At 40.9% G+C, this 286450-nt stretch overlaps 3 protein-coding genes and 1 long non-coding RNA gene across 18 annotated transcripts; 2 read left to right on the forward strand and 2 right to left on the reverse strand.

Moving 5' to 3' along the window:
- Nucleotides 1-13760: 13760 nt before the first annotated feature.
- Nucleotides 13761-56340, forward strand: MAP3K19 (mitogen-activated protein kinase kinase kinase 19). Its single transcript, XM_032636636.1, is given in 22 exon segments — nt 13761-13846; nt 18459-18606; nt 19118-19306; nt 29827-29946; nt 32463-32620; nt 35875-35927; nt 35930-36133; nt 42758-42801; nt 44470-44759; nt 44761-44955; nt 44957-45217; nt 45219-45394; nt 45397-45517; nt 45519-45722; nt 45724-46040; nt 46248-46451; nt 46454-46522; nt 46525-46643; nt 46645-47067; nt 49880-50029; nt 50751-51448; nt 56274-56340. Coding segments are annotated over 22 exon segments (4296 nt in total).
- Nucleotides 56341-62681: 6341 nt separating this feature from the next.
- CCNT2 (cyclin T2) lies at nt 62682-111029 on the reverse strand. Of its 13 annotated transcripts, none has more exons than XM_032636919.1 (11): nt 110838-111010; nt 109929-110010; nt 107741-107767; nt 81197-81325; nt 79824-79936; nt 79308-79368; nt 76796-76858; nt 73556-73601; nt 71743-71906; nt 67010-67080; nt 62682-66512 (listed from the first exon to the last, which is right to left on the reverse strand). In XM_032636919.1, exons 5-11 carry the CDS (start codon nt 79836-79838, stop codon nt 65085-65087), a joined length of 1848 nt encoding a protein of 615 aa, XP_032492810.1. In that variant the 5' UTR covers nt 79839-79936; nt 81197-81325; nt 107741-107767; nt 109929-110010; nt 110838-111010; the 3' UTR covers nt 62682-65084. The 13 variants fall into 13 exon arrangements, 10 of the variants coding, with proteins under 10 accessions (XP_032492810.1, XP_032492806.1, XP_032492815.1 ...); XM_032636915.1 differs by lacking the exon at nt 79824-79936 and having other exon boundaries at nt 62682-65252; nt 65354-66512; nt 110838-111008; XR_004350667.1 differs by lacking the exons at nt 79824-79936; nt 107741-107767 and adding an exon at nt 73728-73814 and having other exon boundaries at nt 73237-73601; nt 110838-111028.
- Nucleotides 111030-111195: 166 nt separating this feature from the next.
- LOC116757154 lies at nt 111196-142084 on the forward strand. The gene is made up of 3 exons (XR_004350846.1): nt 111196-111262; nt 139260-139353; nt 141588-142084. It is a non-coding gene; the product is annotated as an uncharacterized LOC116757154 (long non-coding RNA).
- Nucleotides 140271-203952, reverse strand: ACMSD (aminocarboxymuconate semialdehyde decarboxylase). Of its 3 annotated transcripts, none has more exons than XM_032638561.1 (10): nt 203760-203952; nt 196750-196794; nt 184124-184220; nt 180224-180273; nt 178628-178864; nt 173881-173974; nt 171124-171219; nt 169828-170000; nt 145126-145224; nt 140279-140483 (listed from the first exon to the last, which is right to left on the reverse strand). In XM_032638561.1, exons 1-10 carry the CDS (start codon nt 203814-203816, stop codon nt 140421-140423), a joined length of 1011 nt encoding a protein of 336 aa, XP_032494452.1. In that variant the 5' UTR covers nt 203817-203952; the 3' UTR covers nt 140279-140420. The 3 variants fall into 3 exon arrangements, with proteins under 3 accessions (XP_032494454.1, XP_032494452.1, XP_032494453.1); XM_032638562.1 differs by lacking the exon at nt 140279-140483 and adding an exon at nt 164826-164891 and having other exon boundaries at nt 145140-145224; nt 203760-203945; XM_032638563.1 differs by lacking the exon at nt 180224-180273 and having other exon boundaries at nt 140271-140483; nt 203760-203805.
- Nucleotides 203953-286450: the final 82498 nt, after the last annotated feature.

Below are 286450 nucleotides of genomic sequence, written 5' to 3' on the forward strand. Positions count from 1 at the left end.
AAACCACTGCTGCCTCAGCAGAAGAGCTCTTTTTAGAACTTTAAAATCCTTTAATCCTTTCCTACTCAATACATGGGGGTTGCCCAGATTTTTTCAATTATTCATTAATGCATTCTTATAGCTAACATTAGATTCAAAACTTTAACCGTTGTCCTTTTCAAGTCCTCCCCACCTTACAGCATCTCATTTGCTACTACTGCTCACTGAGATTCTTTCTCCTCCTCTCTACCTCGCCAGAATGTAATAAAAACAAACAAACAAACAAAAAACATAGCTCTACTGAGAACTTGAGTAAGCAAAGTGCCTATAGTAAGCAAAGTGCCACTACATAAAATTCTTCAGTTTTTTCGCTCTCCTGGGCATGCATCCAGTTCGAGAAATAGTCACCAAGAACTTGCTATGGGTAAAACACATAAACACAATAGGAGAGACAAAGATATTCCTTGTCCTCTAGAAACTAGAATCTAATGGAGAGATAAAAATAACTCTAAAACAAGGCTGCCTCTGTCATAATAGAAGTACAAAATGACAGGAGAATAAAGTGGATTGGAGAAGTACATATTGGATCTGAGAGGCAAGAAGAACCTGGGAGTACAAAGGCCCTGAGGATATGGCTGAATGAGGGCAGGCTTTTGAACGCGGTGACCACCAGAGGGAGGCTTGATCCCAGTGTTATTTTTCATTTCTTGGTTGTTTTTTGTTTGTTTGTTTTTATTTATTTACTTACTTTTGGCTGCATTGGGTCTTTGTTGCTGTATGCGCGGCTTTCTCTAGTTGCAGCGAGCACGGGCTTCTCTTTGTTGCGGTGCACAGGCTTCTCATTGCGGTGGCTTCTCTTGCTGTGGAGCACAGGCCCTAGGCGTGCGGGCTTCAGTAGTTGTGGCTTGTGGGCTCAGTAGTTGTGGCTCGCAGACTCAGTAGTTGTGGCACAGGGGCTTAGTTGCTCCGCGGCATGTGGGATCTTCCCGGACCAGGGCTCGAACCCGTGTGCTCTGCATTGGCAGGCGGATTCTTAACCACTGCGCCACCAGGGAAGTCCCTCATTCCTTGGTTTTTCTCATACAATGAAATTATTTTTTTTACTTTCTGTTTTGGATTCCCAAATTTTTAGAACCAGAGGTGGTTTCTGAAATCATATTACACAACCCTTTCAATTTATAAATAGGAAAACTAAGGCCAAGTCACACAGCTAGATAACATTAAGGATGAGAGCTCAGTAATCCTGACTCCTCTTCTAGGGCTCCTTGCTGTCCCCAGAATCTTTGCTTATTGTTTTAACTTTTCTGCTCTTCTGTCTCAAAATATCAGTGTTTGATGTCACCTACAGGTGGGAACTCAAAAGGCATGTTTCAAAGATAACTGCATCCAGTAGCTGAATATGTGTATGTGTGTGTGTGTGTGTGTGTGTGTGTGTGTGTGTGTGTGTGTGTAACACGAAGGATCATATTGTCAAATCAGACTCATGCAAATCTAGGATATTTTCCAGTATCAAGCTTTATGAATAATTTCAGGAATATAATCAATCAACAGGAACAGGCAAAGCAGGGGGAGGTCTGAGAAACTGAGGGTAGCTTCCAGGTCCTTTCTTCCCATGTAAGACATAAGCTCTCTGTAATGAAACATTTCCATTTTATGGGCATATAGCTGAATAGTTTTGTAACATTTTTCAGGAAGCCATGTTCCTTAAATTCATAGATTCACCATAAGCAATCCTAAATAAGTAGGGATATTGTGTAAAGAGCATTCCATGAACAAGGATGCTCCTCTTAGCAAATAACCATATATCTTCCAAGAGGTTCAGTTATTGTCATGTTTACAATACTGGGTCATCTACTTTCTTTCTTTGTCTAAGAGTATGTTGACCTCTCCACTCCCAGTAATAGGAGAGAAATTGATGATAGGCCAGCTGTCTTAACTTCTTCTTCCTGCTTAATACTTAAATATTCAATAAATAGTAAATAGGCCTGGACTTACCTGGCAGTGCAGTGGTTGAGAATCCGCCTGCCAATGCAGGGCACACGGGTTCGAGCCCTGGTCCGGGAAGATCCCACATGCCGCGGAGCAACTAAGCCCCTGTGCCACAACTACTGAGTCTGCGAGCCACAACTACTGAGCCCACAAGCCACAACTACTGAAGCCCGCGTGCCTAGGGCCCATGCTCTGCAACAGAGAAGCCACCACAGTGAGAAGCCTGCACACCATAATGAAGAGTAGTCCCTGCTCGCCACAACTAGAGAAAGACCCTGCACAGCAACGAAGACCCAATGCAGCCAAAAATAAATAAATGTATTTATTTAAAACAAAAAAAGGAAATAGGCCCCATACGTGTACATCTTCCCAAATACTACCAGATTCTCCATAGTGGGAAAGAGAAAAAAATAAGCCTGTAGTTTTTCCCATATTTAACCATGATCAGAGGTGGCCAGTGGTGAGGAAATAGAAGTATTAGAAGTTTGGTTCTGAGCATTTTTAATCATAGCCTATAAAAATGTTATTCCAAATTGCTTTCTTTGTGCCAAAGAAGTAATAGAAACCTCATGCAAGCAGTCATTTCCCAAGGCCTTATATTTCACTCTGCCTTAGTTTTAACAAAAATATACTCATAAGAATGTCCTTCAACCAAAAGCACTCTTATAGTTATATTCTTTGCCTTCAAAGCTTCCACTCCCTGGGTTTACTTATGGTAAACCAAGCACCAGCTGCTTTTACATTCACCTCTGACTTCCACTGCTGCACCCTACAATCTTTTCTCTGTAGAACTATTGATAACGATATTTCATAAAACCAAATCAGACCTTGTCACTCCCTTGAGGAAAATGCTCTGATGGTTTTATATTTCACTTGGAATAAGTCAAACTCCTTACTATGTCTATGAGGTCCTTCAAGATCTGGCCCCTACATACCTCTCCAATCTCCATTCTAATACCTTCACCATCTTCCTTCTTTCTGTAACTTTAACATGTTATATTTATGTATACGTTAGGACATTTGTACCAGCTATTCCCACTGCCTAGAATGCTCTGCCACCCACTCTACAATGGGCTGGCTGCTTCTCTTCATTCAGGTAATAGATCAAATGTTTATCTGTAATGGAGACCTTCCATGAGCATACAATCTAATAAAACACTCTCTTACCCACAACTATCAGTCTCTGTCACTTTAATTTTCTTCATGGCATTTATAACCATTTGATGGTATAATACCTTGATTATTTATTCATTTATCCTACTATCTCTTTTATCTGGCATTTCTCCAGTGCTTAGAATAAAGCTTTTCACAAAAAAAGACATTCAAGATATGATGTTGAATGAATGAATGAGTGGGCCCTCCTTTTCTGTCAGGTACACGTTCAGGTAATTTAACCTTACATCCATATATAGACGACTCTCAACTCTTTGGAAATTATACAACACACTTATAAGAAAGCCAGGTATCAAAGAACAAATCATCATCAGAGAAATTTAAACATATTTTGAAGTGAATGACAATAAAAATACAGCATATCAAAATTTGTGGGATACAGCAAAAGCAGTGCCTAGAGGGAAATGTATAGCCTTTTTTTCTTCTTTTTTTTTTGTGAAAGCACGAAGTCCTAACCACTAGACCACTAGGGAGTTCCCAAAATGCATAGCCTTTATGATTACATTAGAAAAGAATAAAGGGTCCAAACCATTGACCTGCAAACGTGATCTTATGTCATCTATATGTAGATGACCCTGAAATTTTTATCTCCTACCCAAAAAGCAGCCCCTGAACTGCAGACTTCTGCATCCAGCTGCCTTACTTATAACAATTTTTAGAAGATTAACAAACATCTCAAACTTAAGTAGGTCTAAAAAATAATTCTTGATTTTTTTGCCCCAAATGTTCCTCTCCCACTATCTATATCTTGATAAATGAGATCCCATTTTTACATTTGCTTAAGCCCCAAATTTAATAGCCTTCCTTGATCCCTTCCTATCCCAACAGGAGCTATTTTACCATTTCTAGAAGTGGATCCATCCTCCAATTCGTTTTCCATACATCAACCAGAATGACCTTCTGAAAAAAAAAGGAAAGCAGATCATGTCAGTTTCCTGTTTAAAACCCATCAATGGGGGGGGGGACCTTGAAGATGGCGGAAGAGTAAGACGCGGAGATCGCCTTCCTCCCCACGGATACACCAGAAATACATCCACACGTGGAACAACTCCTACAGAACTCCTACTGAAGGCTGGCAGAAGACCTCAGACCTCCCAAAAGGCAAGAAACTCCCCACGTAACTGGGTAGGGCAAAAGAAAAAACAGAGACAAAAGAATAAGGACGGCACCTGCACCAGTGGGAGGGAGCTGTGAAGGAGGAAAAGTTTCCACACACTAGGAAGCCCCTCCGCGGGCGGAGACTGCGGGAGGCAGAGGGGGGAGTTTCGGGACCGCGGAGTAGTGCACAGCGACGGGTGCGGAGGGCAAAGCGGGGAGATTCCTGCACAGACGATCGGTGCCGACCAGCACTCACCAACCCGAGAGGCTTGTCTGCTCACCCGCCGGGGCGGGCGGGGCTGCGAGCTGAGGCTCGGGTTTTGGTTTTGGACGGAGCTCAGGGAGAGGACTGGGGTTGGCGGCTTGAACATAGCCTGAAGGGGTTAGTGCACCACGACTAGCCGGGAGGGAGTTCGGGGAAAAGCCTGCACCGGCCGAAGAGGCAAGAGACTTTTTCTTCCCTCTTTGTTTCCTGGTGCGCGAGGAGAGGGGTTTAAGAGCGCTGCTTAAAGGAACTCCAGAGACGGGCGCGAGCCGCGGCTAAAAGCGCGAACCCCAGAGACGGGCGCGAGCCGCGGCTGAGGGCGCGAGCCCCCGAGACGGGCGCGAGCCGCGGCTGAAAGCGCAAACCCCAGAGACGGGCGCGAGCCGCGGCTAAAACCGCGGACCCAAGAGCCGGGCGGGAGACGCTAAGGCTGCTGCTGCCGCCACCAAGGGGCCTGTGTGCGAGCACAGGTCACTCTCCACACCCCTCTTCCGCGGAGCCTGTGCAGCCCGCCACTGCCAGGTTCCCGGGATCCAGGGACAACTTCCCCGGGACAGCGCACGGCGGGCCTCAGGCTGGTGCAACGTCACGCCGGCCTCTGCCGCAACGTCACGCTGCCTCTGCCGCCGCAGGCCGGCCCCGCACGCAGTGCCCCTCCTTCCCCCATCCCCCAACCCCCGGCCTGAGTGAGCCGGAGGCCCCGAATCAGCGGCTCCTTTAACCCCGTCCTGTCTGAGCGAAAAAACAGACGCCCTCCAGCGACCTACACGCAAGAGGCAGGGCCAAATCCAAAGCTGAGCTCCTGTGAGCTGTGAGAACAAAGAAGAGAAAGGGAAATCTCTCCCAGCAGCCACAGAAGCAGCGGATTAAAGCTCCACAATCAACTTGATATACCCTGCATCTGTGGAATACCTGAATAGACAAGGAATGATCCCAAATTGAAGAGGTGGAATTTAGGAGCGAGATCTATGATTTTTTTCCCTTTTCCTCTTTTTGTGAATGTGTACGTGTATGCTTCTGTGTGACATCTAGTCTGTATACTCTAGCTTCCACCATTTGTCCTAGGGCTATATCCGTCCATGACTTTTTTTTAAAAATTCTTTTTCTTAATAATTAAGTTTAATTGTAATAACTTTATTATACTTTACCTTCGTTCTTTCTTTCTTTCCTTCCTTCCCTCCCTCCTTTAGACAACGAATCACCCCAAATTGAGGAGGTGGTCTCAGGGAGCAGGATTTATGATTTTTCCCCCTTTACCTCTTTTTGTGAAGGTGTATGTGTATGCTTCTGTGTAAGATTTTCTCTGTATAGCTTTGCTTCCAACATTTGTCCTAAGGTTCTATCCGTCCCTTTTTTTTTTTTTTTCTAAATATTTTTTAATTCAATAACTATATTATACTTTATTTTATTTTTACTGTATCATCTTTCTTTCTGTCTTTTTTTCCTTCTTTCCCTCCTTCCTTCCTTCCTCCCTCCCTCCCTCCTTTCCTTCCTTCTTTGCTTCTTTCTTCCTTCCTTCCTTTCCTCCTTTCCCTCTTTCTTTACTCATACTTCTACTAATTCTCCCTACTTTTTCTCCCTTTTATTCTGAGCTGTGTGGATGAAAGGCTCTTGGTGCTCCAGCCAGGAGTCAGGGCTCTGCCTCTGAGGTAGGAGAGCCAACTTCAGGACACTGGTCAACAAGAGACCTCCCAGCTCCACATAATATTAAACGGTGGAAATCTCCCAGAGACCTCCATCTTAACACCAGCACCCAGCTTCACTCAACGACCAGCAAGCCATAGTGCTGGACAACCTATGCCAAACAACTAGCAAAACAGGAACACAACCCCACCCATTAGCAGAGAGGCTGCCTAAAATCATAATAAGGCCACAGACACCCCAAAACACACCACCAGACGTGAACCTGCCCACTAGAGAGACAAGATCCAGCCTCATCCAGCACAACACAGGCACTAGTCCCCTCCACCAGGAAGCCTACACAACCCACTGAAACAACCTTAGCCACTGGAGACAGACATCAAAAACAACGGGAACTACGAACCTGCAGCCTGCAAAAAGGAGACCCCAAACACAGTAAGATAAGCAAAATGAGAAGACAGAAAAACACACAGCAGATGAAGGAGCAAGATAAAAACCCACCAGACCTAACAAATGAAGAGGAAATAGGCAATCTACCTGAAAAAGAATTCAGAATAATGATAGTAAGGATGATCCGAAATCTTGGAAGTAGAATGGACAAAATGCAAGAAACAGTTAACAAGGACCTACAAGAACTAAAGATGAAACAAGCAACGATGAACAATGCAATAAATGAAATTAAAATCACTCTAGATAGGATCAGTAGCAGAATAACTGAGGCAGAAGAACGGATAAGTGACCTGGAAGATAAAGTAGTGGAAATAACTACTGCAGAGCAGAATAAAGAAAAAAGAATGAAAAGAACTGAGGACAGTCTCAGAGACCTCTGGGACAACATGAAACGCACCAACATTCGAATTATAGGGGTTCCAGAAGAAGAAGAAAGAAAGAAAGGGACTGAGAAAATATTTGAAGAGATTATAGTTGAAAACTTCCCTAATATGGGAAAGGAAATAGTTAATCAAGTCCAGGAAGCACAGAGGGTCCCATACAGGATAAATACAAGGAGAAACACGCCAAGACACATATTAATCAAACTGTCAAAAATTAAATACAAAGAAAGCATATTAAAAGCAGCAAGGGAAAAACAACAAATAACACACAAGGGAATCCCCATAAGGTTAACAGCTGATCTCTCAGCAGAAACCCTACAAGCCAGAAGGGAGTGGCAGGACATACTGAAAGTGATGAAGGAGAATAGCCTGAAACCAAGACTACTCTACCCAGCAAGGATCTCATTCACATTTGATGGAGAAATTAAAACCTTTACAGACAAGCAAAAGCTGAGAGAGTTCAGCACCACCAAACCAGCTTTACAACAAATGCTAAAGGAACTTCTCTAGACACGAAACACAAGAGAAGGAAATGACCTATAGTAGCGAACCCAAAACAATATATAAAATGGAAATAGGAACATACATATCAATAATTACCTTAAATGTAAATGGACTAAATGCTCCCACCAAAAGACACAGATTGGCTGAATGGATACAAAAACAAGACCCTTATATATGCTGTCTACAAGAGACCCACTTCAGAACTAGAGACACATACAGACTGAAAGTAAGGGGATGGAAAAAGATATTCCATGCAAATGGAAACCAAAAGAAAGCTGGAGTAGCAATTCTCATATCAGACAAAATAGACTTTAAAATAAGGACTATTAAAAGGGACAAAGAAGGACACTACATAATGATCAAGGGATCGATCCAAGAAGAAGATATAACAATTGTAAATATTTATGCACCCAACATAGGAGCACCTCAATACATAAGGCAAATACTAACAACCATAAAAGGGGAGATTGACAGTAACACATTCATAGTAGGGGACTTTAACACCCCACTTTCACCCATGGACAGATCATCCAAAATGAAAATAAATAAGGAAACACAAGCTTTAAATGATACATTAAACAAGATGGACTTAATTGATATTTATAGGACACTCCATCCAAAAACAACAGAATACACATTTTTCTCAAGTGCTCATGGAACATTCTCCAGGATAGATCATATCTTGGGTCACAAATCAAGCCTTGGTAAATTTAAGAAAACTGAAATTGTATCAAGTATCTTTTCCGACCACAACGCCATGAGACTAGATATCAATTACAGGAAAAGATCTGTAAAAAATACAAACACATGGAGGCTAAACAATACACTACTTAATAATGAAGTGATCACTGAAGAAATCAAAGAGGAAATAAAAAAATACCTAGAAACAAATGACAATGGAGACACAACGACCCAAAACCTATGGGATGCAGCAAAAGCAGTTCTAAGGGGGAAGTTTATAGCAATACAAGCCCACCTTAAGAAGCAGGAAACATCTCGAATAAACAACCTAACCTTGCACCTCAAGCAATTAGAGAAAGAAGAACAAAAAAACCCCAAAGCTAGCAGAAGGAAAGAAATCATAAAAATCAGATCAGAAATAAATGAAAAAGAAATGAAGGAAACGATAGCAAAGATCAATAAAACTAAAAGCTGGTTCTTTGAGAAGATAAACAAAATAGATAAACCACTAGCCAGACTCATCAAGAAAAAAAGGGAGAAGACTCAAATCAATAGAATTAGAAATGAAAAAGGAGAAGTAACAACTGACACTGCAGAAATAAAAAAAATCATGAGAGATTACTACAAGCAACTCTATGCCAATAAAATGGACAATCTGGAAGAAATGGACAAATTCTTAGAAATGCACAACCTGCCAAGACTGAATCAGGAAGAAATAGAAAATATGAACAGACCAATCACAAGCACTGAAATTGAAACTGTGATTAAAAACCTTCCAACAAACAAAAGCCCAGGACCAGATGGCTTCACAGGTGAATTCTATCAAACGTTTAGAGAAGAGCTAACACCTATCCTTCTCAAACTCTTCCAAAATATAGCAGAGGGAGGAACACTCCCAAATTCCTTCTACGAAGCCACCATCACCTTGATACCAAAACCAGACAAGGATGTCACAAAGAAAGAAAACTACAGGCCAATATCACTGATGAACATAGATGCAAAAATCCTCAACAAAATACTAGCAAACAGAATCCAACAGCACATTAAAAGGATCATACACCATGATCAAGTGGGGTTTATTCCAGGAATGCAAGGATTCTTCAATATACGCAAATCTATCAATGTGATAAACTATATTAACAAATTGAAGGAGAAAAACCATATGATCATCTCAATAGATGCAGAGAAAGCTTTCGACAAAATTCAACACCCATTTATGATAAAAACCCTCCAGAAAGTAGGCATAGAGGGAACTTTCCTAAACATAATAAAAGCCATATATGACAAGCCCACAGCAAACATCATCCTCAATGGTGAAAAACTGAAAGCATTTCCACTAAGATCAGGAACAAGACAAGGTTGCCCACTCTCACCACTCTTATTCAACATAGTTTTGGAAGTTTTAGCCACAGCAATCAGAGAAGAAAAGGAAATAAAAGGAATCCAAATCGGAAAAGAAGAAGTAAAGCTGTCACTGTTTGCAGATGACATGATACTATACATAGAGAATCCTAAAGATGCTACCAGAAAACTACTAGAGCTAATCAATGAATTTGGTAAAGTAGCAGGATACAAAATTAATGCACAGAAATCTCTGGCATTCCTATATACTAATGATGAAAAATCTGAAAGTGAAATCAAGAAAACACTCCCATTTACCATTGCAACAAAAAGAATAAAATATCTAGGAATAAACCTACCTAAGGATACGAAAGACCTGTATGCAGAAAATTATAAGACACTGATGAAAGAAATTAAAGATGATACAAATAGATGGAGAGATATACCATGTTCTTGGATGGGAAGAATCAACATTGTGAAAATGACTCTACTACCCAAAGCAATCTACAGATTCAATGCAATCCCTATCAAACTACCACTGGCATTTTTCACAGAACTAGAACAAAAAATTTCGCAATTTGTATGGAAACACAAAAGACCCCGAATAGCCAAAGCAATCTTGAGAACGAAAAAAGGAGCTGGAGGAATAAGGCTCCCTGACTTCAGACTATATTACAAAGCAACAGTAATCAAGACAGTATGGTACTGGCACAAAAACAGAAAGATAGATCAGTGGAACAGGATAGAAAGCCCAGAGATAAACCCACGCACATATGGACACCTTATCTTTGATAAAGGAGGCAGGAATGTACAGTGGAGAAAGGACGGCCTCTTCAATAAATGGTGCTGGGAAAACTGGACAGGTACATGTAAAAGTATGAAATTAGATCACTCCCTAACACCATACACAAAAATAAGCTCAAAATGGATTAAAGACCTAAATGTAAGGCCAGAAACTATCAAACTCTTAGAAGAAAACATAGGAAGAACACTCTATGACATAAATCACAGCAAGATCCTTTCTGACCCACCTCCTAGAGTAATGGAAATAAAAACAAAAATAAACAAATGGGACCTAATGAAACTTCAAAGCTTTTGCACAGCAAAGGAAACCATAACCAAGACCAAAAGACAACCCTCAGAATGGGAGAAAACATTTGCAAATGAAGCAACTGACAAAGGATTAATCTCCAAAATTTACAAGCAGCTCATGCAGCTCAATAACAAAAAACAAACAACCCCATCCAAAAATGGGCAGAAGACCTAAATAGACATTTCTCCAAAGAAGATATACAGAATGCCAACAAACACATGAAAGAATGCTCAACATCATTAATCATTAGAGAAATGCAAATCAAAACTACAATGAGATATCATCTCACACCAGTCAGAATGGCCATCATCAAAAAATCTAGAAACAATAAATGCTGGAGAGGGTGTGGAGAAAAGGGGACACTCTTGCACTGCTGGTGGGAATGTGAATTGGTTCAGCCACTGTGGAGAACAGTATGGAGGTTCCTTAAAAAACTACAAATAGAATTACCATATGACCCAGCAATCCCACTACTTGGCATATACCCTGAGAAAACCAAAATTCAAAGAGAGTCATGTACCAAAATGTTCATTGCAGCTCTATTTACAATAGCCAGGACATGGAAACAACCTAAGCGCCCATCATCGGATGAATGGATAAAGAAGATGTGGCACATATACACAATGGAATATTACTCAGCCTTAAAAAGAAATGAAATTGAGCTATTTGTAATGAGATGGATAGACCTAGAATCTGTCATACAGAGTGAAGTAAGTCAGAAAGAAAAAGACAAATACCGTATGCTAACACATATATATGGAATTTAAGGGAAAAAAATGTCATGAAGAACCTAGGGGTAAGATAGGAATAAAGACGCAGACCTACTGGAGAACGGACTTAAGGATATGGGGAGGGGGAAGGGTGAGTTTTGACAGGGCGAGAGAGAGTCATGGACATATACACACTAACAAACGTAGTAAGGTAGATAGCTGGGGGGAAGCAGCCGCAAGGCACAGGGATATTAGCTCGGTGCTTTGGGACAGCCTGGAAGGGTGGGATGGGGAGAGTGGGAGGGAGGGAGACGCAAGAGTGAAGACATATGGGAACATATGTATATGTATAGCTGATTCACTTTGTTGTAAAGCAGAAACTAACACACCATTGTAAAGCAATTATACCCCAATAAAGATGTTTAAAAAAAAAAAAAAAAAAAAAAAAAACCCATCAATGGGGGCTTCCCTGGTGGCACAGTGGTTAAGAATCCACCTGTCAATGCAGCAGACACGGGTTCGAGCCCTGGTCCGGGAAGATCCCACATGCCTCAGAGCAACTAAGCCCGGGTGCCACAACCACTGAGCCTGCACTCTAGAGCCTGTGAGACACAACTACTGAAGCCCGCACACCTAAAGCCTGTCCTCCACAACAAGAGAAGCCAATGCAGTGAGAAGCCTGTGCACCACAACGAAGAGTAGCCCCCAGCTTGCTGCAACTAGAGAAAGCCCGCACACAACAATGAAGACCCAACACAGCCAAAAATAAAAATAAATTAATTTTAAAAAATCAATGGCTTTATATTGCCCTTGGAATAAAATTCAAACTCCTCACTGTGACCTGCATGGTCCGGCATTACCCTGCTATGCAATCCTCATACACTACCACTTTCTGCTTTAATCAATGTGCTTGAGTCACAACCTCCATTTAGTTTTTTGAACAGAGCTTCAAGTTCTTCCCTTTCCCTAGCTTTTTGCACTGGCAACACCCTCTCTGTGGAATGCTCTTCCACAGGCTCTTGTATGACCTGTCATTCTCATCCGCCAGGTCTCAGCTCCTGTGTATCTTCTGTAATTGTAAGAAAAATTTCATTAGTTTTCTTACTATTTCATAAATCAAACATCCACATATCAACCAGATGAAATAGAAATAGAATATTTCCAGCATTCATGTGCCCCCTATCAATTATAGACCCACCTCACTATAGACACAAGTATTATCCTGACTTTTGTGGGGTGATTTCCTTGTTAATCTTTGTGGTTTTATTACCTGTAATAAAATTCTATCCATAAACAATATATTTTAGTGCTGCCTGCCTTAAATAGAATCATTCTATTTTTCTGCGTGTATTTTACTTCTTTTGTTCAACATCGTGCTTTCGAGATTCATCTACACTGCTATGCCTAGTAGTAATTCATTTATTCTATTGCTATGTGGTATTCCTTCATATGGATATAACACAATTTATTTAGCTCTTCAACTACTTATGGGCATTTAGATTGTTTTCAGGTTTTGGTGAGTAATACTGCTGTAAATATTCCTGTACCTGTGCCCTGGTATATATTTGTGAGAGATGCTTGGAGTGGATTTGCTAGGTTATGGGATAAGAGTGTTATCAAAATTACTGGATAATGCTGGTGTTTCAAAGGGGTTTAGCAAATTATATTCCCACCAGCAGTTTATGAGAATCCTCATTGCTCTTTATCCACACCAACTCTTGGAATTTTCAGATTTACAAAATTTTTGCAATTCCAATGGGTGTACGGAGTATTCCACTTTTTTTTTTTTGCAGTACGTGGGCCTCTCACTGTTGTGGTCTCTCCCATTGCAGAGCACAGGCTCCAGGCGCGCAGGAGCGCGCAGGCTCAGCGGCCATGACTCACGGACCTAGCTGCTCCACGGCATGTGGGATCTTCCCGGACCGGGGCACGAACCCGTGTCTCCTGCATCGGCAGGCAGACTCTCAACCGCTGCGCCACCAGGGAAGCCCTCCACTGTGATCTTAATTGGCAGTTCCATATTGCTGTTGAGGTTAAGCACTTTTTTGTTTGCTTATTGGCCATTTGGGTATCTTTGTGTGTGTGTGAAAGTGGAAAATTGAGTTTTAAAATTATTTTTTATAGGGCTATCTGTCATTTATTGACATCTAGAATTTATTTATATATTCTATGCATGACCCCAATATTGTTTATATAGGCAGCAAATATCTTCTCCCACTCTGTGACTTGCCTGTTAACTTTGGCAAATTGGTGCTCTGCAAAGCAGACCTGAGCTGGAATTGAAAGTGAAAAAGATGTTACTGAGGAGTAGCACCGGTGAAGGACAAGGGAGGAGGTAAGGTTGGGCAGGGATTGCCATCAGACAAAAATTCCAACCTCAGAGAGTCTCTGCCAGCCCACTGGGAGCACTGGGACAAAAATATTCCATTATATGAGTCCTCCATTAGGCAGAAATGACAAGCCCCTTGTACCACTGCCGTGTTCAGTTAGTCATTGGCCAGGGACCTCCCCAAGAGGAGAGTGACCTTGACTATCACTGGTGAGTTTTTGCCTGGGGACCACCTCAAGAATAGCATGACCTTGGCTCCACAGCTAGGCAAACTTGACGAAGCTAATAGCTGGAGGCGGTCATCAAACCACACTCCTTGCAGCTGGGCAGCAAGTCATTTCTTGAAGGGGGCTCTGAGTGGCACATCTGTGCCTGTCACGCTCATTTAATGGTGTCTTTTTATGAACAGAAGTTCTTAATTTTAATGTAGTCAAAATTTCAATACTTTACTTTATGGTTAATGTACTTTGTGTCTTGTTTAAGAAATCTTCTCCCCCCACCCCAAAAAAGAAATCTTTCCCTAGTTTGAGCTCATGAAGATATTCTACTATAATCTATTCTGGAAGTATTTTTATTTTATTTTATTTTGGCCGCACCACGGGGCATGTAGGATGTTAGCTCCCCAACCAGGGATTGAGCCCACGCTCCCTGCAGTGGAAGTGTGGAGCCTTAACCCCTGGACCACTAGGGAAGTCCCTTTAAAAGCATTTTAGTATTATCTTTCACATATAGGTCTTGAAGTAATGGAATTTATTTCTGCATATAGTGTGAGGAGAAGATCTATTTTTCCCATATGGTTACCGCATTGGCTCCACATTGTTGAAAAGACCATGTTTTTCCCACTATTTGCAATGCTACCCCGGTGGCATACCAAGTGTGTATACCATGTATGTATGGGTGTGTTTATGGGATCTCTCTGCTATTCCATTCAAATAGCACCTTATTCCCCTTTATGAGTATCTTCATTATTTAGGGCCCTTTAAATTTTCATATAAATTTTAAAATCAGCTTGTTAATGCTCCCCAAATAACTTTATGATTTTGATTGTGACACTCCTAGAAGAATTTATGTCTTTACAACACCAAGCCTCCTAATTATGAACATGGTATATCTCCAAAACTTAGACACTCCTCTCCCGCGCTTCCTTAGAGCATTTTACACAGCTCTCTGGTGGCCTTATCACCTAATACTGCCCTAGTTTTGCATGCTTGTCTCATCACTTTTCTGAAAAACTGAGTTTCTTGAAAAAACATGATTTGAATGAATGACTATTTCTCAAAACGAGACACAGGAGGAGGATTACTCTTAGGGGAACCAAGTGAAAGATTCATGGATTGCAGACCATCTTGAACCCAAGGGTAACCCTGCAGAAGTGCTAAACATCGGAAACTACAGTACTTGTAACTTTCTCTTGACAAAAAAGCTAAGAGAGAGTACTATTCCTCCTGGGAGTAGAAACAAGGTAGGATGTAGGAAGTAAAACAGTAACAAACTGCTTTGTACTTGGATTCGTGTCAATCTGCATCAGGCTGAATTGGTTGATGAAAGAGTATACAGAAACCTAGCAATTTCTGAGTGGTTTTTACCCTGTTGTGTTCACTCACTGGAGAAGTGTGTGTGAGCGAGTGTGTAAATGTGTGTGTTGCATGTTAGCTTAGTAAAAGTGGTGAATATTTCAGCATGGTGGTCAGGCTGTTTAGGTTTTGTTTTGTTTTGTTTTGTTTTGTTTGGCGGTACGCGGGCCTCTCACTGTTGAGGCCTCTCCCGCTGTGGAGCACAGGCTCCGGACGCGCAGGCTCAGTGGCCATGGCTCACGGGCCCAGGCGCTCCGCGGCACGTGGGATCTTCCCGGACCGGGGCACAAACCCGTGTCCCCTGCATCGGCAGGTGGACTCTCAACCACTGCGCCACCAGGGAAGCCCCAGGCTGTTTAGATTTAATCCCAGGCTCTACCATTTGTTAGCTTAAAATGTCTAAGCCTCATTGTCCTCATCTGTAACATGGGAAAGATGGTGATTATAGTATCTATTCCATAGAGTTGTTGTGAGGGTTCAATGACATCATTCATGTAAAGGACAAACCTAGGAAGCATTTAATAAATGTTAGTTGTTGTTATGATAAAATATTTAAACCCTTTTCAGTTGAGTATATATAGTGTTAAGTACATCTTTAGAAGAGAAACCCCTGCATCCTTCAGTAAGTGGTGGAAACGAATTTGGCGGCACAGGGATGCCAGGTGACCTTATGTTTTGAAGTGCCCTGAGTCTACTTCCTCATGAGTATGTTTTTGTAGACCACAGTTTAAAGTCTCTTTCAGCTGGATTTATTACCATTTATGACTCAGACAAAAATCCAGTCCATTTACTGAAGTTTTCGCTCTGGAATAGCACAAGCCTAGACAAGAAATATGTTCTCACATAAGAATTTCCATTCACTGGTGCTTTCTCAAGCATGACTCTAAGAATACAACGACTTTGGGGGTAGTCTATGGGATTCTCGCTCTGTAACCCATATTCAGATTTGGAAAGGGGCCTTTTTGGGCACATTACAGCAATTATAAAGGTACAGCTTTCCTGGAAAAAATCTCAGTGGATAAGGTGATAATGGCAATTGTGCCAACCGTGAAAGTCCATAGGGGTCGAACTCTTTTAAGCGTCTAAACAGCAACTTCGAAGAGTGTACACACTTGTTTTCCTTCTTGAATGAAATTGTACTGCTTTCAAATCTCCAAGGTAATTGCACGGTGGATGGTTGCCCAGGTGACAGGCCGTAAACTAAGCAGTCCCTGCAGCTAACTGAAGGGTTTGTGCACGCAGAACCAGCTTTGAATATCTTTTTTTTTTCAAGTACTGTGAGCTGTGAACCACTGGAAAATAATCAAAGAAAAAATCGATATCTATGCTGCTTTTAAATGGATCCCTTGTTGAAGTGTGGGTTGACAGCTGTCCCAGAAATCAGTGCCACGATGAATTAGAATGATGTTGACTGCTGTTTGGCTTGGTGTTTCTTCAACAGTGTACCAACTTCCTCTGCAAAACATAGCACAGGTAAGCCAAATCTCCACTTTTCATCACATTTTGGATAATACCAAATGTTGCAACTTTTTTTTTTTTCTCCCCAAGGATGTCCCAAAGGAGGAACATCAGGTAAACTGATAGAGGAAACTGTGTCCTAATCTCAAATAATTATATCCTTAGAGTCGTTGTAATAAGCTATTTTTGACTTTTCAGATATTGAAACAATCCCACCCAATACTTTATATAAATGCCTCTAAACCAGTAGGCTAAACTGGGAAGGGCAAGAAAAGTATATAAAAATACTTATGTTGGGCTTCCCTGGTGGCGCAGTGGTTGAGAGTCCGCCTGCCGATGCAGGGGACACGGGTTCGTGCCCCGGTCTGGGAAGATCCCACATCCCACATGCCGCAGAGCGGCTGGGCCCGTGAGCCATGGTCGCTGAGCCTGCGCGTCCGGAGCCTGTGCTCCACAACGGGAGAGGCCACGGCAGTGAGAGGCCCGCGTACCGCAAAAAGAAAAAAAAAAAATAACTTGTGTCCATTGAATTATACCCGGCAACAATCTTTTATTTTAGTTTAATCACCTATATATGTGTTAACTGCACATGGTTTAAACCTTCTTGTGCCACTCAGTATTGTGTGTTCTTGGCTATATTTTCTTAACATAAAAGGAGATTCCCATTGCTTTAAGTCTTAATTACATAAGATTCCAAATCATATGTAAAGTATAATAAAAAGATTTTGTTTTACAAGTATTGTAGATTAATCATACATACAATTAAAGATACAAGAACGGGGCTTCAATAGATGCTAAACCAGCAGTACCTGTGGAATGAAATGTTATTGCTTAAAAAAATCGTTGATCAAAGCAATCCTAAAAGAAAAATTGAGAAAAGCTCTTTCATGAAAAAACTTTAGATGGAAATGTACAGATTGAAGATCAGAAAAGGAAATGGAGCTTACTAATAAAAAACTGGGTGGGTCCATCCACTCTCATTGAAAGAGCTACCTATGTAGAGCGATACTGCTGTATGTCAATTCAATTATTATTTTCCTCCTCCAGTCACTGCTGAGTGTATGAGACAGTAGATTACCAAACAAGTGACCACATTGCCCAGTACTGTAGTGATTTGACTTAATAACTTTTGGGTTGCAGTTGGTTTAAATATTAATTTTAGTTTTTATTTTTGAGGTAGATACTACTTTTGAAATGCTCTCACTTAAGAGTTATGCCACAATTCCATAACATGCATGTCATTTCATTGCTAGGGGTAATAAGCTTGGGAAAAAATACCTTTGGGGTTTTATTTCCACTTTATAGATGAGCTGGTGATATAAATATGTATTTCTAGTCTAGTTGTTATTTGATTATCCAGTTTTCATCTTTATTGAAGGACAGGTTTTAATTATCTTTTGTTTCTGAAAGCGTTTCTTTTAACTGAAATGATACTGCAAATATTGTTTTCAAAAATAAGTATATAAATCCAAGTTGCAAAGCAGTTTGCTGGAATAGACACGTATATTGGTTTTAAATTTTTCTGTGGCCTGATTCTGAGTGTATCATTTGCTCCTCAGCTTTTTTTAAAGTTCCAAGTACCCTGCTTACTCAATGTTAATGATTAGGATAATGATGATTAAGTGACAGCGATCAGCCAAATGTCTGCTTCATTTAGAAGAGCTTTAAGGAAAGAGACAGGTACTGCTGGTGGAAATGTAAACTGGTGCAGTCATTCTGGAGAACAACCCCAGCAATATTTAGTGAAATTAAATGCACTCACACATTCACTCCGTGAAACTTTTGCACAGTGCAGAACAAGGCCTGAACAAGGATATTTACCACAGTGTTGTTTGTGGAGTGGGAAGTTGGAGGCAACTTAGACGTCCATCACCAAGGGAAGAGACATTGAATATGGCGGATGCATACCATTCAGCCATTAGAAGCAAACGACCAGAGGTACACATAAGTATAAGGCTAAATCTTAAAAACAACATGTCACGTTAAAAAGTAACAAGATCGGGGACTCCCTGGTGGCGCAGTGGTTGAGAGTCCGCCTGCCGAGGCAGGGGATATGGGTTCGTGCCCCGGTCCGGGAAGATCCCACATGCCGCGGAGCGGCTGGGCCCGTGAGCCATGGCCGCTGAGCCTGCGCGTCTGGAGCCTGTGCTCCGCAACGGGAGAGGCTACAACAGTGAGAGGCCCGCATACCGCAAAATAAATAAATAAATAAATAAAAATAAAGGTATCCCCAAACTAACCGTATCATGGAGATTTTTTGTTTCCCAAATTAAAAAAAAGGCAATAGCAGTCACCTGCAACCACAACAATCCTTCATTTTTATGCCTCTCTTATTCTCCTTTCTTATATCATGAATCAGAGCTGTGCCCCACTAAGTAAGTTTTCTACCCAACCCAGAAGACACTATTGGTACTCAAAAAGGCTAAATTTGAATGCTGTGGTGTAGCAGGTTGTTGGATTTCTTCTGGAAAACGGAGTAGATATCACCCTTTGCAATTACAGAAATCAAACCGCGGTCCATGTGGCTAATTGTGATGTCCAAAGGCAACTCTTGGCCATCAATGGAATCCAGGCTCCCCAAATGCAACTTCTACAAAGTTCATGGCAAGATGACCTTGAACAACTTCAGCTCTTGCTGGTCATTTAATCTGCTGTTTGCTTCTGTCTTTGGGTAGGTGGGTGGGTGAAGGGTGAGAAGGGAACAGACTACGTGTGACTCCTTTTAAAGAAAAATAAGTTCTTTTCAAATGCAGTTCCAGAAAGTTTCAGGCAGGAAATACGAGAAAGAAACAGAATTAAATTGGACACTTGGGGTGGAAAACAAAATAATAAAAGAACACAGCAGCAGCCTATTTACACCTTCTTCCGGCTGGATGTGAGGAGAAGTCATGTGGCACCCCTGGGAAATGATGTGCTCCCAAGGATGCCCCTGGAGAACCACTGTCAACTTGCTCACAGGTGTTCCCTTGACATCATTGCCATTTGTACGATTGCTGTTTAGATCCCTTCGGACCGTTTGCAGTTATTATCTTTATCTTGAAAAGGGAATCAGAGAGCCTATGCTTTGCATAATATTTAGTTGTGATTAAAGTTAAGAGAATACATTTTTAAATGCTAAGAGAATACATTTTTACATGCTGTCTTTTTAGGGTATTGATCTTCTTATTTAGATTTTCTGGCCATAGAGACCCTTTCCCAAAGTAACTTGCAAAACCACATGCATAATCAAGGACATTAATTACTGGTAAATGGCAACTGCCTACTCTTGGCATTTACCTTCAGAGGTAACGTCAGATCACATGACTTTCCAACTGAAAGAAAATCAATTGCTGCAAGGAAAGTTTCTTCTATTCCCTTATGGTAGAGACACAGATAAAGAAAAAGTGAAAGATATTCTGGTCACCTAGCGTTCAAGGAAACAGACAACAAAATCCAAAGGACTCTAACTTATTTTGTTGTACTAAACGATAGTCTAAAATTGCCATACATCATAAACTGAGGTTTAGAAATATTTTTGGAAGACACTAAATTTTATTTTAATGGTATTTTCAACAGTTGTTGCTGTCATTCAATGTCTGTTTTCTTTTTTTTTAATCTGTTAGCTCCATCACCATATATATATATATTTTTTTAATGTTTTTATTAGAGTATAATTGCTTTACAATGGTGTGTCAGTTTCTGCTTTATAACAAAGTGAATCAGTTATACATATACATATGTTCCCATATCTCTTCCCTCTTGCATCTCCCTCCCTCACACCCTCCCTATCCCACCTGTGTAGGTGGTCACAAAGCACCGAGCTGATCTCCCTGTGCTATGTGTGGCTGCTTCCCACTAGCTATCTATTTTATGTTTGGTAGTGTATATATGTCCATGCCACTCTCTCACTTTGTTCCAGCTTACCCTTCCCCCTCCTCGTATACTCAAGTCCATTCTCTAGTAGGTCTGCATCTTTACATCTTTATTCCCAACTTACCCCTAGGTTCTTCTGACCATTTTCTTTTTTTTAGATTCCATATATATGTGTTAGCATACGGTATTTGTTTTTCTCTTTCTGACTTACTTCACTCTGTATGACAGTCTCTAGGTCCATCCATCTCACTAAAAATAACTCAGTTTCGTTCCTTTTTATGGCTGAGTAATATTCCATTGTATATATGTGCCACATCTTCTTTATCCATTCATCTGTTGATGGACACTTAGGTTGCTTCCACGTCCTGGCTATTGTAAATAGAGCTGCAATAAACATTTTGGTACATGGCTTTTTTTGAATTATGGCTTTCTCAGGGTATATGCCCAGTAGTGGGACAATGTCTGTTTTCATAACCACATTTTTCACTCCTCAAGATAAGCCTCTAAGTTTTAAAAAACTGGTACCTGTAACTGGATCCAGAGCTTAATCAACAGATCCTCAAATTACTGTGCTATTGGAAAACTATTCTCAGCTCAAAACTTTCATGTTAGTTCTAACTAATAATAAACATTGACATAAGAAGTGGTTTCTTTTCAGAGATTAAAAAATAATAACTGATTAATTCCCACAGCACCCCTCTGAGGTAATATCATTATCTCCAGTCTGTCCCTGGAGAAACTGGGGTAGAGACACCGACTGTATTGACGTGGCATAAAGTGAAATAGAGATGGAAATTCATGAGTTATTTTGGTCTAGAAAATAAACAATTTGGATAATTTGGCCTTCCAGTAGCTTCTCAGTTCTGAATTATCCAAATTAAATTTTACTTTCATTAAAAAAACATAACATCTATATATTCACATCCATTTGACTATATAAATACTGTTAAATAAGCTACCTTGTAATTGTAAATCATTCATTCATTCCACAAATGTTTACTGTGCATGAAGCAAACACTCTTCTCAGTGCTTTTCATATTCTATCTATCTCCAATCATCAAAACAACCCTGCAGGGCTTCTCTGGTAGCGCAGTGGTTGAGAATCTGCCTGCCAATGCAGGGGGCATGGGTTCAAGCCCTGGTCTGGGAAGATCCCACATGCCGCGGAGCAACTAGGCCCATGAGCCACAACTACTGAGCCTGCGCATCTGGAGCTTGGGCTCCGCAACAAGGGAGGCCACGACAGTGAGAGGCCCACGCACCGCGATGAAGAGTGGCCCCCACTCGCTGCAACTAGAGAAAGCCCACGTACAGAAACAAAGACCCAACACAGCCAAAAATAAACAAATAAATAAAATTAAAAAAAAAAAAAACAACCCTGCAGGGAAAACACTATTATTCCCACTTTGCAGCTGAAGCCCCTGAAGTTCAGTGTATAGGGTTGCAAGATTTTGCAAATAAAAATACAGGACACTCAAAAAAAAAAAAATACAGGACACTCATTTAAATTTGAATTTCAGATAAATACCAGATAATTTTTTAGTATGATTATGTCTGAGATGAAAAGTATTCATTATTTAACTAGGGGTCCCTTACTTCATCGGGGTGATTTGATCGACTTTTAACAGACTGTCCTTGATATAACCCTGTCAGGGAGGTTAAATAACCAATTTAAGGAGTTCAAGTTCAAACAGAGATCTGTCTGTCTCTCAGGCCTGTGTTCTTTCAGTTAATCAGTTCCCTCTCAAGATATTGAGGAAGAATGTCTTAAAGTTGAGAATTTGGCCAAACAATGAAAATGCAAAGATTAGTATTAAGAGACATGCAGTAAAGACATAACAGAGATAAAGTTTCATGTTTTTAAAGGCATCTGAAAAACAGAAGCTAACACACCATTGTAAAGCAATTATGCTCCAATAAAGATGTTTAAAAATAAGTAAATAAAAATAAAGACATCTGAAGAGTTCCTAGATACAAATTTCCCAAACCAACATGGCTTCACCCCTCTGATGCTGGCTGTGAGAGATGTGGACCTGTTTGAGAGTCTTGATATGTGAACCCTCTGTAGACATGCGGAGGTTCTGTCTGAGCTCCTCAGGCATCACGCGTGAGTATAAGTGGTCAGTCAGCACCCAAGGAAGGGGGTCTCTGCCATTGTTACTTACAAAGTCATTTGCAAACCTAGACGTATGGATTGCTATATATATATAATTCTTTATATATATATATAAATATATAGTGAATATATATTAAATGCTGTATATATATAATATATATATATAATGTATACATATATATGAAACGCATATGCATGGTCACAAAAGGGACTTCGAAGTTGCAAAGTGATGTACAGATGTTAGAGGTTGCTATCTATTATTCTTATGATATTGGTCCTTTGTTTTACTTGTTTAAATACTTACTCTTTTGGTACTTCCTGGGAATGTCAAATAATTCTTGAGTATACAGCTTCCTACCCCCCAAATGTTACTAATTATTGCAGAAAGCATTGTCAATTATCGAAAACAATTTATAGTAATGATTTACAGTTATCTAAAGATTACACGCCAGCCTGCTCTTTTAGGATAGGAGACGTAAACAATTTCTTTTAAAAATTAGAGGGTTAATAAACAGTCTTTCATGTCAGAATTGCAGTTTCCTAATTCTGTTTGCTACCTATTTATCTTGTCATCAAATAAGAAAAGATGGCCAGGGCTTCCCTGGTGGCGCAGTGGTTGAGAGTCCGCCTGCCGATGCAGGGGACACGGGTTCGTGCCCCGGTCTGGAGAGATCCCACATGCCGCGAAGCGGCTGGGCCCATGAGCCATGGCCGCTGAGCCTGCGCGTCCGGAGCCTGTGCTCCACAATGGGAGAGGCCACAACAGTGAGAGGCCCGCGTAACGCAAGAAAAAAAGAAAAGATGGCCAAAGTTCTTTCTCAGTATTTCACATGAATTTTGTTTTGGGAATAAAAAAGGAAGATGAAACTTCCAGAACAAAAGTATAGTCAAGAACATGATCTATTGTGAAAGGATCAATTAGTATAATAGGATGAAGATGGAAGTCTGAAGCTACGTCAAACTTTAGCGTTAAACAACAGCTGAAGAGATTGTTAAAAATGGAGATTACTGGACATCACCCCAGAGATGGTGTTTAGTAGGCCTGGAGTGGGGTCCAGAATACTGGAGATCAAAGGACACCACGTGAAGAAACACTAATTAAGGCAGATGAGCAAAACAAGGTCTGAACAAGATAAATGACTTGCTTAAGGCCACATATCAAGGTAGTGGCAGTCCATCGATTCTTGGTCCCATGCTAACTCTTTTGAATCATGACTTTTGATGGAGAAAAGTTCATAAGAATATTGTTGCAGATCATAAAACATTACCCTGTCCCATAGCAATAAAGAGATTCTAATTCAAAGGTGTTAGGTTGGAAACCATGATCAATTCGCTCCTGGTCCCAGAATGTGACTAGTGAAGTGAGTTTAGTCATTGTTTCTCTCACCATGATCTGTTAATAAGAGTTCCCATCATTTACCCTTTGGACCTCTCTGAGCTCATGTCTAATTCTAGGATCCAGTACAGCAGAGAGAGGAGATTTGTGCTGATTCAAGGAGCCCTAAGACCAGTCAGTTGGGCTTCACAGTCACAGGGCAAGGCAAAGAGGAATGAAAAAATCACGCAGAGAGAGATTTTATGATACGATCACTCCGTTCAACCAAAAGCCTGTGAAATAAGCATATCAGTTTAATTTCAAAGTGAGATGCTAGGCCATTCTGCTATTTTGAATGATAAAAGAGCTAGCTGTTAGCATTAGGAAAAAGAAATATCAAGACTAAGCAATTAACTAAACCATTGGAAAGAAAAAAAACAATCAAGTCAGCTATGTGGCAGTGATAAGACAACAGTTAATCAAGATGCTTTTTAGGGCTTCCCTGGTGGCGCTGGGGTTAAGAATCTGCCTGCCAATGCAGGGGACATGGGTTCGAGCCCTGGTCTGGGAAGATCCCACATGCCGCGGAGCAACTCGGCCAGTGAGCCACAACCACTGAGCCTGCGCGTCTGAAGCCTGTGCTCTGCAACAAGAGAGGCTGTGATAGTGAGAGGCCCGTGCACCGCGATGAGGGGTGGCCCCACTTGCCACAACTAGAGAAAGCCCTCGCCCAGAAGCGAAGACCCAACAAAGCCAAAAATATTTAAATAAATAAAAATTTGGGCGGCTTCCCTTGTGGCGCAGTGGTTGAGAGTCCGCCTGCCGATGCAGGGGACACCGGTTTGTGCCCCGGTCCAGGAAGATCCCACATGCCGCAAATATTTTTTTTTTAATGTTTTTTATCTTTACTTGATTTAGGCATTATTAAAGAATTATGAAACTTCTTGTCCAAAGTTGGAAATTTTCTGCCTTAGAAGGTTTTTAGAATGGGAGAAGCATAAGATATAGAGCATATTCTTCTCATTTAAAAATCTTGAAGGGCTTCCCTGGTGGCACAGTGGTTGAGAGTCCGCCTGCCGATGCAGAGGACACGGGTTCGTGCCCAGGACCAGGAAGATCCCACATGCCGCGGAGAGGTTGGGCCCGTGAGCCATGGCCGCTGAGCCTGCACGTCCGGAGCCTGTGCTCCTCAACGGGAGAGGCCACAACAGTGAGAGGCCCGTGTACCACAAAAAAAAAAAATAATAATAATAAAAAAAAAATGTATTTGCCATCAGCATAAATTGTTCAAATATTTTGTCCGTTTTCTGATTGAATTGTTTGTTTTCTTATCGTTGGGTTTAGAGAATTCTTTATATATTCTGAATGATGTGTGACTCACAGATATTTTCTGCTAGCCAATAAGAAAAACTTGGAGGTTTTTTCACCTTTTTTTTTTTTTGCGGTACGCGGGCCTCTCACTGTTGTGGCCTCTCCCGTTGCGGAGCACAGGCTCCGGACGCGCAGGCTCAGCGGCCATGGCTCACGGGCCCAGCCGCTCCACGGCATGTGGGATCTTCCCGGACCGGGGCACAAACCCGTGTCCCCTGCATCGGCAGGCAGTCTCTCAACCACTGTGCCACCAGGGAAGCACTTTTTCACCTTTTTGACAATTCCTTTATCAAACAGAAGTTTTTAATTTTGATGAAAACCAGTGTACCCACTTTTTCCTTTACTGGTCTTGATTTTTACATCTAAGAAGGCTTTTACTTGATCCGGGTCCTGGTTACATGAGTGTGTTCAGTTTATAAACATTCACTAGTCTATACACTTATGTGCACTTTTCTGAATGTATGCTATACTTAAAAATGAATTAAAGGGAAGGGGTATGCCTTCAAATATCTGAGAAAAAATATGGTTTTCAACCTAGGATTTTATATCCAGACAAACTATAAGTCAAGTATTAGGGTTGCATAAAGACATTTTTCAGACACACAAATGCTCAAACATTTTACATTTCATACACCTTTTAAGGAAGCTACTATGTGCTCTGTTAAATTAACGAAATAAGATAAAAATGGAGGGGAAAATTGGATCCATGATTCAGGGGATCCGAAACCTAACACAAGAGAGGAGGGTATCCTTGGTATAAAGCAGAAAGCAAGTCCCAGGGCTTCAGCCACGTATGAAGTCTAGAGAACAAAGAGCTCTGATCCTTGGGGGATGGGAGGAGTGAGGGAGAACAGGATAATGGAGATTTCCAGGAAGAAGATGGAACTGATATATTATCTGATGTATTTAACCGAGTGAAAAGACCACAGGATGTTTGGAAGATTTGAGTTAAAAAATATAAGAAAAGGAATTAAATATTAAATTAAATTGTGAATGAAATAAAAATGGGGGTTTTGGGTTTTGTGCAGGAAGCTAGTCAGGAAAGTATAAACATACTACACTACTATTGAACTACTACAGTGCAATACGTATGGTATAGTACAATACTCAAATAATCATAATTTGAACTTTGCCTATTGATTTAACAAGAAAAAGAGGGTGAATTTACTGGGAAGATAGAGGCAAAGTATAAGAATATTAAATTGTCAACTGCAATAATAAGAAGCCAGTAGGTAATATATCACTTTAGTGACAGCAGGATAAGTACATTATCTAGAGATATGGAAGAAAATACCAAGAGAAACATTTAAAAGGCTGGAACTGGCTGCCTCTGGGGGAAAGAGTGGGGAAGGTAACTGATGGCCTTTTTTGTTATAAGTTTTTGTTTTTAACCATTATTTGACTTCTAAAAAATGTATAAGTTAGATAACAATGAAAACTAATTAAGAAGTAAAATACGGAAATGGTTAAATCCCAACTCCTCTGGGGCATGGGATGGGATGAGGTAGAATGGAAACATTTATTTTTAATACTATTTGAATATTTTACTATTGTGCATTTGTAACTTTTCTAAAGAGGTTAGCCTGCTTCTCACCAAAGTTGCTTTAGTACAGTGGTTGTCAAAAGGGGGTGATTTTACCCCTCAGGAGGCAGTTAGCAAGGCTTAGAGACATTTTTGGTGTCACAACCGGGGCAGAAGTGCTGCTGGCATCCAGTGGGTAGAGGTCAGGGATGCTGCTAAACATCCTACAGTGCGCAGGCAGCCTTTCCACAGCAAAGAATCACCAGCCCCAAATGTCAGTAGCAGCGAGGCTTAGAAACCTTGCTGTGTAGTAGGCTTTGTCCCAACATTGAAGGTTGTATTGTTTTTGATTACTAATATTACATAGTAATTGGAATAAAATACCTAGAGACCAATCTTTAAAATGTGTGTCATGCATCAGAAATTGATAAACAAAAACTCATTTACTTTTCTTTTTTTTTGTGGTATAGTTAGGAACTTTCTTTCTTAAAAAGACTAAAAATCCTTTCATATTAGTATATTTTTTCATGCAAAACATTTTCTGAACTTTCACTCTATATTTTTCTTATTATGCTTGAAATAACTGAACTCATTTCTGAAGGAGAAATAGACTCTCACTATTGAATTTGCCTCTTCTTCTCAGTGCTTTCTCTAGTGCTTAAATTGCAAAACCCAAGGTCACTCTTTACTTCTTTCCTTCGAATGAAAGCTTGCTTTTCTTTTGGGTTGTCTGTAATAGGCTTTTATAGTTTACAGATATAAGCAGCTGCCTTGCTTGTAGGATTGCTCCTGAGAGGCTCTTTATACCCTCTCCCAATCTCTTTTCATCTAAGGAGAATCATCTTTCTAAATTTAATTACGTATGATTTCTATGCCTCTTTTCTGTGTGGTTGGCATTCTGTTGTTTACAGATTAGAATGCTATGCCCTCTATCTAGTCTGTTGTCACCTCCTGCATCACTGTCAATGGTTTACGAACTCCATTTATGTTTGGGATGTGCTATTCTAACATTTTCTCTCCTTCACTCACAACTGAGTGTCATTATTTTAATTTTCCTCCTTGTAGCACCCAAGCAATCCTTAAAGTCATTCATATTTAGTATCCTAAAAGAAATCAGAAAATTCTGAGCTGTTTCTGCTTTTGTCTTCATTTCCATGATAACCTTCAAAGTAGACATTATTCCCTACATCCTTTTTGTTTGTGATACTTATGGTTTTTCAGTTTATTCTATGGAAGAAATTTTTGTAAGGAGATTGTAGGCATCACACATCTTTTATTTTATCTTTTCCTGTGCAAAACCTATAAATCAGGTTTGAGTATTCTTCCTCTTAATTTTGCTCTCTGTTATTGATTCCTTTCTTTCTGGTTCTTGTTGAGACTCTGTTTCAAGTTTTTCATGGTAACAAGAAAGCAGAGTGGATAAGACCTCTGTAACCAGACTACAGAGTCTGGGTGTGAATCCTGGCTCTACCATAGGCTAGCTATGTGACCTTGGGTAAGTTACTTAACTTCTCTGGACCTCACGTACAAAAGAGAATAATAGTTCCTACCTCTAGAGTTGTTGTGAGGATTAAATTAGTTAATATGTGAAAGGTGCAACAGTGTCTGGCACTTTATGTGTAAATGCTAGTCGTCATTATGGGTTTGGTAGGTAGGTGTGCCCACACTCTGTGTCTTCCAACTTTTCTTAAAGGACCAGCTAATGAATGAACTGAGCAGTTGAGAGGGGTGGGATAGGGAGGGTGGGAGGGAGGCTCAAGAGGAAGGGGATATGGGGATATATATATACATATAACCTATTCACTTTGGTGCACAGCAGAAATTAACACATTATAAAACAATTATACTCTAATAAAGATTAAAAAAAAAGAAAAAAATTCAATAAAGACTTTAAAAATGGTCCACATCAAAAAAAATCTTAAAAATCATGTATTGCTAAGTTATTACAATTGAACACCTAAAATATTTTCATGGCAGTATAAATGCAGGGTTTTATTTTTATTTTTTTCTGTGATAATTAAAATGAACAAAGCAAAAAGAAAAGATTCCCAAGCTCTCTTGGGAATTAATAAATGAAATATCAGATGATGTTTGGTGATAAAGGCTACCTGCTTATCCAACAGACATCTGCATTTAGGGCAAAGACTTTTTATCCAACAGTCTCCTTAAGTAGGCAGTTCAACCAGATCACAGAAGCCAGAGAGCCACTTGTAACATCCAGGTTGTGACGGGATATTTTAACTACTACTTGCATCTATCACTGTTCTAGACATTAAAAAGGGCAAAATCACCAGCAACAACTTCTAATGAAGGAAACTATCAACAAGAATAAATTCTAATAGAAAACATTTCTTCTTTAGACAGTTAGGAGTACTTTTCATAAATCAAGCTGTTTCTCAACCGTGTTTTTCAGCATGATTATTTTCTAGAGGGTAAAACGAAAGCTTTAGAGGTTGCATACCACGATTAGATCAAAAAGCTGTCATAGTGAAAACTTTAATGAGCTTTGCTGCCTCCTTTCAGTCTAAGGTTATATCTACAGCTTCCATATGGGGCAGGGATTTCTACCCTCATCATTTACAAACGATGCCCCAGGGAGGCATTATGGAAAAGATCATGTTCCTTTGGGGTTGTTCACGGACTGTGGCCAAAGGATTCTTTCCAGTTACCCACCCAGATGGAATTTGGGGCAGTTTAACAGCCTGGACACGGACATGATAAAGTAGAAAATATTGAATTTCTCTGTGTCTCAGTGATTTCAGCTTTGATCTTCATTTTTGATTATGCAGTTAATCACGTCCATGTCTGTCTGAGCCTCGTGCTCTGGAGGCGAATAGTTTCCCATTTTTTTAGTCCTAAATGCTTTATCCGATTTAAAAGGAATCCACAGTGTGAAACTCTAGCCTAGAAAAAAAATCAACATTCACTCTGCCAACCAAGTACTACATTGAACAACTGAGTTTCTATTTTATGATATTTCAGGAGTTTGACCAAGATGTTGTCTGCACTCATTCCATATTGATTAGTGAAAAAGGAGATCCAAGTGGTGATGGACTAGACTGGCAACCCAGGACAGAAGGTATCTCTTCTGTCCTTGATATGGTTACAAAGATAACATGGATTATTTGGATTTTCCCCCTAATTTTGGTAGTCCTCAGTGCAGGAACATTGAAATCACAGACAAGCACAAAGGAAAAGAAAAATCACTCATAATCCTATCCTTTGGTCCATACCTGAATCAGTGAGTCTTGTCAATCTGCCCAGCCAAAATGGGCATCCCTCTTCTGTCTCTCCTCTTTGCTCTACCCCACTCCAGCTCAGCCTACTGTCCTCATCTCCTATCTTTTTTGTCTAATAACATCTTTTTCCTCATTCCTTTCCTCTCAGAATCTTCCATCAGCTCCAGGGATCTGTTCTCTTCCAGGACCAAGCATTTCTCCACTATCTGTCATCCCAGAGCTCCTCCCTTGAGGGGGAGTTGCGGGCCTGAACAAAGAACTAAAGCCCCAAGTTGCACTCTTGTATTCTAGGATGTCATAAGTCTGGAATTTTCCAGAACAATGCCTATTCCAAATATGTCATCCTGTCCTACCCATAAGTGTCCTTGCATTGAACAGATCACAAAGTATTTGCAGATTCTCACTTCAAAAAATAGTCATCACAGAGATCACATTTGTCTGTCATCCATTCGCCTATAAACTTTTTTTAAAAAATAAATTTGTTTATTTTTGGCTGCATTGAGTCTTCGTTGCTACGTGCAGACTTTCTCTAGTTGCAGCGAGCGGGGACTACTCTTCTTTGCGGTGCGTGGGCTTCTCACTGCAGTGGCTTCTCTTGTTGTGGAGCACAGGCTATAGGCGCACAGGCTTCAGTAGTTGTGGCACGTGGGCTCAGTAGTTGTGGCTTGCAGGCTCTAGAGCGCAGGCTCAGTAGTTGTGGCACGGGCTTAGCTGCTCCACGGCATGTGGGATCTTCCTGGACCAGGGCTCGAACCCGTGTCCCCTGCATTGGCAGGCAGATTCTTAACCACTGTGCCACCAGGGAAGTCCCCCTACAAACTTCTTAAATGAAATGTTTATTTGAACTGCTCCAATCTCTCTCTGATAATTTTCCTATTTGCATTTCTAACACTCCAGGGAAGCTGCTCTCTGGATGTCTTTTTTCTCATCCCTGTCAGCCACCGTGAATGCCACAGTGCTGTCCTAGCTGCTCTCTCCTTTGGCCCCTTATGTGATGCTGCCCTCTTCTGGGGAGCCTTCAGTCTTTCTCAAACTCACTCTTTATCTCCTCTCCCCTGGCGGAGGGCGGGGAATAATTTAATAACATTTGAAATGATTAACTCCATGAACCCTGAAAGACCTAATTAAAATACAAGTTCTGATCCCCTTCCAAACAGTCTATGTGATCTGCCTTTGACTTTCAAAAGTTTCAAAGCTGAGTTCTCAGAAGCCTGATTGTGTTCCCCATCATCTTCCAAGAGGTTAAAATAATGTGCTTACTCTGCTCCATTTGGAAGTGACTTGCCATTTGAGGTACTTATAATTCTTTTAAAATCGATTTGTAAGATTTTAGGTTTTCATATAGGAACCATAACACTTATGCAGCATCTCGACTAGGCCCTTGTAGTTGTAAGCTTTCATAACTTGGGTTGCACATTTGAAAGAAGCAATTATGTTTCTAAATTTTCCTCTCATAGTTGATAAGAGTCTTCACTAGAGCTAGTTACTCTTTTAAGTCACAAAGCCTGAAATAAAACTGTGTGGGGTATTATTGTGCATTGTATACATCTCAAATAGCAATAAATCTCTTTAAATCCCATTTACATATTTCTACCAATAACATATTCCAGGTTGTTAATGTTAAAGTGCTTGCACATGTTATGAAGACTTTATGCACATACCATGTGACTATTCTGTTGTAGATATGAACATTTTAACATTTTATTTATTTATTTTTGGCTGTGTTAGGTCTTCGTTGCTGCATGTGGACTTTCCTTAGTTGTGGCAAACGGGGGCTACTCTTCGTTGCGGTGCGCGGGCTTCTCATTGCGGTGGCTTCTCTTGTGAAGCACGGGCTCTAGGCACGTGGGCTTCAATAGTTGTGGCGCACGGGCTTAGTTGCTCCACGGCATGTAGGATCTTCCTGGACCAGGGCTCGAACCCATGTCTCCTGCATTGGCAGACAGATTCTTAACCACTGTGCCACCAGGGAACCTCTAGATATGCACATTTAGTTTGTATCTGTTCATTGTATTATTCTTTTAAAAAGGGAGCATCACTGACTAAAGTATGTATAAACTTTATATAATGTTTGGATAACTCCCCTGGTCTTTTAACAACTAAGTATTCCTGCAGCATACATTTGCTTTATTATGGGCTTTTACAGATGGTAACTTGTAAAATAAAATCCCCCCGCAAAATCCCTCATCTTTTTCCTTAGTATAAAAATCTTGCATTCCTCAATCAGCTATTTTCCCAGAACATATCAGATGCAAACCTCATAGACTGGAAATTAAGCGTGTAAAATTACCCTTTTCATGAGTGAATAAGAACCTATTTTCTGAAATTTCTGGGCTTAATTTATTTTTAATTGTGTATCATCAGAATTCTTAAGTGTAGATAACAGAATCTACTCTGAGTGAAGAAGCAAGGAAGTTTTCAAAGATACTAGAAAGTTCACAGACCATTGAAAAACCAAAGGAGAAGAACAGACCCCAGGTTGGATTGTCAGAAAGAATTCTTGGAGCTACATCTCAAAACTGGCTACTGACGCCCAGGTCACGCTGCTTCAGCCACAACCAGGAGCTGCTCCCACACTGACCTCAGAATCTCCCTCCTCTGTTGACACCCACATCAGCAAATGATGCCTACGCCTTATCTTTTCTCATGTAACCCGTGTGAATCCATGTCTCAAGTTAGCTTTCTGAACTCTAGTGGCAAAAAAGGCTGGAAAATGTAGTTTTAAAAAACTCTGTTGAAAATCATGATTTAGGAAACTATCAAAACATGGAGAGGTTATCAAAATGTTTTGAACCTCGATTCCCATCAATTTAAATAAAACAAGTGGAAAACACAGAAAAGTAAGACTTTTCTGGAGAAAATAATTTTTCTTCATCGAATGAATTAGGTTAGGCCAATTTAAAATTTTTATTTTAATGATTTAGCACTTACATTAACAAATTAATCGTCATTTCCCAACTTTTATGAATGTCATTTGCACCTCTTCTGCAAGGAAATTATGTTTCTGGTTGTGTTTAAATGTTGCCTTTTAGTTTCTCTCCACTGTAACATTTTCTGGTGGGGTTAATTAATTAATTTTAAAGATTCTTTTGATGTGGGCCATTTTTTAAAAGTCTTTACTGAATTTGTTACAATACTGCTTCTGTTTTATATTTTTGGGGTTTTTGGCCGTGAGGCACGTGGGATCTTATCTTCTCAACCAGGGATCGAACCTGCACCCTCTGTGCTGGAAGGTGAAGTCTTAACCACTGGACCACCAAGGAAGTCCCAGGGTTATTTTATTAATACATCCTCTTACTGGAAAGATTCACTCAGATGGGAACAAGTGTTTTATTTTTACATGTTAACAGTGCATCCTCTTTCCTGGATCACTGGATATGTTTAGAGGCTCCCGTGATTACTCACAGTATTCAAAAGACAAAAAGAGAACAGACATGTTCCAAGATGATTTCAGAGCCAGAATGTTGTATAATCTTTCCCTCTCCCCTCCGCCATTTAGGACCAAAATTTTTTTTTTCCATTTAGGAGCCATTAACTTTTCACAAAGTCTAAAAAGGCAGGTATTTCTCATACTCGCTTATTGTATCTTTGCTCCTTGTTTTAAAATAAAAGAAGAAATCAACCAATTAACAGATTTTGAACACATTAAATTTGCTTAAAAATATTCTGGGTAAAAAAAAAATAACCTGGGTTTATTAGTCCTCAATGATTGTAAAAGTACAGTCATTCTTAAGAACGTGTTCACATGAATACACTGCCCAGTTTTCTAATTTCCACAGCAAAATACTAACTATACCTAGCCTTTACTAGAACATCCTTTTCATTGACAGTTTAGTTATTAGGAAAGTATGCTGTATGTTTTTCTTACTCCAACTTGTCAGCTAGGTGTTTGCCCTCAAGGATGACTATAAAACTGGTATGAAAGACACCCATCCCCCTGTGCTATGTGGCTGCTTCCCACTAGCTATCTATTTTACATTTGGTAGGGTATATATGTCCATGTCACTCTCTCACTTTGTCCCAGCTTACCCTTCCCCCTCCCCGTGTCCTCAAGTCCATTCTCTAGTAGGTCTAGTAGGTTTAATTTTTGTTGTGTTTTGTTTTGTTTTTTAGATTCCATACATATGTGTTAGCGTACAGTATTTATTTTTCTCTTTCTGACTTACTTCACTCTGTATGACAGACTCTAGGTCTATCCACCTCATTACAAATAGCTCAATTTCGTTTCTTTATATGGCTGAGTAATATTCCATTGTACATATGTGCCACATCTTCTTTATCCATTCATCTGATGATGGGCACTTAGGTTGTTTCCATCTCCGGGCTATTGTAAATAGAGCTGCAATGAACCTTTTGGTACATGGCTCTTTTTGATTTATGGTTTTCTTAGGGTATATGCCCAGTAGTGGGATTGCTGGGTCATATGGTAGTTCTATTTGTAGTTTTTTAAGGAACCTCCATACTGTTCTCCATAGTGGCTGTAACAATTTACATTCCCACTAACAGTGCAAGAGTGTTCCCTTTTCTCCACACCCTCTCCAGCATTTATTGTTTCTAGATTTTTTGTTGATGGACATTCTGACTGGTGTGAGATGATATCTCATTGTAGTTTTGATTTGCCTTTCCCTAATGATTAGTGATGTTGAGCATTCTTTCATGTGTTTGTTGGCAATCTGTATATCTTCTTTGGAGAAATGTCTATTTAGGTCTTCTGTCCATTTTTGGATTGGGTGGTTTGTTTTTTTGTTATTGAGCTGCATGAGCTGCTTGTAAATTTTGGAGATTAATCCTTTGTCAGTTGCTTCATTTGCAAATATTTTCTCCCATTCTGAGGATTGTCTTTTGGTCTTGTTTATGGTTTCCTTTGCTGTGCAAAAGCTTTGAAGTTTCATTAGGTCCCATTTGTTTATTTTTGTTTTTATTTCCATTTCTCTAGAAGGTGGGTCAAAAAGGATCTTGCTGTGATTTATGTCACAGAGTGTTCTGCCTATGTTTTCCTCTAAGAGTTTGATAGTGTCTGGCCTTACATTTAGCTCTTTAATCCATTTTGAGTTTATTTTTGTGTATGATGTTAGGGAGTGTTCTAATTTCATTCTTTTACATGTAGCTGTCCAGTTTTCCCAGCACCACTTGCTGAAGAGGCTGTCTTTTCTCCATTGTATATTCTTGCCTCCTTTATCAAAGATAAGGTGACCGTATGTGCATGGGTTTATCTCTGGGTTTTCTATCCTGGTCCACTGATCTATATTTCTGGTTTTGTGCCAGTACTATACTGTCTTGATTACTGTAGTTTTACAGTATAGTCTTATCATCTTTAATTTCTTTCATCAGTGTCTTATAATTTATTTTCATGTTTTTGAATTTCTTTTTTCATATGTTCATTTCATATAGTCTTTCACTTTGATTACATATTACAAAACTTTCAGCCCACAATGCAATGGAAAATTTTAAAAGGATTCTTCACCAAAGATAGGTTGAGAAGCACTGAGCCTTTGGAGAATGGTCAAAGGCCTTTGGTCAACACCTTTGGAGAAGTACAAGGATGCACCCCTCTATGTCTCCCCTTTGCCCCTCTGATTTCTCTGCTTGAGGAAACAGGGAATGGGAAAACTAAAGTGCGAGGGGCAGAGGGCAGATGAGGTGGGGAGCAACTCAGAGGACAGGGAGGTCTTGTGCTTTCAGGAATACAGCCATTCCACACAGCAGCACCGTTTGGAAGTAGTCCTCAAAACTTTCTATTGATGTTGGGCTGGAATGACTTTTAAATCAAACTGTTTCTCCTGCCTTTTAGTCAGATAACCTCAGTGCATCAGGAATGGGTACCAGCACATTCTGTTTCACTTCCAATGAAATTGAGATGGTAGACTCCAGGGCAAATATGGTGACCAGGCAGCCTTTACTCCTGAAGAAAGAGGAACATTACCAGTAGCTCTGCAATGTGAACTTGGGCTTTTTTTTGCCAAGACCTTGCTTAGAACCGAACATCTCCAAGTCTGTAGCCAGAGAAGATGTTCCTCACTTTCTGAAGGGGCAGCCGAGAAAATCTGAAGGCGAGTTCATTTAATTACACAGTTATTCCTTTATTCTTTGGTCCATAAATATTTCTTTACTGATCTTTTTCTTCAGCATTTGAAAATCTTTACAGGGAACTCATATTTGGTTTATTTTTATCTATGGGAGTTTGGGGGGCCTACACTGAGGATGCTTTCCTCCAGGATTTGAGTTAGCTGTTCTATCTAGCCCAAGACTTATTTACCAGATAGCACACTGGTGCCAGTGCTTCCCCTTAGGACATTGCTCTCATTGATGTCTGCTTACCACTGTCCTAAACCAAGTGGCCTAAACCACCAGGGACAAACCTGTAGTCCAAAATTTTGCATTTATTGGCTTATTGCAATGAGAGATATCGCACAGCAGAGGAAATGTGAAGCATCTCACCAAAAAAAGGGAAAAAAATAGAATTATTATTATAGGATTTGGGTGCAAGGGTAGAGCTCAAATGAAAGTTAAATGATGCAGTGGTGTTTTTTTTTTTTTTTTTTTTTGTGGTACGCGGGCCTCTCACTGTTGTGGCCTCTCCCGTTGCAGAGCAACAGGCTCCGGATGCGCAGGCTCAGTGGCCATGGCTCACGGGCCCAGCCGCTCCGCGGCATGTGGGATCTTCCTGGACCGGGGCACGAACCCGTGTCCCCTGCATCGCTGGGTGGACTGTCAACCACTGCGCCACCAGGGAAGCCCTGCAGTGGTGTTTTAAAAATTTTTTTTAATTTTAAATTTATTGTGGTACAATGTACATCACATTAAATTTACTATTTTAACCATTTTTAAGTGCATGGTTTAGTGGAATTAAATACATTTACATTGTTGCACAACCATTGCCACTATGCATCCCCAGAACTTTTTCATCTTGCAAAACTGAAGATCTATACCCATTCAACTTTAACTCTCCTTTCTACTTTCCCCCCGTATCCCTGGTAGCCACTGTTCTACTTTATGTCTCTATGAATTTGACTATTCTAGGTCCCTCATATAAGTGAAATCATACAACATTTGTCCTTTTCTGTCTGGCTGATTTCATTTAACATGATGTTGAAGCCGAGTTTCGATAGGCTGTGTATAAAAGTGTTAACAACAGGTCTGGACTGTGACGTAGACCCAGGGTCTTGTTCCTTGAAATCCAGAAATCTCACTCCCAGTTGTCCACAATCTCTCTTCGGCCTCCTCTCTTGCCACTCTTCCTCAGCAGGTGCTAAACATAAGCATCACCAAACGCCTTCTGTTCCCAGAACAAATATGTGAATATTTGCACATGTTGTTTTTCTCTGCCGGAACATTAAGCCATCCTTCAGCTCTCCCCTTAGAAACCCCCTCCTCTGGGAAGTCTTCCTGAATGTCCCCAAGACTGGGGGAGTCGCCAGGCCTTTGGACTCCCATAGGATCCTGACCTTGTCTGCAACATAACACCCATCATGCTGAATTGTCACTGTCTTTTTACGTGCTGGTCTTCACCAGATGACAAAGGCAAAAACCGTCGCACCTCTGCACACCTCGCTCCAGATCTGACACATAACTATTTTTAAATGTATATTGAATTAATAACAATGGCAGTCACCATTTATTGAGTGCCTAATACCACAAGGCACAAATATTCACTGATATAGGTAATATTAGCATGCTTGTTTTAGAAATGAGGAAAGTGAGCCTCAGAAGGTTAAGTGCATGCCCAGGTCACATTAACTGATGGGTCACAGAGGCTGGGTTCAAAGCTGGACCCCCTGTCTTTGAAGCCAACGTGCTTAAGCACCATGTCATGTGTGTTCAGAGCTCACACCGCCCATTTGAGCCCCACTTTAGTTATGAGGGAAAAAAAGGAGAAACATTTAGTCTTGTGGTGGAGGTGAATTTAGAGAAAAGGGAGGGCAGTTGGTTCAGGTACAAACTGGAGGAAGGATGGATGGAGACTGAATTGGACATCATGGAAATATCCTCTTCTCCTGGCCAAACCACAGAAAGTCTTGAAGACGTAATAAAAGCAGCACATTCAAACAAGAACAAACTGGGTTAGGTCAGTATTCTGTGATGGGAGCTGCTCCATTGGTGTTACGATCTTGTCTGAAGAAGTCAGCTGGGTTTACCAGGCTGGTGTTTGTTCCCTTTTTAAAAATATTTTTGTTTAAATGCAATCTTAAATTTTAGACAATCAATATATATGTCAATTAAGAAAAATTCAGAAAAGACAGGTGAGCAAAAATAAAAAGTAAGAAATAAGAAGTACAAATACTGTTTCAAGACCGTTTCTTCTAGAATGTAATTCCACTTTTCTAAATAACATGTTTATAACTACATTGCTTGACTGCTTAATTTAGGCATTATCTATTAGGGTTTAACAATTTTATATTACTCTGTAAACACACAGGCAAGCTTCGAAATCTTTGTGCTTTAAAAAAATTAATATTCAATGTCTCCCTTATTATGACTAGGTAAAATACCATTCACAGCTGAGCCCCAGGGTGTGCTATGATTACATTGCTTTTCTTTTAAGACATTCTATTTATCCCAGCTTTAATACTCGCCTCATTTCACCATTTGCTTACTTTCTGTATATCTGTCACTAATTCATCCCCATCCTGTCTGATGGACCTGTGAAACGCACCTCAATACAGCAACTGCACACCAGGTAATCCATTGGTTTCTTTTGTTTTCTAAGACCTTGCTCCTGGAATGCTCTGCCCTCCTGTTTCACTCTGTGTTGGACCTCCTGACCAGCTGTCTCTTTGGGAGTTCCTCATCATTATCCTGGAAATGCCCTTGGCTACCCTCTGTGTTGAACCCCTGTGTACTGGGTACACGGCTTCCTCTCTCTTGATTAATGCATTCACTTTAGGAAGGTAAATTTTCCCATAGCTTCCTGAAGAAGGTACATGAATGATATTAACGGTAGTTTTTCATTGTCTCTATTTCCTCTGAGCTCTCTTCTTTCTTTCTGTTTTGTTCTGTGTATTTTCATGTTAGAGGCTATTCCCATATATCAGTTGATCCTTGGCGATTATTTGTATTTAAGAGGGGGAGACTAAAAAGTGCCAGAGGCTCGAGGGGGCTTGTGGAGTGGACAGAGACCTGGATGGTTGGGTGACGGATTCCCCTAGTGTCAGGATGCGTAGGTAGGCTTTTCTCTCAGCTAGTTTGCCCGAGAGAAGGAGAATCCAAGCTCCTGCCTGTAGGTTATAAGGCTGGAGAGTCATATGTCAATATGGAGGCTTTCATTTATCCTCACATTTTCACTCCAGCACCCGGTTTCTGCTCTCAGCTGTACCTAGCTCCTTCGCATCTTTGTTTCAAGCTCTTCAGAGAATAAACTTCCAGCCAGGAATGGAGAAGAGCAACCCCTGACAAGTGGAGCAGGACACAGGACAGGGAATCTGGAACCAACTCCTTGTACAGAGTTTGAAGCAACCCGTTTCAGACTCACCTGCAACCCCACCTTCAGAGGTACCTGGTATCTTTAATTCCTGCTCCTTTCTGGGGTTATTATTTCTTGTTGAGTTCTACCCTCTGCAGGCAGTGAGCAGAACAGAGAAAGCTGACTACTAAACTGGTTATTATTCATCCATACAGTTTTTAAAAAAATAAATTTATTTATTTATGGTTGTGTTGGGTCTTCGTTGCTGCGTGCGGGCTGTCTCTAGTTGTGGTAATCAGGGGCCACTCTTCGTTGTGGTGCACGGGCTTCTCCTTGCAGTGGCTTCTCTTGTTGCGGAGCATGGGCTCTAGGCGCACGGGCTTCAGTAGTTGTGGCATGTGGGCTCAGTAGCTGTGGCTCGTGGGTTTTAAGAGTACAGGTTCAGTAGTTGTGGTGCATGGGCTTAGTTGCTCCGCGGCATGTGGAATCTTCCCGGACCAGGGCTCGAACCAGTGTCCCCTGCATCAGCAGGCGGATTCTCAACCGCTACGCCACCAAGGAAGCTCATCCATAGTTTTCACCTTCCAAAATTTTGTTGATGTCGTGCATGTGTGATTTTACCATCTAGGTTTTTGCTGTTCTTTTTCTTTACCTTTTATTTTTTTTGTTTGGCTGCATGGCTTGCAGGATCTTAGTTCCCAGACCAGGGATTGAAGCCGGGCCCTGGCAGTGAAAGCACTGAGTCCTAAACACTGGACCATCAGGGAATTCCCTTCTTTACCTTTTTAAAAAATTAGTCTACCATCATTTTAGTGAGGTTTGTGGAGAGAGTGGAGAAAAGCTTGTACATTCAATCTTTTAACTGGAATTCTATACACATTTAAAAAGGCTTTCAATATATATTACCACATTACCTACTGGAAAGATCTTACCTCTACATTCTCACCAGAAATGTTTAAGAGTGCCTTTATATCTCACGTCATTCCTTATCAATACTGGATATTACTCATCTAAATATTTATAATACCTGAATTTTTTTAACTCAGGGTGTTATACATAAGCACCCAACTATAAATCATATTCAGTTATATTTCTAGTATTAACTTATAATGTCTTTTCAACAGAAAATCTCAACCTCTAGCATACAACCTCAATGAGGGCAAGAATTTTGTCTTTATTGTTCACAATTATATTGCCATCTTCTGGGACAGTGTTGGCTACTCAGTAGGCACTCAATGAATATTGGTTAAATAAATGGATAAAGAATTGGGGTGGGGCTTCCCTGGTGGCGCAGTGGTTGAGAGTCCGCCTACCGATGCAGGGGACACGGGTTCGTGCCCCGGTCCGGGAGGATCTCACATGCCGCAGAGCGGCTGAGCCCATAAGCCATGGCCGCTGGACCCGCACATCCAGAGCCTGTGCTCCGCAACGGGAGAGGCCACAACAGTGAGAGGCCCGCGTACCGCAAAGAAAAAAAAAAAAAAAGAATTGGGGTGGTGCTCTGGCCAGCTGTGGCTAAGGGGAATGTCCGCATCCCCCTCCTATTGGAATCCTCTTCTTAGGTGACCATTTTTCACCTGAGAATGGCTTCTACCTGTGGTACATCTCAGAGAGGTCTCGCTAAGTGAAATTTCAAAATGGCAGCCTGTGGCCAAAAAGGACCTACAGGCATATTTTGTTCGGCCTTCAAAGTATTTTAAAAAGGGATGGGAAGGAGATTTCACATAAAGTCTCCAGCTCTCTGGCTTCTCTTGGCAATTGGAAGATCCAGCAGTGCTGGACTACCCATCTGGAATGGACAACACCAATTAGAACTGGGGAATGGATATCCCTGTAATTGGGGCACATAATTTCAGTTCACCACTGTCCCTACTTACCCCACTTCATTCATTTATGTGCCTGCTTTGACCCTGAACACATTGGAGCTTTTGGCTTCAGCTTCAACCCATGATGGTGAGTGGGGTTTTAGGGACCATTCTGATGTTTTGGTAAGAAGAAAACAACGTCTGGGTTTTACCCTACCTAGTAAATCTCATCTCACCATTCCCCGCACTCCTTCAGAATTTATGATCTATCCCATGTTTGAGTTCAAACAACGGATGGGAGACAATTATACATAAATACTCTCACATTTCTGCAAAGTCTGGGTTTTCTGAGCAAAAAGCACTAGGAGACTAGGTTGGAAGATGACTGAATGGCAAACATGCCTTGGAAGTTAGAGATAAGCTATTGCTCCAGAAAGACTGAAGCTGGCTTTGCCAAGAGCTGTTTACTTACTTAATAGGGTAAAAAACAGACAAAACCCAGAGACACATTTCCCCCTTCTCCTGGAGACACTTGCTTACATTTCATAGTGAAGGTCTCTCTTTCTCAGAAGGGGAAGATGGGTTGAACTGCCAGAACTCTATACATAAGCTCTGAGTCTCATAATTTCAGGGTCTCCTCCTACGGTGCAGCCTCACTACCTGTGCAGGTAAGCACCTGGTTCTCATTTGTGTCAACCTGTGGGAAATTGGGCTGCAGGGAACTGGCACTAGGATGCCCTGTGGGTGATAAGTGCTCTGCTTTCTGATCCAGAGGTCATGTGCTTCCAAAAGGAATATAAAAAATAATAATAATAAATATCACTATATATACGCAAATGTTATAAATATAAAACAGAGATATATACATATATATAACATAGATATATATAAAAAACAACATTGTATATAAAATAACAACCCTCTTCAGTGGCAGTAGTTTTGTGTAATCATTCTGTACCCACTGCCATGTGGATTACACCTGGAAAAATTCTTCATTTTGACAACTTTTCCTCAAACCTCAGCACCAAGATCACTCCATCGCCATCGCCTGGCTTAAGGCCGACTGTGTTCACTCTACCTCTAAGAATATCTGATAATAATAATAATAATTTTGGGGACTTCCCTGGTGGCGCAGTGGTTAAGAATCGCCTGCCAATGCAGCAGACACGGGTTCGAGCCCTGGTCCTGGAAGATCCCACATGCTACAGAGCAACTAAGCCTGTGCACAACAACTACTGAGCCCATGTGTCACAACTACTGAAGCCCGCGCTCCTAGAGCCCGTGCTCCGTAACAAGAGAAGCCACTGCAATGAGAAGCCTGAGCACTGCAACAAAGAGCAGCCCCTGCTTGCCACAACTAGAGAAAGGAAGGAAGCAAGGAAGACCCAACGCAGCCAGAAATAAATAAATAAATAAATTTATCTTTAAAAAAAAATCTTATTAAAAAATAATAATTTTTCTTGTTACAGTGTTTTCCTCTTCTAATATGAAGTATAGTAGCCGGAGAATTGAGGTAAGAGTAGTTTGAGCATTTTTGACTTAAGGATTAACCAAAGCATCTTGTTAGAGACAAATCCTATCAAAGAACTCAGAGCCCAGGGCTTCCCTGGCAGCGCAGTGGTTGAGAGTCCGCCTGCCGATGCAGGGGACACGGGTTCGTGCCCGGGTGTGGGAAGATCCCACATGCCGTGGAGCGGCTGAGCCCGTGAGCCATGGCCACTGAGCCTGCGCGTCCGGAGCCTGTACTCCGCAACGGGAGAGGCCACAACAGTCAGTGAGAGGCCCGCATACCGCAAAAAAAAAAAACCCTCAGAGCCCAAATCCTCAGCATATATCTTGGAAAAACCACAACTCACATACAGTTTATAGAGGAGCTAATTTCTGGGAAAATTATATCTTGACACATATATTTCTTTTCTGGGGTGTTTCCCGTTGTCCACATAATGAAGTGAGTAGCTCTTTTGGACATATTTAATTTTTCTTCTTTTAACGTATTGAGAAATGAGGTAATTCTTTTTCCATTGGTAGAAAGATTTTCCTAGTTGTCTCATTTGTAAGTAAAGCGTTTGGAAAGAGCCTTGCAATTCTCTCAACTGACTCTTCTGTATTCTATGAGCCTTTGAGAAAATGCATAGGTACTGCTTAGTGTTGAAAAAAGGACTTTATTGGCCTAAAAAGTAAATAAATGAAATAACGGCTGTTACTGCAGAGGTGTTTAAGCACTGGGAGAATCTGTATTTTGAGAGATGGAAGAAAGTCATCTAGGTAATGAAACTAGGGGATTATACTGCATCTCACCTGTTTCTAATGCCTGTTTCTAGTGTCAGTTTCCTTTTCCTGTCTTCTTACACACAGGTGGCAACAGAATGAAAATTAAACATAAAGCTCTCAATTACCACTTGTGATCTATGCCTATAAATATTCTGATATAATTAGTTATCAAATCTCTATACCCGGAGGGTTGGGTGGTGGAGGGGGAAGGCCACAGTGAAAACTGTAAAGCTCTACTTATAGCTTAACCAACCAAAAAGCTGAATATTATATATTGGGTTACACTGACCTCTAGAGGTTGATAATAATATAAACTTGCTTAATTTGAAAATAGAGGGCCAAGGAGAATTAAAACCCATTTAGGGAGCTAACTCTCAAGTGTATAGTGAGGCACATTTATAAGCCACTCTCAACAAAACAATTCAGCCAAATAATGAGGAACAGTTGTGTTCTGAATACAAATTCTGGGTTGGTTTGCAACCTAACGATCACTATTACAGTAAATGTAACAGCAATTTTAAGCTGTTCTAAGGGGGAATTTAAAAAATCTTAGATCAATTCTATGGAAAGTAAATAGAAAACAGAATGAAATAAAACAGAAAGTAAACAGAAAAGAGAATAGAAATTTTAAAAAACTTAAAAGTTCTATTGTTTACAATGTAGGGCCTTTATTTTAAACATATAACCATGAATCTTTATATATATTAACATTGGTTTTTAAAAGTATTGTCTTACCTTGGTTCTTAAAAAACACCAGGCATAAGATTTTAGCTTTTAAAACTGTGATCTCCAGGATAACTTTGTACTTTAAAGGACTTCCTAAAGAGAATCTTGAAATTTCTTCAGATTACTTTATTAATATGATATGCGTATGTGTTTCTGCATTCATTCTTTTTCTCTTTCCTTTTAGTTCCCTCAGCCACCATTGTCACCCTTGCCTGTGAGATCCTGTCTTCTTACTATACCCCCAAATCATAAGGATCAGAAAGAGAGAGAAAGAAATATTCCAAGCTTCATATCTTTCATACCTAAGCTTTCAGAGCCTGTTAGTCGATCTGATGAGTTTAGACCATCAAACAAGCAGAAGGAAGCACCGTTCAAGGTGTTAGAGGATCAGACTCTCAGGTCATTTGATAGCTCTATCTGGTCCAGAAACATGTGCTCTTTTTGGAAGGCTCACCATCACAGACAACACCTGGAGACAGGAGAGTAGGAAATCCAAGGAAACAGAGTGATGTGTCAACATTGAAATCTCTCACTTTGAAAAAGGACAGTCTTTGCTGTCCTTTGAGAATTTCAACGAAGGCAATTTTCCTACAGATAGGGAAGTGGATATTGACTGCCATGGTGCTGAAGTGAGAAGAGCAGAAGAGAGCACTCAATCTCTTTCGTCAGGAAAGAAACTATGAACGAGATTCAGAAGCTGGATATATCAAACCAGTCAAGTTCCAAGAAGCCCCGCATTCAGAAATGACTCTAAGCCAGGATGAAGGGACTAGAAATGATAAAGCTGATTCAAAAACTGCTTCAGCACATAAAGGGGAAGTAATTGAGCCAAATCATATTTCAGAAGAGTATACTGTTCTTAAGAGTTTGTCCAATATAGTTCCTCATGACCCCATTGAAAAGCTCCCAGAAGATCACAGAAGCATGGAGACAAACAAAAATATCAGTAGCAGAGGCAACCAAACCAGAAATGAACGGGATGGTGCCTCTTATCCACATCACTTTCCCTGGAGATGAAACTCCCAAGGAACCAGCAACAACTAAACCAAGCCTCCAAAAAAGAAAGGGCATCCTTCATAACAACAGTAGCTTCAACATACTTGCAGACCAAGAAATGACAGGCATAAAATGAAAGCCCATAGAAATAAGTTGGATTCAAAGACCAAGGCCAGTAACAGGACACCTCAGAATTTCATGGTTTCCATTGAAAGTTCCATGAAGCCTACCATGCACAAAAACTCAAGTTTTTCCTGCTCTGGGGCTTGTGGACCCCAGACCTCGGCAATCACCCAAGTTTCAAAAGAGAATGCCACAGATAGAAAAGAAGCAATCCACTTACCGGGCTTTGAAACCTAAAAAGCAATCACTCCCTTGCATCTGTAAAAATCCAGGAATAAAAAAGTCTTCTGTTTCTCTCTCTGCTCAACCAACAGAGCCTAAATTACTTAGATCTGAAGTACAGTGACATGTTCAAAGAAATCAGTTCAACTGCAAATGGACGTGGAATCTACGAAACGTTCAGGACTCCTATTTATCGTCAGATGCCAGAGGCTGAACAGCATGAAAACAAATATTTCCAGGAGATATGCTCAGCTCCATTGGGCAGATGTATCACCAATAAATGTCGATCTTCACACAGTGAGAGGACCAGCAAGAGCCGAACCAGACTCTCTCAGAAAAGACCACATATTAAACCCCCAAAGTCTTCTCTTGGCATTAAACAAAAGCACAAAAGTTTAATTTCTAAAGAAAAGCGTTGGGGCTTTCCTGGTGGCGCAGTGGTTGAGAGTCCGCCTGCCGATGCAGGGGACGCGGGTTCGTGCCCCGGTCCGGGAGGATCCCACATGCCGCTGGGCGGCTGGGCCCGTGAGCCATGGCCGCTGAGCCTGAGCGTCCGGAGCCTGTGCTCCGCAACGGGAGGGGCCCCGGGAGTGAGAGGCCCGCGTACCGCAAAAAAAAAAGAAAAGCGTTGCCAGCCTGTAAGTAGTAATGACGCTGAAAATGGTGATGGTATTTCAGAACCAGAATAGCAGATAAAGTCTTCAGGAAATGACTTTCTATCTTCCAAAGATGAAGTCCAGCCCATGAACATGGATCAGACTCATAAACAGTCCACCGAACAGAACGAATTCCTTCCTGTCTCAGATTTGTCCATTGTGGAGGAAGTCTTGACGAAGGAGACATTTCTAGCAATCAGATATTTGCCACGAGCCTCAGAGATCTGCATGAACTCGAAGAGCAAATCACCAAACCCCATTTGTCCTTTCAGGAAACAGCTGGGCACTGCCCAGTGAGAAGAGTTCCAGCAAGCATGTACTGCAAGAAAAGCAGACTATAGTAGCTCCTGGTGAAACTAATTGCCAATCAAATTTTAACTAACGAGGTAGAGTTTGACAGTGTTTCAGATAAGGCTAAAACACTTATGAGTTTCTCTTTCCAAGAGAAACAAGAAAGTGCATCTTCTCAAGCATATCAACGTTGGGCACATTCTCTGGATCATGATAGTTTGGCTAATAAGTCAATTCCATGTCAAACATTTGGAAAAACTTTAAATGATGCAGATTCAATTTCCCAAGGAATTCTAGACCCTGTAAAGAATGAAGAATCTCCAGATGAACTGTTAGGTTGTCTAGCTGCAGAACTACTAGCTCTTGATGAGAAAGATGACAACTCTTGCCAAATAATGGCAGATGAAACAGATCCTGAAAGCCGAAATCTTGCCCTCGGTAAGAGAGGAAATACCATGCGAGAATTAGGGGGAGAGACAGCTGTCAAAATACAGGTGGGTGTAATTACAATCAGAGATTCATTGGGGCGGGAAGGGATCTCAGAAACAATCTGTTTCAAACCCCTTATTTTCAAATGAGGAATCAGTAACCCTAAACAATTAAATAGTTTCATCAAGATCTCATTGTTTGGTTGCAAGTTTGGAATCCAGGTCCCCTGACTCTCGTGCTAAGACGTTTTCATTATGTTGCCTTACTTCTAGAATTTAGCTAGCCTGACACTGCAATGGAATCACTTTGGTTACATTAATATAGCAAAGCTACTTATTGAAATAGGTAGATATTATATTCGGTGATGATGTTTTCAATCAACAAGTAACAGCAGGGAGGTAGTTATGGGTAAAGCATTACTCTAAGTGGTGTGTGAGATAGAAAGAAATTAACACAGCCCCCGAAGTAGCTCACCATCTAGTTCCAGAAGACCATATGAAAACATGAAAAGCTCATTTCTCAAAGATTCCCTGCACCTGAGCATTTGTTCCCAAATGGTTTACTTTAACACAAAAATATTATTGATGCCTCCTGTGTTTTTGGTATTGGGATAAGAACTGAAGACATGGTCGGGTACAAGACTTAGCCGTTGCTCTCAGGGAAGCATAAACAACAATCCTGAACACATTTTTTAAAAATTTGTTTGGCACTGAAGTGGGGCGGTAAGAAGAATATCAGCAGGTAGTAAGGTTACCTTTGTTTTAGTTCTCACTGAAGTATATGAGCCTCCTGTTCTACTAAATTTTTTTTTTCTTTTTTCAGTACGCGGGCCTCTCACTCTTGCAGCGCACAGGCTCCGGACGCGCAGGCTCAGCGGCCATGGCTCACGGGCCCAGCCGCTCCGCGGTATGTGGGATCTTCCCAGACCGGGGCACGAACCCGTGTCCCCTGCATCGGCAGGTGGACTCTCAACCACTGCCCCACCAAGGAAGCCCCTGTTCTACTAAATTTTAAAGACAAACAGTAGGTTTAGCTGAAACATTATTTACTGTACACTAACTCAGGTTATATCACACTCTTTCAGGATCAGGAATCATTATTTTAACTAATTGATCAGAAGAATACACAAGGTAAATAATTATACCATAGCTAAGTTTACTGAGAACTTACTACATATGAGTGAGACACATCATACTGTCTTCTTTCTATACTTCATAACAGCTCCATGAGATCAACACTAAAGGTAATAACAAGTCCCCATTTTGCAGATGCGGAAACTGAGGTTTAGAAAGTCACGCAGGTAGTGAGTGGTGGGGACAGCCCCACACTCTTAATTACTACACAGTGGGAATATTCCTGGTTGTAAAAGGCCAGCTTCACCCTCATGGTGAACCTGGTCTTGGCTGGGGCGTGGGCAGTGATTCACAGAGGCTGCCAGGCTTGGCTGGGTGTTGGGGGTACATGTGTGCATGCCTGTGTGTCTGAGATGGGTCCACCAGCCTGCCATTTCGCATTCAAGAAAAGCTAACAAGCTAGTAAATACTATCAGCCCATAACCCTACCCTGCAATCACAGAGTCAAAAGTTGACTTTTTGTGATTTTTTCATTTCTAAGCAATCCTTAAATTTCAGTTTGGACAGAAACATGAGAGGCTGGGGAGGAGGAACCCAAATGGCCCTCAGGAGGCACCCGTGCTCATTCCCGAGGAAGGAGATCCTGTGCAATGTCTTATTCTTTTTTTTAAATAAATTTTATTTATTTATTTGGCTGTGTTGGGTCTTCATTTCTGCACGCGGGCTTTCTCTAGTTGCGGCGAGCGGGGCCCACTCTTCTTCATGGTGCGCGGGCCTCTCACTGTCACGGCGTCTCTTGTTGCAGAGCACAGGTTCCAGATGCGCAGGCTCAGTAGTTGTGGCTCACGGGCCCAGTTGCTCCGCGGCATGTGGGATCTTCCCAGACCAGGGCTCGAACCCGTGTCCCCTGCATCGGCAGGTGGACCCTCAACCACTGCGCCACCAGGGAAGCCCTGTCTTATTCTTAAGGACCGTCACCGTGCCTCTACATCATCATCATCATTTATGTTTTAAGAACTCATAGAGGAGATCAAGACAAAGTAGTTTTGGTCCTAATCAAACAATTGGTAAACATGGTCTAAGCTCTACAAAAATATACTTCTTTCCTGACTTCCAGGGGAAGGCCTTTCAAAGTCTACTGTGGATGCACATCTCTTGAGGGTCATGCTGAAATGTAGACACTGATTTGGTATGTCTGAGGCCTGAGATTCTGAAAGTCTAACAGCTGGTCTGTAGGTTCTCCTTTGAGTAGCAAGGGTCTAGAGGACTATGGATGTTTAGTCCATTGCAGCTGGTCTTGACCATTAGACTTGCTTTCATGGCCGCATGGGTGAATGTATGTGCGTGTATGTGTAAGAGAGACAGTATCTATCTGTATGTATGTTTGTGTGTAAATGTGTATGTGTATGGAAGTGTAGGCATATGTGCTTACCTATGTGTATATTTGAGTGTATGAGTACGTTGTGGAAATAGAACAAAGGTTGTTTATTCAGAGCTCACTATAGCAAAGGAGTCAACCACCGTCACTTGTGTTTGGCCGAGACTCAAAAGCAGGCAAGGAGTAGGAAAGCTTTTTAGTGGAAAAAAGGCTTCAGGTGTGCCCTGATTGGAGGCTCTTGTCCTGGGGAAGCTGTAGGTTGGCTAACTAGAAGGGGCCTCCCACGTGATTGGTTAGGGGTGCATACTTGGCCTTCTCTGGTTGGTCCTAAGTTAGAAGAAAGGAAGATCTTACTCTCCACCCTTTCTCTCCATCCCAAGGACTCAGAATGTAATCATGACTTTTCTTTGTGTCTCATTCTTCCAGACATACAGTAATGGCTTTGGGGTATGTGACAAAGAGGAGAGATTTTTCAACTCACATGAAAAGAAGACATTTTCTGAAAACAGTTTAAAGTATGAAGAACCTATCCTGTGGACCAAGGGTGAGACCCTTGGGAAGGGAGCCTACGGCACAGTAAGTGAAACGCGAAACATGTTGAAATAAAAAGTCTCCACTCCTGCTCGACTCCTCCCTCTTCCCTAATCTTCCTGAGTGCCCTTCCCACCCCGTATACTCTTTTACTTAGAACTCTTTCAGTTGGAAGTAATAGGAAACCCAGCCTAAAGTGGCTTGAGGAAAAGGATGTCCACAGCTTTATGTAACTGAAGGATTTGAAGTAGGACTGGCTCTGGGCACAGCTGGTTTCAGGGGTCAAACAATGTCCTTGGGGATCTGGCCTCTCTGTGTCTCCTTCTGGCTCTGGTTCTCAGGCTCCACAGGGTAGTACAGTGGCCACTGTATTTCAAGCCTCTAATTCTCTGAGGTCCAAGTCCTGTGGGAAAGAAGTCTCTTTGTTCAACGGTTCAAGTTATGTTACCAGAAGTTGGAAGAATCATTGCTGAGTGGCAAAAACAAAAGATGTTCCTTACATTTTGTGAATTGCATAAAAGATCATCTAAATTCCCAGCATTTACACAGATTGGGAAAGAGAAGACTGAACCCAAGCCATTATGATACACATTCACTATGCTACTTATTTATCCCCATCTTGGCTCCAGTGAAACATTCAATTTGCTTAAGTACTTTGCATTTAGGTAAGGATGTATCAGCTAAGAGAAAGACAAGTGTTTGGGAGGCATTTTGTGAACAAGTGTCATCATTTACATTTAATAATAAGGCATTGGTTTGCTTCTAGGTATATTGTGGTCTTATTTGCCAAGGACAGCTAATAGCTGTAAAACAGGTGGCTTTGGATACCTCTGATAAGTTAACTACTGAAAAAGAATATAGGAAACTGCAGGAAGAAGAAGATTTGCTCAAAGCACTGAAACATGTCAACACTGTGGCCTATTTGGGGACATGCTTCAAGGAGAACATTGTAAGCATTTTCATGGAGTTTGTTCCTGGTGGCTCAGTCTCTAGTATTATAAACCATTTTGGGCCATTGCCTGAGATGGTGTTCTGTAAATATACAAAACAAATTCTGCAAGGTGTTGCTTATCTCCATGAGAACTGTGTGGTGCATCGAAATATCAAAGGAAATAATATTATGCTTATGCCAACTGGGATAATAAAGCTGATTGACTTTGGCTGTGTCAAGCGTTTGACCTGGGCTGGCTTAAATGGTACCCGCAGTGACATGCTGAAGTCCATGCATGGGACTCCGTATTGGATGGCTCCGGAAGTCATCAATGACTCTGGCTATGGATGGAAGTTAGACGTCTGGAGCATTGGCTGCACTGTGTTTGAGATGGCCACAGGGAAGCCCCCACTAGCTTCCATGGACAGGATGGCAGCCATGTTTTACATTGGCGCACACCGAGGGCTGATGCCTCCTTTACCAGAACACTTCTCAGAAAACGCAGCAGACTTCGTGTGTGTGTGCCTCACCGGGTAAGAAACTGAAAGCAGGAGGAGGATAAATCCCCAGAGATTCCAAGCAGCTGACGTTTCCCCTGCAATTTATGGCCCATTATAAGCTCAGCTTGGGTTATGAAATCAAGCAGCGAGTGATTTTGTGCTGAAAAAAATCATGATTGGCCATATTGGGTGATTGTGTTCCTTGTTGTACCAAGGTATGGGGGTAATGCTTCAAGTGGGAAGTGCCTCAATGAAATGTCTTATCAGGTCCAGACAATACTTCCTCAAGTCAATGGGTGTGCAAAAATTGCTAAGGATCTACTTATTTACCAATGAGACATCTTCCCAGGGACTAGCCATGGTGAAATGACATCACCTATGCTTTAGCCTCCCTTCCCTCTCGGGGAACCAGTGTTCTCATTCCTTCCTAAAACCAGCTCTCAGGAGAGTATATGAGAAATTCATTCATAACAAGGGAATGATAGGAACTGATTGATTGATGATTGACAGAGTTAATGTATTGTTTCCCCAGAAACACTTGCATTTAAAGCGAGAGGAAGCATTTTGAGCCGAAGGAACAAATCTCTAATTGGAGTGTTTCAAGCATCAAATGGGTAGTGTTAGGGGAAGCAGAAAAGCCCCAGAAGGTTGCCTGTTTTCTTCTGTCCTGAGGCTTCCTGGTACTTATGGAATAAAGTTCTGTGTAAAATGTTAGAACTGAGGCTTCCCTGGTGGCGCAGTGGTTGGGAGTCCGCCTGCCGATGCAGGGGACAGGGGTTCGTGCCCTGGTCCGGGAGGATCCCACATACCGCGGAGGGGCTAGGCCTGTGGGCCATGGCCGCTGGGCCTGCATGTCCGGAGTTTGTGCTCCGCAGCGGGAGAGGCCACAGCAGTGAGAGGCCCGCGTACCGCAAAAAAAAAAAAAAAAAAAATGTTAGAACTGTAGGGAGCTTAGAGATTACTCATTTGTGTGGTTTTCAAACTTTTCTTATCCGGGCACTCTCTGCTCATATGAAATCTTAATTCAAAGAATAAAAGATAAAGGCAGAGAGATGGCTCTGGTTAAAGTGTGTATATGTATATGCATGTATGTGTACGGTGGAGGAGAGCTAAAGAGTAGGGTAGGGGTGCTCAAGCCTACGTACCTGGCCTCTACGATGATGTAGAACAGCCTAAAATCCACCCACCTAGTGAGGCTCAACATTCAGTTGCATGTGCAGAATGAGGAAGGCCTGAAACAAACAAAATTTCTTGCCTTTCAAGGAAGTATGCTTTCTTATTGCTAGATGAAAAATTCTAGTGCCCCAGCTTTCAGCAAACATATATGGCAACCTCCAGCTCCCTGAATGGGTTCATTTTATCTTTCTCAGTTAACCTCCAGAACCCACAGGCCTCCCTGTCTGCCGATGAGTGTCTGCTTTAGACTGTCTCCCTCTCCCAGCACATGTGTACACCAATCAGCATGTCCTGGTTGATTTCAGGGGATCACATAGGCCAGGGCAGCAACGCACACTCCAGGGTTGCAGTTCTGGGCACCCCTACATGCAGAGATGCCGTAAGCATTCCAGCATGGATTTTGCAGACAGAGCTCCAGGCACAGAGCTGCCCCCCCACCAAAAAAATAAACACCTCACAAAAGGGACATAAAGGTATTAGGAATATCATATAGACCAGTACTAGTCTTGGAGATTGGTCTTAGCTCTTAAACATACTGCAGTTGCTTTGTTCTGAATTGAACGATTACCTATTATTGATCCACAGAAAGTGCTTGCTATTCTCATTTTCTTTCTAGTTCTCATTACACACACACACACACACACACACACACACACGGCTTTAGAGAGAAAGGGTGGAATATTTTTTTCTGGCTCTACTTTTGAACCATTGCTTCATAAAGCAAGCAATACACAACTCACACCAGTAGTAATCAATTAACAGCGTTGTTGTGAAGGGTAAGAGAAATGGTGTATGTAAATTGCTTAGCACAGCTTGGGGTATGTAATTAGGGCTCAACAGTTAACAACCCTTTGGGAGAATACTAATACACCTTACCTAATGAGTGTCATATTGCAAGCCTGCAATTCTATGCCAGAGACCCTAAGGACTCTAGAATCTTGCCTGCTGTCTATGACAATAACTTCTTGGAGGTGTGGATAGTCATAAATAAAGGGGTAAGGCACTCTTAAAGATTCAGAAGTAGAGATGATTAGGTAAAAATCAGGAACAAAGACTGAACAGAAATCAATCTGGGGAAGCAGTAAGAAGCATGGCTGGGGGTACTCCTATGGGCAGGTCTCAGAAGTTCTGGGAAGTCAGGCCAAGGAGTTTAACTTTGTTGAGATAGGCAGTGAAGACCAGAGGACTGCAAAGGATTTGGGGTAGAGAATGCCATGAAGAAAAAGGTCTTCGGCGAGGCAGGTCAGACAGCAGATTCAGTAGAGGGACCTCGAATGGAGGCTATTCTGGAATCCAGAGTTTGGGTTTTGATGGTGATGGAAGCAGTGGGAGTGTAAAGAAGATTCCAAAATATCAGTATTTCAGGGACTTCCCTGGTGGCCCAGTGGGTAAGACTCCATGCTCCCAACGCAGGGGGCCCAGGTTTGATCCCTCATCAGGTAACTAGATCCCACATGCATGCCGCAACTAAGAGTCCACATGCTGCAACTAAGACCTGGCACAGGCTAAATAAATAAACATTAAAAAAATATATATCAGTATTTCAGAGGAAGGTGAATCAGGACTTGGTGATAGAGGATGATAGGATCTCATGGTTTTGAACGTGGATAATGGAAGAAGTAATAGAAAGTTGTGAAAGAGGAACAGTGGAGGAAGTTGAAGGAAACATTTGAAGCTGTGGAATTGTTGCTCAGGAAAGCAGTGAACATTGGAAGTGCATATTTGAAAATCATAAGGTTGGTAGCTATAATGAAAAAATTAGAGGGCTGAGGAAAATGTTTTTGAAAGTGCTCATGGGAGAAGATAACAAAATATGCATAGAATTAAGTCCAGTACACAACTGGAAAAAAGGGAAGGAGGGGAGTTGCCACAGTGTGGGAGAAGAACAAAGAGGACAGTTTCTTTTAAGTAGAGACTGTTTCAGAGAAAAGGGGGTAGTGAAATACTTCAAATGCTACAGAGATGACAAGGAGGGTGAGCTCATTAAATTTGGTAAGGAGAAGGTCATGGTTAGTTTTAAAAGAGCAATTTCTATAGAGAAGAGTAGGCCAAATGGTAAGGATTTGGGTTAGTGAATGTTGAAAAAGAAATCTTCAGGTTTGACCAACTTAGAGAAATTTGGCAGGAATAGAAGAAATAGGATGGCAGCTAGAAATGGTAGTCATTTAAGGATTTTTTTGAAGAGAAACGAGATTTCTGCATATTTTGAAGGCAGGAGAAAGAGCCTCCAGAAGGGGAGAGGTTTTTTATTTTAGAATGATTTTTGGTCACTTGTTTTTTTTTTTTTTTTTTTTTTTTTGCGGTACGCGGGCCTCTCACTGTTGTGGCCTCTCCCGTTGCGGAGCACAGGCTCCGGACGCACAGGCTCAGCGGCCATGGCTCACGGGCCCAGCCACTCCGCGGCACGTGGGATCTTCCCGGACTGGGGCACGAACCCATGTCCCCTGCATCCGCAGGCAGACTCTCAACCACTGCGCCACCAGGGAAGCCCGGTCACTTGCTTTTTAACGTATTTTATTTTTATTTCCATTTTTACCTGGTCATCTGCTTCCAAAATGATCAAGATAGCCAGTTTAACGAAAAGAATGCCTTTGGAATAACCAGTGACCTGTTCATTAGTTCATTGACTAGGTCATTAGCAAAAGCTTTTTGATTTCTTGAGGGGGAATAAACCTAAGCCGTAAGAGTACTAATTAAGTAACTGCCTCCCTTTATGCTCATCCAAGAGTGCCCCAAATGGAATTATTCAAATTAATCAGCAAAACATATTTAAATGTCTACCTCTTAAAGGTTTTTCAATCCTGGATATCTCAATTTAAAAAATAAATTTCATGCTAACTAAAAGTGCATTAAACTGTACATCTAAAAGCGTGAATTTTACTGTGTATAGATTATACCCCAAACAAATTGATAGAAATTACAATGGAAAAGGAGGGACTGGTTTTGAATCATAATAGGTACTAATTTTTGAATTATTAGTATGTGACACTGTTTCAAAGTTGTATATGCATTTTTAAACATTCTCCCAATGGGGACTTCCCTGGTGGTCCAGTGGCTAAGACTCCCTGCTCCCAATACAGGGGGCCCGGGTTCGATCCCTGGTCAGGGAACTAGATCCCACATGCTGCAACTAAAAAGATCCCTCGTGCCGCAACTAAGACCCGGTACAGCCAAAAAAAAAAAAAAATTATTTTTAAATTCATTATTAAAAAAAATTCTCTCAATGAATTGGGATCGACATATACACACTACTATATATAAAATAGATAACTAATAAGGACCTCATGTATAGTACAGGGAACTCTTCTCAATACTCTGTAATGACCCACATGGGAAAAGAATTTTAAAAAGAGTGGATATATGATATAATTGATTCACTTTGCTGTACAGCAGAAACTAACACAACATTGTAAATCAACTATACTGCAATAGAAATTTAAAAACACACTCTCCCAGTGAGTTAGGTGTTATTGTTATCCCCATTTTACTGATGAGGAAAGAGTTGGAGTCCCTCACCTAAGATCACACAGTTAAAATCTGGAGTCTGGACTCAATCCAAATCTGTTTGGCTGGCAGAGGCTGTACTTCCATTGTTAAAGTTGGCATTTTGAGTCAACTGAATCTAGTTGGCAGGCACGATACTGGGTGCTGTTTGCTCTAATGTGTTTTTTCCCCTTCTTAGGGACCAGCATGAGTGACCTTCTGCTGTCCAGCTCCTGAAGCACTCCTTCTTGAAGAGAAGTCATTGAACATACATCAGGACTTCCTTCCCAGCTCCACTATAGATTACTCCGTTACTGCTTCACTGCAGAAATGATGGCTAAGGGACCCTTGTTTTCCTACTGGAAAGTCAATCTAACCCAATTTAACCAGATCCTGCAGTGGCACTAACTGAAAAGTTTGTTACAGGTTAGCCTTCTCAAGCTTCAGGCACAATTACCCATATACATAAGAAAATTGTCTTAAAGCGTTAACAACAGAAAACCTATTCCAGTGTTTATAGTTTTGATTATCCAGTAACTACAATCTCTCTTGCTTTATACGATATTTCCTTTTATTTTTGGCCTGTCAATTTTAATGTCATTAAATTGTAGAAACAAGAATAAAATGTATTTTCTTGCTTGATGGGTAGACACTTATTTCTTACAAAGGAGAGGAGAGGAAGGTGAGAAGGTAAAAGGAGTAGAAAGACGCTAGATTCAGTTTACTTAGACAGCAACCTTAACGCTGCAGACTATAGGGGCCTCAAAATTAACAGGAAGAGCTAAGGGCCTTGGCGTTTCATTACCAGAGGGTCCCCTAACTCCTCAGAAGTCTCCACCTACAAGAAATTGGGCTCTTCAAGGTGTTTCCATAAACCTCAGTCTGCCTCCTCTGTGACTGGTTGTGTTTTGAGGTCTTCACGTATTTACAGCGTGAATTAGAAAATTACTGCATCGAGAACCAGCTAAACCTAAGCCAGCTGGTGGGATAAAAGCTCACTGATCTGTTAAGCGGAGACTGGGTGAGCACATAAACTTTTCCAGGGCACTTTTGCTCACTTCACCTGAAGGAAGGACACCCCTGCTAAGGTCACTCTTCACTTTCATTCCCAGAACATTGGAAAACCTTGCAAAAATGAACAGGGACAAGTTGTCAGAGTTATTACAGGATCTTAAGTTGGTGGACTGAGTATTTTTGGTAAGGTTTCCGTTGCTGTGACTCCATTCATCTACTGAATTTCACTGACACCTGTTGTCTTAAGCTAGGTCTACAGATTTTTTTTTTTATTAGCTACTGTCATTTGAAGATGGCACAACTACAAACTAACTTTAGGTGAATTCCAACACCAGTTGTCTGTCAGACTTTGTCAAAATCAAGCTGCTACTTCAGAAGTTTTTGAAATAAATGTGAAATGCAGTCCAGCTGAGAGAAAAGCTTTTACTTTGGCCAACATGTTTAGAAGGGTCTTTGCGGGTGTACCTTCCTTCTCTCTCTCCAGTTTGCAGAGTTCTTCCCTTATATTTGATAAAAATTTAAGGGATATGTCCCTTATTTTACTTACTTGTATATCAACATAACACCATTTTAAGTAGGGTTTAGTTTTTTAATCTTAGTAGGGATTTCAGCATTCTTTAAAATCTGAATGACTGTATCTGATTTCGGAGGAATTACCTATTTACATTCAACCCTATTAAACCCTATGAGGCAAGGGCAGGGACTAAGACATATTTATACTGTGTACACAGATCACAGTAATGGACACAGGAAGTTGCTGTTAACAAACCTACCCCTCTTCTACTGATATAGAAAAATACTGAACACTAATTTCACAGAACCTTCAAAACCTGTATGTTTTTAATAGGCAAGCCTTGATATTAACAGCTTTCTGTTGTTCTGTCATTCACTGTGTCTATCATTGCCCAGGTATCTTCCTTTAGGAGGCAGAGGTCCTAAAAGGAGACTGAGAGGGAAGAAAGGTATGGGCTGGGAGGGCTAGCATTCCTTGAGCTCTTCATGGAGAAAGGCCTATTATTTAATTCTGGCTGTTGCTTGGGTCGGTGGTAGTCTCATTCTATTAATGCACAATGAGGCTCAGAGGTACTTAACTTTCTCAAGGTCAAGTTGGGACTGCCACCCAGATTTGTCTGACTTTAGAGCCTTCTCCCTGCCTGCTGCTTCCCAGATTTGTAGTTTATAAATGAAATCAGTTACAGTTTTAAGTTTTACACAAACAAAACTCCATAGATGCTGATAAACAAATTTACCAGTCCAGTGACCCTGATGACTTTTTTTTTTTTTTTTCCTGATGACTTTAACGTCGTCAAAAGCTTTTCCTTTTTCACTTAGCAGCAACATTGCCTTCCCTTCTATGACTATCTTCCCTTCTCACCATGAACACCACCCCAGTTTTCAATCACATTCAGAAGCGCATTTCATTTCATACTGAATGGGTCTCAAGCTCAACCAAAGTAAATTTAACTCCCCAAGTAAAATCCTGACAGTAGTTCCAGCTCTAGAGCATCTCCTTAACTTTAACCTACTTTAGCCCACTGGACGTTCCTCAGTGTCTGAATGAGAGTTGCTGTTGTGGAAAAGAGCGAGCTCTGGATTACGGGGTTGGGGAGTGCATAGGATTCCACTTACTTGCTTTACCCACTCTCTCCTGCTTGACAACAGCAGTCCTGGGCCTTTAGTGTACTGAGTAGCTCCAAGATAGAAACTCACTTAATCTGCTCAATGAGCATCAAAAGCCTCCATCACGTACCAGGCCATCTTTATTCCTCATACTTGCTGTACCTGCAAGTATTCAGTTTAAGGCAGCTATATAATAAAGCAACTTGCATTTAAAAACAGCTTTTGACTTGAAAGTACTGGCTGTAGGCAGTCTGCATCTTCATGGAACAACGTTAACAAGAAGAGTTGTCGTGTATGGCACTGTGCTGTGAAAAGCTGAAATAGCAAACAGTCCTGAGGAAAAGCTGTGGCACTCTGTCTCACTGTTATGACTTCTCAAACTTGTGAAAAATCATGGCTGAATTTGTCTCTAAAGCACTTGCTCCTATGGATTATGACTTGAAGGACCAAAGAAAACTGATCTTGGGTATATGCCTGGACATTTGTAAGGTCTCAATAGCCCGTTAATTTCATGGCAATATGATTAAAAACCCTCATTTAGTGAAGCCCTATATTGCTTTGGGAGGTGGTGTTGGGGGGAGGGAACAGGCAGGTCATATACTAGAGCTAAAACAAAAACGTATAATTTTTCCATTATATTAAAAACAGCGGAGGGTGAAAGAGTGATGAAACAATGGAGTATGGTGAATTAGTAAATGGGATTACTAACTTTGGTTAAAGGGAATTACCAAACTTTGTGATGTTCCTAAATAAAGCTCATGTAATTTATTATATGAAAAAAAAGACACCCTTACTGCTGTTATCAACATAAAATGAAGACAAATCTTTTAATGTGATTTCAAAACTTTTATATTTAGGCTTAAAATTCATGCTAGAGAAAGTAACTTGTCTATCTTAGCTCTATTTTATGAAAAGCCATTGCAAGGCTTCCATTTTCTTTCTCAAGTGTGAGGTGTAGGAAAATTGGGGAGGGAGGGAAGGGGGTTGGAAGGAGCAGCAATATTAAAGCAGTTTATGATTAAATTTCTCAGGGATAATTCCCCTTGCAGATAATTACAATTACTGTCTGCTTTTTGTGAAGGTGACGCAAGAGGGTACACAAGAAAATCCCAAAGTATGAATCAGAATGAACAACTTAAATTCTGGAAACGGTACACATGCAGTGTTTAATACACACTCAAGTCTACTGCACCTGGATTGGGCCTTCACCACTCTCCCCAATACCCAAAACATGCTTCTATTAGGATTCTTTTCAATGCCATCTATTCCATTTATTCCCTGATCACCCAAGCCTTAAACCTCACAACCCAATGAATAGGTACTATTACTGACATTTTGTAGATTAGGAAATCAAGGCACAAAGTAATTTACCCAAGGACATCAGCTACTAAGTGATGGGGTTGAGAATGGAGTATGGACAATCTGATCTCAGTGGTCATACTCCTCGATGATATATGAAGTCACTCAAAGAGTAACTTTTATATTTGAGACCTTATTTCCCACATCTCCCAGGGACTGAAAATTATTCCTGATTCACATTAACAAGACATGTTAGAGCCTTGGATTTATGTAGTCAATAAACAAACTTTATTAATTATTCCTTGTAATAGATACTGAGCTGAAATTCAATGTCTAATTGAATTCATACCATATACACAAACTCCTGTTTTAGATTTTCTATCAGCAAACATCCTGTTCAATAGTCCTTGGGGGTTTTGAGTACATTCACAAAATGAAATCCCAATTTGCTGACAACAAATGAGCACGTGTGAAGTTTTTCAAAGTAAGGAAGCTGCTTGAAAAACACAACTTAAAAAAAAAGAATGTACTCATTAATTAACAATAGGCAAATAAAGTTAAACCAACCACTAAACAGGTTTTAAGTGAGGCTTCTTCCCAGAACTTGGAGATAAAGGAAATTAGCCCTCAGAATTTACTTTTGAGATGAATGGATCACAGCAAACAGGTTAAGTCACTTTTACGACACCAGAATTACTCCTAGCCACACAGCCTTCAATGTATCTTGCTTATCTAGCTACCTTAAGAAACTTCAGGCAGAATACATACTAATAAGTTAACAGAAACAGAGGAGTCATAGAAGCAAAAGCTGGCTGTGCCCAAATTAACATTATGGAATAAAAAATGGATGCATAGTATCAGACCTAAAACCCTCAGAGCATTCCAGATCCACTGGCAGGATCATCTCTACTGTAATGACAGATGTTTCAGAGGCAAACATCTCTTACAAAACAAGCAAACTTCTGATTATTTGGCTTACATCTGTCCGCTTACAGCAATCAAATTTCAGATATTAATATAGCTGTGAATTCTCAAGTTAACACATTAGTACCATAACCTGGGACCCTAGAAGGGTAGGAACAGAATGTGCTACTTTTCCAATGCAAAAACCCCTAAATCAGCCTATCATAAACAAACTGGTACATGAGATTAGCATGTGTCACCAAGCTTCCCTCATGTGTGGGGTTTATTAATCCTTCATCTGGGTAAATGTGGTTAATGAATCCTACTGCATCCCAAGAAAGCAGACTGCTGAATCAAGAATTCTCCATAACGAAAGCTCTCATTTATCTTAGCAAAGACATCTTAAAAATCACCTAGCTATTTAAGCACAGTACTAAGTGAGAAACAATGGCTTTTCTGTGTAGATAAAATTCGGGAATGGTGAAATATCTTGACAGTAGAACTGTCTCCCTTTAGAGATATTACCATGTTTTTAAAAATCCTTATTTCCATAGTAAACGCAAAACTTGAAATATTTAATCAACCAAGGGTACTTTGAGAGCACATAATAGTCATGCATATGCAAGCAGTGGTTTATTTCTAAGATTAGTTAAGGAATAAAAATCAGTAACTTAAATTCTCAAATATAACCAGAAAATGTGCTTAAAATGTTTTAAGGCAAGACATTTGGTAACTAACAAACATATTTCAAATTTGGTTATCTGAAATAGTCATTTCCTTTCAACTATCTGAAACTAGTCATTTCTTTAGTTCAAAGAGGATAGGCCAGAAAAGTAATGTATCCTACATAATCATAATCTGTTCGCACAAAGTAGTGTATGCACCCCTTATGACATTCTGCATGAAACCATGTATCACGGTAGAAATTTTCTTTTGACGCTTAAGAACTCTAACAAGAACAAATCTGCATACACAGAGAAGATCAAGATGCACTTGTAACTGTTTTCAAAGATAAACCTTGGGGTGACTACACAACTTTTCAGTATTTAAATACCTGCAACAAGAAATGAACCTCAGGGTTAAATGAGAAAAGGAACTAGGAATTATGCAAGGTCTCACCACTCAAGGATACTGCCATCAGTTTATTTGGTAAAGTAAGCCTCTGAGAATGTTTCTGTGAAAAAAACCACTCCTTTGCTTTGGTTCTGAAAATATTGTATTTTAAAATAGCTAAGGCAAATATTTAGGGGGCACAGCTCAATATTGAAAAATTAGTTGAAAGAGGTAGAAGTAAAGCCTTTCTATGTAATGTGCTTCTGCATAAAGGTAACAAATCTATGATCTTTGATCTAGGGAAAACACAACTAAAAAATGAATCACTCTTTTATAGGATGTTTAAAGATAATGCTTTTTAATAGTTCAAATATTTTTAAAAATCTCATCAAAAATGTATCACCTTAACAGTACTTTGCACATGTGGAATTTCATACCTAAATTGGATACTATTTTGGTTTATTTATGGCTACTTACAAGAAGACTCAGTAATAATGTCCATTCATTGGAGTCTTTTTCTTTGGTTGAGCCTATTGGGACCAGGCTGATGAACTACTTTATGCAAATGAGATGGTTAAATTCATGGCGATATGAATTATAAGGGTTCTCATTTAATGGAAATGAAACTTAAAAGAAATTCCATATTTTATCCCCATTGTGGTTTACGGAAGCTAATATCCTGTTCAGAGGTTGAAGAGTTTGAATAGCTCACACAATCCTGTAAAAATTACAACTGGCTGCCCTTTAATAAATAAAGTCATTGTAAAGAATTACATTTACAGAGTGAAAAGTGAATACATAGCATTTCAAATTCAATTTTGGAAGTACTAATAAGTACTGACCCATAACAATATACACTAGCTACCTTTTTAACTGTCCATCATTAGCACCAATAAAGATTCAACAAAATTACCTTTATTCTCACATCTCAAAACAATTCTGCAAATTCTTAGTGAAGTATAGTCACAGACCTTAAATATTCACATTGTTTTCTATGTCATACTGAAAATAAGTTCACTACTTTTCTGGATATTCTTTACAAAATCTTATTAAAATTCCTGGTATTATCACCCCAATTATACAGTAGCACAATCACCCTACGTCGTTTCACATGATAGCTCCTTAGAGGTTTCACATCTAAATTACCAAGAACAAAACCCTTCCCTCCCTCATCTTGCACTCATCTTAACTCTATACTAGTCCTTGGATTATGTACCACTGTAAAAGTATAACTGTATCAAAATTACCATGTTTATGGATACAATAATATGTCATACAGAGTAACAAAGTTACATGTAATGACAAAGATTACTAAAGTTATGCCAGACAAGAACAAAGTTAGGACATGCTAGCTAGGCAAAGTCCCTAGAAAGAGGATCCTAGTATCCTAAGTTCAAATAACATTGACAAAATAATGAACAATTATCTTAAAAAAAAAATTATAAAGCTACTGGCAAATCAGGTAATTGCTAAATAAGAGTAGAGCACGAGATTAAACTCTCTAATATTTACAACTGCAACATACTTGAGTAAAATTACAACTGTGCACATATCAGTGGCTTTGTAACAAAAATAATTCATATACATAGAGGAAAAATTAAGACAGTTTTCAATTCAACAGAAGTTGAATTCAACCTATCTCAAAGATACTCAACAGCCCAAAGATTTACCACAGAATTGAAGATTAGCTGATAAACCAGAGCCATGTTACCGGCATTTAAGACAAATTTTAAACAAGTTAAAGTCTATTGTTTGTTCCGAAGTCAGAAGACTGTGCAAACTTGACTTCAACAGGAATATACTGAGATGTGCAAACAAATATAAAACCTCCACTAGCTGTTTACCTGGAGGCTTACCTTTTTTTTTTCTCAGTGAGCTTCCTGTTAACAACCATAAGCTATAAATACAGGTACAATGCACAGTCAGTGATCTTTTTGTTTTATTTATTGTTAGAATATAAAAGAACTGAAAGAGCAATAAGTTTAATTTCATTTTTATAAGGAAGACTGCATTTACCTGAAAAAGAAATATGGCATCACACACAAACACGCTTCAGGGGAGGAGTATGTTTAAGAACATGGTGTCCTTCTGAACACTAAAGGAAAAGCGATTCCTGTTTACTGTTAAAATACGTAGTGTTAAAGTTCTCTATTTAAGAAAAAGACTTACTAATTCTTCACTAATGTAAGTTTTTGTGAATTTAGTTTTCAAATCACAGTAATCTACATAACCATTATTAACAGCTCTGTGTTTATAGTACTGCAACAAGCCAACAAACACTTAAATGCACTTCACATCAAGAGTATGTAAACTTTATTTTTTCCTCTTCAAGCCTTCAGAAAATTAGGGGCTATTTCAGCAGCCAATCTGGTCAGAACCTCTGAAGGCATAATCAGTGCCTCACAGTGTAAATGACCATCTGTGGCACTGCATACCCATCTGGTAGTGAAGTGTCCCCCTTCAGTGGCTTCCAGTAAGGCCTAGAGTTTAAGGTTAACATGAAAAAGTGCCACCTTTGTTTTAGATTAGTGATGGACTCTGACAAGATAAAATAAAGTTATTCTGTATATTGTTATACTTACAAGCAGCTCCAATCCTGAGTATTTATGGTAATATCTAAACATACAAAAATGTATGTACATTTTTCTCCACTTTCTTGTAAACAGTTGTCAGTATACTGTTTTATCCCTTTATCATTGAGACATGCAAATCATACATACGAGTATAAATACACCAAAGAAAACAATTTACACTCATTCAAAAGCCAAGCAACAACAAAAAATAGCTACAGTATTCAAATTATAAATAAACGAATGCTTGAGGCATCTTATATTCCTAGAAGCAGCCAGCCATTCACCCTAATGTTCTTAGCTGCAATTGTAGAAATACTGAGTTTTGCACCTTCCATGCTTTTACAGTATTTATAACACTATCATATGTGGAGATAAAGACTTGTTTACTATAATCTCTTCTTTTCAGAATGAAGAATAAAGCAGCACTTACAAATATTGAAGCAGTGGCAGTAACAGCAGGTGTTACCACTGCTAGATCAGGAGGAAGTTTTCCATTCTAACAATTTTTAAATTAAAAAAGTAAAGGAAAAATTGACCTAAACAAATGATTACATGTTCATTCCTTGGGCACTTAACAGCGAGTCCAGCATGTCGAATGTGTCTTTGTAGTCCATATGCTGGCTGTTTGTACTGTACTCGTGATTGACATCAGGACCGTTGGTCTCCACTGGCTTCTTGTCCAGTTTCACGAGGGTGCTGAGATGTCCGTAGCCCACCTGGTATGTGACAGGGGGAGGAGGGGGTAAGGGATGGTTAAAAACAGAGTTGTGAGAGGATACATACTGCTTAACAGAGGAGGAAGAACTAGATGAACTACCTGAACTTTTGGAACTTTTGCTCATTTTGGAGTGATGGTTGTGAGATGCATCATTGATATGCAGCTTCTTCCTTGAAGAGCTGGAACTAGAGGAAATGCCATCACTGCTCAGGCCAACAGGACTCCTCAGAACAGCGGGTGGTATCCCATCAGCACTGTGCTTGCTGCCACCACTGCTGCTGCCACTGTATGAGTGGGTATACTTGTGACTGCTGGGGTGGTGGCGGTTGGAAGGATGCTCCTTGTGCTTCTCCTTATGGTCCCTGCTAATATGCGGGCTGGAATGCTTGCTCTTCCCACTGCCTTCATCAGAAGAGCTGTGTCTTTCTGAGGAAGAAACTTTTATCTTCATTTTCAGTTCTTCTTTACTGACACTTTTATCAGTGGGTGGTATTGGAATCCGTAATTTCAGCGATCCACTCTTTTCCTTCTTATCTGCCATATATTTTTCAGGTTTTTCAGCATTTGTAATGGGAATTTTCATTTTAATGGGAGAGGTTACAGAACTGCTGCTGGCTGCCTGGGACTGTACATGTTTGTGTTGCTGTTCTACCTGGGCAGCTATATAATGATCCCTTGCATCCAGATCAAGGGTTTCTAGCTTACGTTTTTCTCTGTATTTATCTAAAGACATTTTCTGAGGAATTACTCCAGGAGTAGCAGAACTTGGCCCATGGTGTTTACTGCTTCCTGCTTTATGAGTATAATCTTGCTTAATAGAAGAATGGTCAGAAATTTTGTCAGGTCTGTGATGTAGTCCTGAATGCAGTGATACAGAAGGTGCCTGCTGGAAGTTGATGCTGTACTGGCTACCAGACAAAGATGTCTCCTGTTTCTGTGAATATATCTGTTCTGTCCTTGCCGACTCTTGATGTTGAGGCCATTCTTGGTGTGATGACAAACCATATGAGGTACTTGGCATTCCTGTTGCTAGCACTGACAAATTATCAGATGCATGGCTGTCTTGAACAGAAATATTTCCTGAATTTAGAGGTACTGGTGCAGGGAATGTTGATGTAGATGGTTTCTGAAAACTTGGGTTGGTAGGCACACCAGTAACACTATCTACTAAAATGGAATTCTGGACCAAAGATGAACCAAGAAGTGGTGTTTCTGATACTTGTCCATCTACTTTTGGTTTCTTAGCCGCCTGATTAGCCTATTTAAATAAAACACAGAAGAAGCAATGACAGCAAAGGAATTTAATACAAATTTCTTTGCTTATAAAAATTCTATATTAAATACATGGAAATAAAATCACCTGGGGTTTCACTTTATGTTGCCAGTAAATAAATATCTTATTTGGAGGCATAAAAAGGATATAAATAGTTGAAAGCACTGGTTTTAAATTAGATGCAGACTAAATCCTAGCCCAGCATTTGAGAAAGGAATTTAACTCGTCTAAGCTTTAATTTCCCTGTTTGTAAAGTGAGGAGACTATTTCCACGGTAATCACTATGAGAATTAAATAAGGAATTTATAAAGTATTTATAGCAAAGTCTACTGGACACCGTAGTTGAATAAATTATGGGTAGCTTACGAAACACTGTAATTACTTACGAATACTGGAAATAAGAATATTTAACCACAAAAATTCAAACTGATTAGCTACGTAGTTAACAAATTGATGTTCTAAAAACCCGCCAATTCTCTTACCCTCCAGTTTCGAATCCTCTTCAACCTACTAGGCGTTTTCTCCAATATTTGTAGAAACTCATGTGTTAGCTCTAAAGATAAAATTCAAATTTAAAACTTAGAAGGTGCCTTTAGATTTAGAATTCTCTCAAGTGGGCAATATTAGAAAGAAAGCGCAAGAGTTCATCTACTTCACTATCACCCTCCTAATTCAACCATCAGCACATACAGAAGTAGACACAGCTCTGAACTGGTGTTTTCAAAGATGAATCTTAAAAAAATTTGTTTTAAATAAATAAAACAAAACACTCCTCCCACACCCCCCTGATTTTACAGGCTTACTTAGAATCTCTGGAAAATTTAGTCACATTTAAAAAATTCCTTCCGAATAGAAAATCTCTATTACGCAAACATCATAGTAATAATTGGGATGGGCAAGATCCATCAGTAGATTCTTTAAAATCAGTGGGCAAAAGTTTAAGGAAAAAGAGAATATTTGTGTAATCCCAACATACCGTCCTCAAGATATTAATTATAAACAGAAAATCAGTAACTTTACGACCGTAACCAAGTGATCATGATTATCATTACCAGCAATGACATATCAACATGATACCCCATGATAAAATGCACAGTAGGATAAAACCCACTTCTGTGGTATTCTTGCCAGAAACGCATAACTTCACTCTAATAATGGGAAAACATGAGACAAAACTCCAATTGAGGAACATTTTATAAAGTAACTGACCATTCTTCTTCAAAGTGTCAAGGACATGAAAGAAAAGGAAAGATTGAAAAATTATCACAGATTAGAAGAGATTAAAGGGGCATGCCAACTAAATGGAACATGGGATTCTAGAATAGAAAAGTGGGGGAAATTTGAGTAAAATCTGTAGTTAATAGTATTATACCAATATTAACTTCTTTGTTTTGATAATCATGTTATTATTATAGAAGATGTTAACATTAGAGAAACTGGGTGCAAAGTATAATAGTACAGAATCTGTACTATTTCACAATTTCTTTAGATTTAAAATCATTTCAAAGTTAAATGAAAAAAATTCCTTTACCTATACTCGTAACTTCCTAGCAATCAACACTAGTAACATTATCAGTAAATCAACCTGGTTATATTTTTACAGTTTTTTTCCTAAAATTTATGATTACAATGAGATGACCCACTTTTCCAAAGTGGTGTGGTTATGATGAATTATAGTTTTTGACTCCAAAATAGTGTCATTAATAAAGTTATTGGCCACTCTCAAGATAAATAATATTAGTCAAATGAATTACAATGTCATGTAATATTATTAATGCCAATTTAATAGAGACTAGATTCATGCAAAAACTCGGCACCATTATATGCTCACAAGCTGTGACAACTAATTCCTGCTAAAGACTCAGGAGCTTTTCGATTCAGTCTGGATGAAAACAATCTAATGTCTGTACTACCATTTCTTCATCTGGAAAAAAAAAAAGACCACTTTTCTACTTGGACACAGCAGTAAGTCTAGCAGACACATGCCTTTGGGTCCAAAATTAACAATAAACTGTTTTGACTCAATTTCAGAAAAAATTCAAGTTATAAAAAACACATGAAGGTTTGTTATTAATCATTAAAAAAACCCAAAACAACCAAGCCCCCCCGCCCCCGAAACCCTGTTACAGGTAGGCCAAATACAAGCCAACGTTGTTTTGGGGACAGTCATTAAATGAATTATTTTAGTAAACACTGATGCTTCAGACACCACGATAAAATTCAGATACTCTTAGTATCTTATACTTTGTTACTTTATTTTTACGGGATCACAATGTGATCCCATAAAAATGTGAGAAAAGGCTGCCACATAATACATTGAAATTTTCAATGTGTTAAGTGTCCAAGATTCCTATTCAGTGGTTCTCCAAATGAATAATGTACTTGAGCCTTTTCAGAATAGAAGCAAAGGGATATTTAGGTGCCTCCTGTTGCGTCAAAAAAAGACTTTACCTATTGATACAATTTAAGAGCAGGATAAAAGGCAGATTACTCGCTTTCTGTGAGCTTTATTTTAGCACCATATATACAAACTATTTTTATTAAGTTTATGCCTATTTTATCTTTATCTATTGACTGCTAAAATAAGACGGTGGCATAGGTAACCTAATTTCAAGTCACAGATGGAAAAAAAAAAAAAAAGCCCCCACCAGTTTTTTATTTTTTTGCGGTACGCGGGCCTCTCACCACTGTGGCCTCTCCTGCCGTGGAGCGACGCGCAGGCCCAGCGGCCATGGCCCACGGGCCCAGCAGCTCTGCGGCACGCGGGATCCTCCCGGACTGGGGCACGAACCCGCTCCCCCCGCATCGGCAGGCGGACTCCCAACCACTGCACCACCAGGAAAGCCCCTAGTTTTTAATTTTTTATTATTATTAAAAAATTTTTTTACTGGAGTATAGTTGCTTTACAATGTTTTTTCTTTTGCCCACATCTCACAGCATGCAGAACTTCCCCGACCAGGGATCGAACCTGCATCCCCTGCAATGGAAGCGTGGAGCCCTAACCACTGGACCTCCAGGGAAGCACCCCCCCGCCACTAGTTTTTAGAAGATGCTATTTCAACTCACTGAAGATTTCCTACCACTCTGAATAACCTTTAGAAAAACCTCTGGCAATGTAAGGAAAAGAGGATAATCATGCAGCAGTAATACAGCATGAGGTATATAATCCAGGAGAAATTTTTCAGGGAGGAAAAAAAAATACCAAAACAAAATCAAGAGACCTAACAAAGAGCATATTTTACCACAAGGGTAGACAAACTATCACCAGTGGGCCAAATATGACCTGCATCCTGTTTCTGTAAATAAAGTTTTACTGGAACACAGCCACTCATTTTACAGGTTGCCTATGGCTGCTTTCCAGTTACGGTGGCAGAGTTGTCTAGGTGCATAGATAGTATAGCCCACAAACCCTAAAATAGTTACTATCTGGCCCTTCACAGAAAAGGGAGCAGACCCTTAATGAAATTTCTGTCTTAAAGCATCTAAGATATTAATAGAAAACCACATTCCAAAGCCATAGGGGTCTCTCACTTTATATAACGGAAGTCATGTAAATCCAGTTTTCAAATTAGCTTCAATTTTGTAAAGGAAATTGGGGAAAGCCCACAAAAAGAAGCAGAAAACCTAACATACCAGTTTAGATTTATGCATATATTAGGTAAGAAATGTTATCTATTTCCTTTCTGAAATCTAGAGTGCCTGGTTAAAATGTCTTAATCCCCAGGAATCCCCTGCCTCTGGCCTGCTTATTTCTCTACCAGAAAAACGTCCTATCAGGAGACCTCCAAATTCCAGGTCCATGATGTACAGAACTTATATGCCCAATCTTTTCTTGTGAATTCATACTTATTAATGCAAGACAACAATGACACACTTTACCATCAGTGGAACAGAGCAAGGAATATTACCATGAAAATACCTTTAGCTCACTGCTTCACATCTTCTACATAAGTTAATACCTGACTTTGTGCTTATACATTTTAAACTCAACAAAATTAGTTTACTTTATTTTTTGTTTATTTTTAAAAATTTATTTATTTTATTTGTTTTTTGGCTGTGTCAGGTCTTCGTTGCTGCGCACGGGCGGCTTTCTCTAGTTGCAGCGAGTGGGGGCTACTCTTTGTTGCGGTGTGAGGGCTTCTCATTGCGGTGGCTGCTCTTGTTGCGGGGCAGGGGCTCTAGGAGCGTGGACTTCAGTAGTTGCGGCACACAGGCTCAGTAGTTGTGGCACACAGGCTCAGTAGTTGTGGCACACAGGCTCAGTAGTTGTGGCACATGGGCTTAGTTGCTCAGCTGCATGTGGGATATTCCTGGACCAGGGATTGAACCCGTGTCCCCTGCACTGGCAGGCGGATTCTCAACCACTGTGCCACCAGGGAAGCCCAAAATTAGTGTACTTTAAATTAGGTATTCCTGTATTATCAACCTGTAGCATTATAAATCATATTTCTTTGAAAAGTCCTGAAAAGGCTTTAGATATTGAGTGTTGGTTAATATGTGCTCATTTTTTCCCCCTTTAGGCTAATGAATCCTTATTTTCATCCTGTTCATTTGATCATGTTCCTATACTTTTTTTAAAAAAAAAAATTTATTTATTTATTTGTTTATTTTTGGCTGTGTTGGGTCTTCGTTGCTGCACGTGGGCTTTCTCTAGTTACGGCAAGCAGGGGCTACTCTTCGTTGCGGAGAGTGGGCTTCTCATTGAAGTGGCTTCTCTTGTTGCGGAGCAGGGCTCTAGGCATGCGGGCTTCAGTAGTTGTGGCTCATGGGCTCTAGAACACAGGTTCAGCAGTTGTGGCACATGGGCTTAGTTGCTCCGCGTCATGTGGGATCTTCCCGGACCAGGGCTCGAACCTGTGTCCCTTGCACTGGCAGGTGGGTTCTTAACCACTGCGCCACCAGGGAAGCCCTGATCATGTAACTATACTTTTAAATTCTACTGCCAAATTGTTAAAATGGAATTATGTTTTTAAAGAGTCTTTATTTTTTCAAAATAGATGAAATATTAATAGATGAAATGATGTCTGGGATTGGCATCAAAATAACTATGGGGGAAGGAGGATGTTGGATTGGCCAGAACTGATAACTTCAACTGAGCATGAGTATATGGGGACTGAGTAGTTTTTCAAACCTATACAAAAGTAGATAGAAGTTTTAATCCATAATAAAAAGAAAAAATTTAAATGTAACAAAAAGATTTATTTTCTCTACTTACCATCTAGTAATTCCAGAGTAACTGTAGGATCCACATATTCCCACCAATGTTTTCCATCAGTTGACACGGGAATCTCCCAATTGGACCATTTGCAAGCCAAATGAATGCATACACATGCTATCACTGTTGGTTTATACTGAAGACAGAAGGTTGTAAGATGCAGACTGTTGTGGAGCAGGTTTGGAACGAGGAGTCATAGAAATTCAAACATGTAAAACAAAGAAAAACATTTACCAATAAGATTAGAGCAAAAATAAAATGATAAAGGTTTTCTTTTTCAAGTCTAGAGTATAAAACCTTATTTTATTAAATGAAAAGTTAATATTATAACACTTTTTATGACTATGGTCATAAAAATTTGAACACTAAAAAACCTATATAGATTATGAACATTTTCACACTCTCACTTCCTAGAGTATATTATTAATACTACTAATATATTAATTTTTCTAATTTTTTTTTACATCTAAATTAAAAGTATTTTTACCTCTCTATAAAAGGAGAGGAAGACAGTATATTTCAACTAATTACTACATACAAGTAAAACGCTTTAAACTTTCTTTGGTGGTATTTTTGTTTCTTTTGTAATGTCATGGCAAAAAACTAAAGAAAAAGCAGAAGACTATAAAACTGACAAGGTAATTTCAATAACACATCATAATCAGGGATTACCATTTGATGTGGCTTAACAAACATTAATTCTTAAGTAACTCAGACAACTTAAAACCTATCTAGGTAAAACTAACTTCTTCTCAGCAAAGCCACAGAGGAAACTTACCTTTTGCTGAACAGCTTGAAGGCCCAATGTTGTTAAATACTACAAAAATACTACCTCTCTCCTTCCATGACATGCCAAAGACTGGGCATGTAGCATGTCACAGCTAGCCTCTTCTAACCAAAGTTTTAAATTTAAGTGATTTTTTTGGCCTTGTTGTTCAGAATTTCTAGGGATAGAGGTTAAATCCCAACAACATATACCTAAGAAAATATATTGGCTTTTGCCAATCCAAAGTTTTAAACAAAACTTAACAGTGTCACAAGAAATTAAGGACCACATAAAGATGGTTTGGTCCACTCCTCCCTAATGACTCACTTTAAAAACAAATTTACATCATTAATATAATCAATCTAGAACAAAATTAATATATTAGATGTGAAAGACTTTCAAAAACTATTCTTCCAGTTCAGTTTCAGAATTGATGAAAATGTCTACTGATCAAGCACAAACCCATACCATTCTTTATATGAACAGAAGAGTAAGTTTTTTTTTTTAAAGTAAAAATTATACTTATGCAAATCAAGGCACTGATAGGATGTGACTACTACTAATCTACTACTGGCGGGTATTATCTGGAAAAAAAAAACCAAGTTATATAAATTTTATTTATTAAAAAAGCTTTAATGATTATTTTAAAGTTAAGATTGGATCAATGTGAAAGTTTTTAAAATTGTCATTTAACTATAATTGTAAACTAGAAATAGCTTTATACTTACCAAGTTGCTCGAATTTCTACGTTAAGTTTAGCTCTTTGTAATCTTTAGCTGCTATTCAGGCTACCAATTTTAGACTTATGCACTCACAAATCGAGAATATGTCATCAGAAAGCACCACTACACTTCACATTGTGCATTTAACCCCTCTGTGCCAAAAGTCCCTTGTACAATACACCGCAAAGCAGACAGGAAGGTACCACCACAGTAGATGGTCCAGTCTCCTGCTGCAACAAGGGTAAGAGACACATTGAGGGGGCCCTGCATTAAAGGAAGCTATAGTGTGCTACAACAGTGCAACAAAGAGGGTCAGGATAACAACCTGTTGGTAGCCATGAAATAGGATGTCTGTGCCAAATCCTTGCTTGCTGTAAGAAAAGAAAAAAAAACGAAGACAATACTATCAGCATTAACATGCTACCATCGAAAAGTTCTCAACACAACAAAAACTTCAAAGATTTGTACACAAAAAGTAAATTTTACTTACTACTTACAAATATCACAAGAGCGCCATCATTTTCTATACTACTGAAAATCTTCAACAACATTCACTCAAATGTTTCTTGCTATCCCCCAAAGATCTGAGAAACAAGCCGATTTGCTTTTAGCTAGCCAGTTACAAGGGCTAAACTTGTTACTAAGTTAAGCATCTAGTCAGCTAAAAGTTGCAATAAAGCATTCTCCTGGATTTAAAAAAAAAAAAAAAGAAGAAGAAGAAGAAAAGATTTTGAAGTCTAATACAAAATACAAAGAGTTGCCTGCCAGACTTAATCCTCAGTCATCATATTTAAGTTGGTTTAAGTACTTCCACCAAAAGAAAAAACAAAAACAAACCCCCAACCCCCAAACTCAGAGAGCACAAACTGCTCAGTTTTTCATCATGCTACTAAGCATCAACAGAGAATAAACAACCTAGAAACATTATAAGGATGTAGATATAGAAAACACCACTGCATTATTTTTAAATTATATAATCCAGTTAACCATAACGTTAGAAAAGATACAAGTACTCTAGAGGGAATCAGGATGCTTCAATACTGGTCCTCAATAGAAAAGCAATTTTTAACAACTAGCTTCTTGAAACACTGAAATGGAAAACAGTGCCCCTCTCCCTTCTTCTGCTTCTTATTCTTCCCAACAGGGATGCCTCTGCTATAGTCTCCCCCCTTTCCCCAGTTACATTCATAATCACTGACATACCTTTCCTCTCTGCTCACCTAGGATCAGTTCACCTCAGCTCACCCCCTCTAACAGGTCTCAAATTCCTTGCCCTCTCCTATTTTTATTTGTGGCACCTGTAATTCCCTGCTGCCCCATGTGGATCATCAACATAAAGGTTTACAAAAGGGATTTGGGTTTAGCAGAGTTGTGCTAAGGAAGAGTGTCAAAGCATCAGATGTCTTGGAGGCAGTGTGACTTAAGTATGGCATTCTTTCCTGGTGGGGAGGGAAGGAGAAATCACAGAAATGAAAGGTCCCTGTAAAATGACATCAGCCAATCCTGCAGCAAAGTAGCATAATAACTTTCTCATCTCCAGAGGTCGGGGGCAGGGGAGAACTTCAAAGAACTCAAACCTTTTACCCTCACCCCCACCCACGAAAGAATCAAAACATATAGAAAAGTAAGTAAAAATAAGTTTAAATTGCTATTGCAGTTTTCACCTCAGAACAAATGTAAATTCAATAACCTATTAAAAGTCATTGCAACAGAGAAGAATGTAGGGAAAATGTTCTTTTGTTAGCTGAAAGTGGTTTTAGGGGCAAAGGAAAAAAAATATACCAAACACGAAAGAACATTTTAAAAATGCAGTAAGATGCAAATTATAGTTACTTGAAATGTTAGTCAGACAAAATGATGTTAAACACATATGAGAGTCATACTAAAATTTAAGAATTGGTCACATTTTAAACAACAACAACAAACAAATCAGATTTAAATATTTTGCTTTGGATGATATATCAAATTCATAGTTTTTGTAAATGTTTAAATTTTACTGTTCAATTTTGCAAAATAAATGGACTTTAATGTCTCTAGCTTCTTTAGATAGGATTTAAGAGAAGCTGACTCAAATTTCACAATACTAAGCTGAAAATTCAGTTTCATTTCCAACTGAGTGTGTGTGTGTATGTATATGCACATACACATACATATTTTTAACCTATATTTAATATCTTCAACATCTTTCTTTACTAATCTCAACTTAAGGTAAATTATATGGCTCTCCATTATTTAAACAAAACAGCTTACCCTTTCAAGTTTTCAGGAAAACAGAACTTCTCTCAAGCTCTATTTCTTAATCCAACATCTACAATAGTTATCTATACAATTCTATACTACACTGTAATACTGAGGATGAGAAAGTGCTATAAAATATATAACCATGAAGAACAGAAACCAAAATTAAATATGTTCTAGTTTAGTTTATAAATGATAACATTTGCTTTTAGGATTAAAAAAATATAAATGGGATTTTTATTAGTCCATTTCTTAACAATGACAACTGTGGTACCAGACGACAGGTTTGTCTGTTTTTACATGTAGCCATTAGCATAGTAATAAAACCTTAACCTAGGTATAAAGTGAATTCAATTTAGAATGAATAAGAGAACATTTAGGTAAACACTAGATTCAAGGCCTTCAAAAGTCTTACCCATTTTGTTTAGAATAAACCTAAACAAGTCTGGTGGTAAAGGAATGAAACTGCAAAATTTCATTTTCAAAAAGAAGTATCAGAAAAAGGCACACTAAAGGTTCCAAGTAGTTGTTATTAGTGTGTAACACTTCACATGGTAAACAGGAAAGTAGTAGTACTGCATGCACCTGTGTGAAAAATTATTTCTAGAGATACAACGATAGATATACAGGATTCATTAACAAGAGTAGAAAAATATATACCACATGCTTTATAAGGAGTAAAGAAAACAATACAAAAACTTTGTACTCCTATTTATAAAAGGTTTAATAAGTACATCACATGCTGTTATATATCATGCTATATAATAATTTCCTCATTATACACAAAAAGGAAACCATTTTTAGTAATGCTAAAGAACTTTGAAAAATGTATTAAATCAATGCTGTTCAAACGAACATGGGCAAAACATTTCCCAAAGTGACAAATCCGCTAAGAAAGGCAATTTTTACCTGAAAGATTTGAATTCTTAAACCATAATCACTTTTCAGGAAGTCAATCAAAGTTTGACATAAATTGGAAATCAATACTATTTTCTGTACCTATATGTTAAATTTGGCCTACATCTTAAATACTACCTGAATTGGGACGGGCATAGCCCAATGGGGAAGTAGAAAGAGTCCTAGTATTTGGAAGCCCTCTAATTTTTTAGAGAAACAAGACTCTCACCTAAAGTTAAAGGAAGCTAATTCACCAGGAAGAACCAAAAATAGAAGTAGATGAATAGGCAGGTGTAGAACACTGAAAAATAATGCTTCAAAATGACATTTCTGCCATTTTAATAAAACTCAAGGCTAGAACAAAATAGCATTCAATTATCAATTATAGACAATAAAAAGCATTAAAACTTAACTTAAAAGTTTCACTTACCTCTTACTAACTGGGTACATTTCACCACATCTGTGTGTGGGTGTTCAATGGTGATCTCAAAACCTGAAATGAAAAGCACTTTTTTTCCCAGTCATTTACCACTATAATACTTGCCTGAGAAATGCCACTCATAACCATAAACGTATATTTTTCATTATTAAAAACACTCAAAGACAAAGTTTCCCATCACTGACATGTTTATTATACCCCCAATCATAATAAATAATATCTTCTCAAAAATAGTGTTCCAATTATGAAAACTGACAAAGTTATTTAGAGATAAGTAATATGTATTCAAAATTCTCAATTACAATTAGTTTGAGACTATCCTCAAGTTAAAAACAAACTAAAAAAAAAAAAAAAAAACGAACTAAAATCATGACAAATACATTAAGCTTGCCCCACAGTTTAAGGAGGGAATTCAACTACGTAACGTATTTCTTAAATATATTCCAACTCTTTCAGAAGATGTGAAAAGAACATTTTTCATAAATACAACCTTTGGGCCACAGTGGGAGAAATGACCTTTTAAATATGGTCCTCTTATTTTCTCACTGTACCTTAGATCAGTGGGTTTCAGTTAGCTTATAACTACATTTCATTACTAATAAAAATAAAATTGTTAAGGCAAGTGAACCTTATAGGCCTCAAGATTAAATCACTGTTTCTAAAACCAAAGACAACATATTGAAAAGCTATCATGTCCAGTCAACCCCTTAGGTAGGGCAGGGTTTTTCCGTTTCCTTTTTTTTTTTTAAAGTGGAGATCGTTGTATGGTGCCTTCAGCAGTAGTAAAGGAATAACATCCTAATAAACAGATTATCTGGATTTATAAAGTTATTGTGTGGTCTCTTCACATTTCTACTGTTATTAAACCTGCAAAATCGCACTTTAACAAGAGCCATAGTTATATCTTGTAAATTCTAATGCTCCCCTTAAAATGCTATTCATTCTCTGTGTTTAAGAATCTGTCGTCAACAATATGAATACGATACATTGATTTCATATGATAAAATAACTATTTTAAAATGTTATTTTCCTTCAACTTTCATTATTTGTAAAATTTCATATTTATATAATAAAATGGTAACATGCTAAATAGATTTGGAGGGAATAAAAATATTCTCACTTTTATTTTTATATATTTATATTATAAAAACTTTCAACAAGTTATATGTGTTTCAAACAACCTACTTTTGTAATAAAAAGAATCTGTCATGATGGAAAGCTATGATTATTAGACTTCTATTCAACATTTGGGAATGGAGTATAAATAAGATAAAAATAACTACCATAATAAATAATGATTATTTATGAAACACTATGTGGCAATTTTTTAAAAAAACAATCTTTCGGGCTTCCGTGGTGGTGCAGTGGTTGAGAGTCCGCCTGCCGATGCAGGGGACATGGGTTTGTGTCCTGGTCCGGGAAGATCCCACATGCTGCAGAGTGGCTGGGCCCGTGAGCCATGGCCGCTGAGCCTGCGCTCCGCAACGGGAGAGGCCACAACAGTGAGAGGCCCGCGTACAGCAAAAAAAAAAAAAAAAAAAACCACAACAATCTTTCATCTTCAAAGTCACAATGTTATAGCTACATTATTATTCCACCTTGCACATACAGGATGGAGGTACGAAAGGTAAAGGAACTCTGACCAAGTTTAGAAAGTAAAGAGGCTTACACATTTAAGCGCAGATCTCCATAAAGCCTATGTTCTTCCCACTACACCCTGCTAGGTTCTTCCAGAAGTAATATATGACTGTACACAGTCAAAACCTGCTTAGGGCTCAATTTCCTCATGAGTAAAGTAAGAGATTAGAATAAACAATTTTTACAGATACTTAAGTTGCACAAACCTTGCAGACAATATAACTTTTAGACAAGGACGATCAACATTTAAATAAACTACTATGTCACATTTAAAATGATGTGATAGGGACTTCTCTGGTGGCACAGCGGATAAGACTCCATGCTCCCAATGCAGGGGGCCTGGGTTCCATCCCTGGTCAGGGAACTAGATCCCACATGCATGCTGCAACTAAGAGTTCGCATGCCACAACTAAGGAGCCCACATGCCACAACTAAGGAGCCTGCCTGCCTCAACTAAGGAGCCCACCTGCCCCAACTAAGACCCAGTGCAACCAAATAAATATTTTAAAAAATACAATAAAATGATGTGATAAATTCATAAGCTCTAGTACAGCAGGACTGCCATGTATGTTTATACATATTACAGTCATACACCACAGCCCTAAAGGACCACTTTATTCCCCAATGCAAATCCAAAATGAAGCACAGTGTCTCAACTCTCTGAAAATATAAGAAATCACACTGAAGGCTATGTTTGCCATTCAATTAAATGCTAAACAAAATTAAAATACTATTCTGGCACCAAACTTTATTTTCAAATGAAACTTTCTTCAATGATAAAATTACTCCAGAAATCTTTTCCTTTATTTAGAATACTGCACTGAAGAACACACACACACAAATAATACCTGACATAAGTACATACCTAGGGTTTGTAGCATTATGGTTTCAAGTAAAACCAGTTCTTGAGTCTGCTGAAGGTAAGCCTGCCAGGTAAAAATAATAATATTAAAATGCTTAATAAACATAACACTACTAGACTATGGGACTGTTAAATCTCATGAGTATTATAGATTCATTACAAACTACTGCAAGGTAGTTTGGAAATATGAAGAAAATAAAACTGAGGGTGATAGAGAAAACCTATTTTCTGTGATAATTCTCAATTCAATTACTTCTAATACAGGAAACTCTAAATTCAATTACTTCTAATACAGGAAATGTAAACAAAGCAAAGCAAAGCAAAACAAAACAAAACAAACACCAATCTAAAAATAATAATATGAAAGGGGGTAGGTTAATTGAAAAAAGACATCTCCAGTCTGTAACGTAAAACTTTACCTAGGCATTGGTGCTTCAAGATTCATTAAGGACAGGAAGCGCCAACCCAAGTAAGATTAAATTCGAACTGGCCTTTAAAGAAAAGGATTTATCAACTCACTCTAGGATATTTCATGTAGTAATTCCTTGACTGTCACAGTAGGTCAGTGCGTTATTTTTTAGAATTAAATTCCTCTCTTCAGAAAAGACAAAATAAAACAATCCCTCAAACCCCTAGATTAAAAGAAAAAATTTTAGCTATAAAATACCAAAACAATGTACCATACACCTGTGGGGACAAAAACAGACGATCTTCTCCCTCAACTTCAATAAATCATTGCCCTAATGTAATTACTCGGGGAATAAAAGGTATGAAAACTTTCCTGCCATCTCATTCTTATATCATGACAATTGACTAAGGTGATAAGAAAACTATATTATATATAAATATTCATTTCTAAGGACATATTGCTAAACTTAGAGTGAAAGCACCTTTAATTTTATTTATGCCCATTTTGAGATCACTGAGCTGAATTTTAAAACACAGATTTTTCTATTATTTGAACAATACCCTAAGCATTCACAAGAAATAATTCTGAATTTGTAAAGTTAATAGAAACTATAAGAAGTAACTTTAAATAATCATACATTCTCTATCATTGAATAGCTACATTAATATTTTAGTCCCTAAAAGCCAACATGTAGGATAAAACCTGTCATTAATAAAATCAGATATATTTAATTTGGACCTTAAACTTGATCCAAATCAAACTGAATTAATACAGTCTGGTAGTCATTCAGTAGTTAACAGTTCCTGATAAAGCAACTCACTTACATAGGAGTGCTAGAAAAAGGATTTCAAAGGCCCAGAATGCTAGCTTCTGTTTTAAGATGTCAGAACATTTAAAAATGGTGTTTTCAAACAAGGTCTATTGAAACACTGGTGATGAACAAGCTGCCTGTAAACCAGTATTACTCTTTAGGAAAACAAAAATAATTTCAAAATGACACTCATGAAAGCATGGTAAAATAAATCTTTATGTGTCAGAGAATAGTAGTAGCATACACGCATTAATAAAGGAACACTTCCATAAAAAGAGTAATTACTGGTCTAGAGATAAATCCAGAGGTTTTTCTATTCCCTTACTTGCCGACAATTTAAGAGAATTATATATCTCTGGTCTTAAATACACCCAAACGATGAAGGTGATATGATATACCCTCTACATATATCACAGGTTTGCTGTGAAGATAAACAAAATGTGAAACACTTAAAAAGTACCTTTGAATCAAAGCTTTACATGATGCAGAATGACAATGAAATTCATGAACATTAACATGAAATATGTTTCTGTCAGAACACTTCCTGGTATTACATTCCTAAGTCGTAATAGTAATAAGCAGCATTGGAAGGCAACACTAATCGAATTGTATTTTTATTAAATCTAAATAATGAAAAGGTTTCAAAACCCAAAACACCCAATTTTTACATACATCACATTTAGTATCCAGCAGTGGCTCTAGGGGATGAAGACAAGCATGTGCTACTTTGATAACATGTTCAAGTTTTCGAGCCTGTTCTTCTACTTTTGCAGCCAAAAATAATGCAGTAGGTGATATTATCTGTGGAAAAGATAAAATTTGGTGATTTAAAAACAAATAAATTTTGGAAACACTTTCTACTTTCTAAGGGAGGGGGCATGCAAAAAAGGAATGCCATATTAATAGTATGAACTGAAGTTGGGCTATGACGAGATTAAATTTTTTAAAAGTTATTCATTAGATAGAACTAGTTACCTCAGTCTATAAAATCTGTTTTACTTGTTTTGCAAGTAGAATTCTAAAAGGAAAAAGACTTACACTTTAGCTAAGAGTTTAAATAATATTAACGCACATTGTGGAGGTAAAGGAAAAAACTCAAGCAAAATAATGAAGCCAAAGCTTTAAAAAAAAAAAAAAGAAAGAAAAAGAAAAAAGAAAAAGAAAAGTGGGTAAAGTATACCCAGATTTTCCCTCTTTTGAGGCAGTCACCACTTACTAGGATTCTTTTAATCAATGCTTCATTTTGTGGCTAAGAGCTATACAATCTTGCTTAAGAGAGAAAAAGAACAAGAATCTACAAGGCAAAATAAGAGGATTCTGAACATGAAACTGCTCCCTAGTATCTCTATTACTTCAATATAGCAATATTAAAAGTAGCTAAAAAGCCAGGGAATATAAACATGTAAGACAAACCAATAGAGTAGAAACCTTTCTAACTGGAGATGAAAAAATTAACTTTTTTTTTTTTTTTAGCTTTAGTAAGTTATGTTCTTGGGATAGAAACATAAGAACATTGCACTATAAAGATACTAAGAGAACACCAATTTTGAGCAAATATTTATCCAAAAACTTAGTAGTAAACCAAATAATTGCTGACTCAGAAAACTGGCATAATTTAAGTTCAAATAACATTCTAGGAATATATACAAAAAATTTGTCATGAAAAGATAATTTCTAAACGTCAAGATTCAGGTACATTATTTTTTCAAGAGATGAATATCTGAGTCTAACTGCATCTGAGGGGTTATCAATCACTATACAGAAACAATGCCAAAAGAAGGAGGGGAGGAGAGAGGGGGGCATAAATCAAGCTACACGATTTGGGTAGTTAACATAAGGAGAAAATTTGATACAGGGGAGATGGATCTTTCTTCTGATAGCTTTTAAAACAACTTATAAATATCATTCTTGAGATATAAAATTTAATCACTGGATTTTGGATCTGAAAGGGGCCTTCTCTAGTCCAACTGCATTTGCAGATGAGTCAATGGAGTAAAAATGACTTCACGAAGTTCTCTTCCTGTGTATAAATCTTTAAAACATACCTAAAATTAAGTGAGTTTGGCTACAAACAACCAGCAATAATGTTACCTTAAATAGACTGAATAATTCCATCTTGGACTTTCAATTTATTTCAGTCTCTTAAAATTACAACAGGAAATGGTTTAAAAAACTGAGAATGCTCAGAAAAGCAACTTATTCTTAGTTTTCATAGATACAGACTAAACTGTTATTCTTTACAACAGATTTAATTAAGCAATACCAAAATTAGTCAATATTCTTGAGATACCAGTTATATGGCAGTCATCCAGGGCAGGGGGGTCCCTGAGATGTAGAAAGTGTAAGATAACTGAGAGTGGACAATTATGTTCTATCTGTTTTGTCATTCTGTCTACATACTGAAAATTTCTTACCACTGCTACCTAGTCTGTTTGATTAATTCCTTTTCTATTTAACAGCTTGCCTCAAAAGATCACACCCACCCAAGGTAAAATTCCCGAGTAAGAGTGAATTGCTCTTCTTTATTCAATAGCAAATGGTGTATTCCTCTATCATTGTACTTACACTGTACTCTAACTTGGGGTTTATTAACTTTGTCTGCCCTACCAGTCTAGAAGCAGCTTGAACACAGAGACTAAATTATTCATTCGTTATCCAGCATTGTGAGCTGCTGTTCAAAATGCTTGCTTAATGAATGACATGTGGATAATCCACATATTAATATAAAGGCACCAATATTAAGTTCAGAGTATTCCAAATGTCAAAACAAAAAATCTAAGAGCCAATGCCAAGGTAAGAAATGCAAGAAACACTCAATAAAATGAAGATACTCTCAGTTTCCCACAATCTCTCATTTATTATCTCGTTCATGTCTAAGAGGGAAATGGCTAAGTCAACCTTCAAATGCTAGAACTCTGTCAAACAGTGAAGCAATACAGGCTCAAATGAAAAGTCAAATTAGACTGAACTTAATATTTAAACTGTCTTCCTAACACCAGATAATCCAGAATTTCTCTTACTTGCCTAAAGGGCACTTCTAAAAGTCTCCAATGAGTTTTTCTTGGTAAAATCTCTTAGGACTCCCAGTCACAGCTCCATCCTCTTCAGACTTTTTGTAAACCTCAATATCAAGAAGCACTTTCAAACCACATAGCTCTTCTCCTTAGAAGACAGTCTCAATGGACACAAAATATGCATGCTAGTGAATGATTCTAAAATTCTACAAAAAAGTTTTAAAAATTAAGTATTCAAGGAGCTAAGCAATGATCTTCAGGATAGGTTCCTGGTTTATTTACCCACACTCCTCACAGAAGTCTTTCTGTTCTCCCTCTAAATAGGGCTCAATTCTCATCCTCCTCCAGTGCAACTAATACCCAACACTCTTCCAAAGTTTCTGGTGAAATCCACTACCTCCATTCACATTTCCTCCTCTACTGCCTGCAAACATCTTACTCCATCAGGGCTGTAAAAACAAAACAAAACAAAACACCTTTTTAGATACTTTGTGAATATCCATGCGAGGCTTTAATTTTAAGGATGACTAAGGAAGGTAATCAAACTAGGTACCACTGCTTTTTGTATGAAAAGCTGACTTTGTTGTTTAGCTTATTAAAACAAAAATAGCTCAAAAACCTTTAAGTAACGACAACACTTCTAGTTGGTCGGTGGCTTTTAAAGGTGAGCATACTTCTGAAGACAACAAACATTCAATAGCAAACTTGGTTCAAAGTAAAAGAATTCACACCAATATTGGAGTAGACATTTGGTTGGTTCAAATGACCAATTACAAACTGAGATTCAGTTCACTGGGGACAGGGACCATGCACTATTCATCTTTTGTGATCTGGTACTGAGTTTAATAAACTTTCTCAAGTTGCTGTAACTAAAGAGAAGAAAAACTGATCTTTAAATAGTGTCCACAGTTTGTCACTCTAGCAGATGTACAACTATTTCAAGGGTATATTACATTCTCAAAACAAGACAAATTTCTACAGAAATATACCATACAAATGATGGAGAGGGGGAGGTAGAGGTGATGAAGCCAGCTGTAGCACAGTAGTCAGACTGCCTCAGTGGAATCCTGGCTCTGTTATCTGACTAGCCTAGGCAAATTACTTATTCTCTTTGTGGCTCAGTTTCCGCATCTGTAAAATGGGAGAAATAGTATCTGCTTATTAAGTTGTGGTAAGGATTAAATGAATCAATATATGTAAAGCACTTAGAATAGTGCCCCATTGTAATATGACTCAAATATTATTATTACTATGCTGCAAAATGAAACAACAGTTGTGTATTTTTAGGGTTGATCTTAAATTTAAAAAGTGATTTAACATGCTCATCAAAATTCCCTTCTTTCTCGCTCACCTTCTTTCTTCCACGGTTAAACTCAATTCTTTAAAGGGTTCATTGTACTCCTAACTAATAAGCAGATTCAAACACTGAAATGATGACACCTGACTTTACTTAAATGATTACACTTGCACTCCTCTTTTCCTTTCTCCCTCCAGCTGTTTTTACATTCTTCTCTTATTCTATTCCTTTGTATGTTTCCATTCCTACCGCTTGATCTGACTCCCTTCCTTCTCCATCTTTCTCCTCCTGCCCATTCCTGGCCGCTGTCTCCCCCTTCTGCTCATGATGCCTTCACTGCTGACATTCTTCACTCTCCATTGCTGCCTTCAACCTTGATAGTTGGAGGCAAGGTCAGTTTGCAATAACAAAAAGCTTGGGTGATGTCTAAGTCACTGGAAATGGCTACATCAAAATCAGTTTCAAATAAATCATTCTGGTCTTTATTCTTTTAGTAGTTAATTTTCTGCATACACTTTGTGTATACATTTTTATTTAAGAACTAGCCATAGCTGTTTTATTACTCTTCAACTTTAAATCTGCTAATGCAAAAAAGCCCTAACAGAAGCAAAGACCTCCAAGTCTGCTTTCTATTTGCTAATACATCATCAACAAGCTTTTTCTAATCTTTTCTTAGGTTTCATCTTTAGGTCCTACAGGCTGGTGAGGCCATTTCTGCCTTGTCCCTTAACTGCCCCAACACTTCCTGTCCCCTAAGAATAGGAGTAATTATTTTCTGTGCCTTGAAGACGCTTCATTAATAAATATCCAGCTAGTTCTAGATACCACAGTCTGAATCTGGAACTCACTTGCCTATGGCTATAGTTACGGAAAAGTGGTAATGGTTTAACTTCAGCAAAGACTCACAGAAAGAGGATCCCAGAACAGGAAAAGTAAAGTAAAAACTTAGATATGAAGGAAAACAGCCCCCCAACAAAGAAGAAAATGGAATAGGTCAAAATGTCCGTTTGTTACTAAGAAAGATCACCAAGCTTCAACAAATTAAACCAAAATTCCAGTACAATGTTAAAAAGGGGTTTAAACCCTTAATTTTACTGCACTGAAAACACTGGCATTTCAGTGTTACAGAAAATGTCATTAACTCACTCTGGCATTTTAGCTGTTTTCCTACCCATATAATTATGTGTGAGTGTAATACTGTCAACGTAAGAAATTTTATGTTGAGAATTTAAACAAATCTTCAGGTTGGATGTTATTTGGAACATCTAGTTACATTTTAAAAAGAGCTGGCTTAATAAAGACTGAAAAAATACTAGTATTCAGTATTGCTGAAAAATAGTACTGATGAAGAGAACAGGGCTTGATTTCCAAAGTAATTACATTATATTTAAACACATTTAATATGCTTAACACAATTTGGCATTTTAAAATTTATTTATTGAGGAATACCTCATCATTATGAATTTGTTACAAAAATGAAAAAAAATCAATTTATAGTTTAAAATACCCTTAGCATTTCAAATGTTGGTGTTCAACTCTCCCTTACATATTCAGCTCCTACCAGCCCATAATAAACAATCATAGTACTGTGAAATAAGAACATTAACGTTGCATATGTATTCTATCATACCACATAAACCTTAAAAAAACCACTTTTCTTCAGATGGCTAAACAAACAAAAACTAATGTTATAGAAGAATTAATACTGTGAAGATGGCCTGATTCTCCAAATTGATCTACAGATTCACAAAATCCCTGTCAAATCCCAGCTTCTTTTTTGCAGAAACTGACCAGCTGATCCTAAAATTCATATGGAAATGCAAGGGACAGAGAATAACCAAAACAACCTTGAAAAAGAAGAACAAAGTTGGAAAGACTCATACTTCCTGAATTCAAAACTTACAAGCTACAGTAATCAAGACTATGTGGTACTGCATAAAGACATATAGGTTGTGGAATAGAACAAAGAGTTCAGAAATAAACATTATATTTATGGTCAACTGATTTTTCAACAAGAGTGTCAAGATAATTCAATAAACTGATTTTTCAACAAGAGTGTCAAGATAATTCAATAAAGTCTTTTCACCTAATAGTGCTGGGACAACCATATAATCACATGCAAAAAAATGAAGTCCATCCCTCCCTCTTTAACACCACAAACCAAAAGTAACTGAAAATGGATCACAGGACAAAATGTAAGAGCTAAAGCTATTTAAAAAAACTCCTATAAGAATACAGCAATAAATCTTCATAACTTTGGATCAGGCAATGCTTTCTTAGATATACCAAAGCACAAGTGACAAAAGAAAAATATTAATAAATTGGATACATGTGCTACAAATGACACCATCAAGAATGTGAAAAAGACAAGCAATGGAATGGAAGAAAAAACTCCCAAATTATTTTTCTGATAAGCGATTATTACCCAGAATATATAAAGACGTCCTACAACTTAGATTTTTTTTCAATAAATACATACTACAGTGCCTTAGCAACTGCAGTGGGTTGAATCCACAGATGTAGAACCTTGTATACAGAGGGCAGGGCAACGGTAAAGTTCTATGCATATTTCCTAGTGTGTGGGGGTGGGGTCCCTAAACCCTGTACTGTTCAAGGCTTAAGCATATACAAATAGCCAACACACACATGAAAAGATGCTCTAGACCATTAATCACTACGGAAAAGCAAATCAAAACCACGAGATACTACTGTACACTCACTAGGATAACCATAATTTTGAAAAAAGCCAGTTTAAGTGCTGGCAAAGATGTGGAGAAAGTGGAACCATTTAACGTTGTTTATGGGAAGGTAAAATGGTATGAATACTCTGGAAAACCATTTGGCAGTTTCACAAAATGTCTTTAAAAAAGCTATCCAAGGGACTTCCCTGGTGGTTCAGTGGGTAAGACTCCTCACTCACAATGCAGGGGGCCTGGGTTCAGTCCCTAGTCAGGGAACTAGATCCCGCATGCATGTTGCAACTGAGTGTCCACATGCAAAAACTAAGAAGTCCACATGCCTCAACTAAAAGATCCCTCACGCCACAAGGAAGATCTCATGTGCCACAACTAAGACCCGGTGCCGCCAAAATAAATAAATAAATAAATAAAATATTAAAAAAGAAGCTACCTAAGATTATTGAGGTCTAGGTTTACCATACAATCTAGCAATTCCACTCCCAGGTATATACTCAAGAGAAAACAAAACCTTAACTCCACACAAAACCTTGCACACGAATGTTCACACCAGCATTATTCACAATAGCAAAAAATTTGAAACAACCTAGATGTCCACAAACTGATAAATGGATGAATAAAATGAGATATCCACACAATGAATGGAATGTTACTCAGCAGTAAAAAGGAACGAAGTGCTAATATATGCTACACCATGGGCGAATCTTGGAAACATTATGCTAAGTGTAATACCACATATTGCATAATTCCATTTATATGCAATGTCCAGAATAGGCAAATCTACAGAGACAGAATGGTTGTCCAGGATTGGGAGGGGGGAGAAAAATCAGCGAACTGCTAATAGGCATGGGGTTTCTTTTTGGGGTGATGAAAGTACTATACACTTAGATTGTGATAATGGCTGCATAACTCTATAAATATACCCACTGAATTACACATTCTAAACTGGTGAATTTAAGGTATATTTTCATCACCCGCAAAAGAAACCCTATGCCCATTAGTTCACATCACATCTATTTCCTTAAATATGACATACACGGAGTACTTAACATGCCAGCTTTACAACTAGGCCCCAAAATGCTGTGGGGTGGTAAGGATGTTTCTATCACTTTCCTCATTCCCTAGAATGTGTACACATGTTTATAGTAGAATGTATAGTGATATAGTCTGATTTTCACTTAAAAAAATTACTGTAAACAATTTTATGTACTAAAAATATCTTTGTTATGCCTTCAAAATCAGTTTATAAATTACATAAAGTCAGTCTTCATACAGAGACCTTTGTGTGCCTTGGCTAATGCAAACACTCTTTGCATATTTGTTAACATAAAAATCTGCTCTATTCTATAGACCAGGCTCAGTTTAGAATGACTACATCACCAAATTGTATAAAATACTTTCTTAGTTCTGGGACAAATAAGCTAAAGCCATCAAAGAAGCATATGAACTAACAAGACTAGCAGACACAAGTATGTGTGTGTGCACGAAAAAAAGTATGAATTATATGAATATTTTACAATCATTTAATTTTGAGGGAAAAAAGTTGCTTCATGAAGACTTTATAAAGACTTGTATAAGATATGGTCAATACATTCCATCAGTCAACATATGTAACTAGACATATAGAGCACCATGTTTCAAAGCTTTTTTAAAAAACTTTGAGCTCTTTTCAGAATCAATCTGAAAAAAAATCTAACAATATCACATGCTTTCATATGTCTATCAAACGCTCTCTGAGGGATCTTCTGCCTTGCTTACTCAAATCTCCACAGAAAATCAGAGTAACAAGATAGCAAAACCAAGAGCCTATGGATGCTTATAACCAAACCACTTAACAAGGAAATCCCAATATACAAATGGGAGAGGAGAAAACAGGCTACTGTAACCACAATACCTACAGTATCAGCATCTATGCAATAAGGAAAGGGAAGTAATGGGGCATGTGCTGGACTTGATAACAGAAGAAACTCAAAGTAGCCAACAGGCACCCACTGGAAACCATGGCAGGCCAATTTGATAACAGCAGCTAAACCTGGGAAAAATTCTGTCAAGTCCAATTAAGTGGATGAATGCATGAGGCCTAGAATAAGGCTTAAAGTGTTGAAGCTAACTTCTATGAACTTTTGAAACTGATCTCCCAAGGCTCTCTTCCAGGACTCCATATTGAAGAAAAACTTCTGGGAACAAAAAGCAAAATTGGCAGGATAGGTACAAGGCAAAGCAGAGATAAAAATGAGGTAGGGGGGGCTTCCCTGGTGGCGCAGTGGTTGAGAGTCCGCCTGCCGATGCAGGGGACACGGGTTCGTGCCCCGGTCCGGGAGGATCCCACATGCCGCGGAGCGGCTGGGCCCGTGAGCCACACCTACTGAGCCTGCGCGTCTGGAGCCTGTGCTCCGCAGCAAGAAAGGCCGCGATAGTGAGAGGCCTGCGCACCGTGATGAAGAGTGGCCCCCCGCTTGCCACGACTAAAGAAAGCCCTCGCACAGAAACGAAGACCCAACCCAGCAAAAATAAATTAATTAATAAACTCCTACCCCCAACAACTAAAAAAAAAAAAAAAAAAAAAATGAGGTAGGGGAACACAGCCAGGAAGCCCCAGAAAGCCACCTGCTACATTTCTGAATATCACACAAAATAACAGTGAAGTTAGAAAAGCTCCTCTGAAACACATCTACTTAAAACTCAGGAAAACTAATCTCTGAAAAAAGTGAGTATCACAAAAAGTATTTAGGTCTTACAAAGATACTATAAGAAAAAAATTAGAAGAGTTGTCCCTAAGCAACAAAAATCACACTAGAAAGAACTGCTTAAAAAAAGAGTCAACAATGGTACTGAGAAAACAATATCCGCATGCAAAAATCAGACCCTTACCTTACACCATATATAAAAATTAGCTCACTATGGACCAAAGACTTAAATGTAAGAACTAAAACTATAAAACTTAGAAGAATACGGGAAATAATTTTGGATTATAATTTTGGATTTGGCAATTATTTCTTTTTTTTTTCGCCCACAGTACGCAGGCCTCTCACTGTTGTGGCCTCTCCTGTTGCAGAGCACAGGCTCCGGACGCACAGGCCTAGCGGCCACGGCTCACAGGCCCAGCTGCTCAACGGCATGTGGGATCTTTCCGGACCAGGGCACAAACCCATGTCCCCTGCATCGGCAGGCGGACTCTCAACCACTGCGCCACCAGGGAAGCCCGGCAATGATTTCTTGGATATGACACCAAAAGCACAGGCAACAGGCTTCCCTGGTGCTGATGCCGGGGACATGGGTTCGTGGCCCGGTCTGGGAAGATCCCACATGCCGTGGAGCGGCTGGGCCCGTGAGCCATGGCCGCTGGGCCTGTGCGTCCGGAGTCTGTGCTCTACAACAGGAGAGGCCACAACAGTGAGAGGCCCGCGTACTGCGGGGAAAAAAAAAAAAGAGCACAGGCAACAGAAGAAAAAATTTGGACTTCATCAAAATTAAAACCTTTTGTGCACTAAAATATATATTATATATATTATATACACACATATATATGAAGTTGGCCTACAGAATGGGAGAAAATACTTGCAAATCATGTATATGATAAGGGATCAATATCCAGAGTATATGAAGAACTCATATAACTTAACAACAAAACACTCAACTAAAATATGGACAAAGGACTTGAGTAGACATTTCTCCAAAGAAGATAAATGACCAATAATCACATGAAAAGATGCTCAACACCAGTAGTCATCAGAGAATCTCAAATCAAAACTACAATGAAATACCACTTCACACCTGTTAGGATGGTTATTATCAGAAAACCAGAAGAGTAAGTGTTGGTGGGGCTTCCTTGGTGGCACAGTGGTCAAGAATCCGCCTGCAAATGCAGGGGACTTGGGTTCGAGCCCTGGTCTGGGAAGATCCCACATGCTGCGGAGCAACTAAGCCCGTGCACCACAACTACTGAGCCTGCACTCTAGAGCCCACACGCCCAGAGCCCGTGCTCTGCAACAAGAGAAGCCACCGCAATGAAGAGTAGCCACTTTCCACAACCAGAGAAAAGCCTGTGCGCAGCAACAAAGACCCAATGCAGCCAAAAACACCAAAAAAAAGAGTGTTGGTGAGGATGTGAAATTGGCATCTGTGTGCATTCCTAGTTGGAATACGAGATGGTGCTATTGCTATGGAAAACAGTACGGCAGTTCCTCAAAAAATTAAACCCAGAATTACAATGTGATCCAGTAAATCCATTTCTGGGTATACACCCTGAAATACTGAAAGCAAGGAATTGAGCAACTTGTATATTCATGTTTATAGCAGCTATCCATCTGTCCATTAACAAATTAAAATGGATGAACAACTGTAGTACAAACATACAATGGAATATTACTCAGCTTTAGAAAGAAAGGAAATTCTGACACATGCTACAACAAACATGAATCTTGAAGACATCAGGTAAAGTGGAATAAGCTAGACATGAAAGTTCAAATATTTTAAGATTCCACTTATAGGAGGAACCAAGAATAGTGAAATTCATAGCAAAGTAGGATGGTGGTTGCTGGGGGTGGGGAGAAAGGGGAAATGTGAAGTTTGATTACTAAATAGACTTTCAGTTTGTGAAGATAAAACGTTCTGGATATGGATGGATGGTGGGGATGGGTGCACACAATGTGAACGTACTTAATGTCACTGAACTGTACACTTAAAAATAGTTTAAATGTTACATTTTATGTTATATTTTACCACAATTAAAAACACCAAAAAATTTAACAAACCATCACACCTCCAAACTAACAGACATTTAAAAAATGATTCAGATGGTGAATTTGCACCTACAAGATGGTGGAGGAGTAAACGACATGGAGATCACCTTCCTCCCCACAAATACATCAAAACTACATCTACATATGGAGCAAGCTACAGAACACCTACTGAATGCTGGCAGAAGACCTCAGACCTCTCAAAAGGCAAGAAACTCCCCACATACCTGGGTAGGGCAAAAGAAAAAACAGAGACAAAAGGATAGGGACGGGACCTGCACCAGTGGGAGGGAGCTGTGAAGGAGGAAAGGTTTCCCAACACTAGGAAGCCCCTTCGCGGGCAGAGACTGCGGGTGGTGGAGCAGGGAGCTTCGGGGTCACGGAGGAGAGCACAGCAAGGGGGTGCAGAGGGCAAAGCGGAGAGATCCCCGCACAGAGGATCAGCGCTGACCAGCACTCACCAGCCCAAGAGGCTTGTCTGCTCACCCGCCAGGGCGGGCGGGGGCTGGGAGCTGAGGCTCAGGCTTCAGAGGTCAGATCCCAGGGACAGGACTGGGGTTGGCTGCGTGAACACAGCCTGAAGGGGGCTAGTGTGCCACAGCTAGCTGGGAGGGAGTCCGGGAAAAAGTCTGGAGCTGCTGAAGAAGCAAAAGGCCACTGTTTCCAGGTGCGCGAGGAGAGGGGATTCAGAGCACCGCCTAAATGAGCTCCAGAGACAGGCATGAGCCGTGGCTATCAGCACGGACACCAGAGATGGGCATGAGACCCTAAGGCTGCCGCTGCAGTCACCAAGAAGCCTGTGTGCGAGCACAGGTCACTGTCCACACCGCCCCTCCCGGGAGCCTGTGCAGCCCGCCACTATTACGGTCCCGTGATCCAGGGACAACTTCCCTGGGAGAACACACGGTGCGCCTAAGGCGGGTGCAACGTCCTGCTGGCCTCTGCTGCCGCAGGCTCGCCCTGCATCCATACCCCTCCCCACCCCAGGGCCTGAGTGAGCCCCCGAATCAGCCAATCCTTTAACCTTGTCCTGTCTGGGTGGGGAACAGATGCCCTCAGGCAACCTACACGCAAAGGTGGGTCCAAACCCAAAGCTGAACCCCAAGAGCTGTACAATATAGAAGAGAAAGTTCTCCAGGCAGCCTCAGGAGCAGCGGATTATATTTCCACAATCAACTTGATGTACCTGCATCTGTGGAATACCTAAATAGACAACAAATCATCCCAAAATTGAGGGTGGTGGACTTTGGGAGCAACTATAGACTTGGGGTTTGCTTTCTGCATCTAATTTATTTCTGGTTTTTTTTTTTTTTTTTTTTTTTGCGGTTCACGGGCCTCTCACTGTTGTGGCCTCTCCCGTTGTGGAGCACAGGCTCCGGACGCGCAGGCCCAGCGGCCATGGCTCACCGGCCGAGCCCCTCCGCGGCATGTGGGATCTTCCTGGACCGGGGCACGAACCCGTGTGCCCTGCATAGGCAGGCGAACTCTCAACCACTGCGCCACCAGGGAAGCCCCTATTTCTGGTTTTATGTTTATCTTAGTTTAGTATTTAGAGCTTATTATGACTGGTAGATTTGCTTATTGATTTGGTTGCTCTCTTCCTTTTTTTTTATTTTTTATATATATATATTTTTTCCTTTTTCTCTTTTTGTGTGTATGTGTATGCTTCTTTGTGTGATTTCTGTCTGTATAGCTTTGCTTTTGCCATTTGTCCTAGGGTTCTGACTGTCCGTTTTTTGTTTTTGTTTTTTAGTATAGATTTTAGCACTCGTTATCATTGGAAGATTTGTTTTTTGGTTTGGTTGCACTCTTCTTTCCTTCTTTTTAAAATTACTTTTATTATTTTTAATAATTAATTTTAACACCTTTATTTTATTTATTTCCTTTCTTTCTTTCTTTCTTCTCCCTTTTCTTCTGAGCTGTGTGGCTGACAGGGTCTTGGTGCTCTGGGCGGGTGTCAGGCCTGTGTCTCTGAGGTGGGAGATGCGAGTTCAGGACACTGGTCCACCAGAGACCTCCCGACCCCACATAATATCAACCTGCGAAAGCTCTCCCACAGATCTCCATCTCAAAGCCAAGACCCAGCTCAACTCAACGACCAGCAAGCTACAGTTCTGGACATGCTATGCCAAACAACTAGCAACACAGGAACACAAATATACCCATTAGCAGAGAAGCTGCCTAAAATCATAAGGTCAGAGACACCCCAAAACACACCACCAGATGCTGTCCTGCCCATCAGAAAAACAAGATCCAACCTCATCCACCAGAACACAGGCACTAGTCCCCTCCACCAGGAAGCCTACACAACCCACTGAACCAACCTTACCCACTGGGAGGAGACACCAAAAACAATGGAAACTATGAACCTGCAGCCTGCGAAATGGAGACCCCAAACACAGCAAGTTAGGCAAAATGAGAAGAAAGAGAAATACACAGCGGATGAAAGAGCAGGGTAAAAACCCAACAGACCTAACAAATGAAGAGGAAATAGGCAGTCTACCTGAAAAAGAATTCAGAGTAATGACAGTAAAGATGATCCAAAATCTTGGAAATAGAAGGAAGAAAATACAAGAAATGTTTAATAAGGACCTAGAAGAACTAAAGAGCAAACCAACAGTGATGAACATCACAATAACTGAAGTTAAAAATTCTCTAGAAGGAATCAATAGCAGAATAACTGAGGGAGAAGAACGGATACATGACCTGGAAGATAAAATAGTGGAAATAACTACTGCAAAGCAGAATAAAGAAAAAGAATGAAAAGAATTGGGACAATCTCAGAGACCTCTGGAACAACATTAAATGCAACAACATTCAAATTACAGGGATCCCAGAAGAAGAAGAGAAAAAAAAAAGGGACTGAAAAAGTATTTGAAGAGATTACAGTTGAAAACTTCCCTAATATGGGAAAGGAAATAGTCAATCAAGTCCAGGAAGCACAGAGAGTCCCATACAGGATAAATCCAAGGAGAAACACGCCAAGACACACATTAATCAAACTATCAAAAATTAAATACAAAGAAAAAATATTAAAAGCAGCAAGGGAAAAATAACATACAAGGGAATCCCCAGAAGGTTAACAGCTCATCTTTCAGCAGAAACTCTGCAAGCCAGAAGGGAGTGGCAGGACATATTTAAAGTGATGAAAGGGAAAAACCTACAACCAGATTACTCTACCCAGAGAGGATCTCATTCAGATTGGATGCAGAAACTAAAACCTTTACAGATAAGCAAAAGCTAAGAGAATTCTGCACCACCAAACCAGCTCTACAACAAATACTAAAGGAACTTCTCTAAGCAGGAAACACAAGAGGAGGAAAAGAATTACAATAACAAACCCAAAACAATTAAGAGAATGGTAATAGGAACATACATATCAATAACTACCTTAAATATGAATGGATTAAATGCTCCAACCAAAAGACACAGACTGGCTGAATGGATACAAAAACAACCCCCATATATATGCTGTCTACAAGAGACCCACTTCAGACCTAGGGACACATGCAGACAGAAAGTGAGGGAATGGAAAAAGATATGCCATGCAAAGGAAATCAAAAGAAAGCTGGAGTAGCAATTCTCAAATCAGACAAATAGACTCTAAAATAAAGACTATTACAAGAGACAAAGACGCACCCTACATAATGATCAAGGGATCAATCCAAGAAAAAGATATAACAATTGTAAATATTTATGCACCCAACATAGGAGCACCTCAATACATAAGACAAATGCTAACAGCCATAAAAGGGGAAATCGACAGTAACACAATCATAGTAGGGGACTTTAACACCCCACCTTCACCAATGGACAGATCATCCAAAATGAAAATAAATAAGGAAACACAAGCTTTAAATGATACGTTAAACAAGATGGACTTAATTGATATTTATAGGACATTCCCATCCAAAACAGAAGATTACACTTTCTTCTCAAGTGCTCATGGAACACTGTCCAGGATAGATCATATCTTGGGTCATAAACCAAGCCTTGGTAAATGTAAGAAAACTGAAATCGTATCAAGTATCTTTTCCAACCACAATGCTATGAGACTAGATATCAATTACAGGAAAATATCTGAAAAAATACAAATACATGGAGGCTAAACAATACATTACTTCACCAAGAGATCACAGACGAAATCAAAAAGGAAACCAAAAAATACCTAGAAACGAATGACAATGAAAACATGATGACCCAAAACCTATGGGATGCATCAAAAGCAGTTCTAAGAGGGAAGTTTATAGCAATACAATCCTACCACAAGAAACAAAAAAATTTCAAATAAACAACCTACACCTAAAGCAATTAGAGAAAGAAGAACAAAAAACCACCAAAGTTAGCAGAAGGAAAGGAAGCATAAAGATCAGATCAGAAATAAATGAAAAAGAAATGAAGGAAATGATAGCAAAGATCAGTAAAACTAAAAACTAAAATTAGTAAACCATTAGCCAGACTCATTAAGAAAAAAGGAAGACTCAAATCAACAGAATTAGAAATGAAAAAGGAGAAGTAACAACTGAGACTGCAGAAATACAAAGGATCATGAGAGATTACTACAAGCAAGTGTATGCCAATAAAATGGACAAACTGGGAGAAATGGACATTCTTAGAAAAGCACAACCTTCTGAGACTGAACCAGGAAGAAACAGAAAATATAAACAGACCAATCACAAGCACTGAAATTGAAACTGTGATTAAAAATCTTCCAACAAACAAAAGCCCAGGACCAGATGGCTTCACAGGTGAATTCAAACATTTAGAGAAGAGCTAACACCTATCCTTCTTAAACTCTTCCAAAACATACCAGAGGGAGGAACACTCCCAAACTCATTCTACAAGGCCACCATCACCCTGATACCAAAAGCAGACAGACAAAGATGTCACAAAGAAAGAAAACTAAAGGCCAGTATCACTGATGAACATAGATGCAAAAATCCTCAACAAAATACTAGCACACAGAATCCAACAGCACATTAAACGGATCATACACCATGATCAAGTGGGGTTTATTGCAGGAATGAAAGGATTCTTCAATATTTTCAATATATGCAAATCAATCAACGTGATACACCATATTAACAAACTGAAGGAGAAAAACCATATGATCATCTCAATAGACGCAGAAAAAGCTTTCGACAAAATTCAACACCCATGTATGATAAAAACCCTCCAGAAAGTAGGCATAGAGGGAACTTACCTCAACATAATAAAGGCCATATATGACAAACCCACAGCCAACATGGTTCTCAATGATGAAAAACTGAAAGCACTTCCATGAAGATCAGGAACAAGACAACGCTGCCCACTCTCATCACTCTTATTCAACATTATTTTGGAAGTTTTAGCCATAGCAATCAGAGAAGAAAAAGAAATAAAAGGAATCCAAATTGGAAAAGAAGAAGTAAAACTGTCACTGTTTGCAGATGACATGATACTATACAGAGAATCCTAAAATGCTACCAGAAACTACTAGAGCTAATCAATGAATTTGTAAAGTAGCAGGATACAAAATTAGAGCACAGAAATCTTTTGCATTCCTATACATTAATGATGAAAAATCTGAAAGAGAAATTAAAGAAACACTCCCATTTACCACTGTAACAAAAAAAATACCTAGGAATAAACCTACTTAAGGAGACAAAAGACCTGTATGCAGAAAACTATAAGACACTGATGAAAGAAAGTAAAGATGACACAAACAGATTGAGAGATGTATTGTGCTCATGGATTGGAACAATTAACATTGTTAAAAAGACCATACTACTCAAGGCAATCTACAGATTCAGTGCAATCCCTATCAAACTACCAATGGCATTTTTCACAGCACTAGAACAAAAAACTTCACTATTTATATGGAAACACAAAAGACCCCAAATAGCGAAAGCAACGCTGAGAAAGAAAAATGGAGCTGGAGGAATCAGGCTCCCTGATTTCAGACTATACTACAAAGCTACAGTAATCAAGAAAGTATGGTACTGGCACAAAAACAGAAATATAGATCAATGGAACAAGACAGAAAGCCCAGAGATAAACCCACAAACATATGGTCACCTTATCTTTGATAAAGGAGGCTAGAATATACAGTGGAGAAAAGACAGCCTCTTCAGTAAATGGTGCTGGGAAAAGTGGACAGGTACATGTAAAAGAAAGAAATTAGAACACTCCCTAACACCATACACAAAAATAAACTCAAAATGCATTAAAGACCTAAATGTAAGGCTGGACACTATCAAACTCTTAGAGGAAAACATAGGCAGAACACTCTATGACATAAATCACAGCAAGATCCTTTTTGACCCACCTCCTAGAGAAATGGAAATAAAAACAAAAATAAACAAATGGGAGCTAATGAACCTTAAAACTTTTGCACAGCAAAGGAAAACAATCACGATGAAAAGACAACTCTCAGAATGGGAGAAAATATTTGCAAACAAAGCTACTGACAAAATATACAAGGAGCTCATGCAGCTTAATATCAAAAAAATAAACAACCCGATCCAAAAATGGGCAGAAGACCTAAACAAACATTTCTCCAAAGAAGATATACAGATTGCCAACAAATACATGAAAGGATGCTGAACATCACTAATCATTAGAGAAATGCAAATCAAAACTACCGTGAAGTATCACCTCACACCAGTCAGAATGGTCATCATCAAAAAATCTACAAACACGGGTTTCCCTGTGGCACAGTGGTTGAGAATCTGCCTGCTAATGCAGGGGACACGGGTTCGAGCCCTGGTCTGGGAGGAAACCACATGCCATGGAGCAACTAGGTCCGTGAGCCACAACTACTGAGCCTGCGCGTCTGGAGCCTGTGCTCCACAACAAGAGAGGCCCGCGCACCGCGATGAACAGTGGCCCCCGCTTGCCACAACTAGAGAAAGCCCTCGCACAGAAACGAAGACCCAACACAGCAAAAATAAATAAATTAATTAATAAACTCCTACCCCCAACATCTTAAAAAAAAAAATCTACAAACAATAAATGCTGGAGACGGTGTGGAGAACAGGGAACCCTCTTGCACTGTTGGTAGGAATGTAAATTGATACAGCCACTATGGAGAACAGTATGGAGGTTCCTTAAAAAACTAGAACTACAATACGACCCAGTAATCCCACTACTGGGCATATACCCTGAGAAAACCAAAATTCAAAAAGTCATGTACCACAATGTTCATTGCAGCTCTATTTACAATAGCCAGGACATGGAAGCAACCTGTGTGTCCACTGACAGATGAGTGGATGAAGAAAATGTGGCATATATATATACAATGGAATATTACTGAGCCATAGATAGAAACGAAACTGAGTTATCTGTAGTGAGGTGGATGGACCTAGAGTCTTTCATAGAGAGTGAAGTAAGTCAGAAAGAGAAAAACAAATACCGTATGCTAACACATATATATGGAATCCCACACACACACAAAAAATGGTTCTGAAGAACACAGGGGCAGGACAGGAATAAAGATGCAGACGTAGAGAATGGACTTGACACGGGGTGGGGGAAGGGTAAGCTGGGATGAAGTGAGAGAGTGGCATGGACATATATACACTACCAAATGTAAAGTAGATAGCTAGTGGCAATCAGCCGCATAGCACAGGGAAATCAGCTAGGTGCTTTGTGTCCACCTAGAGGGGTGGGATAGGGAGGGTGGGAGGGAGATGCAAGACAGAGGAAATATGTGGATGTATGTATATGTATAGCTGATTCACTGTTATACAGCAGAAACTAACACAGCATTGTAAAGCAATTATACTCCAATAAAGATGTTGAAAATAAAAGAAAAAAAGATTCATAACACAAAACCTAAGTAAAAAAAGATATGAAATCACACATTCAAAGAGCACATCACACACCTGAGCATATCAACCCAGAACCACCTAGATTTTTAAGGAAAAAAAATCCTTTGACCACTTAGGCAAAAATAAATATAAGAACGTTAGATCACCACCCAAACTGCCAGCAATGCTTTATACCAGGAAAAAAGAAAAAAGCAATTGTTACATATTTAAGATACTTAAGAGAAGAAAGCACAAGCCAAACATTTTCTATCCAGCAAAACTGACCTTGGATATAAAGGGCACAAACAATTATCAACATCCAAGGATTCAGACAATATTGTTTCCATGATCTTCAAGATAACTTTAAACAATCAAAATGACTATAGAGACTTCAACATACGCACTGGTGGTGAACAATACAAATAAAGTTACTTGCAGAACTAAGCTTGAATGAAGATTAAAAGGGAGAGTTTTGTAATGGCTATTTATGATAATGTAGGTACAACTTTTAAAAACCAGGGGTGAGAGGGGAAAGCAAACAAAAACACTTAACTGTTCTCAGTAATTACACTGGTGGTGGTTGTACTGTAATTCTGAGACATGTTTGTGTAATGTGGGATTAACAAGTGATATTGGGATATTTAAATCCTATCATTCCCACATCCTTCAAAACTAAGATTTTTGGTGTGAAAGAAAGGTCACAGAGATGTAATACAAAAGAGGTTAAAGAAAAGAAAGAAGTAAAAAATGCTATTGTTGCTTGAATCAGAATGAATTCCTAAGGTATCTTAAATATATATATTTAAAATGTATATATATATAAAACAAGTCCACCTATATTTTGTATAGTTCATATATTTACTGTTAAATGAATAACAAACAATATGTTGATGTGTATAGCGAATACATATTTACTGTACTATGTATTTCCTTGCTCTGTTCATTGAAGATGCCTAAAAACAAGACAAACATAGCAACAATGAGTATCTCCAGGGTCCAGGTTGATATCCTGTAATACCACTTTCTACTAAAAGAAAAAGCAGGGTTTCTTAAAGAAATGGCCATTTCAGCTGTGGATATAAAACATACAGGATGAACCTGGAATATCTTGCTATAACAGATACTGAGGAAACTATCCCAGACTATATGGGTACAGACAGAGTTACTAGATGGTCCAGCAATTCTACTCCTGGGTATATATTCAATAGAAACCAAAACATCTATCTACACAAAAACATACATAAATGTTCATAGTAGCAATATAACAGCCAAACAGTAGAAACAACCCAAATGTCCACTAACTGATAAATGTATATACAAAATGTGGTATAATGGTAGTTCAGCAAGAAAAATAAATGAAGTACTGATACATGCTACAACACAGATGAACCTTGAAAACATTATGTACTAAGTGAAAGAGGCCAGTCACAAAGGACCACACATTGAATGATTCCATTTATAGGGAATGTCCAGAATAGGCTGGTTGGAAGAATGGGAAGAGATGGCTAAAGGATGTGGGATTTCTTCTTGGGGTGATACAGATTTCTAAAATTGACGTACAACTTTGTGAACGTATGCAAAAACCACTGAATCGTACACTTTCAAAGGATGAAATATATGGTATGTAAATTTTATCTCAACAAAGGTGGTAAATACAGGGCAAGAATCAAGTATTTATTCTGCCTTTCCTATATGAACTTGTACCACCGGATGTCCAAATAGTGATGAATCACAACATTTCACTATACAAATATTCCAATTAATAAATGAAGAAGAAATGACAGAATTAAAGTATCACAATGAATAAAAGGATCTAGGCATTGAATATCGACAGCTGCTAACACCACAAAAAGACCACGAGACATCAGGTGCCTGCTGATTAAAGAATATAACATCACCTGTAGTCCTGCCAAAGGGATCTAACATGAGTCTGATCAAATTTCTGGATCCAACTGGCAATTTGCAGGGAATACAGCAACAAAGGAACATAATAAACTGCACCATGAATATACAGTTAGCAAAACCCAGACAGGTGGCAACTCTACAGGTATAATGTCCTAGGTCCTTCAACAGATAAAATTTAAGTAAAAGAAAGGGATAGAGGGGAAACCTGTACCTTGAGAGATTTAAGAAACCTATCAAATCTTTAATAATGGGGAAGGATAGGACAGTTTTTCTATCCCTTTGTGGAGGGAAGGAAAGGGTTGACATTGGGATGGAGCACATGAAGGCACTTCTGGGGTAGTTAGCAAAGTTCCCTTGTTTGATTTGAGTGGTAGTTACAAAGTTGTTTACCTTATAATAATTCACTCTGCTATATATTTAGTGGTTTTACATGTTTGTGTTTCATTTTATAACAAATAAAAAAACCCACTTCCTCAGCGCTTCCACTGTTGGGGGGCACGGGTTCGATCCCTGGTCGGGGAACTAAGATCTTGCATGCCGCGTGGCACGGCCAAAAAAACTTAACCAACCAACGAAACAAAAAACATAAAAAAACCCACTTCATTTCATATACGCACAGTTACACTACAGCACTAAAGAATACCAAATAGATGAAATAGAACAGGACCCAAAGGATAAGGTCAGAGAATCAAACAGAAGTGAAAGAGTGGAGTTATCTGGGGAATGGTTTACGAAGAGTTGTAACTTCAGCTCAGTCTCACAACCTGACAGGTCAGGATCACATGAAAAGTGAAGGGAAAGCACCACATGGAAAAATAGGGATGCACAATGCGTAAATCCTAAGACTGATGTATGGCTGAAGGAGGAATTGGGGCCTAACTCAAAAGAGGACTTCACTGGATTTCACCCAATGAGAAAAGCAAATCAAAATCTGACAGTATTTTCATTATTCACTTGTATACTCATCTCCTCCTTAGAAATCACTGGCATCAATAATTAGTGTGCCCTATTTCTGAAACACATTAGGAACATTTCTTAAACATATTAGACACAAGCGAGAACTGCAGCATGTGATCAGGCTAGGGATCTAGGTTCAAATGCCAATCACGTAACGGCTACTTTCTGGACAAGTAACTTAGTAATTGCATCTGTTTCCTCAGGAGGAGAATACTTCAGCTGCCATAAGTAAAACGCGTATTACATAGTGGGATTTTTTTAAAAAAATAAATTTATTTATTTATTTATTTTTGGCTGCATTGGGTCTTTGTTGCTGCGCATGGGCTTTCTCTAGTTGCAGCGAGTGGGGGCTACTCTTCATTGCAGTGCACGGGCTTCTCATTGCAGTGGCTTCTCTTGTTGCAGAGCATAGGCTCTAGGTGCGTGGGCTTCAGTAGTTGTGGCATGTGGGCTCAGTAGTTGTGACTCGCGGGCTATAGAGTGCAGGCTCAGTAGTTACGGTGCATGGGCTTAGTTGCTCTCCAGCACGTGGTATCTTTCCGGACCAGGGCTCGAACCCATGTCCCCTGCATGGGCAGGTGGATTCTTAACCACTGTGCCACCAGGGAAGCCCTACAGAGTGGGATCTTAATAAATTTTCATCCACACAATTTATAGTTGAAAAGGAATTTAGAAATCATCTAGTCTAATAATCTCAAATTTACAATCCAGGAAATGTGTTTGGTCAGTACATATCATTTTGAACATAAAAGATACAGAATACGTCCATTATCACAGAAAGTTCTACTGGACAGCCCTACAGTATTTCCCAGTAGCATTAATGGATTTTGAACATAAGATTATTCTTTGACTAACTGCTTTATTAAATTAAAAAGCAGAAGCATAAGTGAGCTATAATATAAACAACCACTCAGATTTCAAAGACATTTTACTTTAGTAGGTAAAAGAATGAAACATGCTGATTTAACTTCTACAAAACGGCCAGTGTACAGTCATCTCTCAGTAGCCACAGGTGGGGGATTGGTTTTAGGACCCCTCCACATTTACCGAAATCCATGGATACTCAAGTCTCATATAAAATGGCATAATAATGGCATATATCCTACGCACATTCTTCCTTACACTTTAAGTCATCTCTAGATTACTTATAATACCTAATACAATGCAAATGCTATGTAAATAGTTGCTGGTGTGGGGTAAATACAAGTTTTGCTTTTTGTAAATGAATTTTTCCCCAAATATTTTTGATCTGCAGTTGGTTGAATCCACAGATGCAGAACCCACAGACATGGAGGGCTGACTGGTATAACAGTTTATGAGACACAGCGGAAACATCAAAATTTAAACGAAGTCTTCAACTTTAGCAGGCATCAGTATCACCTGGGAAGCTTGTTAAGGTAGAGGATCCCAGGTCCCACCACAAATATTGTGATTACATAGGTTTAAGGTACAGCCCACTAAAGCATGTTTTAGAGGAGCATCCTGATAATTCTCATGCCGAGCGTTGGTGAATCACAACTGGCACATCACAAAAGCTTTACACATCAACTGCTTTTAGTGAAAAATTTCAGGGCTATGAAAAGATTCCTAGTAACAGATACTTGAGGCAGAAATACTGATAACTGCCTCAACAATGGAGTCTAGATCTGGGTGCGATTTTTAGCTTTTGTCACTCAGCTGCTGTGTGACTTCAGACAAAGTGTTTAACCTTTAGGATTCTTTTCTTCCTTATCTGGGGTAAGAAAGAGAATATCAACCTTAAGTAAGTGTTTAGGAACCACATACCAAAATAAACCTAACAAGGAAAAACAAACGTCAAAACCCAAGAATCTCTTCCCATGAAATCAATAAATAAATATAGGTAGACATTTATCTCCAGATAAACATAAAGGTAATGAAATAAAGCAAAATTAAAGGCTGGTAGATTTGAGTAACAAAAAAATTTATGTCAAAACCCACCATAGGGCTTCCCTGGTGGTGCAGTGGTTGAGAATCCGCCTGCCGATGCAGGGGACACGGGTTCGTGCCCGGGTCCGGGAAGACCCACAAGCCGCGGAGCGGCTGGGCCCGTGAGCCATGGCCGCTGAGCCTGCGCGTCCAGAGCCTGTGCTCCGCAACGGGAGAGGCCACAACAGTGAGAGGCCCGTACCGCAAAAACAAAACAAACAAACAAAAAAACCAAAATAACCCCACCATAAACAAAATTAGAAGCCAAACTACTAAAATATCTTCTAATATGGTAAGATTCATAACAAACTCAAATGAGAGGCTAAAAAACACATTAGTACTAAACAGAAAAGCAACATTTATTAACGAGCTAAATTTAAACTTTAAATTTTAGAAATACCAAAAAGTTTCCCTAAAGCCCCCAATTAGAAGATTACAAATGTGATCTGTGTTCTTATGGTCCTTGAAGAATTACAGATGAATAGGCTATTTCTTACCAGAACAGATAAAATTCACCGAACACTCAAAATTAATCTAGTGACAATAACATAGCTTTTAGTCTCACTTCTTAACTCTTTAGGTTTACCCATGGTTTTTTCAACCTCAGCACTACTGACATTTTGTACCAGGTTAACTTTTTGTTTTGCAAGAATATCCTATGCATTGTAGGATGTTTAACAGCATTCCCAGCTTCTATCCACCAGATGCCAGTAGTACCCCTTTCCCATCTGTGACAACCAAAAATGTCTCTAAACATTGTAAAATGTCCCTTGGTGGGCAAAGCTGCCCCTGGTTGAGTTACACTGGGTCAATCTATACTATCCTTTTCTGGTGCCATATTAAAAATTACTTCTCCAGAAACAGCCACATCTAACCCCAACTAGGACCAGTCCAATTCTGTCTGTTCTCATATTGCTGTTGTGTGCTGGATCTAAGAATTGTGAAAAAAACAGACAAAAACCCTTTTCTGTGCTGAAAAATATATACATATATATGCCTGCACAAGCAAAAACTATTTCTGAAAGGGCACACAGAAACTGTGCACAGCAAATGCTGTAGGGCAGGGGGCTTAGATACCTGGATGGGAGGGAGGTTTATCATATCCCTTTTTCTACTGTTTTTATTTACCATGTGTCTGTTAGTTTTCAATAATAAAACATTTAAAATGTGTCTATGTGGGGAGGATGAATATAGAGGAAAATGTGGAAGAATTCACTCAACAGACCTATGAGCAACAAGATTTGATACATTCTATTGACAAACTACTGCCAAATATCAACTTTATGTGAGGTACTGGTGAGTATAGCCAAAAAAGAAAGGAAACAAAACCTCCCTGTCCTTTTGGGGCAGGGAGGTTACATTTAACTTTAACTAGATTCCTATGTTTGAGAGAAATTTAGGGCTTTCACAATACAAATTTAAACAAAATCCTTAACTAACCAAATTGCCCAAAATGTTATTCTTTCACAAGTGGCAATTGTTTATGACAATTTTATGAGCAATCTGAGTATAAATAAGCAACAGTTGGTGTAAACTGAATGAAATCTACCATTAAAAAATCTTGAATAAATTTCTATGCAAAGACTATTAGTAAAAATTAGAATGGGAGAATGCTTTATTATCAGACAAAGAACAGGGATTGTGGGCACTCTTCTAGAGAGAAAAGAATGGCTTTCCTTTAAATCACTAAAGTCTTTACAGGGGAAGAAAGGAATGCAAAAAGAAAATCTTTAAATTTTCAAATGGTATCTACTAGTCAAGAACCAAGTCAACTGAGAAAGATTAAGACTGCAAGCAAAAAGTGGTAATCAAATTTTAGCACAAGCAAATACAAGTTCCTTTATGTGTATCAGCTGACTAATCTTAGATGTATTAAGTGAAACTCAGATATGACATAGATGGTGCATTCTTAGATGTTATCACAGTCAAAAATCATTAGTTCTGAATACTGCCCTTAACTTACTGTGTACTCTTGAGACCTTAAACAAAGCTACATTTAAATTTGGCATACTATAATGTTTCAATTGCTGCAGCTCAAAAAAGAGGCAACAGAACTAAAGAAAGAGAAGATTAAAATGATCACACGAATTGGAGAGAGATATGAGACTAGACCATGACCAACAAAAATACTAAGAGTGTGTTCTTTACAACCTCATCTTAAGAGAACTCAAAAGACTTGGAATTAATATAAGAAACAAATGCATCATAAACTTGACTAACGAAACTAATGAACAGAGTTTCTAGGAAAAGCTGGGTCAATTATCTATTCTACGACTGACACTGGGGAGGATGCTCTCCCACAGTACATACTTTATGGAGGCACTGCTGGTTCCAGTGCTTTTTTATATACTTCATTAGATTTATCTTGAGCTTGATCCAGCAAGGCCATTCTTCAATTACTAATCTCAATTACATAAACCTCACTGCATCCAGTGAGCAAAGGATAGATTTATCTAATTAGGTTACATATAAAAGTCATTTCCTGCTGGTAGCCATCCAACCTTCTAAAAAGAGAAAGTAACAATGATAAAAGACAGCTCTGCTGACACTAACTTTTAAAACAAGACCAACTTGACCTTTAGGGGATTTTTTTACTTTTAAATTTGTTAATGTGAAAAAATAAAATAAAGCCACATAAATATTTTTAAATATTTTAACATAATGAATGCATATTTATTATAAAACTAGATATATGTTGTTACTAGCATCTTTAAATTGAAGCTTGTTATGGTTTAATTTACCAAATGGTGTTCAATTTACTTAGTGGTGGAGACTCATGCTTTTTTAAAGTCTACCATGACATTCCATTATAACCTTGTAAGAAAAATTTTCCCAGTGATGTCAGGGAGTATGAATTTGAAAGTGACTCACATTCAATTTGAGACCACCCCCTTCACCCTAAAAGAATAGGAAAAAAAAAAAAGATAAAAGAGTGAGGCTGTGCAATTGATGCAAGTGTACCAACACAAATAAATATTAAAACCACTTTTGATAAAATAGCAAAGGTAAAAAAGACAATGGTTAGATATGAAGGGTGCAATTTACTTCTCAAAACAGAAATTAGCATCAGATTTCAATTATTCTAATAATGACTCAATGCAAAACACTGAAGTTTGCCTTTATACACACAGAAGACAGAAAGTAGGGTAATAAAAATGAATACTCTGGCTTTCTTATTAAATGATGGCATTTAAATAAAATTATAAGAGTTAGAATGCAAGTGACCTGGGCTTCACCAGTCAACTTAAAGTTACAGCTGTGAATTTTGGCTGTTAAGTAAGGTTTTGCTTTAAAGCACACCAACCAGGCCATAGAGATAAATTATCTAACTTTAGATAAGACGGAGGGTTCAAAAAGAGAAGTGTAGTCTTGTGGTGAAATCATTACTGAAGTAGAAAAGTAAGCAAATAGGACATCTGTAGCCACATCAAGAATTTCCAGGGCTTCCCTGGTGGCGCAGTGGTTGAGAGTCCGCCTGCCGATGCAGGGGACACGGGTTCGTGCCCCGGTCCGGGAAGATCCCACATGCCGCGGAGCAGCTGGGCCCGTGAGCCATGGCCAATGAGCCTGTGCGTCCGGAGCCTGTGCTCCGCAACGGGAGAGGCCACAACAGTGAGAGGCCCGCGTAACGCAAAAAAAATTAAAAAAAAAAAGAATTTCCAGAACTATTTTGATTTGTGATTCCTACCAGCATATTCCAGGACTACTTAAGGGAAGCCACACTTACATTAGTATTCATCAGTTCACTACTGCCTTAGGAGACAATTTAAATAAAACTGTATTTCTCTCAATCTAAATGTTATACCAAAAAGGCTTCCTCTCTCTTCCATAACACTATCACTGACCTAAGTTCTGTGTACAAGAAATAACTGGAAAAATATAAACAGAGCAAGAATCAAACAGATTTAAAAGATGAAAAGTAGAAGCAGTGGAGACTGCAAGAAACCAAAATGTATACTGTTTAATATAAACCTATATGCCAATCTGATAAACCAAATCAGATTTATGATCAGAAGAGGTTAAAATAGGAATCAATCTAAACTATGAAGCTTTTCCTTCCAACTAAAAAAAAGGACCTTTTCAAAGACTGTTTTCTTAAAAGGTCCTAATGACAATCCACAAATTGCATAAAGTCTTCCAGGGTCAACTTTTTCACACTCCTTTCAGAATAGCATTCTATAAATAGCTGTGAGCAAAAAATATGCTGAGAAATAAGGTAGAGCTAAATATTTCTAAACAATATGCAATTTTCTTTGATAACAGGTACAACACAGTATTCGTGTTTCTCTGAAAAGAACAGACACCGAAGTGCCGTTTTCATAACTTAAAATGAAAATTTCAACTAAATGCCACTACTAGTTTGTCAAAATTTACAGAATATGTTCCAAATCAGTACTTTAGTATTGGAAAGTAAGATTTACTTCAAACTAATTGTACATACACAGACACACCTCTGACACAGTATTTCTGAAGCAAGACACCATTCAAACCACCAAAAATTTAAGTAGACAACTAATGCTAAAATGTGATAAACAAGAACGTTTTACAACTTAAATTTCGTTAGCAAATGAAATATTTCTGCTAAACATTTAACTCTTTCAAAGGGTCATTTGAAAACAATGTTACAATTAAACTAAGCCCAATTCACCGTATTTGAAGCAATATGAGTCCAATACAATTAAGATGTACAACAGAACGACTGGGTTTTCTACAATTACATTGTACCTATAAATTGTTCAAATGTTGAGTGTAAAACTTAAATGAATACCAATGTAATAAATACTCTTTGAGAAGAGAAATGCTTCTGATTTATCTCTTAGCTCAAAAGACCTGGCAGAGCCTGACACAGCGCCTGGCAGCTTGTCAACACAAATTAAAAAACCAACCAACCAACCAGAAACCCCACATTTGAAGCAAAATGTTTATCACGCGATTCACCTTCACTGTTAACTTATAACATTAAATACAATAGTAAAATCCACGACCAACTTTTTTCTGCGTATCGATTATATCTTAAAATTTGGTTGTTTCAAAAACAGATTAATAAAACAATACTTACATTTCTATTGAATTTGGTGAAAGAATGGTGCATGTAAAACCTGTGCATATAAACAATCGCAGTGTTTATCGTAAGCTGAGAGCTGGAACGTTAACATTTAGGAAATATCGGAGAAAAACAAGATCTCTTTTCCAAAACAATTTTGAAGGAAAATTCCCGATCTACGGTTCTTTTCCAAGGCCCCCGTTCACTCAAAACCAATCCCCAAACTGTAATAATAAGGAACTATATACCCACAGGATGATGGCGTGGGGGCTGGCGGATCGAAAAGGCTCCCCACCGAATAAATAGCCGGAATAATAACAAACGCCGAGCATTCCGCTCCAATACTGCTATTAAGCGAGCCCAGGAAGCATTTATCAATGGCTACGACTAAACCCAAAATCAAACAGTTGAAACACGCGCGCGCGCACCCATGCAAAACCATGCCAGGAACATAAAGACGTCCCGTGCGCTCCCAAGGTACAAGAGAACCGCCATCAAACCGGTGAGGAGAGCGGGGAAAGGCTGCAGAGAACACTTACGCCTTTCAGCATCTCCCTCCTAGCTCTCAACCCCTTCTCGGACTAGAAGTAGAAGCAGCCGCCTCTTTTCTGCGATAATCCCTAAGATTTCCCCCTCGCCCGGGCGGCACTCCCATCCCCCGCCGTCACCACGCGCGGCCCCAAACAGATTACACAACGCAGCCTCCCGGCCCGCATTCACCGGACTCCCTTTCTCCTCCCCTCCTCCGCTGCCGGCCGCTCGGAGCCTCCAGAACCCTAGCCTGTCTTCCCTTACGGCGCGGCCGAGGCCCAGGAAAGACCGAGGCGGCGGCGCCATGTTCGCGGGGCACCAGGCCCAGCGACCCGGCGAGTAGTGAGGGGGACAGGGCGTGAGAGGCGCAGGGCCAAAAATAGGAAAGGATACACATTGAGACGCTGTCCCATGTCCTGGATGAGGTTGGCCGCCTGCTGGCGGTACGAGAGCTCTTTATCCGCCTCCACTCCGCAGCGGCGGCTCGGCGTGTTCTCCAGCTGTTCCCGAGTAAAGAACCAGCGAGAAGAAGCTCCACGGCCGGACGCCATGACACTTCCTCCTCCGCCCGCTCCCTCACCCACCCCCCGCCCCTCCCGGCTCGCGGACACCCAGCCAAGGCCGCGCGACCCCGCCCCACTCCGCTCGCCGTAGACCACGCACCACCCTTTTTCACCACCGCCGCCGCCCGTGCGCGTGCGCGGGGGCCGCCCTACCGGCTAGCCCTAGTCTTTTGCTTTCTTTTTCCGGCCCGGGCCTCGCTCTCGCGCACGGGACCACAATGCTCCGCGCCGCTTGTCATTTGGAGGCGCCCAAAGGTGGGGGTAGGCTGGAAGGGAAAGGTCAGCGCGGTGCATGTCGGGCCTAGGATTGGCTGGGAGGAGGGCGGGGAGGAGAGGCGAGAAAAGGCTGGTTTCGGGTCGGGTGGCGAGAGACGCGGGCGGGCGGCTGCGCCATGGGGCCTGGGCGTGGGCTCTGAAATCCCAGCTGGTTTTTGGGCCGGGAGTCTGGCGGCGGTTTAAAAAAGAAGAACTTTCCTCTGTCGCAGTCGCGCGCCACATCCTCCATTTTCCTCTAGCGTCGGTCTGCGCAGTCTCGTAGGCTGCCGACTTCGGAGTTCCCGACGGACAGCCTCCGCCCCAGCGGGCGGCTCTCGGAAGGACCTACCTGGGAAAGGGTGCATAAGAAATTCTTCCCCCCGCCCCCCCCCCCCCACGTTTGTGCCGCACTTTAGTTCTTTTTTCCTACATTATCTTGTTTGAATCCTACGACCACGCAGGCCGTGGGTTGTTTTTTTTTTTCGTGGGTTTATTTTTTTTATTTTATTTTTTTATGTAAAACTGGGCCAACCTTTTTTTTTTTTTTTTAAACCCCACATTTGTTTATTTATTTATTCTTGGCTGTGTTGGGTCTTCATTTCTGTGCGAGGGCTTTCTCTAGTTGTGGCAAGTGGGGGCCACTCTTCATCGCAGTGCGCGGGCTTCTCACTGTCGCAGCCTCGCTTGTTGCGGAGCACAGGCTCCAGACGCGCAGGCTCAGTAGTTGTGGCTCACGGGCGTAGTTGCTCCGTGGCATGTGGGATCTTCCCAGACCAGGGCTCGAACCCGTGTCCCCTGCATTAGCAGGCAGATTCTCAACCACTGTGCCACCAGGGAAGCCCTCGTGGGTTTATTTTTTTAATTACTTGCCAAAGGTTATTAGCAACCAGAGGAGCTGAATTTCTAAACTAGGTTTGGAGCCCCTTTCTGTAGTGTGTTTTCAAATCTGTCTGTGATTTGAAAGAGAAGGTTAAAGAGAAGCAGATAGTGTAAAAGGAACTGAGTTAAAAAGTTATCAGTGTTTAATATGGTAATACCGCACATATCTATTGATTAACTCTTTATCCTGTCCCTGCAAGAAATTTTGCAGACTGGGAGTCGGTTAGGCTGGCTCTGAGCCAACGCCTAATATGTGTGAATAAAGTTGCTAAGTTTTAAATTTTAGCTATTTGCCAAAGATACAGCGTACAGGAAGACATACTTTTTTGTTTGCATTGTTATATCAGGATTCCTTCTTAAATTAACTTTTATTGGAGAACAGTTGCTTTACAATGTTGTGTTAGTTTCTGCTGTACAGCAAAGTGAATCAGCTATAAGTATACATATATCCCCTCTTTTTTGGATTTCCTTCCCCTTTAGGTCACCACAGAGCACTGAGTAGAGTTCCCTGTGCTCTACAGTAGGTTCTCATTAGTTACCTGTTTTATACATAGTAGTGTATACATGCAGGAAGTCATACTACTTTTCATTGAGTTCTTGATTATATCTCCAGGCTTTTGTCATTGTTTCGGGGCTCCCACGCTCAATGTACTGATATACCTTGGCTCTGCCTGCCCCCGTCAGGCCACAGTGTTGAGCTGCTGATTTGGTAGGCAGCTATCATGAACATTGTCTAACTTGTTACCTACCTTGCCTCACATCTTAGGCTGCTTAGAGGTTCCAGGATAGATTGACTTAAAGCAGCATTTAAAAAGTGGCTACCTCCAACGCTCATTCATGATAAAAGCTCTAACAAACTAGGAATAGAGGAGAACTTCTTCAACTGCATGAAGAACGTTTATAAAAACCTTACAGCTAGCATCATACTTAATGGTGAGAAACTAGAAGCTTTCCTGCTAAGGCATGGATGTCCCCTGTCACTGCTCCTTTCAACGTTATATTATACGTCCTATAAGAAAAGGAAATCAAAGCTAAGCAGATTGGGAAGAAAGAAATAAAACTGGCTTTGTTCATGGATAACATAATTCATGTAGAAAATCTCAGAGTACTAAAAAAAACTGGAACTAGTAAGTGGCTATAGCAGGATTATAATATACAAGAGTGAATTGCTTTCCTGTATACCAGCAACGTATAATTGAAATTTGCGGTTAAAAACATAATACCTTTTACAAAAAGTAATACTTAGGTATGAATCTAAAATATGTACAGGATCTGTATACAGAAAACAACAAAACTGATTAAGGAAATCAAAGTAGATATAAGTGGAAGGATATTCTGGGTTCATGGATTCGAGGATTTAATATCATTAGATGTCAGTTCTTCCCAACTTGATCTGTAGATTCAAATGCAATCCCAATAAAAAAATTTAGGAAGTTATTTTGCAGATATGTGCAAATCGATTCTAAAGTTTATATGGAAAGGTGAAAGACGCAAAATAGCCAGCACAATACCAGAGAAGCTGAACTGACTTTATCCGACCTCAAAGCTACAGTACCAAAGACAGCGTTTGCTGGCAAAAGAATAGACACATACATCAGTGGAACAGAATAGGGAGCCTGGGAATAGATCCACATAAACATGGTCAACTGATCTTTGACAAAGGAGCAAAGGTAATTCAATTGAGAAAAGATAGTCTTTTCAACAGATAGTGCTGGAACAACTGGACATGTGTATGGAAAAAAAAGAATCGAGACACATCTCACAACTTTCACAAAAATTGAGTAGATCATATCCCTAAATGTAAAATGCAGAACTTTAAAACCTCTGGAAGATAACAGGAGAAAATGGAGGTGACCTTGTGTGTGGCAATTTTTTTTTAAAAAATTATTATTGGAGTATAGTTGATTCACAGTGCTGTGTTAGCTTCAGGTATATAGCAAAGTGAATCAGTCATACATATTCCACTCTTTTTTTAGATTCTTTTCCCATATAGGCCGTTACAGAATTGAGCAGAGTTCCCTGTGCTGTACAGCAGGTCCCCACTAGTCATCTATTCTATATATAGTAGTATGCATATGTCAATCCCAACTCATCCCTCCCCCACCCCACTTGTCCCCAGGCAACCCTAAGTTTGTTTTCCACATCTGTGACTCTACTTCTGTTATGTAAGTAAGGTCACTTGTACCCTTTTCTTAGATTCCACATATAAGCGATATCATATGATATTTGTCTTTCTGTGTCTGACTTAAATTCACTCAGTATGACATTCTCTAGGTCCATCCATGTTGCAGCAAATGGCATTATTTTATTCTTTTATATTGCTGCGTAATATTCCATTGTTATATATGTACCACATCGTCTTTATCCATTCTTCTATTGATGGACATCAGCTTGCTTCCATGTCCTGGCTACTGTAAATAGTGCTGCAATGAACATTGGGGTGCATGTATCTTTTCAAATTATGGTTTTCTCCAGGTATATGCCTAGGAGTGGGATTGCTAGTCATACGGTAGCTCTGTTTTTATTTTTTTTTAATATTTATTTATTTATTTGGCTGCGGCAGTTCTTAGTTGCAGCACGCTGGATCTTCGTTGCAGCATGCGGAATTCTTCGTTGCGGCGTGGGCTCTTTGTTGCAGTGTGCAGGCTTCACTCTAGTTGTGGTGGGCTCCAGAGTGTGCAGGCTCAGTAGTTGCAGCACGTGGGCTCTCTAATTGAGGCACATAGGCTCTACAGCGCACAGGCTCACTAGTTGCAGTGCACGGGCTTAGTTGCCCCACACGTGTGGAATCTTAGTTCCCCGACCAGGGATTGAACCCGTGTCCCCTGCATTGGAAGGCAGATTCTTAACCACTGGACCACCAGGGAAGTCCCCAGTAGCTCTATTTTTAGTTTTTTAAGGGAACTCCATACTGTACTCCATAGTGGCTGTACCAGTTTACCTTCCCACCAACGGTGTAGGAGGGTTCTCTTTTCTCCACACCCTCTCCAGCATTCATTGTTTGTAGATTTTTTGATGATGGCCATCACCGGTGAGAGGTGATACCTCATTGTAGTTTCGATTTGCATTTCTCTAATAATTAGTGACGTTGAGCATCTTTTCATGTGCTTTTTTGGCCATCTGTATGTCTTCTTTGGAGAAATATCTATTTAGATCTTCCACCCATTTATTTATTTATTTATTTATTTTTGCGGTGCGCGGGCCTCTCACCGTGTGGCCTCTCCTGCTGCGGAGCAGAGGCTGCGGACGCGCAGGCCCAGCGGCCACGGTTCATAGGCCCAGACGCTGCATGGCATGTGGAGGCACGAACCCGTGTCCCCTGCATCTGCAGGCGGACTCAACCACTGCGCCACCAGGGGAGCCCTTCCACCCATTTTTTGATTGGGTTGTTTGTTTTTCTGATATTGAGTTGTATGAGCTGTTTGCATATTTTAGAGATTAATCCCTTGTTGGTTGCTTTGTTTGCAAGTATTTTCTCCCATACTGAGGTTGTCTTTTTGTATTGTTTATGGTTTCCATTGCTGTGCAAAAGCTTTTCAGTTTACTTGATCCCATTTGTTTATTTTTGTTTCTATTTGTATTACTCTAGGAGGTGTATCAAAAAAGATCTTGCTGCGGTTTGTGTTCTGCCTATGTTTTCCTCTAAGAGTTTTATAGTGTCCAGCCTTACATTTAGGTCTTTAATCCACTTTGAGTTTATTTTTGTGTATGGTGTTAGGGAGTGTTCCGGTTTCATTCTCTTAATATAGCTGTCCAGTTTTCCCAGCACCACTTATTGAAGAGACTGTCTTTTCTCCATTGTATATTCTTGCCTCCTTTGTCATAGATGTGGTGACCCTAGGTGCATGGGTTTATCATTGGACTTTCTATCCTGTTCCATTGATCTATATTTCTGTTTTTGTGCCAGTACCATGCTGCTTTTCTTTTTTTCCCAAGGTTTTTTATTTTAATGTGGACCTTTTTTTTTCTTCTTTTTTTTAATTATAAATTTTTTTAAATTTTTTTAAATGTGGACCATTTTAAAAATCTTTATTGAATGTGTTACAATGTTGCTTCTGTTTTATGTTTCGGTTTTTGGCCCCAAGACATGTAGGATCTTAGCTCCCTGACCAGAAATCAAACCCGCATCCCCTTCATTGGAAGGTGAAGTCTTAACCACTGGACTGCCAGGGAAGTCCCTACCATACTTTTTTGATGGCTGTAGCTTTGTAGGTAGTCTGAAGTCACGGAGCCTGATTCCTCAAACTCCATTTTTCTTTCTCAAAATTGCTTGGGCTATTGGGGGTCTTTTGTGTTTCCATACAAATTGTGAAATTTTTTATTCTAGTTCTGTAAAAAATGTCAGTGGTAGTTTGATAGGGATTGCATTAGATCTATAGATTGCTTGGGTAGTAGAGTCATTTTCACAATGTTGATTCTTCCAATCCAAGAACATGGTATATCTCTCCATCTATTTGTATCATCTTTAATTTCTTTCATCAGTGTCTTACAATTTTCTGCATACAGGTCTTTTGTCTCCTTAGGTAGGTTTATTCCTAGATATTTTATTCTTTTTGTTGCAATGGTAAATGGGAGTGTTTTCTTAATTTCACTTTCAGATTTTTCATCATTAGTGTATAAGAATGCCAGAAATTTCTGTGCATTAATTTTGTATCCTGCCACTTTACCAAATTCATTGATTAGCTCTAGTAGTTTTCTGGTGGCATCTTTAGGATTCTCTATGTATAGTGTCATGTCGTCTGCAGTGACAGCTTTACTTCTTCTTTTCTGATTTAGATTCCTTTTATTTCTTTTTCTTCTCTGATTGCTGTGGCTAGAACTTCCAAAACTCTGTTGAATAAGAGTGGTGAAAGTGGGCAACCTTGTCTTGTTCCAGTTCTTAGTGGAAATGGTTTCAGTTTTTCACCATTGAGGATGTTGTTGGCTGTGGGTTTGTCATATATGGCCTTTATTATGTTGAGGAAAGTTCCCTCTATGCCTACTTTCTGCAGGGTTTTTATCATAAATGGGTGTTGAATTTTGTTGAAAACTTTCTCTGCATCTATTGAGATGATCATATGGTTTTTCTCCTTCAATTTGTTAATATGGTGTATCATTTTGATTGATTTGCATATATCGAAGAATCCTTGCATTTCTGGAGTAAACTGCACTTGATAATGGTGTATGTTCCTTTTAATGTGTTGTTGGATTCTGTTTGCTAGTATTTTGTTGAGGATTTTTGCGTGTGTGTTCATCAGTGGTATTGTCCTGTAATTTTCTTTTTTTGTGATATCTTTGTCTGGTTTTGTTATCAGGGAGATGATGGACTCTTAGAATGAGCTTGGGAGTGTTCTTTTGTTTGCAATTTTTTGCAATGGTTTGAGAAGGAGAGGTGTTAACTCTTCTGTAAATGTTTGATTAAATTTGCCTGTGAAGCAGTCTGGTCCTGGACTTCTGTCTCTTGGAAGATTTTTAATCAGAGTTTAAATTTCAGTACTTGTGATTGGTTTGTTCATATTTTCTATTTCTTTCTGGTTCAGTCTTTGAAGACTGTACGTTTCTAAGAATTTGTCCATTTCTTCCAGGTTGTGCATTTTATTGTCATAGGCAATGAGTTTTTGGATACAACACCAAAAGATGATCCATGAAAGAAAAAATTAAGTTGGACTTCATTAAAATTAAAAACCTCTGCTCTGTGAAAGACACTGTTAAGAGTGAAAATACAAGGAGAAAATCTTTGCAAAACACATATCTAATAAGGAACTTGTATCCCAAATATGCAAAGAACTCTTAAAACTCAATAAGAAAACAAAGAACCCAATTTAAAAATAGGCAAAGGATCTGAACAGATACTTCACAGAGAAGATATAGAGAAGGGAAATAGACAAATGAGAAGATGTTTGACATCATATATCATATGGGTATTCTTAGTAGTAGTTTATAATTGCAAAAGTTTGCAAGTATGACTGTCCATGAATTGAGGATTGGATGATTTGATACATCTATGCAATAAGATACTAGTCAGCTCTTAAAAAGAAGAAGGCAAAAAAAAAAAAAAAAAAAAAAAGAAGGCATCAAAGTGCTGAAAGAAGAAAAGCTACCAACCAAGAATACTATACCAAAAAAGCTATCCTTCAGAGTCGAAAGAGAGAGAAAGAGTTTTCCAGACAAGCAAAAGCTAACGGAGTTCATCACCACTAGACTGGCCTTACAAGAAATGTTAAAAGGACTTATTTAAGCTGAAACAAGAGGGTGCTAATTAGTTGCAGGAAAACATATGAAAGTATAAATCTTACTAGGAAAGGTAAATATGCAGTAAAAATCAGAATAATTTAAAGTTGTAAACGTGGTAGGTTAATCACTTACAAAGCTTGTATGAGATAAAAAGACATAAATAGTAAATAAAAGCTATAACTACAATACTTAGGTAAGAGATACACAAGATAAAAAGATGTTAAATTGTGACATCAAAAACATAAAACATTGGCGGAGAGGGAATAAAAATACAGAGTTCTGTAATGCATCCAAACTTAAGTTATCAACTTAAAATAGACTGATATAAAAAGAAGGCAGGGACTTCCTTGGTGGTGCAGTGGTTAAGAATCCGCCTGCCACTGCAGGGGACACGGGTTCAAGCTGTGGTCCGGGAGGATCCCACATTCCTTGGAGCAGCTAGGCCCGTGCGCCACAGCTGCTGAGCCCATGTGCCTCAACTGCTGAGCCTGTGTGTCACAACTGCTGAGCCCGTGTGCCAAGAGCCCATGCTCTGCAACAAGAGAAGCCACCACAATGGGAAGCCTGTGCACTGCAACGAGGAGTGGCTCCTGCTCACCCCAACTAGAGGAAGCCCGTGCGCAGCAGCGTAGAGCCAACGCAGCCAAAAATAGATAAAAAATTTATTTTAAAAATAAATAAAAATTTAAAAAGGATACCTTTAAAAGAAAAAAAAAGAAGGCAGCTTTTATGTGGAAGGACCACCAAGGTATTAAGTAGGGAAAAAAAAGGAAGATGCTACTGTTTGGGTAAAATGAACAAAGGAATATGTACATGTAAGTGCTTGTATGATTATAGATTTTCTTTTTAATTTATTTATTTATTTTCATACAGACACACACACACACACTGTATTTTATTTTTACAAGAGATAAATAGACTGACACCAAGCATTGTAAATGGATGACCACAACAAAAGCAACAATGATTACAATTACCAAACACGAAACACACTCATACTATGTCATAATATTGACATTCAGTCCAGGAATCCTCCACTGTAAGAGCTCCTTTACTTTGCAGTGAAAATTGATTTGTATATTTTTTGCCTCTGAGTCCTTGTGGTATTTTTTTTTATTCATACAGAAAGTCACAAAAATTATAATCATCCTCATCAGTTCACTCAGTCCCATGTAATTAATTTTTTTTTATCTTGATCTTTTGTTAGCACTTTTATGAGTTCATCAGTTTTCCATCAGAGTTCTGAAAATACTTATTCATTCAGTTCAGCAGTATAGTCAGTTACCAGAAATCTGTACTTGTCAGAGTCTTTTCCATGAATTCCTTGAAGATGAAACTCTCTTATAGGAACATATTTGTATAGATTTTCTTTACAAGAATACACATATACACACAACAGGTAAAATTGGTACCCTCTGGGAGACATACATTGAATTTGATCTTTTTGAACTCTTCTAACATGTTCATATATTGACTTTTCAAAAATAAACTTAAATTTTTTTATTAGGTACCTAATAAAACTGCATAGTGTTTTATATTCAGAAATGAAGAATTCAATTCACTTTTGTTCAATTTTCATTGTAAAGAAGCCTCAGAATGGTGTCTGTAAGCAAACATATATAAAGTGGGTATTTATTTCAATTAAGTTAATCTTAAGTGATTGAATATACTTTTTTGAATTTTTATTTTTTTATAGAGCAAGTTATTAGTCATCGATTTTATACACACCAGTGTATGCATGTCAATCCCAAACTCCCAATTCATCACACCCCCACCCCCAGCCGCCACTGCTTTTCCTCCTTGGTGTCCATACGTTTGTTCTCTACATCTGTGTCTCAATTTCTGCCCTGCAAGCTAGTTCATCTGTACCATTTTTCTAGGTTCCACACATATGTGTTAATGTACAATATTTGCTTTTCTCTTTCTGACTTACTTCACTCTGTATGACAGCCTCTAGATCCATCCACGTCTCTACAAATGACTCAGTTTTGTTCCTTTTTATGGCTGAGGAATATTCCATTCTATATATATATATATCACATTTTTTAATATCTTTATTGGAGTATAATTGCTTTACAGTGTGTGTTAGTTTCTGCTTTACAACAAAATGAATCAGTTATATATATACATATGTTCCCATATCTCTTCCCTCTTGCGTCTCCCTCCCTCCCACCCTCCCTATCCCACCCCCCCTATCCCACCCCTCTAGGCGGTCACAAACCACGTAGCTGACCTCCCTGTGCTATGCGGCTGCTTCCCACTAGCTATCTACCTTACGTTTGGTAGTGTATATATGTCCATGCCTCTCTCTCGCTTTGTCACAGCTTACCACTCCCCCTCCCCATATCCTCAAGTTCATTCTCTAGTAGGTCTGTGTCTTTATTCCTGTCTTACCCCTAGGTTCTTCATGACATTTTTTATTTCTTAAATTCCATGTATACGTGTTAGCATACGGTATTTCTCTCTCTTTCTGACTTACTTCACTCTGTATGACAGACTCTAGGTCTATCCACCTCATTAAAGATAGCTCAATTTCGTTTCTTTTTATGGCTGAGTAATATTCCATTGTATATATGTGCCACATCGTCTTTATCCATTCATCCAATGATGGACACTTAGGTTCTTTCCATCTCCGGGCTATTGTAAATAGAGCTGCAATGAACATTTTGGTACATGACTTTTTTTTTTTTTACATGACTCTTTTTGAATTATGGTTTTCTCAGGGTATATGCCGAGTAGTGGGATTGCTGGGTCATATGGTAGTTCTAGTTGTAGTTTTTTAAGGAACCTCCATACTGTTCTCCACAGTGGCTGTATTAATTTACATTCCCACCAACAGTGCAAGAGGGTTCCCTTTTCTCCACACCCTCTCCAGCATTTATTGTTCCTAGATTTTTTGTTGATGGCCATTCTGACCGGTGTGAGATGATATCTCATTGTAGTTCTGATTTGCATTTCTCTAATGATTAGTGATGTTGAGCATTCTTTCATGTGTTTGTTGGCAGTCTGTATATCTTCTTTGGAGAAATGTCTGTTTAGGTCTTCTGCCCATTTTTGGATTGGGTTGTTTGTTTTTTTGTTATTGAGCTGCATGAGCTGCTTGTAAATTTTGGAGATTAATCCACTGTCGGTTGCTTCATTTGCAAATATTTTCTCCCATTCTGAGGGTTGTCTTTTGGACTTGTTTATGGTTTCCTTTGCTGTGCAAAAGCTTTGAAGTTTCATTAGGTCCCATTTGTTTATTTTTGTTTTTATTTCCATTTCTCTAGGCGGTGGGTCAAAAAGGATCTTGCTGTGATTTATGTCATAGAGTGTCCTGCCTATGTTTTCCTCTAAGAGTTTGATAATTTCGGGCCTTATATTTAGGTCTTTAATCCATTTTGAGATTATTTTTGTGTATGGTGTTAGGGAGCCATCTAATCTCATACTTTTACATGTACCTGTCCAGTTTTACCAGCACCACTTATTGAAGAGGCTGTCCTTTCTCCACTGTACATTCCTGCCTCCTTTACCAAAGATAAGGTGACCATATGTGTGTGGGTTTATCTCTGGGCTTTCTATCCTGTTCCATTGATCTATCAGTTTTTGTGCCAGTACCATAGTGTCTTGATTACTGTAGCTTTGTAATATAGTCTGAAGTCAAGGAGCCTGAATCCTACAGCTCCGTTTTTTGTTCTCAAGATTGCTTTGGCTATTCGGGGTCTTTTGTGTTTCCATACAAATTGTGAATTTTTTTCTTCTAGTTCTGTGAAAAATGCCTGTGGTAGTTTGATAGAGATTGCATTGAATCTGTAGATTGCTTTGGGTAGTAGAGTCATTTTCACAATGTTGATTCTTCCAATCCAAGAACATGGTATATCTCTCCATCTATTTGTATCATCTTTAATTTCTTTCATCAGTGTCTTACAATTTTCTGCATACAGGTCTTTTGTCTCCTTAGGTAGGTTTATTCCTAGATATTTTATTCTTTTTGTTGCAATGGTAAATGGGAGTGTTTTCTTGATTTCACTTTCAGATTTTTCATCATTAGTGTATAGGAATGCCAGAGATTTCTGTGCATTAATTTTGTATCCTGCTACTTTACCAAATTCATTGATTAGCTCTAGTAGTTTTCTGGTAGCATCTTTAGGATTCTCTATGTATAGTATCATGTCATCTGCACAGACTGACAGATTTACTTGTTCTTTTCCGATTTGGATTCCATTTATTTCCTTTTCTTCTCTGATTGCTGTGGCTAAAACTTCCCAAACTCTGTTGAATAAGAGTGGTGAGAGTGGGCAACCTTGTCTTGTTCCTGATCTTTGTGGAAATGGTTTCTGTTTTTCACCATTGAGGACAGTGTTGGCTGTGGGTTTGTCATATATGGCCTTTATTATGTTGAGGAAAGTTCCCTCTATGCCTACTTTCTGCAGGGTTTCTATCATAAATGGGTGTTGAATTTTGTTGAAAGCTTTCTCTGCATCTATTGAGATGATCATATGGTTTTTCTCCTTCAGTTTGTTAATATGGTGTATCACGTTGATTGATTTGCGTATATTGAAGAATTCTTGCATTCCTGGAATGAACCCCACTTGATCATGGTGTATAATCAGTTTAATGTGCTGTTGGATTCTGTTTGCTAGTATTTTGTTGAGGATTTTTGCATCTATGCTCATCAGTGATATTGGCCTGTAGTTTTCTTTCTTTGTGACATCCTTGTCTGCTTTTGGTATTAGGGTGACGGTGGCCTCGTAGAATGAGTTTGGGAGTGTTCTCCCTTTGCTATATTTTGGAAGAGTTTGAGAAGGATAGGTGTTAGCTCTTCTCTAAATGTTTGACAGAATTCGCCTGTGAAGCTATCTGGTCCTGGCCTTTTGTTTGTTGGAAGATTTTAAATCACAGTTTCAATTTCAGTGCTTGTGATTGGTCTGTTCATATTTTCTATTTCTTCCTGATTCATTCTTGGCAGGTTGTGCATTTCTAAAAATCTGTCCATTTCTTCCAGGTTGTCCATTTTATTGGCAAAGAGTTGCTTGTAGTAATCTCTCATGACCTTTTATATTTCTGCAATATCAGTTGTTACTTCTCCTTTTTCATTTCTAATTCTATTGATTTGAGTCTTCTCTCTTTTTTTCTTGATGAGTCTGACTAATGGTTTATCAATTTTGTTTATCTTGTCAAAGAACTAGCTTTTAGTTTTATTGATCTTTGCTGTCGTTTCCTTCATTTCTTTTTCATTTATTTCTGAGCTGATTTTTATGATTTCTTTCCTTCTGCTAACTTTGGGGTTTTTTTGTTCTTCCTCTAATTGCTTTAGGTGCAAGGTTAGGTTGTTTATTCGAGATGTTTCCTGTTTCTTAGGGTAGGATTGTATTGCTATAAACTTCCCTCTTAGAACTGCTTTTGCTGCATCCCATAGATTTTGGGTTGTCGTGTCTCCATTATCAGTTGTTTCTAGGTATTTTAAATTTCCTATTTGATTTCTTCAGTGATCACTTCGTTATTAAGTAGTGTATTGTTTAGCCTCCATGTGTTTGTATTTTTTACAGATCTTTTCCTGTAATTCATATCTAGTCCCATAGCGTTGTGGTCGGAAAAGATACTTGATACAATTTCAATTTTCTTAAATTTACCAAGGCTTGATTTGTGACCCAAGATATGATCTTTGAACATATTATGGACAATGTTCCATAAGCACTAGAGAAAAATGTGTATTATGTTGTTTTTGGATGGAATGTCCTATAAATATCAATTAAGTCCATCTTGTTTAATGTATCATTTAAAGCTTGTGTTTCCGTATTTATTTTCATTTTGGATGATCTGTCCATTGGTGAAAGTGAGGTGTTAAAGTCCCCTACTATGAATGTGTTACTGTCGATTTCCCCTTTTATGGCTGTTAGCATTTGCCTTATGTATTGAGGTGCCCCTATGTTGGGTGCATAAATATTTACAATTGTTATATTTTCTTCTTGGATCGATCCCTTGATCATTATGTAGTGTCCTTCTTTGTCTCTTTTAATAGTCTTTATTTTAAAGTCTATTTTGTCTGATATGAGAATTGCTACTCCTTTGGTTTCCATTTGCATGAAATATCTTTTTCCATCCCCTTACTTTCAGTCTGTATGTGTGTCTAGTTCTGAAGTGGGTCTCTTGTAGACAGCAAATATACGGGTCTTGTTTTTGTATCCATTCAGCCAATCTGTGTCTTTTGGTGGGAGCATTTAGTCCATTCACATTTAAGGTATTTATCGATATGTATGTTCCTATTCCCATTTTCTTAATTGTTTTGGGTTCGTTATTGTAGGTCTTTTCCTTCTCTTGTGTTTCTTGCCTAGAGAAGTTCCTTTAGCATTTGTTGTAAAGCTGGTTTGGTGGTGCTGAACTCTCTCAGCTCTTGCTTGTCTGTAAAGGTTTTAATTTCTCCATCAAATCTGAATGAGATCCTTGCTGGGTAGAGTAATCTTGGTTTCAGGTTTTTCTCCTTCATCACTTTAAATATGTCCTGCCGGTCCCTTCTGGCTTGCAGAGTTTCTGCTGAAAGATCAGCTGTTAACCTTATGGGGATTCCCTTGTGTGTTATTTGTTGTTTTTCCCTTGCTGCTTTTACTATGTTTTCTTTGTATTTAATTTTAGGCAGTTTGATTAATATGTGTCTTGGCATATTTCTTCTTGGATTTATCCTGTATGGGACTCCCTGTGCTTCCTGGACTTGATTAACTATTTCCTTTCCCATATTAGGGAAGTTTTCAACTATAATCTCATCAAATATTTTCTCAGTCCCTTTCTTTTTCTCTTCTTCTTCTGGAACTCCTATCATTCGAATGTTGGTTCCTTTAATGTTGTCCCAGAGGTCTCTGAGACTGTCCTCAGTTCTTTTCATTCCTTTTTCTTTATTCTGCTCTGCAGTAGTTATTTCCACTATTTTATCTTCCAGGTCACTTATCCGTTCTTCTGCCTTAGTTATTCTGCTAGTGATCCCATCTAGAGTATTTTTCATTTCATTTATTTTGTTGTTCATCGTTGTTTGTTTCATCTTTAGTTCTTCTAGGTCCTTGTTAAATGTTTCTTGCGTTTTGTCTATTTCCAAGATTTTGGATCATCTTTACTATCATGGTTCTGAATTCTTTTTCAGGTAGACTGCCTATTTCCTCTCATTTGTTTGGTCTGGTGGGTTTTTATCTTGCTCCTTCATCTGCTGTGTGTTTTTCTGTGTTCTCATTTTGCTTATCTTACTGTGTTTGGGGTCTCCTTTTTGCAGGCTGCAGGTTCGTAGTTCCCGTTGTTTTTGGTGTCTGTCCGCAGTGGCTAAGGTTGGTTCTGTGGGTTGTGTAGGCTTCCTGGTGGAGGGGCCTAGTGCCTGTGTTCTGGTGGATGAGGCTGGATCTTGTCTTTCTGGTGTGCTGGTCCACGTCTGGTGGTGTGTTTTGGGGTGTCTGTGGACTTATTATGATTTTAGGCAGCCTCTCTGCTACTGGGTGGGGTTGTGTTCCTATCTTGCCAGTTGTTTGGCATAGGATGTCCAGCACTGTAGCTTGCTGGTCGTTGAGTGAAGCTGGGTGCTGGTGTTGAGGTGGAGATCTCTGGGAAATTTTTGCCGTTTGATATTATGTGGAGCTGGGAAGTCTATTGTGGACCAGTGTCCTGAAATTGGCTCTCCCACCTCAGAGGCACAGCACTGACTCCTGGCTGCAGCACTAAGAGCCTTTCATCCACACGGCTCTGAATAAAAGGGAGAAAAAGTAGAACAGAAAGAAAGAAAGAAAGAAGAAGAAGAAGAGAAGAAAGAAAGAAGAAGGAAGGAAAGAAAGAAAGCAAGAAAAGAGGGAGGAAGGAAGGGGGGGTAGGAAGGAAAAAAGAAAGAAAGAAGATAAAGTAAAATAAAATTAAAGTAAGATAAAATATAATAAAGTTATTAAAATAAATCATAATTATTAAGAGAAAAAAAGGACGGATAGAGCCCTAGGACAAATGGTGGGAGCAAAGCTATACAGACAAAATCTCACATAGAAACCATATACATACACACTCACAAAAAGAGGAAAAGGGGAAAAACTCATAAATCTTGCTCTCAACGTCCACCTCCTTCATTGGGATGATTCGTTGTCTATTCATGTGTTCCACAGATGCAGGGTACATCAAATTGATTGTGGAGCTTTAATCGGCTGCTTCTGAGGCTGCTGGGAGAGATTTCCGATTCTCTTTGTTCTCATAGCTCCCAGGGACTCAGCTTTGGATTTGGCCCCGTCTCTGCGTGTAGGTCGCCAGAGGGCATCTGTTCTTCGCTCAGACAGGATGGGGTTAAAAGAGCAGCTGATTCGGGGGGCTCTGGCTCACTCAGGCCGGGGTGGAGGGAGGGGCAAGGAGTGCGCGGCGAGCCTGCGGCGGCAGAGGCCAGCGTGACGTTGCACCAGCCTGAGGCGCGCCGTGCGTTCTCCCGGGGGAGTTGTCCCTGGATCATGGGACCCCTGCAGTGACGGGCTGCACAGGCTCCCCAGCAGGGAGGTGTGGATAGTGACCTGTGCTCTCACGCAGGCTTCTTGGTGGCGGTTAGCAGCAGCCCTAGCATCTTATGCCCGTCTCTGGGGTTCGCGCTTTTAGCCGCGGCTCGCGGCCCGTCTCTGGAGCTCCTTTAAGCAGCACTCTTAATCCCCTCTCCTCGCGCACCAGGAAACAAAGAGGGAAGAAAAAGTCTCTTGCCTCTTCAGCAGGTCCAAACTTTTCCCCGGACTCCCTCACTGCCAGCCGTGGCGCACTAACCCCTGCAGGCTGTGTTCACGCCGCCAACCCCAGTCCTCTCCCTGCAATCCGACCGAAGCCGAGCCGCAGCTCCCCAGCCCCGCCCGCCCTGGCGGGGGAGCAGACAAGCAGCCCTCTCGGCCTGGTGAGTGCCGGTTGGCACCGATCCTCTGTGCGGGAATCTCGCCACTTTGACCCCCGCACCCCTGTTGCTGTGCTCTCCTCCGTGGCTCTCAAAGCTTTCCCCCTCCGCCACCCGCAGTCTCTGCCCGCGAAGGGGCTTTGTAGTGTGTGGAAACCTTTCCTCCGTCACGGCTCCCTCCCACTGGTGCAGGTCCCATTCCTATCCTTTTGTCTCTGTTTATTCTTTTTTCTTTTGCCCTACCCAGGTACGTGGGGGATTTCTTGCCTTTTAGGAGGTCTGAGGTCTTCTTTCAGCATTCAGTAGGTGTTCTGTTGGGAGTTGTTCCACGTGTAGATGTATTTCTGGTGTATCTGTGGGAGGAAGGTGATCTCTGCGTCTTACTCTTCCGCCATCTTCCCGAAGTCTCCCCCACATCTTCTTTATCCATTCTCCGGTTGATGGGCATTTTGCTTCCATGTCCTGGCTATTGTAAATAGTGCTGCAATAAACATTGAGATGCATGTGTCTTTTTTTTTTTTTTTTTTTTTTTGCGGTACACGGGCCTCTCACTGTTGTGGCCTCTCCCGTTGTGGAGCACAGGCTCCAGACACGCAGGCTCAGCAGCCATGGCTCCCAGCCTAGCCGCTCCAAACATGTGGGATCTTTCTGGACCAGGGCACGAACCCGTGTCCCCTGCATCGGCAGGTGGACTCCTCAAACCACTCGCGCCACCAGGGAAACCCGCATGTGTCTTTTTGAATTATGGTTTTCTCTGGGTATATGCCCAGTAGTGGGATTGCTGGGTCACATGGTAATTCTATTTTTAGTTATTTAAGGAACCTCCATACTGTTCTCCATAGTGGCTGTATCCATTTACATTCCCACCAACAGTGCAATAGGGTGCCCTTTTCTCCACACTCTCTGAAGCATTTGTTGTTTGTAGATTTTCTGATGATGCCCATTCTAACCAGTGTGAGGTGATACCTCATTGTAGTTTTGATTTGCATTTCTCTAATAATTAGTGACGTTGAGCAGGTTTTCATGTGCTTCTTGGCCATCTGTATATCTTCTTTGGAGAAATGTCTATTTTGGTCTTCTGCCCATTTTTGGATTGGGTTGTTTGTTTTTTCAATATTGAGCTGCATGAGCTGTTTGTATATTTCGGAGATTAATCCTTTGTCCATTGATTGGTTTGCAAAAATTTTCTCCCATTCTGAAGGTTGTCTTTTCGTTTTCTTTATGGTTTCCTTTGCTGTGCAAAAGCTTTTAAGTTTCGTTAGGTCCCATTTGTTTATTTTTGATTTTATTTCCATTTCTCTAGGAGGTGGGTCAAAAAGGATCTTGCTATGGTTTATGTCATAGAGTGTTCTGCTTATGTATTCCTCTAAGAGTTTTATAGTGTCTGGCCTTACATTTAGGTCTCTAATCCATTTTGAGTTTATTTTTGTGTGTGTTGTTAGGGAGTGTTCTAATTTCATTCTTTTACATGTAGCTGTCCACTTTTCCCAGCACCACTTATTGAAGAGACTGTCTTTTCTCCATTGTATATCCTTGCCTTATTTGTCATAGATTAGTTGACCATAGGTGCGCGGGTTTATATCTGAGCTTTCTATCCTGTTCCATTGATCAATATTTCTGTTTTTGTGACAGTACGATATTGTCTTGATTACTGTAGCTTTGTAGTATCGTCTGAAGTCAGGAAGTCTGATTCCTCCAACTCCGTTTTTTTCCCTCAATACTGCTTTGGCTATTCGGGGTCTTTTGTGACTCCATACAAATTTTAAGATTTTTTATTCTCGTTCTGTAAAAAATGCCATTGGGGGCTTCCCTGGTGGCGCAGTGGTTGGGAGTCCGCCTGCCGATGCAGGGGACGCGGGTTCGTGCCCCGGTCTGGGAAGATCCCACATACCGTGGAGTGGCTGGGCCCGTGAGCCATGGCCGCTGAGCCTGCACGTCCAGAGCCTGTGCTCCGCGGCAGGAGAGGCCACAGCAGTGAGAGGCCCGCGTACCGCAAAAAAAAAAAAAAAAAAAAAGATGATCTAAAAATGCCATTGGTAATTTGATAGGGCTTACATTGAATGTGTAGATTGCTTTGGGTAGTATAGTAATTTTCACAGTATTGATTCTTCCAATCCAAGAACATGGTATATCTCTCCATCTGTTGGTATCAGTGTCTTATAGTTTTCTGCATACAGGTGTTTTGTCTCCCTAGGTAGGTTTATTCCTAGGTATTTTATTCTTTTTGTTGCAATGGTAAATGGGAGTGTTTCCTTAATTTCTCTTTCAGATTTTTCATCATTAGTGTATGGGAATGCAAAAGATTTCTGTGCATTAATTTTGTATCCTGCAACTTTACCAATTTCATTAATTAGCTCTAGTAGTATTCTCGTGGCATCTGTTGGATTCTCTATGTATAGTATCATCTCATCTGCAGACAGTGACAGTTTTACTTTTTGTTTTCCAATTTGGATTCCTTTTATTTGTTTTTCTTCCCTGATTGCCATGGCTAGGACTTCCAAAACTATGTTGAATAATAGTGGTGAGAGTGGACATCCTTATCTTGTTCCTGATCTTAGAGGAAATGCTTTCAGTTTTTCACCATTGAGAATGATGTTTGCTGTGGGTTTGTCGTATATGGCCTTTATTATGTTGAAGTAGGTTCCCTCTATGCCCACTTTCTGGAGAGCTTTTATCATAAATGGGTGTTGAATTTTGTCAAAAGCTTTTTCTGCATCTATTGAGATGATTATATGGTTTTTATTATTCAGTTTGTTAATATGGTGTATCACATTGATTGATTTGTGTATATTGAATCCTTGCATCCCTGCGTAAATCCCACTTGATCATGGTGTATGATCCTTTGAATGTGTTGTTGGATTCTGCTTGCTAGTATTTTGTTGAGGATGTTTACATCTGTATTCATCAGTGATATTGGTCTGTAATTGTCTTCTTTTGTAGTATCTTTGTCTGGTTTTGGTATCAGGGTGATGGTGGCCTCATAGAATGAGTTTGGGAGTGTTCCTACCTCTGCAATTTTTGGGAAGAGTTTGAGAAGGATGGGTGTTAGTTCTTCTCTAAATGATAGAATTCATCTGTGAAGCCATCTGGTCCTGGACTTCTGTTTGTTGGAAGATTTTGTTTTGTTGTTTGTTTTTAAAAAATTTTTTTTTTTTTTTTTCTTCTCTTTTTTTTTTTTGCAGTACGCGGGCCTCTCACTATTGTGGCCTCTCCCATTGCGGAGCACAGGCTTCGGATGCGCAGGCTCAGCGGCCATGGCTCACGGGCCCAGCTGCTCTATGGCATGTGGGATCTTCCCGAACCAGGGCACGAACCCGTGTCCCCTGCATCGGCAGGCGGACTCTCAACCACTGCGCCACCAGGGAAGCCCCTAAAAATTTTTTTTAATTAATTAATTTTATTTATTTATTTACTGGCTGCATCAGGTTTTCATTGCTGCATGTGGGCTTTCTCTAGTTGCAGGGAGTGGGGGCTACTCTTCGTTGAGGTCTGCGCAGCCTTCTCGTTGCAGTGGCTTCTTTTGTTGCAGAGCTCAGGCTCTAGGCACGCAGGCTTAGTTGCTCCACAGCATGTGGGATCTTCCCAGACAGGGCTCGAACCCGTGTCCCCTGCATTGGCAGGTGGATTCTTAACCACTGTGCCATCAGGGAAGCCCTGTTGGAAGATTTTTAATCACAGTTTCAATGTCATTACTTGTGATTGGTCTGTTCATATTTTCTGTTTCTTCCTGGTTCTGTCTTGGAAGGTTATACCTTTCTAAGAATTTGTCCATTTCTTCCAGGTTTTCCATTTTATTGGCATAGAGCTGCTTGTAGTAGTCTCCTAGGATGCTTTGTATTTCTGCGGTGTCTGTTGCAACTTCTCCTTTTTCATTTCTAATTTTATTGATTTGAGTCCTCTCCCTCTTTTTCTTGATGAGTCTGGTTAATGGTTTATGAATTTTGTTTATCTTCTCAAAGAACCAGATTTTAGTTTTATTGATCTTTGCTATTGTTTCTTTTGTTCCTATTTCATTTATTTCTGCTCTGATCTTTATGATTTTTTTCCTTCTAGTAACTTTAGGTTTTGTTTGTTCTTCTTTCTCTAGTTCTTTAAGGTGTAAGTTTAGATTGTTTATTTGAGATTTTTCTTGTTTCTTGAGGTAGGCTTGTATAGCTATAAACTTCCCTCTTAGAACTGCTTTTGCTGCATCCCATAGGTTTTGGATCGTCGTGTTTTTTTTTTTTTTTTTTGCGGTACGCGGGCCTCTCACTGTTGTGGCCTCTCCCGCCGTGGAGCACAGGCTCTGGACACACAGGTCCAGCGGCCACGGCTCACGGGCCCAGCCGCTCCGCGGCATGTGGGATCTTCCAGGACCGGGGCACAAACCCGTGTCCCCTGCATCGGCAGGCGGACTCTCAACCACTGCGCCACCAGGGAAGCCCCGTCGTGTTTTCATTATCATTTTTCTCTAGGTATTTTCTGATTTCCTCTTTGATTTCTTCAGTGATCTCTTGGTTATTTAGTAAGGTATTGTTTAGCCTCCATGTGTTTGTGTTTTTTACGTTTTTACCCTGTAATTCGTTTCTAATCTCATAGCATTGGGGTCAGAAAAGATGCTTGATATGATTTCAATTTTCTTAAATTTGTTGTGGCTTGGTTTGTGACCCAAGATGTGATCTATCCTGGAGAATTTCTGTGCACACTTGAGAAGAAAGTGTAATCTGCTGTTTTTGGATGGAATGTCCTATAAATATCAATGAAATCTATCTGGTTTATTGTGTCATTCAAAGCTTGTGTTTCCTTATTAATTTTCTGTTTGCAAAGAAAAAAATATATTTTCTGTTTGGATGATCTGTTCATTGGTGTAAGTGAGGTGTTAAAGTCCCCCACTATTATTGTGTTACTGTCAATTTCCTCTTTTATACCTGTTAGCAGTTGCCTTATGTATTGAGGTGCTCCTATGTTGGGTGCATATATATTTATAATTGTTATATCTTTTTCCTGGATTGATCCCTTGATCATTATGTAGTGTCCTTCTTTGTCTCTTATAACATTCTTTATTTTAAACTTTATTTTATCTGATATGAGCATTGCTACTCCAGCTTTCTTTTGATTTCCATTTGCATGGAATATGTTTTTCCATCCCCTCACTTTCAGGCTGTAAGTGTCCCTAGGTCTGAAGTGTGTCTCTTGTAGACACTATATATCCATGGGTCTTGTTTTTGTATCCATTCAGCAAGCCTGTGTCTTTTGGTTGCAGCATTTAATCCATTCACGTTTAAGGTAATCATCGATATGTACGTTCCTATGACCATTTTCTTAATTGTTTTGGGTTTGCTTTTGTAGGTCCTTTTTTTCTCTTGTGCTTCCCACTTAGAGAAGTTTCTTTAGCATTTGTTGTAGAGCTGGTTTGGTGGTGCTGAATTCTCTTAGCTTTTGCTTGTCTGTAAAGCTCTTGATTTCTCCATTGAATCTGAATGAGGTCTTTGCCAGGTAGAGTAATCTTGGTTGTAGGTTCTTCCCTTTCATCACTTTAAGTATATCATGCCACTCCCTTCTGGCTTGTAGAGTTTCTGCTGAGAAATTAGCTGTTAACCTTATGGGAGTTCCCTTGTATGTTATTTGTCATTTTTCCATTGATGCTTTCAATAATTTTTCTTTGTCTTTAATATTTGCCAATTTGGTTACTGTGTGTCTCAGCGTGTTTCACCTTGGGTTTATCCTGTATGGGTCTCTCTGCACTTCCTGGACTTGGGTGGCTATTGCCTTTCCCATGTTAGGGAAGTTTTCGACTACAATCTCTTCAAATATTTTCTCGGGTCATTTCTCTCTCTGTTCTCTTTCTGGGACCCCTATAACGTGAATGTTGTTGCATTTAATGTTGTCTCAGAGGTTTCTTAAGCTGTCTTCATTTCTTTTCATTCTTTTTTCTTTATTCTGTTCTTCAGCCGTGAATTCCATCATTCTGTCTTCCAGGTCACTTATCTGTTCTTCTGCCTCAGTTATTCTGCTATTGATTCCTTCTACTGTAGTTTTCATTTCAGTTATTGTATTGTTCATCTCTGTTTGTTCTTTAATTCTTCTAGGTCTTTGTTAAACATTTCTTGCATCTTCTCCATCTTTTCCTCCATTCTTTTTCCAGGGTCCTGGATCATCTTCACTATCAGTATTCTGAATTCTTTTTCTGGAAGGTTGCCTATCTCCACTTCATTTAGTTGTTTTTCTGGGGTTTTATCTTATTCCTTCATCTGGTACATAGCACTCTGCCTTTTCATCTTGTCTGTCTTTCTGTGAATGTGGTTTTTGTTCCATAGGCTGCAGGATTGTAGTTCTTGCTTCTGCTGTCTGCCCTCTGGTGGATGAGGCTATCTACGAGGCTTGTGCAAGTTTCCTGATGGGAGGGACTGGTGGTGGGTAGAGCTGGGTGTTGCTCTGGTGGGCAGAGCTCAGTAAAACTTTAATCCGCTCGTCTGCTGATGGGTGTGGCTGGGTTCCCTTCCTGTTGGATGTTTGGCCTGAGGCGACCCAACACTGGAGCCTACCCGGGCTCTTTGGTGGGGCTAATGGCGGACTCTGGGAGGGTTCATGCCAAGGAGTACTTCCCAGAACTTCTGCTGCCAGTGTCCTTGTTCTCACAGTGAGACAGAGCCACCCCCCGCCTCTGCAGGAGACCCTCCAACATCGGCAGGTAGGTCTGGTTCAGTCTCCTATGGGGTCACTGCTCCTTCCCCCGCGTTGCGATGCACACACTACTTTGTGTGTGCCCTCCAAGAGTGGGGTCTTTGTTTCCCCCAGTCCTGTAGTCAAATCCTGCTAGCCTTCAAAGTCTGATTCTCTAGGAATTCCTCCTCCCATTGACAGACCCCCAGGTTTGGAAGCCTGACATGGGGCTCAGAACCTTCACTCCAGTGGGTGGACTTCTGTGGTATAAGTGTTCTCCAGTTTGTGAGTCACCCACCCAGCAGGTATGGGATTTGATTTTATTGTGATAGCACTCCTCCTACCATCTCACTGTGGCTTCTCCTTTGTCTTTGGATGTGGGGTATCTTTTTTGGTGAGTTCCAGTGTCTTCCTGTCGATGATTGTTCAGCAGTTAGTTGTGATTCTGGTGTTCTCGCAAGAGGGAGTGGGAGCTCGTCCTTCTACTTCGCCATCTTGAACCAATCTCGAATATACTTTTTATTAGTTGAAGTGTAGTTGATTAGTTTGTTAGTTGGTTATTTTCAGGTGTACAGCACAGTGGTACAGTCACACACACACACACATGCACACACACACACACATATATATTCCTTTTCACATTCTTTTTCGTTATAGGTTATTACAAAATATTGAGTTTAGCTCCCTGTGTTATACAGTAGGTTCTTGTTGGTTATCTGTTTTCTACATAGTAGTGTGTATATGTTAATAACAAGCTCCTAATTTATCCCTCCCCCTACCCCCCTTTCCCTTTTGGTAACTATAATTTTGTTTTTTGTGTCTGTGAGTTTCTTTCTGTTTTGTAACTAATTCATTTGTATCATTTTTTTTTACATCAATATAAGTTTAAGTTTTCTGGTTAGGTAATATAAATTGAAGTAGAGCTGACTTCCTTTTTAGGGGAGATCGGAAATATGGGGAATGGTAGAATACAATGAAGAGAAGTACTTGGATAACTATGCATAGTTGTCCTTTGGAATCTGATGGTGGTGGGATTTTTTTTCCCCACTGGAGTATGTTTTGGAGAAGTACTTGTAGTAGAAAACATGGGCAAGAAAAGCCTGAAAAAGTGATTTTCCTGAGAGATTTTTGAGATTCTGGGTGTGAGCAGTATTGTTTTAGGGCCAGAAGAGTCTTTTCAAAATTCAGCTCTAGTTATGTCATCTCCTAATTGAAAACCTCATTGCTTTTTTTTTTAACTTTATTTTTTAAATTTAAATTTATTTATTTTAATTTTGGCTGCATTGGGTCCTCGTTGCTGCGCACGGGCTTTGTTTTAGTTGCAGTGACGGGGGGCTACTCTTGTTGCAGTGCACGGGCTTCTCATTGCGATGGCTTCTCTTGTTGCGGAGCCGGGGCTCTAGGCGCAGAGGCTTCAGTAGTTGTGGCTTGCGGGCTCTAGAGTGCAGGCTCAGTAGTTGTGGCACATGGGCTTAGTTGCTCCACGGCATGTGGGATCCTCCCAGACCAGGGCTCGAATCTGTGTCCCCTGCATTGGCAGGCAGATTCTTAACCACTGTGCCGCCAGAGAAGCCTGAAAACCTCATTGCTTTTTGACAGATAAAATTCCTTAACCAATGTATGGCCCTACGTGATCTTGTCACTTTGTACCAAGAATGTCTTGCTTTCTCACCTCCAGCCCCAGTGGTCTTATTTCTTACTGTGGTCTTATTTCTTATTCCTCTGCCTCAGATATTTTTCAGTCTCATCTTTGCCTCTCTACCTTTTAGCTCTTGTCTGCTCTTCAGATCCCAGCTCAAGCAACACTTCTGAAAATTGTCTCCCCAACTCTGATTGGCTCAAATCCCTTATTTTAAGCTCTCTATACACTGTGTGCTTCTCCTTCATAGCTCTGGTGATGGTAGAAGTTTTATATTAATTTGTTGCTTATTTGATACATGTCTCCCTAACTAGATTATAAACACAGTTGAGGACAGGAACTGTGTTTGTTTTTACTTACATCATCCCAGGACCTAGTGTGGTTCTTGGCACATAATAGACCCTCAATAAATATTGTTGAATGTATGTGAATGAGTGCATAAGTGAATGAAGTCATAGTTTCTGCTCTCAAGGAAGTCCCAGGCCAGTGGGAAGATAGCAGCTGCAATCCAAAATGAGAAGTACGTTCTATTAGAGATATCAGTACAGTTTTTCAAAGGGGGAGGTACTGATTAATGAAATCCCAAAGCCTAGAAACCATCACTTTAGGTCCTGAGGAATTTTGAAGGAGAGAGAGAGAGAGAGAAAGCAATATGATCAGATACATACTTTGGAAAATTTTCTCTGGCCACAGTATGGAAGATGGATTGTACCCAGACTAAGCCAAGAGGCAGGGGTATACATAAGAGATTATTTCAATAGTCCTGCTGAAACTTGAGGACCTGAATTTAGTTGGGAGCGTTAGGGAAGAAAGAATAGATAAGAAGTGAAAGATATATGTTAAAATGGCAGAATCTATCAGAGTTAATGTCAGGTTTGATATGGGTGAAGGAGAGAATTTTGGTGACTGGGTGATGCCATTAATCAGAGTTGGGACTATAGTAAATGGAACTTTTTTGGGATGAAGGGATTGAGTTATATTGGGGGCATATGATTCTGTAAAGTATCATAGTATTGTAGCTTTTTTTTTTTTTTTTAATGCCTAAAGCTGTTAGGACTTGTTGAAACATTGTCTCCCCGTTACTTCTGAATACCACATTTTTCTGGTTTTCCTCCTACCTTACTGGGCACTACTCAGTTTTCAATGCTGGCTACCTCCATCCGACTTCCAAATGCTGCTGAATCCCAGGTATTTGTCCTGGGTTCTTTTGGTTCTCTGCTCTACTTTTTCTCTCAGTGATTTCATCCAGTCTTATTTCTTTAAATACCTTTTGTACACTGATGGCCTCTCCACAGCTTCCCTCTTGAAGTCTCCAGAGTAATATACCTAACTGCTTACTGGACATTCCTACTTAAATGTCTAAGACACATCTGAAATATAACAAGTCCAACAGTAGAACTATATATATATATATATATATATATATATTTTTTTTTTTTTTTTTTTTGTAGTAAGCGGGCCTGTCACTGTTGTGGCCTCTCCCGTTGCGGAGCACAGACTCCGGACGCGCAGGCTCAGCGGCCATGGCTCACGGGCCCAACCGCTATGCGGCATGTGGGATCCTCCCGGACCGGGGCACGAACCCATGTCCCCTGCATCGGCGGGCGGACTCTCAACCACTGCGCCACCAGGGAAGCCCACAGTAGAACTATTGATTCTCTTTCTTCCTAAATCTGTTTTTCCTCCTCTTCCTCATGGTGGTAAAATAAATCTGCTTAGCTGCTCTAGTGAAAAAAACTAGGAGTCAAGGCATCTGTGTCTAAGGTATGGATGAGTTTAATACCTTTAGCTACATTTCAGAGGCTAAATGTCCCCAGAGTAATTGCACAGAAAAGACATCATTAGAAAGCCCTTCTTGGGCTTCCCTGGTGGCGCAATGGTTAGGAATCCGCCTGCCAATGCAGGGGATACGGTTCGAGCCCTGGTCCAGGAAGATCCCACATGCCGCCGAGTAACTAATCCTGTGCACCACAGCTACTCAGCCTGCACTCTAGAGCCCGCAAGCCACAACTACTAAGCCCACGTGCCATGACTACTGAAACCCATGCCCCTAGAGCCCGTGCTGCACAACAAGAGAAGCCACTGCAACGAGAAGCCCGTGAACCGCAACGAAGAATAGCCCCCGCTCACTGCAACTAGAGAAAGCCCGCGTGCAGCAACGAAGATCCAACGCAGCCAAAAATAAATAAATAAAATAAATAAATTTTAGAAAAAAGGAAAGAAAGCCCTTCTTTACATTCGTATTAAAGAGGAATTTTCTCATCTTTTCTTGCATCTGCATAGTTTCATTTTATCTTAGAGTTAATCTTTGATCAAATCGAAGTTGGAGTTGTCCTTATGTTTGCTGTAAGAAATGAACCTAATTTTATTGCAGTGTTGTTTGTAATTGCAAAATATTGGAAAATTACATGTAATGTTCGAATGTAGGAGACTGATTGAACAAACTGTGGTGCACTCACACATAACAGACAGGCACCTGGGTATCAGCCTTGATTTCTTTCCTCCCCATCTCCCCTTGTTCTCACATTTATCAAGTGCTGTTGCTTCTCCCTACAACCCCATCTCACCATCCCCTTTCTACTACTCTTGCCCAAGTCACCATCATTTCTTGCCTAGTTTCCCTAGTACCATTCTTGACCCCTTTAAATAATTTTCTACACAGCTGCTAATGTGTTTTTTTAAACCTAAGTCAGAGCATGTCACAAACCTATTTTTAAAAAACTCCAATGGCTTCCTATAAAACTTAGTATGAAAATCTAAACTTGACCTTGGCCTGCTTATCTGGCCAGCTTTTCCGCTTTGTCGCTACTTCTCTGCCCCTTGCTCACAAGCTCTGCCACAGCTCTTTTCTGCCTCAGAGCCTTTGCTGCTCCAGCCTTTGCCCGCAAGACTCTTCTCCATGGCTCGCTCTTTCTACTGGTCGAGTCTTAGTTCAAAGTCCTCTTTAAAGTGGTGTTCTCTGGCCTCACAGCTCCATGTTTTATCTCCCATCCTTCCCCTAGTCACTCTATACATTTCCTTGTTTTCATTTCTGCATAATGTTTATCAGTATGAGAAGAATTCCCTCTCTTCCTTCCTTCCCTCCCTCCCTTCCTTCCTTCCTCCCTCCCTCCCTCCCTCTCACTCTCCATTCCTCCTTTCTTTGTCCTCCTTCATTTATTTATGTTTCTTACCCTCCAGATTGTAGGCTTCATCAGAGAAGGAATTTTATCCTTTTTGTTAACTTCCATATCCCCAGTGTCTGGAACTGTCCTACAGTACTGGCACATCATATAAATACTCTGTGACTATGAATATACCCGGTATCTATTTAAACTATGTATCTATAGATCTATGATACTGAATGAGATGATCAAGTTACTTTTCATAATAACACAATCATTAAACACTGTGTTAACAGTGCTCAAATATATATTATTTGAAAAGGAACAGATATTTTCCCCAAAGAATGGGGAAGGAAAAGAATAATAACACATGCTTCATGTTGCTGTTTTGCACACTTTTGTTTTTCTTTTTAGGCAGATTGGAGTAACAGAGTGGTGGGTGGGTAAAGTCCTAGAAAGCAACAGGAGTAGCAAGAAAGAGATGGAGTTATAGACTAAATAAATGAAGAAAAAATAACGGGATGGGTGTAGTTTAGCAAAAATTAAATCAGTACAAATCACATGCCAGTACTCAACTTGATTTTCTGGACTAATGGAAGGGAAAAGAAGTATGAATGAAACTGAAGCAAGAGGGTAATTTAGAAAAATTATATTTGATTTTAGAATTCAGCCAGAGGAACATGAACCACAGACGTTCATCACCCTTCCCAGGACCAAGTTCATTTTCAGCAGTCCAGGTGGGATGACCAGAAATGAAGTGAGTAGAACAAGGCTACCCTGGTATTGCCCTGCTCAGTCTCTACAGCCTTCTTTAAACATTCTGCTGTGTATTTTAAATTAAAAGAGCTTCCGTAAAAGTAAATTACATACTGAAACTTTTCTCCAGAATAGATAAGTTCTCATTCATATGGGAACTATGTTCCCATAGTTTTGCCTTCCTATCTATTTCCTATCTTCCAAACCTAAACATGCCTTATCCATCCGTATAGACTCAGCCCAAGTTCCAGCTTCTGTGAAGATCTGCCCAAAGTTTGAATCCAAATGAATTTTTCTTACTGAAACTTCTGTGACACACATGTTTTATTGCTTAGTTATTATTCCATGAACATGTGTCTTGCCTCCTTAATTGGGCTATAAGCTCCTAGATGTTATGGGATATGTATATCATTTATTTTTTTGGAGCCTAAAGCACTCCCAGCCCACTTCTGGGCTAATGGAAGGTGTTAAAGTGAATAAAAACAGTTTATTTGGGCCCTATGAACATTGTTTGCTCAAAGTAGAACCTACCTGAACGCTCTGGGATGAATCTGTTATTTTTTCCATATAAATCATTAATGACATTTTGCTTTTTATTTCTGACATTAATTTAAAAGGCACTGGGAAAATTATTTTTGATTTGCACATGAAATAATGTACCGCTTTTCTGAATAAAAGCACAAGTCATGGGGCTTCCCTGGTGGCGCAGTGGTTGGGAGTCCGCCTGCCGATGCAGGGGACACTGGTTCGTGTCCCGGTCCGGGGGGATCCCACGTGCCGCGGAGCTGCTGGGCCCGTGCGCCATGGCCGCTGAGCCTGCGCGTCCGGAGCCTGTGCCCCGCAATGGGAGAGGCCACAGCAGTGAGAGGCCCGCATACCGCAAAAAAAAAAAAAAAAAAAAAAAAAAAAAAAAAAAGCACAAGTCATTTTTGTTATGAACAATTTAGGATATACATTCTATTTCTAGATAAAAGTGTTCAAAATAGGATTTTAGTGATACATAAGTGATACATATTTAAAAACAAAAATAAAATATCTTCTTGAAATTTGCCTTTGTAGTAAATTCAGTCATTCAAATTGTTTTCTTTCAAGACCCAAAAATTTTAGAGCATTGCCAGCTTTGAGTTTATCCTGAAAAAGAAAAGATTTTATTTTAAAGCATTATTTAATGGTTGTTTTAAAGTACTTAGTAAGTGTCTTCATCAGGTTTTTAAAAACTCAATTCCCCAGTGTGAGAGAAAAATATTAGCAGGTTAAACAATGAATCTCTTGACCCATGTTTCACCTCACTGTTTTTCAAATTATATTCATATATTTGTTTTGAACAGTCTTTTAAAAGCAAAAATATAAATGGTGTGTGGTATATTTGTGCTTTTATTATTTTCCCTACTTCTCAAATATGTTGACAATCATGGACAAAAAATGGATTTTTTTGAATTTTGAAACATGTAAATATGTATTTATGTTATAAGTAACGTATAAAATGTATATTTGTTTTATGCTTATTTTTATAATAACAGTTCCTAGTGAAAGATTTCTGTGAATGCTTTTTATACAACATAATAGAATGATAAGTTTAAATATATTAGAAACAGAATTACGATATGACCCAACAATTCTACTCCTAGTTATACAGCCGAAAGAATTAAAAACAGGGACTCAGATACTTGTGTGTGAATGTTCACAGCAGCCAAAAGATGGAAACAACCTAAGCATACATCAACAGATGAATAGATTTTTAAATGTGGTATATACATAAATGGAATATTCAGGCCCCAAAAGGAATGAAGTTCTTTTTTTTCTTCCAGTTTTATTGAGATATAATTGATATAGAACACTGTATAAGTTTAAGGTGTACAACATAATGATTTGACTTATGTACATCATGAAATGATCACAATAAGTTTAGTGAACATCCATCATCTCGTATAGATACATTAAAGAAACAGAAAAAAATATTTTTTTCCTTGGGATGAGAACTCTTAGGATTTAATTTAGTTTCTTAATAACTTTCATATATAACATATAGCAGCATTAATTATATTTATCATGTTGTACATTACAACCCTAGTACTTATTTATCTTGTAACTGCAAGTTTGTACCTTTTAACTAACTGCCTTCAGTTCCCCCTTTGTCCTCTATTTGAAATCTAAGTTTGAAACTTGGTTGTGGGAGGAGGGGAGGAGAATTACAACAGGGAAAACCCTCTTAGGAAAATGACTTTCTTTTTACAGGACCCTCCAGTGAGTTTTAGGTCTGTAAGATAAGACAGTTGGAAAGAGTGCCCAGAAGTCATCTAGCCACCTACCACCTTCTCGGTATATGTGTTGTCCTTTCACATGGCCCTGAATAAAAAGTAAGCTCTTTTGGAGCAAGCAACGTGATACAGATGAAGAGTCTCAGAAAATCGTACAAGTATGTACATTTATAAATTTCACATGAGAAAAAGACTGCCAAGTTTTTTTTCACTCTCTCCCCAGCTATAGATTAGATCATCTCCACAGAAAGAACTCCTGTGTTTTGAGGGGTAATTTTGTGATACCCTAATTGATATATATCCCGCTTGCAAAAGGCAGGTATGTAATTGAGGGTGGAAGGAAACATGTATGGTGTCGTGTAATATCCGTACCATTAATGTGTATCTATATATCATGACCACTTCAGGGTTCTCACACAGCCTTGCAGAGTGGGTAATTTGAGGCAGGGACCTCTTATTCAGGGTTCTTCCCAGATTCACACTTGGGCCATCCTCCTCTAAAGGAAGATTCAGAAATGACTGTTGCTGCTGTGAGAAACTATTTGCTTTTTAAAATAGGTTGGGTGGGGCTTCCCTGGTGGTGCAGTGGTTAAGAATCCGCCTGCCAATGCAGGGGACACGGGTCTGAGCCCTGGTCCGGGAAGATCCCACATGCTGCAGAGCAACTAAGACTGTGTGCCACAACTACTGAGCCCACGTGCCACAACAACTGAAGCCCGTGTGCCTAGAGCCCGTGCTCTGCAACAAGAGAAGCCACTGCAATGAGAAACCTGCGCACCACAACAAAGAGTAGCCCCTGCTCACCACAACTAGAGAAAGCCCACATGTAGCAACCAAGACCCAAGGCAGCCAAAAATAAATAAATAAATTTATTTAAAAAAAATAGGTTGGGGGGCTTCCCTGGTGTCTCAGTGGCTGGGAATCTGCCTGGCAGTGCAGGAGATGTGGATTCGAGCCCTGGTCCGGGGGGATCCCACATGCCGCGGAGCAACTAAGCCCATGCACCACAACTACTGAGCCTGTGCTCTAGAGCCCACGAGCCACAACTACTGAGCTCGTGCGCCACAACTACTGAGCCTGTGCCCTGGAGCCCGTGAGCCACAACAAGAGAAGCCACTGCAATGAGAAGCCCGCACACCGCAACGAAGAGTATCCCCCACTCGCTGCCACTAGAGAAAGCCAGCACGCAGCAACGAAGACCCAATGCAGCCAAATAAAAATAAATAAATAAAGATAATAAAATAGGTTGGTACTGAGTATCCTTTGAAGGAGATACATTTTGGTGTGTTGGATGGAAACCTGATCCTGGAGTCTGGAGATTTGGGGTTGGGTCCATGTGCTGTAATCCAGCAGTTATATCCCTTTTGGCAAATCACTCAACCCCCAAGTCTTGTTTTTCTCCTCTGCATCTACATGGTGGAATGCATTTGCCTATCTCCCAGGCTGGTTGTGCTCATCAACTGGATTTATTTATTTCATTTAAAACTTTTTAGTGAAATTTTACCTTCATGTGGCTCAAAATTCAAAAGGTATAAAAATGTACATTTCCTTTCACTAGTGCTACCCAACCACTATTTTTTCTTTCCAGAGTTATCAGTTTCTTGTCCTTCTTCCAGAAATATTTTATGCATTTATATGTAGGTTTATAATTTTTTTTCACAAATGGATAGTATACCATACACAAATGGAAGTATACTATATGCAGTTTTTGCACCTTGCTTAACTTAATATATCTTAGAAATCGATTCTTAATATTTTTTTATGGCTGTATAGAATCCATTGTATGGATATGTTATTATTTATTTATTCCCCTGTAGATTGTTTTTAGTTTTATTACAAACAGTGTTATAATGAGTAACCTTATACAGAATGTCATGAATTTGTGACAATATAAAATTTTTATTCGAGATTTTCTGAAAACTTGAAAGTGATAAGCACATAAAATTAAATAACAAAAGGCATGTAATAATAATTATTATTATTCCATTAAAATCTTAATCAGGATTCTTGGGGTAATCTGGTTTCAGTTTAATTTTGGTTAATGTTATAGAAAGTTTTTCATTTCTCAACCTTTGATATAAAACCTTTGATATAAAAAGTTAAAAAACTTAGTATTGCTTACTACTTTAATAAGTATATATTTAACAATTCAAGACTTTTAGTGCCTTAAGGTGGGTAAGTGCCAAAGGAGAAACTTCCTGTTTAAAGCAGTCTGAGGTCTCCCAGTCAATAACTTGCAACTAGTATATGTCAAAATGGACCCTTGGGACTCCCCTGGCGGTCTAGTGGTAAAGAATCCGCCTTACAATGCAGGGGACGCAGGTTCGATCCCTGGTCAAGCAACTAAGATCCCACATGCCATGGGGCAATTAAACCCACGCACCGCAACTACTGAGCTCACGCGCCTCAACTAGGGAGCCTGCGTGCCACAAACTACAGAGCCCACGTTCTGTGGAACCTTTGTGCCACAACTGCAAAGCCCACACGCCCTGGAGCCTGTGCGCCACAACTAGAGAAAAGCCCTGTACACACAAGGAAGAGCTCGTGTACCGCAACGAACGATCCCATATGCCTCAGTCAAGATCCTTAGTGCCACAGCTAAGATCCTACGCAGCCTAAAATAAAAAATAAATCTAAAAAAAAGAAAAAGGACCCTTGTTGGCATCTGTTCATGTACTTCAAGCCTACTGAGAAGATGTGATGAGCTAATATATCCTTAAAAATTAAAGCAGAGAATTAGAGTTGAAGAGAAATTTTGGATTCTAGTTTAGAAGAAAGCCAAGACTTATACAAAAGGACTATGACTAAAACTTTTGTAAGATTTGTTAAGAATTTATATATCCCCATGTTTTCATTTTTGGCCATCCCTGTCCCCTGGTAGTAATTGGCAGTGAAGTCTTAGGAAAAACTTGTTTTGTTGGGGGTGGGTGTGGGATGGGAAGGGGATGGCAAAAGAGGGGAAATCTGGGGACACTGCGTCTCATTTTAACCTCATTTTCGTTCAGGAGCCTGAGGGGCAGAATGGCAGTGGCAGCATTAAGGCACATTTAGCCACTCTAAAAGTCAAATGCTAAAAGAAAAAAAAAAAATCCAGTTACTTGAGGGTTCTGGATCCTTGAGTTCTGTTAATCAAGACTTTAGTCTCAATATCCAAATAACTAGAATCATTACAACTTTTGAGATTGGTAGATTTGTACCAGAAACATTAAAGGAAAAATTTAGACATTTCTCTCATTCATCTAACATGCAAATCTAAATATATTATTATAATGTGCTTCTTTACCATTTTCTTTCTTGGCTTTATGAATTTAGTTGTACTAGATTGACTTTCAGCCTTTTAACTTTCCTTTGCCCTTTAATAGGTCAGCTATTTCTGGAGATCAAGTAACAGTTCTAGGAATATTAAGTGTAACGATTTCTCTGTTCTTTGCTATCACATAGCAAAGTGCTCTGAAATCAAACACAATTAGAGCAGGAAAATTCAGGAAGAAGATCATGAAGTAAAAGGCACATACCTTTGTTTCTGCATCAAATTCTTCCATGGATTCTATCAGTTTCCCAGGTTCCAGCTCACCTAGTGGAAAGGGGTAATCGGTTCCCAAAATGACTTTATCCTGAAAAAGGAAAAAACACTTTTATCTCTAATTTTGCAGAACGTCAAAGAACCTCTTGTAAACTTAATTATATTTACATATTACAAGCACTCCTATGGTAAAATAACAAATTTCTTCCTGATTAACAGAAACAAACTGATCTAAAATTTTTAAGATTTAATGGCTTCAAAGCTTATTCTGACATTTTCTCCAGCAGGTGCCGCTATTAGGTCTCTTAAAGCTGCAAATCAACCCCCATCTTCCCTTGTTTTTTTTAAGTAACTGAAATGCAGAATACTCAAATATAAGAAGCAGGCGTTTATTTAATAAAACATGCTGATGTCTTCAGATGAAATTAAGGATTCTATATTTCTTAAAATGAGGCATTGCAGTTGACCCGCACAATTTTTGAAAATATACTGGAGTTTAAAAGGAAAACATAAAAAACAAACAACTGGATGAAAAGAAAAGAAACAAACAAAAACCAACCAACCCCCCCAAACAATTACCATCTCTATAAACTAGATTGTTGTTTGCTTTTTAATGATGTAGCTTTGAATTTCTATTTGACACTTTGTACAGTAAAGCACACAGGCTTGTCTGTCTACAAATAAGTAAAGCACTATGTCAAGCAATGTGCTAAAATCTAGATTGCTAGATTGGTCAACAAAACAGAAATGGGGATAGAGAAAGATCAAGATGGCAGAGTAGGAAGATCCTGAGCTCAGCTCCTGTCACACCTAAGTTACAGCTACTTACAGGCCAACTATCTCTGAGAATGACCCGATGGCTAGCAGAAAAGATTTTTTCCATAACTAAAGATATAAAGAAAGAACCACAACTTGACAGGTAGCAGGGTGGAGACGTGGACTGTCAAGACCCACGTTCCTGGCATGGTGACCCATAAGCAGGAGGAAAATCACAACTGTGGAGGTCCTCCCTGAGGATCAAGGGGTCCAAGTCCCACACTGAGTTCACCAGCCTGGTGGGCCTGCACTGGGAAGGCAAGCACCCAAAATACCTGGCTTTGAAAACCAGTGGGTGTTATGTTTAGGAGAGCTAGAGGCTGGAAACTGAGACTCCATCCTTAAAGGGCAGGTGCAAAAACTCGCTTGCTCCAAGTCCCAGTGCAGAAGCAGCCAAAAAAAAAAAACTTTGGGGCTTCCCTGGTGGCGCAGCGGTTGAGAGTCCGCCTGACGATGCAGGGGACACGGGTTCGTGCCCCGGTCTTTGAAGATCCCACATGCCGCGGAGTGGCTAGGCCCGTGAGCCATGGCCGCTGAGCCTGCGCGTCCGGAGCCTGTGCTGCGCAATGGGAGAGGCCACAACAGTGAGAGGCCCGCCTAACGCAAAAAAAAAAAACAAAAAACAACTTTGTATGATGACAGATGGTTACTAGACTTATTGTGGTGATTCATTTGTAATGTATAGAAATATATCGAATCACTATGTTGTATACCTGAAATGAATCTAACATTGTAAATTAACTATAATTTTTTAAAAGTACAATGAATAAGAATATGATATATTTTTGTAATGGAATAGTATACAGTGATAAATGAACAAATTTTGGGGAAAAAAATAGAAATGTTCCCTCTCCTTAAGAAGCTCATAATCTAGTAAGAGAGACATTAAATCAATAATCAATAATAAATCCATCTATCAAAATAAGAACATATTTTCAACCAGAAATTTTACTTCTAGAAAGTATCCCACCCATATGCATGTAATGGAAATACATCAAGGAAGTTAATTGCAACACTATTGTAGCAGCAAAAGACTATCAAACTAAATTATAGCATATCCAAAAATAAAAAGGAATGAAGGATACTTGCATATGCTGTAATGAAATAATCACCAAGTTATATTATAAGGAGGAATGATCTCGTACAGCAGAAACTAAAACAACATTGTAAATCAACTGTACTCCAATAAAAAATTGATTAATAAGAAAAAAAGACATGATCTTGTAATTGAGAAAATACAGTGTAATAACTGTCATATGGAATTTACTAAAGTTAATTCAAATAGCATATGATATCACTTATATGTGGAATCTAAAACAATGGTACAAATGAACCTATTTACAAAACAGAAATTGAGTCACAGATGTAGAAAACAAACTTATGGTTATCAAGGGAGAAAGAGGGGGAAGGGATAAACTGGGAGATTGGGATTGACATATACATACTAGTATATATAAAATAATAAGAACCTACTGTGTAGTGCAGGGAACTCTATTCAATACTCTGTAATGGCCTATATGGGAATAGAATCTAAAAAGAATGGATATATGTATATGTATAACTGACTCACTTTGCTGTACAGCAGAAAGTAACACAACATTGTAAATCAACTATACTTCAATAAAAAATTAATTAAAAAAAGAGGAATGATCTTGAAGTTATATCGTGAAGGGGGGAAAACAAAGTCTAGGACAGTGTATTTGCTATGCTCATACTTCTGTTTCTACTAAGGGATCTATAGACACACAAATATATGTTTGTATGTATAAAGTCTATTTCACGAATGGTAGCCAAGAAACAAGTAACATTAGTTGTCTCCACCAATGAAGACTAGGATTCAGGGGTGTAGGAGATCCCCCCGCTTCTTTTTTTGAGATATAATTCGCATACCATAAAATTCACCCTTTAAAAGTGTACAGTTCAGTGGGTCTTCATATATTCATGAATTTGTGTAATCATTCCCACTATCTAATTCCAGAACATTTTTATCACCCCATAGTAAACCCCGTACTCATTAGCAGGCACTCCTTGTTACCTCCTTCCAGCCCCTGGAAAACACTAATTTACCTTCTGTAAAGGAGGTCCATGGAATTGCCTCTTCTGACATTTCATATGAATGGAATCAAACGGTATGTTGCTTTTTTTCTCTTAGTATATTGTTTTCAAGGTTTATCCATGTTGTAGCCTGAATCAGTACTTCATTCCTTTCTGGGCCAAATAATATTCCATTGTATAGATATACCACATTGTTGTTTATCCATTCATCAGATGATGGACATGTGAGTTGTTTCTACTTTTGGTGTGTTATGATATTGTTTCTCTGAACAATTGTGTACAGAGGAGTTTTTGTATGAACACGTTTTCACTTCTCCTGGGTATATACCTAGGAGTGGAGTTGCTGGATCATATGGTAAGTCCATGTTTAACATTTTGAGAAACTATTTTTCACAGTGGTTGCAGCATTCTACATTCCCAACAGCAATGTATGAGGGTCCCAATTTCTCGAAATCCTCACCAACACTTGTCATTATTCATCTTTTTGATGATGGCTATCATGGTGGGTGCAAAGTGGTATCTCACTGTGATTTTGATTTGCATTTCTGTAATGACTAATTACATTGAACATCTTTCCATGTGCTTATTGGCCATTTGTATGTCTTTGGAGAAATATCTATTTATATCCTTGGTGTCTATTCAGGCCCACGTGTTTCCTTTTTATTGTTGAGTTGTAAGAGTTCTGTATATTTTCTGAATACTAGAGACTTATCAGATGTATGATTTACAACTATTTTCTTCATTCTGTGGGCTGTCTTTTCACTGGTTGTATCTTTTGAAGCACAAATTTTTAAATTTTAATGAATTTAATCTATTTTCTTTAGTTGCTTGTGGTTTTGGCGTCATATGCAAGAAATTATTGCCTAAGAGGTCACAAAGATTTACAACTATGTTTTCTTCTAAGAGTTTGTAGTTTAAGCTTTTCCCTTTAGGTCTTTGGTCCATTTTGAGTTAACTTTTGTGTATTTTGAGTGTAAAGAAGAGATCCAACTTTATTATTATTATTTTTCTGTATGTGGATATTCAGTTATCCCACTATAATACATTGAAGAGACTATTCTTTCTTCATTGAATTGTATTGGTACCTTTGTTCAAAATAAGTTATCTTTATGTCGGTCGTTAAGCCACTACCACACAGTTTTGATTACTGTATGTATCTGTGTAGAAAATTTTGAAATTGGGACTGTGAGTCCTCCAATTTTGTTCTTCTTTTTCAAAATCATTTTGGCCATTCTGGGTCCCTTGCATTTCCATATGAATTTTAGGATCAGCTTGTCAATTCCTGCAAAAATAAAAAAGCAAACAAGAAAACCCTGGATTTTTGATAGGGATTGCATTGAATCTATAGATCAGTGTGAGAAGTATTGCCATTTAACAATATTAAATTTTCCAACCAATGAACATGGGATGTCTTTTATTTATTTAGGTCTTCTTTAATTTTCTTCAACAATGTTTTGTAATTTAGTGTCCAAATCTTACACTTCTTTAGTTGAATTTACTCCCAAGTATTTTATTCTTCTTGATGCCATCGTAAATGGAATTGTCTCCTCAATTTCATTTATGGATTATTCAATGCTAGTGTATAGAAATACAGGTAATTTTCATATATTTATCTTCTATGTGTTGTATATATTTTGTATATTTATCCTACAACCTTACTGAATCTGTTTATTAGCCCTGATGGTTTATTTGTGGGTTCTCTAGGATTTTGTGTATACAGGGTCATGTCATCTGCAAATAATTTTGCTTCTTCCTTTCCAATTTTTATACCTTTTATTTATTTTTCTTGCTTAATTTCCCTGGCTACAATCTCCAGTACAATGCTGAATATAAGTGGTAAGAGCAGAACCTTTCAATCTTTTACCATTAGGCACAATATTAGTTGTGGGTTTTTCATAGATGTTCTTTATCAGGTTGAGGAAGTTCCTTTGTACTCCTTTTTGAGTGTTTTCATCATGAAAGACTATCAGTTTGTCGAGTGCTTTTCCTGCATTTATTGAGATGATCATGTAGTTTTTGTCCTTTATTAATATGGTGTATTGACTGATTTTTGTGTGTTGAAACAATCTTGCATCTGTGGGATAAATCTCAATTGATCATGGTGTATAATTCTTATTATGTGTTGCTAGATTCAGTTTAATAAATATTGTTGAGGAAATTCACATCTGTATTCATAAGGGATATTGGTCTGTAGTTTTCTTGTGATTTCTTTTTCTGGTTTTGGAGTATGCTGGCCTCATAGAATAAACTAAGAAGTGTTGCTTTCTTTTGTACTTTTTTGAAGAGTTTGTGAAGGATTGGTTGTAATTCTTTTTTAAAAATTTGATACAATTCAGCAGTAAAGCCATCTAGTCCTGGGCTTTTCTTTGTGGACGTTTTAAAATCACTGATTCAATCTCTTTACTTATTATAGGTTTATTCAGATTTTCTATTTCTTCTTGAGTCAGTTTCTGTAGTCTTTCTAGGAATTTCTTCGTTTCATTTAGGTTATCAAGTTTGTTAACACACAGTTGCTCATATTTTTTCTTATAATTCTTTTTATTTCTGTAAGGTCTCTAGTAATACCCTCCTCTTTCATTTCTAATTTTAACAATTGAATCTTATCTGTTTATTTCTTGGTCAGTCTAGCTAAAGGTTTGCTAATTTTGTTGATCTTCTCAAAGACCCAAGTTTTGATTTTATTGATTTTCTTATTGTTTTTCTATTCTCTATTTCTTTTATAACTGCTTTAGTATCTGCTATTTCCTTTCTTATGCTTGTTTTGGGTTTAGCTTACTCTTCTTTTTCTAGTTTCTTAAGGTGGACATACAGGCTATTGATTTGAGATCTTTCTTCTTTTTCAATATAGGTATTTTAGAGCTATAAATTTCCTACTAAGCCCTGCTTTAGCTGCATTTCATGAGTTTTGGAAAGTTTTGTTTTATATTATATTTGTATTAAATATTTTCTAATTTCCATTGTGATTTCTTCTCTGTCTAGTGTCATTTCATTTCAGTCTGAAGAACATCCTCTAGCATTTCTTGTATGGGAAGTCTACTAGCATTGAATTCTCTTGACTTATGTTTATTTGAGAATATCTTTATTTCTCCTCATTCTTGGAGGATAGTTTTGCTGGATATAGAGTTTTTTGTTTGTTTGTTTTTATAGATTTATTTATTTATTTTTGGCTACATTGGGTCTTCATTGCTGTGTGTGGGCTTTCCCTAGTTGCGGCGAGCGGGGGCTACTCTTTGTTGCATTGCACAGGCTTCTCACTGTGGTGGCTTCTCTTGTTGTGGAGCACGGGCTCTAGGCACATGGGCTTCAGTAGTTGTGGCTCGCGGGCTCTAGAGCACAGGCTCAGTAGTTGTGGTGCATGGGCTTAGTTGCTCTGTGGCATGTGGGATATTTCTGGACCAGGGCTCGAACCTGTGTCCCCTGTATTGGCAGGCAGATTCTTAACCACTACACCACCAGGGAAGCCCTGGATATAGGGTTTTTGATGAACAGGTTTTTGTGTGTGCATGAGCTTTAAATATGTCTTCTAGGGCTTCCCTGGTGGCGCAGTGGTTGAGAGTCCGCCTGCCGATGTAGGGGACACGGGTTCGTGCCCCGGTCCGGGAAGATCCCACATGCCACAGAGCGGCTGGGCCTGCGAGCCATGGCCGCTGACCCTGCGCGTCCAGAGCCTGTGCTCCGCAATGGGAGAGGCCACAACAGTGAGAGGCCCGCATACTGAAAAAAAATATATATATATAAATATATAAATATATAAATATAAATAAATATATAAATATAAATATATATATATATATATATGTCTTCTACTGCCTACTGGCCTCCATAGTTTTTACTGAGGGCTAAGGCTAGAGCCATAGGGAACATCAACACTGGGGGTGGAGTGCTTGCAGGAATGCAAGACAGAGGGAGAATGTCCACAGGCAGAGAGAGCCAGTGAGGCAGAGAAGGAGAGACAGAAAAAAAGTGGTATTAGAAAAAAATGCAATGAGAGATATTTGAAGGAGAAAGTGTTTAATAAGTAATGCTTTAGAAGAGGATGAAAAAGATAAGGACTAAAGAGTCTCTGTTGGATTTGGCAGCCTTATTAAGTGCACTTTCAGTGGAGTGATGGAGAGAAAAACAGATGCACAGGATGAAAAAGTAGATGAATGGTGAAAGAATGTTAAGTGTTGACTACACATATCTCTTAGCTTGGGTTTCTCTCGTCTTTGATTATCACTCTATTTGTGCTGCTTGGGCAGTCTCATCCATAAACAAAGATCTAGTTCCTAAGCCTCAAGTCCTGGGTATATGGCTGCCTGCCGGACACTTCCACTTGGCTGCCTTACAGGCAATTAAAATGCAGCATGTTATCTAATGTTGAAGTTCTCATCTTCATATTTATGCAACATCATGTTCATTCTCATTCTCTTGTTCTCACTTTTGCATTCTCTTACTGTCCTCCCTCACCCCCTCACATCCCATCCACTTGCTCTCTGGATATCTTTTTTTACTCCTGTTTGTCCCCTGGAAGCTGACCTGTCTGTACTGTACAACAGGCTTCCTTGACCTCAGGTTTCTAGTTGGGTTTAACTAATGGGCAACATAGGCAGGAGATTAGAGAATGGAGGAAAGTGTTTATGCCCCAGATCCCTCCCTTTGGAGTCATCAACCTGGCTCCAACTAAAAATCTTGGCTCCTGTTAGCAGGCCCTTTTCACAGAGCCCTCTCTGTCTTTTGGCCCAGAATGGTAATGGAGTTTTCCATACCTTTGTAAATAATCCATTTATTAATTTTTTTCTCTAGTTTTCTCAATTCAGGATGCGATCTTATTTTCTGCTGGAATCCTGCATGAGTCACACTGTGTTCCAGTTATACCAAAACCTTTATAGTTTTCTCACTTTACTAGGTTTATCCTCTGGTTGGCATGTCCTATCCAGCCCCAAACTCCTATTTTTAATTGATTAATTAATGTGGTGGACAACTTTTTATTTTGACAGAATTTCAAATGATTAGATAGAAATGTTGCAGGCTAATTCAGGGATCTGCCATATAACCTTTACCCAGATTCACCAATTGTTTATATTTTGCCCCCTTTTCTTTATTATTTTCTCTGTATAGATATTTGTGTATCTATCCAGAAACACACATTTTTCTGAACTGTATGCAAGTTGGAGACATTACGGCCCCTTACTCCTAAATAAATTAGAGTTTATTCCTAAGAAAAAAGGCGTTTTCTTATGTAACCATAGTACAGTTCTTAAAGTCAGAAAATTTATAAGTTGATATATATATAATAACATTATATCAATGTTATTTTATATACACACACACACACACACACACACACATATATATATATACACACACACATATATATAATATCACCAGTCCATACTCAGACTTTGTCAGTTATCCCAACAGTGTGCTTCATAGCTAGTTATTTTTTCCTGGTCCAAGATCCAGTTGATAATTGCATTAAATTTAGTTACCATGTCTCCGAAATTTCCCTTAATTTGGAACAGGTAATTTTTTTTTTTTTGGTCACTCTTGACTTGGATATTTTTGAAGAAGACTACAGTCCAGTTATTTTACAGAATGTCCCTCTATTCTATTTTATAGAATTTTATAGAATGTCAGTTTGTGTTTTTTTGATCTTTCCTCATGATTACATACAAATTATGCATTTGGGGTAGAAATTTTACAGAAGTGATGTTGTGTCTTTTTCACTGCATCATATCAGGGGTACATGTTACCAGTTTGTCCCAGTATTGGTGATGTTTGATCATTTAGTTAAGTTGGGACCCACCAGTTTTTTTCCTATAAAGGCTATTTTTTTCCTTCATGATTAGTAAGTAATTTGCGGGGAGACACTTTAAGATCACATAAATATCTTGTTCCTTATCAAACTTTCACCCACTGGTTTTTTTTTTTTTTTTTTTTTTTTTTTTTTTTATGCGTTACGCGGGCCTCTCACTGCTGTGGCCTCTCCCGCTGCGGAGGACAGGCTCCGGACGCGCAGGCTCAGCGGCCATGGCTCACGGGCCCAGCCGCTCCGCGGCATGTGGGATCCTCCCAGACCGGGGCACGAACCCGTGTCCCCTGCATCGGCAGGCGGACTCTCAACCACTGCGCCACCAGGGAAGCCCCACCCACTGGTTTTATCATTCAGTAATGATTTTCTTCCTGACAGTTATTGCTGATGTGGAACTGTATGTGTGTGTGTCTCTCTTGTCTTGTTTCTGTTCTTTGATTTTGGCTCTTATCTCTATTTTTTCTTTCTTTCTGTCTGCTTATTTTCTTAAAGTGGAATCATAAATCACTGATTTTACACATTTCTTCTTTTTCTCATAGAAGCATTTAAACCTATACTTTTTTACTGAGGTATAATTGACGTACCATATTATATTAGTTTCAGCTGTATAATATAATGATTTGATATTTGTATATGCTGCGAAATGATCACCACAAGTCTAGTCAACATCTGTCACCAAACATAGTTTAGCATTATTGATAAAATACTTGAGCAATTTTTTGATAGACTTTAATGAGCTTAAAAGCCCCTCCTAGGAAATTGCCCCTCCACTCAATTGACTATTAGTCTTGAAACTAGTCTAAGAACTTTAACCAATAATGCAAAAAGGCTAATTGTCCTTAACTAGATAGTCATCTCCTTCTTTTTTAAAATCCAGTCTAACAATAGTTGTCTAACCATTTTTCCCCATGAAATGTCTCTGCCAAGATAGAATCTTTGAATTGGGCTTTTCAGAAAGCCTCTTTGTTTGAAATAAAACTGTGACCTATGCTTATAATCAATCTGAGAGTGGCTTTGTGTGTTGAAGGAATGAAGGCTTGAATGTACAAAAGAGGAAAGTCTGATTGTTACTAGGCCTGAAATATTAAATGTATAAATGCTCTCAATTTGAGCTGAGGATAAATGATTCTTTGATTTCTACTAGAAAAAAAGGATTTTCCTAGGTTTTATGAATACATTTACATGAAATAATTTGGGAAGTATATAATAAAATTTAGAGGAAGGCCACGATAGACTCACAACTCTATCTCTAGATTCCTGTATTCATGTACTGTATTAAAACCAAGCAAATATACCTGCTGGTAGAAGCCCTAAAGACCCAAAGTTATGTCTCCTCACATCTGTGCAAACAGCTGATCTCGTTCTGAACTGCCTGCTTGGTATTCCCTGGAGGTTCATTTGTCCTTATTTCTACTCCTCTTGCTAAAAGTTGTTTACAATTCCAAAACACAACATAATTTTAAAAAGTCACATTAACATGAAATTGAAATCTAGAAAATAATTTTTCTTTCTAGTCAGGAATTCTTCCATTCCCAGTATTATGGCCTTCTCAGATATAAATACATTTTAAGCGGGGAGGGGTCTGTTCTGATGAGAAGAAAGCAAACGATTTTAAAGCCGAAATGAAAACCACTCCTCTGCAATTCATTCTTCCTGGTTAAGACACTTCCCTGTTCACCTAACTTGAGTTTGAAAGCCTATCGTAGAGCACCAAACTTATAGTTTGGCAGTATTTAATTATTATTTAATAGCTACTGTTCACAACTCCTCTCCATAGGAGGTTAATTATCCACTTGTGATAATCTGGTTTGTAAATTTTTCATACCTGTTATCTATCCGTATACCTTTTATTGATATCTTCTGATAAACTTTTGACCATTTCTAACTTGCTAGTGATTTCTTAAGGGAGAGGGAAGTAGGCATAAAAAACCTGGAAGTGAAGTTCTTGTTAACTGCATTTCTTGTTCAGAGAAGGGATGGTAGCAGGGAAAGGGTGGGGAGAAGAGATTCCTTAAGAGGCAAACGGTCCTATAGGATAAAGGTCACATACTCCATCACTTGATACCAGTCCTTACTTGATAGATGCTTAATAAACACTTCTTGAGTTAAAAAAAATTTTTTTTTTTATAAATTTTTAATTTACTTATTTCTGGTGGCGTTGGGTCTTCATTGCTGCGTGCGGGCTTTCTCTAGTTGCGGCGAGCGGGGCCTACTCTTCGTTTCGGTGCACAGGCTTCTCATTGCAGTGGCTTCTCTTGTTCTGGAGTACAGGCTCTAGGCACGTGGGCTTCAGTAGTTGTGGCACACAGGCTCAGTAGTTGTGGCTCCTGGGCTCTAGAGCACAGGTCCAGTAGTTGTGGCACACGGGCTTAGCTGCTCCACGGCATGTTGGATCTTCCCGGACCAGGGCTCGAACCCGTGTCCCCTGCATTGGCAGGTGGATTCTTAACCACTGCGCCACCAGGGAAGTCGTAAAAATACTTTTTGTATTGGTATTTCTATCACCTGTTATAACTGCAAATTGTGATTTAAATGGATGCAGAGTCCTGGTTAAGGAAGCGTAGCATATGGCCTTGGATGACTGTTGCCTCATTTCCCACTGATCCAAGCTCTCTGGTATACCCAATACTCTTTTGACATCTCAGGCTCCCAAGTAGCATACCTGTTCCTGGCCTCCCAAAAGCTAGAACTTTCTTCCTTCTTCTTCCTTCTTGTCTGTGATCCAGGATTCTGTTCCCTTGGAATTGACCATGATCATGAACCAATTTTTAAGGACATCTGTGCTACTGTAATATTTGGCAACATCTACATTTTAGTAGGACCTTTCTAAAGACTCTATTAAACCCAGAGGAAATAATTCTAATGGTAGGCATTTTAGGTAACGTGGCTGCCTCTTCTAGGGTCCTAAAATTATACCTTTTCAACAGCCACTGGCTTCCTTTATTAGGCAGGAAAGCAGTGGATAATCCTGATTGATTTCTCCACAGCAACACTGCCCCAGTGTGCATTTTCCTTCCCAAAGCCAGCTGCGCATACTCCCTATGAAGTCAAAGACTTACTGAGCTGATAATAATAGTAATTAATATTCCTGCCAGGGAAAAGAAATAAACTGCTCATCTGCTGGGATGCATTAACTTTTTCACATTTTCAGGGAATGTTGCAAGCACTGAAAGATGTGGCTTACTGAAGAAACTCAAATAGTGGAAGAGAATTCATTTGTCTTCTGGAAAAGGAACGATTAACTATCTTCTCATTTAGCATATTTCATTAGTAGCATTTTGCAGTAAATACAACACACCTCTATTATAACATAGTTATTACAGACCTTCTAGTATATCAAGGATTCAGTTTGTTCCCTGAGACATAATTTCCTCACTAAGGAGCCTGATTTAATTCAATCAGTGCAGGGTAAGATTAGCCTTATACCCACAAGATCATTACATAAGTTACAAATATTAACACCTACTGTGCATAAAGCACTAACATTTGTACAGTCCTTTGGCATCGTGTTATATTAGCCTCTCCCATCAACTTTGTCTGGTTATCATCTCCATTTTACAGTGGAGGAAACTGCAGCTGAGAGGGTAAGTGACTTGATATTAAAGGTCACCCAGCTAACAAGCAGTAGAGCCAGGACTTGAACTGTTTCTCACATCCCACAACTTCGTGAGAAGGTAGTAAGTTATATTCATGTTGTCAGGAATCTTACAGGCATCAAAAAGGGTTCCACTCTGTTGAGGACTGCAGCACACAGAAAACATCACTTAACCAGAATACTTACAGACAGAATGTTAAAATACATTTAAATTTCAAGTCAGGGTGGAAATACTTAAAATTCACAGGGTATACTCCACCTCCCCCACTAGCCCTACACATAATCAAGTCTTTGGTGTTAAAGGATCTTTTCATTGCTTCCAGATCATGTTAACCCTTTAGAATAGCTGAATAGAGCAGTCCTGAATGTTAAAGAGGTAGGTGGCCTGGAAAAGGAATGGAGAAAAAACTTTGGCTTTTGGGCCTGACCCGTCTCTAGTTTAGGTTCATTTTCTAACCCACAGATCAAATGCCCAAGACAAGATCACATGTATGCCTACTGTAAAAATTGGGGCATAAAATGTCCCAAAATAACATTGTTACTTCTAAAAGTGAACAATTTATTTTACTCTAAGATAAAATACTTTCTATTTTGTGGAACAGGTGTTTCTGGTTTCTCTTTTAAAAATAAAAGAACATATGAATAGATATTTTGGTTTGGGTGGTTGAAAGTCTATCTTGCAGAGAAAGGCCTCTTCATTTTTTAAAAAAATTGAGGTGGAATTCACATAACATAAAAATTAACCATTGTAGGGCTTCCCTGGTGGCGCAGTGGTTGAGAGTCTGCCTGCCGATGCAGGGGACACAGGTTCGTTCCCCGGTCCGGGAAGATCCCACATGCCGCGGAGCGGCTGGGCCCGTGAGCCATGGCCGCTGAGCCTGCGCGTCCGGAGCCTGTGCTCCGCAACGGGAGAGGCCCCAACAGTGAGAGGCCCTGGTACCGCAAAAAAAAAAATAACCATTGTAAAGTGTATACTGTGGTGACATTTAGTACATTCACAGAGTTGTGCAACCATCACCACTATCTTGTTCTAAGACATTTTCACACTCTCAGAGGAGACCTTATGCACATTAAGAAGTCACTCTCCATTCCCACCCACCCCCTGGCAACCACTATTCTGCTGCGTGTTTCTGTGGGTTTATCTATAGTAGATTTTTCATATAAATGGAATCATACAGTACGTGACCTTTATGTCTGACTTCTTTCACTTAGCATGTTTTCAAGGTCCATTCATGTTATAGTGTGTATCAGTATATCATTTCTTTTTATGGCTGAATATAATATTCCATTGTATGGATATACAACATTTTGTTTATTCATCCATCTGTTGATGGACATTTGGGTTGTTTCTACCTTTTGGCTATTGCAAATAATGCTGTTATGAACATTTGTGTACAAGCATTTGCTTGAAAACCTGTTTTCAATTCTTTGGGGTATAGACACAGGAGTGGCATTGTTGGGACATGCTAATTCTGTGGTTAACTTTTTATAGATTTGCTAAACTGTTTTCCACAGCAGCTGCACCATTTTATATTCCAACCAGCAACGTACAAGAGTTCCAATATCTTCACATTCTTGTCAACATTTTCCACTTTTTAAAAAAAATTATAGTGATCTTGGTAAGGATGAGAATTGGTGTCTCATTGTGGTTTTGATTTGCCTTTTCCTAATGACCAGTGATGCTGAACATCTTTACTGGTCAAGCACTGGTCAAGTGCTTGTTAGCTATTCATATAGAATAGTTTATATATTTGGATACAAGTCCCTTATCAGGTATATGACCCTCTAGTGAATTTTTCATTAAAGTTATTGTACTTTTCAGGTCTAGAATTTTTATTTGGTTTCATGTTATAATTTCTATCTGTTTATTGATAGTCTCTTTTGGTTCAGTCATCGTTCTCCTGGTTCCCTTTAGTTCTTAGTCTATGATTTTCTTTATTTCTTTGATCATTTTTAAGGCTGTTGATTTAAAGTCATTGTCTAGTAAGTCCAATGTTTTTCCAGTGACAGTTTCTGTTAATTTCTTTCTTTTTTTTTTTTTTTTGTGGTACGCGGGCCTCTCACTGTTGTGGCCTCTCCCGTTGCGGAGCACAGGCTCTGGATGCGCAGGCTCCACGGGGTGGGGGATCTTCCCGGACTGGGGCACGAACACACATCCCCTGCATCGGTAGGCAGACTCTCAACCACTGCGCCACCAGGGAAGCCCAATTTCTTTTTTTCATGGGAATGAGCTGTACTTTCTTTTTTCTTTGCATACCTCAATTTTTTTGTTGAAAACTGGACATTTTGAATAGTATAATGTGGTAACTTTGGTAATCAGATTCTTCCTTCTCTGGGTTTGTTCTTGTTCCTTTGTGTGCTTTGTATTTGCTTATTTAGTGACTTTTCCAAACTATTTTTAAAGACTTATTCTTTGTTGTATATGTTCTCTGCAGTCTGTTCCTTAAGCTTGTGGTCAGCTCATGTTTTGATAAGATGTTCTTAAATGCCTAGAGCAAAAAAAGAACCAAAGAAAGACAAGGGAAAAAACCTCTCTCGGTCTTCGCAGATTGGCTCTGTGTTGGGCCTTCCTCTAATGCTTGGCCAGGCCATTTACAACTCCACCCTAGCATTCACACCCTGCTGATACTGAGCCTAAAGATCAGAGAGAGATTAAAGCTTAGGTTCTTGTCATGTCTTTTCTGAGCATGTGTCCTGCTCTCGGCATGTGCTTGGCTTTCTAGACTCTTCCCTCTTTCTATCTTGTTCCCTCTTCACTTTTGATTAAATTGCCATAGAAGATCCAAGCCTTATTTTACATCATTGCTTCAGAAGGAGACACATTTTGTTTGTTGTGAACTTTAATTTAGTAGAATTTTTTTCCCTTTATCTCAATTTTGCAGTGATTGTATAATTCTGAGGTTCCAACATTTCAAGATGAATGAAAGATCTTGCAAATTGATTGATGCTGTCACAGTTGTTCTCACTGTAGTTTCATTCTTGAAAGTCTGTATGTACCTTTGTCAAATGCTTTTATTGAGCACTTACTGTGGGACTGGAATTGTGTTATATACTTTATGTGGTTTTCTTATTTAACGCTGTCTACAACCCCAAGAGTCAGGTACTATTCTTATCTGTATTTTATTGATAAGGAAACAAGTTTAGAGAGATCAAATAATTTACTCATATCTCTCAGAGCTATGACTATGTTGTATAGCATTAAACTCTTAAGCATCATTTACTGTTTGCTTCACAAGAATGGGATTTCTAGGACTTCTTTTTTTCCACTTTATCTTCATTTCTATTTTTATTTCTACTCTTAATTGTATTATCATTTTTTACCACATTTCTCAGGCACGCAGAAACAAATCAACAAACTAACAGAAACCACTGGAAAGTACAAACTACAAACAAAAGACTAACAGCAGTAGTGAATTCAATTTGGAATAGAATGCTATGTGTGAATAACATAGGGATAGTCCTGTAGTTCCTCCATTTCTAGAAGAAAATTCTAATGATACTTGGTTGTGGATGAAGCTTGGATATTTAGAAACTTAGGAAACAGACACTCTCATTAAAAGAGTTTATTTACTGCAATGCTTATATGCTATTAAAAACAATTTTAATGCCTCAAATGGTGTTTCTAATAATGACAAGGCACTATGTCAAAGATGCATATTTGAACAAAATTGTTTCATGAAATGTAAATGTGGAAAAGTAATATTTGTAAACTAAGTTATGTGATTTTAGATGCTCTAGTTGAATTAATAGATTAACTTTTAGAAGTAGAAAAAGGGTGGTCCAGTGGTTAGGATGCCACACTTTCACTGCCCAGGGCACGGGTTCCATCCCTGGTAGGGGAGCTGGGATCCCACAAGCCGTGAGGTGTGGCCAAAAAAAAAAAGTAGAAAAAAAAAATCTTAAGACTCTGAAGATGTGCATATCATCTCTCGTCCTTCCACCTTCAACCCAAGCCAGAGAGAGGACTAGGATATTCTTTAACTTCTGAAAATCTAGCCAGACCCCTTCTATTGCTGTAGTTTCTGCTGACCTCTAATTGCCTATAACCATGAAAATGACTTCAGTAGGCTGGAAGCTGGGCTATAGGTGGATGCAATATAGGCAAGATAAATTTTGTTAGCGAAAAGGAGGAAAGCTCAAGACCAGTATTAATACATGCACGCAAACTGGTCTTTCAGTTGTCCATGATGACCTAAGGAGCTTACCCCAGAATGTAAATCAATGCACTGTTTCCTTTACTGAAAAAGTCTTGCTATTAAAAACAAAAGTCAGTTAAACTAAATGGTGTCTTTAGTGACTCAGTTTGCATTCTGGCACAAGTTCCTTCTCTCATCATGGGCTGGTAACAAAACTTTTTGTGGACTGGTATTGGTCTGAGGATCACAATTTGAAACCCCATTAAAAAGATGGTAAAGTGCATTTTGAAGAGCATATAGCCACAAGGACAAAGAGAACAGGATAGAAGAACTAAGAAGAAAACTTCAGAAACTGGAAAGCAGTTGGATAATAGTAACTAACTTTAGAAGACCAAGAAAGAAATTCTTAGCTAGTATGAGATAAGCCAAAAAGTAACCTGGCTTATATCACCAAGCCCCCAAATATATGTAATTGATAGCACCAGGTGCCTCTGGAAGTAGAGACAAAGAACTAACAACAGGAGGATTCATTGTAAGCCTGTTTCAGAAGCAGTTAGACCCTAGATCATCTCCCTAAGTCCAGTGTCTGCTTTCCCCTCATCCTGGCAAAAGACTGGTCATTTAGTCTCAAAAGGGGGGTGAAAGGGTCAGAGAGTCTCTGAACTGGGAGATATCAGGCATAGTTGAGAGTGTGGAATGTTCTGAAAGCAAAAGGTTAATGAAAGTTTATTTATTAAAAATTGAGCATCCCAGGGACTTCCCTGGTGGTCCAATGGTTGGGACTCCATGCTTCCATTGCAGAGGGCGTGGGTTCAACCCCCGGTCGGGGAACTAAGATCCCACATGCCACACAGTGTGGCCAAAAAGTAAAAAAAAAAAAATTTAATTAAAAAAAATTTTTTTAAATTGAGTATCCCAGCCTTTATTCCCTACTCAGTTCCCAGGATGCTGGCAACCAGGTCTTTACCATTCAGGTAAGAGATTGAAAGAGCTTCTCTGGGAAAGTGATAAATCAAAAAGGAAAGACCAGATTTCTGGAGGTTCAAAAGAACATGGCTCAGTTGGATTACTCTATAGAGAAAACCACACTTGACAGGCCCCATCCATATGCAGAGACTTCCAATCATCCTTTTAGTGACCGCTCTTAAATATGAGCAGACAGCCAAGGATTATAGACATTTGAGGAAAGCATTTAATATGAAAGACTGAGACTTAAAAAAAAAAAAGACAAAAATCCAATTGGAGGAAGGCTTGTGGGGAGAAGTACATTTCCCAAAATTACTAATATTTTTAGAGAGGTAAAAGATACTGAACTCAATCAACAAGAATAGGATACTTTAAAAAAGTTTACAGAACAAGAACAGTAACAACAGCTCTTTCAAATTAAACAAATTAAAAAGCCAATTAAATAAAAGGATTTATTAATAAAGTTGAGGAAATATCCCAGAAAGTAAAACAAAAGCTCAAAAAGGGGAGGTGTAAGACAGAAGAAAAATAAGGTTCAACTTTAGGAACTCCAGAAAGAGAAAACAGAGGGAAGGAAGTCATTAAAGAAATAAATTAAGAAGATTTTACAGAATAAAAGGGCTCACCAAATGTCTAGCATAATGGATGAAAACAGTCCCATACTGAGTAACATCACTGAGAAATTTTAGGACAAAAAGAAAATCTTAGAGTCTTTGAGATTGGGAGTGAAGGGGAAAGAAGTAGGTTTTATATGAAGTTTCAAGGATTAGACTGGAGTTACATTACTCAACAGCAACTCTGGAAGCCATAATACAATGGAAAAATGTCTTTAAAATTACTCAGGACAATAGTTGCCAAGCTAGAATTATATACCTAGCCAAACAATTAACTCACTCTAAGGGAAGAATAAAGACATACTGAAATAACCAAGGTTTCAAAAATTTCATCGCCCATACTGTCTTTCTTAGAAAGCTATTGGAAGATGTTCCCTACCAAGATGAAGGAATAAAGCAAGAAATTGGAAAATCATAGGGCTCAGGAAGCAGGGAACCCAATGAGAGAGAGAGAGAGAGAGAGAGAGAGAAAATGTGAGGAGTACAAAGGGGAGATTCAAGATGACAGCTGTGCAGCAGGTCTAAATAGCAGCCCAGTCCATATTAGAGCAAGTCAGAGACTCCTGAATATAGTTTTTCAAGAAGAAGGAATTAATAGACTACTGTACCTGATGTGTTTAAGTGTACTGAGAGGAGAGTTATAAAATTGGTGGAGAGTTTGGGGTTAAGTTAGTGTAAAGTAGTGGGCAAAAAAAAAGTAAAGGGTGAAAGAATGAAAGATAGATAGATATTATTGGGTTGCAGTCATCTCATTGAACCTCATAAGAAACCCTGAACCCGAATTGCCCAGCCATGGGGTTCCTGGATTCCTGACCCAGAGGAAATGAATGAGATAATAAATGTTCATTGTTGTTTTAAAGCTAACCTAAGTTTTAGGTTAATGTATTATGTAGCAATAGATAACTAATACAGATTTTGGTACCTGGAAGTAGGCTGTTGCCATAATGAAAACTTAAAAATGTGGGAGTGGCTTTGGAACTGATTAGTGGGAGGAAGTTGGAAAGACCTTGAGATAGTGGAAGACTGAAGATCCTTGTGAAGACTGTTATTAGAAGCTTGATAACCTGTGAGGTTACCAGTAAAGACTTTAAGGAGAATGAGGAAAATGTTATTGGAAACTAGAGGAAAGGAGATCCTTGCTATGCTGTGGCAAAAAAAAAAAAAAAAAAAAAAATAGCAACACGGTCACCTACAGTAATATGCAAAGTAGAAAATATATTTAATAAACTGGGTGATAGAGCTAAGGAAATTTCCAGACAAAGTGTTAGAAGTGCTGCATGGCTGCTTCTTGCTGCTTATAGTAAAATGCAAGGGGAGTGCCTTAAAGGAAGGACTGTTAAATATAAAGGAGCCAGGAATTGTTGGGTTTGAAAATTCCCAGCCCCTCCAATGGCAAATGATGCTAAAATTATAGATGGCTTTCTGGCAAAGATTAACTCCAGGGCACAATCAGAAAAGTATAGTCTAAAAATGAAGCCAAGATATGACTATAATATCTGTGTTATGACCTCAAGAGATTTAAGGCAGTGCCTCAAAGAACCACAAACAATGAGGGCTTCTAGGTAGCTTAAGAGTGCTGTTCCTCAGCAGCCTTTGCAGAAAAGGGCTTTTCTCAGAGATTTGTGGGTAAGGCTTCTGCCTAATGGTTTGAAACCTAATAAGATTCACAAAAGACCTACAAAGTTTTTTTGTTTGTTTTTTCTTAAACTTTGTTACCGTTTAATCATTGACAATGTTCTGTACACTAACGCCACATTCGTAGTCATCAGTGCTGTTAATGATCTGCAAAGTTTTTAAGAGAATTGTATTAGCATAAACACCAGCAGGATTGAAAGGAATGGATAGAACAAAATGAAAAGAAGCTTTTGGGCCTCAAAAGTTGTAGGGGCATGAAGCAGTCTGTAGAAACTACTCAGCCGCAAATATGGGCTCCCTTTCATGGAAAAGGAGGGATGACTCAGAGGGTAGAACCAAGAGCTGTGGAGAATCATTCCTGTATTCTGAGTTCTAATCAAGGAACTGCTAACATGTGCCCAATGGATTTCAGATTTGCTAGTTACTAGTAACGCCTCTAAACCTCCTGATTTTCCCCTTTTGGAGTGGAGGGTCTATAGCAACTATCCTTTGCATGTCTCACCATTTTATAGTGTTGCATGAGTGTGTGCTGGGTAAAGAACTTGTCTCTGTGGTTCACAGATCTTAAGGTTGAGAGAAACTGTGCATGAGGAGCGTCATCCCTGAGTTACTTTAAGTGGTGAGATCCTGGACTTTAAGCTGATGCTGTAAATGAATGAGACTTTGGGGTGGTGTGGGAGGACTGAAGGTAGTTTGCATTTAGGTGGCCGGAGTGTGGGGTGTGGTGGTTTACAAACATGTCTTCAACAGGTGGAGCTGGGCTGCCCTGGGGGTGCAGTGGATAAGCATCCACCTGCCAGTGCGGGGAACACGGGTTCCGGCCCCGGTGCGGGAAGATCCCACATGCCACGGAGCAACTAAGCCCGTGTGTCACAACTACTGAGCCCATGCGCCACAACTACTGAGCCTGCACTCTAGAGCCCGCGAGCCACTACTGAACCCATGTGCCACAACTACTGAGCCTGCTCTCTAGAGCCCACGTGCCACAACTACTGAACCCATGTGCCACAACTACTGAGCCTGCGCTCTAGAGCCCACGCACCACAACTACTGAACTGACGTGCCACAACTACTCAGCCTGTGCTCTAGAGCCCACGCGCCACAACTACTGAACCCACGTGCCACAACTACTGAGCCTGCACTCTAGAGCCCACGTGCCTCAACTACTGAGCCCATGTGCCACAACTACTGAGCCTGCACTCTAGAGCCCACGAGTCACACTGCTGAGCCCATGCGCCACAACTACTGAGCCTGCGCTCTAGAGCCCACGCGCCACAACTACTGAGCCCATGCGCCACAACTACTGAAGCCCACGCGCCTAGAGCCCATGCTCTGCAACAAAAGAAGCCACCACAATGTGAAGCCTGCGCACTGCAATGAAGAGTAGCCCCACTATCTGCAACTAGAGAACACCCATGCGCAGCAACGAAGACCCAACACAGCCGGAAAAAAAAAAAAAAAAAGGTGGAGCCGAATTCCATTCCCCTTGAATGTGGGCCAGATTTAGTGACTTGCTTCTGATGAATAAAATGCGGCAGAAGTGATGCGACGTGGCTTTTGGGGGTAGGTCATAAAAGGATAGCTTCTGCCTGGCGCACACTCCATCTCTCTCTTGTTCTCTTTTCCTCTGCCACCTCCGTCTCTCTTTCAGATCACTTATTCTTTAGGAAAGCCAGCTGCCATGTTGTGAAGACACTCAAGCAGCTCTTTGGAGAGTAGAGGGACCCAGATGAGGAGGAACTGAGGCTTCCTGCCAAAACCCAGCACCAGTGTGCCAGTAATATATAAAAGTCACCTTGGAAATAAATCCTTCAGCCCTGGTCAAGCCTTCAGGTGACTGCAGCTCTGACTGACAACTTGCTGCCAACTTGTGAGAAATCCTGAAATGGCTAAGCTGTTCCTAAATTCCTGACACAGAGACCATATGAGATAGTAAGTGTTTATTGTTGTTCTAATCCACTGAGTTGGGGCAGTTAGTTACACAGCAATAAACAATGGATCTAGCCAAAATTGCGATATAATCATAATGGGAGGAAAATGGACCTCTCAAAATCTACCCACCTAAATATGTAAAGTGAATTGTCTATGGTCATGTTAATGTAGGGAGGCAATAAGTTTTTTCATATTTTTCACAGTGATAGACTGATAACACATAAATAGCATTCTTTGCACTGTGTCTTTAAAAATGAGTAGACAGGGCTTCCCTGGTGGCGCAGTGGTTGAGAGTACGCCTGCCGATGCAGGGGGCATGGGTTCGTGCCCCGGTCCAGGAGGATCCCACGTGCCACGGAGCGGCTGGGCCTGTGAGCCATGGCCGCTGAGCCTGCGCTTCCGGAGCCTGTGCTCCGCAACAGGAGAGGCCACAACAGTGAGAGGCCCGCGTACCGCAAAAAAAAAAAAAAAAAAGTGCTTAAAAAAAAAAAAAAAAAGAGTAGACATGGATTCAAAGCAAAGAATTTTAGAGATGGGAGGAAAATAAGAGATTATGTAATTCACGTCTTCTGTTTAGAGGGAATTTTAGAAATAGTAGGTGTACAATATATGGTTTTGGTGTATGTATGACATCTATTTATTCTGAAGGTATTATCTAAAATTTTGATTTATCAAAATAATACCTATACATAGTTTAAAAATCCAATATTACTAATATCTTTCTATCAAAAACAGCCCTATCCATTTTTGTATCCCAAGACAGCCACTTTTACCTTTTAACATGAATCTTCTGATAATCACCCTCATAGTTTCAGATAATAAGATTATACTATTGTTTCTCGATTTATTAGCTTTAGAGAGTATTTACTGACTTCGCATTATGATCATGGGGAATTTCTTTCTTATCCCAACTTCTCCAATTTCCCAGTAGAATTACAATTCTCAGTTAAGCCAGTGCTTAATATTTATACCATAAATATAAATAGTTTTCACTGCTGAATCAGGTAATATACAATGATTATCTGTCTTTATATGGATGGTTGTTTTCTTGGAGTTAATTATTTCCTTTTCTTTATTTTGCTTAATTTTCTATATATGTACAGCTTGTTTGGTACTAATGTATTAACAGACCCGATGAATGCCTGGCAATCATTGTTTCAAATTCAAACACATCACATAATCCATCCGTTCCATGTTATCTGTCCTGGAGACCTCCTTCCACAGCCTTCTGTCCTCTTGCTCAAATAGGGACAGTTGCTCTCTAGACTAGCTGTCATGTTAGGACTTTCCTTAGCCATTCTGGTTTGGGGATTGTTTTTGAAAGATTTTGCTAATGTGAATATAACTAGAAGGAGGAAGCATTAATATTTTAAAGAGAATCCTAAATTATTAATGTATCCTGCTTCTATGTCCTAGATTCACCAGCCTGTGAGGTCACATAAAATGAAGTCACTTTTGCTTTTGATGCCCAAGGTATAGGGGCTCAAGTCTTCACAGTTTGAATGCAAGATCTTAGCACCTTTGCAACATTGCAACTTTGCAAAGTGCCCTCTGAGTTTTTCTGGGGGTCCACAAAAGGGATATACTTACTAACTAGTCTATACACTGGTTACCACAAGGCACTTGCCGTGTTTTTCCTCTTCTGCTGTGACCCCCTGGCCGATGTGTATTGCCCTGAGTGCTGTTTGAAGGTGCTGATGGTCTCCCTCACTGCTGATGGTATTGCTCGTAAGATAGATGTTATATTTGCCAAGAGTGTTTTTTCCTGATGTCGCCATTGCCAGGAACACCAGGGGTACTAGGCTTGATGGGAGGTAGTTAGACTGACCCTTTCCCCACTTGCACGCCACTTTCCTACTCCCCCTCCTCCATTGCTCAAAATCCAGGGTTTACAGACTCTTTCGGCTTCTCCTTTTTGTAGTTTCCTACTTACACACCTGCCCGTAGCCCCTCTGTCCAATCCAATGATAATCAACAGTCACAACCAGCTGCTAAGCACCCATTTCAGCAGGGACAACACAAAAGCCAGAAGGCTCAGAAACATAGCTCAGCCACATAACTTATTCCCAAACCAGAATGTTCAACATTTATACTCTAGTGAGGTTCTCAAGCCAGAGAAACAGTCAGCTTTAAAGTGAGATGAAGTCTTCATTCTGGAGATAGAACAGTAACTTGCAGCTTTCAAATAATGGACCGCTTTCTCTGCTAAACAAGATTTTAAATGCCTTAGCATCTACTCTCAATCATATTGCCAATATGCACCATATTGCCAATCTTTAAACACATATGTCCATATTCTTTTAGAAACCCCAAAGAGTTTTTTTCTTTGGGTAAATTTGGAAACCTTCTATTGCTATCTGTAAGTAATCAAACAGAATTGAAATACTAAATATTTCAGACTACTAATTCAGACTGACCTTTGCTCTAAACACTGTCTAAACTTGCTCAGTTAGCATTTCCAAAGAATACTTAAAAGTGGAGATGCCACCACAGGAGAGCTGCCAGCAGACCACAGAAGAGGAAAGGCCTTTTCTTGTGAGGTTTAAAGCACTACCGTGCTGGTCTTTTGGGCCAAATGAGAGAATGGTTTTCAAAACAAAGGCCATGTTATTCCAGCAAAACATTTCAGGTGGTACCCAAGACCCCTCATCATCTTCCCCTGCCTCCCTGGCCAGTGCCATCCCCCCCTCTTTAATGTTCCAGTTTTCTTCATTTAGTGGATGAGGACAGTTAGAGTCACACTTTACCTAGTCAGTAAGAAGTAGAGCCAGGATTTTAACCCAGGTGAATTTGACCTCAAAACTCGTGGCTCTTTCCTGCTTACCTCATCATGATGTGTCACTTCCTTACGGTCACTACAGAGGCGACCGTAAGGAAGAAGAATTTATCTGGGGAGCTACCCAGCCATGTGGCTTATCTGGGATTTCCTTGGCGTACATCCATAATGGCTCCCTGCTGATACATGGTCTATGTTGAAGGAGGTTCTGGATAGGATACCCTGTGCAAGCAGACCTAATCCCGAACCTCACTGTCCCTCTTTTTTCTTCTAATGCCTTTTCTCCCACCCCTTTTTCAAAGAGACACCAAGCAACTGGTTGCTGATCCTGCACTCTGCTCCCCGTAAGTCACCCAAATGGCAGCCCTGGCTTACCTTTCCTACGACATCTGTTAATAGCTTGAGAGCCAGAGGATCATGAACCAAGGAGTCGGTGTAAAAGGAGCCAAGGTATTTCTTTGGGTTGGTTGGATTGTCCTGGGCACACAGATCTGGACGCATGCTGAATCCATGGGAGATTCTTCCTACTGTGTAGGGGAAGGAACCACCTGCAAGTAAAGCCCATTCCTGAGGGACTAGTGTTAATTGAAAAGGATTCTTTTCAACCCTCATGTTGTATGCAAAGAGAAGTTACTGTAGCCCAGCTAGTTAACTGTATTTACAAAGGATCTACTGGGTTCCAAATGTGAGAGATGACCCAGAAAAAAGAATAAAGTTTAACTCATCTAGAAATTCAGATTTAAGGAATTTATCCTAAAGAGAGAAGACAAGTGTATAACGATGTGTGGTCAAGGTTTTCAGATGTAGCTTGGTTATAATAGAAAAATACAGAGGGAGCCTTTCAGTTGGGGAATATCTAAATAATGACGGCATATCCATAAAATGCATTGTCATGTATACAACCATCAAAAATGATGAAGCTCTGTACTCACTGACATGGAAAGATGTCTCCATGTGCTGGTGAGAAGGAAAAGCGGATTAGAGAACAGTATGTATAGTTTGATATTTTGTGTGTGTATTCAAAAGTCACAAACTCACTTACCTACAGGGACCAAGCAGGAAATGGAAATGAATGAAACAGGCCTGTTTGTAAACAATAGTGAATGGTAGGGACTATTGCAAACTGGAGAGCTTGTGGTAGTTTGTGGTCTGACGAGAGATTTAAATGAAAAACAAAACAAAATCAAGTAAACTATGCCAACCAAACTAAACTTGTCTGCAGAAATGGAATTTGGTCCTTGAACCATCATACACTTTATAACTAGAACAACTACCAGGACTAAATTGTGTCCCTCCAAAATTGTGTCCCTGACCCCCAATGTGACTGTATTTGTAGATAAGGCCTTTAAGGAGATAATGAAGCTTAAATGAGGTCATAAGGTGGGACCCTCATCTGACAGGACTGGTGTCCTCGTAAGAAGAGGAAGAGACATAGGAACTCTCTCTCTTTCTTCCTGTGAACACACAAAGAAACGGCCATGTGGGGACACAGTAAGAAGGCGGCCTTTTGTAATCCAGGAAGAGAGACCGCACTAAAAACCAGCTGCGCTGGCATCTTGATCTGGGAACTCCATAACTGTGAGAAAATACATTTCTGTTATTTAAGCTGCCCAGTCTGCGGTCATATTCTGTTATGGCAGCCCAAGCTGACTAATACAGATAGGGTCTTACCTCCATGTGCAAAACATACTTTCAGTTTAGGAAACTTCTCGAACACTCCACCCATGATCATGGAGCAAATGGCTGTGGTGGTCTCTGCAGGCATTCCTGGAAGAAGAAACAGTCATGACGTATAGCGCTTGTCATCACGAGCAAGAAGTTCAGTGATGTTAATGGCAGGGGAATGGGACCTTGCTGAGAAGCGCAGGGTCCCTGTGCCCTAGCATGGCTTGGTTGTATGCAGGCCATGACTTTGGCAAGCAGAAACCATGTGACACTTCCTATTTGCCACTTGCAAGTAGAATCATCTAATGGCTAGAAGAGTCAAGGAGCCAGAGGGCCTGTCTTTTGTCCTGATTCTCCCAGCTTCCATTTTGTGTGCAGTGGGGCAAGCAGAGTACAGTGAGTCTAGGCTGAACCCTTTCTCCTCCAATTGTTTGCTTCTTGGCCTTTGACAAGTAATTTAATGCCCCCGAGTCTGGGCTTCTTCACCTGTGAAATGGGGACAGTGTTGCCCATCTTGGAAGGCTGTTGTGGAACCTTGCAAATGATGATGCTGGGAAAGTTCTTGGCCAGAGCTTCACATTGGAGGGGCTCTACAAATATGATTTGCCTCCCTGCTTTAATTTCCTCATCTGTAAACCGGGGTTAAGAATGGTTAGTTCTTGCCACTTAGTGAGTGCTCAATAGATATTAACTAATATTAATATTCCTGCCAAATCTTTACTGCTTCTTGGAGCTGAGGTTGAAAATAACTGGATTAAAATGAATTATTTCAAGTGCTTTGTGCTTCTAGAAGAGGCAGCTGGTCCGTGCCTGATGCCTTCACCTCCATGGAGTCCATCTGGGCTATATTTCCAGATGACTGCTTTTCAGACTGTGATTAAGAAATCTCTGGGGGCTCTGTGACTGAGCCCTGGGCCTTCTGGGGAAGCCTGATTCTCTGGCTGCCTAGTGGGCCTTTACTGGTTGTTCATCCTGCCTTAGGCCTGTCACTGTTCCATGGACAGAGATGCCCCTGGCTCCCTGGATCCTTGGCCTCTTGAGAATTCTGGAAGCATGATGGATTCACATCTGTCTGGGAGTGGTTTGTGGGCAGAGTTTCCTGCAGGCAGGGGATGGACAGCATCCCTTCCCTTTGGTCCTGTGATTCTGTTTTCCATTAACTACCTGGACAAAAACCCCACAATTGTCCATATAGGAGCCAAAGTGGAATATTTATAATATAAATTGGATCATGGCCCTCCCCACACTGGGAATCCTCCAGTCTCCTAAAGACCGCCTTTGCATCCAGAATAAAATTCAGAAATTAGCCTGTTTGTTTATGACCTGTATACTTGTCAACTCAGGCTTCAGCGGGGACAGAGGTTTTGTCCATGTCTGGTACATCTTCAGTGCCCGGTGTGCTAGAAAGGATCAATATATGTGTTGCATAATGAGGGATGAAATGATCCTCTATGTAAATGCTCTCCTTTGTTTTTCATGTGGGAAGTTGCAAAGCAAATAAGTTTGTGGAACTTGTCAAAGTGTTGTGTGAATTAGGATGAGATTTTCTTAGAAGCCAGAGAGCACAGGGGCTACTTAGTTTATCTCTTCCGACTAATTGTTGCTCAAGAATTTGGTGGGGGATGGGTAGGAAGCTGCCTTACTAAACACATTCAGTCTCCAAAAGCAATAACAAGGGCATGAAATGTCAGAGCAGAAAGAGAATCCGGACCAGCTCCTATCCAGAGCTTGGTAGGCCCAGTAAAGGTCTCTCCTCTTTGCCCTTCCCTTACCCTCAGGTGGAACCATGGGTGAACGGTGCAGGTGGCAAAGAGCAGGTAACAGGGGACTTGAAAGTCTGGTCATCTGCAATCTAGGGTCTCAGATCCTTAGGCGGTAGAAGCTGACCTTCTTTCTACTTGTAACTCCAGGGTTCTCATTTGTCAGGGCTGATGCTATCATTGGCTTCTAAAAATCTGTTAGGGGCTTCCCTGGTGGCGCAGTGGTTGGGAGTCCGCCTGCCGATGCGGGTTCGTGCCCCGGTCCGGGAAGATCCCACATGCCGCAGAGCGGCGGGGCCCATGAGCCGTGGCCACTGGGCCTGCGCGCCTGGAGCCTGTGCTCCGCAACGGGAGAGGCCACAACAGTGAGGGGCCTGCGTACCGCCAAAAAAAAAAAAAAATCTGTTAGACAGGCATGGCTACTTTTTTTCAGAGCCTTTTTGGGAGTCTGTGTAGTGAGGTGGTGGCTTTGGAATCAGGCAGATCTATGTAAATTCCATTTTCACTTTTTAACTATGTGACCTGCACAACTTAACCACTTTGAGATTCAGTTTCTCCATCTATAAAATGGCTATTACAGGGAATTCCCTGGCGGTCCAGTGGTTAGGACTCCGAGTTTCCACTTCAGGGGGCACGGGTTTGATCCCTGGTTGGGGAGCTAAGATAACCTGCAAGCCATGTGGCCCAGCCAAAAAAAAAAAAAAAAAAAAAAAAATGGCTATTACAGTGTCAACCTCATAAAGTTTTGTGTGGATAAGATTAAAATTAAATGAGGTAATCTAACTGAATCACTTTGCTGTATACCTGAAACATTGTAAATCAACTATACTTCAATTAAAAAAATTAAATGAGGTAATACGTATAGCACTATCTGAGTAAGAGCTCAGTAACTCACAATCCTGTTAGTTATTCATACTTTCTCTCTTTGACATAATAGGGTCCCATAGATAATTGGAACAAACTAAGGACGACTCTCTTTTCCAGATCCCAAGCTGATACAAACCTATGAGCCAAGGGAACCAGTATTTGGCCATCCGTCCATCCATCTGCATGTCCCAGGGGTGCACAAATAGGGAACAGTTCAGCTTTTCAGCCTCCTTCAAAGAAGCAATGAGAGAGTGAGGGGGTTATTTGAATGAGCCAGCAAATTATAGGGCACTATTTTAGGGTATTGCTTTTCTCTGGGTCTATATTGATCTGAATAAATAAACTAAAATATTTTTGAAGTTTTTTCTGATCTATATAAAAGAATATTGATAAACTCTGCTCCTGCTTGGCAACTAAAAAGAACACTTAGAATTAACAAGGGTGTTGGTGGATTTACCATTGAGGTTGATGAAACATCTACCCTTGAAACACTGGCTGAGAGCAAAACACTCAAGGACTGATCTCACACCTCAAATGTGAGGAAATTTCCCCTGCTGGTTCCTGTTTGGTCCCCTCTTTCGGAAGGACTGCTTAGATTGTAGTGTTGGAGTCAGGGGTGGAGTGTTCCCTCCTCTCCGTCTCTTGGAAACCCGACGATGTGGAAAGTGAGGAAGTGATGGGTTGGGAGCCAGGGGCTCATAACTGGCCTGACCTACGCCATCTGGCCACTCCGAGCCTGACACTGGGTGGGAATTTCTGAGATCTACAGGCACTCACAAAGCCTCAGGACCACAGCTGAGCGCCTGAAGAGTCCGCTGTGTATGAGGTGACTTTAGAAAGGAAAGAGCTCTCAGTGCCTCAGCCAGGCAGGTACTGAAAAGAATGTCATGAGCAAACCTGCTCCAGGACCTTCTGGGAAATAGAAATACCATCTGGAGGAAATGACCTTTATTTGACACAATGTTTAATTAGAAAAAGTCCTCACAACAGGCTTTTAATATTAGTTGCTTGTCAAGGTTCAAAACAGATTTTTCCTTGGACCATTTCTTTTCCAAATATATTGGGGTGCTGGGGTGAATCATCCTACCTCTACATATAAACATTTGGGCTAACCAGGCTGATGCAATGTGACTTGTGTACATAAGCCTTTTCAAAATGGAGAAATAATCCCGGGACAATAGGGGATTCTGGAAGTGGCAGGCAACGGGCAGATTGAAGAAAGCCCTTCTAATTCAACAGGTTCTGGGGAGCGGAAGAGCTAGAAATCTTTTGAAGGGAGAGGAGCTGATTGGTTTCTAATAACGGATGCAGGCTGGAAAGAGTTATCAACTTCTTGGGATGGTTTGGGCTTGACAAAGGCATGTGATCTTGGTATCTTGGTGGGATTTCACTCCTCATAAGGATAAAGCTTTATTCTGTGTATATGTGATGGTTCATTTCTATTCAATTCAAATTAACAAATATTTCTGATCACCTTCTGCATGTGAGACATTGTAGAGAATATAAAAAGAAGCCACTTATACCCTCAAAATCATGATAGTTTAAATTTAGTGAGCACTTACCATGTGCCAAAGCTGTTTATATATATATATGCATATATGTATATTTTATATATAATATATATCCTATGTATATTATATACTACTATGCATTTTATATATATTATATATACACATATATATTTTTGTATATTATATTTATTTTATACATAGCAGTTTCACAATTAACTAGTTTAATCCTTTATGAGATGAGCACTTTCATTACTCCCATTTTATATAACATATGTATTATTATATATTTACATATTATATATAATATCTAATTTTATATATTTAATTTATATTTTTAATATATATAGCAATTTTACAATTGTTAACTAGTTTAATCGTTTATGAGATGAGTACTTTTATTACTCCCATTTTAAAGAGAAGGAAACTAAGGCAGATAGAGGCTAAGTAACTTACTCAGGTCTTCTGGCTGATAAATGATAGGCAGTCTGCCACTACCACTCTGTTTGCTTCATACTCACCACAAAATCATTTTTGTACCTGAAAACTGACCTGAGCGTGTGCTGTTGCGTTTGCTCACTAAGAAGGGAGGTCTAGGAGATAAGGGGGACAGTTGGGTGCTCTGGAGCTCAGGCTGCCCTCGAGATGACAAAGCCAACTTGGCTCACAGAAACTCCTCTCATTTGTTTCAGCACATTACTGACCCAAGTTAGATAGTGTTAAGGCTGGCAAGTCTTGCTTAACCAAACAAATGTGCTATCAACCCCAGGACATCACAAGTCAGATGGGGCCAGGATGCTCTTTTGAATCCCCACAGAGACTGGTAGCCCCCAAAACAGCCTAGTTAGAATGATTGATTGAGCTGGTCATGTAAATGAAAATATCCATTTGGACCCCAATGGGCTGTTATTGCGTTCTGAGCCCCTTAGTAATTCATAAAGCCGATTCTAGTGAATCCTAAAATGACCTACAGCTGAAGCCTTGCTCATACTGTGCTGAAACAATTTGGATGCACAAGTAAATACATCCTCTTTCAGAGCTCATTAAAGTTTCTAGAAAACATTCACTGGATCAGTTCAGCCACTGCAGCCAATAATCTTCTGGGAGTTTGATATTTAGGGGAACATTAACTAAATCTTTCAGGTCATTAGGAGGCAATTTAACAGGCAGTCCCCCAACTGGTGGGCAGTGTCCACAGATACAAGCATGGAATGCATTCTGCATGTAGTCAGAGCTCAATAAATACTAAATGAATAAATGATCAGTGATTATATTGCCTGATGAGTCTACCAACATCTACTTAATTCATTATTGAAGATTTTGCATTTACAGTGAAAATAACAGAAAATGATACTATCATAATTCTAGGAGGCAAGTAAGAAATTTTTTAAAAACGCAATTGAGTAAAGAATTATGCATCTTGAATCCTGGAATTAAGGAAAGCAGATTTATGTACAGAAAGAACAGAAGGTAGAGAGGACCATGGGACTGTGGACACTTCTGTTGGATATTTCAGAAATGGATGGCACTGTGTTTTTGAAAATGTATCTCATTATGCAATAATTCAAATATAGAAAGTTATAAACAACTAAAATGAACACCCATATATTTACCATCTAGTTTCATCAAATGTTAACATTTTGATGGTATTATTTTTGTTGCATATTTTTATTATACTACATTTAAAAAATATATGGCTTAAAAAGTATCTTAATTGCGGGTTGGTTAAATAAAACATATCCATATATTGGAATATTATGCAGTTATTTTAAAATCATGCATTGAGAGAATTTTCACTTAGGTTGGAAATTCTCAATTAGGATATAAAATCGCTTGTTTAGGGGCTTCCCTGGTGGCACAGTGGTTAAGAATCTGCCTGCCGGTGCAGGGGACACAGGTTTGAGCCCTGGTCCGGGAAGATCCCACATGCCGCAGAGCAGCTAAGCCCGTGCACCACAACTACTGAGCCTGCGCTCTAGAGCCCGCGAGCCACAACTACTGAGCCCATGTGCCACAACTACTGAAGCCTGCGTGCCTAGAGCCCATGCTCTGCAACAAGAGAAGCCACCACAATGAAAAGCCCGTGCACCACAACGAGGAGTAGCCCCTGCTCGCTGCAACTAGAGAAAAGCCTGCACACAGCATCAAAGACCCAATGCAGGCAAAAATTTAAAAAATAAAAACATTATTAAAAAATCACATGTATAGTGTATTTCCAATTTCATTAAAATATAAAATATGCAGATGTATGCAAATAAAAAGATAAATGGGGCTTCCCTGGTGGCGCAGTGGTTGAGAGTCCGCCTGCCGATGCAGGGTACATGGGTTCGTGCCCCGGTCTGGGAAGATCCCACATGCCGCGGAGCGGCTGGGCCTGTGAGCCATGGCCGCTGAGCCTGCGCGTCCAGAGCCTGTGCTCCGCAACGGGAGAGGCCACAACAGTGAGAGGCCCGCGTACCGCAAAAAAAAAAAAGATAAATGAAATGTACTATTAACAGTGTTTACTCATCTTTGGGTGGCAGAATTATGGGTTCTTTTTGTTTTCCTATTTATTTAAAGTATAGTTCATTTACAATATTGTGTTAGCTTCAGGTGTACAGCATAGTGATTTGGTTTGTTTTTTGCAGATTCTATTCCATTACAGGTTATTACAAGATATCGGGTATAATTCCTTGTGCTATACAGTAAATCCTTGATGCTTATTTATTTCATGTATAGCTGTTTTCCTCTTTAAACATTTTTGTATTTTCCGCAGGTTCTTCTAAATTATTTCATAATTTTGAAAAATGATAAGAACTTTTTTCCAAAGCAAAAACACATACTTTGGGGTATGTCATTAACCTGATTCTTTTGCACAGTGGCTGTGGTGAGGGTAGTATTTTGGCTTCCAAATGAAACTTTTTTTTTCCAGTTTACATAACCTCTTTATTTAAAAAAAATTTTTTTAATTTATATTGGAGCACAGTTGATTAACAATATTCTGTTAGTTTCAGGTGTACGGCGAAGTGATCCAGTTGAGCATATACATGTATCTATTTCTTTTTCAAATTCTTTTCCCATTTAGGTTATTACAGAATATTGAACAGAGTTCCCTGTGCTATACGGTAGGTCCTGGTTGGTTATCTATTTTATTCCAAATGAAACTTTAAAAGGAGATCAAGGGGGCTAGAAAGAAGAGAGATTTCACTGAGTTAACTTAGGACTGGCCTGGGAAGCATTTCCACTTGTCCCTCTTCTAGTAGGATGGCCCGCTTATTTGGGGGAGCTCTTTCCACATTTCCCCCTACATCTAGCATGTCATCAGGCATCTCTCCCACCCAGGGACACCGAGCACAGCGCCCGGCCACTCTCCGGGAGTGAGCGCCACGTACTCACCGTGTACACTGGGAAGAGTTCCTGGGCATTCAGGTCCCACTCGTTGATGTGGGAGCCAATCTGAACCCCCGGAAAGCCCAGCTCCTTCACACAGCGCTCCAACTCCTTGACCGCCAGCTCAGGGGCCTGCATGGGCAATGTCCCCAGACCCACAAACCTCCTTGGGTGGCTCGCAACAGTGGCAGCTAGGTCATTGTTTAGAAGCTGGCACAGCTCTAAAGTGTCCTGAGGTTTCGCCTGGCGGAGACAAGTAAGGGAAAGCACATGGTTCAAAACTTACTTCTTTAGATATTTACTCTGATCAACACCTCCTCAGGGCTCAGTCATTTGTCACTCTCAGTGGCTTTACCCCTCAGAAAGCTGAAGCACAGCCTGAGTTAGGCCTTGGCCACAGGAGACCCAGAAGCCATTCATTGCCAAGGCAAAGAAAACTGCTAGCATATTGCTGATTAATTAGAAAAACTGGGGCTGTAATCAGAAGGGCCTGGAATCCTACACTAGACATGGAATGAGGGTGGGCCACCCCACCAACTGCAGACAGGAGTCTGCAGGGCTGCACACCTAGGCACCCCCGCTCCCAACCCCAGGAGCTGGGCCTGGTGAGTGCCCGATTTCAGGGCACCTCCTTGTCACGCCTGCTCAGAGGATGCCGGGCTGCTTATGGACCTCTCCTGTTCCTGTCTGTCCTTCTCTGTGTCCTTCCTGTTGGCAGTGACACTCAAGAGTAATCTCTCCACTATTGCTGTCTTTCAACATCATCCCACCCCACTGCTAAGAATTTGGTATTCGCCTGCAATCCCAGTTGCCCAGTCAGAATAGCACCCAGTCTGGTAAATTCAGGTATCTCGAGGTCTTAGGGGATTTTATTTTAAGCAGTGAATCTCATGATAGGAACAGATAAGGATTGAATCACTAATACTAGAATCTTGAGCACAGGTGGAGGAAGTAAGTGTGAGCAGGTGGTATTTCCATTGCTTATTAAATCACAACACGTGTGAATGTTTATTTGGTTGAGAGGGTACTTAGTGCACCCCCAACTATGTACAAAAATGTGCTTCCACAGGCTTGCCATCATGCCTGAAACTTTTAGCACTCAAGACTTAATCACTTGGAGAAAGGCATCCAACTCTAGGAATCCTGTTTTGAATTGTATATTTCCATGGGAGAGGCAACATATTAGGCCATTATCATCACTTCCCCTGCCTCAAAATCATTATCACTTTTGAATAAGTTGGCTTGTCAGTTACTAAGCTAGGCACCGCAGGAATGAGTCAGCAGACAGGTCAGTTCTGATGGAGATTAAGGTTGGGTCTAGAACTGTGCTGTCCAGTGGAAATGCAATTCGAGTCACATAGCAACCTGCAGCCATTGGCTACCATACTGGACCGTGCAGGTCTAGAGCAAGGACATGACTAGGAAGACAGGCCTGGGAGGGGACGGTGTGGTGTGAGAAGCTGAGGGACCCTGCTGATCTCTGAAGGGGTGGAGAGTTGGGTGGGTAATGTTCGAGACTTGAGGCATTTGTCTACTTGCTAGGGAGCTGGACGTGAGTGAGCCTTCGCCCACCAAGGAGATGGATTGAGGTTTCACACTCACCCAGTAGCTAAACATGACGGGAACCGTGGAAAGGGCTTGCACGGTCACTCCTAGACACAGACACAAAGGCAAAGCTAATGAGAAGAATGGCCCGGGCACTCCGACATTTCCCAGGGCTGAGGAGCCCAGCAAGTCTCCGTCCCACAGTCTTTCCTCTCTCCCCTCCCTCGCTGCTTCTCCCTGTCCCCCTTCTCGCAGGGTCTCTGTCCCAGGCTTCCCTCATCCCTCGGTGTCAGTTCTAAGGAGAGGAGTAAAGGCTGGACAGAAGTGAGATCATTCAAGAAAAACTAAAGAGCAATTTTTCAAAGGTTTTTTCCAACCCTCCTTCCTGTGAAGTTTTATTTAAGCGAGACATTTCCCAATCAATTTTTTTAGGGCTTTTCATCTTAGGTCATGCATGACAGACTATATTTCTTAGGCACCTTCCTGGCCCCTTTAATTCATCTCCTAAGTGAGCATGGGTAGAGTCCCACTGTCTGGAATGCCCAGAATGAGACCCTGAGTGTGGTTCCAGAATCCAGCATCCAGATTGCCTAGAATCTCTTATCTTCATACTTCTGGAGCTGGGTTATCAGGAGAGATGCTGCCAAAGCAATGGTGGCTCCTCTTTCCCTCATGCCCACGTCCAACCCAGCAGCAAGTCCTGTTAGCTCTACTCCAGTTCCTTTCATGTGCTCACCTCTCCCCATCTCCTGCCACTGCCTGGTCCAAGCCACCAGTATTTCCTATGTGGACCACTGCAGAAGCTTCTGAGCTGGTCTCCGACTACCACTCTTGTCCTCTTACAGTTTGTTCTACACTTGGAAGCCAGGGTAAGGGTTAAAACTTAGATCAACTCACTCCCTTGCTCAAAACTTCCAAGCACTTTTCATCACATTCAGAGTAAACTCCAAACTTGAACACGGTCTATAAGGCTCCGTCTCTCCTGGTGGCTCACGTTGACCTTCATAGACCTCCTGCCTGTTCTTTGGAGTGCTTTCCTGCCCCAGGACCCTTGCATTGCTGTTCCATCTGCCTGGAATGCCCTCCTTATGGCTCATCACAGGACGAGCTCCTTTTTACCCTAAGGTCTCCGTTCAAATGTCAGGTCCTCAGAGAGGCCTTCCCCAACTCCATCCACTCTCTATCCCATTGTTCTGTTCCTTTCCTTTTCTGATAACTTATTACAGTCTGTCACGACTGTGGTTGTTTATCCTGTGCCGTGCCCTACCTGGATTTCAACACCACATGCACCTGTCTGTCCATGTTCTATCCTTAACATACCCAAAATATGAATAAATAAATCATTGTTTAGTGAGGACCAGACACTACAGCGTTTGATTAGAGAGCATTGTTAAACATTGTCACAGATATGATTTGTATTCAGTGATTAGTATACAACAGATAAATGCCGTTCAATTGTAAAATCTTTTTACACAAATGCTTTTTCTTACATTACTGTATTTCATTTTATAGATTAGATCACATGGCCTGCAAGTGGTGGGATAAGGCTGCTGTCCAGCCTTGCACCTTCTGTATACCCCAGTGGCCATCACTTGTCACCGTATTTTATATTAACATAGTAAATTGCATTATTTATGTGTTGGTTGATTTGGACACATGTTCTTTGGTTTCTGGGAATCAAGAGGGGAAAAGAACAAGTCTAACCCAATGAGAGCTGATTGTTTTTAAAGTGGTGTTTAACAGTTTGGCAATAGCACAGTGTTCCCCAGACTCACCTGCTGAGTGAAATGGCTATAGGGGCCAGGGGGTGGAGGGAAGAGAACATTGTAAAAACAAATTCCTAGGCCCTCCTTTGGAAACTGTGACTCAATGGATGGGCCCTGAAAAAAGCTTTTAATAAACACCCCAGGCAGGTCTCATCCTGAGGGAGGCTTGGGAAAAGCTCCCTTGGGAAAAGTGATGGAATGAGAGAGACAGCCCTAGGTATAATTCTAGCTCTGCCATTTACTGCTATGTAATCCCGAGCAAATCACTTCACCTCCTAATACCCCTCAGGTGGCACTAGGTACAACAATACCTGCCACATAGAGATGTGATGAAGTAAACCAGGGACTGCAATTACACAATTACATATTTCTCCCTGTGAAGATGGCATGACTTGCTGGAACCTTCTGTGCTGTGCCTTCATCATTCTTTTACCTCGGCAGAGGCAGTAGGATACACCTGTTAAGCACTTGGATCCAGACTGCCTGGGTTCAAATATCGGCTTTCCCCCCTACAAGTTGTGCGATCTTGGACAAATTGCTTAACCTCTGTTCCTCAGTTTCTTCATCTGTAAAATGGGCATAATAATAGACGCCACCTACGATGGTTGTTATAGGAATTGAGTTAATACATGTCAGGTGCTGAGAACAGTACCTGGCACAAAGAAAAATGGTCAGCAAGGGTTAGACTTGACTGTCCTCTTAAGGATAGCCGTGGAATGAAACAAACAACAAAAACCAAAGGAGACACTCTTCACCTAAACTGCAGTCGTGAGCAATGGTTCTGACACCAGTCATCTGAATCTCCTTTCCACTAGTTTTCTCCTTGAGAGGTGGGAGCTGCTTGTGCTTCACATTTAGAGTAAGACCTTTGCTGTCTTTGCTGTCAGTCTGAAAAGCTGTTCTCTCTCAGTGCCCCTACCACCCCCATTCTAGTACAGGGGCATATATACTATGTGCTATGGAATGGTCTACAGAAGTGCTTCAGGCTTTCCGTAAAGTTCAATTTGAATGCAATTTAGATATGCTTTTAATTATTTAAAAAAATCTATAAAGCAATATCTAGCCTAAAGTAGCTATACCAAATTCTAACATGCCAGAGACCACCTCATTTGGGGCTGATATCTATGAACTTGTTTTATGCAGACCTTGGAATAAAATGTCTCCTGCCATCTCTGTGTGTATTTTTGAATTTCTTATACATTTGTCCTTGGTTAGGAAGGTGGTAGTTCTAAAGGGCTCTTTTATTTGTGTGTATGAATTGTTTGTTTTCTGGGTTAAATCTAGACCACTGATGTCAAAATTTAGGCCCGACAGTGTTGTCATGGGGAGTTCCCCATCACAGTCTCTGGGCAGATCCCACGCATGTTCAGAAGGCTGGGTTCTTTTGTTGGAGCGCACTCTCCTTGGTGGCACGGTCAACCAGGTAATAACAAGTGAAAGTACAATGTGTCTGTCATGCCACATTTTTATTTTACTATTTTATTTTATTTTATCTTATCCCCTACCCATCATACCATATTTTAGGTAGGCTTTCATAATTCTTTTAAATTATGGGGATTTGTTTGGTTTTAAAATATGGGATGAGGAATGCAAGCAGTTCTTAGAAATGGTTAGTGACTCAGCTTGGAAACAAAAATTTCCTAATTCTCCCCTTTCAAATTTCTGGCTTGGTTTCATTGTAGAGTATTCTGAGATTACATGATTAACTTTTTTGTAAACTGCTCCCGTTTCTACCCCTTATGTGTCAGTGGGGACATTCTATGTACTGTGCACCAAAAGAAACTACAGAAAGAAATCGGATCCTGAATCTGACTAACCAGGCACTTGGCATCCTTAATCTGTGAACTCTTATTTTTACTGTTTTAATTGGCTCTATAATAAGTAAATACTATGCAGTTGAACTTAAAATTTTTTTAAATAATAAAATACCACTTTTATCTTTTGGATAATACAGCATTCTACTTTAAAATGGTATACCTAATTTCAAAAAATTTTAAATCCACACTCTAAAAACATCATTGTGGAAGGTGCCATCCCTCCCCCAGTGAAGCTGGAACAGCCTGGCTTGGAGGAAAAAAGGAGATCGGAATTTGCCATCACATGAATCACCTAAAGTGGTCAACAGACTTTAGCGGTAGATATGCCTCTTACATCAGATGCAAACATTGGTAGTGTTTCTCATTGGAAGTACCTGTTTGGTCCATTTCTCTAAGGCGAACTTCTGGGTCCCAGCAGTTCTCTTGGACCACTCTGAAGACCTTTCCATCTTTCAGCATCTTTGCTTCTCCCTGAGTCAGAAAACTCACATCAGCATCAAAGGTGACCTAAGCTTACTTAGATTAATCCTTCCTTGTATGCTTTGGAACGTGGTTCTCCCCTAACCTTTTTAGGGATTTTTTTACTTAATCCTTGAAGAAGTAGAAATCTGTTTATTTAACAGAACTCAACTTTTTGTCCTTGTGCCTTAATATTGGCTTGGATTTGAAGGGGTGTGCTCTGTGGGTGTCAGTGGCTGGACACAGAGAGAACAAGGTCATGGTCATGGCCTTTTGGGACTACACAGCTGAGGATTGTGTAAGTCACCTTGCCAGAACCTCTGGCTCCAAGACCCAAGAGGATAGCCCAGCATCTGGAAAACTCTAGATTCATAACATTTTAGAATTGAAAGGACCTCTGAGATAGACCATCTAGTCCAACCCTCTTGTTTTATAGAGAAGCAACAGATGGATAGTGAGAGTAAATAATTTGTCTAGCGGAGCAGGGCCCGCTGATGTCAACACCTGCAGGAGGAGGCAGGCCATGCAGTGAATCAGTCTAGCAGCATATGTGAAATTTGGTTCTGAGCTGCTACCTCTACCAGGCATCATGCCTGCCTTGTACACTACCTTTTAATACTCAGTGCGGGGGTGGGGAGGTGCAAACTAAGTGGCTGTGTGGAGCATGGCAGCGGCCTCTTAATTGGGCCTCCTGTTGCTGATCCGTAAAGAAAAGGGAAAAGTTCTGATCCAGGTCCCTGAAATCAGACTGCTAAGGTTCAAATCCCTATTCTGCCACTTACTGTGTGACCATGAGCAAGTTAAACAACATCTCTGAGCCTCAGTTTTCTCAGTTTCTTTTTTTCAATTTATAAAACAAATATTTATGTAGCACCTAAGGTGGGCAATATACTTTCTCTGACTGATGTAAAACTTTAAGGATATATAGTTGAGGAAAAAAGACAAGTTAGTAATCTACCACCAAAAAATTAGGTCATAAGCATGGAGATTGGAAAGACTGTGAGAAAAGGAAGAAATTAAGGCACAGATTCCCATCCACAGAGACAAAGAACAGAGTACTTGAGCTGGCTGAGCAGAGGTTCCATAAGCCAAAGGTTATTATTATTTGTAGATATTGATGTGTAGTTTGGTTTTTTTTGGTTTTTTTTTTTTTTTTTTTTGGCTACACCGTGTGGCATGTGGGATCTTAGTTCCCTGACCGGGGATTGAACCTGTGCCCCTTGCATTTGGAAGCACAGAGTCTTAACCACTGGACCACCAGCGGAGTCCCCTATTGATGTATAGTTGATTTACAATGTTGTGTTAATCTCTACTGTACAGCAAAGTGATTCAGTTATATATACGTTCCTTTTCATATTCTTTTCCATTATGGTTTATCACAGGATATAATTCCCTGTGCTATAAAGTAGGACCTTGTTGTTTATCCATCCTATATGTAATAGTTTGCATCTACTAATCCCAAACTCCCAATCCATCATCCTTCTCCCACTCCACCTCCTCCTTGGCAACCACAAGTCTGTCCTCTCTGTGTGTCTGTTTCTGTTTTGTAGACAAGTTCGTTTCTGTCATATTTTAAATCCTACATATAAGTGATATCATATGATATATGTCTTTCTCTCTCTGACTTACTTCACTTAGTATGATCATCTCTAGGTCCATTCATGTTGCTGCAAATGGCATTATTTCATTCAGATGTTATTATTATTATGCTCTGCAGTGACATTGTATTTGGAACATCTGAATATCTTTCTCTCTCTGTTATTTAAATTTGAAGTATCTGTGCTGGACTCCTTGGATCTCCTGGAGGAGTTGGCATAACTGGGCCACAGCCTTCTTCTCTCGACCAGGCTTAGCTGGAGTGACAGGTCAGTGGTTGCTTTTGGGAGGAAAGAAGATTCTTGGTTCTTCAGTTACCCTGCTTTCATTGCAGCCTCTTCAGCTCCATGAGGAGGTGTTGCTTCCAGCTTACCACCCAGCATGCAGGGCACTCACACCTTGGATTTGGACTGCTTTTGCCCCGGAGAACAAGGCGGGTGGGACAGAGTCATGGTCAGAGTCGATAATGACCGCTTACTTTATTTTTTTTTTATTTTATTTTTTATTTTTTTTTATAAATTTATTCATTTATTTATTTATTTTTGGCTGCGTTGGGTCTCCGCTGCTGCGCGCGGGCTTCCCCCAGTTGCAGTGAGCGGGGGCTACCCTTCGTTGCGGTGCGCGGGCTTCTCATTGAGGTGGCCTCTCTTTGTTGTGGAGCACGGGCTCTAGGTGCGCAGGGCTCAGTAGTTGCAGCTCATGGGCTCAGTAGTTGTGGCACACAGGCTCAGCAGCTGTGGCTCACGGGCTCTAGAACACAGGCTCAGCAGCTGTGGCGCACGGGTCTAGTTGCTCCGCGGCATGTGGGATCTTCCCAGACCAGGGATCGAACCCATGTCCCCTGCATTGGCAGGCAGATTCTTAACCACTACGCCACCAGGGAAGCCCCCTGACCGCTTACTTTAAATCATTTTGGCAGATGGCACAGATTAGTTCAAACTCGTCCCATTTAGCCATGGCTCCATGGTTTCCTCTGCTTTGTGACATCAAACATCTGTGGAGTCTCAGACTCTGTCCTGCTAGCTGTTCTGTCTAGAAACTTCTGAGTTTTGGCTCATTTTTAAGACAGTTATAATAATATGACTTACCTTAAAGGGATCTTGTGAGCATGAAATGGGATAATCTTTATAAAGCACTTAGTAGAGTGTCTGACACATGTTGAGTGTTAGGTATTCTTAGTATTAATGATGTATGGTTAATTAGAGACTGGGCTGTCTCCCGACATTTCCCCTGCTTAAGGACACATGACCTCTGGTGGTGCTTCAGAGCCTCAAGATTGCCCTTGGGCCCTACGTGATGGCCTTGTGGTGATCAAAGGCCTTGAGTTGTGCTTGGTGGAGTTCTCTGCACTCCTCCTCTTCCTCTTGGCTTGCGCTCAGGTCTTGCTACAGCTTCCTTCTTTATCCTTCTAATCCAAGGACTAGACCTTCCCCATCTCCTTCGTGGACGAGGCCCAGCACTCTTCACCGTGAAGCGCGGCAGCCTGTGCACATCTCCCAAGCGTGAGCAAGCCCTCACATCCATGTTTTCATTGCTCACAGACTGGGGAATAGGTCAGTAAGCAAGTGACTTGTGTAACTATGACAGGTATCTACACCCAGGCAGAGCCGAGTCTCTGAGATCAGGACATCAGGATTGATTTGCCTCAGTTCTGATTCTTTGCTGACAATGACAGCACCTGAACCACCTTCCTAGATTGGGGACTCTCCTGCAAGAGTACTGGTAGAGGTAGGGCCCAGCCTCCCTCTACTAAAACCCAAATACTTGCTCTCCTTGTCTCAAACTTGACAGATCAGTGCTTGGTTGTGAATCAAAATCAAGTGATGCAAAAAGACAAGAACAGTTGAGTTTATGCTGCCAGTATTGATTCCACCAGTGGCCATGAGCTATGTCCATTGGCAGTGGTGCTGGTGGCAGTGTCCTAACCGGGCTGTACCTGTGGCATGGCCTTGGCCGTGGCTTCAATCACCTGCACATTTGAGTGTGGTTCCCTAAGCATTTTGTAATTCTTGAAGGGCTTAAAATACTTTCAACAAATTCCTTTTCTCCTTACACTAACCATTCTTTGTTTCTTTTGTTTGCAAGCAAGGGCGCTGATACTGAATGCACAAATAGAATATAGGAACACATCTTTTTATTTGGTGAAGAAGGGAGTGGAGAGGGGTGGTGGTAAAAGAGAAAAAGTTGACAAACAAACTTTCATTTGGCAATTAGAAGTTTTTTCTTTTGCTTCTTACTAGGAAAGCTTAATTACCATAAAATACCCAGTGTAGCAGAGTGCTGAGAGCCTGGTCTCTGCATTTCAATAGATAGGGGCTTAAATCTCATTAAATTACTTACTAGCAGTCTAACTGGCTAAGTTACAGCCCTTCTGAGTTTAACCTTCACTTTTTTTTTTTTTTTTTTTTTTTTTTTTTTTATGCGTTACGCGGGCCTCTCACTGTTGTGGCCTCTCCCGTTGCGGAGGACAGGCTCCGGACGCGCAGGCTCAGCGGCCATGGCTCATGGGCCCAGCCGCTCCGCGGCATGTGGGATCTTCCCAGACCGGGGCACGAACCCGTGTCCCCTGCATCGGCAGGCGGACTCTCAACCACTGCGCCACCAGGGAAGCCCCTAACCTTCACTTTTTCTATCTGTAAAATGTGGACCGTTTTATCTGTCATGCTTGTAGCCACCCAGCATCCTTGGAACACTTTCTATATGTGAAGATATTTTCACATTATGATTCCCCCTTCCTGAGGGGGAATTCAGAATTCACTTTCCCAGCTCCCCTTGTATCAGGGGCACTGGCATGTGCTCTAGGCTCTGCCGATCAGAAGACCCCATGTGTGACTTTGATTTGGAAGTGAGCCCTGTGAGGAAGCAGGGACTCTGCAGAATCCAGTCCTTTAATAAGGGGTGTTGCCTGAGGTGTCAGACAAGGCTGGAGCAGAAGCTGCCGTGCTTTGGTCTCCAATGTCAGCATCGTCAGCATGAGCTTCCTGACTCACAGCCTTGCTAGAACAGGTCCCCGGCCAGGTATTGGGCATTGTTTCTGTTAGCACAGCCTCTGAGCTTGATCTCTGGCCCTCCCAGAAAGTCTATGAGCTGCTACTCTAATTAAACTAGCTAGAGTGGATTCTGCTGTTTGCAACGAAGAACACAGAATGATACAGAAGATTCAATAATAGAATGTTTGTAAAGAACTTAGTACAGTCCAGAGAGCTTGCTTAATGAATGATGGCCAGATTTTGTTTTCTTTTTTTTTCCTGAATTTTATTTAATTTATTTTTTTATACAGCAGGTCCTTATTAGTTATCTATTTTATACACATCAGTGTATTCATGTCAATCCCAATCTCCCAATTCATCACACCCCCACCCCCACCCCCCACCCCATTCCCCCCTTGGTGTCCATACATTTGTTCTCTACATCTGCATCTCAATTTCTGCCCTGCAAACCGGTTCATCTGTACCATTTTTCTAGATTCCACATATATGCGTTAATATATAATATTTGTTTTTCTCTTTCTGACTTACTCCACTCTGTATGACAGTCTCTAGACTCATCCAATGGCCAGATTTTACCATATACTATCAATGGCAAGGGAGGAAATTGGGTTTCTCTGGGAGTTGCACAAGTAAGTTTTGGTTTCAGACAAAGCAGAACGTGTTAAAACAGAAACGGATCATTTCTTTAGTTCAACTCTTGCATTTACCATTGTGTCCATGAGATCCGGTGGTATAGAGCTTAGCTGCTATAGAGCTCTTAGTGGTATAGAACTGGGAAAAGAATCCAGGTTCATGAAGCCATTTTCCACCCTGTCTGGCTGATATTTGGTAATTGCTGTCTATTTAGTAAGCAAATGTTAATTACTATAATTTCCTAAGGAGTCCAGTCTTTTTTGGGGGTTGCCCTAATTATGTTGCAGGAGAATCAGACTTACTAAACTTTTCCCTCCACACCCTTTATGCTGGATCCATGGTAAGGCAAATGAATGACAGCAACTGTCAGGGGAGCTCTTTCTCAGTGAAAATTACCACAGGGCAGCTGTGCCCCAATAGGCTCCCAGTTCGGACGCGCAGGCTCAGCGGCCATGGCTCACGGGCCCAGCCGCTCCGCGGCATGTGGGATCTTCCCGGACCGGGGCACGAACCCGTGTCCCCTGCATCAGCAGGTGGACTCTCAACCACTGCGCCACCAGGGAAGCCCTCTCTTTGCTTTTTCAACCAGTATTTTGGGACCTGACAGTTATTGTGGAGAATCAATTCTTGATCCCTCTCACATGATATTTGGGAACCCAGGATCCCCGCAGGGATATAAATGGGCCTCAGAAGTCAGCACTTGCTGCTAGGGGAGGGACTGGGGGGTCTCGTAGGTTCTGTTTTTAACATTGCTCCCAACATCAACCAAGATCTTAAACTTAACTAATAATCAAGTAATTGGAGCAAGCTGCTTTAAATTATTTCAACTCAGAAACAAATAGTTTTTTTATAAACTCTTGAAAGAAAATCAAGGGTTCTTTTTGTTATTTTTATTTTAATTAAAGAATTCTCCAACCATCCATTGCCACCCAGATAACTCATTTCAAATATACCTCTAATGTTTTTTAAGCCAGAACAGCATGGTGTAGTAGAAGTCATGATAACTACAGCGGTCAGGAAACCTGGATCCTATGTGTAAATCACTTACCCTTAAAGTCCTGCTTTATTTCCAGGGAAGCCCACTTCGAATGACTGACTGCCACAGAGATGTAAAGGCCCCTCTTCCTTGCCCTCACCCCCCAACTTGGGACAACTCTGGAGGTTAGCATTAGAGCTTTTTGTAGGGTCAGCTGAGGCCTCCACTGAGACTACATCACAGCTCGACATTGCCCTCTGTCTTATCCTGCTTCCTTCTTTTCCCTTTCAGTGATGTCCACTCTAAGAGCACTTCCTGATAAACCTGCATGCTCATCTCTATCTCAGAGTCTGATTCCCAAGGAACTTCACTTCTGACACTTCTGATTCTTAAGTTCTAGTTCTAATACTATCTGCAAATGAGTTCAAATATGGCTGGTATTTCAAATGTCTGGTATCGTGTATCATTAAAAATGTATTTTATGGAATTAACCATATGATACAGCAATCCCACTCCTGGGCATATATCTGGACAAAACTGTAATTCAAAAAGATACATGCACCCCTATGTTCATAGCAGCACTATTCACAATAGCCAAGACATGGAAACAACCTAAATGTTCATTGACAGATGAATGGATAAAGAAGATGTGGTGTATATATACAAAGGAATACTACTCAGCCATAAAAAAGAATGAAATAATGCCATTTGCAGCAACATGGATGCAACTAGAGATTGTCATACTAAGTGAAGTAAGTCAGGCAGAGAAAGACAAATACCATATGATACCACTTGTCTGTGGAATCTAAAATATGACACAAATGAACCTATCTACAAAACAGAAACAGACTCACAGACATAGAGATCAAACTTGTGGTTTCCAAGGGGGAGGGGAGGTGGGGGAGGGATAGACTTGGAGTTTGGGGTTAGTAGATGCAAACTATTACACACAGAATGGATAGACAACAAGGAAAAAACTAGCACAGAGGGAAAAAAGAAAAAATGTATTTTAAAATTCAGTATTTCATATCAGATTCCATTCTCCTCCCCCTGCCCCCAGTCCCCACTCAGGCTCTCCCTCTAGACCATGCAAGCTGCCAGGCTGGTTGGACTTGAGGTACAAAGGTGGCAGAAATGGCCCAGACACTGTCACCAGGAAGCAGCCTCTCTCCCACATGACGAGGTTCTGAAGGACAGCTCCACGGAGGCTCTATTACAACCACCTCCAGCTCTATTCACTCAGCCTACTGCTCTCTCCCCCAGATCTGCTTGTCCTCCTGGCTTGGCCGCTTCTGTCCTTTGATATCAGCATTATCTTTCTCATCCCTCTGAGACTACATCATTTTCTCACTTCCCTCGGCTTGACGTGTCACCATCCCATCCATTTCCCAATGCCGTTAATTCTATCTCCAGAATGGACGCTGCAAGGGCCCACTTCTCTCCATCTCCACTACTCCAGCTCTGGTCCAAGCCCCATACTCTCTCACCTGGACGACTGCTCCAGCCTCCAGCCTCCAGCCTCCAGCCTCATCTCTTGCTGCTTTCACTCTTGCTCCCCTCCAGCCCAGTCTCCACAAAGCAGCCAAGTAAACTCTTAAAACCCTAAATCAGATCTCGCTACCTCCGCCCGCTTAAAACTCATGAATCGATTCTTGTTGCCCTGAGGTAAAATCCAAACTCCTTAACCTGGCCTAAGACCCTTCATCATCCAACCCCTGCCTACCTCCACAGCTTCATCCCATGCCTACACCTTTATAAGCAGGCTCCTTATTAACCCTTTTCAGAATATTCTAAGTATGCTGTTTGTTTTCTGTTTGGAACCTGATTGACTTAGCTAAAAGATATGTACATAAACATATTAAATAATACTATGTCCTTTTTAATACTATGTCCTTTTTAATAGGTGCATGTATGTAAAAGTAAAATCACAGGAAAAGGTCTGGAAAGATATCCACCAAACTGTTAATAGGAATTACTTTTGAGCATGGGGAGGGCTGATCCAAGGGAGCTGTAGCTTTATCTTCAGCAGCTTAAATTTAAAAAGGAGAATTTATTTGACAGCCTTATTTTTTTAAAGTACCTTAAATCACGAAAGGTTTCATTTGATTTTGTCCTTTTTTGTATGAATGTTATATTTGCATTGCAAATGGGACTCTTTCTCAGTTCATGTAGTTAGTTAATTCATATAATAAATGCATGTAAAATGAGAAAAATAAATAAAAAATAGAAAAAAGAATTTATTCAGATTCTACGTATGTAATGGAAAGTTAAGCTTAAAAATAAAAACAGGAAATGAGGATATTGGACTAGAGGAATGGCTTTCAATCGATTTTGGCTGTGACCCCACATTAAAAAATATATTTTCCATTGTGACCCACTACATCTGTATAGATCTATTGGGGCTGGCCAAAAAGTTCGTTCGGGCACGGTGTTCCAGAAGAAGGCGAACGAACTTTTTGGCCATCCGAAGATTTATACAGATACAAACTGAGACAAAAGTTTGATGAAGCAACACTTACTCTTGCCGTGAACAATACATTCTGCTATTTTCTTTTGTAATCTATTTTATTTTTAAAGTTGTCCTAACCCACTGAATTGATATTATGACTCACTGTTGGGTTGCAGCCCATATTGTCAAACACCGGACTAGATGCTCCCTAGTCCTACAGTCCTATGATTCTTTTTTTTTTTTTTTGCGGTACGCGGGCCTCTCACTGTTGTGGCCTCTCCCGTTGCGGAGCACAGGCTCCGGACGCGCAGGCTCAGCGGCCATGACTCACGGGCCCAGCCGCTTCGCGGCATGTGGGATCTTCCCGGACCGGGGCACGAACTCGTGTCCCCTGCATTGGCAGGTGGACTTTCAACCACTGCGCCACCAGGGAAGCCCCTATGATGCTTTATCTTCATGAGAATTGCCCCCTGCCTTGGCCTTCCCACCCCCTTGAATTCCCTTACTATTTATTTTCTCTTTTGCTCGGCACAAAATTGTCACTATCTGCATGTCCTCTATTCATTTGAGTGTCTTGCTGGCTCCGCAGTGAGAGGGAAATCATGTTTTAGAGCAGGAACATGATGATTGAATATCACACATAATAGTGTGTCTGAAAGTGCTAAGTGTGATGGAAATGGCGTGTGTGTGTCTTTGTATTTCAAGGGCGTGAAGAACACTCAGTCGCTGTTTCTAGATGCTGCTGACCCATGGATTTGAACTAGGTCCCGTGTCTGGCCTCCTTTGAACGCTGTTGGGTGTTCCTGCCATCAGCACTCAATTCTGCCGCCACTCCATGCGGCTCCTGAGAGGAGGCCGTACATACTTTTATGAATCTTCAACCAAATTATAAATATTCAACCCAAGGACAAAATGTTGTTTTTCGGTTCTGAACAAGGCTTTACCGTGGCAAACAAATACCCCTTGGTTCATTCCAAAAGCATTGAAAAACCAAAGATTAAGAAGAGAAATAAATAGGGCAGACCAGAGAAGTGTATTGCAAAGACCTTTCAGAAAACAGGAATCTCTGAGGTAAATCATTCATGGGGGACAGAAAAGATTTGTTCACCAAAGGGATACAGGAGAATGAAAAGAAATTTCTACCCCAAAGTGCTGGATTTTCTCATTGCTCTTAGCTGAATTTGCATATTTGTATATATTTGCATGTTGTTTTCCAGTGTCTGTGATCCCTGACCACTGTAATTAGGTAAATACCAATTTGGTTCTGTTTTGGTTTGTTTTGTTTCTGAAACAGAGGAAAGGAAAGTGTCACTGTTTTGTTTTATAAGACTACTGTTATCTCCAGTTTTGCTGGAAATATCAGGTAATAGATTTGACTGGAAATATTTTCATTCTTGGATTTCTTTTTGTTTGTTCTGGGTTTTTTTTTTTTTTTTGAGATTTGCTGTGAAGTTTTTGCAGTCTCTGACACAGAAACAAGATGAAATGAAGGCCATTCAAATCCCGTGTCAAGGTTACAAACTGCAGCCTGGGACAGGGAGTAAAAAAAAAAAAAATTACATGCTGCCCATCCCTGCACTTGCGGCTTCCTAGTGGCCTTGTCATCATCTCCACTTGGCTTGTCTTCTCTTTTGGGGAGACTTGAGGCCAGCTTAGATCATCAGCTCCCAGGCTAGGAACTGACACTTTTCATGGGAGAAGTGCAGCCCAGTGTCTAAATTGGCACTTAGTGGGTGGCCTTTGATGAAGGTGAAAATGGGCTGCTCCAGAGATTCTGATGTTTAAAAAACTCTTTAATGATTCCCCACTGCCTTCAAGATCAAGTACAAAGGCCTAAACCCATCCTCCAAGGCTCCGTCTGTTGAGGCTTCTGCCTACCTCTCCAGCTTCTTCCCACCACTTTGTGCCCCAAACTCTTACCTGCCTCTGTCCATCCTCCACAGATCAGACAAGGTGACCTTTTTCAGCCGCTAATACCCTCCAAAGAATTTGCATTACATTGAGAATAAAACCCGGCCTCCTTAGCACATGCTACGAGTCCCTCCATGATCTGGCCCCTGCCTACCTGGTTTCCTTCCATCTCCCCCCTTTCACCACATCTCAGCCAAACTGCCCTCCTTCCTGTTCCTTGAACACAGCTCTTCCTCATATGGTGGGCTTTGCAACTGCTATTCCCTCAGCCAGGGATGCTCTTCCAGGCTTTTCTTTCTCATCCTCTAAGTCTTTGCTAGCTCCCCGACCAGCCAGCCCAGATGCATCTCCCCAGTCATTCCCTGTTCCAGCACTGTTTTTTATTTCATTCTCTGAAGTGATCACGTTTGTTTGTCTCCCCCTAGAATTTGAGCACCGCAAGGGCAGGGAGTATGTCTGTCTTGTTCACCAGCATATTCCGCGTGTCTAGACTTGTGGGCCTGACATCAAATAGGTGTCAATAAAAATCAGTGAGTGAGTGAGTGAATAGAGCCAGTGGTTTTCAAACTTGAGTGAGCATCAGAACCAGCTGGAGGCTTGTCAAAACTCAGATCGCTGGGCTACCCTGGTGGCGCAGTGGTTGAGAATCTGCCTGCCAATGCAGGGGACATGGGTTCGAGCCCTGATCTGGGAAGATCCCACATGCCGCGAAGCAGCTAGCCCCATGAGCCACAACTACTGAGCCTGCGCGTCTGGAGCCTGTGCTCCGCAACAAGAGACGCCGCGATGGTGAGAGCCCTGTGCACTGTGATGAAGAGTGGCCCCTGCTTGCCGCAACTAGAGAAAGCCTCGCACAGAAACGAAGACCCAACACAGCCCAAAATAAATAAATAAAAAATTTTAAAAAAAGGCAAAATTCCTTTAAAAAAAAAAAAAAACTCAGATTGCTGGCCCTATCCTCAGCGTTCCTGATTTTGTAGGTCTGAGGTGAGGCCCAAGTATTTGCCTTTCTCCCAGGTTCCCAGGTGAAATTGAACTTGCTGGTCCACAGACCATACTTTGAGAAATGCTGGTACCAGCCCCAGCCAAATGCTTGAGTTCTAGGCTTACGTATGTTTGATATCTCCAGGCCTTTGCTCCCTGTCTTTGCTTTCTAGCTTCCTTTATTCCTTGGGCAAGCCTTCACCTCTGCTTCCAGACCCAGGATGAGCATCACTTCTTCCAGGAGGCCTTCTCCAGTCCTTGGTGCCCAAGTCTACATCCTCCAGTACCTGGTGCAAAAGCTGTCCTTACCTCATCACAGTGCATTGAGTTACCCCTGCATGTGGTCTTCCCACACCACCAATCCTCCAGGGGCCTTAGTCATGTCTGTGCTCCACTGGGAGCTCAGGGGGGCTCCCCATGCACTCCACGAGGGCATATGACGCCTCTGAAAATGAAGTCAGACCTGACCTCTGTGCAGCTCTAGATTTGCAGCTCTCTCTCAGGCTGAATGCTTTACCCCAAGCCTTCTTCCTCTCGCTCTTTCCTCTGACCAAACTCAACCCTTTCTAACAGTGGCTTCTCCCTTTTGCCTCCAGCGTTTAATTTCTCAGCCTGTGCGCAAACCTAAACTGTTCCATTTATCTGGTCAGCTGTAATATAATGTCATAACTGTGGAGAGAGCCAGGTTGCTTCCTTGACACAGAGCAATGGTAAAATTGGTTTTAGGGCAAAAAAAAAAAAAAAAAGAGAGAGAGAGAGGGAGAGAGAGACATTTCTTAATAGCTTGTGCAATTCCAATTTTATCTTCCTAAATGCTGTTCTTTGACGTTATCCCCATTTTTGCAAATAATTTTGAGAAACCTCAGTGCTGTCCTCTTGCCTACTATAAAGTCAATTGGAGGGCAGAAGAGTTGGGGATTCCTAGAGGCCCGTCTGCTGGAAGGTTTCAGACTCAGGAGGTCTGTGGGTCTGAGGCATGCTTGTGCTTTGGGAGAAACTCACCTTGCCATGGTGTTGGAGCTGCACCCAGCCTCCGTAACCGAATCTCTGTGGGGGAGAGGAAACACAGTTAGACTGAAAGGTCAAAGCAGAGAGGACTGCAATAAAGGCGCATCCCTGGGACAGAGCATCCCAAGCTCTATCCTTTCAAGCAACACTTTCCCATTTTTCCCCACATTCATGATCACTTATTCAACATTTATATTCAAATCAATGTTTTTCCTGAAATGTATTTGTTCAGGAAGAAAATTCTCTATCATAGAAATGCTAGTTTTACCTTTTCTCCTAATGCAGGTTGTAATTTTTAAATAAGGATGCACATTAAAAAATATTTGTGTACCACCTAAAATCCTTTCCAGGCCACTAGGAGTACAGACCGTAGGGACCACTCTTTAGGAAATACCATCTTAAAACATTAACCCTGTTCTTCAAACTGTGGTTTGCAATCTGTGAGTAGATCATGAAATCAGTTTAGTGGTTAATGACCCAGATGTTCTAAAAACATGAAATAGTACGTGTAACAGATTAGGCTGGTGTCCTACCCATGTTCCTTCCCCGTAGTGCATCTGTGCACACCAGCCCTCCTTCAACTAAAAGCACTCGCATTTCTTTGACAAGATTTTCCCTTTTGCCATTGGCGCCAACTTTGATTAGGCCCTTCTAGAAGATCAGAAGTACCAGGAAATTAGTGGTGCTAATTTCCACCCCCCAAATCCCTCAGTCAACGACTGAGGGCATTTGTATATAAACTGCACACACTGGTTTCCTCACCTCCTCGGGCAGGATGTCTCTGAGGTGAGGCACACATTCTACACTTTCACTGGCTGCCTTGCTTTCCCTGTCTCATTTCCCCACTCTACTGGTGTTTCCTGGCATCACCTCCAGAGTAAACTGTTTGCATTTGAATCCGTATCTCAGGGTCTGCTTCTTAGAAAACCCAAGTTAAGATAGTAAAGCAATGGAATGGAATGGAATGAAATAGGATAGGATAGGGTAGGATAGCATAGGATAGCATAGCATAGAACAAATATATTAGAATGGCTTCTGTGTAGTATTAGTTTCATGAAACTGTTGTTTCCATTATAGATATAAATGTTTGTACCTAGTCACAGTATGAAATATATTTCTTCTTGGGGGTCATGAATAAAAATATTTGAAAGATTCTGCCTGTGAACATAGGCGTATATGACTCATGTAACTATAGCTTTTAAAATCTCATTCTGTTCGTTCATTCATTCATTTGTCAAACCCTCATGGAGTCCCACCATGACCAGCCTTTCTAGGGCAGAGAAAATAGAAGTGAAGGACAGTTGCAGCCTGTGTGGAGCACAGTCTTGAGAGGGCGAGTCCGGGGTGGGTGGGTAATTGAAGAGCCTTACCATGTGTGAGGCATGCTGTGATAGAGTGACATACAGGTTCCCCGGGAGGAGTGGGGGAGGGTACTGACACACAACATGGGCCAGGTGGTGTCATGGGAGGGAGGCTGGAAAGGTAATCTGGGGTCAGATTGGAGAGGTGCTTCCAGCGTTCAGCATTTCCACGCTCCAGAGCAATGGCTCTCAAAGTGTGAAGTTAGGGGGAGGGCGTGGAGGCCAGAGAGCACAGTGTAAAGGGCTCATGGACAGCTCTTGTCAGCAACAATGGGTAGAGGTAGTGAAGCTAAATATTGCGCAACTCCTCGCTTGTTGTGGTTGGATGAGACCAGGTGACCGTGGCTTGGCTCTCATGTCACAGTACAGGGACGTTGTCTTGAGGAGGCCAGGTTTTGGCAGATCCCTCTTCCTGTCTTCCCTCTCACCTGCAGACTCAGAGGGGAGGTCTGGGCCTGTAGCACAGGGGTGTTTGTGTGTCTCTATGTCTGTCCCTGCATTCTGCCCCAGTAGACTTAAGATTTGGTCAGTTCTTTACCAGCCTTGTTCTACCTGGGCAGAAGGTCTGTTCTTGAATTCCAGCTCCAAATTGTCACATTAGCTCTGGAAGTCCACCTGCCTCCTCCCAGGTGACACTGGAGGACCTGGCTTAGTAAGCTGGTCACGCAAGGGAACCTGTCCATCAGGGACCCCAGTTTCTCCTCCCAGCACCCAATTTCTCCTTCGTCGGTGCCCTCCCACCCCTTCATGCATTCAGTACCCTTGTGCTTTTCCCCTCTCTTCTCCTGGATAAAGCTTCCCAGAGTGCATGTCGGGGGAAAGGGTGGAATGGCCTCAATCAGTTACACTTTAGAGTAAACCGAAATGCTCTCTCGAACCAGAAATTTACCATTGAAATCTTACTTTACTGTAAAAGGAAAGGTTTTATTTCCTTCTTTCCTTCCTTCCTCTGTTCCTTCCTTCCTCACTTTATTTCTTTCTTTTTCTTAATTCGCTGTGGACTGTTAACCCATAAGTTAGCTGGTGAGAGAAGTATTGCCCTGGGGAAGGGCAGAGAGGCAGGGAGGGGCAGAACAGAAGGATCTGGTCACACACAACAGTCCGCCTACAAGATACTTTCTTGGAGTAACTTAACATCTTGAAGCCGCTGTTTTCTTATGTGTGAAATGAGGCTCACCGCAGTCGCGGTGACATAAGGTTTTATGGGAATTGACTGAAACAATTCGGACAAAGCTATGGACACCAGACCTGGCTTACAGAAAGGGCTTCATCAATGCTAACCATGATAATGGTGGTGACAGTGGTGGGAGCAGAGGCGGTGGTGGCAGTAGTGGTGATGATGATGGTGATGACGGTGGTAGGGATGATGGTGATAGTAATGGCAGTGGTGGAAGCTATGACATGGTAGTGGTGATAGTTGCGGTAGTGTGTTTGGTGACAGTGGTGGTGCCAATGATGGTGATGGTAGTGGTGGCAGGCAGTAATGGCAGTGGGGGTGGCATGGCGGTGACAGCCTCTTCCATCCTGAGGTCGTGAAATAAGGTGGACGCTGGGAGCAGACACTAAGGAGTGCTGTGAAGGAAGAAGCCCTTTGTCACTCTGTGTTCCTCCGTTCCCTGTCTTAGAAAGCACTTGGAACGCTTTGGAATACCTTGTACTTGCTCTGAGCCTTTACAAAGACCTAACCTATTTGGGGCAACTTTATTCTGCTCCAAATCTGGCCTCCACACAATACCCAGGCTCTCATCCTAGGTTGAACCAAGCCTGGGGTCTGAAATTTTTGACCCTTGGAGTAGTTTTTGCCAGAGCATATGCCAGGAGGCATTTACCATCTGAAAATGTTTGACAGTGACCAGTGTCCCATAGACAGTTATGGGCATGACAAATAAAAAAACATATTAAAAATTCAAGGGAGGGCTTCCCTGGTGGCACAGTGGTTGAGAGTCCGCCTGCTGATGCAGGGGACGCGGGTTCGTGCCCCGGTCCGGGAAGATCCCACATGCCGCGGAGCGGCTGGACTCGTGAGACATGGCCGCTGAGCCTGCGCGTCCGGAGCCTGTGCTCCGCAGTGGGAGAGGCCACAACGGTGAGAGGCCTGCGTACCGCAAAAAAAAAAGAAAAAAAAAAACCGTTAAAAATTCGAGGGAATTCAGTTCTATCTACAAGAGTTGTGTTTCTGAAATGGGTATATGTGAATCAGAGGTTGATGAGCTGAATGACATTTTTAATGTCTTGGGGACCTCACACTCATGAAGTGAATAATGAACCCCCTGGGTGATGAAACCAGATATCTGTTTCCTCAGAGGAGTTGTTTAAAAGTCAAGTTATGTCTGGGATTTTGTCTCCTAAAACCTTACAGCGATCAAGTGCAATTAAATCATCACTAATGAAAGGAGATGTAAATATATAATTTTTTTCCTAAAGGCTGGAATTTTGGGACCCCATTTAAAATTAGAAGAATCTTTGCAACCCCTACTCTCAGACACCTAGTAGGTGGGCAATGAAGTCTTGCTGAAGGAAAAAGCTGAAACCTTATTAGCATCCTTGTTGTTATGAATAATCGCATCGTGGATCAATCTGCAACAACTTTCACCCTGGTTTCTTGGGCCAGAGTGTGGGTCCTGATTCATCAGGAACAATGGAATCAAGTGCACCCTGAATCTACTCTCTTTCTACCTCAGGTAGATTTCCCCCCTAAGGATATTAACTCTAACTCTGACTACAATCATTATTAGCAAGTGAAAATGAAAAAATTTCTCAAATCCCAGTCCTTTGTAATCATTAGTTAATCACCAACCCAGGAGTGTTGATTCTGCTTTTCTATTTCTTCACTGCATAAGGAGGTCAAGGATTTTGAAGTGTGTCTATTAATATTTAACAGGAAAAGGCAGGTTTGAAAAGAGATATCTGTTCTTCTAAAGGGGCTTCATCTTCCAAAATAAAACTAGGACTGGCTTATTCTTCTCATTTTTTTTTATTGGGAAGTTTGAAAAAATGGTGAGAAAAGATCGGAGATTGATGTTTTGAAATAATATTTTACCTACCAAGAAATGATTTGAAGACAAAGGAAATTCTGCTAGAAGTATTGAACTCTATGAACACCAAGGACTATCTGCTGTCCACTAATGTCACTTTAATACTCTGATCATATAGACTGGAAATAAGGAAAGAGAGAGAGAGAGAGAGAAGGAACCCAGCACCATTTAGATGTATTTTTATTTATCTCCCTCCTCCCAGTTTGAAAACACAAACTGTTTTCTGCAAATTGTTTCATCACTGACTTGCCTGCAGTCCAATGGAAACTTGCAGCGCATAGCAGATCACATTGCTTGACCTGTTGTGAGGAAGCCCTCAGTGGGTTTACATGAGCGTGGAGAGTTGGGGAGCGGGCTGGTGTCTAGCAGAGGGAAGCAGGGACATCCCCCCCATGATGTGCTCCTGGGCAGCTCTCGGAAGGTAGGTGTGGGTGTAGAGCTATGGAGGGGCCACCATAGCCCCACGAAGCTCTGGGATTCTAGGCTCATTTCTGAGGCTCAGGGGCCGCATTTGTCCAGCAGGGCTAATGATAGAAATCCTATCTGAAACTCACAAGATTTTATGTGAATCAAATTACATGTATATATTGCTCTCTGGAAGTGTAAGAGTATTATTATTACTACCATCAGCAGCATCATAATCATCAAGTATATCAGTTATCGAAACAAAAACAGATTCACAGACATAGAGAAGAGGCTTGTGGTTGCCAAGGGGGAGGGGAGGTAGGGAAGGGAAGGATTGGGAGTATGGGATTAGCAGAGGCAAACTATTACATATAGGGTGGTTAAACAAGGTCCTACTGTATAGCACAGGGAACTATATTCAATATCCTGTGACAAACCATAATGGAAAAGAATATGAGAAAGAATATATATATATATTATATGTATATATACTCAGTTATATACATATAACTGAGTCACTTTGCTGTACAGAAGAAATTAACACAGCATTGTAAATCAACTATACTTCAATAGAATTTTTTTAAAAAAGTATATCAGTTATCTGCTTGCAGGGTGTGAGACTGCTTGATAAAAGCCTGGTTTATGGGTACAAAATGCCCCTCCCCTCTTTTCAGGAATAATTAGAAGATAGGAGGGCATAACTAGAAGATAGGAGGGCATAACTAGAAGATAGGAAGGCATAGCTAGAAGATAGGAAGGCATAACTAGAAGATAGGAAGGCATAACTAGAAGATAGGTGGCTATAGCCTCCCCATGCTCTGCATCCCTGAGCTTCCGGAGCAGTTTTGTTTTTTGTTTTTTGGAGCAGTTTTAACAATGCCTTCAGGGCCCTGCATTAGGTGGGACGGCTAGAAATTGTCAGCTCTTGGTGACCAGTTCTCAGCTCAAAGTGGAGGCAGGCTTGGGAGGTAGGGTTATGGCACAGGATGCTAGGTAGAATGTTTTGGGTATTCATCACTAACATTGTGAAGTGGTGTCTACACTTTAATAAAATATGATGAGGATGACAGCATTCAGAGCAGCAAGTTCCCATGTAGGCACTTAGGCTCCTTTTGGAGGGGTTAGTTTGATAGGGTTAGTTCTTACCATGAACTATAATAGGAAAACCCTTCAAAGATGGTTTAGCCTCACTTGTATTTTCTGATCTACAATGTCCACTGTCCATCTTACCTAAAATACCAGTGGACAAAGAAACACTTAAGATGACCATTCTTCCAGGAGACAAATATGAGAAGAAAATCATTTCATCTACCTGCACAATGAAACAGTGAACCACATTTTAATTAGAGTTTGGGTTCATTCATTTTTCCTCACTTGGGATAGAAAAGATGAAACACTTTGAGTAGTGTATAAGTACTAGAGAAGGCTGAAGATTAGGTAAAATCTGATACTTAGCCCGAACAAAACTCAAACCAACTTTAAATTTCTTTCATTTTCCCCACCTTCCTGTTCTAGTGTTCATTTAAAAGTTCTTAATGACAAAAAAGAAATGTCCATCTTTTGAGAAGCACAGAGAAGAGTCTTGAGAGACATTCATTGTGCAAACGTTTCATGTCATTTCCTCTAGGTTTTTTTTTTTTGATGTTCCTACTCTGTACTTCATAACAAGGATTTACAGCTTAAAGAACATCAAAAAGGAATGGTTTCAGACAGTGTCTTAAAATAGACTAAAAAAAATTCCACAGAGCTATCATTTGGTGCTTCTGAAACTTATTTAAACATTTTAGAAAGGAGATATGTTTTAGAAGTAATGAGAACCTATCACATTCTGTTTTTTAATAGTCTCTTACTTGAAACTGTAATTGTCACCTATCTCCCCAGCAGCTGAATATGTGATTTAAATGGAAGTAAACCTGCTTGACTTACATTGTCCAGAAGTTTTAAAGAGTGCTTCATTTGAGGGGAAAAGGGACTTTGAGAGAACACTTACTTCTTTTTATCAATGTTCTTTCAAAATAAATATGAAGTCATTAAAAAAACTAGGGAATCAGAATAACTTAATAACTACCAAATAACTTAAAATCACTCCTAAAGCAGAGAAACTTAACATCTAACTCCCAAAAGAAGACATCATTCTATAGTAGAGGCATTGAGAAATGTTGGAGAAGTTCTAGAAATAATTCAGCAAATTAATCACCATTACCTTCTTTAGATCTGGCCATTCTTTTGGTAGAATATGACTGTGGATGTCAATTTTCATCTCCACGGGATCAGAGGAGACGCATGTAAAGAAAGAAGTTTTGATATGAAGAGGTCTTCATGAAAACAATGCAGTTAATTGATTTACTTCGTCCTTACAGCTGCCTTCAGGCACCACTCAGTATGCCTGCTCAGCTGGTGTAGATCCATTGGAGCTGCCTTCTTAAAGTCCACAGTTCTGTTTATCTGTCCACTTGGCTTTGGGTCAACAACTCTTTGGTAATCAGGACTCCGGGCACAAAATTAAAAAAAAAAACAAAACTGTACTAAACCCCATGAGGTCAAATGTACTGCAGACTGCTTTTGAGTTACAGCAGGTCAAAAATGGACTAATCTTTGTTTTTGAATATTTTAATTTTTATCAAGATATACATAGTTAAAAATCAAATATCAGAAGACTTTTAAAGAAAATAATAGATCCCTGACTCATCTGTTCTTATTCTTGGTTTCATTCCCCAGAAGAAACCAATTGTAATGCTTTTTGCTTTTTATATGGTAGTTACCTCTAGGTCTTTAAACAATAGTTAGCAATTGGCTTGTTCATGAAAATCTAGCATGTTGAAACGTGTGGAGGAAGTTTCATCTTGACTTTTAAATCATAGAAAGAACCCATACTTGGTATATGTTATTTCCTCCATTGCCTTTTCTTTCATTTGTTCATTCATGCATTTGACAAACTTTTATTGAGAACTACTGTGTGCTGAGAATATAAGGTTGAGTGAGAGATTAAATGATATGTACATTGTTATAGGTATTTGTACAGAGTGTAAGTGTAGGGAGAAGTAGAGGGTTGTCAGAGCAGTTTGGGGAGGGCTTCCACTGGAGCATGAAGGGAGGCTTATGGTCATGCTTCCAAGAGAGCCGGGAGCAAAGTAGCCCTTTATTGTTCTGTGTTTGTCCTTTCCTATTCCTGGAAAGCTTAAAATGTTCAGGGGACCTAAGGACCCTGGCAAAACCTTGAACCTGCTTTGGAATGCTTCCATCAGCTCAGTCTCCACAATGAAGGGACTAGGTAGTTTAAAAAAAACAGCCTTCCTACTAGGCTATTCAACTAGAATCTGGATAAATTTTAACAAACATTCTTTTCAACTAGATTCTGGATAAATTATAACAAACATATGTTTAAATGCTTGTTCAGCTTGAAAGAAAATACAGGAAATTCTCAAGATCATTTTTGTAAAAAGTTCAATGAGCTTAAGCAAATAAATGAGCCTTAAAATAACATGGAGGCACATGCCAGTACTCAGGGTAAGTGTAAGCAGTTTGAAAGCACTTTCTATGGGCTAGGCACTGTTCCAAGCATTTTACTCAAATCAATTCATTTATTCTTGATAACATTCCTATAAGAGGAACTATTACCAATATCCATTTGATAGGAGAGGAAACTGAAGCGCAGAGAAGTTAGGTAACTTGTCCATAGTCACACAATAGTGAGTGTGAGAGTAAATAAGCCAGAATTTGAACCTAGGTAATGTGGATTCAGAACCCTGGAGCTTTGAAAATTAATATCCTAGAGGGAAGTGGGAGATCATACCATAGGCTTGTATGAAGTTGAGACTCCTTCATTAATGAATTGGAAGAGACACTTGCATGGAGATGGGAGGGGATTGAGCATATATAAGAGTATATAAGGGTGTCACAAAGTACAAAGGGTAGATTAAGAAAATCTAAAAGGAGTCTAATTGGAGTGCTAAAAGAGGAGAGAGAAGTTGGAGGAGAGATATTCCAAGAGATAATAGCTAGGAATCAAAACCTATATCTACAAGGATTAAGAAAAAGAACTCCCTTTCTAGAAACTTTCCAGTGAAACTACAGAACACCAATAATAAAGATCCTATAAACTGCTAGAGAGAAAAAGAGAATTGCTTCAAAACTCAGCAATTAGACTGACAGCCAACTTCTCACAGCAATGATGGTAGCCATAGGACAATAGAATAATATGTTCAAAAAGCTAATAGTCAACCTGGAACTGTATACCTTGTAAAATTTTAACAGTGAAGAAGAAGTAAAGACATTTTCAGATAAAAACTGAGTTTCCTACCAACAGAACTCACTTAAGGAATTTCTAATGATATACTCCAGAAAGGAGCAAAAATGACCCCCAGGAAAAAATTGTCTGAGATATAAAATGAGTGGGGAGTAAGAAACTGGTAATCTTATAAGTACATTTAAATAATATTTTTAATAATAATAATAGTGATGATGATGATGATGCCTATTCTACAGAGTTAAGGCACTAGCAAAAGGTTGTCCTGCTCTATTCTTTTTTTTTTTTTTTTAACGAATTTATTTATTTATTTTTGTCTGAGCTGGGTCTTTGTTGCTGTGCTCGGGCTTTCTTTAGTTGCAGTGAGTGGGGGCTACCCTTTGTTGCGGTACACAAAGGGCTTCTCATTGCTGTGCCTTCTCTTGTTGCAGAGCACAGGCTCTAGGCACCGCAGGCTTCAGAAGTTGTGGCACGCAGGCTTCAGTAGTTGTGGCTCGCAGGCTCTAAAGCACAGACTCAGTAGTTGTGGCGCACGGGCTTAGTTGCTCTGCGGCATGTGGGATCTTCCCAGACCAGGGCTCAAACCCGTGTACCCGGCATTGGCAGGTGGATTCTTAACCAATGTGCCACCAGGGAAGCCCTGTCCAGCTATATTCTTGGTTTTTCTCTCCCAAAGCATGCCCTCCTAACAGTGAATCTCCTAATTTTAACATCTTTTTGCAATCTGATAAGCTGATAATGTTCCTAAATCATCAAGTCCTGGTTCCTTTTCTCTTACCAGTTTTTTGATCTTTTTCCTCTTGCATTTGACTATAAACAGCAAGAAAGAGCCAGGATGAACCTTTAATATTTTGCTTAGAAATCTCCTCAGCTAAATATCCAGTTTCATCACTTAACAGCTCTGATTTCCACACAACTGCAGGACACACAATTGAGCTACGTTTTCCATCACTGTATAACAAGGATCCCCTTTCCTCTACTTTCTAGACTGTCCCCTCATTTCCTTCTGAGCCCTCACCATTAGTGCCTTTAACATCCATATTTCTACCAACGATCTATTTATGATGATTTAGGTATTCCCTAAGACAATATAAGCTTTCTCTACCATGCTCCTTAATTCCCTCTGAGCTTTCACTGGCAAAATCTTTAACATCTGTATTTCTACTGACTGCCTGTTCAAGGAAATCTAGGATTTTTCTATCATGCACCTCAAAGTTCTTCTAAACTCTGCCCACTGCCCAATTCCAAAGCCACTTTCATATTTTTATGTGTTTCTTACAGTAGCACCCCACTTTCAGAGGCCAAAATCTGCCCTGGTTTCCAGTTGCTGCTGTCACAAATCTTAGTGGTTTAAGCCAACACAAATTTATTCATTTATAGTTCTGGAAGTCAGAAGTCTAAAATGGTCAGCAGGGCAGTGTTCCTAAGGAAGGCTCTAGAACAGAATTGGTTTCCTTGCCTTTTCTAGCTTCTAGATACTGTGTGCATCCTTGGCTCACGACCCCATCCTCCATCTTCAAAGCCAGCAGTTAGCATCTTATAGTCCTTTTCTCTGCTTCTGCCATCACATCACCTTTTTTTGACTCTAACCCTCCCATCTCCCTCTTCTAAGGACTCATGGAATCACAATGGGACCACCCAGATGACCCAGGATAATTTCCCCATCCCAGGAACTTTAATATAATCACATTTTCAAAGTGCTTTTTCCCACGAAAGGTGGCATTTTCACAGGTTCTGGGGGTCTTCGAGTAGGGACATTATTCAGCCTACCACAATTAGGCATGGTAAAAATTTCCAAAGTAACTACTAAAAGATTACATATAGAGTATGTAACTTCCAATCCAGTTAAGTGGAAGATGGAATAAAGAAAAAAAAATCAATTCAGGGACTACCTTGGTGGTGCAGTGGTTAAGAATCCGCCTGCCAATGCAGGGGGCATGGGTTCAATCCCTGGTCCGGGAAGATCCCACATGCCCCGGAGCAACTAAGCCCGCGAGCCACAACTATTGAGCTTGTGCACCACATCTCTGAAGCCCGCGTGCCCTAGAGCCTGCACGTTGCAACTACTGAGCCCACACACTGCAACTACTGAAGCCTGCATGCCTAGAGCCCATGCTCCATAGCATGAGAAGCCACCGCAATGAGAAGCCCACGTACCACAACGAAGAGTAGCCCCCACTTGCCACAACTAGAGAAAGCCCGCACACAGCAACGAAGACCCAATGCAGCAAAAAAAATACCAAACCCCCGCCCAAAAAAAATCAATTCAGAGGAAGGCAATAAAGGAAAAAAGAAACATAGAAAAGATAGGCAAATAGCACAAAACGAAATGGCAGAAATAACAACATCCAACCATGTGTTGTTTATAGGAAATGTGTTTAAACTATAAGTATACAGAAAGTTTGAAAGTAAAAAGGTAAGAGAAATTAAAAGAAGCAAATCCTAACCAAAGGAAGGCTATGATAGCTGTTTATCGTAAACAGGGTAATTCAAATAAAAGAGACTATAAAACAAAGAGCATTATTAGAGCAAAAGAGGACCACTATATAATAATAAAAGGTTCAACTGATTACAAAGCCATAGTAATTCTAAATTGGTATAACTAATGGCCTCAAAATGTAAAATGCACACACACACATACATATTTGACAAATCTTTCAACATAGGTCTCTCAATTATTGATAGGTCAGTCAAATAAAAATTATCTGCAGGGAGCTCCAGAGGAGGGCCCCAGTGCTAGGGAACCACCAGAGAATGTCAAAACCATTCCACAAGAGAAAGAGATCCTTTTAAGCCCCAGCCTGCCCACAGAGCTGTAAGCCATTTTACTACATGGTCGGTCAGGTAACAACTTGCCTATAACCCTAACATTTAATCTCTCTCCTTGCTTCGACTCTGCCAATCAAAGAGATCAGTCTTAAGGAGAAGCAGAAATGCCAGTTGGGGAAGGAGAAGAAAGGACCATATGCCCACCTTTAGGAAGAGAAATCGTACCTTTCAATGAGAATTGGAAGAGAGTATTAATGTATTGTACTAGACATTTTCACTTTTTTACCTATGGATGGGTTGCAATTTAAAGTGACTTTAGGAAGTTTTACTACCCTAGAAGGGAGTGGAAATGTCATGGAGACTGTCTAGGTTTTTCATCCAGAAGAAGCAGAAAGACTACCTTCACCAAGCAGCACTGAAAGGAAAGTAGGAGATTTAAATGTTTCACATGTAACTATATCCAATGAGTCCTGTGTCTTCAGTGTACGTGTAACAGAAGAAGAGAACAATGCTTTTACTTCTGCTTATAAAGACAGGCAAACTTTTTGGCTAAATGTGCAGAAGGTCACATGGTCCTCACGTGCAAAAGATAATACTCTTTCAGTTCCTACCATAACACTAAGGAAAGTGACAGCAAAAAGGAAAATTGTATAAGATCTCATCTCCACATTTAAGAAAATGAGTTATAAATCAGATGAGCTTTATACCGGCATTTCTTTGTGGAAAAAGGCAAAAGATCTTTAAATTATTCAGTAGTTGTATAAAAATAAAATATGGTGTAGACCAAGTCTGAGTAGCTCCTTTCTCCTGGCCCCAATCTGATGGCTAGGAATCAGCTCAAATACCAAGGTTCAGCTCCTGACTCTTAGTCAGGGAAAGTTACTTAGTCTCTCTGTAAAATAGGGATGATAATAGAACTGATTTCATAGAGCTGTTCTACGTATTAACTTGAATAGTATAAAACTATCAGCAATGAATTAGATGATGACACATAATCCAGTTATTTCTTAGTCCGCCATACGCAGACTGGCAGGAAGTGTGATGGTGGATTATATAAGAACCCTGGGTTTATGTGATGCAGGACTGTGTGGTTGGGACATCCCCTCTGCAGTGGTCACCATGATTGTGTTTCTTCTTGTCCAGGCCTGTGATCCACTTGAAGGGAGGCAGCTCCATGGGTAGAAAGGACCTCTCCTGGAGCCTCCCATTCCAAATTGGAATTCTTCTTTCCTCCAGTACCTGCTGCTCTTCTTATGTTTTCTCTATCAGTGAATGACACTCTATCCAAACCAAACTTCTCCCTCTCTGCCTCTCCTTCTTTTCCTCACAATCAATAAAGCATCAGGTTTTTTTTATTTTAACCTGATTGCGTCTCCTAACCCAGTTCCCTCCTCTGTAGTCTCACTTTTAGGCCCTCATCATGTCTCTCCAGGATTGTTTACTTGCCCACTAATGGTCTCTGACTCCAGTCTTGGCCCACTGTAATCCATCCCCAGGACACTTGGCCTTCCAGCTTAATGCTTTTCATGGTTTCTCACTGCTAAGTACAAGCATGCATGGTAAACAAGGCCCCATATGTCCTTTTCTACCTCTTCTGTCCCTGTGCTCTGTGCCCTGGCCACACGGAACCCTTTATTCCTCCCCAAAAGGAATGCATTTCCCTTTTTGTCTTTATTTATGGCATCTTTGACCTCTAAGGTCTGAAATGACCTTTCCCTGTTCTTCTTTCTAACAAATGTACACCTATCCATCACTGAACATTTTGGGCTTAAACATCACTCCTCTATAAGCCTCACCTGACTACTCCCATCTCTAAATGGTAAAGGGGGACTACCCACTCCTGGAAGGCTTAGTTGAAGGAATGAGTGAGTAGGAATGACCCTGATAAAGCTGTGAATGATTTCAAGTTCATCTTCAAAGATAACAGAATCCCTTTCTGCTATCTTTTACCCAGCCTCTAGCTTTTGGCACCCAGAGACCTCTTTACCTATTTTTCTTTCTTATCAATACTTGCTATTTGAAGAGGAGCTAGTTTTAGTTTTCTGCAGTTGAGTTTGAATTTGTCTACATTGGGGAACTGTTGAATTAATGAATTTTTGAGAAAATACCATAGGGCCAGGAACCATGTTTGTCTTGTCTGTTAAAACCCCTGTGAAAAGCAAATGAGTAGGTACTTGTGATGATTAATTTTATGTATCAATTTGGCCACAGTGCCCAGATATTTGGTTGAACACTATTTTAGATGTTTCTGTAAAAGTTTTATTGGATGGAATTAACATTTGAATCAGTAGTCTTTGAGTAAAGCAGGTTACCCTCTGTAATGTGGGTGGACACTTCTAACCATTTGCAGGCCTTAATATAAAAGAGTGATGACCCTGGATGAGGAGGAAATTCCACCAGCGGCTGACCTTCAAACTTGAACTTGAAGCACCAACTCTTCCCTGGGTCTCTAAACTGTTGGCCTACCTTGCAGATTTTGGATTTACCAGCCTCCACAATCACGTGAACTAATTCCTTAAAACTATAAATGTTTCATAAATATTTGATGAACTAATTCATCAATTAGCAAATACATATGAATAGGTGGATAAAAATGTATTTTTTCTGGAACATTTCTATGTAAGCCTCACGTGGAATTGTTATGGGAAGGGTTTCAGCTTTTATTCAATATCATGCAGCAAACAGGTGTCATTCCCAGTATTTCTGTGAAGCCTCTGGCACTTTTTATATTTGGAAAATTAGGTGTTCAAGGGTAAAAACAGAAGCCAGCTCTTGGATTTTGAGGGTTTTTTCAGATTGAAGTATAGTTGATTTACAATGTTGTGTTAATTTCTGCTGTACAACAAAGTGATTGAGTTTTATATATGTGTATATAATTATATACACATTCTTTTTTAAAATATTCTTTTCCATTGTGGTAGGTAGGCAAGCCAGTCATGAGGGGGCCTTGGGGTGAGGGATGAGTCAGCAGGCACCTGTGTGTGTTGATGATGGAAGGAAGATGTTTCAATATACACCAACATGGACAGTGACCCAAACCACTGAAACCGAGTTCCCCTGCTGAGTTTATGATTAACCTCTCTATCCAAAACTTTATTCCCCTGCTTGTCCTGCCCCTGTTCCCCTCAGGACTGAAGAGTATCAAAGAAAAGGGGACCCTCTGGTCCGCTCTCAGTTACAAAAGCCCTTGGTGTCCCCTCTTTCTTGTTTGTAGAAAAGACTTTAGTTTCCTAGGCCTTCCCTGAGTTCCAAAGAGCAGACTCAAGCAGTAACTAGTTAGGGAAGTGAGGGAAGGCAGAAACAAAGGTAAGGCAGTCAAGCAAGAAAAGTAATGATAGATTAAACAATAGTTCATCAATAAAACCGAGTCCTAGTTCCTTCTCAAGGGATATACATAACAATTTGATGTATATCTTGAGTTGTTCTGCAGGAACTATGACCCCACCCAAGTGGTGGATGGTGATCACATGCTGACCACAAGCACATAGAACCCATACTGGTTGGAAACCAGAAAGTTGATGATTAAAACATCACGCTGTTACCTCACCACCAACCAATCAGAAGAAAATCAACTCTTGCCCCTAATTTTGCCTTTAAAAACTCTTCCCTGAAAGCCATCAAGGAGTTCAGGTCTTTTGAGCATTAGCTGCCCATTCTCCTTGCTTGGTGCCCTGCAGTAAATGCTGTACTTTACTTTACCACAACCCAGTGTCAATAGATTGGCTTTGCTGTATGGCAGGTGAGCAGACCCAAGTTCAGTTTGGTAATAACCACCTCTGCCTGCTAATGCCTTGGGCTCCACAAGACAGTAAGGAGCATCTGGGGTAATGGTTTAGAGCACAGACTATAGCATACATTTACGGACTTTATTACCCTGAGCAAATTACTTAATTCTCTATGTACTCATCTCCCCATATGTAAAATAGGGGAATAATAAAACCTACCTTGGGGGAATTCCCTGGTGGTTCTGTGGTTAGGACTCTGCACTTTCACTCACGGGGTCCAGGTTCAATCCCTGCTTGGGGAACTAAGAACTCACTGCCTGGGCTTGGCCATAAAAAAAAACAAAAACAAAAGGAACCCAAAACCTACCTTGGTCTGTTTTAAGGATCAAATGAGATAAGACATGGAAGGCATATGAAATTATGCCTAGCATAATGTAAGCAGTATATAAGGGTTAGTCATTGTTTTTCATGTTATTGTCAACACATAAGCCCTCCAGAATTCAGACAAAACCTCAAGGAAAATGTGTGGGTAAGGGAAAACCTGAAATAACTGTGACTAAGTTTCTGCCATCTGATGACATAAGGATTTGTATTAACAGTTGACAGAGATTATTGAAAAGTAGAGAAACTTACATTTTGCATGCATTTATACAATGGCACACTGGAAATTTTTGCAAGCTCCATTTGGAATTCCAGGTGTTATTATATGGGCAGGGAAGTTTTTGGGTGGAAGTTGGGGTTGATAATTCCACGATATATAGGCCATATTATCAATGGATGTGAGCCACCTGAGGAAGCCTGGAGCAGTGGAGACCAAAGTTTAGGTGGAGGGTTAGCTCAGGGGGGACAGGAAGTGATGAAGACCAGAGTACAGGTAGAGGGTTAGCTTTGGAGAGGAGTGATCACCTGTCTTTTTGAGGGTGAAGGGAGAGATGAAGTGATACAAGGGGCCATGATGTGTCACACGAAACCTCAACCATCAAGGGCTAATACCTATGGTCTTTCTGAGGCGGGAAGTGAGGTCATCTACTGAGTCAGTGTTAGAAGTTTAAAAAGAACAGGAAGAAAGGAACAGCTTTACAGTGGCATTTGAGTCGCTTGCTAGGTGATGAACAGCAACATCAGGGCTACAGTGTAGTTGGACTTTAAGAATGTTTAATGGAAAACCACTTGAAAACACAGAAAGGAATTTTTAGTCTAGGGGAAAATGCAGCTATAAATGCACACAGTGGTTCTATTAGAGTAGTGAGAGTCTGAATTATTTTTTTAATCTCTGTATTTTCAAAATATTTCATAATGAAGTTACAATAATCTCATCATTGGAAATGTTTATAAAAATATAGTTTAAAGGAATTTATGATGTGTTGCATTGTCAGTGTTCTCAAAAGTCACCATACCTAATGTCATTTTTGACCATGAATCACAATGCTTTGTCTTCTCTAAGCAGTTTTTTTTTTTTTTTGGCCGTGCCTTGCAGCATGCAGGATCTTTGTTCCCTGACCAGGGGTTGAACCCGTGCCCCCTGCAGTGAGTCCTAACCACTGGACCACCAGGAAATTCTTCTAAGCAGTTTTATCGATGCTGTCATCTCACTCTGATAACCTAGGCATGATTTAGCTTACCTATTTCACAATAATCCTACAGTGATGTATATTCTACTCCAGTTGACCCCTGAAATATTTTTTAAATCAACTGCAGGAAACAAGAATTAAGATTCAATTCAGGATCTCTTCTGATTACATTAGCTTTTGCCAGATCAGAGTAACCTAATATGATTCTACATTCATAGAGACCTATGCCTAGTGGAACTCAGGAAAAATGATTGGCTCACACTAAATTAGATTTATGAGTGTCAACCTAAAAACTAGTGGTACACTTGAATTTTATTCATATTTTTTTCTCTGTGACTTTGAATCAGAGATCAGCTCGCCTCTCTAAGTCTCTTCATTCACAATTGCCATAATTGATGCCTAATTCGGAAATGAGGTGGTAGGCATTTACGTAATGAGGGATTATGTGTTATTCACTCATAATGACAATGCTAGGGCTGTCAATCATTGCACGCTTTTACAGTGCTATGGAGGGGAGAAGTGGAAATGAATGCATGTGAAATCCATCACCTGAAGTGCGTTTAGAAAAGAATGAATTCCACTCTAGGCTTACTCGGAGCTCTGATGATAGAAAATAATAACTTTTATCCCGTGGGGTTGAGGATGGATTGGGAAAGACTAGAGACTCTCAGTCTTAACCCCCAAGTGGTAATCACTAGGGGAACGTTAAAAATATTGACCTACCTCCCCGCAACCCTTCCCTTGTCCCTGTTTGCCCTGTCCAGGGAGGCCTAATTAAATTTGAATTTATAAACAATGAATAATATTTTTAGTATAAGTATTTCTCAAATATCGCATGGGGCATACTTATTAAAAATTCATTATTTATCTGAAATTCAAATTTAACTATGCACCCTGTATTTTTTACTTGCTGAATCTGGCATACACACACCCTCCCTCCCCCATCCCCAAACCAGATTCAGAATTAAAAGGTCTGGTATTTTTAAAAAGTTCCTCAGGTGATTCTAATGTGTACCAAGATTTCAGAAAACACTGCGCTAAACCTTAAAATGTTCAAGCTGCAAAGCTCTGGAAGCTGAGGTTGGCAGAAGGCAAACTAAAGCAGGAAAGAAGAGAATGGGAAATGATTGTTAAGACAGGTCAGTAGAACCCATTCACAACTTCTTTGAAGTCTTCTATTTTGTTGTCCTATGTTTTATATTTGTTATAATTTATTGAGGAGAACATTTACACTGCATCTATAGCCTCTCTGAACTACCATAACTTTGACTGATGCTGAGTGAGCAATTCTTGGTGGTTATGCAGGGAGGTGTAGCCATGCTCTGTGTCAGTGACCCTTTCTGCCCCCCTCCAAACTATGTCCCCTGGTGACAGGGCTGACTGAACCTGAGGGAGACACACAGCCCAAGACAATGTTTATAGTCTGGACAGTGGCCTATGAGGTACTGCGGTACAAGAGTTCTGCCCAGTAGGGTGATGATGATTGAACTAGACCAGATAGCTTCTCTCTGTGTGCATTTTATTTCTGGATACAGAGCACCAGATGTCTGATAGTGGAAGCAGAATCAATTGGAATAGGTTAGGTCAGTGGCGCTCAAACTTCAGTGAGCATTAGAATAATTTTCAGGACTTATTAAAACACAGATTGCTGGTCCTCATTTCAGAGTTCTGATTCAGTAGGTTTGGGCTGGAACCCAAGAATTTGCATTTCTAACAAATTTCTAGGTGATACTGCTGATTTTAATTCCGGGAACACACTCTGAGAATTACTGGGTTAGCTTCTGCTGCAGTAACAAACAAGCCCCGGATCTCAGTGGTTGAAGGAAACAAAGGTTTATTTCTTGTTTGGGCCAAGTGTTTGTTGTGGTTGTCTGGGTGCTCAGCTTCCAATGTCAATGTCAGCTTCTTCACTCCGAGACCCAGACTGATGGAGTAGCCACTGTCTGGAACATCCTGGCCACCACAGCAGAAGACACAGCGAGTGCGTGGTGAAGCACACCGAGGCCTCTTAAAATTTCCCCTGGAAGTGACATGTGTCACTTCTACTCGATTGCACTGACCAAAGAAAATCATATGGCCCCACATAACTTCTAGTGGAGCAGGTAAACACAATCTTACTTGTTTAGAAAGAGAGAGAACTAGAAGCTTTGCAAACTGCTCTAGTGATCAACCAGCAGCTGGAACTAAAAAAGACACACAGAAAGAGACCAGCACACAGAGGGCATGAGACCACTGGAGCCAGGGATTGAGGAGAACCCTGGCTGGTTGGATGGTAGTGGCAGGGGAGAGTAAAGACAAGGCATGGATATACAGAGTTATATGATGGTTGATGGTAGTTGTTGAAGCTGCTTTTGATCCTGAACCACCTCTAAAGCTGTTGCATTATGTTCTGATCACCATGGATGTGTTAATATAGGTGTTCACACATCCTTGTGAGATTCTCAAATCCTTATTCCCACATACACCTGTAAGCTTGTAAAGCCTTCTCCCATGGGATCTCATCACATAACCAAGTCACCACCAACAAAGTGTGTCCCAGCAATTAAATAATTTCAAGGTAATTTGGGTCTCCAACTTGTAGGTCTCAAACACCATGAAGTGAACATATAGACCAAAATAAAACATCTTACAATTAAAAACAATTTTTCATTTTATATTGGAGCATAGTTGATTAACAATGTGTTAATTTCAGGTGTACAGCAGAGTGATTCAGCTATACATATACATGTATCTATTCTTTTTCAAATTATTTTCCCATTTAGGTTATTGCAGAGTATTGAACAGAGTTCCCTGTGCTATACAGTACGTCCTTGTTGGTTATCTGTTTTAAATATTGCGGTACATACATGTCAATCCCAAACTCCCAATTAAATTTTTAAAGTACATTTTTTCCCACATAAAGCCCCAATTCTGCCCCAGCCCCAGCCTTTGGATTTCTAGTTTTTCTCCTTCTTTTACTTTTCTCCCAATTCTGCACTTCAAAATCCCATAATCTGATTTAGCAATACAGGGGTGGGGACCAGCATAAGCAGGCCCAGCAGGACTCGTGTGTGGTGGTTGGAGGGGGGAACGTTTAGAGATCCACTTAGGGTAATAGTCTGACCCATCACAACCTTGGGACAAACCCCCATTACTTTGGGAACCTGAGGGACATTCGGTTCCTTTTACTTAACAGTGTCCACACAACTTGGGCATGGACTTTCCTACCAGGAGTAAATGATTTCTAAGGTGAAAATGTGTGTGTGGGGCTTAAATGTTCTGACAATGTTAACAAACAAAAAGAAAGTGGTAAATTTTCATCATTGCTCAACTGCTCATCTTTTGAATTTGAGCTTAGTCATGTCCAAAACATCCCCACTGTGCTGGAATTTGGGGTCTACTTAGTTGCTTTCCCCCACTGTTTACTTGTCTAACACATGAGTTTACCATGAACCCTGTGATTCTTTCTCCTTACTGCTCTCTTCTGTTCAGTAAGTAACTGATTGGGCTTGAGTTCTGAATTTTGTCCATGTCCTAGGACTGCTTCTGTGAAACACTTCTAGGGGCAGGCAATAGTTCTTTAGGGCTTGAGAAAGAGGGTCCCTTCTCTGGGCTCCATGCTTTAGTGGACTTTGGCTCCTGCCTCTCCTCTGGCCTCAGACCTCCCCACAGGGTGAGGACTCCTGGAGACGAATGGACAATGCCCACCTGTAGGCCTCCTTCTCACCACTTAGACATGGCCATGGAATTCCCAAGGGCTCTGAGCCTGCTTCTAGGGTCTGGGTGGGTCTTGTCCTCAGTCTTGAGTAGCCCAGAATGTGTCACTGCATGCATGCCCCTAGGCCCAAAATATGGCCAAGGGGTAGCTATATGGAGGTGTGTAAATGGAGCTTGGACATGTGGCCTGGGAGTTTGAGGCCATGAGGGGACCTAGAGGTAAGAAGAGAAAGAGAATGGTTCACGGACTGGGGACCAGAGCTCTCTGCAGTATCACAATCGGGCACAGAAGTTCTAAGCACCCAAGAATTTTAACTTCAAACTTGACCTTCCACATGGTTCTGAGGGAGTATTCGTAAAGGTAGGTTGGATAGAATAGATTCTACCTGACAGCTTCTTCAGTTGGCTTGTACCCATAAGTATTCATAATTGTGGTACATAGGTCTCCACTTATATCCTCACCACAGACCCTGTAAATGTTAGACACAGACCTGGAGGGTACGTGGAGAAATCAAGAGGCCCGGACTCAGATCTTGGCCTGAGGCAGGAGGAAAGAATCTGTGGATATAATTCCATGGAGCAAACACTGATGAGACTGCTTTGACTGTATAATTTTACAGATTTAAAAAACAGTGAGGGAGATTGTTTCAAGATGGCAGAGTAGAAGGATGTACTCTCACTCCCCCTTGCGAGAACAGTGGAATCACAGCTAACTGCTGAAAAATAATCTATGGGAAGACACTGGAACTCACCAAAAAAGATACCCCACATCCAAAGACAAAGGAGAAGCCTCAGTGAGATGGTAGGAGGGACTCAATCACAATAAAATCAAATCCCATAACACCTGGGTGGGTGATGCACAAACTGGAGAACACTTATACCACAGAAGTCCACCCACTGGAGTGAACGTTCTGAGCCCCACATCAGGCTTCCGAACCTGGGGGTCCAGCAATGGGAGGAGGAATTCCTAGAGAATCAGACTTTGAAGGCTAGCGGGATTTGACTACAGGACTGGGGGAAACAAAGACTCCACTCTTGGAGGGCACACACAAAGTAGTGTGCGCATCGGGACCCCAGGGAAGGAGCAGTGACCCCATAGGAGACTGAACCAGACCTACCTGCTAGTGTTGGAGAGTCTCCTGCAGAGGCGGGGGGTGGCTCTGTCTCACCATGAGGACAAGGACACTGGCAGCAGAAGTTCTGGAAGTACTCCTTGGTGTGAGCCCTCCCAGAGTCCGCCATTAGTCCCACCAAAAAGCCTGGGTTGGCTTCAGTGTTGGGTCGCCTCAGGCCAAACAACCAACAGGGACAGAACCCAGCCCCAACCATCAGCAGTCAAGTGGATTAAAGTTTTACTGAGCTCTGTCCACCAGAGCAACACCCAGCTCTACCCACCAACAGTCCCCTCCCATCAGGAAACTTGCACAAGCCTCGTAGATAGCCTCATCCACCAGAGGGCACACAGCAAAAGCAAAAACTACAATCCTGCAGCCTGTGGAACAAAAACCACATTCACAGAAAGATAGACAAGATGAAAAGGCAGAGGGCTTTGCACCAGATAAAGGAACAAGATAAAACCCCAGAAAAACAACTAAATGAAGTGAAGATAGGCAACCTTCCAGAAAAAGAATTGAGAATAATGATAGTGAAGATGATCCAGGACCTCAGAAAAAGAATGGAGGCAAAGATGGAGAAGATGCAAGAAATGTTTAACAAAGACCTAGGAGAATTAAAGAACAAACAAATAGAGATGAACAATACAATAACTGAAATGAAAACTACACTAGAAGGAATCAATAGCAGAATAACTGAAGCAGAAGAACGGATAAGTGACCTGGAAGACAGAATGATGGAATTCACTGCTGTGGAACAGAATAAAGAAAAAAGAATGAAAAGAAATGAAGACAGCCTAAGAGACCTCTGGGACAACATTAAACACAACAACATTCGCATTACAGGGGTCCCAGAAGAAGAAGAGAGAGAGAAAGGAACAGAGAAAATATTTGAAGAGATAATAGTCAAAAACTTCCCTAACATGGGAAAGGAAATAGCCACTCAAGTCCAGGAAGCGCAGAGAGTCCCATACAGGATAAACCCAAGGAGAAACACGCCAAGACACATCGTAATCAAATTGGCAAAAATTAAAGACAAAGAAAAAATTATTGAAAGCAGCAAGGGAAAAACAACAAATAACATACAAGGGAACTCCCATAAGGTTAACAGCTAATTTCTCAGCAGAAACTCTACAAGCCAGAAGGGAGTGGCATGATATACTTAAAGTGATGAAGGGAAGAAGCTACAACCAAGATGACTCTACCTGGCAAGGATCTCATTCATATTCGATGGAGAAATCAAGAGCTTTACAGACAAGCAAAAGCTAAGAGAATTCAGCACCACCCAACCAGCTCTACAGCAAATGCTAAAGGATCTTCTCTAAGTGGGTAACACAAGAGAAGAAAAGGACCTACAAAAACAAACCCAAAACAATTAAGAAAATGGTCATAGGAACATACATATCGATAATTACCTTAAACGTGAATGGATTAAATGCTCCAAACAAAAGACACAGGCTTGCTGAATGGATACAAAAACAAGAACCATATATATGCTGTCTACAAGAGACCCACTTCAGACCTAGGGACACATACAGTCTGAAAGTGAGGGGATGGAAAAAGCTATTCCATGCAAATGGAAATCAAAAGAAAGCTGGAGTAGCAATACTCATATCAGATAAAATAGACTTTAAAACAAAGAATGTTACAAGAGACAAGGAAGGGCACTACATAATGATCAAGGCATCAATCCAAGAAGAAGGTATAACAATTATAAATATATATATATATGCCCCCAACATAGGAACACCTCAGTACATAAGGCAACTGCTAACAGCTATAAAAGAGGAAATCGACAGTAACACAATCATAGTGGGGGACTTTTAACATCTCACTTACACCAATGGACACATCATCCAAAATGAATATAAATAAACAGAAGCTTTAAATGACACAATAGACCAGATAGATTTAATTGATATTTATAGGACATTCCACCCAAAAACAGCAGATTACACTTTCTTCTCAAGTGCACATGGAACATTCTCCAGGATAGATCACATCTTGGGTCACAAATCAAACTTCAGTAAATTTAAGAAAATTGAAATCATGTAAAGCATCTTTCTGACCACAGTGCTCTGAGATTAGAAATCAATTACAGGGAAAATAACGTAAAATACACAAACACATGGAGGCTAAACAGTACGTTACTAAATAACCAAGAGATCACTAAAGAAATGAAAAAGGAAATCAAAAAATACCTATTGACAAATGACAATGAAAACATGACGATCCAAAACCTATGGGATGCAGCAAAAGCAGTTCTAAGAGAGGAGTTTACAGCAATACAAGCCTACCTGAAAAACAAGAAAAATCTAAAATAAACAATCTAACCTTACACCTAAAGGAAGTAATGAAAGAAGAACAAACAAAACCCTATGTTAGCAGAAGGAAAGAAACGATGAAGATCAGAGGAGAAATAAATGAAATAGAAACAAAGAAAACAATAGCAAACATCAATAAAACTAAAAGCTGGTTCTTTGAGAAGATAAAGTTGATAAACCATTAGCCAGACTCATCAAGAAATAGAGGGAGAGGACTCAAATCAATAAAATTAGAAATGAAAAAGGAGACACTATAACAGACACTGCAGAAATACAAAGTATCCCAAAAGACTACTACAAGCAACTCTATGTCAATAAAATGGACAACCTGGAAGAAATGGACAAATTCTTAGAAAGGTAAAACCTTCAAAGACTGAACCAGGAAGAAATAGAAAATATGAACAGACCAATCACACGTAATGAAATTGAAACTGTGATTAAAAATCTTCCAACAAAAAAAGCCCAGGACCAAATGGCTTCACAGGTGAATTCTATCAAACATTTAGAGAAGACCTAACACCTATGCTTTTAAAACTCTTCCAAAAGTTGCAGAGAAAGGAACACTCCCAAACTCATTCTATGAGGCCACCATCACCCTGATACCAAAATCAGACAAAGATACTACAAAAAAGAAAATTGCAGGACCAATATCACTGATGAATAAAGATGCAAAAATCCTCAAGAAAATACTAGCAAACAGAATCCAACAACACATTAAAAGGATCATACACCATGATCAAGTGGGATTTATCCCAGGGATGCAAGGATTCTTCAATATACGCAAATCAATCAATGTGATACACCATATTAATAAATTGAGGAGTAAAATCCATATGATCATCTTAATAGATGCAGAAAAAAAAGCTTTTGACGAAATTCAACACCCATATATGATAAAAACTCTCCAGAAATGGGCATAGAGGGAACCTACCTCAACATAATAATGGCCATATATGACAAACCCACAGCAAACATCATTCTCACTGGTGAAAAAACTGAAAGCATTTCCTCTAAGATCAGTAAAAAGACAAGGATGTCCACTCTCACCACTATTATTCAACATAGTTTTGGAAGTCCTAGCCACAGCAATCAGAGAAGAAAAAGAAATAAAAGGAATACAAATTGGAAATGAAGAAGTAAAACTGTCACTGTTTGCAGATGACATGATACTATACATAGAGAATCCTAAAGATGCCACCAGAAAACTACTAGAGTTGATCAATGAATTTGGTAAAGTTGCAGGATACAAAATTAATGCAACAGAAATCTCTTGCATTCCTATACAGTAATGATGAAAAATCTGAAAGAAAAATTAAGGAAGCACTCCCATTACCATTGCAACAAAAGAATAAAAATACCTAGGAATAAACCTATCTAGGGAAACAAAAGACCTGTATGCAGAAAACTGTAAGTCACTGATACCAGCAGATGGAGCGATATATCATGTTCTTGGATTGGAAGAATCAATATTGTGAAAATGACTATAATACCCAAAGCAATCTACTGATTCAGTGCAATCCCTATCAAATTACCAATGTCACTTTTTACAGAACTAGAACAAACATCTTAAAATATATATGGAGACACAAAAGAACCCGAATAGCCAAAGCAGTCTTGAGGGAAAAAAAACGGAGCTGGAGGAATCAGACTACTTGACTTCAGACTATACTACAAAGCTACAGTAATGAAGACAATATGGTACTGGCACAAAAACAGAAATATAGATCAATGGAACAAGATAGAAAGCCCATAGATAAACCCACGCACCTGTGGTCAACTAATCTATGACAAAGGAGGGAAGGATATACAATAGAGAAAAGACAGTCTCTTCAATAAGTGGTGATGGGGACTTCCCTGGTGGTGCGGTGGTTAAGAATCTGCCTGCCAATGCAAGGGACACGGGTTCGATCCCTGGTATGGGAAGATCCCACATGCCACAGAGCAACTAAGCCCGTGCGCCACAACTACTGAGCTTCCGCTCTAGAGCCCGGGAGCCACAACTACTGAAGCCAACGTGCTGCAACTACTGAAGCCCGCACACCTAGAGCCTGTGCTCTGCAACAAGAAAAGCTACCACAGTGAGAATCCCGTGCACCACAATGAAGAGTAGCCCCCACTCACCGCAACTAGAGAAAGCCTGTGCGCAGCAGTGAAGACCCAACACAGCCAAAAACAAATAAATAAATAAATTTATTAAAAATAATAATAGTAATTGGTGCTGGGAAAACTGGACAGCTACATGTAAAAGAATGAAATTAGAACACTCCCTAACACCATACACAAAAATAAACTCAAAATGGATTAGAGACCTAAATGTAAGACCGGACACTATAAAACTCTTAGTGGAAAACCTAGGAAGAACACCCTTTGACGTAAATCACAGCAAGATATTTTTTTTTTTTTTTTTTTTTTTTTTTTTTTTTGCTGTGCGCGGGCCTCTCACTGCTGTGGCCTCTCCCATTGCGGAGCGCAGGCTCAGCGGCCATGGCCCACGGGCCCAGCCGCTCCGCGGCATGTGGGATCCTCCCGGCATGGGGCACGAACCCGCGTCCCCCGCATCGGCAGGTGGACCCCCAACCACTGCGCCACCAGGGAAGCCCCAGCAAGATATTTTTGATCCACCTCCTAGAGTAATGGAAATAAAAACAAAAATAAACGGGACCTAATGAAACTTCAAAGCTTTTGCACAGCAAAGGAAACCATAAACAAGACCAGAAGACAACCCTCAGAATGGGAGAAAATATTTGCAAATGAATCAACGGGCAAAGGATTAATCTCCAAACTATATAAACAGTTCATGCAGCTCAATTTTAAAAAAAACAAACCACCCAATCCAAAAATGGACAGAAGACCTAAATAGACATTTCTCCAAAGAAGACATACAAATGGCCAAGAAGCACATGAAAAGCTGCTCATCATCACTAATTATTAGAGAAATGCAAATCAAAACTACAATGAGGTAACACCTCACACCAGTTAGAATGGGCATCATCAGAAAATCTACAAACAAGAAATGCTGGAGAGGGTGTGGAGAAAATGGAACCGTCTTGCACTGTTGATGGGAATGTAAATTGATGCAGCCACTATGGAGAACAGTATGGAGGTTCATTAAAAAACTAAAAATAGAATTACCATACGACCCAGCAATCCCACTACTGGGCACATACCCAGAGAAGACCATAATTCAAAAAGACACATGCACCCCAATGTTCATTGCAGCACTATTTACAGTAGCCAGGTCATGGAAGCGACCTAAATGCCCATCGAGAGACAAATGGATGAAGATGCGGTACACATATACAATGGAATATTACTCAGCCATAAAAGGAAGGAAATTGGGTCATCTGTAGAGACGTGGATGTATCTAGAGACTGTCATACATCGCTTCTTGGCCTTTTGGCTAAGATCAAGTGTAGAGACTGTCATACAGAGTGAAGTAAGTCACAAAGAGAAAAAGAAATATCATATATTAATGCATATATGTGGGACCTAGAAACATGGTACTGATGAAACGGTTTGCAGGGCAGAAGTTGAGACACAAATATAGAGAACAAATGTATGGACACCAAGGGGGGAAAGCTATGGGACGGTGGTGGTGGTGGTGTGATGAACTGGGAGATTGGGATTGACATGGATTACACTAATGTGTATAAAATGGATGACTAATAAGAATCTGCTGTATAAAAAAATAAAAAATAATAATACATTATGGGAAAAAAAACAAAAGCAAACAACAGCAACAAAAAAAAAACATTGAGGGACTTCCCTAGCGGTCCAGTGGTTAAGACTCCAAGCTTCCACTGCAGGGGGCATGGGTTTGATCCCTGGTTGGGGAACTAATATCCCGCATGATGTGTGGCACGGCCAAAAAAACCCCCAAAAAACAAAGAACAATGAATTGTCCCCAAATTAAGTTCTCCAAAGCCTCGCCGAAGAGCCTGGCAGAAAAAGGCTAAACGCTTATACTTCACTTAGCCCGTTTGGCTCTCACTCTAGCGTGTCAACAACCTGTATGTGACATGCTGTGTTGTCGTATTAAGAGCACTACTGCTAGAAGTTAAAGACATGGTTTCTAGGCACGGCAGCCTGGTGGCCAAGAGCGTGGGCTTTGGAGTCAGGGAGACCCAAGCTGGGAGGTCAACTCTCCTGCTTACAAGCTGGGTGATCTCAAGCAAGTCTCAATCTCTCTGAGCTTCAGTTTCTTCATCTATAAATAGGATAATGATCCCTGCCTGACATGGGTACTGTAAGGGTTTAATAAGAAAGGTCTGAAAGTGCCTGGCTTATAAGGGGTAGCTGCTGTCACTATGTTGTTGTTACTTTTACTGTTATAATTGATTCTGCAGCCTTAGACAAGCAAGTTTTTTAAACTCATTTCAAAATTAATTAGAGGACTTCCCTGGTGGTCCAGTGGCTAAGACTCCGGGCTCCCGGTGCGGGGGGCCTGGGTTCATTCCCTGGTCAGGGGACTAGATCCCACATGCTGCAACTAAGAAGTTCACATGTTGCAACTAAAGACCCCGCATGCCGCAACGAAGATCCTGCACGCGGCAACTGAGACCCGAATCAACCAAATAAATAAATAAATAGATATTTTTAAAAAATTCGTTAGACAAAAATAGGGTAGCACATTCACATAGTTAGAAAATCAGATATGAAAAGGTATATATTGAAAAATCTGTCTCCCACCCCTCTCCCCATCCACCTCATTCCACACAGCCTTGTCTTCTGTAGGTGACCACTTTTGTTAGTTTTTGGTGTGTTCTTCCAGTATTTCTTTATTCAAAAATAAGCAAGTTAAAATATATATTCTTATTTTCTCCCTTTTCACACACAAAAGGTAGTACACTACATATGCTTTTTTCACTTAACAATTTATCTCAGAGACCGTTCCATATCAGTATGTAGAAAGCTTCCTCATTCTTTTCCACAGCTGCATACTATTCCACTGTGAAGTTTATTTTGTTACTCCCCTAGAGATAGACAATTAGATTGTCTTTTTTTTAATTGAAGTATAGTTGATTTACAATGTTTTAGTTTCTAGTGTATAGCGAAGTGATTCTCATATATATGTGTGTGTGTGTATATATATTCTTTTTCATATTCGTTTTCATTATAGGTTATTGCAAGATACTGAATATAGTTCCCCATGCTATATAGTAGGACCTTGTTGTTTATCTGCTTTATATATAGTAGTTTGTGTCTGTTAATCCTAAACTCCTAATTTATCCCTCCCCCACCTTCCCTTTTGGTAACCATAAATTTGTTTCCTATGTCATGAGTCTGTTTCTGTTTTGTAGATAAGTTCATTTGTATCATATTTTAGATTCCACATATATGTGATACCATATGACTTTTGTCTTTCTCTGTCTTACATCATTTAGTATGATAATCTCTAGGTCCATCCATGTTGCTGCCAATGGCATTATTTCATTCTTTTTATGGCTGAGTAGTATTCCATTGTATATATGTACCACATCTTCTTTATCCATTCATCTGTCAATGGACATTTAGGTTGCTTCCATGTCTTGGCTATTGTCAGTAGTGTTGCTATGAACACAGGGGTGCATGTATCTTTTCAAACTAGAGTTTTGTCCTGATATATGCCCAGAAGTGGGATTGCAGGATCATGTAGCAGCTCTATTTTTAGTTTTTTAAGGAGCCTCCATACTGTTTTCCATAGTGGCTGCACCAATTTACATTCCTACCAACAGTGTGGGAGGGTTCCCTTTTCCTCCACACCTTCTCCAGCATTTATTATTTGTAAACTTTTTAATGGTGACCATTCTGACCGGTGTGAAGTGGTACCTCACTGTAGTTTTGATTTGCATTTCTCTGATAATTAGTGATATTGAGCATCTTTTCATGTGCCTGTTGGCCATCTGTACATCTTCTTTGGAGAAATGTCTATTTAGATCTTCTGCCCATTTTTAAATTGGGTTGTTTGTTTTGTTATTGAGTTGTATGAGCTGTTTATATATTTTGGAAATTAAGCCCTTGTAGGTCGCATCATTTGCAAATACTTTCTCCCAGTCCGTAGGTTGTCTTTGTGTTTTGTTGCTGGTTTCCTTTGCTATGCAAAAGTTTATAAGTTTGATTAGGTTCCCCCCCCCACACACACACGCCTTTTTTTTGGCCTCGTCCGTGCAGCATGCAGGATCTTATCTCCCCGACCAGGGATTGAACCCGTGCCCCCTGCACTGGGAGCACAGAGTCTTAGCACTGGACCGCCAGGAATGTCCCTGTTTAGTTTATTTTATTTTTTGCCATGCCACGCAGCTTGCAGGATCTTAGTTCCCCAACCAGGGATCATATCCAGGCCCTTGGCAGTGAAAGCATGGAGTCCTCACCACTGGACTGCCAGGGAATTCTCCCATTTGTTTGTTTTTGCTTTTATTTCTATTGCCTTGGGAGACCTAAGAAAACATTGCTACGATTTATGTCAGAGAATGTTTTGCCTATGTTCTCTTCTAGAAGCTTTGTGGTGTCCTGCCTTTTATTTAAGTCTTTAAGCCATTTTGAGTTTATTTTTGTGTATGGTGTGAGGGAGTGTTCTAACTTCATCGGTTTACATGCAGCTGTCCAGCTTTCCCAGTACCACTTGCCAAAGAGACTGTCTTTTCTCCATTGTATATTCTTGCCTCTTTTGTTGAAGATTAATTGACTGTAGGTGTGTGGGTCTATCTCTGGGCTTTCTATTCTGTTAATTGAATTGTTTCTGGTATTTTGCTCTAACGAACAACGCTGCTGTGGATGAACTTGAGCACGTGCATTTCATGCAACTAGGTATATCTGTAGGATTAGGCTAAGTGGAGTAAGCGCATTGGTAATTTTGATAGTTAATGTCAAAGTGTCTTCTGTTGGGGTTATACAGTTTTGCACTCCCTCCGGAATATATGTGGTTGAAGTTAGGTGAACATTTCACTCATTTTTTTCATCTGTTAAATGGGACCAATAATGATGCCCAACTATATTAGTTTCCTGCTGCTGTAGTAAGTTACCACAAACTTAGTTGCTTTGAACAAGACAAATTTATTATCTCACAGTTCTAGAGGTCAGAAGGGCAAGATGGGTCTCCGTGAGCTAAAATGGAGCATTGGCTGGGTTGCATTCCTTCTGGAGGCTATGGCAGAGAACTTGTTCCCACATTCCTTGGCCCATGGCCCTGCATTACTCCAACCTCTGCTTCCATTTGTCACATCTTCTTCTTCTTACTATCCTGTCTCCCTCTTATATGGACCTATGTGATTACATCACCCAGATAATCCAGGATGATTTCCCATCTCAGGAACCTTAACTTAATCACCTTTTGCCATGTTAGGTAACGTAATCTCAGATTTGGGGGATTAGGATATAGACTTCTTTGGGGAGCCATTATTCTGCCTACCACAACTACCTACAGCACGGGATGTTAGGAGTCAAGATAGAGTAATTACCTGCGGCAAGTTATATAGTTTGCTGTTTCCTTGTTTCTCTCCCCAACTAGAATAGAAGAATGGAGGTGCTTTGGGTTCAACTCTTTAGTCTCTAACTATGCTTGATACCATTTGGTCACAGAGCAGACCTTCTTTATAATTGTTTTATATTTTATATTTATATTTAAGTTATAATATATGAAAGAATGAATGAAATTCTTAGAAAAAATATAAACCATATGCAAAAAAGGCATTATTATTTTCTTTTTAAAAAGGGTATCTATATCCCAGTTGGGAGAAAGCTTGTCTCATTAGACAGAGAATAGTGGTAAAGACCACTGTGAACTCTTGAGCCATTATTTTTTCAAATTTTGTGAATCATTTTGTGAAATGCATCTGCTTATATCTAAAAAAAAAAAGATTTCCAATTTTTCAGTTTCATGCAAAACTGAACATGCATGTTTGTTTTAACATGCAAAATAGCCTGAACATGCAAATAGTCTGTCCCAGTTTTTCCAGGCTTGTGTCACTGAGTCCACAGATCAAAGAACAGACTGGATTAAAGCTAAGAACACACAAATAGTGAGGAACTCAGTTAATATGCACTGATAGTGCCAAAGCAATGACAAATAGAGCTGCTAAGGCCTTAGCAGGAATCAAAGCAACGGTAAAGAATCGCTCTAACCGTTACTTTATTTTCACCGTTACACACTTGCCGTTAAAAAAAAAAAAAAAGGACAGTTTAACTTAAGAATGTCCTCAATGAAGCAGTAGAAAGTATTAATTTTATTAAACCTCAACTTTTGACTATATATCTTTTTAATAATCTGAGTAGTAAAATGGAATATCTGCATAAAGATTTGTGGCTGCATATCCTGAAGGCTGCGTATCTTGAGGAAAGCACTTGGGTAATTACTTGAGTTATGAGTTAAACTAGCCACCTTTCTCATGAAATACCATTTTTACTAGAAAGAATAACTGTCAGAGAAACTATGGCTATTGAGACTTGGATATCTGACAGACAGTTTCTTGAAAATTAACAAAATGGATTTGTTACTTTAAAGTAAACAACCAGCAATATTTTTTGCCAATGATAAAATTCTAGCTTTCAAGCTTTCCAAAATTAGAACTTTGGAAAACTTGCATCCACGTCCATGAATGCAGTAGCTTCCCGATACTTAACAACTTTCCTGATGAGGTTAGTGGTGATATTAATGAATGTGACTGTTTAAATATTGTGTAATGAATTTTGTCAACATTTGGAGATCTGCATAATTCAGAGAACCAGTATTTTCCAGGTATTGGAAAATGCCATTACAAAATCATTCCAAATGCAAGATAGGCCAATGAATTTAATGTACCAGGGTACAAGAAAGTCACTAAAGTGGTTTCAGATTCTATACCACTGCAGCTAACTTCTAAGAACGTACCAATGGTCAAGTTTTAGTGCAGTACCAAAGTAGAATATACAAAATCATCTGAAAATGCTATTAAAATAGTCCTCTCTTTTCCAGCTGTGTATCTGAGTGAGCCCAGATAATTTTCATATCCTTCAACCAAAACTATGTATTATCACAGCAAATTTAGTGCACAAGCAGATGTAAAATCCAGCAGTGTTCTACGAAGCCATGTACTAAAGAGATTTGAAAAATTAACCCTCTCTCCCTCTCGGTTTTGGAAAATATGGTTATTTTTCATAAAATGTTACATTAACATGAAATGGAATTATTGTTATATTTATGTGAACTGGTAAATATTCACAGATCTAATCATAGAAACAAAAACTCTTTGGGGTCCTCAATGATTTTTAAGTGAATAAAGAGGTCCTGAGACCAAAAAGTTTGAGAATCACTGATACATTACAAGATAGGTAATAGAACCCTTACCCAGAAAGTCAGGGCAGAGTTAGAGCAGTGAAGAACGGCTGTAATAAGGTCAATTTCAGTATCGGTGGGCAGCCTTTCACAGGTAAATACATTTCAATAGTATGTAGTTGACTGTATTGGTAACTGAGCCATCAGTTTAACCAGAAACTAGCAGGCAAGTAATTGTCTAAATATATTCTTGTTCTGAAAATCCCTTGATTTTATCACCCTCTTGGGAAAAACTGAACTGGAAATAAAATAAGGCCAAATCTTCTGCTATCCATTGCATTACCCAGCCTCCAATGCCAGATCTGCCAGTGAGGTTTCATACCAGGCCTCGGGGTCTGAGTGGGATGTGTTCCAATTGAAGTATAGTTAATTCTCTAGAAAGGAAGCAGTGGGATCAATGGATATTTAGCTACAGTAGCAAATGGAATTCAGCTGGGGCCTGATGGGTCCAACTGGGCATCAAGGTCTTCACATACTTCTGACAGACTGAAACTCCAAATCCTGTGCGTCATTGAGATTGATGTGCAGTTGCCCACACGAACTTATTCCTTCTCAGCTTGGAGTTGGCACTGTCAGTGGTCATCCTGGCCAATGTGTCAGTCCAATGCTCAAAACCAAAGGCAGTCATCCAGGGATGGCAGGCCCGGCAAAATCACAGTTCAACATTATGTCAAGGTTTTAAACACTCCTGTTTGCAAGCAATCTTCATTTGATCATTTTTTCTTTCCTGTGTTTGTTGAGAAATTCATATCAAATATTGGCTGATAAATCTAGTCATTCATTTCTGTTACCAAATGTAACCAGTGTTTCTGACTTTCTATGAAGGTCAGACCCATTTGTGTTCTGTGAGGTTTTCCTTCACTTTCCTGAATGAATTTGTTTTCACATCCAGTTTTGCCAACCCCAAATCAAAATCTTTGTTGAAAATGTCTTTGGTTGCTTTGCTAAGGGCAGAATGTGACAGAGAAATGGGTATCGGTCTCACTAATGTCTGCCCGTAAGCCGCCAGGATGAGACCTGTCTTGCCCTCTGAGCAGCCCAAGCCTCTGAGCTGTAGGTGACCTGGGTTGCCTCTGAGTCCCCATTTGGCTTTGGGGCTCTCCTATAGGGACTGGAGGGAGATTGCTCACTGTCTGCAGGCCTTCGGTAGAATTACTGCAGTGACAAGACCTGACTTGCTTCTTTTCTGTTTTAGATTTTACATCTCTATCAGCATTGGTATCTGTCTCTGGAGGAATAGAAATGATGGACTCACGTTAGTGAATTAAAAGGAGACAGAAAAAAAAAAAAGGAGCCAGGAATAGTGTATATACTCATAATAATGACATCATATGCAGAATATGGGGTGCCTAATACAGCAGTGTGCATAATGTCGTAGTACTTAGAGACTGCTTACCCATGGGCCATATAAATGAACACATTTTCTCTTCTGCATCAATCAAGGGTCCTGGCAGAAACTGGTGGCACATTCAAATTAGAAATTTCAAGAGACTTTGATTAAGGAACTATTTACACAGTTGTAGGCAGGGGGTAGGGAAGCTGCTTGGCTGGTGCAGTACCCCAAGGCTAGAAACAGTGGGGTGAATCTACCTCTCCCAGGCCTGAGGGACATGGGGAGGGTGTGGTTCCCAGAACCCAGAAGCAGATCTGTGTGGAGTTGTGACCCTCCATGGAGGGCACGGCCAAGCCGAGGCAACCCCATAGGGAGGGAGTGGGGGAAGGTATACTCCATCAGAAGTGGATTTACCCTGAAGCTGTTGAAACCGAAGCCTGAAAACCCCTCACTCATATAGGCCCCTGGGTGCTGAGTGCTACCAGAACTTGTAAAGTGTTCTGCACAGGGAAGCAAAACCAGTTAGCAATTAGAAGTATTTCTCTGCAAGCACTTTTGATAACTTGTCTAAAGAGGCCTCATACTAAAAAGTCAGCAGCCTCCAAGTCTCCGGGAGTTTGTTCTGATTTCTTTTGTCATTCTAAAGAAATAGTCACCTTTATATCTAATTGTGTATTTGTAATTCTATATTTTTCTTAAAGAGAGCCTTTGAAATATCAGCTTTAGACTCCACAACACCTGGATTTGACTCAACATCACTCTACCCCAACCCCCAACCTCCCTTGGACCCGAGAGAAAGTTAAGATGAGAATACACCATCTCTGTCCACAAGGGACTTAGAATCTCGTGGGGAGATACTGATGGACAAACAGTAGTCCCCACACACAACAGTTTCCTTTGTCCCATACCACCCCATGCCAGCATTATACATCACAGTCCGTATTGTCTTGTCTTGTCAATGTCTGGGTTCTTCTTTCTCTCTCTCCAGTAATCTAGGAGCTTCTCAGAGCAGGAAGCGGTATTTTAATCACTTTACCCCTCACACCAAGCACAAAGCAAGAGAGGAATAAATGAATGAATGAGTGAGTGAATGAATGAGTGTGATAAGGGCTGTGATTGATCGCTCTAGAAAGTGCAGTCCAAGCATAAGGAAAAAGCAATCTTAAGTATTTCATCTTTCTTTATGGTATTTTATCTTCCTTCAGATTCATGAACATGGGATTAAAAGTCCGAGGTGTGTATATAACCTTTGTCAAATAAGAAATCAGGAACACAAAAGAGCACTTATATATTTACTACATTACACGTTACATCACACTGACCTGGGAAGTTTTTTTGTTTTAATTTTATTTTTTTTTTTATTTATTTTTTTGCGTTATGCAGACCTCTCACTGTTGTGGCCTCTCCCGCTGCGGAGCACAGGCTCCGGACGCGCAGGCTCAGCAGCCATGGCTCACGGGCCTAGCCGCTCCACGGCATGTGGCATCTTCCCAGACCAGGGCAAGAACCCGTATCCCCTGCATCGGCAGGCAGACTCTCAACCACTGCGCCACCAGGGAAGCCCATGGGAAGTTTTTAAAAAATGCGAGTGCCTCGTCCTTACTCCAGGATTACTGAATCAGAATTTCTCTAGTTGGGGCCTGGACATCTAAATTTTTCATAAACCATAAATAATTCAGTTCATCTATTGTTAAAAACCACTATGTTTAAACTATGTAGCATGTTCCTCTGTCCATCAACATAAATGAGAAGTGAACTAGAAGTGATGGTGAATCACGCATGTGTGGTTTTGCCTGCCCAGCGCCCCTTCCCCTTTTCCAGTAATAGCACTCTGACTTCCCTTTGGAGGTTCAAGCCTCACCCCACCATCAGTTGACCTGGTTTGGGTTGGGCTGACCCCGGGTCCGCAGACCCCCTCCATCCACCTCCTCCAGCGTCCAGCTCCAGGGTGGAGCTGAGACCCTGTTCTGGGCTGATCGGTGCAGCCCATCCCCTCTGGCCATAGGGTTGGCTCCGAGATGGGCATATGATGTCAGTTATTCCAGTGACACCCATCCTGAAATCCTTGCAGGACATTTTGGGAAAGGGAAGCCCTCTTTCCACTGGGATGGCCAGTTGTAAGGAGGTCGGTGTGGAGGTGTGAGAGTCGGAAGTAAAGCCAATAGGGAAAAACAGACACAAGTAATGGGGAGAGAGAGCGAATCCTGAAGATTTTCTTTAAGCCTCAGAGCCAGCTCTGCCTGAAGAAAACCCAGCTTGGAGCCAGTCTGACACCTTTTTCACATAGGCCAACTTGAGTACAAGCCAACTACGGAGGTACTGCGGGTTCATTTCCAGACCACGGCAACAAAGCGAGTATCATGATAAAGTGAGTCATGCAAATTTTTTGGCTTCCCAGTGCACATAAAGTTATGTTTACACTATACTGTAGTCTGTTGAGTATGCAATTGCATTACATCTAAAAAGAATGTACATACCTCAATTAAAAAATACCTTTTTACTAAAAGATGCTAACCATCATGTGATAACACAGGGTTGACACAGACCTTCAATCTGTAAAAATAAAAAACAACACAGTATCAGCCAAGTGCAATAAAGCGAAGTGCAATAACGAGATATACCTGTGGTCACTTACAAATGAGACAGCCCTGACTAACAATTGACATTTAGTTATTTTTTCTGTCAATTTGATTAACATTCCTGGTCAAAACAAATGGGAGTCAATCTTACTTATAATGATAATTATAACTAATATTTGAGCACCTGCTGTGTCCTAGGCACTGTTCTAAGAGCCTTACATACACTCACTCATTTAATCCTCACAGGAACCTACAAGGGGCTACACCCCCATTTTACAGATGGAGAAACTGAGGCACTCAGTGAGCCCCATTTCCATCAACGCCATGTTCAATACACTTTCTGCTCATAGGTTAGGAAAAACTTATGAAGATCTTGCCTTCTATTTGAGAACCCACCAATTAAGTGAGCTATTGTACTTGTAAGGGTTCAAAGTTTATTTCTGTTTCCAGAAGTGTCTCACTGAAGCCTTGGGAGGATAAGAAAGAATGATGGCAGCTACAGTGCAAGATCACAAAGGAAAAGTCAGTGGCAGGCTGTTTCCACATGAGGAGGTCTCTTTTTGCAGGAGGGTTAGAAGGGTTCTTTTCTCTCTGCAAGATTAACTAAACAATCAAGGGTAGCATACTACTCTCAGAAATATAGACTCCCGCAGAAAGAAGATGGATTAGGAAATAATGGCGCGTTGCCATGGCAGAGGAGATGGGGAGTTGGCTCTTCTCCTATCTCCTGGCAACCATTTGACAAGGAGCTGCACTAGACTTTGAATTACAGGCAAGAAAGCTCCCACTCGGGGATCATTTGAAAGAGAACTTTAATCAAGCTTACCTTGGTGCCTCAAGAGAAGCCCAGATTTATTAATAGAAAAATAAATACAATGTCAGGCCCCCCCAATGTCTACCTCAGTGGATCTTCCTGACTAGTCATGAAAGTAATGAAAGTTTTGCTCGTGAAAGAGCCTTCCGCTTTAGTTTTTGGAAGCACGCCAAGGAAGGATTAGCCCTTGTTTGCAAGTGCCTTCACTCAGGGACCAGACCATGGGTGTGATGGACTCTGGGACACCTTCTGGAACAGAATCGCCAATAACCTTCTTCTTCTCCCTAACCACTAAATCTTCTAGATATTTCCAAGCTACCATATCTGCCTACTTCATTTTTTTAAAAATTTATTTATTAAAAGGTTAGACTTTATTTTATTTTATTTTTTGGGTTCACTGTGTGGCTTGTGGGAATCTTAGTTCCCCAACCAGGTATTGAACCTGGGCCCTTGGCATTGAGAGCTCAGAGTCCTAAACACAGGACTGCCAGGGAATTCCCCTACTTCATCCTTTATAATTGCTGTCTGGTGTTTTGTAAAATGGATGTTCTGTAATTTAATTACCATTGTCTTATTCATGGACACTTAGGCTGTTTCCAGAGTTTTGTTATAGTAAGCACTGCTGTCCTCAGCATCAGGTTAATGCTGCCATGTGCAAGTGGTTTTTCTATGCTAGGGATGTAAAACAGGTTTGCTGGGTTGAGGAGTATATGCACATCTAAAATATTATAGCAACTTCCTGGGACTTACCGGGCAGTCCAGTGGTTAGGACTGCATGCTTCCACTGCAGGGGGCATGAGTTTGATCCCTGGCTAGGGAACTAAGATCCTACAGGCCATGTGGCATGGCCAAAAAAACCCACAAAAAAATGAAAAAAACAACAAAAAAATATATGATAGCAACTCCAAATTGCCTCTCAAAACATTATTGATTTTACATTCTTTTTTTTAAATAAATAAATTGATTGATTGATTGATTGATTGATTTATGGCTGTGTTGGGTCCTGTTGCTGCGCGCGGGCTTTCTCTAGTTGCGGTGAGCGTGGGCTACTCTTCGTTGCGGTGCGTGTGCTTCTCATTGCAGTGGCTTCTCTTGCTGCGGAGCATGGGCTCTAGGTGGGCAGACTTCAGTAGTTGTGGTGCAGGGGCTTAGCAGCTCCGCGGCATGTGGGATCTTCCCAGACCAGGGCTCGAACCCGTGTCCCCTGCATTGGCAGGCGGATTCTTAACCACTGCGCCACCAGGGAAGCCCCATGATTTTACATTCTTATTAACAGCTCCCGGTGAACATCCTGCCCCCTTCCTTCTCAGTGCCTTTGTACATGCTCTTCCCTCTAATAGGTATGTTTGTGTCTTACTCATCTTTCAGGGCTCAGCTCAGGCTTTCCTTTTGGGGAGACTTCCCTCACTCCCTGTCCAGGTCATGGTCCTGTGTCCTAAGCTGTCAGAACATGGAGCTCTTTTCCTTCAGAGCATTTAGTATCTGTATATTAATAATGGAACTGCCTGATTAAATCTGGGCTCCCTGTGTGGATTTAATTCCCCATTTGCCTCTCTCTTACACCCATCTTTTGTCCTCTCTGCACCCCAGAGGTTGACCTCAGTCTCCTTTGTCAGCTGGCTTCCAGTTGGATTTGGCCAGTGGGGGCTGTGGAGGCTGTGACTGGTATATCGTCCCATTCTAGAAAGCATTCTCAAGTGTGATATCGTTATAGAAATATACTCATTTCACTTAATTAAAAAATCATACACAAACTCCAGTACATTACTATGAGTCCCAAGCGATAACCCACCATATCTTAGAAGTCCCTTGACAGAGAACTCTGAGAACATTGAGAACTAGGATCATCAAATGAGGGCTCCCAAACTGACAGCCAAATGAGGGGTTTCAGAGACAGATGATTCACCATTATTGGTAGTTATAGTCTATAATGTTGCAGCAAATACCGAATCATTACTCCTAGGGGAGATGCAGGGTTAGGTTCCTGCGTGCCTCTGGTCACATTTTCATCAGCGATGAATACCGTAGCCTTGTTGTATGTGTGTTTCTGTTTAAAGACACCTTATTTAATGTATATTGTTGATTCATTAACATTGAACACATGGCCAACAGCATTAAACTCATGCCTGAGTGAAGCTTATCTAACACATTTATTTTTGTCCATAAGGCACATAAGGCCTTTTCGAGTTTAGGAAAAGACAGCACTTCAGCACTATGCTTGGGGGTCATTTTAAACAGCAAAATCACCAACGAAAAGCTCAAAAAATTTAAAAACAAGTCCCTAGATAGACTGTGGAGATGATGCTGTTTACAGTATGAGAGCTGAAACAGGAAGGCAGAATATCAGGTTGTTTAACCTCAGCTATGTGCCTGGAGACTCAAATTTCCCTCTGCTCTGTGCATGTCCGCAAATGACTACAAAAGTGCTGCAAGTACAGTTGGCCCTCTGTAACCTCGGGTTCAACCAACAGTGTATCGAAAAACACAAAAAAAATTCCAGAAAGTTCCAAAGAGCAGAAGTTGAATTTGCTTGCAACTATTTACATAGTATTTACATTGTATTAGGTATTATAAGTAATCTAGAGATGATTTATTTATTTTTATTTATTTTTTTAAAGTATTTTATTTATTTATTTATTTGGCTGCACCAAGTCTAGCTGTGGCATGCGGGATCTAGTTCCCTGACCAGAGATGGAATCTGGGCCCCCTGCATTGGAGGCTCAGAGTCTTAGGGAAGACTCCAGGGACCACCAGGGAAGTCCCATAGAGATGATTTCAAGTATACAGAAGGATGTGTGTAGGTTACACGCAAACACTGCACCATTTTATAGAAGGGATGTGAGCATCCGTAGAATTTGGTATCTGCCGGGGTGTCCTTGAACCAATCCCCCATGATTCCTGAAGGGCAGCTGTATTGCTTTGGGGGCTACAAATACATTTTAGTGAATAGGTAAATTTGCAAATTCAGAATCCTCCAATAATGAGGATCAACTGTCTTTTGTTTGACCAGAATGGTGACACAAAGAAAAAAACCTTGAGAGGGAATGATTGGGATTACAGGAGTGTCCTCTGGAGCTCGCCCTATTCCGCCCGCCCCCCTTCCAGCTGTTTACAGCTGACTGCTTCACACATTTACTCTACCTACCGGCCAGTAGAGGAACATGAGTCTGGAACTCCTGGTGTGGTTTGCCTCTTCTGTCAAGGCAGGTCTGAGAAACCATCCTCGGTGTGATATTTATCCAAGTGGAATGGGATAAATGAGTATCAAGGGCAGACTTGGACAGAAACACGGACTCGCCCGAGGGAGGGGAGGGCAGAGATGTTCTAGTGACTAGCCAGGTTGGGGTTGGCATTGTGGACCCCCAGTTCCAAGCACCTCAGTTCTCTCAAGGAGCCCACAAGACACCATGGGAGGTACTGCCCGCCTCCCCGTGCCCATCCCCTCCTCTGCATGCCATGAGGTAGGGCCTGGGCCAGCCCACCCTCCTGTTCTGCCCTAAGAGCATTTCTCTGCAGTTTCAGGTGGGTGGTCTCTCCCTGGGCCATCAGGACTGAGAGAGGGTGGTGAGTCAGACAAGTTCCCATCATCTATTCACAGCACGTGAGGAGTGAGTTTTCCAAGGACCTGAAGTGTATGCATTGAGCACACAAATTAAAATTTCTAGCCATCTGGGGGGAAATTTTTTGGATAAATATTTTGCTTCACCACCAGGTAAAATGATGATATTGAACATAAAATAGTATGGCATCACCCTTACTACCCTATAGTTTTGCACTGAAGTGACTTCCTTCAGGCTCAGAGACTACACTGAACACCCCCAGCTGTCTTCCTTGTGTTTATCTTTTGTTGGATTTTGAGATCATTTAGCTGGTCAGTAGTTAACTTGGCTGCTGTCAGCATCCTCATGGAGTCCAGAAAACGCTCAGGGACAGACTTAGCAGGGTAGAGCTGTGCTGTTTAATTCTATAAAAGCAGAAAAAATTGTCTGGAAACCCCAGAGTAGATACCACAGTGTGTCTGCTTGCTGACTCCTGAGTTACAGAGAGTTCTGCAGGATTAGCACTGTAGTGGGTCCCCTTGACTTAGTCTGTTCTATGTCTTAGGATCTTCAAGGCTGAGACAAAGACCTGTTACTCCTGCAACTTTGCCCAGTCCTGGCCTCCCACTAGCAAACCTGCTCACTTTCGCCACACTGTGGTCTTTCTAACTTTCTGGTCCAGCTGTTGAAATTGCTGCTGCTGGCCAGAGAGATGACTCGTTGCCGTGTGCAGCTAGTAAACCGTCTCCCAGAATTAGGTTCACTGATGGAGAAATTGGGTTGATAGGAAATCTCAACGGGTGGGAGGTTTCAGGCGTGGCAGACTTTTCCCCTGAGGAGCTAGAGAAAGAAAGTAGCAGGAAAGTAACTTCAGAATGCTTGAACTATCTGAAGGAGTTCCGAGAACCCTTGAGAGGCTGCTTCCAAGAAAGTACATTTTCTAGCTGTTCCATAATCAGTATAACAAAGACAAAAGGTTTTTTGTTTGTTTGTTTTTCTGGTCTAGAACAAATGTTGAAATTTTACCATGAATTAACTTCCTGACACAAACAAAGTCCAAATGGGAAGAAAGTTTCCTCCCTACCTCTGCGGATGGCACAAGTGCCCACTCCCCCGCCCCTTGTCACCCAGGCCAGAAGCCAGGGATGCACAACAGACATGTCCTTTCCCCTCCATCCCCACAACAAATCTGCTATGAATTCCATCACCCCATCCCACCAGTATCCTGAGTATGTCAGTCCTCACCACTGCCTCATTCCAGGTTCTGGTTTATGACGTTCCACCCTCCACACTGTCACCAGAGAGAACTTCCTAAAAGGCCAGTAGTGTCATGTGCCCCCTTGCACATCACCAACAAGAAAAGCCCAGTTTCATCAGCATGGCAGGTGCAGCTCTTCTTGATTTTGCTGGCAAAGTATGTGCTTGTCGTCAGCTCCAGAGGTTTTCGCCAGACTCCCCAGCTTGCCTGGTAGTTCCCACCCAGAAGGCAGAGCCAGAAACGTGCTGAATCCCAGATGTCCACCTGCTAACTCTGTAACCCCAGGCGAGTTAATATTTCTTAGACTCACTTTTCCCATCTGTAAAATGGGGATAGTTATACCTAGCTTCAAAACTCACCAGTAATACTGGCATTGGAATCAGGGGAAGTGTGAAGAAGTGACTTACATTTTAAATTGTTGGCTTCTCTAGTAAGCCATTACTTTTGCCAGTAAAAATATTCAAGGGGTGAAAAAATAATCTGATAGAGTTTGCATAGTGCGGTGATTATGAGCACAGACTCTGCAGCCTGACTGCCTGGTTTAAATCGCTGTGTGACTGTGGGCGATTTACTTAACCTCCTGTGCTTACTCTGCTGATTTGTAAAGTAAAGTAACTAGAGTACTTACCTTTCAGTGTCGTTGTAATCATTAAATGAGTAACATACGTGAACTATATGGAATAGTGCCAGCACATTAGAAGTGCTGCATAGGAGTTTGCTGGTATTAGTAATAGATAGTGAAACACAGTAAGTGAACCATACCTGTCTGGTGTCTTCTGCTCTCCCCACATATTCCCTAGGGTTGCTGTGAGGATTCAATGAGGTGATATATGAGTGACACCTGGTTCATGTTGAGCACTTAGTGCCTGCTGAATATATATGAATTCTCCCTCCTGCTTTCCTTGCCTTTCAAGTTGAAGGACTTTTCCTTTGCATTTTTTTGGCCGCGAGGCATGTGGGACCTCAGTTCCCTGACCAGGGATCAAACCCGTGCCCCCTGCAGTGGAAGTGCGGAGTCTTAACCACTGGACTGCCAGGGACCAGAGTCCTGGAGGACTTTTCCTTTGGAAAGGCTTTCCTGACCCCTAGGCTGTCTGGGCGGCCCTCACATTTTTTTATTTTAGGACACTTTTCACATGGCCATGTCACTGCTGGTTTACTTCTCTGTTCTTCACCAGACTCTAAGAACTTTACAGGTAAAATTGTCTTAATTTATCCTAGCATTTCTAGCCCTTAGCATAGTACCCAGCAAAGAGTAGGAGCTCAATATACATTTGCTGTACTTTTTCATGAATAAATGTGATGTTCACCTTCACACAGTTTATAATGTGTCTAGGGTGAAAAGATACAAACATCTGAAAGGTTAATCCCATCATCAAATGTAAAGATCTATTTTGGGCATATGATGGGCACCAGAGGCAGCAGGGGCCAGTGACTCAAGACCTGGGAAAGGGTCAGAAGACTTGGCTGGAGTGTCCAGGATGTTGCTGAGCATCCTGGGAGACTGGGACAGTTACCTAACCTCTGTCAGAGGAGGTCCGCGTAGCTGGAAAAGATGACGAAAATGCCAGGCTCCATGCAAATGCTTCATAAACAGACTGGTGATTAAGTACCAGACTTGGGGTAGCTTGTCCATAGTATTTGAGCCAAGCTTTGAGGGGATGGACAGAAATTAGGCACATGAAGGGGAGGCTGGAATATTTCAGGTAGGGTAATAGCTTGAGAAGAAAACGTTTAAAGGAAATGAAGAGACAGACGTGAAAGAGTCACATACCTTCATTGTCCACGAAGAGGAATTAAAAGAAAATGCTCCTTGGCTTGTGAATGCTGGCATTTTATTTATTATTATTATGATTTTTTTTTTGCAGTATGCGGGCCCCTCACTGTCGTGGCCTCTCCCTTTGCGGAGCACAGGCTCCGGACGCGCAGGCTCAGCGGCCATGGCTCACGGGCCCAGCCGCTCCGCGGCATGTGGGATCCTCCCGGACCGGGGCACGAACCCGTGTCCCCTGCATCTCAACAACTGCGCCACCAGGTAAGCCCAATGCTGGCATTTTATTTCATCTGTCAGCTTCGAAGGAAAGCAGGAAAAACACGAACTGGACGCTATGAAAGAAAAGCTGGGGGACGGAGGGGTCTGCTCAAACCTGGAGAAAACTGAGACTCTACATTAATTTCATACACTATTTAAAAAAAAATACACTATTGCATTTGAAAGAAACCAAAAACAGTATGTATGAAGATAGTTAAGCTCATAACCAAATGTTTTTATTGCTTTGAAGTTTAATTTAGTTGTTTAAATGAATTTTAATCTTCTAAATCCACAACTCAGTTAAAAGGTCTTATAAAAAATAAAACCCTGGCGGATATATGTATATGTATAACTGATTCACTTTGCTATAAAGCAGAAACTAACACACCATTGTAAAGCAGTTATACTCCAATAAAGATGTTAAAAAAAGAAAATAAATAAATAAAACCCTGGCATCTACTTGTTTTGTATTCAGCTTTTTTTAAAAAACACATTGCTCCTTTATCTCTATATAATCATAAAATATTCAATTATGACCAATAAAAATGACAAATTCTTTTTTTTTTAAGTGACGTATAATTGACTTACAATATAACTGACTTACAATACTATATCAGCTTCAGGTGTACAACATAGTGATTCGATATTTTTATACATTACAAAATGATCACCAAGATAAGTCTAGTTACCATATGTCAGTATACAAAGTTATTAAAATATTATTGACTGTATTATGCTGAACATTACATCCCAATGACTTAGTTATCTTATTTTTTTTAAACTGGAGTATAATTGCTTTACAATGGTGTGTTAGTTTCTGCTTTATAACAAAGTGAATCAGTTATACATATACATATGTTCCCATATCTCTTCCCTCTTGCGTCTTCCTCCCTCCCACCCTCCCTATCCCACCCCTCCAGGCGGTCGCAAACACCGAGCTGATCTCCCTGTGCTCTGTGGCTGCTTCCCACTAGCTATCTATTTTACGTCTGGTAGTGTATATATGTCCATGCCTCTCTCTTGCTTTGTCACAGCTTACCCTTCCCCATCCCCATATCCTCAAGTCCATTCTCTAGTAGGTCTGTGTCTTTATTCCCATCTTACCCCTAGGTTCTTCATGACATTTTTTTTCTTAAATTCCATATACATGTGTTAGCATATGGTATTTGTCTTTCTCTTTCTGACTTCACTCTGTATGACAGACTCTAGGTCTATCCACCTCATTACAAATAGCTCAATTGCATTTTTTTTTATGGCTGAGTAATATTCCATTGTGTATATGTGCCACATCTTTATCCATTCATCCGATGATGGACACTTAGATTGTTTCCATCTCCAGGCTATTGTAAATAGAGCTGCAATGAACATTTTGGTACATGATTCTTTTTGAATTATGGTTTTCTCAGGGTATATGCCCAGTAGTGGGATTGCTGGGTCATTTGGTAGTTCTATTTGTAGTTTTTTAAAGAACCTCCATACTGTTCTCCACAGTGGCTATATCAAGTTACATTCCCACCAACAGTACAAGAGGGTTCCCTTTTCTCCACACCCTCTCCAGCATTTATTGTTTCTAGATTTTTTGATGATGGCCATTCTGACCGGTGTGAGATGATATCTCATTGTAGTTTTGATTTGCATTTCTCTAATGATTAATGATGTTGAACATTCTTTCATGTGTTTGTTGGCAGTCTGCATATCTTCTTTGGAGAAATGTCTATTTAGGTCTTCTGCCCGTTTTTGGATTGGGTTGTTTGTTTTTTTGTTATTGAGCTGCATGAGCTGCTTGTAAATTTTGGAGATTAATCCTTTGTCAGTTGCTTCATTTGCAAATATTTTCTCCCATTCTGAGGGTTGTCTTTTGGTCTTGTTTATGGTCTCCTTTGCTGTGCAAAAGCTTTGAAGTTTCATTAGGTCCCATTTGTTTATCTTTGTTTTTATTTCCATTTCTCTAGGAGGTGAGTCAAAAAGGATCTTATGTGTGATTTCTGTCATAGAGTGTTCTGCCTATGTTTTCCTCTAAGAGTTTGAGAGTTTCTGGCCTTACATTTAGGTCTTTAATCCATTTTGAGCTTATTTTTGTGTATGGTGTTAGGGAGTGATCTAATCTCATACTTTTACATGTTCCTGTCCAGTTTTCCCAGCACCACTTATTGAAGAGGCTGTCCTTTCTCCACTGTACATTCCTGCCTCCTTTATCAAAGATAAGGTGACCGTATGTGCGTGGGTTTACCTCTGGGCTTTCTATCCTGTTCCATTGATCTATCTTTCTGTTTTTGTGCCAGTACCATACTGTCTTGATTACTGTAGCTTTGTAGTATAGTCTGAAGTTACAGAGCCTGATTCCTCCAGCTCCGTTTTTCGTTCTCAAGATTGCTTTGGCTATTCGGGGTCTTTTGTGTTTCCATACAAATTGTGAAATTTTTTGTTCTAGTTCTGTGAAAAATGCCAGTGGTAGTTTGATAGGGATTGCATTGAATCTGTTGATTGCTTTGGGTAGTAGAGTCATTTTCACAATGTTGATTCTTCCAATCCAAGAACATGGTATATCTCTCCATCTATTTGTATCATCTTTAATTTCTTTCATCAGTGTCTTATAATTTTCTGCATACAGGTCTTTTGTCTCCTTAGGTAGGTTTATTCCTAGATATTTTATTCTTTTTGTTGCAATGGTAAATGGGAGTGTTTTCTTGATTTCACTTTCAGATTTTTCATCATTAATGTATAGGAATGCCAGAGATTTCTGTGCATTAATTTTGTATCCTGTTACTTTACCAAATTCATTGATTAGCTCTAGTAGTTTTCTGGTAGCATCTTTAGGATTCTCTATGTATAGTATCATGTCATCTGCAAACAGTGACAGCTTTACTTCTTCTTTTCCGATTTGGATTCCTTTTACTTCCTTTTCTTCTCTGGTTGCTGTGGCTAAAACTTCCAAAACTATGTTGAATAAGAGTGGTGAGAGTGGGCAACCTTGTCTTGTTCCTGATCTTAGTGGAAATGCTTTCAGTTTTTCACCATTGAGGATGATGTTGGCTGTAGGTTTGTCATATATGGCCTTTATTATGTTGAGGAAAGTTCCCTGTATGCCTACTTTCTGCAGGCTTATCATAAATGGGTGTTGAATTTTGTCAAAAACTTTCTCTGCATCTATTGAGATGATCATATGGTTTTTCTCCTTCAATTTGTTAATATGGTGTATCACATTGATTGATTTGCATATATTGAAGAATCCTTGCATTCCTGGAATAAACTCCACGTGGACATGGTGTATGATCCATTTAATGTACTGTTGGATTCTGTTTGCTAGTATTTTGTTGAGGATTTTTGCATCTATGTTCATCAGTGATATTGGCCTGTAGTTTTCTTTCTTTGTGACATCCTTGTCTGGTTTTGGTATCAGGGTGATGGTGGCCTCATACAATGAGTTTGGGAGTGTTCCTCCCTCTGCTATATTTTGGAAGAATTTGAGAAGGATAGGTGTTAGCTCTTCTCTGAATGTTTGATAGAATTCGCCCGTGAAGCCATCTGGGCCTGGGCTTTTTTTGTTGGAAGATTTTTAATCACAGTTTCGATTTCAGTGCTTGTGATTGGTCTGTTCATATTTTCTATTTCTTCCTGATTCTGTCTTGGCAGGTTATGCATTTCTAAGAATTTGTCCATTTCTTCCAGGCTGTCCATTTTATTGGCATAGAGTTGCTTGTAGTAATCTTTCATGATTGTATTTCTGCAGTGTCAGTTGTTACTTCTCCTTTTTCATTTCTAATTCTATTGATTTGAGTCTTCTTTTTTTTCTTGATGAGTCTGGCTAGTGGTTTATCAATTTTGTGTATCTTCTCAAAGAACCAGCTTTTAGTTTTATTGACCTTTGCTATCGTTTCCTTCATTTCTTTTTCATTTATTTCGGATCTGATCGTTATGATTTCTTTCCTTCTGCTAAATTTCTTTCTCTAATTGCTTTAGGTGCAAGGTTAGGTTGTTTATTCGAAAGCGTTCCTGTTTCTTAAGGTAGGGTTGTATTGCTATAAACTTCCCTCTTAGAACTGTTTTTGCTGCATCCCATAGATTTTGGGTCGTCGTGTCTCCATTGTCATTTGTTTCTAGGTATTTTTTTATTTCCTCTTTGATTTCTTCAGTGATCACTTCATTATTAAGTAGTGTATTGTTTAGCCTCCATGTGTTTGTATTTTTTACAGATCTTTTCCTGTAATTGATATCTAATCTCATAGCATTGTGGTCGGAACAGTTACTTGATACAATTTCAATTTTCTTAAATTTACCAAGGCTTGATTTGTGACCCAAGATATGATCTATCCTGGACAATGTTCCATGAGCACTTGAGAAAAATGTGTATTCTGTTGTTTTTGGATGGAATGTCCTATAAATATCAACTAAGTCCATCTTGTTTAATGTATCATTTAAAGCTTGTGTTTCCTTATTTATTTTCACTTTGGATGATCTGTCCATTGGTGAAAGTGGGGTGTTAAAGTCCCCTACTATGAATGTGTTACTGTCGATTTCCCCTTTTATGGCTGTTAGTATTTGCCTTATGTCTTGAGGTGCTCCTATGTTGGATGCATAAATATTTACAATTGTTATATCTTCTTCTTGGATCGATCCCTTGATCATTATGTAGTGTCCTTCTTTGTCTCTTCTAATAGTCTTTATTTTAAAGTCTGTTTTGTCTGATATGAGAATTGCTACTCCAGCTTTCTTTTTGTTTCCATTTGCATGAAATATCTTTTTCCATCCCCTTACTTTCAGTCTGTATGTGGTCTCTAGGTCTGAAGTGGGTCTTTTGTAGACAGCAAATATATGGGTCTTCTTTTTGTATCCATTCAGCCAATCTGTGTCTTTTGGTGGGAGCATTTAGTCCATTTACATTTAAGGTAATTATCGATATGTATGTTCCTATTCCCGTTTTCTTAATTGTTTTGGGTTCGTTATTGTAGGTCTTTTCCTTCTCTTGTGTTTCTTGCCTAGAGAAGTTCCTTTAGCAGTTGTTGTAAAGCTGGTTTGGTGGTGCTGAACTCTCTCAGCTTTTGCTTGTCTGTAAAGGTTTTAATTTATGCAGCCAATCTGAATGAGATCCTTGCTGGGTTGAGTAATGTTGGTTGCAGGTTTTTCCCCTTCATCACTTTAAATATGTCCTGCCGGTCCCTTCTGGCTTGCAGAGTTTCTGCTGAAAGATCAGCTGTTAACCTTTTGGGGATTCCCTTGTGTGTTTATTGTTGTTTTTCCCTTGCTGCTTTTAATATGTATTCTTTGTATTTAATTTTTGACAGTTTGATTAATATGGGTCATGGCATATTTCTCCTTGGATTTATCCTGTATGGGACTCTCTGTGCTTCCTGGACTTGATTAACTATTTCCTTTCCCATATTAGGGAAGTTTTCAACTATAATCTCTTCAAATATTTTCTCAGTCCCTTTCTTTTTCCCTTCTTTTTCTGGAACACCTATAATTCGAATGTTGGTGCGTTTAATGCTGCCCCAGAGGTCTCTGAGACGTCCTCAGTTCTTTTCATTCTTTTTTCTTCATTCTGCTCTGCAGTAGTTATTTCCACTATTTTATCTTCCAGGTCACTTATCCGTTCTTCTGCCTCAGTTATTCTGCTATTGATCCCATCTAGAGTATTTTTAATTTCATTTATTGTGTTGTTCATCGTTGCTTGTTTCCTCTTTAGTTCTTCTAGGTCCTTTTTAAATGTTTCTTGAATTTTGTCTATTCTATTTCCAAAATTTTGGATCATCTTTGCTATCATTATTTTGAATTCTTTTTTAGGTAGACTGCCTATTTCCTCTTCATTTGTTAGGTCTGGTGAGTTTTTATCTTGCTCCTTCCTCTGCTGTGTGTTTTTCGGTCTTCTCATTTTGCTTATCTTACTGTGTTTGGGGTCTCCTTTTTGCAGGCTCAGGTTCGTAGTTCCCATTGTTTTTGGTGTCTGTCCCCAGTGGCTAAGGTTGGTTCAGTGGGTTGTGTAGGCTTTCTGGTGGAGGAGACTAGTGCCCGTGTTCTGGTGGATGAGGCTGGATCTTGTCTTTCTGCTGGGCAGGTCCACGTCTGGTGGTGTGTCTTGGGGTGTCTGTGGACTTACTATGATTTTAGGCAGCCTCTCTGTTAATGGGTGGGGTTGTGTTCCTGTCTTGCTAGTTGTTTGGCATAGGATGTCCAGCACTGTACCTTGCTGGTTGTTGAGTGAAGCTGGGTGCTGGTGTTGAGATGGAGATCTCTGGGAGATTTTCCCCGTTTGATATTATGTGGAGCTGCGAGGTCTCTTGTGGACCAGTGTCCTGAAGTTGGCTCTCCCACCTCAGAGGCACAGCACTGACTCCTGGCTGCAGCACCAGGAGCCTTTCATCCACACAGCTCAGAATAAAGGGGAGAAAAAGTAGAAATAAAGAATTAGTAGAAGTAGAGAGAAAGAAAGAAAGAAAGAAAGAAGGGAGGGAGGGAGGAAGGAACAAGGAGGGAAGGAAGGAGAAAAAGAAAGAAGATAAAGTAAAATAAAATAAAGTAAGATAAAATATAATAAAGTTATTAAAATAAAAAAATAATTATTAAGAAAAAAAGGAAAAAATTTTAAAAAACAAAAAAACGGACGGATAGAGCCATTGGACAAATGGTGGAAGCAAAGCTATACAGACAAAATCTCACACAGAAGCATATACATACACACTCACAAAAAGAGGAAAAGGGGAAAAAATCATAAATCTTGCTCTCAAAGTCCACCTCCTTAATTTGGGATGATTCGTTGTCTATTCATGTATTCCACAGATGCAGGGCACATCAAGTTGATTGTGGAGCTTTAATCCGCTGCTCCTGAGTCAGCTGGGAGAGATTTCCCTTTCTCTTCTTTGTTCTCACAGCTCCCGGGGCTCAGCTTTGGATTTGGCCCCACCTCTGCGTGTAGGTCGCCGTAGGGCGTCTGTTCTTCGCTCAGACAGGACAGGGTTAAAGGAGCCGCTGATTCGGGGGCTCTGGCTCGCTCAGGCCGGGTGGGGGGGTGGGGGAGGGCGGGGCACGGAGTGCGGGGCGGGCCTGCGGCGGCGGAGGCCGGCATGTCGTTGCACCAACCTGAGGCGCGCTGTGCGTTCTCCCGGAGAAGTTGTCCCTGGATCCCGGGACCCTGGCAGTGGCGGGCTGCACAGACTCCCTGGAAGGGGTGTGTGGATAGTGACCTGTGCTCGTACACAGGCTTCTTGGTGGCGGCGGCAGCAGCCTTAGCGTCTCATGCCCGTCTCTGGGGTACGCGCTGTTAGCCGCGGCTTGGGCCCGTCTCTGGAGCTCCTTTAAGCAGCGCTCTTAATCCCGTCTCCTCACGCACCAGGAAACAAAGAGGGAAGAAAAAGTCTCTTGCCTCTTCGACAGGTCCAGACTTTTCCCCAGACACCCTCCCAGCTAGCCGTGGCACACGTTAACCCCCTGCAGGCTGTGTTCATGCCACCAAACCCAGCCCTCTCCCTGCGCTCAGACCGAAGCCCGAGCCTCTGCTCCCAGCCCCGCCCGCCCCGGCGGGTGAGCAGACAAGCCTCTCGGGCTGGTGAGTGCTGGTCGGTACCGGTCCTCTGTGCGGGAATGTCTCCGCTTTGCCCTCCGCACCCCTGTTGCTGCCCTCTCCTCCACGGCTCCAAAGCTTTCCCACTCCGCCACCCGCAGTCTCGGCCCGCGAAGGGGCTTCTAGTGTGTGGAAACCTTTCCTCCTTCACAGCTTCCTCCCACTGGTGCAGGTCCCGTCCCTATCCTTTTGTCTCTGTTTATTCTTTTTTCTTTTGCCCTACTCAGGTACATGGGGGGGTTTCTTGCCTTTTAGGAGGTCTGAGGTCTTCTTTCAGCGTTCAGTAGGTGTTCTGTAGGAGTTGTTCCACGTGTAGATGTATTTCTGGTGTATCTGTGGGGAGGAAGGTGGTCTCCGCGTCTTACTCTTCCGCCATCTTCCCTCAGCTTTTTTAAAAAAAATTTATTTTTGGCTGTGTTGGGTCTTAGTTGCAGTACGTGGGATCTTCCTTGAGGCACGCGGGATCTTTCATTGCGGTGCATGGACTCTTCGTTGTGGTGTGCAGGCTTCTCTCTAGTTGTGGCATGCAGGTTTTCTCTTCTCTAGTTGTGGCACACAGGCTCCAGAGCACGTGGGCTCTGTAGTTTGCGGCACGCGGGCACTAGTTGAGGCTGCGTGGGCCAAGTATTTGTGGTGTGCGGGCTTAGTTGCCCTGCAGCATGTGGGATCTTTGTTCCCTGTCCAGGAATCAAACCTGAGTCCCCTGCATTGTAAGGCAGATTCTTTACCACTGGACCACCAGGGAAGTCCCTGTATTCAGCTTTGAAGAACCAGGCATGACATACAAACAGTCCTTTTATTACTGCTTAATTGTATTTTCTAACTTCTTTTACAATGTGGTATTACTTGAAGAACTTTAAAAGTTCTAAAATAAAAACAGAAGTGAGTTAGAATAACCTCTGAATTTTTTGAGCTCATAATCTCCCTTTTCTGGCTCATTTGTCATCTACATAGCAATAGCCTAAGAGACAATAATAGAAGGGAATCATGATTGTTTGTTTTTATTTGTGTTACTCTAGGAGGTGGATCCAAAAATATATTGCTGCAATTTATGTCAAAGTGTGTTCTGCCTGTGTTTTGCTCCAAGAGTTTTATAGTATCCAGCCTTATATTTAGGTCTTTAACCCATTTTGAGGCCTTAAATGACACATTAGAGCAGATGGACTTAATTGATATTTATAGAATATTCCATATGAAAGTAGCAGAATACACATTCTTCTCAAGTGCACATGGAACGTTCTCCAGGATGGATCACATGCTGGACCACAAAAATAGCCTCAGGAAATTTAAGAAAATTAAAATCATATCAAGCATCTTTTCTGATCACAATGCTGTGAGATTAGAAATCAACTACAAGAAAGAAAAAAAAACCCTGCAGGTCCTTTAGCATCTATTTATGTGTACTTTTGCACCTTATCTACATTTCTGAGATGCTTAGACTTGCATAGTAACAGTAAAGCTGGAAACCATCTCTTCTTTGGCTAAGCTTCGGCTATTGCCAGTTACTGAGTGACAGATCCTGTTATTAATGGATGTTGTCCTCTGGTGGAAAATCATGGGTCCACACACAATTGGGGCAGCTACCTGGGCACAGTGCAGATTTCAAACCACTCTATCGGTAATGCAAGAGAGATGACCCTCCCCCCATCCTGCCCCCGTTTTAAGCTGTTTTGTCAAACCTGGTGATGGTAGAAAGAATAATGGTCTCCCTAAAGATGTCCATGTCCTAATCCCCAAAACCTGTGAATAAGTTACTACATGGCAAACGGGACTTTGCCGATATCATTAAATTAAGGATATTGTGACAGTGAGTTACCCTGGCTTATCAAGGCAGGCCCAGTGTAATCTCAAAGGTCTTTGTTAAAAGGGAGGCAGGAGGGTCAGAGTTGGAGGAGAGGGCAATATGAAGATGGAAGCAGGGAGAGAGAGTGTTCAAGATGCTATGCCACTGGCTTTGAAGATGGAGGAAGGGGCCATGAATGCTGGTGGCTTGTAAAAGCTGGAAAAGGCAAGGAAACAGGTTCTCCCCTAGAATGTCCAGAAGGATCTCAGGCCTGGTGATACCTTGATTTTAGCCCAGTGAGAACCATCTTGGATTCCTGACCTCCAGAACTGTAAGAAGAGAAATTTGTGTTGTTTTAAGCTTCAGATTGATGGTAATCTGTTATAGCAGGGATAGGAAACTGATGTGCTGGTCTTGAGAAAAGGAAGATCACCCATGGGCAGGCACTAATCACCCAGGAATAGTGTGAACTGGGATCTTCAGAGTCATTACACTATGAATGTACATGTGAAAGAAGGGCAATATTACTCTCTGTGGACCAACAGGGGAGTCAACCAAGGTGGCATCCTTGCAAAAGCACTGCTACTTGGCTGATAAGAACACACACTATTATCCTGGGAAGGGGGAACCTGTTTTTAAAGAAACACCTGTTTTCCCTTAGACAATAGATGTGATACACGTGCACTGTAGTCAACTTGAAAAATATAGAAAAACAGAATGAGAATTATCCATAACTCAACTCAGAAAACCACTATTTTAGCATTTTTCTTTTAACAAGTTTTGCATTTCTTAATATAGAGTATAAGCAAGTTTGAATGCTTTTTTATTTAATATTATAAGCATTCCCCACATCGCTATAAATCCTCTGAAAATGTTGCCTTTAATGATGATGCCATATTCAACTAGTTTTCATATTCTAAATTGACTTAACTATCACTATGTTATTGAGCCCTTAAGCTGTTGGGGGTTTCCAGTACAATGAATGACAGTGCAGTGAATATTTCTATGTAATAATCTTTGTCTGAATTTTGGATTATTTCCTTAAGATGAATATCCAAAGGTGGAATAACTGGTTTAGAGGCTGTGGATAATTTCAAGGTCTATGAAATTTATTGAAAAATTATTTTTCCATTAGGTGTGTACTGTTTTCCTCTTACTAGTAGTTTATATTGGCTAAGAAGTATGCATACAGTAATCTTAGATCAGCAGCTTTCAAATATATTTTATTGGCTCACCCTGAGAAACATTGTGTACCATAACCCAACACACACACACACACACACACACACACACACACACACACACACACACAGAAACAAATCTTTCTCTTTCCCCATAAGATGCACTACTACTATGATGTTATGTTTTCTGTTATCTTCTAATTTTTTTAATGCTGGTTTTGATTCATAAGGTGATTTCAGGGCCTGTGAATGGGCCATGACCCAGTTTGAAAAACACTGCTTTAGATCTTGGTGGTGGATCCAGCTGAGTATAATTCATATTTGCATCTAGGAGGATTATAGGAACTACGCCTTCTAAAAATATCTCAAACCTCAAGTTTCCTGCCATTTCAAGAAACATGCTTATGTGATGAAGTGATCATAGCACTAGATTAAAAACAATATCTGTATTGAACAGCTGACCAAGCTTTGAAAAACCTGAATTTAGCTCTGCCTCAAAACCTAAATGTCACCCGCATTAGTTCTATATTATAGATGTTTGTTAATTCACGAAATTCTCACAGGTACACACCTTGTGATTTCTATGCATTTAATAATGGAAGGTGAAGTAGCAACAACAGATCCTTAAAATTTTGAATCCTGTCAGATTTTGATGTAAGTTGCACCTTTGGTGCTATCAACACTTGTGTATCTGTGAGTTCTTCTAGCTAGGCTTTAAAAAATGATTTCCATTTCCCAGTTAACATCTGGGGAAGGCGAATGAACAAGTAGTGGGCTTTTAAAAATAGAGAAAAGGACATAGAAAGTAACCATCTCTATTTTTAAACAGGTGTTAGATTAATTTTCTGGATTCAGGTCTAAGAGAAATTCCTTCTTATGTGTTAAATGCTACCACAGTGATGAAATTTTTAAAAAGTCTACCAGCAAATATATCTAAAATATACTGTAGGCCATTCCGCTCTATATTTTATGAGAGATTTAAATGCCAAACATTTCATGAAACGTATTGTATTTCTGATTGCTATTTTTTCTCTTTTTTTTCAGCTGGCAAGTAAATAGAGAGCCCTAGAAGAAAGACAACAATGATGAAACAGTTGAATGTTACAGATGGTGAAAAGGTACCTCAAAAATTTTCTTATCTTTTGTTTTTTATTCAGTTTTCCTTTAAAAAAGTCAAAGCACTTCACAGACATTGTCCTCATTAATTTTCACAGTCCTTTAGTGTCAGAAACAGACAAAACAATCTTATATCCACTGAATACACAGATTTAGGGGGAAAGAAGGGCTATGGCCAAAGGAACTGCCCAGATTCAGAAGTCTGGATAAAAAGCTGACATTTGTTATTCTAAATCACCATCTCACATGTGACCCTGCCTTCAATCACAAGTCCCTCAAGAGTTTGAGATCCTGAGACCAGAGTCTAAGAGGGCACCACTCGATGCCAGGAGCTGTTCCGAATGCTTTCCAGATCAAACCTGGTTAGTATTCATCTCAAGCCTATGAAGTGGGTGTGATTATTATTTCCATTTTCCTGAGGAGGAAACTGAGGCACTGAGATATAAAGGACTTGCCCAAGTGGAACCCGGGTTTGAAGACTACACATCGGGCTCCATGGTCTTAACCATTGCACTCTGTTGCCTCCCATACTGTAAAGTAAAAGAATCCTCAGCGTTTTCATTTGAAAGCCAACCTTCCCTAGGATCTTCTGTTGTCTGCTATTTTTGACATGATGATTTTTGTTAGAGAAGGAATTCATAAGCATGTGTGTGTGTTTGTGTGTGTGTGTGTGTGTGTGTGTGTGTGTGTGAGAGAGAGAGAGAGATACACGGGTAAAGCAGAATAGAAGTTTACACACTACAACTCAGATGCAAAAAAACCCCATGTAACCTTATATTCATGAACTGAGCCTATCCTGCTTGAGACCAATGCCCTTCTTGCTCATGCTGAGGAAGACACAATTTTTTAAAAAATTTAACTCAGTCTCTTCCAGTTTAAAATTGTCAGCTGGGGGTAAATAGTGGATTCAAATTCACTTACTGTCTCAGGACTGTATCTCCCTTCTCCTTGGGCACTTGGGTGCAGGGGATGGGGGTGCTTTGGGTTTCCCCTGCCTTCCACGAGATGGCCCTCATCCTACAGGGTCACTGGACCAACTGTACCTGTGATGCTGAGAAGTAATGGGTCCTGGCTGGAATTCTGGGAATCACTGCTAAAGCTGAAGTTTCCTGATACAGCCTTTAGTCACAAGACCCTATGTTCTGTGACCGCTTCCTCCTGATTCCCAGTCTTCCTCTGGCCTACCAGTCTTCTTAGCATTCTCTCATCCACTACTGGTACTTATGGGTCCTCCTCAAGCCTCCTCATGTGACATGTAGACTGGGGTCCACTGGGACCACTAACTGCTCTTGAATGAAGCTGCTCTATCACTCCTTAAAGGCATCAATGCAGGGCCATTGCCCAATGTAGGACTTCTTTGAATGCCCTGCGGTCTCCTCCAACATAAAACCCCAGTGTTCTCAGGTTTCTCAAAATGTAACAATGGGTTCCTTACACCCCTTCTGGAAGTTTCCACCCCACAAGACAAGCAAGACATTTGTATCTGACCTTTCGCTCCCTCTCCCTTTCCTCTTCCAAATGTTTTGCCCTTATCCAAGTTCTTCCCTTCTCTATAGTCCAAACTTTACTTCTTGTTATTTAAAGGGAAAATTTCAGAATTTAGAAAATACCTTTGTCACTCAGTAAAACCCAGCTTTCAATATTATTATCTTCACCGTGGCCTTCAAATCAATTTGACAATTAAAGCTGAGCTGTGATTTCTTTGATCCCAGTAGTGGTGCCTTCTCTCTGAAACAAAGAACCATTGAAGAATTGTTGAAACAATGGATGGAGAGTCGCCCAGCAACCTGATTCCCCAGGAATGACAAGTAACATTCCTTGATTCAGGTACCAGTATTAGAGAATAATGAGACTGCAACTTAAAAATGTTAATTATAGACTACTTATAGGAGTAGACTGATGTTATGTATAAATACACCTGAAAGGACTCTTTTAAAAATTACACCGTAAACAACAGTCACAACCCTATCTCTCTTTCTTTTTTTTTTTTTTTTGGCTTCTTCGGGCCTTTGTTGTGGCACGTGGGAGCTTCCTTGAGACAAGCGGGATCTTTCGTTGTGGTGCGTGGGCTCTTCGTTACAGCGTGCGGTCTGCTTGCGTTTCCCGCTAGTTGTGGTGTGCGGGTTTTCTCTCTCTATTTGTGGCGCTCGGGCTCCAGGGCACGTGGGCTCTGTAGTTTGCAGCACGCGGGCTCTCTTGTTGAGCCATGTGAGCTCAGTAGTTGTGGCGCTCGGGCTTAGTTGCCCCTGCGGCATGTGGGATCTTAGTTCCCCGACCAGGGATGGAACCTGCGTCCCCTGTATTGGAAGGCGGAATCTTCACCACTGGACCACCAGGGAAGTCCCCCTGTCTCTGTCTTTCTTCTCTACTGCAGTCTGTCCTCGACATCCTCTAACAAAAATAATATTTTGTTCCTTCTCTGTTTTAAATCCCTTAACTTTCTATCACCTTCAGGATTAAGTTCAGTTTCTTCTGTGATCCAGGCTCAGCCCAAAGTCCAGCTTGCTCTGCTGCCATACTTTCCCCAGTGCATCCTGTGTCCTGGCTGCCGAAGGCTGAATTCCCTGGAGCCCCTCCTCGGCCTCCTGCAGTCACAACAGCACATACTGCACATGCTGCCGGCCAACCTGAAGGCCCTTCACCCTGCTTCTCCACCCTGGCCACTTGGCTTGTCCTCTAAGACCTAGCTCAAGTGGCGTCACCTCCAGGGAGCTTGTTTATAGCTTTGACATAAATTTTCTGAGTTTGATATGTCTCCTCTGAGCTACCTGAGGCCTCACTATTCTAGTATTTATCAAGTTTTTCTTTGTTTTTTGTTGTTATTGGCTGCGCTCTGCACGTGGGATCTTAATTCCCTGACCAGGTATCGAACCTACGCTCTCGGCAGTGAAAGCGCAGAGTCCTAACCACTAGACCGCCAGGGAATTCCCTATCAAGTTGTGTTTTAATGGTCTGTTTATCTATTTCTTTCTACCACCACCCTCTCACAGACAGACAGACACACACACACACACACGAGATCATGAGTTCCGAAAGGCATAACTTGTGTTTTTATCTCTGTATGCTCAGAATCTAGCATGAGTGTCTGAAACACATTAGATGCTCAGAAATTCTTCATTACTGGGGAGAAGAAAGGAAGGGAGGAAGAGGGAATTGTGGGTACCTCAAGGCTCAGGCTCGACGTTGTTCTACTTATTGGTACAAACAAATTGGCCAAAATGAAAAACACTCAAGGCATCAGCTTTTGTTCCCCACTTGATTTACAACTCCTGACATGTTTTGTTTTGCCTTTGCTATTAACAAGGCTATTCATAGCAGGACTGGGTCACAGTGACCGGCACAGTGCTTGGCACTTAACAAGAGCTCAATACCTATGGGTGAGTTGACTTGTCCAATGTTCCGTTTTGCCTTCCACGGGACAGGCAACTAGGGATCTCCTGTCAATCTGTGGTTATGAGCCCCCCAAAGGCCTGTGTGAATGTTCTCATTCCGTGCGGTACCCATGATCCTGAACAGTCACCCCATCAAAATGGCCTTGTAAGGTAAAATGGAAATCCAGGAACCCCCAAATGTCCCAGTTTTCTCCGTAATTGTCATTTGAAACTACCAGCTAGAGGGTCCCCATGACAAGCCTTTGACACAACAAGCTTTACCACCCACTCCTCTCCTCCCCTTCCCAGGAAGATAACACCTAAAATCACCAGAAGTAGTAGATAAAACTTCTTCACAAGCCCAGTAGAGGAAAAGGGACTATGTCCCTATTAAACCTCACAGAAGCCATAACTTGGATCAAGACCTCTGCTCTTGGATTGTTCCAACTGTTTTTTTTTCCAGGATGGCTTATACCTGCAACCATTACACACTTTAAATGCTGTATTATATATAATCGTGCTTAGTTTCACTGGATGTAACTAATATTTTGGACCTTTCCAGTATGTAGGTAGGAAGTGAAGTTACATTTGCTTTTAATGCCCAAACTAAGATTGTTTGAGCCTTAGCCAGCTGTACTGTGAGCTATCAGCAGCTCTTACTTTCTACTTACTTCTGGAAGTTTCTAAAGGTGTGCCTCACGAGTGCTTAGGAATCTGTCTGTCCACTAGATGATCACGCAGCACCACCATGTTCTTTCTCTTCTATTCACCACGTTCTGTCCCTCGTGTTCTGGCTCCCCCAGGACAAAATCCACTGCTCTCAAAACTTCCTAAAGGGGGACTTCCCCGGTGGTCCAGTGGGTAAGACTCCGTGCAGGGGGACCGGGTTCGATCCCTGGTGAGGGAACTAGATCCCACATGCATGCCGCAACTAAGAGTTCGCATGCCACAACTAAGGAGTCCACATGCTGCAACTAAGGAGCCCACATGCCGTAACTAAGAAGTCCATATGCCTCAATGAAGATCCTGCATGCTGCAACTAAGACCCGGCACAGCCAAAATAAATTAACTAATAAATAAATATAAAAAGAAAACTTTCTAAAGGAACCTCACTGCGTATTGCCATTGAGGATGGTTTCCTGTTGAAAACTAACCGCAGGTATGGTTTGGGGAGATTTCAGTGGACCTCCACAATCTTCTCATAATAAAAACAAGTCTCAGACCAAACTCTGCCACCCCTGCTGATACTTATTACAGGAATATTTATTAGCAAGCAGCAGGGACCAAAATGGTCCTAAAACCTCTTCTGTAATTTCAATGAAGTTCCAGCTCCCTGCCATTAAAGTTGCCCTGATGACTCCAACATTCCAGAGGCTGGATTCAGTTCAGGTTAGAGTGGGCTTTGGCAACCAGGAATCCTCAGAAACAATGGCTGGATCCGGGACCATTTAGGAACAATCCTTCCTCAGGGTGCAAGATTCTTTCTTCCTGACTATAAAGAGTGGGAAATGTCTCTAAAATATTATGTCCAGCCTACATATCTTAAATATCATTTCTTTTACCAAATGACAATGCATTTCTAAGCATGAATCATGTTAGTCAACAAGTTGCTAATTTCAAGATTGAAAAGCAATTTCTGGACTTCCCTGGTGGTGTAGTGGTTAAGAATCCACCTGCTAATGCAGGGGACACGGGTTCGAGCCCTGGTCCGGGAAGATCCCACATGCTGTGGAGCAAATAAACCCGTGCGCCACAAATACTGAGGCTGCGCTCTAGAGCTCACGAGCCACAACTACTGAAGCCCACACACCTAGAGCCCGTGCTCCGCAACAAGAGAAGCCACGGCAATGAGAAGCCCGTGCACCGCAGCAAAGAGTAGCCCCCGCTTGCTGCAACTAGAGAAAGCCTGCACGCAGCAACCAAGATCCAATGCAGCCAAAAAAAAAAACAAAAAACAAAAAAAAGTTATAAAAAAAATAAAAGCAATTTCTGACATTCACTCTTCCAGTTAGCAAAGCAGTAAAGGAAAGACTGATATCGGAAATACTCTGTTATGGCTCTTTGTTATTTTATTTATTTATTTATTTATTTATTTATTTATTTATTTATTTTTAACATCTTTATTGGGGTATAATTGCTTTACAATGGTGTGTTAGTTTCTGCTTTATAACAAAGTGAATCAGTTATACATATACATATGTGCCCATATGTCTTCCCTCTTGCGTCTCCCTCCCACCTTCCCTATCCCACCCCTCCAGGCGGTCACAAAGCACCGAGCTGATCTCCCTGTGCCATGCGGCTGCTTCCCACTAGCTATCTACCTTATGTTTGTTAGTGTATATATGTCCATGACTCTCTCTTGCCCTGTCACAGCTCACCCTTCCCCCTCCCCATATCCTCAAGTCCGTTCTCCAGTAGGTCTGTGTCTTTATTCCTGTCTTACCCCTAAGTTCTTCATGACATTTTTTTTTTCTTAAATTCCATATATATGTGTTAGCATACGGTATTTGTCTTTTTCTTTCTGACTTACTTCACTCTGTATCACAGACTCTAGGTCTATCCACCTCATGTTATGGCTCTTTTGATGTAAGGCCAACTGATCACCCCTGGAACACATATTCTTACTTTGGACAACTGACATACTTAGAGATGATGCTTGAACTAACTAGCACACATGTAATCACACCTGGTCAGTGATGAAATATTTAAAGCAGTTTTCAGACACTGTGGTGTGCTCCTGAGGGTTTCACGAACATCTGTTTCAAGTAGCTCTCTCCTGCTGTTGCTGAAGTCCACTTCCTGGACTTCTAGAGCAGTTGTGGGCAAAACATGGACATAGATCCCCTTATCTGCTTCAGACCTCTATGCCATACTTTGTTACCGGCCTTGAAACAGTATTGCCCATAAGACTACCGCTAGCCCTTATGGTACCTTTGTGCAGTTGAGAAAAAATGCACCCCTTCCTTCAGGTAGATGCAGCCTGTGCCAGGAGTGAGTTGGATTTTTGTGCCCACTCACCCCGTTGGCCAGGTGCTCTTGTGCATGGTAGCAAAAAGGCCTTGACTCTCCAAGTATAGACTTCCATTAAACCTCTCACAAAAAAAAAGCTCCTTTAGCTTTTCCCTCGTGTCCTTATCTTTTAAAATTGTCCAAGTGCATCCTCATTTTTAAAACACATACACACACACTTCCTAGTAAAATGTAGAAAAATAACTACCCATCTCTGCAGGAACAAACACTCATTCAGGCACATGCTAGTCTCAGTTTATGGACAGCCAAGAAGGACTGTGCTTCTCCTCCTTCATGGTGCCCTCAATTTTCTCCAGCCCATCACAAGACAAACTAGAAGATTCAGAGAAAGACGATTTAGCCTTGTGACTATTTATATGATTAAATTAGAACATTGAAAATTGACTTCACGTCTTATCAGTTAGGACACTTTTAGTGGCAATGAGCAAAAACCTCAAGTGGCTACAACTATAAGAAAAATGTATTACCTCACTTAGCAAGAAGTCTTAAGGTAGAACAGCTGCCACGGCTGAGTAGTCCATTGGCTCAAATAATGTTGTCAAAACCGCAGATTCTTTCCATCTTTCCACTTTGCAGTCCTCATTATATCAGCTTAGCTCCCTCCCTGTCACAAAGTGGCTGCCATGGTTCCATGCTTCACACACAGACATGACAATGTCTGGCAGAACGAGAGGAACTTTTTGTTTAATGTTCTTTTTTTGTTTAATTAGTGGGAAAAGGGAATTCCCTGGCGGTCCAGTAGTTAGGGCTCCACACTCTCACTGCTGAGGGCCTAGGTTCGATCCCTGGTCGGGGAACTAAGATCCCACAAGTGCACAGTGTGGCCAAAAAAAAAAAAAAAAAAGATAAATAAAATTTAATTAGTGGGAAAACTTTTCCCAGAATCCCCTCTTCCCCCAGCACATTTCCCTTTCATCTCTTTGCCAGATCTGTGTTACAAGCTCACACCCAAACCAATGACCAGCATGGCTATGGGAGCACTGCGGTTGGCCTTGGACACAACTAGTATTCACCCCTGGAGCTGAGATCAGGAGGAAAGAAGGGCTTTTGTGGAGGTGCACAAGTGTGAGAGACACATGTTCTAGGATGTGAATAGAGTTCTCGGCAGCTGGTAGGGGGCAGACATAGGAGGGACGCAGGGCATAGCACGCCATGTTGAGGAGTCGGCCTTTATCCCACCTGTCACATTGTATTTAATACTCATTTGTAGAAATTATCTTGAAACTAGACGCTTTGACTTTAAGTTGAAGTTGCTCTTATATTCCCTACTGCTCTCCACTGTGTATCTTCTAGCGATGCCTAAGTGGAAAAGGATGAGATGCCTTATCTCCTGCCTTCCCATTTCCCCTGGGAGGACTCTGAAATGACAGTGAGATTACCTGATGAAGCCATTCATAATAGTGGGGCTCAGGCATTCCTCTCGGGACCCACACACATGATTCTTCTGGAGGCCTAAGCAGTTCTCACCCTTCGAGACCCCTCAGACCCTGGGACAGGAACAACTTTTCAATACCCAGGCTGGCCACACTCCGCCTTCCTCACCGAGTGGTGCTGTTGAGGCCACTTGGGAGAGCGTCTACACTTCCCCCCGAAGAGAGTTACTCACATTTTCCCAAATTAACTTCTTCCCCTAGGTCATTTTCATTTTGAACCCTCTTTAGGCCCTGAACTGTGACTTTGAGTCTCAGCACTTCACCTCACATCTATTTTAGTATCAACTGCAAATGTCAAGGTAATGACGTGTGATTCCCTCTCTAGAGCGCTATTGAAGATACTAAGGGAGAAGTGTGTTGCCAGATGACCTTCTGAGGCCCCCAGAAGGAGGATGCAGAGAGGGAATCCACGTCAACAAGGCTGGTCTCCATGAACAGGAGCAGGAAATAACATTTTCTGTGACCTACTATGGACCAGGGGATCTGCAGACATTTTATTTAGCCTTGCCCCACAGCCTTGAGAGGTGGGTATTATCATCCCAATTTTGCAGGTGTGAAAACCAAGTCTGGGATTAAGTAACTTGATCAAGGTGGGATTTGAGCCCAGGTATGCTGCCTCTAAAATCTGTGGTTTGGGGACTTCCCTGGCGGCGAAGTGGCTAAGAATCCACCTGCCAATGCAGGGGACATGGGTTCGAGCCCTTGTCCAGGAAGATCCCACATGCTGTGGAGCAACTAAGCCCGTGTGCCACAACTACTGAGCCCGCGCTCTAGAGCCCACGAGCCGCAACTACTAAAGCCTGCGCGCCTAGAGCCTGTGGTCCACAGCAAGAGAAGCCACCACAATGAGAAGCCCGTGCACCACAATGAAAAGTAGCCCCTGCTCGCTGCAGCTGGAGAAAGCCCAGCCCTCCTGCAGCAACAAAGACCCAACGCAGCCAAAAATAAATAAAATAAATAAATAAATGAATATATATATATAAAAAAGTAGGATTATTTGGTCAAAAAGCAAGAATAGGACTTCCCTGGTGGTCCAGTGGTTAAGACTCCACCCTACCAATGTAGGGGGCACGGGTTCAATCCCTGGTCGGGGAACTAAGATCTCATATGCCACACAGCATGGGAAAAAAAAAAAGACTATTAAAAACACAAATCTGTGCTTTTATCAGCACATGATGTCAGGCTGTGGCAGGGGTGAGTGAGGCTTACGAGCATTGTTGTAAGAGATGACTGACCTCCATGGTGATAAAAATCCTGACTCTGGGGTACCCGTGGTCGTGTCACAGTTTCCCCTTGTCCTGGCGGGAGCAGCTGGAAGGATGGGGCATGGAGTGGGGAAGGTGTGTGTGTGGGAGCAGGTGAGGGGCCAGATTTTGCCCCTCACCCTGTACTCCCTTCGCAAATCAGTATTTAGAGCAGCTGCTCTCTCTTCGGCCTCACAGTTTGCAAGAAATTCAGGCAAAATGCAGTCAGGTCACTGGTTCTGAGCCTTAGTACTAGGTCAGGAATAGAAAGATGACAGTTCCTCTCTGAATGAGATGTTCTGGGAGCTGAAAAGACAAAATGAATTCCCAGGGGTTTTCTCTCTCCGCTGTGAAACCGCTGCTGAATACCCTTTCCTGAACCTCACAGCTTGTGTAAGGAAGTAAATTTCCTGCTGCCACAGAACGAGCCTCTCACTTACCCAACTACGGGTGGAAGCCCCGTGGCGGTGAGGCCTGTTATACACGAGAGAGTCACACCAGCCAAGCGCCCATTTATGTGTTTATCCACCAGGTGCCACAGGTACACGTCAGAAAGCCAGGCTCGGGCTTCCCTGGTGGCGCAGTGGTTGAGAGTCCGCCTGCCGATGCAGGGTACACGGGTTCATGGCCCAGTCGGGGAAGATCCCACATGCAGCGGAGCGGCTGGGCCCGTGAGCCATGGCCGCTGAGCCTGCGCGTCCGGAGCCTGTGCTCCGCAACGAGAGAGGCTACAACAGTGAGAGGCCCGCGTACTGCCAAAGAAACAAACAAAAAAGAAAGCCAGGCTCCTCATCTGCTCAGCAGATGGCAGGGCCGAGTGGCCGCACAGCCCAAGGGGAAGCACTGACCATCCTTGTGCAAAACGAGGCATCTTGGGCAGAAAGCCTACCTTGGAGAGAGTGATGATATTTTCATGGATGGATATTCACCAGGTAAGTCTCCCAAGGGGCCCCACATTTCCTTTCTCATATATATATATTTTTTATAAAAAGGCAAAACCAACTAATACATTTTGGGCATTGTGTGCCATACAAAATATATACATTAGCAAGAGTCTGAAAGGAAATATATCAAATGATTAAGAGCAATTATGCTTAATGAGATTATAGGTCATTTACATTTTGGGTGTTTATTATCTGGTGTCTGGTCTCTAAATTGAACATGAAATACTTTCCTACTAAAAAAAGAAAAATAGAAATTAATTGCTCTCTAAACGAAACAAAGGATAAGGAATACATCTAGTTCTCCACCTCAAATCTTCAATGTAGAAAGGCAGGACCAAGGTCTGGGTCCAAACTTTGGCTTTGCCAAACGGGTGACCCCATTGTTCAATCTCACGTTTTTTGTTTGTTTGTTTTGGTTTTTTTTGCGGTGTGTGGGCCTCTCACTGTTGTGGCCTCTCCCGTTGCGGAGCACAGGCTCCGGACACGCAGGCTCAGTGGCCATGGCTCACGGGCCTAGCCACTCTGTGGCATGTGGGATCTTCCTGGACCGGGGCACGAACCCGTGTCCCCTGCATTGGCAGGCGGACTCTCAACAACTGCGCCACCAGGGAAGCCTCAATCTCACGTTTTTAAATGCCATTTCTCTGACTCCCAACTTTTATCTTCTAGCCCTCTTTCCTGAAGTCAAGATTTGGATTTACAACTGCCCATTTGGCAGCTCTACTGGATGTCTCAAAATTAACATTTTATGAACATTTATTAACATTAACATAGAATCTCAAAATTAACATGTCCCAAATGAACTAATTATCGCCCCCAAATCCACTTCTCTCTCTTTTTTTTTTTTGCGGTACACGGGCCTCTCACTGTTGTGGCCTCTCCCGTTGCAGAGCACAGGTTCCGGACGCTCAGGCCCTAGTGGCCACGGCTCACGGGCCCAGCCGCTCCGCGGCACGTGGGATCTTACCAGACCGGAGCACGAACCCGCGTCCCCTGCATCGGCAGGCGGACTCCCAACCACTGCGCCACCAGGGAAGCCCAACTTCTCTCTTGAACCTCTTTCTCCAGTGATGGCAGTTCCATCTTTCCAACTGCTCAGACCAAAACCCTTAGGGTCGTTCTTACCAGTTTTCTCACATCCTACAATCTGTCTGTAGCTCTGGCTGTATGTCATATCCTGTCAGATCACAAAATCAAATTGCTCCTCTTCACGTCCACTGCTAGTACCGTGAACCACGTTATCACTTTCTACCGTGATCACCGTGATAACCTCCTGGCTTCCTGCCTTGCATTTGAACAGAATTTTAGGAAGGCAGACCTTGTTAGTCTCTGCTCAAATTCCTCCAGAGGCTCTATCTCACTCCGAGGAAAAGACCTCCTCCCAACTCTCTCTGGCCTTTTTCCCTACCATCTCTCTTACCCTCCGCCAGCCCCACTTGTCACCTTCTGCTCTGTGAATGTATCAGATGCACTCCAGCCTCAAGGCCTTTGCACTTGCTGTCCCCTCTACCTGGAATGCTCTTCCCCCCAGGTGTCTGCACAGCTGCTCACTTTCCTCCTTCAGACCAGTGTCCCCTTCCCAGTGAGGGCTTCCTGGCTCTAAATCCCTTCACCCAGCCTCAACTCACCTTTGCCTCCTTTCCTGCTCTGTACCTCTCCATAGAACTAATCACCATCTAACATGATTTATTTTATTTGTGTTTTTGTTTATTGCCTCCCTCCCCCTGTAATAGGGGCGGGGCAGGCGCGAGCTGTAGCAGCCCTGCTCAGCCATTGGTCGGTGCTGCAGTGGCCCCGCCCCCTCCCCTCTTCTGTATAAGAGGAGCCCAGAATTCGGACTGAGGGAAGATGGTTTTTTGTTTTTGTTTTTTTTTGTGGTACGTGGGCCTCTCACTGTTGTGGCCTCTCCCGTTGCGGAGCACAGGCTCCGGACACACAGGCTCAGTGGCCATGGCTCACGGGTCTAGCTGCTCCGCGGCATGTGGGATCTTCCCGGACCGGGGCATGAACCCATGTTCCCTGCATCGGCGGGCGGACTCTCAACCACTGCGCCACCAGGGAAGCCCGGAAGATGGTTTTTTTGAGACGCTGGTGTGTCTTCTCGGTCTGCTAGCTTTCTGATTAAAAGCGTTATTCCTTGTTGCGACAGCTTGTCTCCCAATTTACGGGCCTGTCGTGCGGTGAGCAGAATGAGCTTGGGCTCCATAACGCCCGCAGCTGGAATATGAACTCTATGAGGCAAGGGTTATGTGGTTACTGTCCTCCTGTGTCCTCAGTGCCCGGGGTAGTAGAGGCACCAGCTCAGTGGTACCTTTTGGGGCAGGCAGAGTAATGGCCCCCAATGATGTCTGAGTCCTATTCTCCATTCCTTTATTATAAAGTATGCTCATATTCGCTCATACTTTTTTCTAGTACTTTTATAGTTTTTCTCTTTAACGTTTATATCTAGTCACCTGGAATTTATTAGGTGTAGGGATCAAATGAGGGATTCAGTTCTTTTTTCTCCCAAGCTGGCAACCCAGTTGTTCCAATACTGTTTATTTTTATTTTTTTATTTTTTTTTTGCGGTATGCGAGCCTCTCACTGTTGTGGCCTCTCCCGTTGCGGAGCAGAGGCTCCGGACGCGCAGGCTCAGAGGCCATGGCTCACAGGGCTCAGCCGCTCCACGGCATGTGGGATCTTCCCGGACCGGGGCACGAACCTGTGTCCCCTGCATCGGCAGGCGGACTCTCAACCACTGTGCCACCAGGGAAGACCCCAATACTGTTTATTGAAGGACTTGTTGATCCCCACTGGTTTGAAGGGACACCTTTATCCCATGACAATTTTTCGCAAGCATTTGTGTCTATTTCTGGGCTCTTTTGTATTGAATTGATCTGCCTGTCCATTCACGGGTTACTCTCCAGCTGAGTCTATTAATTATTGTAGTTTTGACAGTGCATTTTAATACCTGCTAGGGTTTGTCTCCTCTCATTTCTTTTCCTTTTCAGAAAATTTTTGGTTATTCTAGTATGTTTATTTTTCCATATGAACTTTAGAATCAGCTTGTGAGATTCCAAAAAAAGACCCTGTGGAATTTTCATTGGGAGAACAATCTATTTATAGATTAATTTATGGTGCACTAACATATTTACAATGTCTAATATCTGTAAAAATTAGTTCAAAAGCTATTTTAATATAGAAGTAATTCATGCTCATTGTAAAAATGTTCTGGCAATTCTGTAATGTAGGAAGTATGGAAGTTCCATTTCTCCTCCTCTAGGCCTTCCCCTGGAGGTAACCATTATTAATAATTAGAGGCTCATCCTACATGGTATTTTTTAATATGTCCTTTTGTAATCATGTATACATATATACATTTTAACATGTGCATGTTTTGTTATGTAGCTATATCTAATTTCCTATCACACATACTGTTTCAAACCCACTTTTTTCATCAATTATGTATCATGAATATATCGATTATATACCGTGTTAATACATGTAGATCTATCATATTCTTTTAAGGGTCACATCGTGGGCCACTATGCAGTGGGACAAGGTTACCAAAATTAATTTACTCATTTTCCCCCGTTGACGAATATTTGCATGTTTCCAGCTTTTTTTTATTTTTTAAAATTTATTTATTTATTTATTTTTGGCTGCGTTGGGTCTTCATTGCTGCACGCGGGCTTTTCTCTAGTTGCGGCGAGCGGGGGCTACCCTTTGTTGCGGTGCGCGGGCTTCTCATTGCGGTAGCTTCTCTTGTTGTGGAGCAGGGCTCTAGGCACGCGGGCTTCAGTAGTTGTGGCTTGCGGGCTTCAGTAGTTGTGGCTCGTGGGCTCTAGAGCACAGGCTCAGTAGTTGTGGTGCACGGGCTTAATTGCTCCGCGGCATGTGAGATCTTTGCAGACCAGGGCTCGAACCCGTGTCCCCTGCATTGGCAGGTGGATTCTTAACCACTGTGCCACCAGGGAAGCTCTCCAACTTTTATTAATTACAAATAATACTGCAGTGAACAGCTTTGAGTATTATCTTTGCGCCTTTGTGCTGGTATTTCAACCAGGTAGATTTCTAGAAATAGAACGGCTGGATCAAAGTCTAAAGGCCCTTTCAATGGTCAAGTGTTATGACGTAGTAATGACCTCTCCATCAAAGAGAGACTTGTCTGAGAAAGTGCCCTTCTTAAACGCTGCCCTCCCCCAAGCCTGAGCGATGGCACTGCCAGTGGTGTGCAACTCAGACCTCCTGGGGGAGCTCTTCCTCCCTTTACAAGTGCATACGGGTCCAGTGCCTGGTTCAGTGAATGCAACTAACAAGTTCTCGGTACATAGAGGCTTGGTTCCACCAAAAGGGCTGTCTCCAAAGGCTGACCAAGTCTCTTACCACGTGTTGGGCAGGGATGCTGGGGGAGAGACTCAGAGATGGACGGTGGTGGGCAGAAGTGTTCCGGTTCTACCGATCTGTAACTTGGAATACCTTTTCCCTTAAAAGGTTGTTAATTAGTAATCATGGGAGGTGGATATTGAAGTATTAATATAGCATTAGCTCATGACCTCAGGGACTTGGAAGAATAAATGGGCTTTGGCAGGTTGCTGGCTGGAGAATTGAATCACTGTAAACAATAGTTCCAATAGGACAATGCTTTCTGAGTCCTGACCACTTACATAAAAGTAGTTTTGTCACCATTTGTGGATCAGAGGCTGTGCATGGAAAACACCCTTCCAGCCTTCAGCTCTTCCCCCGCTGTGTTTCCCAGCCTCCTTTTCTTTCTCTTTGATGATCCCAGATCCGCCAGGGTCCTCTGTTTGTGCCAAACCTTTTACTTGTCTTTAGTCAACTCTCTCTTTCCTTACAAACCCTCATCACTTTCCTTAAGCCTTTCACACAGCCCAGCTCTCTCATAGTGGGATGGCTTCATCTCCTAGGTGACCAAAAAATTAGGTCGTTGGGCAAAAACTGTCCTTATTTCCTGCCTCCCATTTTACCCCTAAGATATTCCTCTATCCAGTCTCAAAGGATGAGTACTGCAACCTATGCTCTAGATCTTGGCCCTATCTTCCTCTCCATCAACGATCACTTCTTTCTTATATGCAACTGGGCCACTGCATCACACAGCCATAGCAGGTGTCATCCACATGTAATGCCATGTAAACGATGCCACCTGGGGTTGGCAATGGACAGTGCTGACTTGAAAATCCTACTTCTCTCCCATCCCTTTCTCCTGCCTGTCCTATTAACAATCTCCCTGCCCTTTGTGCCCTCCTTTAACTACACCCATTCTCTCTCCTCTCAGCCAGTCTCCTCAAAAGAGTTGTTACACTTGTCTCCACTTCCTTTCCCTCTCCATTATACTGCAATTCATTTATTCCTTCCGCATATATTTATTAACTACCTATCAAATGCCAGGCACCACACTAGCTGCTCAGACTACAATAGCAAGTAAAAAAAAATATAAGCCCTCTCACACTCGTAGAGCTTACGGACTATTGAGAAAGAGAAACAGATAACAAGAAATCACATGTTAAAAGTATGCAGTTTCAAACAGAGGTGGGTTTTACCTCCATATAAATGGAAGCAACATGTAAAAGTCTCATGTATAGCAAGGAAACTGATTTGCTATCCCTATTAAGTAATGTATTTGTTTTGTGAAAGGTACAGTCTGGAAATACTACTATATCCTAGGACTAAGGGTAGGGATTTCTCACGCTGGAGCAGGTCAGTGGGACAGACATTTGAAGGTGGCCGAACCTTTTGGCAGCCCTCAGATCTATTTGCTTCAACACCTGTAGGCCAGCCTATTGGGGTGCAGGGTTAGGCCAGGAGTAGGAAGAGAGGACATTCCATTCATCCTCCCCTGAGCGCTCTGAGTCTAGTACAAAGTGAGTAGCTTGATTTCTGAGGCCCCCTGATGAGAACATGCTGGTTTGGGGGAAGGGCCTACCTGTTGAGCCCCAATTCCAGAAAACAAGCAAGTGGAGTGTATCAAGCTCCAGACACAAGCACAGCGAAACGAAGGGGGTGCCACGAAGGCAGATGAGTGACGAGTCTTGTTGTTTATTATGACGGCCCTTGACAACAGCCTCCACAACACTGAGGGGGGAACCTGACTCCCACAGGGCCGACCTTCAGGAAGTGTCCGCCCAGAAAGGTGAGAGGAGCGGCTGTGTTGAGATCTGGGTCCAGCATCAGCTGTGGCTGGGAAGCGCTTGCATACTTGTTCAAGCCCATCCTCTCTCAGAGTTGCAGAGTTGGAATTATGCTGGGGGCAGGGCAGAGGTGAGAGCCTGTCCACGTTGGCCTTGCAGACAGGCAGACAGACAGACTCGGCTTTGCAGCCTGGCGCTGCCATTTCCTAGCTGCGTGTCCTTGGCAAGTTATTTATGTGTCAGTATGCATTGGGTACCATGTGACAGGATTCTCGACTAGCCTGCCTTCATTCGTAAGGACATTTGTGATTTGCTGGAGAAGAAGCCCAGAGGTGGGCAGTACCAGGCTCAGTGAGACCATCTAGGACCAAACTTCCCATCCTTTCCTCCTGCATCCTCAGACACATCCCAACCCCCCACCTCACAACTGCCATAGACTGACAAAGCCTCCAGCTTTTCCTCCTCTCCTGATAACATCCAAAGCCGGAAACAGCAGGAGCGAGGCATAAAGGGCTTTCTCTTCTGCTCTTTTTTCTCTCATGAGGGAGAAAATACTTTCCCAGGACCCCCCAACTGCCTTCCCCTTGTATTTCTCATGCCCACATGGGTACCAACTACAAGTAAAGCAGAGAGCATGGTCACCAAAACTGGCTTTGACTAGATCTTGACTTGCTGACTCACTAGGAGCTGGACTCATTGCCACCCCTGACAAAAATCAGGCTCGGTTAACGAGGAAGCAAGTGGTGGAGGCCCTGGCTTGGCAGCCAGAAGCATCTGAGTCTCAGGTGCCTCGTCTCTTCAAAGGGGGGATAATGATACCTGCCTCACTGGGTTGGTATGAGGATGAAATGAATAGCGAAAGGAGAGCACGTGGTGCATAGTGAGTGCTTACTCAGCATCCACTCCCTCCTGTGGGTTAGACTATCTAGACTCTTGGGTCTAACAGGGACCTCAGAGGTTAGCTAGGCCAGCCACGTCCTTTTATGGGTCACAGAGCAAACAGGTGTTGAAGCCAGACCCAAGAAAGAGATAAATGTGGCTCAAAAAAGAGTGGTGGGCTTCCCTGGTGGCGCAGTGGTTGGGAGTCCGCCTGCCGATGCAGGGGACACGGGTTCGTATCCCGATCCGGGAAGATCCCACATGCCGCGGAGCGGCTGGGCCCGTGAGCCATGGCCACTGAGCCTGCGCGTCCGGAGCCTGTGCTCCGCAACGGGAGAGGCCACAACAGTGAGAGGCCCGCATAACGCAAAAAAAAAAAAAAAAAAAAAAAAAAAAAAAAAAAAAAAAAAAAAAGAGTGGTAAGAAAAGGTCAGACTAGGGCTCTATTTTGAAGATCTTGCCAATGGGATTTGCTGATGCCTTAGGCATATAGGCATGAAAGAGCAGAGTTGAGGATGCTCCAGGGTTTTTAGATGGTGCTGGGTGCTAAGATGGGAAACATCACAGGGGGCTTAGAATTACTGTGGCTAAAATGGGAAGAAGACGATTTGTTTTTTATTTATATATTTGGCCATGCCACGTGGCTTGTGGGATCTTAGTTCCCCAGCCAGCTTTCGGCAGTGAAAGTGCGGAGTCTTAACCACTGAACCGCCAGGGAATTCCTGGAAGAAGGCAGTTTGAAACTTTCAAACTTTCTTGTCTTTACATTCTTTGTTTTACAGATTTTGGAATTATTTATACCATAAAGAATGATGGGTAATTTCTAAATTGTCTGGGGGTCTGGCCAGGACATTAGCAATTTTTAAACACTCCTCCAGTGCTTTTAACATGCAGCCAGGGTTAAGAACCACTCACTTTGTTCCATTCTTCCTTTACAAATAAGCTCATTGAGTCCCAGAACTAGAATAAGGCCACATAGCTCGTTAGCTAGTGTACGAGGATTCAAACTCAGGCTTCACAAATCTTCTATCAATGGTCTTCAGAAGAAGGAGGCATAGCCAGAGAGAAAAAGGAGGAAGACTAATTTAGAGGGTTAGGGGGAATGCTTGTGAATTTACTGAATCTAGATAGTTTCTGTGGGTCATCTAAGAGTTGTGGTTAGATCACTTCAAAATGTTCCCCAGTGAGAGGGCATGGCACGGGCAACCGCAGACAACAGCCCTGGTTAGTCTTTCTCCTCCAAAGCCATACCCCGCCTCGGGAGTGGTGCTCTCCACTCTGGGCAAACAGAATTCAAGTGAAAAAGAACAGAGCTCATGGAGAATGCTGGATTTTTTTTTTTTTTGGCCGCATCGCGCAGCATGTGCGATCTGAGTTCCCCGACCAGGGATTGAACCCATGCCCCCCCGAAGTGGAAGCTTGGAGTCTTAACCACTGGACCACCGGAGAAGTCCCTTTTTTTTTTGAATGCTGAACTTTTAATCTTGGTGTTCCCATGGCTGAAGAACTATGAATGGGAACAGGACACCTGTACTCATGACATTAAAGAGGGCTGCTGGACAAGTTTATAGGAACCAATAACCAAAGTCAAGCATTCTAACACTTTAAAAATAATGCCTGTAGCCCAACATTTACTTTATTTATTTACTTATTTATTTAAAAAATTTTTATTTTCTATTGGAGTATAGTTGATTTAAGTCATGGTTGGGGGAAGGGTTAGTAAATTTGTCTCTCGTATTATAGGTTTCCAAATCAATCCACAGGAACAATGCTCTTAGTAGGATTGATTAATAACCGTAGTCCTTATTTTTCAGACATTTTCTTGAATTAAAAGTTAACAAAGTTGTGACCTTGGGTAGATGTCTAGGAGTGGAATTACTGGGTTGTGTGGTAAGTGCATGATTTACTTTTTATGAAACTACCAAAATATTTTCTCAGGTGTCTGTACTATTTTATGTTCCCACCAGCAATATTTGAGGGTTCCAGTGGCTCTATATCTTTGCCAACATTTGGTATCGTCAGTCTTTTTGACACTTCTAGTAGGTGTGTAGTATCTCATTTTCGTTTTAATTTGCGTTTCTCTAATTCCTCATGATGTTAAGCATTTTTTATGTGCTTCATAGCAATTTGGAAGTCGTTTTTGGTGAAATGTCTATTCAAATCCTTTGCTCATTTAAAAATTGGATTGTCAGTCATTGAATTTATTAGTCATAGTAGTTTGGGTTTGTTTGCTTGTATGTTTGTTTTTTGATAGGTTCCTTAGGATTTTCATGTCATTTGTAAATAAAGACAGTTTTTTACTTCGTTCTTTCCAATTAGGATGTGTTTTATCTCTTTTTGTTGCCTTATTGCATTGACTAGAACCTCTAGTACAATATTGAATAGGCCTGATGAGAGGGGGCATCTTCGCCTTGTTCCTGATCTCAGGGGTAAACCAATCAGTGTTTCATATTAAGTATGAAGTTAGCTGTAGGTTTTTCACAGATACCGCTTTTCAGACTGAGGAAGTTCCCTTCTTTTCCTATTTCGTTGAGAGCTTTTATCAGGAATGGTGTTGCATTTTGTCAAATGCATTTTTTACATGTATTCGAGATTTAATAGGCCTAATATTGGAATTAGACCTTGGGTGAAGCTGGAAGAGGGAGGTCTGGAAGGCTGCAGCTGGAGGATCAGAGAAAAAGTCACTAAAGACATGTTGCTGGATTCAGATTGCTAATATTTTGTTAAGAATTTTTGCATCGATATTCATGTCTTTAGTTTTCTTATGATGTCTGTCTGGCTTTGTTGTTCGGATAAAACCAGCCTCATCTAATGAACTGGGGAGTGTTCCTGCATCCTCAATTTTCTGAAATATATATAAGATGTATTATTACTTCTTTAAATACTGGATGAAATTATCCAGGTGAACTTTTAAAAGCTTATTTCAAATTATGTCTCTTTTTGGCTTAAAATCCTGTTGCTTTCTATTCCATTTAGATTAAGACCCAACGTCCTCACCTGACTTAGAAAAATCCTAAATGGTCCCTTCTGTCTACTGTCCGAAACTCACCTCTCACCTGTCCACCACCCTCTCTCACTATACTCCAGCTACCTGAGTTCTGTGCGTCCCTCAAACATTCTGACCTTGCTCTAATCACGCACAACTCGTTTTCATCTCTGGACCTTTGCACTAGCTGCTTTCTGGGCCTGGAATCTCCTTTCCCCACATCATTGCCTCATTGGTGCCATCCTGTTTTTCAGATCTCAGCCTGAACCTCATTTCCTCAGAGAGGCCTTTCTAAAGTAGAGTCTAGACTAAAGAATCTGGCTCAGGGCTATCACATATCCTATTTTAATTCCCTTCATAACACTTAACCACTCTGGGGTTTTTCTTTTTTTTTAATTAATTTTTATCGGAGTATAGTTGCTTTACAATGTTGTATTAGTTTCTGCTGTACAGCAAAGTGAATCTGCTGTATGTATACATATATTCCCCTCTTTGGATTTCCTTCCCATTTAGGTCACCACAGAGCACTGAGTAGAGTTCCCTGTGCTATGCAGTAGGTTCTCATTAGTTATCTATTTTATACTCATTAGTTATCTATTTTATACATTGATACTATTTAGTATCAATAGTGTATATATGTCAATCCCCATCTCCCATTCATCCCACACCCTGGGGTTCTTCTTGGTTATTTGTTAACTGTCTCTTCTCACTGGAAGCTCCCTAAGAGCAGAAACGTCATGTTTTTTTGTGCCAAAATCTTCCCACTACCAAGAAGAGTGCTGACACATAATAGGGGGTCCGTAAATATTAGTTGAACAAATAAACATCCATAATAACAATAGTAGCTGCTCTTTGGGAGCAGGCACTGATTTAAGTGTTTACAAATATCATTTAATTCTCTACCATAACCCTAGATGCAGATATTATTTTCCTCTATTAACTGAGAAGGAAATGAAACTTAGCGAGGCCGTGTTCATAGCCACACAGCTGTTAGGGTGCAGAGCAAGGGCACACCCCGGGTTTGTCTGACGGCAGAGCCTGAGCTAATCTGTACCAGGACATACATCCTTTTCGGTTACAGGCAGGAAAAGCTGATCCACCAAGTGAGAGGTAGTGACCTCAGGCTGACAAGTCTTCGTGGAAGCTTAAGGTTGAGTCCCCTTGGTTCCGAGCAGTGACCTGCGTGGACCAGAGGAACCGCTACCAAGGCCCGCACTTTCCATCCCCAGACAGGCTCAGGCTGTGCTTTCACATTGTCTTTTTGAAAACAGATTTGATCCCTTAATCACCCTTGGCTTAATCTTGTACATAATGCAAATTCTTACTCCTGTCTTTTGTGAAATAAGTCAGTGACCTCCACGTGTCTGTGAGCTAAAACTCTGGTCTTTTAGACAGTCTGGCCTCAGAGGCTAAAAATAACTAAGAGTTACTTGAGAGCTTCCTCTGCTCCAAGCAATGCACCAAAAGCACCTCAGGGATGATCTCACATCATCCTCGCAACAGCTCCAAGAGGTAGCTCTGGTTATTAGCCCATTTTATGGATTAGACTCTGAGGCTTTGCAATATTGTGATTTATAAGAAATATATATAATTAGGTCCTTCAAGAGGATCAAAGTATATTTCTCAGATATATTTGGTCTTCATGCACAGCTCCCAAAACCCTTGAAATTTCCTGAACAATAAGAGCAATGGGAGCATCTTTTGTTACAATATTTGGTTTCTCGTCCTTAATTCCTGAAACAAAACGAAACAAAAACAAAAAACAAAGCAAAACAAAAAAAACCCAAAAACTGCTTCGGAGCCAGGAAGGTGAAATGGGTGTCTAGTTACCCATAACAAGCCCTTTCCACCATAGCTGGGTTTATGTTAATGAGGTGACTTCTGTAAAGCATCTAAGTAAGGATGGGGGCTAGTTGCCAGGGCAACCAAACAGGAATAGAGGGTTGGAATTTTTCAGTCCCACTCTCTGATTTCCAGGGAAGGGAGAGGGGCTGGAGGTTGATTCAATCCCCGGTGGCCAATGAGTTAATCAATCATGCCTATGTAATGAAGCCTCCATAAAAACTAAAAAGGGAGGGATTTTGGAGAGCTACGTTGGTGAACCAGACACTTCCACGTGCCACTGAGCCAGGCTCCAAGCTTCCCAAGAACAGAAGCTCCTTGTTGGGGCCCTCACCCCATGTATCTCTTCATCTGGCTGTTGATTCGTATCCTTTGATATCCTTTGTAAGAAATTGACAATCTAGTGAGTAAATGGGTTTTCCTGAGTTCTGTGAGCTCTTCTAGCAAATTAATCAAACCCAAGGAGGGGGTCATGGGGACCTCTGATTTAGAGCCAGTCGGTCAGAAGCGCAGGTAACAATCTTGGCTTACGACTGGCATCTGAGGTGAAGGGCAGTCTTGTGGGACTGAACCCTTTACCTGTGGAATCCGATTCTATCTCCTGGTAGATAGTGTCAAAATTGAGTTTGTTGGTGTGGGAAGCCTACACACACACACACACACACACACACACGCACGCACACACGTTGGAACTGGGTTCAGGAACCCTTTCAGGCTCAAAGGGGTTAAATGACGCACCCCAAATCACAAAACTAGTCCACGGCAGTGCTGGAACAGGATGTGAACCTATGTCTGTCTAGCCTCCTACTGCCTACGCATGCTTGCATTATTGAGCGCGGCATCTGGCAGAGAACCACGTGTTATGTAATGTTTACTATTACTTTTGTACAACAGAGATAAAATGATGGTGATAACTCCCAGCATTTTGATGGGCACTTGAAATACATTACCTTACAGCAGCCCTCTAGGGGGCCCAGCCAATGCCCTTAAATTGGCCACACTTCCCCCAGCAGCTGTGAGTGCCGGCAGCTCACGGCTCTCAGCTGTTTCCTCCTTCAGAGCCCTGGGCTGCCTAGAAATGACTGCCTTCCCTGTGGAGATGACCCCCAGCCAATGACTGACAGATACAGGGTGCAAAAGCCTAGTCCCTTGTCTCAAGGCCAGACAACTCTGGCGCCATTAGTGCTATAGAGCTCCCTGCGGGATCAGGCTGAGGTTAGAACTCAGCTGCACCACATCTTTCTTGGCTTTTTCCTCTGTCCTCTCGGGCTTCCCTCATTCCTCTTCTCCCGAGAACACTCCTACCAAGAATCCCTATCTCAGGCCTTGCTTCTATAGAACCTCGGACAAGCTCTGTGAGTCCACAACTACCATCTGTATTTTTGCAGCGTGAGCTCGTGGAGGTACCGTCCCCACTAAAGGCACTCCGAGTTGCTTCTGGAGGTGTGATGTGACTGCGGACTCCCTGCCCAGGGAGGCGAGTTTTCTCCTGTTTGAAACTACTGCTTCCCAAAGCTAAGAGGAGTATTTCCACCTTTACGGGCTCTTCACCCTCTGGGTTCACTCTTTCTTATTTTCATCCTTTCCCTGGCTTCTGTTTCATCCTTGTCCCCCACGATCCACCATGGACCATGGCTATCCAACCCACGCAGGCAAGCTGGGGGCCGAGGTAGCCATGGATTTTGGCTGCTTGGCATGATTTTCCTCGTGCCCCTCCCGCTGATAACACACCTTGCGCCGCCACCTGGCCCAACTTCAGCCACATGTGGGCACACGACGCAGCTGGGTGCAGAGACTGGTTCAGAAGTGAGCATGTGACCAAGCCAGGCCAATCAAAGCCCTTACTGGGACTGTTCTGTAGAAACCAAGGAAAAAGACGGCCTCCTGCCTCTGAGACGCTGGAAGGATTTGAACCTGGGGCTGTGAGTGGCCATCCTCCCTGCTATGTGGAAAAAGCCCTTCTGAGGTCATGGACACTAAGCCAGCACCCAGGGAGCAGCATCACTAAGAGGTGGTGAGAGAGAAAACAGTGGTCCTGACAACATGCATGCAGTCCTGGATCTGTCACGCCGAGGCAGCCTGTCCTTCCCGCTTACACAACCCAGGGTAGGCCTTTCATCAAGTTCTGTCTGTTGCGCCTGAAAATGTTCTGGTCAGCACTGAGCACAGCTAGATGTCACTTACAGGAGGAAGGATCCCAGGGGACAGGCTGGATTCTCCAAGGGCGTATCAGCAGCTCTGTCATCAGAAGGTGAGAATTAGCACCAGAAATCACTTCTCCTGACTCTGGGTCCTGTTCCCTTTATTCCCTGGAAAAGCTGGAATTACCAGCCCTTGCACCTGTGTAGTGAATGACCAGGATGCAAATCAGCTGGGAAGGAGCTCAGACGATGTAACTAGGTCTAGAGGATCCCATTCAGCTAGAAATCCCTCCGCAGAGACATCTCCCCGAGGTCTTTTTATTTATGGCGACTCTTGGTTGAGGTGCGCGGGCTTCTCATTGCAGTGGCTTCTCTTGTTGCAGAGCATGGGCGCTGGGCGTGCGGGCTTCAGTAGTTGTGGCTTGCGGGCTCTAGAGCACAGGCTCAGTAGTGGTGGCGCATGGGCTTAGCTATTCCGCCCCATGTGGGATCTTCCCAGACCAGGGCTCGAACCCGTGTCCCCTGCATTGGCAGGCAGATTCTTAACTGCTGCGCCACCAGGGAAGCCCTCCCCCAGGTCTTTTCAGCAGGTGAAGATCTGGAGCTGAAGTCGGGAAAAGAAGTTGTTAAAAGGCAAGTCCCAGAGATATTTTTGGCCTTTGCTTAACCCCTGCAAAGCAGGGTGTCCTCATGGGACTCTCTGTCCTACTGTGGTTTTCCTTACTGTGTTTACTCCTCCAGGGAAAATTTAGGAATCTACTCAGGGTGGCGCTGGGAGTTCTGATCACAGTTCATGCAGAAGTGAGCCACTCCAGTGCTGGTTCTGGGGAATGAGGGGAAGTGCACACTGGCTTCCCTCTCTGTCCTCTTCCTCTACTTAACCTGACTGCATCCCATGTGTCCACACCCCTCCCTGCATTAAAGTCTCTTCTCAGGAGGGGATCGAATGTCCCTTAACTATGGCTTCGTGTGAAATGAGACACTGCATGCTCTTTGGGAGATTTTGGAAGCTAGATATATATTTGGGTAATAAAAAAATTACTGTTTCAGGCTTCCCTGGTGGCATAGTGGTTAAGAATCTGCCTGCTAATTCAGGGGGCATGGGTTTGAGCCCTGATCCGGGAAGATCCCACATGCCGTGGAGCACCTAAGCCTGTGCGCCACAACTACTGAGCCCATAAGCCACAACTACTGAGCCTGCACACCACAACTACTGAAGCCTGCGCACCTAGAGCCCGTGCTCCGCAACAAGAGGAGCCACCGCAATGAGAAGCCCGTGAAACGCAACGAAGAGTAGCCCCCGCTCACCGCAATTAGAGAAAAGCCCGCGCACAGCAACGAAGACCCAACGCAGCCAAAAATAAATAAGTAAAATAAATAAATTTAAACCACAGTAATCTATAAAAACAGAACAAAACAAAACACTGTTTCCCATTAAAAGACTTCAGGGAGTGATGGGTGGAGGAGGCATTTTTTGGTGTGAATGGAAAAAAAAAGCATCCCTCCAGAACCTTCTGTTTTCACATGTAAGGATATCCCTGACTAAAGGCGCGTAGGGTCCTACCCACTTCCTGGAAGTACAAGTGCGTGATCACAGGTTCTTTTTGGAGACTGTCTCCTTGTTGATGTTGCTTATTCTAATGGACTGCTTTTGCCTACTGCCTTGGTTTGAGTTGCTCCAGTTGCAGACCCTACGGTGAGAATTTGCGTGCAAGTAATTCATTTGGGAAGTAATCTTGAGAAATGCTGATAGTGGGGTATGAAAGTGAGAAAGAGAAGGGATAGAAATAAATACGTGGTGTGTTAGCAAGTCAGTTACTTCTAAGGGTAACTGGGACTCAGTCCCTCTGGACAACCCTGAATGAACATATGCATGAGTGACAGTAATTGCCTCTGAGTGGTTTCAGGTAAATCAAGGAAAGGGCTGAGTCCCAGAACTGGATCAGCACAGAATGGGAGAAGACAAGGAACCAAGAGAAGAGAATGGCTGTAGGAGTTCAAATGCACGTAGGATTAGGAATTCAGTGGCGGCAGGAACTCAGAGAGTGTGGGGAGAGATGACCTTGAGAAGATACGATGGAGGAGCTAGCCCACCAGAAGTTAAACAGAGCACGTTTAACCTCTCACAGAACCTGGGATGGGGGCTGGATTCAATTTTACATAATCTTGAATGACAATCCTCAGCAGATACCCAGATGGGAGCTACGCAGGAGCAGCCGTGTATCTACCATCCATCCTGGCTTCTTCCTCATGGTGTCAACTTCAGCAGATCTATTTACCCCATGCTGTAGCCTGGATAATGGCCCCAGAGATATCCATCTCCTAATCTCTGGAACCTGCGAATGTTACCTCATGTGGTGAAAGGCATTTTGCTGATGTGATTAAATGAAGGATCTTGAGCTAGGGGAGATTATCCTGGAGTATTCAGCGGGCTCGAAGTGATCACACAGGTCCTTATAAGAGGGAGGCAGGAGGATCAGAATCAGAGAGAAGAAGGTGATGGAAGCAGAGACTGGGATGAAGCGGGGGGCAGCCAAGGAGTGCTGGCATCTTGTAGAAGCTGGAAGAGGCAAGGAATGCATTATTCCCTGGAGCCTCCAGAAGGAACCAGACCTGCTGACATGTTGGTTTTAGCCCCTCAGATTCATTTCAGGCTTCTGACTCCCAGAAATATACAAGAATACATTTGTATTGTTTTAGGCCACCAAGTTTGTGATAATTTGTTACGGTAACAATAGGAAACTAATGTAATGCTTGTCTCAAGTTCCTCATGTGTAATGTGGAGCCTCCTGCAAACTTAGATGACCTCCGTGGCCCCATCTAACTCTCTTTCTCATTCCACAGTCATTATCCTGGCTTTCTTTTGGGCTAGACAGAATAAGTATCTATGTCTTTTTCTTCTTTTTTTTTTTTTGCGGTACGCGGGCTTCTCACTGTTGTGGCTTCTCCCGTTGCGGAGCACAGGCTCCGGACGCGCAGGCTCAGCGGCCATGGCTCACCGGCCCAGCTGCTCCGCGGCATGTGGGATCTTCCCGGACCAGGGCGTGAACCCGTGTCCCCTGCTTCGGCAGGTGGACTCTCAACCACTGCGCCACCAGGGAAGCGTTGAGTTTTTTGTTTGTTTGTTTGTAGTGCATTCTTTTTTAAGCCCTACTCCTCCCTGTGTTTGACAGCCCATTGAGCCGAGATGACTCCGTAGTCCTGCTCAGTGTCCCCTGGCAACCTCTGCCTGGGTTCAGTAAAAACTGCTTTAGCTACAATGTCATCTATCCCTCACAATATAGATGGTTCTTCTGGATAGACTTTTTGTAAATATTTTATTGCAAAATAAAACACAGACATTGCAGACCACACAAATCAAATGTATGGCTTAACGAATTATTATAAAACAAGTGCTCCCCAGGTCAAAAACTAGAACTTCCCCAGTCACCCCAGAAGCCTCTTATAACATGCCCCATCCCCCTCCCATTCCCATCCCAACTCCCTTCTTCCCCTAGGTAAGCATTATATGGGGAGAATTGTGGATCTTGTCATTTCTGCCAAGTTTTGGCTAATTTGATCACAGAATCTTCATATCTATCATTGCCCTGTCCTGGGATGCTCGCCCCCTGTAACTGCAAATCACTGTTAGCACTCACCCCCAGGAAGCTGTTCCAGATTGCCCTTTCCTCTGTGTTGAATGCCCACTGTGTGTGTTGAGCACTGAGGGGTCCCAGAGAGTAGTGTACCCTATCCTGCTCCCTCTCTGTATTGCATGACTAATTACTTACATTTTGCTTATTTGATTTTTCCCCTTTGTCAATTTTGTCCCCATATTTCTCCCCGTCCTGACTATGTTGTAGATTCTTTCGAAGTAGAAACCAAACCTGCTGCTCGTGCATTCCAGACCTTTGCCACTCAGAGGGTGGGCCGAATACCGGCACTGGCATCACCTGGGAGCTGGTTAGAAATGCGGAAAATTGCGCCCCACACCAGGCCTACTGAATTGCAATCTGCATCTTATAAGATCCCCAGGTGGTTCTTGTGCACATTCCAAGTTGAGGAGAACTGTCCCGGAGCAGTGGTTTCTCAAGCTTGGCTGCACGTTGGCGGTCTTCCAAAAACACTCGGGGAGGGATTCTCTGGTGGCGCAGTGGTTGAGAGTCCGCCTGCAGAGGCAGGGGACACGGGTTCGTGCGCTGGTCCGGGAAGATCCCACATGCTGCGGAGCGGCTGGGCCCGTGAGCCATGGCCTCTGAGCCTGTGCGTCCAGAGCCTGTTGCTCCGCAACAGTGAGAGGCCCGCGTACCGCAAAAAAAAAAAAGCGAATGTCATAATAAAGTGAATCCCACAATTTTTTTTGTTTCCCAGTGCATATAAAAGTTATGCTCACGCCATACTGTAGTCTAAGGTGCAATAGCATTATGTCTAAAAAGCAATGTACATATCTCAAAAGATACTTTATTGCTAAAAAGTTCTAGCTCTCATCTGAGCCTTCAGCGTGTCATAATCTTTTTGCTGGTGGAGCATCTTGCCTTGATGTTGATGGCTGCTGACTGATCAGGGTGATGGTCGCTGAAGGCTGGGGTGGTTGTAGCAGTTTCTTAAAATAAGACAACAATGAGGTTTACTGCACGGATTGACTCTTCCTTTCACGAATGATTTCTCTGTAGCGTGAAATGCCATTGGATAGCATTTTACCCACAGTAGAACTTCTTTCAAAATTGGAGTCAGTCCTCTCAAACCCTGCTGCTGCTTTATCAACTAAGTTGATGTCATATTCAAAACTTTTGTTGTCAACAATCTTCATAATATCTTCACCAGGAGTAGATTCCATTCCATTTCTTTGCTCATCCAAAAGAAGCAAATCTTCATCCGTTAAAGTTTTATCATGAGGTTGCAGCAATTCTGTCACATCTTTGGTCTCCACTTCTAGTTCTCTTGCTGTTTCTACTACATCTGCAGTTGCTCCCGCCACTGAAGTCTTGAACCCCTCCAAGCCATCCTTGAGGGTTGGAATTGACTTCTTCCAAGCTCCTATTAATGTTGATATTTTGACCTCTTCTCATAAATCACAAATGTTATTAATGACATCTAGAATGGTGAATCCTTTCCAGAAGGTTTTCAATGGACTTTGCCCATATCCATCAGAGGAATCACTGTCTGTGGCAGCTATAGCCTTATGAAATATATATTCTGAAATAATAAGGCTTGAAATTTGAAATTACCCACTGATCCATGGGTTACAGAATGGACGTTGTGTTAGCAGGCATGAAAACAACATGAATTACATTGTACATCTCCATCAGGGCTCTTGGGTGACCAGGTGTATTGTCAATGAGCAGTAATATCTTGAGAGGAATCTTTTATTCTGAGTGGTAGATCTGAACAGTGGGCTTAAAATATTCAGTAAACCCTGTTGTAAACAGATGTGCTGTCATCCAGGCTTTGTTATTCCATTTATAGAGCACAGACAGAGTAGATTTAGCATAATTGTTAAGGGCCCTAGGATTCTCAGAATGGTGAATGAGCATTGGCTTCAGTTTAAAGTCACCAGCTGCATTGGCCCCTAACAAGAGTCAGCCTGTTTTTGAAGCTTCGAGGCCAGGCATTGACTTCTCCTCTCTAGCTATGGAAGTCCTAGATGGTATCTTCTTCCAATAGGAGGCTGTTTCATCTACACTGAACATCTGTTATTTAGTGTAGCCACCTTCATTTCTTATTTTAGCTAGTCTTCTGGATAACTGGTTGCAGCTTCAGCAGTTGCTGCTTCACCTCGTACTTTTATATTATGGGGATGGTTTCTTTTCTTGAACATCATGAACCATCCTTTGCTGGCTTCAAACTTTTCTTATTCAGCTTCCTCATCTCTCTCAACCTTCACTGCATTGAAGAGAGTTAGGGCCTTGTTCTGGATGGGGCTTTGGCTTAAGGGAATGTTGTGTTTGGTTTGATTTTCTATCCAGACCACTAAAACTTTTTCATATCAGCAGTAAGGCTGTTTTGCTTTCTTATCATTCATGTGTTCACTGGAGCAACACTGTTAAGTTCCTTCAAGAACTTTTCCTTTTCATTCGAGACAAGGCTAACTATTTAGGGCAAGAGGCCTATCTCAGCTTTTGACACGCCTTCCTCACTAAGCTTAGTCACTTCTAGTTTTTGCCTTAAAGTGAGAGAGGTGTGAATCTTCCTTTTACTTGAACACTTAGATGCCAATGTAGGGTTATTTTATTTCCAATGTAGGGTTATTAAGTGGCCTAACGGCTGGTGGTGGAGCAGTCAGTACACACACAATATTTATCGATTAAGTTCACCATCTTATATGGGCATGGTTTGTGGAGCCCCAAAACAATTACAATAGTAACATTAAAGATCACTGACCACAGATCATAACAAATATAATAATAATTTTAAAAGTTTGAAATATCGTGAGAATTACCAAAATGTGAGATGCATAGTGAGCAAATGCTTTTGGAAAAAATGATGTCAATAGACTTGCTGGATGTGGGGTTGCCTCAAACCTTCAATTTGTTAAAAAAATGCAATCTGCAAAGTATAGTAAAGCAAAGCACAATAAAAGAAGGCATGCCTATACCGAAGATGTAAAAGGGAATAAATAGCAAAAAAAAGACACCACTCAATTTGTGGTCTTTCAATAGTCAGGTTACATGTTCATGTGCTCTTACCCAAACGTGACTTTCTAAAGTGTCCTGGTGGAAGCCCCCTGATTTAAGAATTTGATTTCACAAAATTCACAAAAGTTCCTAAATCCTTAAATATACTAACAAGTTCCAGTAAAAGCCAGTGGAATAGGCTTAAAATTGTGACTCAGTTTAATTCTATGTCATATTCTTTCTAACCATTATTCATGAACATTGTACTCCTGATGACCATATTAAAGTTTCCAAGTAACTTTAAAGTATTATTAAAGACCCTATGTACTTTGTCTTTCCATGGTTTCTCTTCTGCAATGGGCAAAATTTAAGGTTAGGATGTCTACCTCTACTCAAGTCTTCCCATCTCCCCCACTTAATTTTACTTTTTTAAAAGTAGACTTTATTTTTTCGGACAGTTTTAGATTGCAGAAAAATTGCAAAGATAGTATAGAAAGTTGCAATATACCCTGCACCCAGTTTCCCCTATTATTGACATCTTATGTTAGTATGGTACATTGCTTCAATTAATGAATTGTAATTGATACATTATTATTACTAAGGCCCCAATTGTTCAGATATTTAAAAATTTTAACCTAATGTTCTTTTTCTATTCCAGCATCCCATCCAGAATATTTTTACGTTTAATTGTCATGTCTCCCTAGGCTCCTCTTGGCTGTGACAGTTAAGGCTCCCTTTTCATATAATTATTATATTACTGTAAGGTTATTTGGTACTATTCACTATTGGTATCATGAAATAGAATGGCATAGTTGTCCTACACCATAGTTTAAAACATCATATAATACCTAACTATTGATATAGTGAAGGAGTAAAACAATAAATAGTTTAATATGTAGTTTGCTTTTATAAAATAGGGAGCTACAGATCTGCATCAGAAGTCATAAAAAGTCAGATTACTTGTACCCATTTATAATTCAAGAGCAATTAAGAAACCAGGACTCTGGAATATTACTGACACTTTATTTTTGACATTTTGAAGTAAGAGCTAAATAAAAAATACTTATATACACATTTGGAATTACTGGGCCTGACAGTTATACATTTGACAGGTGCTGATGTATTGATTGCCATGAGTGGAACTGGTGTCACTGTCTTGATTTTCCAAAACGGTGAACAAAGTACAACCTTGCCTAGATTTATGCAGTGGTTGCATTTACAGAAAATCCAGTGTGTACTCAAATGGTGCAAAAAAATATTTTGTCTATATGGAAAACAGAGTTAAAGTTCTAATGTAATTAGAAGCACATTTTAAGTGCCCTAGATGTCCAGTCTGACACACAAACCACCCCTGTGCTGCAAAATCTTGCTCTGGAGGCACTTCCTGCGTCCTCCTCCATCTCGCGTGAAACGCCACTGCCCCCTCCTCATCATTGCGAGAACCAATCAAAGCACATGCAAATTTCCAAAACGCCCCCTAGGGGGCGGTACTGCTGTGGGCTGAGGTGCTAGACGGCTTAACAGGGGACTTGCCTTGATTTCTTCCTTTGTAAAATGAGGATAGCAGTAGTTAAGGGATAGAGACAGTGCACGTAAAAAACACTTAGCAAGGTGCCTAGCACACAGTACGTCCTCCAGAATGTAATATAATATTATCTCCCAGTCAATCAGCAGAGATTGGGGGGAACACTGTGTTCCCCCCAGATAGATGTGGATGAGTGAATATGGGAATCAGGCAAGCACCACATTCCCTGCCTCCAACATGAAATAAGGAGTGAATTATTGAACACTTACAGCTCACAAAAAGGAGAGCCCGGGGAGAGCTGGAGTCAGAGAAATCCTTTCTGGAGGAGAGATTGGCTTATTGAGCTAGGGCAGCTGGGTACTTGAAGGAAAATATATTTATCCCATGAATAATAAATAACTCCTAGACCCTTACGTCTCAGAGCGTGGTCTTCAGGCTAGCGGCATCAGCAGCGCCTGGAGGTTTGTTAGAAATCTTAGCTTTTACCCTAGACCCACAGAGTTAGAATCTGCATTTTAACAAGAATCCCAGGTGTTCAACTGTACATTCACTGTTGCGATGTGATGGCCTAGAGAACCAACTGAGGAACCAGAGGAAAGAACAATAATACTTTATCCTTTGAGAGAACACAGACCTTGGTGCTTGTGTGAGAGGATAGAGAGAGTGAGAGAAAAGTTCAGATTGTGGAGGGTAGTAAGGTAGTGAGAATCTCAAAGGTGGTCCTAGAGCAATCAATCTATATCAGAATGTGTGTGTTATTCAAATGAAGATTCTCTGCCAGATCCCAGATTTACTGAATCAGAATCTCAAAGAACAAGGAATCAGCATTTAAATAAATTTAAAAAAAAGCTTCCCC

Source organism: Phocoena sinus, chromosome 7, assembly GCF_008692025.1.
Source record: "Phocoena sinus isolate mPhoSin1 chromosome 7, mPhoSin1.pri, whole genome shotgun sequence".
Classification (NCBI taxonomy): domain Eukaryota; kingdom Metazoa; phylum Chordata; class Mammalia; order Artiodactyla; family Phocoenidae; genus Phocoena; species Phocoena sinus.

Bases quoted from the DNA above. Each gene is read 5' to 3' on its own strand.
- ACMSD (XM_032638561.1), bottom strand. From the start codon at position 203,816: ATGAAAATTGACATCCACAGTCATATTCTACCAAAAGAATGGCCAGAT. The intron at 196,795-203,759 runs GTAATGGTGATT...TCTCCCCCACAG, and splicing joins AATGGCCAGATCTAAAGAAG to AGATTCGGTTACGGAGGCTG. The intron at 184,221-196,749 runs GTGAGTTTCTCC...TTTCTGACTCAG, and splicing joins AGCTCCAACACCATGGCAAG to GGAGAAGCAAAGATGCTGAA.
- CCNT2 (XM_032636913.1), bottom strand. From the start codon at position 110,995: ATGGCGTCCGGCCGTGGAGCTTCTTCTCGCTGGTTCTTTACTCGGGAA. The intron at 110,011-110,837 runs GTATCCTTTCCT...TTAACGTTCCAG, and splicing joins ATGGGACAGCGTCTCAATGT to CTCTCAGCTTACGATAAACA. The intron at 71,907-73,555 runs GTTGTTATCCTG...GCTCCACAACAG, and splicing joins TATTTCATGGCTACCAACAG to TCTGCATCTTACAACCTTCT.